General features: G+C 31.1%; 25 protein-coding genes and 1 pseudogene across 29 annotated transcripts; 17 read left to right on the top strand and 9 right to left on the bottom strand.

Moving 5' to 3' along the window:
• Window positions 1-14,257: 14,257 nt before the first annotated feature.
• On the bottom strand, window positions 14,258-15,698 carry LOC126679061 (zinc-finger homeodomain protein 9). The gene has a single exon (XM_050373997.2). It carries the CDS (start codon window positions 15,427-15,429, stop codon window positions 14,446-14,448), a length of 984 nt encoding a protein of 327 aa, XP_050229954.1. The 5' UTR covers window positions 15,430-15,698; the 3' UTR covers window positions 14,258-14,445.
• Window positions 15,699-42,426: 26,728 nt separating this feature from the next.
• LOC126678608 (uncharacterized) lies at window positions 42,427-44,751 on the top strand. The gene is made up of 2 exons (XM_050373500.1): window positions 42,427-44,208; window positions 44,323-44,751. The coding sequence occupies exons 1-2, from the start codon at window positions 42,427-42,429 to the stop codon at window positions 44,749-44,751; spliced, it is 2,211 nt and encodes a 736-aa protein (XP_050229457.1).
• A 13,778-nt stretch (window positions 44,752-58,529) lies between these two features.
• Window positions 58,530-60,208, top strand: LOC126679503 (gibberellin-regulated protein 4-like). Its single transcript, XM_050374545.2, has 4 exons — window positions 58,530-58,668; window positions 58,767-58,808; window positions 58,916-58,949; window positions 59,797-60,208. Exons 1-4 carry the CDS (start codon window positions 58,606-58,608, stop codon window positions 59,976-59,978), a joined length of 321 nt encoding a protein of 106 aa, XP_050230502.1. The 5' UTR covers window positions 58,530-58,605; the 3' UTR covers window positions 59,979-60,208.
• Window positions 60,209-63,193: 2,985 nt separating this feature from the next.
• LOC126679326 (structural maintenance of chromosomes protein 4-like) lies at window positions 63,194-71,952 on the top strand. The gene is made up of 28 exons (XM_050374323.2): window positions 63,194-63,449; window positions 63,587-63,676; window positions 63,753-63,854; window positions 63,934-64,110; window positions 64,204-64,334; window positions 65,012-65,090; window positions 65,173-65,330; window positions 65,418-65,493; window positions 65,611-65,739; window positions 65,806-65,950; window positions 66,152-66,282; window positions 66,462-66,614; window positions 66,702-66,891; window positions 67,267-67,400; window positions 67,930-68,088; window positions 68,736-69,044; window positions 69,125-69,301; window positions 69,466-69,549; window positions 69,631-69,840; window positions 69,931-70,020; window positions 70,107-70,228; window positions 70,316-70,471; window positions 70,559-70,666; window positions 70,746-70,806; window positions 71,006-71,140; window positions 71,251-71,338; window positions 71,441-71,513; window positions 71,606-71,952. The coding sequence occupies exons 1-28, from the start codon at window positions 63,285-63,287 to the stop codon at window positions 71,724-71,726; spliced, it is 3,753 nt and encodes a 1,250-aa protein (XP_050230280.1). The 5' UTR covers window positions 63,194-63,284; the 3' UTR covers window positions 71,727-71,952.
• Window positions 71,953-77,972: 6,020 nt separating this feature from the next.
• On the top strand, window positions 77,973-87,019 carry LOC126679327 (structural maintenance of chromosomes protein 4-like). Of its 2 annotated transcripts, none has more exons than XM_050374326.2 (28): window positions 77,973-78,223; window positions 78,369-78,458; window positions 78,583-78,684; window positions 78,765-78,941; window positions 79,035-79,165; window positions 79,838-79,916; window positions 79,999-80,156; window positions 80,245-80,320; window positions 80,438-80,566; window positions 80,633-80,777; window positions 80,976-81,106; window positions 81,284-81,436; window positions 81,524-81,713; window positions 82,174-82,307; window positions 82,845-83,003; window positions 83,677-83,985; window positions 84,067-84,243; window positions 84,410-84,493; window positions 84,576-84,785; window positions 84,875-85,018; window positions 85,108-85,229; window positions 85,319-85,474; window positions 85,564-85,671; window positions 85,753-85,813; window positions 86,017-86,151; window positions 86,268-86,355; window positions 86,459-86,531; window positions 86,623-87,019. In XM_050374326.2, the coding sequence occupies exons 1-28, from the start codon at window positions 78,059-78,061 to the stop codon at window positions 86,741-86,743; spliced, it is 3,807 nt and encodes a 1,268-aa protein (XP_050230283.1). In that variant the 5' UTR covers window positions 77,973-78,058; the 3' UTR covers window positions 86,744-87,019. The 2 variants fall into 2 exon arrangements, with proteins under 2 accessions (XP_050230283.1, XP_050230281.1); XM_050374324.2 differs by having other exon boundaries at window positions 78,133-78,223; window positions 78,382-78,458.
• A 17-nt stretch (window positions 87,020-87,036) lies between these two features.
• LOC126679328 (aquaporin NIP2-1-like) lies at window positions 87,037-90,807 on the bottom strand. The gene is made up of 5 exons (XM_050374327.2): window positions 90,456-90,807; window positions 90,141-90,365; window positions 88,113-88,307; window positions 87,966-88,027; window positions 87,037-87,481 (listed from the first exon to the last, which is right to left on the bottom strand). Exons 1-5 carry the CDS (start codon window positions 90,615-90,617, stop codon window positions 87,223-87,225), a joined length of 903 nt encoding a protein of 300 aa, XP_050230284.1. The 5' UTR covers window positions 90,618-90,807; the 3' UTR covers window positions 87,037-87,222.
• A 9,290-nt stretch (window positions 90,808-100,097) lies between these two features.
• On the bottom strand, window positions 100,098-103,352 carry LOC126678606 (uncharacterized). The gene is made up of 4 exons (XM_056105540.1): window positions 103,331-103,352; window positions 101,007-102,579; window positions 100,619-100,852; window positions 100,098-100,431 (listed from the first exon to the last, which is right to left on the bottom strand). The coding sequence occupies exons 1-4, from the start codon at window positions 103,350-103,352 to the stop codon at window positions 100,098-100,100; spliced, it is 2,163 nt and encodes a 720-aa protein (XP_055961515.1).
• Window positions 103,353-103,703: 351 nt separating this feature from the next.
• On the top strand, window positions 103,704-107,379 carry LOC126676153 (ubiquitin carboxyl-terminal hydrolase 3). 3 transcript variants are annotated; one of them, XM_050370299.2, is made up of 10 exons: window positions 103,704-103,861; window positions 104,006-104,137; window positions 104,260-104,298; window positions 104,868-104,973; window positions 105,684-105,742; window positions 105,839-105,913; window positions 106,090-106,138; window positions 106,273-106,349; window positions 106,717-106,815; window positions 107,221-107,379. In XM_050370299.2, exons 1-9 carry the CDS (start codon window positions 103,787-103,789, stop codon window positions 106,798-106,800), a joined length of 696 nt encoding a protein of 231 aa, XP_050226256.1. In that variant the 5' UTR covers window positions 103,704-103,786; the 3' UTR covers window positions 106,801-106,815; window positions 107,221-107,379. The 3 variants fall into 3 exon arrangements, with proteins under 3 accessions (XP_050226256.1, XP_050226255.1, XP_050226254.1); XM_050370298.2 differs by having other exon boundaries at window positions 107,123-107,379; XM_050370297.2 differs by lacking the exon at window positions 107,221-107,379 and having other exon boundaries at window positions 103,705-103,861; window positions 106,717-106,982.
• A 1,876-nt stretch (window positions 107,380-109,255) lies between these two features.
• Window positions 109,256-115,379, top strand: LOC126679570 (COP9 signalosome complex subunit 7-like). Of its 2 annotated transcripts, none has more exons than XM_050374621.2 (9): window positions 109,256-109,543; window positions 109,648-109,723; window positions 109,815-109,903; window positions 110,078-110,167; window positions 110,268-110,312; window positions 110,409-110,479; window positions 112,374-112,512; window positions 113,369-113,448; window positions 115,061-115,379. In XM_050374621.2, exons 1-9 carry the CDS (start codon window positions 109,388-109,390, stop codon window positions 115,107-115,109), a joined length of 795 nt encoding a protein of 264 aa, XP_050230578.1. In that variant the 5' UTR covers window positions 109,256-109,387; the 3' UTR covers window positions 115,110-115,379. The 2 variants fall into 2 exon arrangements, with proteins under 2 accessions (XP_050230578.1, XP_050230577.1); XM_050374620.2 differs by having other exon boundaries at window positions 109,257-109,543; window positions 113,351-113,448.
• A 2,707-nt stretch (window positions 115,380-118,086) lies between these two features.
• Window positions 118,087-119,340, bottom strand: LOC126679430 (extensin-like). The gene is made up of 2 exons (XM_050374455.1): window positions 118,950-119,340; window positions 118,087-118,859 (listed from the first exon to the last, which is right to left on the bottom strand). The coding sequence occupies exons 1-2, from the start codon at window positions 119,322-119,324 to the stop codon at window positions 118,191-118,193; spliced, it is 1,044 nt and encodes a 347-aa protein (XP_050230412.1). The 5' UTR covers window positions 119,325-119,340; the 3' UTR covers window positions 118,087-118,190.
• Window positions 119,341-119,352: 12 nt separating this feature from the next.
• On the bottom strand, window positions 119,353-120,974 carry LOC126678605 (uncharacterized). The gene is made up of 3 exons (XM_050373496.1): window positions 119,876-120,974; window positions 119,466-119,794; window positions 119,353-119,382 (listed from the first exon to the last, which is right to left on the bottom strand). Exons 1-3 carry the CDS (start codon window positions 120,972-120,974, stop codon window positions 119,353-119,355), a joined length of 1,458 nt encoding a protein of 485 aa, XP_050229453.1.
• A 3,123-nt stretch (window positions 120,975-124,097) lies between these two features.
• LOC126678058 (ethylene-responsive transcription factor 2) lies at window positions 124,098-125,200 on the bottom strand. The gene has a single exon (XM_050372927.2). The coding sequence runs from the start codon at window positions 125,081-125,083 to the stop codon at window positions 124,217-124,219; it is 867 nt and encodes a 288-aa protein (XP_050228884.1). The 5' UTR covers window positions 125,084-125,200; the 3' UTR covers window positions 124,098-124,216.
• Window positions 125,201-138,289: 13,089 nt separating this feature from the next.
• LOC126678604 (uncharacterized) lies at window positions 138,290-139,302 on the top strand. Its single transcript, XM_050373495.1, has 4 exons — window positions 138,290-138,543; window positions 138,624-138,756; window positions 138,837-139,136; window positions 139,225-139,302. The coding sequence occupies exons 1-4, from the start codon at window positions 138,290-138,292 to the stop codon at window positions 139,300-139,302; spliced, it is 765 nt and encodes a 254-aa protein (XP_050229452.1).
• A 3,268-nt stretch (window positions 139,303-142,570) lies between these two features.
• LOC126678060 (ethylene-responsive transcription factor 6) lies at window positions 142,571-143,616 on the top strand. Its single transcript, XM_050372930.2, has one exon. The coding sequence runs from the start codon at window positions 142,765-142,767 to the stop codon at window positions 143,533-143,535; it is 771 nt and encodes a 256-aa protein (XP_050228887.1). The 5' UTR covers window positions 142,571-142,764; the 3' UTR covers window positions 143,536-143,616.
• Window positions 143,617-144,479: 863 nt separating this feature from the next.
• On the bottom strand, window positions 144,480-146,946 carry LOC126678061 (glutathione S-transferase T1-like). The gene is made up of 7 exons (XM_050372931.2): window positions 146,751-146,946; window positions 146,574-146,647; window positions 146,420-146,480; window positions 146,260-146,310; window positions 145,147-145,226; window positions 144,841-145,046; window positions 144,480-144,771 (listed from the first exon to the last, which is right to left on the bottom strand). The coding sequence occupies exons 1-7, from the start codon at window positions 146,813-146,815 to the stop codon at window positions 144,556-144,558; spliced, it is 753 nt and encodes a 250-aa protein (XP_050228888.1). The 5' UTR covers window positions 146,816-146,946; the 3' UTR covers window positions 144,480-144,555.
• A 7,946-nt stretch (window positions 146,947-154,892) lies between these two features.
• On the top strand, window positions 154,893-155,974 carry LOC126678059 (ethylene-responsive transcription factor 6-like). The gene has a single exon (XM_050372928.2). The coding sequence runs from the start codon at window positions 154,996-154,998 to the stop codon at window positions 155,830-155,832; it is 837 nt and encodes a 278-aa protein (XP_050228885.1). The 5' UTR covers window positions 154,893-154,995; the 3' UTR covers window positions 155,833-155,974.
• A 6,939-nt stretch (window positions 155,975-162,913) lies between these two features.
• LOC126678602 (uncharacterized) lies at window positions 162,914-165,727 on the top strand. The gene is made up of 6 exons (XM_050373494.2): window positions 162,914-163,238; window positions 163,551-163,768; window positions 163,877-164,080; window positions 164,123-164,533; window positions 164,678-165,224; window positions 165,342-165,727. Exons 1-6 carry the CDS (start codon window positions 162,914-162,916, stop codon window positions 165,725-165,727), a joined length of 2,091 nt encoding a protein of 696 aa, XP_050229451.2.
• Window positions 165,728-172,402: 6,675 nt separating this feature from the next.
• Window positions 172,403-173,376, top strand: LOC126678062 (ethylene-responsive transcription factor 5-like). The gene has a single exon (XM_050372932.2). It carries the CDS (start codon window positions 172,508-172,510, stop codon window positions 173,258-173,260), a length of 753 nt encoding a protein of 250 aa, XP_050228889.1. The 5' UTR covers window positions 172,403-172,507; the 3' UTR covers window positions 173,261-173,376.
• Window positions 173,377-183,848: 10,472 nt separating this feature from the next.
• Window positions 183,849-190,518, top strand: LOC126678057 (ATPase 11, plasma membrane-type-like). The gene is made up of 20 exons (XM_050372926.1): window positions 183,849-183,950; window positions 184,137-184,256; window positions 184,360-184,458; window positions 184,543-184,680; window positions 184,752-184,886; window positions 184,981-185,160; window positions 185,241-185,447; window positions 185,674-185,793; window positions 185,899-186,018; window positions 186,102-186,224; window positions 186,312-186,416; window positions 186,678-186,987; window positions 187,164-187,402; window positions 187,479-187,511; window positions 187,733-187,814; window positions 187,899-188,059; window positions 188,363-188,575; window positions 188,665-188,847; window positions 188,938-189,116; window positions 190,263-190,518. Exons 3-20 carry the CDS (start codon window positions 184,390-184,392, stop codon window positions 190,354-190,356), a joined length of 2,691 nt encoding a protein of 896 aa, XP_050228883.1. The 5' UTR covers window positions 183,849-183,950; window positions 184,137-184,256; window positions 184,360-184,389; the 3' UTR covers window positions 190,357-190,518.
• Window positions 190,519-198,470: 7,952 nt separating this feature from the next.
• LOC126679413 (nudix hydrolase 8-like) lies at window positions 198,471-201,057 on the top strand. Its single transcript, XM_050374434.2, has 8 exons — window positions 198,471-198,896; window positions 199,041-199,306; window positions 199,470-199,535; window positions 199,837-199,974; window positions 200,197-200,274; window positions 200,368-200,418; window positions 200,529-200,672; window positions 200,790-201,057. Exons 1-8 carry the CDS (start codon window positions 198,758-198,760, stop codon window positions 200,997-200,999), a joined length of 1,092 nt encoding a protein of 363 aa, XP_050230391.1. The 5' UTR covers window positions 198,471-198,757; the 3' UTR covers window positions 201,000-201,057.
• Window positions 201,058-204,684: 3,627 nt separating this feature from the next.
• Window positions 204,685-206,969, top strand: LOC126678601 (nudix hydrolase 8-like). Its single transcript, XM_050373493.2, has 8 exons — window positions 204,685-204,996; window positions 205,128-205,387; window positions 205,557-205,622; window positions 205,786-205,923; window positions 206,125-206,202; window positions 206,304-206,354; window positions 206,467-206,610; window positions 206,730-206,969. Exons 1-8 carry the CDS (start codon window positions 204,858-204,860, stop codon window positions 206,946-206,948), a joined length of 1,095 nt encoding a protein of 364 aa, XP_050229450.1. The 5' UTR covers window positions 204,685-204,857; the 3' UTR covers window positions 206,949-206,969.
• An 8,137-nt stretch (window positions 206,970-215,106) lies between these two features.
• LOC126678831 (deSI-like protein At4g17486) lies at window positions 215,107-218,718 on the top strand. The gene is made up of 6 exons (XM_050373739.2): window positions 215,107-215,237; window positions 215,345-215,395; window positions 215,545-215,808; window positions 217,462-217,749; window positions 217,949-218,026; window positions 218,290-218,718. Exons 3-6 carry the CDS (start codon window positions 215,640-215,642, stop codon window positions 218,436-218,438), a joined length of 684 nt encoding a protein of 227 aa, XP_050229696.1. The 5' UTR covers window positions 215,107-215,237; window positions 215,345-215,395; window positions 215,545-215,639; the 3' UTR covers window positions 218,439-218,718.
• Window positions 218,719-219,149: 431 nt separating this feature from the next.
• On the top strand, window positions 219,150-221,461 carry LOC126678830 (RING-H2 finger protein ATL22-like). Its single transcript, XM_050373738.2, has 2 exons — window positions 219,150-220,480; window positions 221,067-221,461. The coding sequence occupies exons 1-2, from the start codon at window positions 219,880-219,882 to the stop codon at window positions 221,270-221,272; spliced, it is 807 nt and encodes a 268-aa protein (XP_050229695.1). The 5' UTR covers window positions 219,150-219,879; the 3' UTR covers window positions 221,273-221,461.
• A 1,241-nt stretch (window positions 221,462-222,702) lies between these two features.
• LOC126677108 (uncharacterized) lies at window positions 222,703-227,588 on the top strand. Its single transcript, XM_050371563.2, has 12 exons — window positions 222,703-223,132; window positions 223,844-223,928; window positions 224,092-224,143; window positions 224,236-224,256; window positions 224,343-224,396; window positions 225,181-225,231; window positions 225,447-225,509; window positions 225,769-225,834; window positions 225,968-226,006; window positions 226,274-226,396; window positions 226,520-226,612; window positions 227,010-227,588. Exons 1-12 carry the CDS (start codon window positions 223,033-223,035, stop codon window positions 227,319-227,321), a joined length of 1,059 nt encoding a protein of 352 aa, XP_050227520.1. The 5' UTR covers window positions 222,703-223,032; the 3' UTR covers window positions 227,322-227,588.
• Window positions 227,589-227,900: 312 nt separating this feature from the next.
• Window positions 227,901-230,550, bottom strand: LOC126677109 (phosphatidylglycerophosphate phosphatase PTPMT1-like). The gene is made up of 6 exons (XM_050371565.1): window positions 229,920-230,550; window positions 229,272-229,394; window positions 229,032-229,125; window positions 228,857-228,939; window positions 228,685-228,774; window positions 227,901-228,486 (listed from the first exon to the last, which is right to left on the bottom strand). Exons 1-6 carry the CDS (start codon window positions 230,169-230,171, stop codon window positions 228,100-228,102), a joined length of 1,029 nt encoding a protein of 342 aa, XP_050227522.1. The 5' UTR covers window positions 230,172-230,550; the 3' UTR covers window positions 227,901-228,099.
• Window positions 230,551-231,574: 1,024 nt separating this feature from the next.
• LOC126678079 (pentatricopeptide repeat-containing protein At5g47360-like) lies at window positions 231,575-236,688 on the bottom strand (annotated as a pseudogene).
• Between the last annotated feature and the right edge of the window lie 1,876 nt (window positions 236,689-238,564).

Here is a 238,564-nt window from a genome sequence, read left to right as displayed (position 1 = left end):
GATTGTATTACACACGTTTTAAAAATACAATTATGGATTAGTTGCTCAAAGAAAGTAAAGTTTGGATTAAGTGATCCCGTTTCACAAGTTCAAGGAGCTCATTGTCTCTTTTTTCATAAAAATATTGACCGCATAAAGAAATATCTAAAGTAATTTAGTTGATTTTCTGTATATACACAATTATATATACAAAAATTAAATCAGCTATTAATTTTTGCATAATCAACATTATTATGAAACTCAATTTTGTAAAGTAAAACAAAATTAGCTAAGACATTTTATGATCCAATTTTAAACTATTGGTATTTCTACGAAGTTATGAAATATTAGAAGACATTCCTTTCTCTAAAAAACATATATTAATACATTCAAAAAAACAGTTGAACACCACTAATGCAATCATTCTTAATTAAGTTAAAATGTCTTCTGAAATTCCGTAGAAGTTGAACCTTTTAAAATTGCATGCAGCTAATGGGTCAATTACACAGTTACAAAGTCTCAATCATTGCTGGTCTGCATCTCAACTTTGTTTTCTAATTTGGGTCATACAAATTGGGCCATTGAAGTCCATCCATAACTCCTCCATGGGATCCATTCGAAACCAAATTAATTCGAATAACCGAACTGGTAAATTTTAGGGCTTTTTATATGTTTTACGAGATTTTTTAGCCCAATAACTTTTATACGGGCCAAAAAATTTCTTTACTTTTCATACAGCCTTTTATTACTTTCTTGACCTAAATTTTTAAATTCTTCTCTTTTTTACGAACTTCTTTCTTAATTCTGATATTGGCAGTTTCTTTTTCGTTTTTCTCTGAAAGTAGCGGTTTCTTTTCTTCTTCTCCACACGATTTCTTCTTTTGATAGTCGTCGCCCTTCATCAAGTCTCAGTGCCGCTCCACTGTCGCCTTCGTTGTGCCGCCGCCGCTCTCTTATTTTTGTGTTTTCTTTTTCAGATCTGAATCAGAGTTTATTGTCGGAAGGAAGAATAGATATCAAAAGTTTTTAACGATTTTAAAAAGTTTTTTAAAGGACAAAAAGATTCACCATTCTTCTTCTTCTTCTTTTTCATTTTCAGATCTACAAATTGTTTTATTAATTGTTTTTAAATTCCAATAATTTTTTTACCATTAAACATGTGTAAAGATTATCTTTAATGAATGTAATACTAATTTTCATGTACATAAAATAATTTTATAATTTTATGGAATGAAAATATGTTATTTCTGCAGTTTTACTATGTTTGGTTATATTTCTGCGTTTTTTTAATTATGTAGCACGATTTGTTGATGATGGTAAATTGATAAAATTATTGTAATGTTTCAGTGTTGTTGATTTTATGTTAATTTTATGTTGATAATCGGTTGATATTTATTGATTTTAACATTGACAAATAAGATAATGATGTCCGTGAAATAAACTAAAAAAATAAAAATTTAACTGAGACTAGATAATGATATGTTAGCATTGGGGAAAAAGACAAATAAAGATGTTGAATTATTGTAATGTTACAATGTTGAAATTGTGTTGATTTTCGGTTAATATTTTGTTGATTTTAATATTGGTGAAAAAGACAATAATAATATTGAATTATTATAATGTTACAATGTGGATCTTGTGTTGATGTTATGTTGATATCAACATATGTAATAAACTAATTGATTTAAATTTTTCAATCTTTTTTATACTAATTTTTATTTTTTCAACATTTTTTCAATTTAATTTCAATTTTTTTATTTTATTTTCACATATAATGTGTTTTTTTCGTTAATAATAAAATCAACTAAATATCAACATAATATTAATGCAATATCAACATAAGATCAACATTGTAACACTATAATAATTTAACATCATTTTTTTTTCACAAATGCTAAAATCAACAAAATATCAACCGAAAATTAACACAATGTCAACACTATATCATTATAATAATTCAACTTCATTATTTTTCTTCTTCCATGATGCTAACATATCATTATCTAGTGTCAATCTAATTTAATTTAATTTTTTAGTTTATTTCACAGGCAATATTATTTTATTTGTCAATGTTAAAATAAAAAAAATCAGTTGATATCAACATAATATCAATAAAGTCAACATAAAATCAATAACACTGTGATATTACAATAATTCAGCAATCAATCATCATCAACAAATCGTTCTACAGAATTAAAAAAACGCAGAAACACGGGAAAAATGCAGAAATAACAGAATTTTATTCCATAAAATTACAAAATTATTCTACATGACATGAAATGAGTATTAGCTTCTCTAAAGATACTCATTTATACATGTTTAATGTTGAAAAAACAGTAAAAAGATAACAAATTACAGATCTGAAAATAAAAAAAAGAAAAGTATTGTGAAATCTATACGCTCACCAGAACAAGTGAAATAATAACAATATGCGAAAGAATAAAAAATTTTGTAGAAATATTTTGAACCAAATTTAACAAAACTGAAAAGATAAAAAATTAATCACGCAAGAACACAAAAATTTAACGATGTTCGGCAAATTGCTTACGTCTTTGGAGCAGCCGTAAATAGTCTCACTTCTATAAAATAAACAAGGCTGAATCACCAAAAAAAACTTCACCTTTTAGCTTCTTTTCAGTTGCATCCTGACGTTACAATTTTGTCAGCTACACCCAAATTTCGCACCTTTGGATTTTAATTCCACCCTCAAAATCAAATTGGACTCTTTTCCATCCGGAAAAAATTCATAAAAACTCTTATAAAGTACTTGTTTGAACTTTTTTTCACACAAAAAATTAGAAATGAATGACTTATTCTAACAATTTTCAAAATGAGGAAGATATCAATTTAATATTTGAGGGTGGAATTGAAACCAAAAGGTGCGAATATGGGTGCCGCTGACAAAACTACAACATCATAATGCAATTGAAAAGGGGTTAAAAGATGGGATTTTTTTAGATAATTAAGCCAATAAACAATTACATAAAACTTAGAGTTATTAGTGTTTTTATCTATACTATATATAAAAGTACGGATGGGGGGGGGGGACATGCACTTTTACCTAATAACCCTTTCTAATTTATTAGTTAATTAGATGTTCTAGTAATTTACTAATTTACTATAATTAAATTAGATACTTAATTAGTATTAGAGTTATAAATTAATTAGGATATAAAATAAGATAAACTGCCGTAAAAAAGTACTAAAAAATAAGGTAATTGTTGCTCTATTATATTAAAACTATTATTTTTACAGATTTTTAATCTGAATTTGATTTGATTAAGGATTGAAGAAATTAGCCTAAACGAAAAACATAACTGAAATAAAAGTATTAGAGTCCTAAGTATAATAAAAATAGTTTGTTATATAATGAATAGAAGAACATAATTTAATTAACTAATCATCCAAACAAACAAGACTGAATTATCCTTTGTACATACGGCAAAAAAGAAAATTTTGGAATCTACTTATTAGTATATATTTGTGCTAGACAATTTGTTTGGTTAGGTTGATAATTAAAAATATCATATTTAATGTTAGTTTAGGAAATCGTTTAAATTTCTACCAGTGAATTATCCTTGTAATAAATGCTATCAAGATTAAGAAGTGGTGTACAGGATTAATAAAAAAAACTAACAAATTACAAATCTAAACAAAAACTGATTTTATATACAATTATAAAAATTTGGTTTCAATGCACAAAAAAATCACCAACTTTCGCGTGTTTTTGGTATTTAACATAATCTTTTAATTTTGACAAAAAAATATACGAACTGGCAAAATTTTGCAATTGAAGACACCAGCACGTTTTGCATATAAACCGGCACCATTTTAGATTAAAACGGCATCCTAGTGGATGTAAAATGACACTATTTTTTTTTAAAGAAAACACACTCATGGTCTTGATTGTAAAAAAATTGAAATTTCATGTTAAATATACCAAAATTAAAAAATTATGTTACATACCAAAAACACTCGAAAGTTTGTGATATTTTGTGCATTTAAGCCTAAAAACTTTAAACGTCGAAAACATATAAATTTTTCAAAAAATTGTATTATTAGATATATTTATAAAATAAAGTATTAAGATAATTATCAGAATTAGAATACTAATTATAGTAAACTATTTATAATACTATATCTAAACAATTGTCTAAAGTACTAATTAAAATAGACCATTTTAAATATTTAATTATTATTTAATTATTTGGAATTATAACTAAGATAAACTACTTCTAATAAATTAATATTATAATTATTATTTGATTTTATTTATTTATATTATGTATAAATAAGATTAACTATTGCCCATTAACTACGGATTGAATTATGATACGAGATTTTATAATTCAATATAATTTATAATTATAAAAATAATTAATTACCTAGCTATAAATATAACCATCCTAATTCGTTATAAATATCGCTATTGTTATTTGACGAGTCACGTTACAAGTCACGTGCGTAGTACGTAAAGCGAGACTAGTATACTTAAAATTCTAGTCTAAAAACAACTACATGTCCATACTTTCTATCCAATGCAAATAAAGTTTCATTATCTCTAACGTACTAAAATACCAAGAAACCAATTACTACTCAGAATAAGCTGAAAATTCTGCTGATGACCGGATCTACCAACCGGATCATGGATAGAAAAGCCATAAGTCCGGTTTGTGTTTGACCATTTTTTGGAATGAATTGGATCTATCAACCGGTTCTACCGGTAGATAAGTTATAGTAATTTGATTTTTGAAACTTTTCCACAATAAATTGATTTGATTTGAACTAAATGAACATCGTCTAAACAATGCTATCTATACAAAGCACTCATCAGCACATGGAAATATTCAAAAATTTGTTATTGTTGTTTAGAATAATTTTTTAATAATTTCAGAATTGTTTTCTAAATTTTTTTTTGAGATAATTATTTTTTATAACAAAAAATTTAAAATTTTAATACTTTTAAAGAAAAGCATTGTAAGGTGTTAAGAAAAAATTGTATTAATAAATAGCAAATTGATTAACTTTAGATACTAGTACCAAAAAGACTTTGATTTAATAAAAACAATGGCTAAGATCTTCAAAAATAAAATAAAAAATCCAGCTTTTGTTTCATAATATTGAAACTATAAAAATTAAAAGACTAATCAAAAAACTGGAAAAGTGGAAAAAAGATGGAATTGACATGTAGATAGGTAAGTAAACAAAGTGAGATAAAAAGAAGAAGATTTAGAATAATAATCATACAAGTGGAAATTTGCAGCTAAAAGGACCTGTATGAAAATAACCCATTTGTACAAAAAGATGAAAATTTGGTTCACCAAAAGATAAAAAAACAAGAGAATATTAAATAATAAGATTAAAAGAGGCATATGGGTTAATAATTGTTAGGACCACAATATAAAGTGCATTAATCTTTATGCTGCAAATAATATTTTTGAGTGGTCCTTCATAATTCATTTTACACAACTATTTTCCTCTTCTTTTCTTGAATGATCAAGCACAGGTTTATAGAATTTATGAACATTACATCAAGAATTGGAAAGAATTAATACTGCGTTATAAATGATTGAATTTAAAAAACTGAGAGATTAGTTTTGACCGCTTATTTTAAAATTACGAGCAAATAAAAAGAAATGTAAACTTGATACTGTTAAATGAAAAAAATTTACATTGTTATTTTATGTTTATGGATATATTCTATTGAATATTCTGAATAAATAAGTATATTGAGTAGTGTGTATACTTTTGTAAATTTACTATTTAATTATTAATTTTTCTATTTTTTTCGAAATTCTTGTTTCAGTCTTTAAAATATCTCAAACGAGAATTTTTATCTAATTTTTTTTAGTAAACTGTGAATAAAACAATAAATAATTTGAAATTTTACTTATATACTATGCAATTTTAATTTTACATTATATCATTTGCCCATATTATTATTACTATTATTGCTAATATGAAAAGAACATAAAGCAAAATTAGGGTTAATGGGACGTAACAGTTATGAAAATATTTCAAATATCAACTGATTGAGATCAAATTACAAAATGAGAGAATACTCCAATTGATAAAGCAATATGGGAACGTAAATTCCAAAAAAGGGTAGCTAATAAATTGAATAGAATGTGATTGTGGACACGTTGTTTTATTGATCTACAAATTAGAAGTGTTTTATTGCATTATTGCAAAACCCATGTGTATCTTTCTTCTAATCTCCACAATTTTAATGTGCCTTAGAGACATGTGGAGAAGAAGATATATAGTAGAGCTGACAGATGCACATTATAGGCACATGACTTGTTTAATCACTATATATATATAATCTTAATTTTAATATAACCACATTTTTATACATCCACACCAAAAATATAAATCATATCCATTCAACAAAAATCATAGACGGATTCTCATTTTGACGTAAGTAATAAAGATTCGAAGGATTATTAAAAGAAATTAGAACTTCAAAATTGAGAAAAAAAATCATCCATCACGACTTCAGAGATTTAAATTCTTCAATTTTAATAAAAAAGTTCATAAAGAAAAATAAATCAAAAATTGAATAAGAGAAATTAGAAAAAGAACGATCAAATTGAATATATAAAAAATTGAATAAGATATGAGAAGAAAAATTAACTTGCTTTTTTGTTTTTTTTTTTGCTGAAATATAATCGCTATTTTATAGAGTATATTGCTATGGTATCGTACTAAAATTATTTCATTAATTAATTAGAAAGTATACAAATCTTTTTTAAAGGGGGGCTGAAATATATAACGGCTATATGTCTAACTAACTCTGTCCACCAGCTAACTAACCCTGCTAAAAGAACTTAACAGAAAAACTTAACAAAAAAACTAATTTGGTTAACAAGCTGTTCTAGTCCTCATATTTTTTTATGAATAATCCTTATACTTTTTTTTTTTTTTGAATTCATCGGATCTTATTAAATTGAATATGAAACAGTTACATTTGTAAGAAACTCGGGATAATTTGAAAACTAAACCCGATGACCTGACATGGAACAGACAACATACTGCCTGATTCGCAGACCTTACTTACGAAAATAAAAACAAATTACTAACTGTTTCGCGAATTAAGTGCAGTCTTCAATCACTCTTCGTTCGAACTTCTCCAAACACCCACAAACTCACAGCATCCGATTCAATCAACACTTGATATAACTCCTTCTAAAAAAGAGACAACAACTCCTTCTAAAAAGGAGACAACAAACCTTTCACATAGAAAGGACATCAAACTTTTCATAAAAAAAAGACAAAATAATACATTCAAAAAAAAATAAAATAATAAAAAATGAATAAAACTAGTATAGCTCATAGACGAATCCATTTTGTTACTGAAAGATCTTCAATCTATCGTCGATTCTTGATAATTGAATTGCGATTCGTGATAAATTTTAATCCGTCAGAAAAAATGAAAAAAAATTGGCTATTTATTATATTCTATGAAATTCAAATAACATAAACAAAAGGGGTGGCTACCGTCAATAGAAAAATTAAGCCATTGACGGCTGCCGAAGAAAAAAATAAGAAAAAAACTCTAGGCGGCTAGGGTTTATTAGAGAGAAAAGAGAAGAGAAAACGGCTAGGGTTTTTTTTTGGTTTGATTCTTCTTGATTGTACAATAATCCTTATACTTTAACATACCAATCATGATTTTTTTAATATTATTTGTTCTATCTGATCTTCGCATTTTAAAAAAAAAATTACCGATGAACTACAGTTTAAGTGTTATATACGATATGCACAATTTTGTTTAAGTTGTGAGATCAAATTTTCTCACAAACGCTAAAAATTTTCCTTTTTAGATAAATAAAAAATAATAAAAATTTATTTTATCTCTTTAATTTGGCACGAAATATCATAAATGTTTAAATGAGTGGTTTTAGATAAATAAATCAACAACTTGATAAAAGGTTGATCATTTCATCCTAAAACTTTTTAAATATAAAGAATTTAAATATATGTTTGTTAGTCAATATTAAAAAGTTTTGATAAAGAAATCCAACTTTGTAAAACTATAGCTTTATTTATCTAAAACTACCGATTTCAAAACTTTTGATATTCAAAGGTAAAATGAATCTTTATTACTTTTTTAAATCACCAATTTTTTTTCGGTCTCCATCCTATCTTAAAATAAAATCATTGCTAAATTTAAAAATGAGCAAATGGTCGGTTCAATCACAGTTGACAAATTTAACCAAAATTAAATAAATTGAATTTTCATTTTTATAACGGAACTGGTCGAATTATGAATTTTAATTATAACCAAATTATTAAAAAAGTCTTAAAATTATAACATTAAACCGTATATTAATTGGTTAAATTCAATTAATCTAATTAAGCAATAAAATATAAAGAAAGAATAAGAAAATATTCAGTTAAAAGTTAAAACTGCTAATCATAATCAAACTAATTTTTTTATTCATCAATTAAAACGACCAATTGAATCTATCAATACCTTTTACTAAATTTAATCAAATTAATAGATTCATCCAACTATTTCGCTTTAACTTGCCATTTGCTAAATTCTACCGACCAATTTAACCAAAATTAAATAAACTGAATTTTTATTTGTAAATGAATTGTTATTTAAAAAAAAAAACAGAAATACTACAGAAAATATGAGTTCATGAGGGGGTAAAAGACCAACCATCATTGTACAAAATTCCTTGAGAAAATACAATAATAAAAATTACAGATAAAGATAAAAATCAAAAAACATACATTGCAATTTTATAAAAAAACAATTGAGATAAATCAAATGAACCAACGTTTTTATGAGCTCCTAAATAAAAATTCACCGAAGGAAAATATCGAAAATTTACAGATACAGAATCTCCGATGAAACTTTAAATTAGTATTAGTTGGATCTTTCTACTCTAAAAGATGAAGAAATACAAATTTAAAGCTAATTTAGATTAGATCTAATCCGGTTTAGACACAAAATTAGAATCAAATCCTAAAACTAGACCAAAAAAGTTAAGACACAAATAAATTCGACGAAAAAACTTCAAATTAACTATTTAAAAACTAAGGAAGAGTTAGAAAACTCGAATTTAAAGGGGTATGAAGGTGGCAACTACGAGATAGAAAATTAATTAGATGTATTCCTCTATAATCGAATGGTTATAGCTTGTTTACATAGAAATCATTTACAAGTTATTATAGTTACTATTAGGCCATAAATATAAAAATTAATTAGGTGGTGCACCCCCATTGTCTCTAAATTCAAAGACTAGTTGAAGCTAATATGAAAACAGATGATTAGCACTAGAAATGTACTTTTAAAGAAAGATCCAACTAATAAGGAAGCCCTACCTATTCCCTTTTTTATTCATCTAATTTTATTTGTAACACTTTCTACTTTTAGCTTAAACATTATTACAATTTACAACCACTTTGATTCACTCTTCACATTTCAAATTTTCAACTTAGTTGATGTTGCTTCTACAATTGGACATGTATACCCAGCAACTGTAACATCATTATGTTCAATCCATTTCTATTATGTAATTAATTATCAACTCAAGTTGTACGAAACTTTTATTTCCACCAAGTTTTAGTGTGAGAAGAGTTGTTCTAACTTCTAACATTCATGTGGCTAATAGTCAACCAACGTCCCTGATATTTGGACATTTTATCAATTAAACTTTAAACGTTAATTCCAATTTACAAATTCTGTGAATTATAATTTTATAATCACAAAATGTTATGCGTGTCTTTTCTTTAACACTGTTAAAATAAACTAATTTGTCAATTGAAAATGAAAAAAGTCACAAAATTAAAGTCATGTCACTCGCCACATCATGAAAAATTCCTTAAAAACCTTAAAAAAAATTCAAATTCAAAAACCTTGAAACTAAAATCCTTATCCTAGCCGCCGCTGCCCTCTCAAACCTACCAGTTGTCACTGTCGCCGCCCCTTTCAAACCCACAAGCCGTCGTCGTTGCCCTCCTCAATCCGAACAACCGCTACCCTAAATCCGACATCTCCCACTGTCAAACTCAGGTGAGGGACAACGCCTTCAAACTTAGTCGCCGCCCTCAAATTCAAAAGAAAAAACATTGGGTCTGGATTTGGTGAGCAAGTGATTTGACTCGAACGCTTTGAGCCAAGTGACGAGGGCGGCAACTAGGATTTTGGAGGGAGGAGGTTTGAAGGTGGAACAACCGCGTCTAGTGATATTGTTTTTAATTTTATAATTTCTTTTTAGTTTTAGAATTTTTTTGATGATGTGGTGAGGATTGTGTTTTTTTTTTTTATATTTTAACAGCCACATAAGTTTATTCTAACGATATAACAAAAATAGACATATGGAATATAGTGATTGCGAAACTAAAATTCAGAGAGTTTATATGTTGAAATTAAAAGGCTTAATACATAGTTTAACCTCTGAATTTGTACCCTTTTACCCATCTAACCTTTAAATTTAACGGTTGACCTATCAAACCTCTAAACTTGTTTTTTTTGAGAAAAAACCTCTAAACTTGTTAAATAATCCATTTTGACCCCTAAATTTGATAATTTATAAACGGTTGACCTATCGAACCTCTTTTTCCACGTCAGTGCGTTTGAAACTCAATCTCCGTATCAGGGGTTAAAACGGATTATTTAACAAGTTCAGAGGTTCGATAGGATACACATTAAATTTATAGGTTAGATGGGTAAAAGGGTATAAATTTAAAGGTCAAACTATATATTAAGCCAAATTAAAATGTATGAACTCTTTAAGAATGCTTCTGGAAGAAATTGAACGTACAATCTAACAGTTTATTGCTCAACATTTATATCATTTGAGGTATAACCCATTAATAAAATATATAAACTTTGATGATAAGAGGCTAAGAGAGTAGGGATGGTGAACAATTATTAACCTATTTATACGGGATTTTGAAATTTATAATTTTTCCTCTTTAAAGTGAAAAGAAATTAGTGTTAATTTATAACGATTTAGTTCTCATCAAAATAGTTTATATATAGTCTCATGTAGCCATATATGTATATACAACAATGAACTCGTAATGATTTAATTATCAAAAAAAAACTCGTAATGATTTAATTCTTATGAAAATTATCCGGTATCCATTTTAAATTTTGTATGAGGCCCTTTATTTATTTTTGGCTAAATTCATTTTGAGATCCCTAAACTATACAATTTTAGTTCATCAGGTCCCTCAACTTCTATTTAGCTTCATCCGGTCCTTAAACTTTTATTTTTTGATTCATCAACCCCCTCAACTTCTATTTGCCTTTCTCAGACTCCTAAATTTTTGTTTTTTAATTCATTAGGTCCTTAAACAGAGATCCATTTAAGGACTTAATGAAGTAAAAATACAAAATTTTAAAAAGTTAAGGAACCAAAAAACAAAAATTAGAAATCTGAGGAAACCAAATAAAAATTGAGGGACCTGATGAACCAAAAACGTATAAATTTAGTTTTTATTTTTAAGGTTGCATCAGAAACTGGCCCTTTATTTAGTTGCAAGGGCAAAAGAGTTCTGGAGAAAGTGAAGTGGTACACGTGCACAACGTGGCGATTAAAGGAAATAATAGTCATTCGATCATCTTTTAATAAATAAAATATTAATTTATCATATCAATTGGTTTAAATTATATAATATTATAATTACTTTTAACATATATCAGAAAACCTAGGTTTACTGTAAAAAAATCTATTTTTGATTTTATATTAAATTATAAAAACTTTTCTCTTTTAAAATCTTTTGTGGCTTCGTCATGCAATGAAGAGAATATTATGGTGAACAAGTTGGTCCATATGCTATTGATAGATCTTAAAGAGAGCTTTGTACCATAAATTTCAAATATATAATCTCTTGCCAACTTTATAATTGAATCTTTAGTTGTATAATTATGTTTAAGGTCTCATTAAATAGAGTTTGTAGGCAAACAGGGACATTATTTTGCCTATCAATCATTAGTAACAAAGGTTAAACTCCTTTTTCAAGCTATTCTTAAGTATTGCAAAAAGCTTCGCATGCAGTACATGTATACCTAAGCATAAAGAGATTTGACTTGAGTAATGACCTCTAATTCAGATATTCATTTTTTTGTATGCTATATATGCATGTATAAATAAGGTTTCAAATTATCATTTTCTTATCTCCGATACAAATATATTTTAAGTGCTCCGGTCTTTTTGGACCGGACAAATAGAAACAATATGTTTTTATTTTATTGCTATATATCTATCTCATTTACAACTCCTATTAAATTAAGTATTTTATTGCCATACCCTAATTGTCATTTGATTCATTCCTAAACTAACTTTGTTTTGTTTATAATAATTGGGAATGGAAAAGCGTTTGTGGAAAAATTGGATCCATATGCCCTAGAAGATTGCTACTTAATATTTGTATCATTTAAAACAATTTAGTAGAGTGTCTTGGTGGGAAATGCATTGTCTAATGGAAAACTTTCATATATGCCCGTTATTATTTTTATTTTGCATTTTTTTATGCGAATTCAACTTTGATATGAACTATATTTTCTTTTGCATTTTAAAACACCAAATTCTTTTAAACAATAATAATATGGACTTCAAAATATACATTATTCCGAGTCTTTCGACGCATACTATATTGTTTGGTATTTTAAATTACAAAAAGTTTGTTGTTTGCCTCTTAATTTGCAAAAATTGAGAATTCGTGTTATTGCTATCACCCTTATATTTATTATTAATGTTTAGAGTCTAAATCTCGAAATTACTTGCTACACTACGTACTAATGAAAACTAATGTTTATTTTGCTCAGTTTTTTTCCTCTTAGTTTTCAAATTGGCAATTAAATTCCATCAACATATCTCACAATCACAAGCACGCACACTCCGCATGTCACATAAATCTAGACAATAAATTCAAAACCTAACCACTTATTAAATTTTGTCCGAGTCTCACAATTCAAAAATATAAATTTATGAAGATAGAATTGTCATCGTACACAACACCAAAAATGCTACCCGGAAAGAGTAAAAATATGCAACTTCATTCTCATTATTATATTATCTACATTAGACTACAAATCTAATATACATAAAATCCCACAATTCTTCATATAAATTCATTCTCTGCATTCAATTTTAAGAGTTGGTAGATAGCATGCATAGTCCCATGTTCCAAATTGTAGCTACACTAATTTAGAAAATGAATAACAAGTTATTTCTGTCCATAAATTGAAGTCACAAAATTAAGTAGATTTGATTTATTTTTTAAAATTAATTAAATAATATTATAATCGAAAAAAAATCTGACATTAAACATTTATATGACTTCAATAGATAAAAGTAAACTTAATGGACCTAAGATTGCAAATTGATAATTTTAAGGAGGAGACTATCTAGGGTTACTGACCCATACTTGTTTGGCAATTGGGTCCTTCAAACTCAGCTGAGCCACCCATAAAACAAGATTACTGACTTCATCAATGACCTAAAAACCAAAACCAACCCCCAGAGAGAGAAATGCAAATCCATAATTCACATTTAAGTAATACCCACTTTTGTCATTATCCCCAATTCAATAATACACCAGTAAAACTAATTATAAAATCATCTTCCCTTAAAAGGAAAGTGAAATATTAAATTCAGCTAAAAGTATAATTTAGATATTATCCTTACCTTAAATTAATCATTAGATGAGATTAACTTAATTAAAAATTAGCACTTTACAATAATAAGGTATTTAATAAAATATCCCCACAACACAAAACACCAAAAGCAATTGGCACAAAACTGAGAAAGAATACTTTTATACACTTTTTTAAGCACACAGCAACAATTATGCATATTAATTTAATTAACAACATGGACTTATCATAACCACTAATTAATTAATCCACCTACATTAAAAATTCCTTCATAAATGACAAATGCTGATCATTGAAAAGGGTACTGAAATGATTAATAATTTCTAATTAAATAAAATAAGATCTCTATAATCTAAATTCTATATTGTGCAGAAATATAAAAACTATATAGTATAATAATAAAGCTAAATAAGATATGTTAGAATAATATGTAACCGCCCTTAATGTATGTGACACCACTTTTTGCTTCTTTGTTTCAGACACAAGATAAGAAGAATCTCTCTCTTCTTCTCTCTCTAGTAATAGATTAGCGTTTGTATTAATACTAATGAGCTTAATTAGCAAGTTTAAGGTAGCAAATCATGTCATAGAAATGACTAAATAAAGCTAAAACCAAAACCAGCAAGAAAGCAACTAATGGGGATTACTAAGAACTGAGAATAAAATTAAAGTTTTTGATTTGGGTTTTGATCATTAACTTAATAAAACTAATTAAAGAAAGAAAACAAAATCAGAGAAGAAATTAACAGAAATGAAAAACATTAATTAATTAATTAAGTACTACCATGCTTACTCTTCTATCTAGCTAAAATTTATTATCAGCAGCTTCATCACCATTAGCATCAAGAAGATGAAGAAGACCCATTAGTACCGACATGAGCAGCGTTAAGATTATCGTGATTTCCGAAGATTTGATGTGGTTCTTGATGATGATGTTGATGATGGTGGTGATGATGGTGATTCACATTGTTATCAAGATTAATCCCGTTCCCGTTTGAATCTTTTTTAGCGAACGTGTTCTTGTTATTATGCATCCAAACTTTCAAAACGCCTCTATCAATCCCAATTTCGTTACAGAATTCATGAACCAAATCCTCGTCTCTTTTCTGCATCTTCCACCCGACTCGATCCGCGAACTCGTGCATTTTTTCTTTCTGGGTCTGGCTGAACTTCGTTCTGAATCTCTTCCTCGCGGAGGAGCCACCGGCTAAAGTCATGCCTGAATTGTCATTTCCACCGGCGGATACGCCTCCGGAAAGTGCTAACAGCATGTGAGGTGCAGATGGGTAGGAGGACGAGATCGGTGGCGGAGAAGCTGAGTTGGGGCTTCGGTTATAAGGCGGAGGAGCGACTGCTTGTGGTGGAGGAGGTGGTGGCGGGTGATGCCTGTGGTGTGGCTGGTACTCAATTGTGGTGGTTGTGTTGCTAAGAAGTAGAGGAGGAGGAGGATTATCTTCCGGCTCACGGCGGTGGAAATTACGGTGGCAGCCACAAGCAGCGCATTTTAAAGAAGTTGGGTCAGTGTGAGTAGCTGTAGGAGACGGCATAAATTCTCCGCAGCCATCGAGAGCGTGACCGCCTATAGTAGCAGCGTGATTCTTGAGACATTCTTTGTAGATTATGACAACCGGAGGCGGAGCAGAAAGATGGTGGTGGTGGTGGTGGTGGCGCTTGAGGACACCGTTTGAGAAGGACAGAGGCTTCGGCGGTTGGATCCGGGTCGGAGTTTCAGTTTCTTGGTCAGGTGATTTTGTAGACGGAGTATTAGTGTTGTTGGTGGTGGTGGTGTTATTAGTTGTAGAAGCTGTTGTTGGGGTTAAATCCATAGCTCTAACATTTAAATTTTATAAATTTGTTATAATAAGAAAAAGATTGAATAAAGTTTATAAGATGGGATTTTAAGAAAGATGAGCAATTAGGGTTTTTGTAGAGATTTGTTGATGGATTTGGTGGTGGGGTTTTGTATAACCAAAAATAAAAAATTAGATTATGGGTTTTAAATTATTTTATATTTCTTAAACTAATTTTGGGTTTGAAGTGAGAAGAAGATTGAGATGAGGAGGAAGAAGAAGATGATGATGATGAGCAGTGATGATAAAAAAAAAATCTGGGTTTAGGTTTATGTGGCTGTGCTGCTTAAGCTTAACCCAATTGTGAGTGTTATTTGCAATTTTAACCCTAGTTCTAATATGTATGGTTAGTTAAGTCAGTTGACCCCACTTTTGGGTTAGATGTAATGTTTCTGTAATAAATATGCCTCTCCCCTTATAGCCATTGACCCTATACTACATCACTGTTCTATTCTTCTCTTTTTTTACTGTATACTTATTTTATCCATCCATATCAATTAATTTTTTTATATAACCATTTTACCTATCAATTACAACGTACAAGGAGCAATATTTAAAATGTTTTTATTACAGTAAAAATTTATACTATTTGATTGGATGAAAGTTGTTGGGGTAAGTTTCATCTACTCCAATTTTTGGGCTCAAAAAAATTACTCTATCCCAATTGTTATATCTAATTTCCACTCAATAACTAGTTTTATAAGGATTCGTACTAAATTTGTATAAATTTATTAGTAATAATAAATTTAAAAGCCTAGCTATAATTTTTTTATAGTTTAAAAGATACTTATTTACTAATCTTTTAATATATTCTTCTTATTAATTATAGAGAATATCTTGAAAAGATAATAAAATTCAGTAAAAAAACAAAAAATTAGCACTACAATTAATGATGGTAAACTTGACAATTTCTTATGTCTTAACTCATTTTATTGTGAGAATTTAAATTTTTTAATATCAATATTTGTCCTAAAATACTTATCAATTTGGGACAGAGAAAATAGTACTTTTATTTTCTGACTCATCTCTTTTTCCTAGCTCTTAATAATTGTCCTGGACATTAGTAACTTTTTTTTCTTCCAATGGTGTTTTTCTTTTCAAATATTGACCTGATTAAGCTTATTTTAATTTGTGTATTTAGCAACTAATCCTTTATTACAAACAAAATATGTATAGCGAGCATTGAGTTTACTCTATAAAATTAGTTCATATATGGTGTTATACTAGCTTTTGGTGTTTAAAATTTAAAACGTTGGCCAAATTAGTATGGCTTTCGGTTCAACTAGATTAATAAAAAACAAAAATAAAACTATTTAGAAAATTGAGAATTATCAAGAAATTTTAAATTATTTAAGTTTCTCGCTGATTTTTCATGTCTAGTTCAAACCTGTTTTACTGATTTAACCATTAATTCAACTGTTTATTTAATTTAATTTTTTCGGTTTAATTTGATCCAATTCGATTGGACCGCATTTATGATTTTTAGGTATTTTTGGACACAACAGTTTCTCGATTAACAGCTCATTCTGGCCCGATTCTTTACAATATTGACAATTTTAACTAAAGTTTACCATGTTTCCATTCAATAATTTTTATAATCTTTCAATAGTAAGTAAAAAGTACCGTGAAATTTTTCTTTTCAGTTATACAAAATTACTCAAAATTCAAAAATTTTACGATCACTAGTTGAAAAGGAAATGGGTCACAGAAAAATTAAAATGATAACAATACCTTACTGCGTTTTTGTCAACTTGCAGTGACAATGTCCTGGACCAGTTTGTGAGAATATATTTTTTTCGTTTTTATAACAAAAGATAAAATATTAACAAAATATTTTTGTTTTTTCCAAATTACCCTTCTGCTTTCCATATAATTCCCACATGTGGCATGTGGAATATACAAAACGAGTTAGGGACAAAACTGTCTTTTGTGTATACTTTTATTTTTAAATTCCAGGGTATTTAGGACACTACAACCTTAGAAGCAAAGGCATCTTTGTCGCTTGGAAAGAATTTTAGGACATTGTTGTAGCCTGTAGGGCGTTTTGTCTTTAAAAAATTACAAAAAATAAAAATTTTTATTTTGGTTTAATCTAGAACTAAACGACACCGTTAGCGAATTCCCACCATTCATTAGCGTAACCGTAATAAAAGTACTACTATTGGGTTCCAGCAGTATAATCACGCAGCTTTTTACTATTATTTCTATGACGAAAGCACCCTCGGTCACGTGAGATATTTGCAAACCAATGCCATTACTTATCGATCAACTAATTTGGAACTTGGTGCATGAAAAACGATAAAGAAGATTTTAGTAACGTCAAATACCTAAATTACACAATCATAATTAACACGTTATTAAGAAATGGAATCTTAATTATCTAATGACACGTATTATTTCATTGTGTTTCTGGACGACACGTATGTGGTAATATTAATTCGTATTTTTCTGTTCTGTTTTAATGTCTGTATTATGTAATGGTTAATCAAAATTAAGTCAAAATTTACGAAAATAGAGTGTCAGCTTTAAGCAATGAGTAAAAGAAAAATTATTGGCTATCGGGTTGTATTAACATATAAAAAATGATTCATATAGGGTTATATTATAATCTCAAAAGAAGAAAATTAAATATCTATTCATCAATAAAATAAAATATCTATTCATCAATTACAATGTTTAACTTATTGGCAGAAAAAACTCTCTCTTCTCATCAAATCTAAGGAGGTGACGGCCTCTTTACTAAAAAAAACCATCTCTTCTACTTATGTTTTTTTTTATTTCTATACTTTTCTATCTCCTTTATTCAATAAATCCCTCTTTTTTGAGTTTCTTTTAATTGAATTAATTTTTTAAAAATAATTTTTATATTGCATGTCGAATTTTTTGGATCATTTCAATAAAATTTAGTGTTTGTTAGAACTTTGTATCCAAACTTTGATGATCCAAAATTTGGCATTTGTTTGTTCTATAATTATTATGACTTTGTTGAAGATGCGGATAAAGATAGGAAGAAGCAAGTTCAAAGGCGAAATTGAACGAGTTCATGGATCTAACACTGCTCTCTTAAAAATGTGCTAGTTTAACGAATTCCGGCTTAGACTATGTTCTTTCGATTATTTTTTACTTGTAATCTATAACTTTATATGTATTTCTTATTTTGTCTTTGGTTTGCATCTTAAAAGTATGTATGGTTAGATTTTGTTAATATGACTCTCGTCAATTTGTAAATTTCATTCTATTTATCTAATTCATAACTTTTTAAAAAAAAGTCAGATATTAGATTATAAAATTGTGCGTTTTCTGATTTATAATATTTTTATATTCATTAATTATTTTTGGTTTATAATATTAATTTAGCATTTTAAAATTTTTTAAAAACATTTATTACTATTTTTAAAATTTATCACTAGCAATAAAAGACTAAAAAAATAGTCAGACAATAATATATCTAATATGAAAAATTTAATAAAATATATATAAATTAAAATATATTTAGTTTGAATGTGTGATAGCACTACATATCTCTTGGTAAGATAAAGGAAAAATTTATTTCTGGTTCCTAAACTATACCACTTTTATTCATCCGGTTCTTAAACTAACTTTTATTCTCATTCAGTCCTCCAACTACACGGGTTCGAAACTTTGGGTCCTTAAATGGAAGTCTGTAATGTGCGCGCAATCACTCACCTAAACATGTCTCAAAAAGTTCAAACAACAGATTTACATACCATCAAACAGCAACAACATGTGTCACGCGAAATATAAAATAAGTTATAATAGTAAGCTTGTTATCCAAGCAAACTACTCCCTCAGTTGACTTCTGGTGGCAGGAGCTTTAACTTGTGAATGAGATGATCTGAAAGGTCCAAATAAAGGGGTTATCACTGTTGTTCCAGGCTGCAAATAGACAAAACATATATACATTAAACCATCAAAAAACACCTAGCATTATAGTACTATTAATAAACAACACAAAACCCTAACAGAAACAAATATATTAAAACTTATCATGTTAACTAACATTAAACTAACAGTAACAATATACTACACTTATATTGAGTGTTCCATGCCAGAATTCTCATCAATGAATCACCCAGGACCAACAGATGGTTTACGTCCTTGACCACGACCCCATCCCCGAGCACGTCCTCGACCCGGTGATGTACCAGTAGCATTATGAGAAACTTCAGTTGGTGTGGCAACAACTTCACCTCTCCCTCGAGCCCGTCTTCATAGGCCTCTTCGTCGGCCCATAGCATTTTCAAAAACAGTACACAAAAGTTCACCTCTTCCTTCACCAATTGCATTGTTAAAAACATTACAAACAAATTCACTTATTCCTCTACTTTCTCCTTGGCTTCTTGATGTACCAGAAATTGATCTCCACCAAAGAGAACTCCACAAACCCTACCAGAAGCACATGAATTTTTGATTATAGTGAAAGAGAATAAAATAAAAGCTAGTTAGTTGCACACATGGCCCTTCGATTCAGAAAGCGAATGATTGAAAAGATTTATTTTCAAAAGTTGTATCGATTAGGGTAAACAAAGGGGACAAATGAAAGAATGGCGATAGAAAATTAGGTTTAGGTTTACAGATTTTCTGTTTTGTATTCAATGTAAATGAAACGTTGTCGTGTAAATTTTCAATTAAAATTGTTCGTTTCTTTTACGTGGACGTATTTTTTTGGCTCATTCGAGAAAAACGGCAAGTGATTGCACGCACATGACATACTTCCATTTAGGGACTCAAAGTTTCGAACCTGTGTAATTGGAGAATTAAATAAAAATAAAAATTAGTTTAAAAACCTGATGAACAAAAGTGGTACTCCCTCCGTTCTTTTTTAGTTGTCCATTTAGCAAAACATATTTGTCTCTAATTAGTTGTTCATTTAGAATTTCAATGTGTTTTTAGCTATTATCTTCCAAATTTACCCATTCCTAATAAATGACTATATGGTTTAATTTTAAAAGTATTTATTAATTAATAGGGCTATATTAGTATTTCTTTTTATAAGTTAAGATAAAAGGAGCACTATCTTGATATGCGAAATATTGGCTAAATGGACAACTAAAAAAGAACGGAGGTAATATATTGTAGATATGAAAATGGGTTTTTACAAAGATAAACTGATAACCAGTTGATTTACTTTTGATAGACTTTGGATGGCACTGATTTTATTGCTAATAACAATATTTAATTGCAATTAAATTTTGAAAAGTAAAATTAAATTGTAAACTAAAGAAAAAGAAAAGGAAAGTAGATGAAGAATTAGAGAAGGTGACATAAGCACGCCAATGATAAGAAGAGCTAAGGTTTAATCATGGAAGTGTGTGAGAAGTGAGAAAAAAGCTAACGGCTGCATTGAAACTCACAATCCTGTGTAAGAATATTTATTAGTGCAAGATAAACTTTATATTGTGATTGGGAAATTCTATCTGGCCAGAATTTCTTGGACACAAATCAGCCCGAAAGGGCATCTTTGCAAAAACTTACCAATGAATTTAATCCGTCGTCAATATTAATTACAATCCCTCATCAACATTAATTACTAAAGAAACTAACAATTTCCTATGCAATAATAGTGATTTTTTTCCTCCTATATCCTTTTATATCTCGTTGGTTCCACTCATTAGGCCAAAAGTATTATTAAAACCTTTACGGTGGTTCCATATTTAACTTTAAACTTTAATGTTGCTATTGTTTCCATTTGAATCCTAAAATTATACTCCCTCGTCCATAAAAATAGAAAAATAGAATTTCACTTGAATTAAAAAATAATAATTAAAATAGTTATATTTTCTTAACTTTCAATAGCAATCTTAATTTAATTATTTAAATATTTTAAATATTATTAATTTATATTATGTAAAAGGTAATTATTGCGTTGAAATCGTAATTAAATTTTAAAAAGATAAATTTCTTATTAATTTTTATATTGTATAAAGTGATAATTAATGATGATTTATAGAATATAATCAAAAGTGGCTGAAATTTATGAAAGTTAATATTGGTATTATTCAAATTAATATAGTAGCTTTGCCTATAATTTGAGATGTCCAAAATAGTCATTTTATCCATCTTTATGAGAGGGAGGGAGTACAAAAAAAGGTCAAATTAAACCCTGTTTAGTATATATCGACAATATTTGTCAGACATGAGCAATTTTATTCAAATTATATCCAAATTAACATGTACTCATGATAAATAGTTTTTTTAGTATTTATTAAAACTAATCTTTTTTAATATTATATTTTACAATAAAAATTTATAAATTAGCTAGATAACAACTTCTATAAAATTACTAGTTATTTACAATTATTTAATTAATTTGTCCATAATTTTTATGAATTGAAAATATAAAAAAGTATATTTCCATAACAATTATTTAATTTATATATATATCTATAAAGATGAGGTAATAATTATTTAATTTATATATATCTTAGATTTATATTGCACGAATCAAAATTATTTAAATTTAAATTTAAATTTAATTAATTATAAAAATATAAGCCCCATGTAAAATATTATAGGTCTAATACAAATTCAGATAAGGTGAATCGAAACTACACAGTTTTACTTCTTCTTTTTAGCCTAATAGTAAAATATTCAATTTTTTGGATGCTTGCAATTTAAAACAAATCTTTAAATTTTTATGATATTTTTTAAATTTAATTTTTTTTTTTGCTATTTTAGCAAAATTTATTTAATTTTTTAATTTTCAGCTAAAGTTATATATACTAATTTCGTAGCCAATTCATTTTTGAAAATATCAAAATTCAACTTTCTAATCTTAAAGAAATGCGATTAATGTTAAATTTGATTTTAAGTTCAACTTTCATTGGTTGAAATTGAAAAAAAAAACAAGTTTAAAGTTAAAAATGATTAGAAAATTCAAATAAAACATATAGGTATCGTACTAAAGTGAGAGATCAAAACAATTAAATTTATTGAAAAGAATACTAGAATGCAACAAAATAATAAAACTGAGACATTATTATTAAATTAATATATTTTGTTTTAATTGCAGCTATTCGTACAAATTCAGATTTTTTCTATTATTTTTTTAATTGAAATTATGTATTTTTTAAAATATTTATTTCCGTCTCAATAGAGTCGTCCGCTTTATCACTATCACATAGTTTAAGAGAACACAATTAATGTTATGGGTTTTTATAATTATTTCTCACTTTTCTTAATATATCATTTTTCACTTTTATAAATATAAATAAATATTAATTTATTAGTGGATTTTAAATAGGAGTAGCATAGAAAGATTACGTTTAAAAAATAGACAAGAATATTAGGATATTTTTTTTGAAAGTGGACAATTATATTGAGACAGGGGGAGTAACATAGTTTTAGTGTATTAAAATAACATCATGTGTATAAGGAATTTGATCGAGCTCCTATACAAATTCGTTCACAAATTATTAATCAAGCTCGTTCACGAACAAGTAAACGAGTCAAAATCCACTATGTTCATGTTTGAATCAATTTAATTAATGAACATTCAATCAAGGTCGAACTTGGTTTGTTTATGATACAAACAAACACGAACAAACTCTTATCGAGCCAAACGCCGGTTGCTCAATCCGTTTACAACCCTCAATTCCAAAAATGAACAAGAAATCGCGGATATGGGCATATTAGTCGTCCCATAAAATTCATATTTATACAACGGTTGCATGATACTATTTGGATAATTAAAATTTTTGAACTTAAAATTTTAAATGATTAATTAATTAATCAATTAACTACGTTTAAATTTTTAAAATTAGGGCTTTTTTTTATCCATATAGCCATAAAAAGTAAAAAAAATTAAAATCTAGGCGTAGTGTAATGATAAACTACAATATTAGTTCATTTAATTTTTTAACAAATTAAATTTTTTATATGAAAATTAATCTATTTATGAAGAGAAAAAATTCAGATTTTTTCTCAAAATATGTAAATTAACTTGTTCAAAATCTTTCCAAATAAAATTGATTTATATTTGGAATAAAAATGTATTTTATTCAAATATTTTTAAAATATCTAGAATACACATTAATTGATGAGTGAATTGTTTTACGCGATGAGTGCATTATTATTTTTTAAAATGTATTCTAAAAATTTGTATGTTTTTAGACCGATTATATAATTTATCTAATAAAATTGAATACTTTTATTGTATATATTTTGTAACAAAAATAATTGTTTTATGAAATTATTGATATTCAGTTTATATTTAGTTTATATTTTATTTTTATGTTAAAATGTTAAATATGTTATAATTCATTTCGTACAATATGTGATCTTATTTTATAATTATTTATAGACATAGAAAATTGTGAAAAATAAATAAATATTATATATGTATGCGATTTTATATTTACTTAATTATTATTTATAATTATTCGAGATTTATTAACTAAATTTATACTATATTAATTATTTTTATTCAGTTATTTTCTATGATGTGTAATATTTTTAATTAATAATGTTGTGATTATTTACTAATATAATCAAACATAAGGGTGTTTTAAATGAAAAGAGATACTCCATTTAATGATTTGATAATGAGGTTTTCCATTTAATGAACATTCATGTTGGTGTTGCTCTTTTACCGTGCCTTGACTAGAGTCTAGAGTAATTATTAGCACACTTCAAATTTTGTGCATGTTTAAATAAATTAGAAAAAGGCTAAATAGAAGGACTGATTTGCAATTTAATTTCATTTCTGGCCATTTTGTGTCCAAGAGGATTCGGGCCAAATAGCACTGCCCATTGTGATTTTAGTAGTACTAATTTTTATTATTCCCTCCGTCCCACTCTAATTGACAAAATAACTAAATCACAATAACCAATACAAACTAATAAATAATATAGAAAATTATTTATATACTCTTCTATTGATAATAGAGCTAATTAATGCTATTAGTATATTAGTCAAATTTTCATTAAATATTCACTATTTTTCCATAAAAAATATAATTTTAAATGAGGGTAAAAATGGAAAATTAAATGAAAAAATTATAGTTATGTTAGTTTTGTCAATTAGAATGGGACACTAAAAATTTCATATTTTGTCAATTAGAGTGGGACGGAGGGAGTATAATACTAATAATTAATTAAATATAATTAATGTAATCTTTTTTATATTAATTTTATTACTGATCTAAATTAAAAAAAATAATTTACTAGTTAAAACAGGAAAATATAATTTGTTTAAAAAATATAAAAAAAAGTTCAAATTTTAAAATTTGCTTATATGCAATTTTATTGTCAATTTGCTTGTGAGTAAAAATCAATTAGAGTGAAATGAAACTATTTGCTTTTCTTTTTAAAATAAATTATTTCTCAGGTATGGGTGGATTGTATGTTTCAACACTTTTCAAGGTCTTGACCTTTTGTTATTATTTTAATTTTATTTAGATGTTTGATTAGATCCGACATCTATAGTTTAGTATTAGAATCTCTTTTTATCGAAATTTATATAATAAACCTAAAAAAAATCAAGATGACTTATAAAAATACTCCTTTCCTTTCATTTTGTATGTCTCATTTGACTTTATACATAAATTATTTTATATTTTTATATTTTTTTCTCTATTAATGACAATAGAATTTCCATATAACTCTCTTAAAATGACTAAAAAAAATAATAAAAAAATCAATGAAAAAAATAGTTCAAAAATAAAAATTAAACTTTTTAAATGGTACGTCCTAAAATAGAATATGAGACTTATTAAATAGGACAGAGGGAGTAATTAATAAAAGGTTTAACATCAACTCAAAACTATTACTTTTTCCATTTATTTTTAATTATCAATTTAAATAGAATAATAAATATTTTTTAAAAAATATTTTAAATTACAAATATTCATATTAATATAACTATATTTACTAAGCATATTAATGGCGAGTTTAATTTTATAGAGTAAATTTTCTAAAATAACCTAATAAGAGAACAAAGTTGCAATATTATTATAGAAAAGCAAAATGATTTTTTATATGTATAACTTTTGATCATTTTATCAAATATATTCCTAAAATATAATTTAAATATTTTGGTACGTTAATTTTAAACATTAAGATAAATATATCCAAATTTCAGATTATATTTAATTTTAAAATTTATTTTTATAGATTTTTTGAATTCGTAAATGATTATTGCATACATTTGATATTTAATTTCCGTTTATGAAGAGTTATTTGGTTTAAAAATAAAAATTGTATGTCCGGAAATATATTTAAATTGGTAGTTGGATATATTTATTCCGATTTATAATGACAAATCATAATATTTAAAATACATTTAATAAAATAGTTAAAGGTGTAAATATTCTCCTTCTACTTTAATTTTTTGGATCTTTCATGATCTTTATAGAATTTTTTACTATTTATTTTTAGTAGTCTTTTCCCTTGTATATATATATATATATATATATATATATATATATATATATATATATATATATATATATATATAAATAAAGCATTTTGCCTTATAAATATCATCTAAAAACATTAAAGACTTATATATTTATACACAAATTTTGTACTTAATGGAAAATTAAAAAAACAGTGATAAAGTATTGTGTTTTCATATATCTTAATTATATCTATTTAAATTAGACAAAGTTAATTATATGCAAGAAAAATAGTTAACATAGTGTATTTCTAATAAACTCTTTAAAAGAGTCTAACTCTTTATTATAAAGAATTTAATACTAAAATAAAGATTTAATATAAATTCACTCTTTACTTCTTATCTTTTTAATAAGTTTTTAAATTCAAAGCACATGAATTATATTTTTGTTTTTGAAAATATCTATTTTGATTTTATTTCAACATATTATAAATAAAAAGAAGATTTACAATAAAAATAAATAAATATAATAATTAATATTTATTAAATAAAATGTCATATATTAAGAAGTTTATTGGAATAAATTTAAAAATTATGTTATTTAAATGAAAGATATTTTTTATTTTTTAAAATATGCTTTTTATAATAAAGAATAATATTAAAAATTCTCTACAAAATAAAAAACATAAAATAAAATTTAAGATGACGGCTATAAAATCTGATATGATGTAATTAAGAGTCAATAAAATCGTCAAAAATATTATTTTAACAAGCAAAAATAGTTATATTTAACTTTAGATAATGCTACAGGAATAACATAATAATGCGATTATATATAGTGTGTTGCATTTCAAAATAAATACTAAATAACTAGAAAAAAAAGGTTAATTATCATCTGCAGACCCTGACTTTAAACCTCTTAAATTTTTAAACAGTCACTAAACTCTTTAAAATTTATGACGGCGCTTATAAAATTCTTTATGTCCAAAAAAGACAAATGCCGTCAACTTTGATGAGATATCGTTTAAAGACAAAAAAATTAAACTGATTTTCACATCAGCTGACACCTCACCAAAATACCTTAAAATTCAAAACATCTAAAATACCTTTAATTTTTTTTAAACTTAATTACAAGATTATATTTAAAAAAATCTAACTCAACCCAAACAATCCCAACCAAATCACTCACTCGACTCCCTAGCTGCCGCTCGCTACCGTTGCCCACCGTTGTTGGATCGTATTTTCGGGTGAGAAGATGTTTAGCTAGGTCGTCTCTTCAGATGATTTGAGAAGAGAAGCAGCAGCTTGTCTTTTCACATGCTTTGAGAAGACAAACAACAGCTCCTCTTTTCTGATGTTATGAGAAGATGAGTCTTCTCATACCAGAAAAGATGACCCAGCTAAACGTCTTTTAACCTGAGCAGACGACCTAACGGCGGTGGATGGCGGTTAGGGAGTCGAGTAGGTGGTTTGGTTAGGTTGGGTTTTTCGTATTAAAATTAAGCTTTAAGGTTTTTAATGGTATATTGGATTTTTTAGGATGGATTGGTGAGATGTCAATTGATGTAGAGATCTGTTTAATTTTTTATTTTTTAAATGACAACTTATCAAAATTGACTGTGCTAATTTTTTTGGATGGAAATTTTTTTATAAATCTTGCCATTAAAATTAGAGGATTTAGTGATTTTTTCTTTTAAATTTAGAAAGTTTATTGTAAAGGGGCTCTAAAATTAGAGTCCTTGAGTGATTAAGCGGACAAACAAGACAATGAAATATTATTCTCCTGATTAAAATCTTCAAGTATTTATACAGTTAGGCACCGAATAAATTCCCTAGTTGACATCCTCCAGAATTTAGAAATTTAAAGCTTGAAAATAAAATTAGTACACAAGTTTTCAATTCTTTTTTTAATGAAGTTGGTATGGATTTGAATATTTAACAATTATGAAAATTAAATCATCTAACTAATAATAGTATTGATATAGACATGAATTACTAAAATATTTATAGAACCTTTATGTAACTTAGGAATTAATTGTGACACGTAAATGATGAGCTGATGAAAAATAATGGGGTAACATGGAATTGATAGTCGGCAGGTCGCTCTAAGATGCTTAAACGTGCATTAATTAGTCTACATTCTACCAGATTATACTAATAGGTTTATTATAGTTAAATAATAAAAATTTAATTAGATTATTCATTACACTTTAGTCCAATAACCCCATTTTTAATAGGGAAAAGGGTCACTTATGCCCCTATGGTTTGTCGTTTGGATCAAGTAAGCCCTTAACGTATAAAAAGGTTCAAATATGCCCCTAACGTCTAAAAAAATGAAGAATTAGGCCCCTGATTTAGACAACCAGGCCCCTAACGTTTCATTTATGCGTCATAATTAGGGGCCTCGTTGTCAACATTTTAAGACGTTAGGGGCATATTTGAACCTTTCCGGACGTTAAGGGCTTAATTGATACTAAAGTCAAACCATAGGGGTATAAATGATCCTTTTCCCTTTTTAATATGGATAGACTTGTTTAATGAACCGGTGTCTATTCGATCTTTGAGACCTTTCAATCTAAATCAGATTAAAATATTAATTTAAAAGTTTAATTTTAGTTGATTCGATGCATTAGATTTAAATTTTACATAGACGAATTTATATTATTAGTGTAAAAAAAGATAAGATATAAATTTGTATTAGTGCGACTCAATCTTAATAAATTTTGACCATTGGATATGATTTCAACAATTGAAAAATATACTATAATTTAATTTGAATTTAATTTTTTTAAAGATAATTAAATTTGATTAAGTATGATATGAATATGTTTTGATTCATCAACATATGTAAGAACGAGTTATAATAGATTTGAACTCAAATTTATTATCTAAATATTTTATGGCCAACAAAAATCACAATATGAGTTACATGCATAATCGTGAATACAATGTATGCATAATAATTTATAATAAAAAATTATTAATTATTATTATCTTCATGAATTTACATACGAAAATGATTTGTTATAATTTCAAAAATAGAGAAAAATGGTGGTATAAAGTTAAAGTAGAAAATGAGGGTTAAAACTTATGATAATGATGGTGACAAAAGGATTGAGTAACTTGTTGCACCTAATATAGAATTTTGAGTAATTATTTATATGAAAATTACTTGCACTCTCTATTATATTATAAAGGCCTAATCACTCAAAAACCCCTCACCTTTAAACTTTTTTTCAATTCCATCCCGACGTTGAAAATTTGTCAATTTTACCCACTTTTGAATTTTCCGTTTTCAATTGTACCCCAATATTTTAATTTTTGTTAATTTTTTTACTTAAATGATGAAATCATTCTATTAATTAATTCTAAACATGAAATTAAATTCTTTTTTATTCAAAAAAGTACAAATAAGTCCTTTATTTTTAAAAACTAACTAAAAACCATAATCAAATTAACACTAATTTAAATTCTTAATTAATTTAACTAAATTTAAATAAATTTTAAAAATATACAATCAATATATGCGAGACATGGAGAATGTTTTAAACAAATTTCCAAACGCAAAAGACGTTAATTTAATTTTTCAGGGTACAATTGAAATACAAAAATGCAAAATAGGATAAAATTGACAAATTTTCAACATCAGGGTATGATTGAAAAGGGGCTAAAAGGTCAGATTTTTTTTAAGACATTAGGCCTATTATAAAATAAGTAGAATCTTGTTCTTAATGAGTAAACTCTAGTTTTAATTTTGTTTGATATGCCATAAACATCTAAGGGATGATTAGTCACTAATCATCAACTTACTTAATTGTATAATCATTCTAATATTAAATAAACGAGAGAAAATTTAAGAGAAGTTCAATCTCTTGTAAATATTTTGTTTACAATGAAAAAGAAAAGGCCTAATTACTTAAAAACCACCCAATTTGTAAATTGTTTTTCATTTATATCATGACCTAGGAAAAATTTCAATTGTACCCTATTTTTGATTTTTCATTTGTACCCAAAATTAAATTTTTTGATAATTTAATCAATTTAAAAATGAAAATATTAAAAACAAAATAAATAAATGATTAACATTAACATTTCATCAGAATATAGGTTAAAACTGAAAGACTAATTTAAATTTTTTTTCAAAAGAAAATAGATCAATTCAATTCATTAGGTAAAGATGAAACATAAAAATCTAAAATAGGGTACAAATGAAAATTTTCCTAAATTATGGTATAAATGAAAAAAAATTATAAGGTGGATGGTTTTTAAGTAATTAGGCCAAAAGAAAAATGGTAGTTGGCAAAACCCATATGGAGACCCCTCTACTTTACCGGTTTTGTTCGAGAGACCCCTACCTCAAAATTGTTTACGACTGGATCCCTATACTTGGCAAAATCCAATTTTAACACCCTTGGTTGGATGGAAATTGGCAAGTGTATTACACTCGCCGTTAACTACAAAATTTTCCGTTAAATAAAAAAAAATATGTATAATAAAGTTATATAATGCCACATCAGAATTCACTTTAAAATTAAGAGTAAACTTAAGGGAGCAAAGTTAATATTTTACCATCTTTTTCGAAAGACCACCTCTATCATCTTTCTCCCATTGTAACCAAATCTGGAAGTTCAAACTTCAAACTTCAAAAGACAAATTTATAAAAAAATAATTGAAGTAATATGATGTGGATTCTTTAATAAACAAATGAACTTCAAGCTTCAGCAACATAACATCGTCAACAACAATTTTTGATTCCTCGATGCCATTGCATGCTCTGAAATTAAAAACTTTATCTTATTCTTTTGAAAATCTGAGATCAACCCACTTGCTAAAATTGAATTTAAAAATAACCCATATGTATGGATTGGTGGAAACGGTTAGAAATAGAAATGCGTAAAGCTAATCATTTGCATCATTATTTTGCAAATATTTGACGAGAAATGGTTAATTTCTGATGGATATTACCATAAGTTTTTTTTGGTTTTTCAGCATAAAGGCTAGATAAGCGTTGCATTTGCTTTGTTCTTGTTAATTTTCTGATTCTCTTCATGTATTTCGGGGTTCATTGATAAGCTTTTATGAAACCTAATGTGAAGAAAAATTGTTAATTAATTTGTTTTACATGTTCCTTTGCTACTTTTTCTAGTCAGTTTTATGGATAATGAACTGCATTGTCTGTTTTCAAAATCTCAGTGGCAACAACTTTGGCACCTTCAAATCCCGTCTAAACTGAAGCTTTACATTTGGAGAGCAATTCGTAATGCTTTGCCTGCAGGGGAACCTCTATCTTGTAAGCTTAATTAAAAATGTGGTTCAATCATCGTTGTTCATTTTTTTAAATCAAAACGTGGCCAAAGTTTTCGACCCATTAGAGAAGATGAAGTTTCTTCCAAACTAGCCGAAGAATCTAAACCTGTAAACTTGACTGAAGAAACAATGGCTTTTTCGAGTACTTTTTGCAGAATTACATTTGGTAAAAGGCTAGACGAAAGTGAAGGAAAAATGGTTGCTTGTTCGTTTTATTGGTCGGTGTTTGGTGAAGAAATGTAAACCTGCGGTTGAATTTAAGAGACAAAAGAAAAAAGAAATACCCAGTCAGTATTACCATGTCACCACTTAATAAAAAAAATGACCATGCCATTTTTTTTCTTCTCCCCACTCTCAGTAACGGTGAGTGTAATACACTTGCCAATTTCCGTCTAACTAAGGATATTAAAATTGGATTTTGACAAGTACAGGGACCCGGACATGAACAACTTTGAAATAGGGGTTTTTCGAACAAAACTGGTAAAGTAGAGGGGCCTCCATATGGGTTTTGCCTAGTATAAAGTTAAAAAGCTAATCCATAGGTTATATCAATGCATAGCTTGACCTAATTGAATCCTAGTTACTCTTGTTGACAAAAGTGACCCAAGATGATGCATATAAAAATAGAAAGTAAATGAGGGTTAAAACTTTTAAGATCTGTCCTTTGTAAGGATGATAATTGTATTGACTAAATTGAATGAACTGATTTATAACATTTATTTCGATTAAGTTTAATTAATTATATTAGATTATTATTTTATCATTGTTTAATTGACTAATTCGGTTGTTTTGGTTTTGTATTTTTTGAATTTCAGTTAATAAGATTAAATCAATTTTTATTAAACTTGATAATTCCATCAGTTTAATTAGAAAATATAAAAAAAATTGGTTAAACTGATTGGCCATTAACTGTATCCTAATAAGGATGCGTAATGTGCTAATTTACTAAATCTAAATGTAAGTGTACCACTAAGTGGACATATATATAAGAGATTAGATGAGAAGCATAATTCATTGTCTCCCTTAAATAATAAAAGTGGTAGGTATTTTGCAATAATAAGTTGGTTTTATTTTCTTCTCTAATTAATCAAAAGACTTGATTTGGGACTTAAAATAGAGGCATGAGTAGGATAATGGCCACTGCTGAGAGAGAAAGAAGGAAAGAGGAGAAGGATGAGATCTCCACCCTAAAAGTTACACTATATCAATATTTTTATAGTCCTTTTATTCTTCTTTTTTTCTCAACGGCTAAAACTTCTATTGATGAAATGAAGATTATATGAAAGAATAGCTCCTCAACAAATTGAAAGAACTAATCTAAAATAATGATGAGAGCTGTTTGATACAGTAATCGAATAAAGCTTTTTTCAACCATTAAAAAATTACCCAAATACATAAATTTTGAGATTACAATTTTGAAATCGCTTGATTCTTGAAACTTCAATTTTCAAACTTTTCAAATCCTATTTTCAATATAGAGCCAAAAGTTATCTTCAATCCGTTAGATCTGTTGAAACTTTATATTTTTTATCTTCGTCTTCAAAAAAATTATATAAAAAAAAAATTACCTCACAACACCTTCGATTATTAAAAACATGCAACAAAAAATACAACAATTCTTAATAAAATTATAAATCTAGAAAGATTTATATTTAAATAGACATAAATATAAAGAAAAACGTAGAGATATTAATAACTTGGGCGGAGAAGATGATTTTCCAATTTAGATCGGAAATCACCTTCTCCCACCCTTCACGAGATTAAGATGAAGAGAGTTTTTAGAGAGAAGGTAGAGTTTTTTAAAGAGAGTGTGAGGTTTTTATAGTCCTTTTATTTGCTCTACTACATAAAAAAATGCATTAATTTCTATGGATAATTATTTTAAAAAAATCTCAGCCCTTCGTATTTTTTTAATGGTAAATATTGCAAAAATTATTATAGCCAATACTAGTGAATGTAATTATCACTTTCACCTTCTAAAAAAGTCCTTAACCTTGAATGTTTTCTCGCTCTCTCCCAAGTGATCCACTCTCTATCCTAATTTTCCGAGTCTTGCCGTCGCCCATGAAGGTGATTTTCTGGCTAATTTTTGGCCAAATATCACCTTCCCACTCTCTAATTATTTTTGCAACAAATAAATGGAATCTACCTTATATTTATATTTTTAGTTTGTTTTCTTCTTTTCCACCCCTATGGTTTTATCTATCTTATATTGATTTTATTCACCCAAAATAGATTATTTCTTCTTCAAATAACTTCATAAGGTAATTGCTTTCTACATGAAATCTTAATATTTATAATTTATATTTTTGCGTTCTTCAAAACCGCTTAGTGGTTCTTCATTTAGGAGTCGATAAGAACATGTGTGCCGGCAAAACTTGGATTTTTTTTGTGCTTCCGTTTGTAAGATTAGTTTATAAATGTAATTTTACAGCTTTATTATTACACCTGACGATAGTGTAGATTTAATTGTTGTAATTTTTAGATTTATAAATTTATATCTATTTAACTAGATTTATGTTAAGATCTAGGTTTGTAGTATTTCTTTTGGCTGACACGTTAAGTTGTTAAATAGTCTCACTTATTGTAATTTTCTAGTCCCGTTTGTGGCTATCTCCGAAATTTTTGAAGTCCTTTTTAATCTTAAATGAAACCATCTTCTGACAAAAAATACTAATGAATTAATATTACAATATTTTATAAATATTATTACATTTAATAACACTTTAATAACGTTTTGCTATAAACTTTAAACATCATTCTTTTAAAATTAAGTAATATTTGTTGGATGTCACAATGGAACAAATCCATTTCAATTTCTTCCTTTTTTATTATTAAAAATTTATAGTTATGTCTAAATTAGACATTGGCATGTAATTTCTAATCAATATGACAAGTCATATGGTGAGTGAAAATGATTATTGTCTTTTTAATAGATTGAGTTGGATCTCCACCTCAGTTTACATATAACAATGGTGGAGGCGTGGAGTTAATTTTTGTGGAGGGCAAAAGTCATATCTATTTCGAATAATTATTTGTGCATCTCTTCTAAAAGTTACTACATATAATAAAGAATAATTATTTTTTTAGTATTTAAATTTTTTAACTAATACTACATATTTTGTAAAAAAAATCCGAAATCTATCTTAAGGTTTTTACATTTTTTATTTATTTTGTATTTATTTTGTTTTTTGGGATTTTATTTCTTTCCTTAATCTCGGCTAATACATTCATAAAACAAATATTCATTCAGTGACTATGCTATGTCATAAATTACTAATATATATGCATTGATTGATAGTGAAAGATGATTTGAACTTTGAATATTGTTAATGAATCACGATAAATTTAGCACTCTCATAAATCATAGTTAACCTTATTTGTAGTCTGTTTTGGTTTAACATATTGTAATTGTTTTTTATTTTATTTCTAAGTGTTTTTATTTATTTACTTTTTCCTTATATTTTAAAAATAATTTTATGTATTAGTTTTATTTTTGTACTTAGTCTTTGTATTTTCAAAAACAGGTTTCACTCATATCTTCATACTTTTATTAAAAAGAAAACTTTATACAATTATTTTTAAAATTATAAGAATTAAATAAAGAAACAAAAACAACTACTAAAAAATTATAATGTTTGTATTTGCCTAGTACGAAATTTTCATCGTTGATCAAAAACAAAATTCTGGCTAATACACTATATGCAATTATTCGATGAGCATAATTCATTAAAGTTATAAATAAAAGACTCAACTTTGTAGTATAATTATAAATATTGAAGCATAAATAATTTTATTCATCGGTCACAAATTATACTCATCGATCATTACTAAGAGGATTGACTCAAAACAAAATTGACGATTAATATATCACCTTCAACCTTGTTTTTACATTTTAAAGGAGTTGAATTTTGATTTGCAATAAATGAGACTCGTTTTCAAGACTTGTAAATGAGAATGAAATCGGTAAATGACATGGAAAAGATGCTAATATTTCGTAGATTAATAGAGATTAGGTATGACATAGAAACCCTAGGCGTCTCTCTCTTTTAAAAAATCTTTCAAACCCTAGTAAAAAAAATTATAAAAATCACAAATAATCAATCACCCATACCTCTTTATATATCAAACATCTTATACACATAACTCGTAAATAAATTAAATAATTTTCATAAGAGACCATTAAAAATTCTTATGTCATGCACCAACTGAAATGTGTGAACTTAGTAATTTTTTATTATTCTTATATTTCAAGAAAACTTGAATTAAATATTTAAGGCTGTTTATAGAGCTGAAGTAATTGTTCCCAGTTTTGATGTAAATACAGTGAAAGCGTTGAATATAGGAACTCAAAGTTTGAAAGAAGTCAGCTTGGGCCCATAAACACTCTTTTCTTGACCTTTGGTCCACAAGTCAGGACCCAACAAATATCATGTAGCCCAATTACTGTTTCACCATTCAAGGGTCCACCTAGCGACTAGGAAACTCAAATCAAACAGCAGTTCAGCAAAATCTCGGATTTAAAGTATGTTTTAAATGATAAAATATTGATGTCTTATATAACAATAATTTCAATTACGTTTGATTGAGTTTTTTTTTCATTATGAAAATTAATATTATGGTGGATGGTATGCTTATTAGGGTGAATATTTTTTATAAGCGAGAAATTCTTAAATAGACTCAATCTATCATGTCATTTGTGAACTAGTCAATCATATTATAACACGTTACTAAAATAGTGTCACTGTCATAATTTTAATTATTTATTATTTTCACCTTTTAATAGTGATATTATAGCAGTTGATTTAGTTTAAGGATGACGTGATATACTTAGAGGCCGTTTGGTTCGCCTAAAAAAGGAGGGAATGGAAATAGAAATGGAAATGATTTCCATTATTTGTGTTTGTTTTGTCAAATTGTAGTAGGGAATGGAAATGTGATTACCCCTTCAATGAGAATCACTCATTCCCCCTACCTCCCATGGGAATGAACTTTTAGGAATGAGAATCAAAATTTAACAAAATATTTTAATAATAATATATAATTATTAAAAAAACTATTTGTAAATGTTTAGTTTAAAAAACATACTTAATAAAAAACTTTTTTTAAAAAATAATATTTTTTTCAAAAAAAGTTTAATATTTTTTTAAAAAATTAATTTTTTTAATTTTTGATTTAAAAATAATTTTTTAATCTTTTTTAATTTTCTTTAATCTTTATTTAAAAATAATTTTTAAATTTTTTTAAAAAACTATTTTTTTTAAAAAAAGTTAATTTTTATGTAAAAAAATATTTCTTTATTAAACTTTATCCATTTTCATTCCTACACTAATTTTGAACCAAACAACAAATGAAAACAATTATTCCCATTCCCATTCCTTCTCATTCCGATTCCCATTCCCATTCTGATTCCCAACCTTGAACCAAACGGCCCCTTAGTTTACGGATGACATGATAGACTTAGTTTACCTAAAAAATTCTCTATGTTTAATAATTTTATGTTTGGCTAAATTATCTTAATTTTTAAAGTTTTGTGAATAATATAAATAATTGATTGAATTGATATTTAATTATTTATTATTCTATTTATTTTATTTTGTTAAACTTAATTTGGTCGCTAATTATTTGTTGCTAAACTGATAAACTAATAGAGAATAAAGTTAATTAATTGAAATATAGTAAGACCAAAAGTAAAAAGTTTGAAGACGGGCACAAATCAAATTTGCATTCTCATGGTGCTAACAATAAATCCCTCGACTGTTTTTTCACCGTCTCGTTTTCTTGGGTGAGATGCAGTAATTTTCCAGTTTTAGATTGGAATTTTACTGTTTTCTTACCCATCTGTTCATATTTTATGTCTTTTCTGCGTTTGTTTGAATTATTTTTTTCGTTTTGGAGTTGATTTTAATTGTGAATTTTTCCGTTCTAAAGTTGTTTTTTGCTGTTATAAATGTTTTGATGGTTTTGTTGTTGTTTTAGCGGATTTTATCAAAATTTTATCGGTTTCGGCATTCTCTTGTACTAATTCTTGATGAATCCTATGAAGTTGTGCTTTTTCAATTCCTTTCAAGTTCTTGTGCTAGTTTTTCTTTTTTTGCAAATTTTGTTACTTCAACAATATTTTACGGCGATTCACGTTTGTAGGTTGCAGAATTTTGATGGATCACAGAATTTATATAGCTACAGCGCAGTTATTTAATTTCAACTTTTGCAATTTTATAAGACGATTTGTGATTGAGATGTTTGTAATTTTTAACACATGCATTTTATTTTATGTCTGGTTATCAAAAAATTTCACGAAACTTACATTTATAATTGCTATGATTTCATTACAAAAAATATTGTATTTGGTAATAATAATTTTGCAGCTATTTTTTTCCGTTAAAATATATTTTACAGCAATTATTTTAAAAATTGCTGCCATTAGTTAAGTTATAGTAATATTTTACAATGGATTTTATTATCAATTATTTGAGACAATATTTTATTATTAACAACATAGAGAAATTCTTAGGTGGACTCAGTCCACCACTTCATCCATAGCCTATCACATAATGACACGTCATTAAAATAATGACAATCTTGTTAATTTATTTATTACTTATTTACATATTTGAATAGTAATATTACAAAATTGCCATTATTTTAATGACGTGTCATTATGTGATAAGCTTAGTTCACGGATGATGTGGTAGACTGGGTCTATTTAAGAATTTCTCTAACAACATGTCACGAATTATTAATATTATTAGCAATACAAATATTTACTGCTAATTTTAGTATTTTTTAGTTGAGATAATATAAGTCTATGCCGGCTTTAAAAAAAATTGAGATGGAAGTACACTTGTCTTGTGAAATTGCGTGGATATTTTAAAACTAATAATTTGATTAAGAATAATTATCACTATTTAAGAGCATTTAGTGTTTCAAAAACAAATTAATTTGGGCTGGTGAATATTCAAGCCTTGTGAAAGCGATTTATAAATAAATTTAATAGCAAATAAATTCAAAATATCTGTCGTCATTCTTTCTTGATCGAAAGGAATTTCTATGGCTTCCATCCATGAGTAAATATTTTATAGTAGTTTTAGTAGACCGCATATTCTTTTTAGTATATTCAAATAATAGAAAGATAATGAGTTAATCACATCCTAACTAATAAATAAAAATTATATAATTTTTATATTTTAATCAACTATATCTTTTTATAATAGTATTTTTTAAATATACTAGTCAGTAACTTTTATTTTCAAAAAATAAATTGAATTTAATTAAATTTTAATTCTCATCAACCCGATTAAGACGATCAATTTTTAAAACATTGGTTCAGAGAAAGGCAAGAGTTTTCTGAATTCGCAGACTTACTACGATTACCTTGAAATAATTTTCTTATAGAAAAAAGAAGTCTAATAATGGCTCCTGACAACTCTATACCTAATCTTCATTTATTGTGTTATACAGTAATGTTTTAATATCTGGAAGCAAATAGAAATTATCATCATCCATCATTATTACTTTCTTAGCGTTTTCTTTTCATTTGTGACAGAAAAAGATAGAGGTACCATCTGGGCAAAGTGTGCCCTACAATAATACAGTGGTTGCATGAAATATTAAAATTAGTGTTTTTAAAATCAAACCAAACCACCCAAGATTTAAGTCAAAAAATTTAAAAATCATCTAATCGTACTAAATTCTGCAAATTGTTTTATTATTTTAAAAGTAGAGCGCGAGTGATTTATAAAATTATTTATTTTTATTGAAAGAGTTGAATGGATATTTGAGCCGATCGAATTATAAATTGATGTTTAAAACACCAATAGTACTATAACAAATAAAAAGTGATTTTGTAATTATAGAATAGATTAGATTGCTTAACAGCAGAAAATGAAATGTGATTAGCACAGCTAGCAATGCATCTGATAAGGGTGCAAAAATCATATCATTCATCATATGCATAATCCATTGTTCACTCTTTGTTGCTTAACCACCTTCATTATTCCACTGTTTTGTAGGCCTCTCTTTGCACGTGGTAGGTAAATTATATTATTGCATTTTTGATCAAATGTATAACTACATTTTCAATATATTACTAATTTTCTTTATATATAATTATTATTAAATTATAATTCTATTTACCGTCAATTGATTTAGTTCTATCTTAATCAACATTTTAAAACATTTCATTGTACATACTTCATTTAATTGATATATCTATTATTAATTTATAGTTTATAAATAATCCATTTTTGTTGAGAATAACTATTATTAGTTACTTATTTTCTAGTTAATTTATCATTTATACTTATCATGTATTATGTGTTACAACAGTCTTTATATACAGGAGTATATTATTAATGAGAGTACTAAAATCTCTCTGATTACAATATTGAGTATCTTTTTATAAGTAGCAGAAAAAAAAGAGAATTTAATATATTTGTCATAATTAAATTAACGGATTAAAATGTTTAAATTATTTTATAGTGATATATTCAATCAATGGTCAAAATTGTAAATATAAAAATATATTTTCCTCTACAATAAATAAGTTAAATAAACATTTTTTGCAATTGATAATCAATACTAAAATAAAAAGATATACGGATTATATATTTAAGGCTTAATAGCGTAAAAAATCACAAATTTTAGTGTATTTTACAAATTTACCACGAATTTTTAATTTTAAAAATTAAACATGAACTATTAGTTTTTTGCATTGTCAAACATTGAATAAGTTTCTGTTAAAAAAATACTGATGTGTACTATACAATTGTGTAATATATCCGTAAATCTATTGTGTAATATACAATTACAGTGTCAGTTTACTTGTGAATGCAGAAAATTCCCACTGGAAGACTCACCCACCATGCCAGGTGCGCGACACGGGTCGGATCCGGATTAGTCAGGGCGAAGCCTTGGAAACCGGATGGGCTTACCAAAAAAAAAAAAAAAAAAATTACAGTGTCAGTTTACTTTTGTTATTGTAATTGGTAACCCCCATGCCCTATACCATCCTTCCTGTTTTGGTGAAAGTAAGGTTCTGTGAGGCAATCATGAAATCTTGTCAATGAGCTCATACTTTACAAATCCCTAAAATCTAGGGTTTGTTAACACTTCACACCATCCCATTATTAAAATAAATAATAAACTTTAAAACAAAAAATATATACATAAATATGTCATATATATATATATATATATGGGAGTATAAGGGCATTTTCAATAGTTCGGGGTAGAATATTGTAAATTTGACATTAAAATTCCATTGTTACTTTTCATATAAACATTTGAGATCGTTTGAAATCTATAGAAAAATTGCTTAACAAACATTTCTAAACAATTCCAAGTTGTGTTTTTCAAAAATTATTTGAAATTACGGAGTAAAAAAAAATAAAAAACCGTATTTTAAATTAAATGTACGACTAAAACTTGCAGTTTGGAGGATGAATTTTGCAACTTTTTTTTATTATTTTGTAAAGATCGCATAAATCTTACAAGAGAGAGTACTAAAGAGTATTTTGTTGTCCACTTCGTGAATATCAATTAATATTTTTTTCAAAATAAAGTTTTATAAAATGAATGATATAAATATTCAAAATAATTTTAGAGGAAATTACACTCAACACTTGATTAATAAAAATAATCTCAAAAATTCTTCAGCACTTTTTTTTTATCTCAACACTTGACTCAACCTTTTTATTTCATCTATCACTTATTCCACCTTTTATCTCATCCAACACTTGATTCTATTTTTTTTTATCTCCTCAACATTTTATCCCATCTTTTTATTTACTCCAACATTTGATCCCACTTTTTTGTTTCATCCAATATTTGACCCACACTTTTTTAGAGTTTAAGATTTAGAATTTTAAAGTTTAGGGTTTAGCATGATTTAGCATGTTAGAGTTTATGATTTAGGAATTAATATGGTTTAGGATTTAAAATTTAGAGTTTAGCGTGATTTAGGATTTAAGAATTAGCATGGATTCAGAATTTATAGTTTAGGGTTTAGCATGATTTAGGATTTAGAGTTTAGAATTTAGAATTTAGCATTATTTAGGGTTCAACATGTTTTAAGGTTTAGAGTTTAGGGTTTAAGGATTAAATATAGATTGAAATATAAAAAAGATAGAGAAATAAGATTTTAAGTGTTAGGTTTAATATTTTTATTAAATCAAATGTTAGGTGTAATTTATTTTATTTTATAAGTATTGTCCTTAAATAAAAAAAATATAAGTATTTTTTAAATTATTTTAATAAAACTAGGTAGTTTTCAGCTTTTTCTATAATTTTATATGATTCAACATAAAATGGGCCTCGTTGCCTGTGCATGGTACATAGAGGTGTGTAACCCAATTTGTTCAACATTTCAATTGAAGTCCAATGAGTTTACATGGACCATGGACAAGTTGGGGTGTTTTAATTGAAAATATTTAGAGAAAAAATAAGGAATACCTAATATATTCAATAATATTCTCAAAGATACTGGGCTATCTTTAAAAATTGAAAGTTACTATGTCTTTCTTTTAATCCTCAAAACTAACTTTTCCAAATTGATAAAATACGTTGATCATTAAAATAGGTAAGACCCAACTGAAATTCAATTATCCTCCTATAATCTCTCTCGCAATCAAATCAAATCTTCAAATGAAGATCTTTTCAAATTGAATAATGAATAACGCAAGAAGAAAGAAAAATATTGAGTGCAGTAATACAATTAATCGGAGAGCAATTTCATTAGAGGAGAGAGGATAATTCAGAGAAGAAGGAAACTTACAATTCATCATAATTAAAACAATCATCACACGAGAAGGGATCAAATCCAGGTTTGATGAATGAAATTTTATTCTCTTTGAAAACTGATATTGAAAAACAAATTGATGAACTATATTCATTGTTACGTTAGGAAAATAGCTATATGTTAACAATAATGAACAATGTAAAATTGCGTTGATTGTAGCTAAATGTTGAGTGATAAATTGTTTATGTTGATTCATTAATTGTCTGTATGTTATCGAAAGTTGAAGTTTACCAGTATTTGATCGTAATTTGAAGTTTACCAATAGTGGACTATAAATTCAGATTGTAGTTTATGCAAAATTTTAGGAATATACTGATTGTATTATAAAACCAGGATATTAATAAAAAAATTGTTTTAAAAATTTAAGTTAACTAATAGTGTACTAATAATGTGTCAATGAAATACTAAGTTTTCAGCAAAAAGCTGTTAATTCAATTACTAACATTTGTTTGTTGTTTGTGATTACAAAAAGTATATTATTTGTATTTGAAATATATGTTATTTTGCAGAAATGACAACATTTAAAATACTTGTTTACTACAACGGAGAATGGGATGAAGGGTTTAGGTACTCAAATTACAGAATAAAAGGAATTCTAGTTAAAGATGATGCAGATTTTGAAACATTGAAATCCATGATTTGTGGTATGCTGAAAGTGAACAATTGGGAAACGAAGTTGGAAATTAAATATCAATTGGAACCAAACCAACAACCTTTGGATATTGAGGACAATGAAAGCCTACACTTCTACATTGAAATGAAAAGAGATGAAGCGAGAACGACAAATTTTCCATTGTGCGTCACAAGGATACAAATTGAAGATCAGCAACTCGTTGACATCAATTGTGTACCTGTTCAAAATACGAATGAAGAACAAGCAGAAAACTTTGTTTTCAGTAATGACACATTTGATATTGTGAAGTATGCAGAAATGATATGCAAAAATTCAGAAGTAGAAGAAGAGGACACCACTAGTATACTTACTGACTCTGAAATTGTGACGACTTCTAGTGTGAAGGAAATATATGTTGGGCAAATCTTCAAAGATAAGAGGATTCTGTTATCATGCCTCAGTTTCTATGCAATTGAAAACCACTTTCAATATAAAGTGAGGAAGTCGTGTCAGCTTGAATATGTGATTATTTGCGTAGATGATAATTGCGAGTGGACATTGAGGGCTTCAAGAGACGGAAAAACAAATTTCTTTGTTATTAGAAGATTTTTCAAAAGTCACACATGTCCTCTAGAAATAAGAATGGAAGAAAAACGGCAAGCGACTGCTTCTATAATCGGGGATGTGATAAAATCAAGGTTCTTGAATGTCAAAACAGTGTATACACCAGCTGACATAATTACTGATATTCAAAGAGAGTATGGAGTAATTCTTAATTACAACAAGGCTTGGAGATCAAGGGGAAAGGCACTTGACACTGTTCGAGGTAAACCACGCGATTCGTATTCAGTTTTGCCAAGTTTTTTGTATATGTTAGTGCAAACCAACCCAGGATCAGTTGTAGATTTGCGGACAGTTGATGGTGACAAATTTCAATATGTGTTCATGGCTATTGATGCATCTATAAAGGGGTGGAGCTATTGTAGAGCGGTTATTGTTGTGGATGGGACTTTTTTAAAGTCAACCTACGGAGGAACTCTACTTACTGCATCCACACAAGACGGGAGTGGTAAGATTTTTCCGCTTGCGTTTTGTGTTGTGGATTCTGAAAATGATGCTGCTTGGGAATATTTTTTTGAAAAATTAAAAGAAACCTTTGGAGAAAAGGACAGCCTATGTATTGTATCTGATAGGCATGATAGCATAAGTAAGGCTGTAGAAACAGTTTTTCCTCAAGCTACTCATGCAATTTGTATGTATCATCTTTTAAGTAACGTAAAACGCCACTTTAGAGGTGATCCGAAGAGGTTGAGGGAATGTTTTTTTGGGGCTGCAAAGGCATACACGGTACAGGGTTGCGAGTACTTCATGGCTGAGCTCGATGGCATAAACGCAGGGATTCGACCATACCTTGAAGGTATTGGGTTGTGGAAATGGGCAAGAGCACATTCAACGAACAATAGATACTCAACAATGACGTCAAACATTGCTGAATCTATTAATGCATCAATAAAGGCAGCTAGAGAGTTACCAGTAGCAACACTTCTTGAGTATTTGCGCCGTTTAGTTCAAAATTGGAGTTTTAAAAATAGGGATGTCGCACTTTATACAGGAACTAAACTGTCAACTAGAGCAGAAGAAGCGCTGAGGGATAATTATGCAACAGCTCAGAGAATGCAGGTACAATTTTATAATATGTAATTTGTTGAAAGTGATTTGTTTTGGTCAGTAATTGGTTTACCAAAGGATAGCTAATAGTTAACTAATAGTGTACTTTTAAATATTTACTTACAGGTTATACCATCGGTTACAAGTCAAGTATATACTGTGGAAGATGGTAGTAAAAGTTTTATAGTGAAACTTAGTGAAAAGACATGCGCATGCTGTAGATTTCAAAAAGACGAGCTTCCGTGTGCACATGCCGTTGCAATATTTTGCAAGTACCACATGGATCCCTACCAGCACTGTTCACATTTTTTCACAAAGGAGAATTTGATGAAAATATACGAGCCAGTTGTTTATCCAATGCCGGATCAAAGTGAATGGGATGTCCCTGTAGAAATTTCAACAAAAAAAGTACTTCCGCCAATAGCAAAGATACCACCAGGAAGGCCTAAGAAACAGAGAATAAAGGGATATTCGGAGGGAACACAAAGAAATAAGTGCAGCAAATGTGGAAAAAAGGGACACAACAAAAAAACTTGTCGTGGTATACCACTATAGAAATATATACATAATTTTTGGTTTCAGCATTTATTGATGAATATTTTGGTTTCATTCATTTATTGATGAATATTGACGAATATGTTTTGGTTTCAGCATTTATTGGTTATAAAGTACTTAATAATTGTATAGTATGGTATTGGTTTGGAAAAAAAACTATTTTAAGGTAATAAATTAAATGGTTCACCAACATTCAGTACAAAGCAAAAATTGAAATCATTAAAGGTAACCAACTGTATGTTAAAGGTACATAAATAGTTCACCAACATTTATGTTAAAAAAAATAAAATAAAAAAGGGTAAACCAAGTGTATTTTAAAGGTACACAAATGGTTCACCAACATTCAGTGCAAAGCAAAAATTGAAATCATTAAAGTTAACCAACTGTATGTTAAAGGTACATAAATGGTTCCCCAACATTTAAGTTAAAAAAAAATTAAAATAAAAAAGGGTCTCACCAAGTGTATTTTAAAGGTACACAAATGGTTCACCAACATTTAGTGCAAAGCAAAAATTGAAATCATTAAGGGTAACCAACTGTATGTTAAAGGTACATAAATGGTTCCCCAACATTTAAGTTAAAAAAATAAAAAATAAAAAAGGGTTAACCAAGTGTATTTTAAAGGTACATAAATGGTTCACCAACATTTAGTGCAAAGTAAAAATTGAAATCATTAAGGGTAACCAACTGTATGTTAAAGGTACATAAATGGTTCACCAACATTATTATGGATTAAAAAAAATTAAAATAAAAAAGGATTAACCAAGTGTATTTTAAATGTACAGAAATGGTGAACCGACATTTAGTGAAAAAAAAATTAAAATCAGTAAAGGTTAACCAACTATATGTTAATAGTACACAAATGGTTAACCAACATTATATTAATAACAACAACTATTAAAAGCTGCCAACTAAAACAAGAGTTTGCACAAACTGATTTCACATAATAGTCCAGTAACGTGAAAATATTCTGTCACAAAACAAAATTAAAACAAACCAATATTCAGACTAAAACAAACCAATATTTAGAATTTAACAAAAAAACTACAATTCAAAACCAAAAAACAAAATGTAATCTGGTTATCTTCTCAAAATATGACTTCATGGTCGCTTTTCAACCTCCTCGTCACTATCAATGTTGTTGTCAAGCTTCATATTGCCATATCGGTAAAACAAGGTTCCGATGCGTTCCCGATGGTTTTCAATGTTAAAATCTGATGGAATTGGCTTATTCTGAATGAGATGCTCCGCAAAGGCCAACACATAAGCTCCGCAATCACTGTATAGAAAAAAAAAACAATTATAATAAGTGACATAAAAAATAGGGGACTTTTAAAAAACTTACTTGTCACTCTGATTTGGTAGGTTAGGCACTTGAACGACTGGAAAGGGAGTTGGATGAGTTTTTTGATAAGCAGCAGTTGTAAAGTCCATATCGGCGCGAAGTTGGTAAAAGTCAAGTATGCTTAATAAAATAGGTAGCAGAACAGAGTATTTTGCAGCAACTTTATTGGCTTCAGAGTTAGAAGTTGGAGTATCCAAAGAGTTATAAAGATATATTGCCCTATCTTTAAAAACCAACCGCCCCAATATCCAATGTTTCTTCTTCGGCATGTGTATCGGGAACAATACTTCATCAACATCCTTCCAATGCGTTCCACATAGAAAATTATAACCTTGAATATGACTAGCCACCGTGTTGCGTTGATGTAAAACAGAACAATCGCCTTTTGTCCTACCAAACTCCTTGTAAAGCGCGTTCAGTCTATCGTCAAATAGACAATCCGTTGTAGTTATTCGCAACCCATTATGTGGATGGTACTTAGCTTGCTTGCGAATATAGTACATACCGACATCAATATGCTGTTTATCAAGATAAACAAAAAAGCAGTTAACCAAATGTCTTCTATTGGCAAACCAAAGAAGGTTCAGAAAAACATTTAAGGAGTAGCTTACAGAATCATTGAAACACTGCTTAGTATAAGCTATTGTATGGAACCAAATTTTTTCACGAATGAAGTCCACTCCGAAATGGAAACCTCTGGGCAAAATATTATGTTTCTTTGCATAAAAATCTCTCCTACTCATTTAATAAAAAAAACATTAATTGTGAAACTTAATAAAAAAGTAAATTAAGCAAAAAAATATAAAGACGAAACAAGACACTCACTTTTTTTCCATCCTAAATTCCTCGTCAATCCAATCAAGAAAATGATCTTGATCATGCAAACGAACATCAGTCCCAAGGTTTTCATCCAGAGGATTCAATCCTTTTTTCTTAATGCGTTTTCTAGTCGTCACAATTCTTTCAGGAACAGCATCACTAATAGCCACAATTTGCTTCTAACAAAAAGAGAAAGTTAAAACATAGACGGTCAATATGGTTACCAATGGTATGCCTAATAGTTAATACTAGTATACTTAATCAGAAGGCACATTAAAATTTTATAGATAATTGTTTTAAAAACGATAATGTAATGTTATTAAAAAAACTTATATTACCTCACGAGCATTTGCTCTCTCGTATTCTTGCTCTACTATGACAATGGCATTATTTAAAGCGCTCGGATCAATATCATCAAATGAGCAACAAGGTTCTTCGTTGTCAGTTGCAGCCACCTAAGGATAAAATAAAATAACGTAATAAATCTCAAAAATCACATGAACCACATATAACAATAACATATAAAAAAAATAAAAAAAAAATGTAATAGAATATATGAAAAAGTTAACCTTCTTGCTTTCATCTTGGACAATAACATCGTCATTTGCAGAATGCGAGGGAAATTTGTCTTTCAATCCAGCATCCACTGGATTAACAGTATTGTTGTCGTAGTTCGATTTATCATGGTCGGGTTCATCCAATTCAGTAACCTCGTGTATGGCTCTTTCATGTTCGCTTTCAACTTTGCCATCATTTTCGCCATTGACTGACTGTTCATGCAAAACAGTACGAGTGTCTCCCGATGAAGAACCATCGTCGGCAACTTCGTGTTTGGCGCTTTCATGTTCGTTTTCATGTTTGCCTGCATTTTCGCCATCGACTGACTGCTCATGCAGAACAGTACGAGTTGCTTCTGAGGGAGAACCATCATCGGACGACTCAACCTGTACAAATATTTCACAAACTTTTTAGTAATTGACTGAAAAGTTAAAATTGACTAACTGTATTCAAATAAGTTACCTTCTCAGTTAGTTTTTTGAAATTCACTTGAATGACATTCCTTATGTCATCCAAAATATTCTTCACTTCTTCAAATTGGGTCTTCACTTCTTCAAATTGGGAGTGAACATATGTCTTGAATTCTGAAAATTCATTGACCATTTTTGATTGAGATGCCTCCAAATTAGTGAACTTTCCTTTCAAACTGGTTTCACCCCTGACCCGATGATCAACTTCATTATTTTGAACTTTTGTCTTCTCTTTCAAAAACATACCATCCAACTTCATAGCTAATCTCTCTTCGGTAGTCGGTTGTATGTTACGTAAACGCAACTAAACAACAATTACATACAATAAACAAATTAAAAAACAAATAATGCCATTACCTAACCAGGAACTAACTGTTAACTATTAGTACACTAACACAATACTAACTTTTTTTCATAAATAAACAAAAAAGACATTTATGTATACCTGTTCAGAAGATTGGTGAAAAAATTCTCGCTGCAAATACGCGCGCTCCCGTCGAATTGTAACCTTCCATCTCAAAATACGGGGGATCGCATTGCTAGTACATTCAGCCAAAGTACCATTTGAAATATGGCAGCACTCAAAAAACCATGTCTGGAATGCCAAAGGGAATCCATCGTACCTTTGTTGCTTAGGAGCTTCGCCAATTTTACGACTTTTTTTAAAAAAAATCGCATCTTTTTAAATTACTCAGCTTGCTTTTCAAAAATTCAATAGTGGTCTGAAATAAAATTTTTCCCCAAGCAAAATCTTCATACTCCCCACTATCAACTAAATTGATATGTGATTCGCGAACATAGGATTCAGGTTTGTTATTGTACAAAAACAGCTCGATAAAATATAAAACAGCCAGCTTCAAAGCCTCGTCCTCATTTGTCCAACGCTTGAGCAAAAAACAATCCTCCAAACATTTTTTAGAAACTTTTTTAATGTCTCCAAAACAATTTGCTTTAAAATCAGACACAGAATTTGAATAAAGACTCAAATCAGAAATCCCAGTACATTTAAGCCCAGTTATTAATGCAAATTCATCAATTGAAAACTTGAGTAATGTACCAGACACTTTAATCCAAAGCTCATAAAAAACAGGTTGCTTAACCTCTCTCAACAACAAAGAATGTATCAATTGATATTGCAATTTAAACTCATTCATACCAAGAAAACTCCCAAAACAAGTTTTTGAAAATCTTTCTAAAGTTTCCGGTGCTAACATGTTTTTTATGTTTGAAATGACATCTGAACCAACAAAGTGATTAACTTTGACTGAAAAATGATCTTGAGTCTTAATATAATATTCCCAATCCTGCATATGAATAATTAAAAAACACAATCACTATACAGTTTCTAAAATCACTCCAAAACACAAGTTTGTTCATATTATTTATATTTTGTAAAATCTGGATAACCGGTAGTATATATCTGGTGAACCATTGGTAACATTAAAAATTATACCAGAAATTAACACAGACCAAGTTAAACGTAATGCACCATAAACACAGCATTAGAAAACATTGATACACCTAATATTTTTAGTTTGTTTAACAAACAATTACAAGATATAAGAAAAATTCAATTCAAACAAACTATTAACATGATTTAATAAACAATTATGAGCAAACAAATCAATAAATTAACAACCAGAAAAATAAAAACCTATAACTAATATGAAAATAAAATAAAATAACAACACTGACAAAGCCACATTGGAACAAAATTGCAACACATAAATGAAAGATACTCACAACTATAAACTAATTAAAAAAAATACCTTGATTTCAGTTAGATTAACAAGAGCTCCCTTGTCATTGCGTTTATCAGTAATTTCGAAGTCTTCGAAATCACTGTCATCTTCATCCTCGCAATTTTTATCTCTACCTTTTTTCATGGATGACTGACCTTGAACGAAATCAATTTTTCTTTTGCGAGGTAGCGTTTTCAAATTAGGAATAGAAAGCTTTTTGGTTGGGGACTCTTTGGAAACTGACCTAGTTTCTACCATTGCGAAAAGGTATTTTGAAATAAAAAAACACTGAAGAGGAAGGTCTAAGTTAACCGTTACACTATTAGAGGAAATGGAGAACTTACAGGCGAGAATCTCGGTGATCGGATGACATGCAAAACCAAAGATACGCGTATCACCGTATCTTTCAAATTTCTTTTAATGTTTTTGAAATAAAAAAAGTTCTTATTCAATATAGAAAAGGATATATGGTAATTCCCCAAAATGAAACTCTCAACCGTATATTTCTCATTATTATGGGCTAAGCCCGTAATCTGTCTAAAAATCTCAAATATTTAACGTTTTTATGGGCTTAATTGCTTATTGAAGGGACCAAATTCAAAACTGAAATTTTTGGGTCCATAACATCCAATTGGATCCAGAACAGTGACTAAATTGCGATTTGCCATGACCCCCGTTCTCCATGGTTATCCGCCCTTAATGGGGCGGGGAATCCCCATCAATTATCCCCATGGGTACGGAGATGGGGAAAAATCATTCTCCAACCATGGGGAGGGGACGGGGAGTATAGTCCCCACCCCATGGGGATCCCCATCCCCGTCCCCATGGAGATCCGATTTATATTTATGTATATTTATATTATATTATAAATTTTAGTATGTTATTTATAATTTTAAATAATTTAATATAATTTTTTTTATTAGTTTCTATTTAGTTATAAATATATAATATTATAAAAGGTAATAGTATTTTCTATAATGATTTTTTTTTCAAATATCTTATGAAAATAATAAAATTATTTATAAATTATATTTAATTGTACGGGGAACGGAGATCCCCATGGGGAATCCATGAAGATGGGGACGGGGATGATTTTATCCTCATTAATTAAATGGGGATGGGGATTCTCCATAGACGCGGGGATGGGGATGGGGATGGCTTCCCCGTCCCCACCCCGCCCCATTGCCATCCCTACTCCACAACAATCAACATCTAATTAAAGTGATGCCTCACATCATCGCAAATGTTTTTTTTTCAAATCAATTTATCAAATTAAATTTAACAATAAAATATAAGTATAATATCTTTATAATGTATAGGTTTAGTTTAATGAAAAAACAAGTTTACTATTAGTGTCTATTAGTTTACTGTTATTTTTTAAAAATTAAAATAAACTGTTTAGTTTATATAATTGTAAAATCTGCAAATATGAATTAATGGATCAGTTATGATCATTATTTTGGACGTCAAACATTCAAAATTTAAAGAATACCAAAACTCATATTTATTAGCAATTAAAGAAATCAATAATGTCACTAACTAAAACAAAAAAATACTTATTGAACCAGAATTCAACCCAAAATTTTAAAACATTGAAAGAAAAATAATTGAACCTGAACAACATAAAAATTGTGGCGGCCACGTCAGCAGCAAAGACAGCAACAGTCATGGCATCTCCTGCGACTTCTTAGCTGAAAAAGGCGATGATGATGTTACTGGAGCATTTGACAGAAATACAAACATAAAAAGAGATATTCATGATGAAGTTGAAGAAAAAAAATGCAAGAGAAGGTAATTTTGCCATCAAAATTTACATTGTTGCAATAAATTCATATTCTCTTGTAAAAGTGAGTACTTCAAACTTTTCACCGCTACCGTAAGAATGAGATATTTATGTATTTTCACGGGTACATTCTAATTCCTCAACTCAACTATATATCAGAGTCAATTTTGTTAAATTTCATCTTAAAAGCAATTGTTGCTGAGTGAAGAGACTTAACCAATATTTAAAGAGAAAATTACATAATTATGCTAAACACGGGCTTTTTTTACACAAATGCTAACTTTTTAATTTTCTTACATTAGTGCTAACTTTTGGTTTACATTTATTAGCTAATAATAAGATATGTTTACATGTTTATCTGATGCATCATTACCCTCCACGTGTTTGTTTGATTTAATTTTTTTTCTTAAAAAATCAACACATGTAGATGCTTTTTGTTTTTTGCCTTACCTGTCACCATTTTCTTCTTTCTTTCATCAAAGGTCATTACTAACCTTTCAAAATTTCGAATTTCTTTTAAAAAACTTCATCGCTATCGGTTTGATTTACTTTTTAATTTCTAGCCACAGTTTCACATTTTTATCATTTCATTTATTTTTATTACGATTTCTTTTAAAAAAAACTTCTAGAGTAATATATAAACTATGCAATGGTTGTCTCTATTAGATTAACTCCAATTGTCGATCGGGAAAAAATTAAAAATTTAGGGTGTTAAATTAGTAAAAAAGGAAGTGAAAATGGTGATGTCGATGACAAAAACAAATTCAAATTCTAAGATGAAGGGTAAGACACTAGAGATCGGTGCTTTGGAAAAAAAATTGTAGTTTGATTGTTTCTGCCGGCAAGGATGAGAAACAAGTAGTGATTGGAGAATTTATTAAAACTATAAAGATAACTTCATTTTATTATATTTTGCATAACTTTGATTTAGGTATTTTAAGATTTAAAACTTTTTCAAGTTATTTTATTATTTTATATATATGATACCTAATTAGTCGATTATGATGAATAAGTCATCTGAGATAAGATCTTAAGGAAGATGGATTAACTATAAAAGAACGACAAACCATTGATCTTTTGTCGAATGTGATGACGTTTCGACCTTTCATTTAATAAAAAAGAACCAAAAGGCCCCTTTATTTATTTTAATTGACAGAAAAGTACGGATTTTACCAAGTCTTTCCACCTAATTCAATAAAGAGAAATTCTTAGCTGGACAAATTTTTCTAATTGTTTAATCTAAATATTTTTATTTCTATATTTTTAAAATTAAATTTAAATCTTCAATTAAACACTAGTAGTTTTAGCAATTTCTAATCTTTTTCTTTTTTAAAATTAAACCACCTCAAATTTTAAGTAATTTTTGTTGTATTTTGAATTTTATCTCTATAGTTAATTAAATCTATATACTTGTATCCATAGTATATTAAATTATATTTTGTAGGTTATTCATAAAATGGCCGAGAAAATTCTTTGCAACCAAAACTCATCAACCTCGTCATTCAATCCATTTGCTGGAAGTGTATAATTTGATAGAGTTTAATTCAATTTCTTTGTTTTATAAAAATGACAGTATATTTATTTAGAAAATATGATAGCATTGCAAATAAGAAAGAAATGTATTATTTATGTATTTAAGATTTATCATGTCTAAGATATAGTTTTTCAATAAATTCCAATAATAATATGTGACTGTGTTCGAGATACATCTTGAATACATATCAGATACATATGTTATACATATCAAATGCATGTTAGAAACAGCTCAAATACAATGTACCACCGATACATTGTAGATACATTACAGATACATCACACATACATTAATAATACATTACCGATACATCGTTGATATATTGTAGATACATCGATCGATTTTTAAACTAGTGAATCATTATAATTGTAAAGTAACTGTTGGTATATGGTTTACAATAATTGAAAATATAAGGAAATGCTTATCTGAGCGATAGTTATAACTTTTTAGCATCACTTTTTCTCGGCCATTTTATGAATTTAAAAACTAAGTTTATTCAGTCACACCTTAAAAAAATGAGATGTATATATGACGTATCTGAAATGTATCTTGGATGTATTTGTGTTTTTCTATTTAATATATAAATTATACATAGCAAAAAACAGTTCAAATGTATACATTTTAAATATATATTAATTAATTAAATGTATTTTGACATGTTTCTTACTTGTATTTGTTAGATAAATCTCTAATATTTAATTTTTATATATATATACATATATATAGGATACATATTTATATATATATGGAACACATATTTTTTTAATATGATATATGTTATAAATACATTTCAGATACACGTCATATATTTTGATAGATATATCGGAAACAATAATGCTTAAAATATGTTAGAAATATCTTGTACATACATACAAGATACACATAATTTTTAAATGTTAGGAAACTGAGCTAAAAAAATGCAACCAAATTATAAAGATGTTTATATCGAGTAACAAATTAAAATGTTATTGATGCGTAAATTTTAATTAAAATATATCATACATGTAGCTTTAATTTAAATATGTTATACATACACATTAAAAACACATTATTAATACATATATATGAGAGAGTGTGTGTGTGTATATATATATATATATTCATAATTAATAAAAGAACAAGGCACGCATCAAACATGTAGGAAGAACATTTTTTATGAATACTCTTTTTGTAACATAATTTATGTAATGCGTGAATTTTAATTAAAATATATGATACATATATCTTTTAATTTAAAATATATTATATATACACCTTCGAGACACATAAATAATACATATTAATAATATATTTATTTATTTATTTATTTATTTATTTTTGTTAAAGAAAAATGAAAAAATAATAATCAAATATGTCTTTGATACATATCTGATACATAATAGATACATAAATGATACATGTTTGAATAGTTTTGACAAACTAACGCGTGATTGGTGCACAGCTCTGATGCGCGTGGCAGACACATGTCAGACGCGTTTCTGACGCGTTTTTGACCTATTCTGACGCGTTTTTGACTTTTTTTGACTTGTTTTGTGTGTGCCATGTGTTGCATCCTCATTGGGAAGGTATTAAATGTAAAGTTTCAGCTTTTTGAGGTGCTCATGTAATATTTCAACAAACTTAGCATTTTTGTTATTTTCTTCCATTTTTTGAATATTTTTGTTATCTTCTCATATTTAAACTAGACTTGTTCATGGGCCGGGCTTCCATTCATGAACTATGTTTTTTATATTTTTACAATTTTAATCTAATAATAAAAAACAAACAAATTTTTTACTCGGGCTATTAAATTGTACTTCTTCAATCGGTAAGGTTAGTCAAGTGAATAAATTTCGAGATGTTGAGTAACGTGGTCCTTGTTTCCCTTTAGATCTGTCGCATGTAAACCCAACAAAGTGCACCGACGTTTTAAATATCTATATATCTGTATTATTCTTTTTATTATATGTTTTCTTCTCAAAAAAATTACTCTTTGCTTCTTTGCATATGCTATGTTTTTAACTTTATGATTCCAATAATTATAGTCACATGTGTGCTTTATGCTGTCAAATTAATCCAATCTTATATCAACCATTTAACAGTTTTTCTAATGTCATTTCTACGAACATACTCCTGCAAATATACACTGTAACATGGTTAGATTTCGTATTTAAATTTAGAATTTTGAAATGCTCCTTTATATTCTTGTAAATTATTACCTCAGATTCCGATTATTGTGGAATTTATAGAAGAGGATTTTTATATTTTATAAAATTATTTTCATTAAAAAGTCTTATCTTTATTTTAGCGTTTTAAATTTTCATGTATGAACATTATAAATAATAATAAAAAATTCTTTTATTATATTTGGGACAACACTTAAATCCAATATTGTTTTGCTAATTATAAGACTATCAAAACATCATCTTTTTTGTGACTGGACAAGAATATTAGACCAAAAAGTTGCTGAAAAATAAAACTTAGACTATGAATTAGCAACTTTTAAATGTGAAGGTTTAAAAATACTAAAATAGATAAAGGTGGGAGAATTTAGTGCAATTTTATTAAAGAAAAAGATTATTAAAAAATAAATAAAAATGAAGAAAAAATGGAAAGTTAGAGTAATTGGGAATTTCCATATTGTATTAAAGATGATATTGTGATGATCACTTTGTAATAATAAAAGTTTAGAGAGCCATGTGCACACACATGCATTACCATCAGTACCTTATCCTTCTGTCCAGTCCTTTGCCGTGCAATGCAAAACCTTAATTAATTCATTGCTTCACATCCATTCCAATTCCAACTATAAACCATAGATGTGACAATTTACCCTAGTTTATGTTAAAAAAAAAACAATTTACCCTAGCAAATATAAATTTTTTTGTGGGACTAAGTTATGTATTTATTTTTGGTAATAGCTAATAACCATAGGCAAATTTAAGGAGAACGGTTTTCTCTCTAATTGCCGATCATCGATTATGTATTCCGCTTAATTCTTCGATCACTGGCATTTTTTATATACGTACAAGCGTGCAAGTAATAGTGGTAGTGGCAAAGCTGATAAAAATTAACCGAACTCCGATTGATTATATTCAATTTTAAACATGGTGTATTGAATTTAATTCGCATAATTATTATTCTTAGGAAATTAATTCGCATAATTTTTGAAATAATATATAGTCCTAGTAATTTTAATTTGAAAAAGTAATCCTTTTTATGAAAATCTACAATGTGGGCTCAATTGAATCTTGAAAAAAATGTAAAAATAGTGAAGCAGAGTGTGGATTTTGGTCAAAGGGCGCAGCTTTATGTCATGTGCTATGGTCTGTAGCAGCACATGCAACGCCACGAAATTTTAGTTTTTTTGTGAATTTTTTTAACTGTAAACTGTAAAAGACAAACTGCCTTGAAAAAAAAATTGGATTTTGCTGACTCGACTTAACTAACTCTATCTTCTTCTTTAATGCACCGTCGTTTACTGTTGGAAAAATCACACTAATAGTGTCCGAACTTTTTAAAATCTTTCTTTTAGTGTCTATATTTTTGTTCTGTTCATTTAAGTACATTTAAACTTGCTTTTTTTGTATCAATTATCAAACTAGCGTTTGTAACCTATTGTAGCGGATCTTGCATATTTAATGGAAATATATTTATGAATTAATTTTCAACTTTTTTGTAAATTATTATTTTAAAATCAATTTAATTATGTTTATATTAAAAATATATTCTTAATATTGTAATTAAACTTTTTCCATTTTTAATAGCACTAGTATATAGTAGCTTTATAAATTTTAAAATTAAATTGAAAATAGAAAAGTAAATCATAATAATTACCAAAAATATCCATTTATAAGAATATTTAAATGAACAAAAATTTAATATTATAGTGTGGTTTTATCATTCGTCATATTTGTGCTTGTTTTGGGCACTATTATGGTAAGGTTTGTATTTAAGTATTTCAGGCACAATACATGTGTACGTGACAAGTACAAATATGACGAATGATTTGCCAATAGACAACATATTGGAATATATTGGACAACAATAAACAACATATTGGACAACAATAAACAACATATTGGAATATAAATTTAGAGTTAGCCAGAGTTAGCCCATTAGAGCATCAGATGGCAATTTCATCATTAGAACTTAGCTTAATTTTTTCAGCACTAGTTTAGTGATTTTTTGAGTAAGAACCATTGAAGAACGAAGATGTGCAGGGCGACGCAATTGATATCGCAAGTAATATTGTTTGTAATCTTATAAGTATTAATTATCTAATTGTTATTGTTGTTTTCTTTATGAATACGAGTAACCCCTAATTAGTGTTTAACATCTTGAAATATGTTTGTTTAGTTTTGAGGATTTACGAATTTCTACTGCTAATTGTATGTTATTTATATGGTTAATGTTTTGTTTATTTTGGCCAGTTAAACAATTGATGTATATTTAATCTTTGAATTGAGAAAGATGAAATTAAATAGATAACAGCTTATGATTTAATTGCGTAACAGTGAATTCCCTAAATAGCCTTAATAAATCTATTAGGTTGATTAGTTGATTTTATAATTGCACGACAGTGGAATGTAATCTTGATTAGTTGGTTGAATTAGGTTTTTACTAGTAATAAATTTGACAGCGCGTATTATGCAATTTGTGTTTTGTTTTGCCAAAAATGTTTTGGACTGCGAAAAAATTGAAAAAAAAGAAAGAGAAAACAGCCAAAAAAATTTTATTGACGCAATGAACTGTGCAATATAAAATTTTAAAAAGATGGAGTAGCCGTGAGATGCTATAGTTTAAAAACTATACTTAAAAATCACTAGACATATTAAATTTATATTTACATTTACATTCAAAATATAATATTCAATTTATTTTATTTTATTTAAAATTAATTTATAATTAAAATTCAGAAAATTAAATAAAAAAATGAAATGAATTCTGCATTAGAACTTAGTCATCCTTAAGTGTTTTAAGAGACCATAAAAATCCTCTCAAAAAAAAAAGAGACCATAAAAAAAAAAAACTTAGTCATCCTTAAGTGTTTTAAGAGACCATAAAACCACGTATGGCCCATCCCTAAATTTACTTTTTTATTACCAGGGACATTGGTCACTGATTGAGCAATCTACCACAGTTCCTACAAACATTTTTCGTAGGAAATGCCAAACTTTTGTCTAATCAATTTAGAAATTGCAGTGAGAAAATAAGCACTAGCTAGTTTACTGCTGTGAGTTGTGTACCACATGGCCAGTAGCATAAAGGATCACATCTAACCAAGTGTTCTAAGAACCAAATCAGATCGAATCGACAGCAGAAGATCAGTCCTACTTATAAAAATACTAATACAAATCAAAAGTTAACATAACCGAATCAAACTGTAAGAAACATTCGGTCGCTTTAACTGGTTTAATCTGCTAGAATCACGAACCGGACCACAAATGTTGGATTTTTAAAACAGTGAGCTAACTGTAAGCTCTTGGCCCAATCCCTGTTTATTTATAAAAAAATCTCTATATATACTCTACACTAGAAGGCCATTTTCAATCAATTCTTCTTCTTAACTCACATATTCACTCTACTTTTTTCTTTTTGTGTTGCTTGTTTTTATTAAAGCCATGGCTAAGTTTGTTGCTCTGTTTCTCTTGGCTCTCGTTGCTATTTCCATGCTTCAAACTTTGGTGAAGATCATCTCTTTAAACCCCAGAAAACTAAAGTTGTTAAATTTACACATAAAGTTGAAGAAATCTGACATTTTCGTCCTGTTGTTTTGTTTCAGGTCATGGCATCTAATGGACATGGAGGTCACCATAATAATCAAGTGAGCTTTTTTTTGTGATCTTTAATTTATTGTGTTGCTAGAAAATCATAATGTGGGTATTTAAAGAGTTGGTTCTTTTGTAATGGTGAATGTTGCTGTGATTTCAGGGGCGTTATGGACAAGGAAGTCTCAAGGGTTTCCGTACGTACACCTGCATTTTCTTTTCATAGATCTCTTTAACTTTCTTTGCTTTTCTATCTTTTTCTTTCTTTCCAAACAGTCAACAATTAGTTCTGCTACGGTGAAAATATTAGTTGAGAATCCCTTTTACACCCTTTAAGAATCATGAAAATAAGTCTAATTATATGAACCTTGAATTTCTAACTTTTACACTGTCCAGTAACATAAATAATTAATCTCTAATTTTCATTTTTATATGATAGCAATAAAACCAATGTGATATAATTAAAATTATATAAACGCTAGACATTAAAATTATTAGGTCGTTAATTTAATTTCTTCTAAAAACACTTTTTCTCCCCAAATATAAAAAAATAGATAGCAATAAATAAATTTAGTTAATTTTTAAATAAATAATAAAATTTAAATTTTTTTCAATTTATTAGAAATAAACAAAATATATAAATAAAATTTACAATTCTATTGAAATATTTCATACTATACTATATTGTAATTTATTTAAAATGTACAGATTCTGATCGTTGCTGCAAACAACGTTCAAATACTTCAGATATTGTAATATATTTAAGATGTTTCAATTTTTTTAAAATATTTTCAATAAGAGTTTAATGAATTGATTATGTAGGAGAATATAGTCAATGTACAATTATTAGGGATGCTATTTGGTCAAATTTACATTTGACTTTGGTCATATACTTGAAATCAACACAAATCCTATTCTTGACCTGTAATTAAGCATTGGATACTGGAACATCTTTGACTATTGTAAGCAGCAGTAATGATAATGTCTTACTAGATATTTGTGTTCTATCATTAATTATCCTTAATTATTTTCTGAAATGACCAGAATGCCCATCACAATGCACGAGGAGATGCAGTAGGACTCAGTACCACAAGCCTTGCATGTTCTTCTGTCAGAAATGTTGCAGGAAGTGCCTGTGTGTCCCACCGGGGTTTTATGGTAATAAACAAGTGTGCCCTTGCTACAACAACTGGAAGACCAAGGAAGGAGGACCAAAGTGCCCTTAAATTAATTAATCTTAATTACCCTTCTTATTTAAATCATTTTAATTTTGTAACACTAAGTATTGTGGTAGATCATCATCTACTACTAAAATGCCAACTATTTTATTTATCTGTAATTTTGTCATTTCAAGTCACTCCTTGAAGTAGTCTCATTTTAATGAGAGTGGCTAATCTATTGTTATATCATCAATGAGTTAATGAATTTCTTCCTCTATTATGGGAGTTTGAACTTATCATATGCATTATTGTATTCGTTCATGCACTAAGTTTTGTTAAACACTTTGATTTATTATAGTTCTTAAATGCAATAGTACATAATATTTATCGCATTTGAACTTGATTTATAATATTTATCAAATTAAAATTTAAAAAAGTATTAATTAATATTCTTTTAAATGTATCATTATCAATTTTAGTAAAGTTAAAAAAACACGTGAAAAGAATATTTGGGATAAATATAATAATACGTATGGACAATTTAATATGGAGTATTTAGCATATTCATATTATTCTTTTTTATATTTTTATTAGTTTAATGGAATTAATCAATTTACTTGATTAGTTTCATTTTATATTTTTAAACGTTTAAACAATTTAATTGTGATTAAAATTATTAATTTGGACAATTTAATTAAATAAAAATATTAAAATTAATAGCTTAAATAGTATAAACGTTAAAAAATAATTTAGTGAGTCGTAGGTTTAATTCCTCTATATTCGTTTTTGTGAGTTCAATTTTTTTTTTCTTCTAAAGGACTCCCCTTTTTTAGTAATAAAAAAATAATTAAATTGATCAGTTGTTGATGGTCAAATGAATTGTTATCGGAAGTTTTATATCATATATTGATTGTGGTATGTCATATTTATAACAAATCAATAAATATTTGTAATAGGACTTTTTTTAGTTATTATTTATTTTTAAATTATTAAAAATTTCACATGGCTAACACGCATGGTTTGTTGCACGAAGATATAACATACTCCTTGCTTTCATTTTTTATTGTCGCTTTAGACAAATATTTTTATCTATTAATAGTTGTCATTTTATAATTTTTACATGACTTTTATTATAATATTTCAAATATAACTTTTTTATTAAATCACTTTATTAAAAGATAGTTAAATTTTTAAAATTAATTCATCCAATAGCCGGTTAATAATTATATTTTTAAAACTAAATTTTTAATAATGGAATTTATAAATAGAATTATAAATAGAATTATATTAATTTTTATGTTTATAATTTAAAATAAAAAAATATTTTTTAATTTTAACAATTTAATTTAAATTCACAATTAAAAATGAACGGAAAAAATAATGGTTATATTGAACAATTTTGCTGTGATTGGTGGCAGCATATCCCAGATCTTTATTTCAGAAGAGATAAAATTGCATGTGGCTTTTCTTTTTGTTTAAAGAAAAAGGAAGTGATTAATGATTCAGCAAGCATCCAAAATTGTTAGTTTTGAAAGTAATGGGCATTTTGGTAATATTGATTGGCAATGCTTGTTTTACATTGGCTGATGTTGACTGAAATTAGACATGCATCCGCATGAATTGTGGATTTTTTTTTGGCTTAATACATAGTTTGACTCCTGTACTTGTACCCTTTTACCCATCTAACCCCTAAATTTAACGTCTCACCTATCGAACTTCTGAAGTTGTTAAATAATCCGATTTAACCCCTGAACTTGATAAATATGTAAGTATTGAACCCTTCGTGTCCACTTGTCACTTGAAACGTTCTAGAAGAAATTGTGTACGGAGGGGTTAAATGTTTACGTATTTATCAAGTTCGGGGGTCAAATCGGGTTATTTAACAAGTTCATAGGTTCGATAGGTGAGACGTTAAGTTTAGAGGTTAGATAGGTAAAACGGTACAAGTTCAGGGGTCAAACTATGTATTCAGCCATTTTTTTTTCAACTGATATGCCACCATATGACAAAGAGCCAAGACGATCTCTTAATTTATAATACTATATTATTTAATTCAGTTTTTTGTTTTTTGTTTTTTTAAATAATTAATCTCTAAATTCTTTAATTTTATGTTAAAGTATTTTATAATTAGCTTAATTGCTCCAAAAATCACCAACTTTCGCATGTTTTTGATATTTGACACGAACTTTAAATTTTGGCAAATAAATACACGAACTATCACTTTTTTGCATATATAACACGGACACCGTTTTTGACATAAAACGGCACCGTTTTTGACCTAAAACAGCAACGTTTTATATCTAAAACGACACCGTTTTTCACCTAAAACGGAAACTTGGTCATATATGCAAAAAATTGATAGTTCGTATATTTATATGTCAAAATTAAAAGTTCGTGTCAAATACCAAAAACACGCGAAAGTTGGTGATTTTTTGTGCATTTAAGCCTTTATAATTTAGGATTTCATTGCGAAAATTTAATTTTAAATAATTTTATCGCAACAATTAAGGAGCTCTCTAATTTATATTCCGCATCCTTTATTTCCAATTTGTATTACACGCATTTTAAAAATATAATTATGGATAATCTGATTTAAATTGAAGAGTTTATCTGTTAGTTGCTAAAAAAAACTCAACTCAAGTGACTCTGTATTATAAAGGGGACGTATTGATCCTTTCGAATTGGCTAATAATCATCTATGACTTCTGACTTTTAGGGCTACGGGCGCTAAACCCCCTAATGTTTAAAAACGGACTGAACCCCCTAAATTTTGTGTCGGCGCTCACTAAACCCCCTAAATTTCAAATATGACTAAAATACCCCTGTCCGCCTTTCTCGGTCAACTGACATTCTTAAAAAAAATCTGACATTGTTACATCAGCTGCCACGTCAGTAAAATATCTTAAAAATTTTAAACACCCAAAATACCCCTAATTTAATTTAGAAAAAGACAAAAAAAAATCAACCCAATCTAATTTAAATCATTAGATTAACCCAACAATCGATCTGACCACCCCCACTCGATCACTGCTGGAAAATATTCGGGTCATCTTCTACGATTTGAAGATGACCGGAAAATTTCCGATCATCAACAAACACCAAATCTGTTCCTCGGATGGACCGAACCCGGCGAACAATTTGAACATTACATTTTGACAATGGAAGGGTCCATTTACAACAAAGGCCCAAGTCCATTAAAAGAACCAATTTTCAAACTCCCGCCAAAGAACCTTCCCATTTTCCGTTTTAAAACAAATTCATTTTTCATTATTTCCTTTTCTTATTCAAAAATAAATGCCAATTAAAGAATTTGCAAGTTTTATCAAACCGAAATAAAGCAAACAAAGCAAAGAACCAAAACGAGTGAAAGAAATGGCGACAGAAACCGGAGACGAGGCGATGACAATGGAATCGGAGGCAGTGAGAGCAACCACTGCAACTTCTTCTACTAAAACCCCAAGGCTTTTCATTAAAGAAATGGTCATGCGAAACTTTAAATCGTACGCCGGTGAACAGCGCGTTGGTCCTTTCCACAAGGTTTTCCCTCTTTAGTTCCAGTTTTTGGCTTCATTTTCTTTTCTAGGGTTTTAAGGATGTAAAATTGGACTAATTTGAGTTATAAATTTGCTGTGAGTTTTTAAATTTTAAGAACTTTTGCTGCGTGTGTGTATCAGAGTTTTTCGGCAGTGGTTGGGCCGAATGGAAGTGGCAAAAGCAATGTGATAGATGCGATGCTTTTCGTTTTCGGAAAGAGAGCAAAGCAGGTATGCATTTATGCTATTAGGGTTAAGTTTTTATTTTCTTAATATGATTATTGTGGCTTAACTAATGATTATGCAGATGAGACTTAATAAAGTATCTGAGCTTATTCACAATTCCACAAATCACCAAAATCTGGACAGTGCTGGTGTTTCCGTTCATTTCCAGGAGATCATTGACCTGGTAATTTTTGTCTTCAGAGTTATTTATGAATGCCTTCTCGATTGATACTTTAGTTTCAAACTGTTAGCTACTGTTGTAGGATGATGGTAATTATGAAGTTGTTCCAGGGAGTGAGTTTGTTATCACTCGGGTTGCTTTACGTGATAACTCATCCAAGTATTATATTAACGACCGCGGAAGTAATTTTACCGAGGTCACCAAGAAACTCAAAGGAAAAGGGGTTGACCTGGACAATAACCGTTTTCTGATTCTTCAGGTTTGTTCTTGACATGGAATGATAAAAGCATGGTAAATATTGATCTGCAAGCTGGTTTCTAAGTGCTTTGAATTTTTGTTGCTGTTTTTACAGGGTGAAGTCGAGCAGATTTCGCTGATGAAGCCCAAAGCACAAGGGCCCCATGATGAAGGTTTTCTCGAATACTTAGAAGACATCATCGGAACTGATAAATATGTTGAAAAGATTGAAGAATCAGCCAAGGAGTGAGTATTTTGTTTAATTACTAATGTTGGAACACATTTACATGCTCTTATTTGACAATTTGAATCTACTCTGGATGAAAGTATACATTTCATCACTTATTTGTTTGAATGCAAATACTAGAATGCAAATTATCATTATAGTGAATTGCTACAATGATGAGAAGCTCAATGTCGGAATTATAGTATCGGTAGGCAAGTACTTGAAAAAACTGTAATGCGTTGTATGGTGTCCGAAAACTGTTGTAGTGACCAAGTATCTTGCAATTGCAGTGAGTGCTTAGGGTCACACTCATAACTGTCTTGATTTGTAATTGGGGATAGTTGTGAAACGTGAAATGAAATGGCGAGGTGATAACGTCGAGGGTTCACCATATGGTATTGAACATGCTGTTTTAAGAATGATTGTGCTTCTTTAGTTGTGGTGGAAATGAAAAAGTGGCGGAGTGATGCTGGTACCTAGTGGTAGGGTAGCTGGGTAGAGAAGGTGGCTCCTCTGGTACTTAGGTCATAACTGGGCCATGTTAAATTCCAGCCTAGATTTTACATTTCTTGTGACTAAAAATGTCTGCGTTTTGCTCTTTCTGTTCTTTAATCAATGCTAATAACGTCAGTTAATAGTCATTTTTTCTAACTTTTTAGTATGTTGTCATTGCTCACTTTCATTGATGCCCTTTTAGGCTAGAATCTCTAAATGAGAAAAGGTCTGGGGTTGTGCAGATGGTTAAACTAGCAGAGAAAGAACGAGACGGCTTGGAGGTTTGTCTACACTGTATATAGATTTTATTGAAATATCTTCATGAATATTTAATTAACTTGCTGGTCTTCTTATGTTGAGTAGGATGTGAAGAATGAAGCAGAGTCCTTTATGCTTAAAGAGTTATCGCTTTTGAAATGGCAAGAGAAAGCTACAAATTTAGCTCATGAGGATAATAGTGTCAAGATGGTTGAAATGCAAACAAATGTATCTAACCTAGAAGAAAACTTAAAGGCTGAAAGGTTACTATAGATATGAGAAGTACTGGATTTGTAATTTTACAATCACTAAGATAGTTGCAATTGCTGAATATTTTACATCTTGAATAGGGAGAAAATTCAAGAAAGTCACAAATCTTTGAAAGAGCTTGAGGCTGTGCACAAAATATATGTCAAAAGACAAGAGGTCTGCATTGGATGTATTTGATAGTTCTGATTACCAAATAATTGTGCATCTTGATTCCTGTTAATGATATTTGATATTCACTCTCTTACTTATGCAAAGCAAACAATTTTTGTATAGGAACTTGACATTGATCTTAGAAATTGTAAAGAGGAGTTTAAGGAGTTTGAAAGGCAGGATGTTAAATATCGGGAGGACTTAAAGCACAAGAAGCAAAAGGTCAAGAAACTTGAAGATAAACTTCAGAAGGTACAGAACAACTCAGCCTTTTTGCTATTGATGGTGCAATTTTGTCTAATTTTTATTCCTTTTTAGGACTCGACAAAGATTGATGACTTGACAAAGGACTGTGAGGACTCAACTAATATGATTCCAAAACTTGAGGAGGATATTCCAAAACTGCAAAAACTCTTGGTAGATGAGGAAAGAGTATTAGAAGATATAATAGAGAATTCCAAAGGTTATGGCTTTTCTTTTTGTGTTCATACATTCTGAAAGATCATTTTTTTTACAAATCTATCTCATTAAAATAATTATTATTCTTAGGCTTGTGAGTTGGAAGTCGTTTAAACGGCACCTCTTTTGCTTTATTTGGGCATCATCCTCTTTAGTATGTTTGTGTCTTTTTAACTAATATATTCATAGGATGGTTGATAAACAGTCGAAACTGAAAAACATCGCTCTGAGCTTGTTAAGGTCCGTGCTGAATTAGAACCTTGGGAAATACAACTTATTGATCACAGGGGAAAGCTTGAAGTTGCGTGTACTGAAAGCAAGCTTTTGAGTGAAAAGGTGAGACATGAATCTAAAAATTCAGATATGACAGTTGATATGCCTTTTATGCTATTTCCTAGTCATAAAATTGTATCATATGGTTTCATTGTTGACCCTGTACTCTTTTTTTCGATCTTGTGAGAACTTACTGAAGTTACTTTGTAAACAAAATCATAATTGTCTCAATGTGCTTACAGCATGAAGCTAGTCATGCAGCTTTTGAAGATTCACAAAAGCAGATGGGTAATATATTGGGAAGAATTGAAAATAAATCTGCAAGCATTGAAAAACTACGAAATGATGTGGAAAAGCACAAGCATGAAGCATCGGAAGCTCGTAAAGTGGAACAAGTTAGTTATATGCTGATAGCCATTTGAACAATTGTTTTACGCTTTTATTTTAGTTGGAGATAGTGTGAACTCTTCTATGCTCTTCAGGAATGCACAAAAGAACAAGAAGCTCTAATTCCTGAAGAACAAGCTGCAAGACAGAAGGTTGCAGAACTTAAATCCGTAGCTGAATCTGAGAAAAGTCAGGGCTCAGTTATGAGAGCAATTTTGCAGGCCAAGGAGTCCAATAAAATCGAGGGAATTTATGGCCGAATGGGAGATTTAGGAGCTATTGATGGTGAGCATCCTATGTTTTGATTAATGTTTTTCCCGATCTGGGTTATGATTGATGATGTCATAGTATTGGTGTATTGATCCTTTTCTTACAACTATATCCTTAATCTGCTACATTAAATTGGCAAAACTTCATAGGTGGGATGCATCATTAGATTTCTGTTTCCTCTTTGCTGTGTTATCTTTCCATAATCTTTTGTCTAGCTTTCAGTTATGCCATAATCTATCATTTGCTGTAGCATACTTTAAATTATGCCATAATCTATCATTTGTTTCTCTCAGCTCTTCCAATTTATTGATTTTTAAGGCTGCATTTATGTTTTCTTCTCTCAATTTTAGATTATCGCATTTACAATTGTGCTATGTTTTGTCATTGCAGCAAAATACGATGTGGCTATATCTACAGCATGTGCTGGACTTGATTACATTGTGGTGGAGACAACTGCTGCAGCCCAAGCTTGTGTTGAGCTGCTAAGAAGAGAGAATCTCGGAGTTTCGACTTTCATGATATTGGTATCAATTGCAAATTCTAGATAGTACCTTGTCCTTTAATTGTTTTGATCATCTGTTAGGACTTGTATCATGAGAATCTGGTGCTTTGGCCTGACAAAATGTTTCCATTAATTTGAATTACAAAGTTAGGACAAGATATTTGGTAGTCAAATTTGCTAATTTGCAGATTGAATTTTGTTATACCATTTTCCTTTTTGCATTGGCTGTACTCACCTTTGAAATGTTTAAATGATGATGGGGACTACTGCTAGCTGAAATGTTAAAGTATAACGAAGCATCTTTTTATTGATACTAAGTTCATGCTAAGTTCATGCTACAAATTTTTATTGATACTAACAGGTTAAATAGTCCTAATTTAGTCTAACATTGTAAAGTCATATACATAAGAAATGCTAAAATATCAGATTTCAGATAAGGGTTAATTGGGTTCTTAGATTTCGTGGCTATAATTTACATCTTTTTGTTAAAAGTTTGGACAAATTACATGGTACTTTATTCTCAAAATTCATTTTCTATTTCTTCGACGCAGGAAAAGCAAGTTGATCTTTTACCCAAGATGAAGTCTAAAGTAAATACTCCTGATGGAGTTCCACGCCTTTTTGATTTGGTCAGAGTTCAGGACGAAAGGATGAAGCTTGCATTCTATGCTGCTCTGGGTAACACTGTCGTAGCAAACAATCTGGATCAGGTAGATTGGAGAGCTTATGTCCAGCTCATGTTTTACGATGTTGCGTTTATTAGATGTTGCTAGTTCAGCTCTCTAGTAGACAAAAAATTGTGAATGATACACATCTAGATGTACTGATAAATCCATCTAGCTTAAAATTAAGCTTTATTTGAGTTGAATATTTAGCACTGATTGAAATATGTAGCCGACCATTAGGTGTCTGTATGAGATCATTATATGCAGCTGCTGAAACTGGTCTATAAAACAGAATATTTCTTTTGTGCTTTTAGTTGTTTTGTTTCGACTTATTTCATTGAAGAGTGGATCCGATGTCCTAAACATAAGAGAAGCTAAAGCTTCGGCTATATAGCTGTTCAAAGGATGCTGAATGAAATGTCCTAAAATACCCATTAAGTTGTGCTGACCCATTAGGAATGATCATTTCGTGTCATCCTTCTAGCTATATCCTAAAATTTACTGGAAACAAAATCCTTCTTGAAGAATAGAATGCATGGGGGATTATTATGTGCTTTGGTCTTCTTCAGGTACTACTTGCATAGGTTTTTAATGATTTCCAAAAATGAAATAGAATCTGTGCAGCATTAATTCAAATTAGTTACTTCTTCCAGGCAGGGAAGTAACGGATTGAGTTTGTTTTATCTATATAGGCAACACGAATTGCATATGGTGGAAACATGGAATTCCGGCGTGTGGTTACTCTTGACGGTGCACTTTTTGAAAAATCTGGTACAATGAGCGGTGGGGGAAGCAAGCCACGTGGTGGAAAAATGGGCACATCTATTCGAGCCACCAGTGTTTCTGCAGAAGCTGTTGCAAATGCTGAGAAGGAGCTCTCCACTTTGGCTGGAAAGTTAAATTACATTCGCCAGAGAGTAGTTGATGCTGTAAGAAATTACCAAGTCTCAGAAAAAGCAATTGCACACCTAGAGATGGAATTGGCTAAAAGTCAAAAAGAGGTAAAACATTGCTACAGTTTATGCATGTCTTTTCACGGCAGCAAAGAAAAATAAATGTAAAATGACTATGTCTCGAACAGATTGACAGTTTGAAGTCTGAACATAGTTATCTTGAAAAGCAACTTGGCTCGCTAGAGGCTGCATCACGACCAAAGAAGGACGAGCTTGACAGGCTTAAGGAGCTGAAGAAAATTATATGTTCAGAAGAAAAAGAGATTGACAGACTTACACAAGGGTCTAAAAACCTCAAGGGGAAGGTATATGAGGAATTTTTTGTGTTCTACCCTTCTGCTTAAGGTTTTGATATCCTTCTAATGTTTTGAGATGTTTTTGGTGTATGGTTAACTTTATTAACCATCCAAAAGTTCGTACTTTTCTGCAACAGTAAACTTTAGTTGAATTATTTTCTTCCTGCTGACAGGCCTTGGAACTTCAGAATAAAATAGAAAATGCTGGTGGTGAAACTCTAAAAGCACAGAAGACAAAAGTCAAGAAGATTCAGTCTGTAAGTTTTAAGATTACTTCTTAACTCTTATTATGAAGCAGTTCTTGCAACAATTTACCCTGTGGCCTGTACACAAATCAGGATATTGACAAAACAAGCACAGAAATTAACCGTCACAAGGTTCAAATCGAGACAAATCAGAAAATGGTAAAGAAGTTAACTAAAGGCATTGAGGACTCCAAAAAGGAAAAGGATCGACTTGTTGAGGAGAAGGAAAAACTGAAAAGTGTATTCAAAGAAATAGAGGAAAAAGCTTTTGCGGTTCAAGAGAATTACAAAAAGACACAGCAGGTTAGTTTTATTTACTTTGTTATTTTAACACGGTGATTCACTTGTTGGGGGTAAGTTTTACTTTTGGTTACTGTTCCATCCTTATTGCAGCTAATTGATAAACATAAACAAGAGTTGGATAAAGCAAAATCCGAGTATGAAACTGTGAAGAAAGTCGTTGATGAGCTGAGGGCATCAGAGGTACCCTGCCAATAACTTTAATTCTCACTGTTTTTTCAGTCAAATGATTAATCAGTTCAGTTAATTTTCGTCGTCTCATGGCACAGGTTGATGCCGACTACAAGTTACAAGATATGAAGAAGTGCTACAAGGAGTTCGAACTAAAGGGAAAGAATTACAAGAAAAAGCTTGATGACCTGCAAATTGCTCTTACACGACATATGGAGCAGTATGTTGATTTGTGGACTGGAGAAGTACTCAGAATTTGTGATTGCATTATCATGAAATATTTCTAATGCCGCCTTGTTCCTTGCAGAATTCAGAAAGATCTAGTAGACTCTGAAAAGCTTCAAGCAACCTTGGCAGATGACGCTCTTGCAAAAGCCTGTGACCTCAAAAGGGCAGTGGAAACTGTAGCATTGTTGGAAGCACAGCTCAAAGAGATGAATCCAAATCTGGACTCAATCTCAGAGTATGATCTTCTGTTTTACTTGTAATGCTGTGTTTTTCTTATTGACAATGTGCAATAAAAACGGTGCTTAAATGTATTATTTTTCAGATATCGAGTAAAGGTTTCATCATATAATGCACGAGTTGAGGAGTTGAATATGGTCACTCAACAACGAGATGATCTAAAAAAACAGCATGACGAGTGGCGAAAAAAAAGGCAAGCATATACTGTACACATTTAGGGTATGACCTCATATGAGGTAGGTGATTTTTATCTGACTTTGTTTTTGTTTCAGGCTAGATGAGTTCATGGCTGGATTTAATACAATATCCTTGAAGTTGAAGGAAATGTATCAGGTACAGTGGATGAGCTCTTCATGAGTGCTGTAGCTTTTGTGCTTATTCATTAGGTCTTACTCATTTTGTTTGTTACATCGGTCTTCATCTCAACACGTGTAACCTGAATTTCAATAATTACGATATAACAAAATGTTGAGGTCGGTTCCATCTGTTAATTAAATTTACCCATTTTTGGACCTTAATGTATTTGTCACAGATGATTACACTCGGAGGAGATGCAGAACTTGAGCTGGTGGATTCTTTGGATCCCTTTTCAGAAGGAGTTGTCTTCAGTGTCAGACCGCCTAAGAAGAGCTGGAAGAACATTGCCAACTTATCTGGTGGTGAAAAGGTTATATCTAATCATTGTTGATTTCTTCTGTTTTATTCTAAGCAGATAGAGCTGTTGAAGCAGTTTCAGATGCTGGATTATAATAGCATTGCATCTTTCAATTGTTTCAGACTCTTAGCTCATTGTCTCTTGTGTTTGCACTCCATCACTACAAGCCAACACCTCTATATGTAATGGACGAAATTGATGCTGCTCTAGGTGATTTTTCATTGAATTCTTGATCATAGTGTGTTGCATATTTCTATTCTACCTCGCTTTTCTCTGCTGTCTTTCGCTTGAATAGTTTAAATGGATTGCCAGATTTCAAGAATGTTTCTATCGTGGGACATTACGTGAAAGACCGAACTAAGGATGCACAATTCATAATCATCAGGTAGGCTCCATACTGATACTACTGCTGTCCTTTCTGAAAAGATAATTGCTAATTTGTATTTGAGTTGTGTATTCTATTTCTTCAATTTGCAGCCTTAGAAACAACATGTTTGAGTTGGCTGATCGACTCGTCGGAATCTACAAAACCGACAACTGCACAAAGAGCATTACAATCAATCCAGGCAGTTTTGTGGTTTGCGGAAATGCTGCTTAATTACTTCTCGATTTATAATTTATTATGCTAAGTATGATACTTCGCCATTGTCGCTCCTCTTGTACAGGCCTGATTGCAAATATCAACTCGAAATTTATTCTGGAACTTTACATTTTTATTTTGAAGAATTACTGTGCCAAGTACTAGTGCACATGGATTGTGGCTCGGACTGGTTTATTTTGTAGATGCCTTGATATGACTATGATTGCTCATTTCCTTTTAACAATTTAACTGTTTTCGAACTTATTAACAATAGTAATGCCTGTTTTATCTGTTAGTCTGACATTGGCCACATTTAAACTGTTCATTAGTCATTATTACTACATTAGATAAAAGCTGAATCTACAATATTGATGGAACTTGCAATACAAGCAGCGAATTTGGAATACAGGTACATTTTCAGCTATGGTTAAATAGACAACATTATTTGTAGTTGCAGTCTTTTTACTTTATCCCTTTAACATTTACGATGCCAGTTTTTTCACAGAGCATCTAGCGGATCTTTAATGGGAGGTTGATCTTCATCGTTACTTCTAAGTCGGCGAAGTTTTGCTGAAATGAACGGGAAAAAATGGCTTGGACTGGCTCAGTGACTCGAATGAGGTTATAAGCTAGTGATCCAAGCAATGTTTCTAGCGGTGGTCCGACAAAGTAGACCCATATCCCCTTGTAGTATGCAGTAGCAACGGCCGATCCTAGTGTTCTTGCTGGGTTCATTGATCCTCCTGATACTGGTCTGAATATCACTAGCCAGGTTCGTAAGTTTATAGCTTGAAGTACAAGTTTTAAATTTCAACCCCAAAATGTACATCTATAACAATTTTCATTAATAGCCGTGACTAAGTTTATACTATTGGGCGTCTCCAGGTTGTTTTGGTCATATAACTTCTAATGCTGGCTACATTAAAGTTCACTTAGTTGTACAAGTAGTGAGTTGTGAGATAATCCTATATCTAAAAGGCAAAAGGAAATAGTTATAAACAACTTTGTTGAAATTGATAAACATGTCTTGAATAAAAAAATTATGTTATTTTGGTCCAATAATTTTTTATAAGATTGAAGGATTTACTTGATAAAAATAAGACATAATTTATTATCTTAACATTTATTTTAGGCCAAATGTTATAAAAAGGCCAAACCTTTCATAAAAGTTTCACAAAAGTCCTGATCTTTCAATTTTGTCGATTTTGGCCAAAAACTGATTATTTGGTTTCACAAAAGTCCTGACCTTTCAATTTTGTCAATTTTGGCCAAAAATGGATTATTTGGTTTCACAAAAGTCATGAACTTTCAATATTTGGCATGCCACATAGGCGTCACATAGGCAAATTGAAATCAAATTGAGAGTTGGCCACAACTGAAACCAAATAATTTGTTTTTGGCCAAAATCGACAAAATTGAAAGGTTAGGACTTTTGTGAAACTTTTATGAAAGATTTGGTTTTTTTACAACATTTGGCCTTTATTTTACTATAAATTACTTAATATTTGAAGAAAACAAATTATAATTTGTTTGATAACAAACATAAAAACTCTTAATTTTTTTTGAAAAATTGAGTAGGTAATTGCCTAATTTTGTATATTTTGATTAATTCGTCAGAAATATAAAGTTTATTTTAATAAATTAAAGTTTATGGATCTACCTAGGGGTGTGCATCGACCAAAACCGAATTAAACGAACCCGAAATATTAGAAATTTCCAAAACCAAAACCGAACCGAATTATATTTAAACCGAACCAAAACCGAATTGAAATAATATTTTGGTTCGGTCGGTTATTTCGGTTAACCGAAATAACCAAATTTTATTAAAATTAATTAATAAAAAATAAAAAATAAAATAAAAATAATAATTTTAATACTAATTTATAATTTAAGTACAATTTTAGGGGTTTTAGTAACTAAATTCTAAAAAAATTACAAAATTACCTTAATTGTTTTTTAAAATTACAAAAATAACACAATTAATATATATAATTCGGTTATTTCGGTCTGTTCGGTTAATTCGAAAATTCCATAACTAAAACCGAACCGAACCGAATTAACCAAACTTTTTGAAAATAAAAACCGAAACCGAATTAACCAAAAATCGAACCAAATTAAAATTTCAGTTTGGTTCGGTCGGTTAATTCGGTTTTAACCAAATACTGCACACCCCTAGATCTTCCATCAACTTGCAAAATTGAATACTGAACATCTGAAAAGGAGAAAGAAAAAGCATATGAAAATATGATATCCACTTAAAAACTGTGGTTGCCCACAAGCTGACAAGCATGTACAGTGCAATTTAGGTCATTGTTTCATCCTTTAACATTCTTATGGGAAATTTCACTAGATTTTTTTTTCAAATATGGCTTTAAGGGTCTCAAATTTAGCTACGAAATTTGACTAGATAATATTATATTAGGGCTTCGTGACGATATAATATGTCACCTAATATAACTTTACAAATCTAGATGTAAAAAATAAATCTAAGTGAACAAATTTTACAGATACAAATAATAAAAATGATAAATTTTAGATCTATAACAAACTTAGAGAGCAATCCAAATTGTAAAACTTAAATCCCCTAAGCAAGAATGACGGAAATTCCAAGTTTCGTACCTTGCGAAACTCACCACTCGAAGAAGATAAACCCGAATACGGTAAATAAAACCTATTGTAAGGGTTGATAAAGCCAATAAAATAGAAAAAGAAACTAATAATATATGAAAAAATTTATTTAGTGTAAGGAGGGAAGATTTGGAGAAATTTGGAAATTAGGGCTCTCAAATTGTAATTTAACAAAAATATAAAAAAACTTACAAACAGAAAAATTAATTGGAAAAAAGAGACAATAGAAACATGGATCTTGCTTAAAAGTGTTATTTTTGCTTTCAACGATGAATTAATTCCGTTGGTGCAAGGACTGGAATTGGAAAACTTTTCATTGTTTTAAATAATTTATTTTAATATTTTTACAAGTAATAAATTGTCTAATTTTCAGTATCTAATTTTTTTGACTTTGATTAACGTTAAGGCACCGTTTGGATTGATGGATTCTAAACAATCCATGGATTTGAAAAAAATCTATCGTTTGCTTAGAAAAAAAATTAATAGAATCTATGGATTTATAAATTCCCTCATTTTCTACAATCCATCATTTTTGAGGGTTTTGATTTCCCACCTACTAGGTGAGAAAGTCCAAATCCACTATTTTTATACATGATGGATTGTTGTACTATTTATTATTTTCCATAAATAATATTAAAAATCCATTGATTTTATATTCAATCCAAATGATGGAATTTTAAAATCTATGGATTTAAATTCCATTGATTTAAAATCCATCGATTTTGCTAAAATTCATGGATTTTAAAAACCCTCAATCCAAGCGGTGCCTAAAATTTCAAAATCGCCATGTTTTTCTGAGTTTTTTTTTTGAATTCATCGGATCTCATTAAATTGAATATGAAACAGTTACATTTGTAAGAAATTTGGGAAAATTTAAAAACTAAACCCGATGACCTGACATGGAACAGACAACATGCTGCCTGATTCGCAGACCTTACTTACGAAAATAAAAATAAATTACTAATTGTTTCGCAAATTAAGTGCAGTCTTCAATCACCCTTCGTTCAAACCTCTTCAAACACCCGCAAACTCACGGCATCCGATTCAATCAACACTTGATATAACTCTTTCTAAAAAAGAGACAACAGCTCCTCTAAAAAGGAGACAACAAACCTTTCATAGAAAAAGGACAACAAACCTTTCATAAAGAAAGGATAAAGTAAAACATTCATAAAAAAGACAAACAATAGAAAATAAATAAAACTAGTATAACTCATAGACGAATCCATTTTGTTACTGAAAGATCTTCAATCTATCGTCGCTTCTTGATAATTGAATTGCGCTTCGTGATAAATTTTAATCTGTCAGAAAAATAAAAAAGAATTGGCTATTTATTATGTTTTATGACATTAAAATAATATAAACAAAAGGGGTGGCTACCGTCAATAGAAAATTAAGTTATTGACGGCTGCCGAAGAAAAAAATAAGAAAAAATTTTAGGCGGTTAGGGTTTATTAGAGAGAAAAGAGAAGAGGCATGTTTTTCTGAGTTCTTACCATTTTTTTTAATTTTGGTTTCAAACTTTTAATCTATCTAGAATGATTTTTATGGTTCGGTTTCATCCTCTATATTGGTGAATATTTACTCCTTCAATTGAAGTTTTTTTTTATTTTGTTTTATGGTTTATGGGTTTGCGAGTTTTTCTTTGTTATTACACTATATATTGTGAAAAAATTGGAATTTTCATAAAAAAATATTTTTTGTATATATTATTATTTAGCGTGATTTTATATCACTATTTTGACGTAAAAATATGGATACTGAAAAACACAAATACTTCAATATTTTTGCACGTTCCGTTTCGAAAACTGAAACAATTAAAAATTCATTCAAAATATAATCTATTATAGTAAAAATTATTATTTAAATTACCCACTAGATATTTCATGTTTAAATATTTGTGGAATTATATATTCTTTTAAATCATTTGAGATCTCTTATTTCTGCCATCAAGTTTATTATTCAAATTATCTACAATATATTTTATATTTAAATAATTGTAGAAATACATAATATTTTCGTAATATTTATAAAATATTAACTTCAATTTTTAATTAAATTTAAATATTTTTATCTGTTTTGAACTTAAATTTTAAATATATTTAATTGATATATTTCAATAATTGTCGTAAATATATAAATTAAATTTGGTATATATAAAATTTGTAACTTTTAATATTTATAAATATTTTTTATATTTCTATTATTGACACATTTTTTCCATATTTCGTGTTTTTTTATTTTTGTTTATTTTTTAATGTCATTTGACCATACCCGTTTTTATGTCTTTTTTGTATTTGTGCTACCTAGTTTTTGGCGTGATTTTATATCACTATTTTGGCGTGATTTTATATTCATTATTTTGACACTATTCTTTTACATGATGAAGTTATAATTTTTAACAATTACATTGTATATTTTTCTTTTGAAACATTAACCAACAACAATAATTTTGTTTCTACAATCAAATGTAATGCATTGGGTTAAAATTATACTATCTCAACATTTAGAACTAAAAGGATGATGAATCAATATTTTTGCTATTATATATTTACTTTATGGAAAGTGAGTAATGTAACTATTTTTTTGCTAAAACCCATGTTACTTTTATATAATTATTTAATAATTTATTAGATCATCAATAAATATTAAAATAAAATAATTTTTTTGGCAACAGCTTACTTGTAAATATTTAATAGATTTTATATAGTTATTTTTTTAATTTTATCTATGTTACCGTTAGATGAAAATGATTTCATCTAACGGTTGAAAATGGATAAAGTAACTTTTAATTTGTTAAAATTAATACAGTAACTATAGAAGATGTATTAGCAAGTTGACCATAATTTTGATCTTTGTAGGAGTTTGACTTTTTTAATTGTGGCTGACTTATTGAAATTTTAAACGTTGACAGAGAAGCTGTTATTCACAGAGTCATTCCATGAGATCATAAGTTCTTCTTTTAATGATCAAGGATTATTTGTGTGATAAATTTTTTTAATATATTATTACTATAATTGGATGTTCCATTTGGTGGCCAAAAAAGTCTTTGTCGATGACTGTATTTACACCTCTCATCATTTGATTTTGGAATGGATGACTCGATAGTGTTGAGGGGTTGTTTTATTGATGCATCTTTTCACACTTCAGTTAATGAAATTTAATCTATGACTAAAAAAAAAGACTTTCAAACATTATTTTTGTAAATATTTTAGAGCAAATTACTTTAAAACCCCTCACGTTTGTCATAATTCACGATCTGTCACCTCTTGTTTGGAAATTAAACGATTTGGTACCTCGGTTTTGATTTTGTAAATTATAAAGTTCTTATTTTAGTTCCGTTAATAATTTAAAATTTACTTTCAAATGATTTGGTACCTCAATTTTAATTATATAAACGATTTGGTACCTCAGTTTCAGTTATATAAACGATTTGGTACCTCACATTTCATTCCATTAACGAAATAGTACCTATATTTAACAGAAGGGTTTTAAAGTTTACAAAATCAAAACCGAGTTGTCAAATCGATTGATTTTCAAATAAAGGGTACCAAACTGTAAATTATGATAAATGTGAGGAGGCTTAAAATAGTTTGCTCAATAGTTTATGCGTTCCCGTTATTCATGTAAAAATCTAATTTGTAATTTTATCAAACTGAAATAAAGCAAACAGAGCAAAGAACCAAAAAGAGTGAAGGAGAGCGGACGAGGTTGAGTCAGAAATGGCGACGGAAACCGGAGACGAGGCGATGGCAGCCGAATCGGAGGCAGTGAGAGCAACCATTGTTACTTCTTCCAATAAAACCCCAAGGCTTTTCATAAGAGAAATGGTTATGCGAAACTTCAAATCATACGCTGGTGAACAGCGCGTTGGTCCTTTCCACAAGGTTTTCCCTCTTTAGTTCCAGTTTTTGGCTTCATTTTCTTTTCTAGGGTTTCAAGGATGTAAAATTGTACTAACTTGAGTTAAAATTTTGCTCTTAATCTCACGAATTTTAAATTTTAAGAAATTTTGCTGAGTGTGTATATCAGAGTTTTTCTGCAGTGGTTGGACCGAATGGAAGTGGAAAAAGCAATGTAATCGATGCAATGCTTTTCGTTTTCGGAAAGAGAGCAAAGCAGGTAACAATTATCTATTATAAGTATAACATTACAGGTTCATATTTTTTAAATTGGTTTATTGTAATTAGCGTTTGGTTTTGAATTTCTTGATTTGATTATTGTGGCCTAACTAATGATTATGCAGATGAGACTTAATAAAGTATCTGAGCTTATTCATAATTCCACAAATCACCAAAATCGGGATAGTGCTGGTGTTTCTGTTCATTTTCAGGAGATCATTGACCTGGTAATTTTTGTCTTCAAAGTTACTATTTTAATGCTTTCTTGATAAATACTTTAGTTTTAAACTGTTATCTACTGCTGTAGGATGATGGAAACTATGAAGTTGTGCCAGGGAGTGAGTTTGTTATCACTCGGGTTGCCTTGCGTGATAACTCATCCAAGTATTACATTAATGACCGTGGAAGTAATTTTACTGAGGTCACCAAGAAACTCAAAGGGAAAGGGGTTGACTTGGACAATAATCGTTTTCTGATTCTTCAGGTTTGTTCTTGACATGGAATGATATAAGCGTGGTAAATATTGAGCTGCAAGCTGGTTTCTATGTGTTTTGAAATTTTATTGCTGTTTTTACAGGGTGAAGTTGAGCAGATTTCATTGATGAAGCCCAAAGCACAAGGGCCCCATGATGAAGGTTTTCTCGAATACTTAGAAGACATAATTGGAACTGATAAATATGTTGAAAAGATTGAAGAATCAGCCAAGGAGTGAGTTTTTGTTTTGTTGTTAATGCTGGAACACATTTACATGCTCTTATTACAATTTGAATCTTCTCTGAATGGAAGTATACATTTCATCACTTGTTTGTTGGAATGCAAATACTAGAATGCAAATTATCAGTATTGTGAATTGCTACAATGATGAGAAGCTCAATGTTGGAAGTATAGCAACAGTAGGCAAACACTTGAAAAGAATGTAATGTGTTGTATGGTCTCCAAAAACTGTTGTGGTGACCGAGTATCTTGCAATTGCAGCGAGTGCTTATGGACAGGCTCATAACTATCTTGATTGGTATTTGGGGGTAGTTGTGAAACGCGAAGTAAAATCGTGAGATGATAACATCGAGGGTTCACTATATGGCAGTGAACATGCTTTTTTGAGAATGATTGTGCTTCTGTAGTAGTGGTGGAAATGAAAAAGGGGCACGATGATGCTGGTTGCTAGTGGTAGGGTGGCTGGGTAGAGAAGGTGGCTTCTCTGGTACTGAGGTCATAATTGGGTCATGTTAAATTCCAGCCTAGATTTTACATTTCTTGTGACTGAAACTGTCTGCGTTTTACTCTTTCTGTTCTCCTATCAATGCTGACAATGTAATTTAACATTCATTTTCTAACTTTTTTTGTATGGTACACTTGCTCATTTTCATTGATGCCTTTTAGGCTGGAATTTCTCAATGAGAAAAGGTCTGGGGTTGTGCAGATGGTTAAACTAGCAGAGAAAGAACGAGACAGCTTGGAGGTTTGTTTATGTTGTATATAGATTTTATTGAATTATCTTCATGAATATATATTTAACATATTGTTCTTCTTATGTGGAGTAGGATGTGAAGAATGAAGCAGAGTCCTTTATGCTTAAACAGTTATCACTTTTGAAATGGCGAGAGAAAGCTACAAATTTAGCTCACGAGGATAATAGTGCCAAGATGGCTGAAATGCAAACAAATGTATCTAACCTAGAAGAAAACTTAAAGGCTGACAGGTTACTTTAGATAAGAAAAGTGCTGGATTTGTATTTTTGCAATCACTAAGATAGTTGCAATTGCTGAATTTTTTTACATCTTGAATAGGGAGAAAATTCAAGAAAGTCGTAAATCTTTGAAAGAGCTTGAGGCTGTGCACAAGACATATGTCAAAAGACAAGAGGTGTGCATTGGACTTATTTGATAGTTCTGATTACCAAATAATTGTGCATCTGGATTCTTGTTAATGATAGTTGAAATTTACACTCTTACTTATGCAAAGCAAACTTTCTTTATGTAGGAACTTGACATTGGTCTTAGAAATTGTAAAGAGGCGTTGAAGGAGTTTGAAAGGCAGGATGTTAAATATCAGGAGGACTCAAAGCACAAGAAGCAAAAGATCGAGAAACTTAAAAATAAACTTGAGAAGGTACAGAACAACTCAGCTTTTTTGCTATTGATAGTGCAATTTTATCTAATTTTTATTCCTTTTTAGGACTCGGCAAAGATTGACGACTTGACAAAGGACTGTAAGAACTCGAGTAATATGATTCCAAAACTTGAGGAGGATGTTCAAAAACTGCAAAAACTCTTGGTAGATGAGGAAAGAGTATTAGAAGATATAATAGAGAATTCCAAAGGTTATGGCCCTTCTTTTTGAGTTCACACATACTGAAAGATCATTTTTTTACAAATCTATCTCATTGATAATTATTACTCTTAGGATTGTGATGTAGAAGTAGTTTAAACTACATCTCTTCTGCTTTATTTGGGTATCATCCTCTTTAGCATGTCTGTGTCTTTTGAACTAATATATTCTTAGGATGGTTGATAAACAGTCGAAACTGAAAAATATCGCTCTGAGCTTGTTAAGGTTCGTGCTGAATTAGAACCTTGGGAAAAACAACTTATTGATCACAGGGGAAAGCTTGAAGTTGCATGTACTGAAAGCAAGCTTTTGAGTGAGAAGGTGAGACATGAATCTTAAAATTCAGTAATGATTGATAATATGCCTTTTATGTTATTTCCTAATTATAAAATTGTATCCTGTGGTTTCAATGTTGACCCTGTACTCTTTTTTCGATCTGGTGAATACTACTGAAGTTACTTTGTTAACAAAATCATAATTGCCTCACTGTGCTTACAGCATGAAGCTAGTCATGCAGCTTTTGAAGATTCACGAAAGCAGATGGGTAATATATTGGGAAGAATTGAAAATAAATCTGCAAGCATTGAAAAACTACAAAATGATATGGAAAATCTCAAGCACAAAGCATCGGAAGCTCATAAAGTGGAACAAGTTCGTAATATGCTGATAGCAATTTGAACAGTTATTTTACGCTTTTATCTTAGTTGGAGATAGTGTGAACTCTTTTATGCTCTTCAGGAATGCACAAAAAAACAAGAAGCTCTAATTCCAGAAGAACAAACGGCAAGACAGAAGGTTGCAGAACTTAAAACCATAGCTGAATCTGAGAAAAGTCAGGGTTCAGTTATGAGAGCAATTTTGCAGGCCAAGGAGTCTAATAAAATAGAGGGAATTTATGGCCGAATGGGAGATTTAGGAGCTATTGATGGTGAGCATCCTAAGTTTTGATTAATGGGGATCCCAATCTGGATTATGATAGATGATTACATAGTGTTGGTGTATTATTGTTCCTGTTTATACAACTATATCCTAAATCTGCCAGATTGGCAGAACTTCATCGGTGGAACGCATCATTAGACTTCTGCTTCCTTTTTGATGTGTTATCTTTCCATATTCTTTTGTCTAGCTTTTGATAGGAGAAGAGTTTTTTTTTTTGGGTAGTGGGCATTTCCCTTTTCATTTTCTGTAGCTATTGTAAATTATGCCATAATCTATCATTTATCACCCTATAAACTCAACTGTCTATTTAGGATCAATCTTTTTTGCACTTCTAAGAAGCTTGTTTTTCTCAGGTTTTCCAACTTATGATTTTTAAAGCTGCATTTGTGTCACCTTCTCTCAATTTTTGATTGACGCATTTACACTCGTGCTATGTTTTGTCATTGCAGCAAAATATAATGTGGCTATATCTACAGCATGTTCTGGACTTGATTACATTGTGGTGGAGACAACTGCTGCAGCCCAAGATTGTGTTGAGCTGCTAAGAAGAGAGAATCTCGGAGTTTCAACTTTCATGATATTGGTATCAATTGAATTTTTTTGGACAGTACCTTGTCCTTTAATTGTTTTGATCATCTGTTAGGACTTGTATCATCAGAGTCTGGTACTTTGGCCTCACAAAATGTTTCAATTTATAGGAATTGCAAAGTTAGGATAAAATATCTGGTAGTCAAATTTGCTAATTTGCAGATAGAATTTTGTTTTTTCATTTTCCTTTTTTCACTGGCTGACCTCGCTTTTGAAATGTTTAAATGATGATGGTGACTTTTGCTAGCGGAAATGTGAAAGAATAATGAAGCTTCTCTATTGTTGATACTAAGTTCATGCTACAAATTTATTTTGACATTTTTTTCCTTATCTAAAACTAACATGTTTGACAGTCGTAATTAGTCTAACGTTGTAAAGCCTATATGGCTTAGAAATGCTAAAATATCAGATTTCAGATAAGGATTAATTGGGTTCTTAGATTTCGTAACTATACTATACCTCTTTTTGTTAAAAGTTTGAACGCATCACATGGGGCTTTATACTCAATTCATTTTCTGTTTCTCTAATGCAGGAAAAGCAAGTTGATCTTTTGCCGAAGATGAAGTCTAAAGTAAACACTCCTGATGGAGTTCCACGCCTTTTTGATCTGGTCAGAGTTCAGGACGAAAGGATGAAGCTTGCATTCTATGCTGCCCTGGGCAACACTGTTGTCGCAAACAATCTGGATCAGGTAGATTGGACAGCTTATGTCTAGCTCATGTTTACTATGTTGTGTTTATTTGTAAATTCTCAAAAGGTAAGATCCAATATTTCATGTCTCTAGTTTAACTCTCTAGCAGGCAAAAAATTGTGAATGATACACATCCTGGTCTACTGATAAATCCATCTTGCTTATTCCATCTAGGTTGAAATTAAGCTTTAGTTGGGCTGAATATTTAGCACTAATTGTAATATGCAGGATGCAGCTCCTGAAGCTGGTCTACAAAACAGAATATCATTTTTGTGCTTTTTGTTGTTTTGTTTTGACTTATTTCATTGAAGATTGGATCCAAATTCCAATGTCCAAAACCTAAGAGAAGCAATTTTTTTGGCTTTATAGCTGTTGAAAGGACTCTTAATGAAATGTCCTAAAATACCCAGTAAGTTGCGCTGACCCATTAGGAATAATCATTCACTGCCATACATCCTTCTAGCTATATCCTAAAATTTAATAGAAACCAAATGCTTCTTGAAGAATGGAATGTATGGGGGCTTATTGTGTGCTTCGATCTTCTTCAGTTACTAGCTGCATAGATTTTTCAATGATTTGGAAAAATGAAATAAAATATTTGCAGCATTCATTCAAATTGATTACTTCTTCCCAGGCAGGGAAATAACAGATTGATTTTGTTTCATTAATATAGGCAACACAAATCGCATATGGTGGAAACATGGAATTCCGGCGTGTGGTTACTCTTGATGGTACACTTTTTGAAAAATCTGGTACAATGAGCGGTGGGGGAAGCAAGCCACGTGGTGGAAAAATGGGGACATCTATTCGAGCCACCAGTGTTTCTGTAGAAGCTGTTACAGATGCTGAGAACGAGGTCTCCACTTTGGCTGGAAAGTTAAATTGCATCCGCCAAAGCGTAGTTGATGCCGTAAAAAGTTACCAAGTCTCAGAAAAAGCAATTGCTAACCTTGAGATGGAATTGGCTAAAAGTCAAAAAGAGGTAAAAACATTGCTACAGTTTATGTATGTCTTTTCACGGCAGCAAAGAAAAATAAATGCAAAACGACTAACTCTCAAACAGATTGATAGTTTGAAGTCTGAACATAGTTATCTTGAAAAGCAACTTGGCTCGCTAGAGGCTGCATCACGACCAAAGAAGGACGGGCTTGACAGGCTTAAGGAGCTGAAGAAAATTATATGTTTAGAGGAAAAAGAGATTGACAGACTTACACAAGGATCTAAAAACCTCAAGGGGAAGGTATATGAGGAATATTTTGTGTTCTACCCTTGTGCTGAAGGTTTTGATTTCTTTCTATAGTTTTGAGATGTTTTTGGTATATAATTAGCTGTATTTTACCATCCAAAAACTCATAATTTTCTGTAATAGTAAACTTTAGTTGAATTATCTTTCTTCCTGCTGACAGGCCTTGGAATTTCAGAATAATATAGAAAATGCTGGTGGTGAAACTCTAAAAGCACAGAAGAAAAAAGTCAAGAAGATTCAGTCTGTAAGTCTTAAGATTACTTTGATATTCTTAACTCTTATTAGTAAGTAGTTCTTTGCAACAATTGACCGTGCACACAAATCAGGATATTGACAAGACAAGCACAGAAATAAACCGTCACAAGGTTCAAATTGAGACAAATCAGAAAATGATAAAGAAGTTAACTAAAGGCATTGAGGACTCCAAGAAGGAGACGGATCAACTTGTTGAGGAGAAGGAAAAACTCTCGAGTGTTTTCAACGAAATACTGGAGAAGGTTTCTGCTGTTAAAGAGAATCCCGAAAAGACACGGCAGGTTAGTTTTATATGCATTTTCATTTAACACGGTGATTCATTTGTTGGGGGTAAGTTTTACTTTTGGTTAATGCCCCACCTTTATTGCAGCTAATTGATGAACACAAGGAAGCGTTGGTTAAAGCAGAATCTGATTATGAAACTGTGAAGAAAGTTGTTGATGATTTGTTGGTTAAAGCAGAATCTGAGTATGAAACTGTGAAGAAAGTTGTTGATGATTTGAGGGCATCGGAGGTGCTCTGCCAATAACTTTAATTCTTACGGTTTTCTTTTGGGTCAATTGATTAATCAGTTCAGCTAATTTTCATCATCTCATGGCACAGGTTGATGCCGACTACAAGTTACAAGATATAAAGAAGGGCTACAAGGAGTTGGAACTGAAGGGAGAGAGTGACAAGAAAAAGCTTGATAACCTGCAAAGTGCTCTTACACGACATATGGAGCAGTATGTTGATTTGTGGAGACTGGAGAAGTACTCAGAATTTTTGATTGCATTATCATGAAATATTTCTAATGCCGCCTTGTTCCTTGCAGAATTCAGAAAGATCTAGTAGACTCTGAAAAGCTTCAAACAACCTTGTCAGATGACGCTCTTGCAAAAGCCTGTGACCTCAAAAGGGCAGAGGAAACTGTAGCATTGCTGGAAGCACAGCTCAAAGAGATGAATCCATATCTGGACTCAATCTCAGAGTATGATTTTCTGTTTTACTTGTTATGCTGTGGTTTTCTTATTGACAATGTGCAACAAAAACTGTGCTTAAATGTACTTATTTTTTCAGATATCGAGTAAAGGTTTCCTCATATAATGCGCGAGTTGAGGAGTTGAACATGGTCACTCAACAACGGGATGATCTAAAAAAACTGCATGATGAGTGGCGAAAAAAAAGGTAAGCATATATCCTGTAAATATTTAGGATGTGTTCTCATATGGGGTTGGTGATTGTTATCTGAATTTGTTTTTGTTTCAGGCTAGATGAGTTCATGGCTGGATTTAATTCAATATCCTTGAAGTTAAAGGAAATGTATCAGGTATAGCGGATGAGCTCTTCTTCATGCGTGTAGAGATTGTGCTTAATTGCTTATTCCTTAGGTCTTCCTCTTTCGTTTTCCGCGTTGATCTTCATGTCAACACGCATAACCTGAATTTCAATAATTATGATATAACAAAATGTTGAGGCCGGTTCCATCTGTGAATTGAAATCCATTTTTGGATGTTAATGTATTTGTCACAGATGATTACACTGGGAGGAGATGCAGAACTTGAGCTGGTGGATTCTTTGGATCCCTTTTCAGAAGGAGTTGTCTTCAGTGTCAGACCGCCTAAGAAGAGCTGGAAGAACATCGCCAACTTATCTGGTGGAGAAAAGGTTATTTCTAATAATTGTTGATTCTCTTTTGTTATATATTCTATGAGCACATAGAGCTGTTTTATTATTTTTAGATGTTGGGTTATAATAGCATTGCATCTTTCAATTGTTTTCAGACTCTTAGCTCATTGTCTCTTGTGTTTGCACTTCATCACTACAAGCCAACACCTCTATATGTAATGGACGAAATCGATGCTGCTCTAGGTGATATTTCATTGAATTCTTGATCATAGTGTATTGCATATTTTCTCTTCTACCTTGTTTTTCTCTGTTGTCTTTCGCTTGAATAGTTTAAATGGATTGCCAGATTTCAAGAATGTTTCTATCGTGGGACATTACGTGAAAGACCGAACTAAGGATGCACAATTCATCATCATCAGGTAGGCTGGATACTGACACTACTACTGTCCTTTCTGATAAATAATTGCCAATTTGTATTTGAGTTGTGTATTATATTTCTTCCATTTGCAGCCTTAGAAACAACATGTTTGAGTTGGCTGATCGACTTGTCGGAATTTACAAAACCGACAACTGCACAAAGAGCATTACAATCAATCCAGGCAGTTTTGTGGTTTGCGGAAATGCTGCTTAATTACTTCTCGATTTATAATTTATGATGCTAAGTATGATACTTCGCCATCGTGGCTCCTCTTGTACAGGCCTGATTGCAAATATCAACTTGATATTTATTCTGGAACTTTACATTTTAATGTGAAGAATTACTGTGCCAAGTACTAGTGCACATGGATTGTGGCTCGGACCGGTTTATTTTGTAGATGCTATGATAAGATCATGATAACACGTTTCCCTTTAACAATTAAACTGTATTCTAACTTATTTACAATAGTAATGGCTGTTTTATCTGTTAGTCTGACATTGGCCACATATAAATTGTTCATTAGTCATTACTACATTAGATAAAAGCCGAATCTACAACATTGATGGAACTTGCAATACAAGCAGCGAACTTGGAATACAGGTACACGTTCTAGCTATGGTTCAGATAGACAATATAATTTCTAGTTGCAATCTTTTTACTTCATCCCTTTTACATTTATGATGTCAGTTTTTTCACAGTGCATCAAGGGGATCTTTAATGGTAGGTTGATCTTCATCGTTACTTCTAAGTCGGCGAAGTTTTGCCGAAAATGAACGGGAAGAAATGGCTTGGACTGGCTTGTCAGTGGCTCGAATGAGATTATAAGCTAGTGAACCAAGCAATGTTCCAAGCGGTGGTCCAACAAAGTAGACCCATATCCCCTTGTAGTATGCACTAGCAACGGCCGGTCCTAGTGTTCTTGCTGGGTTCATTGATCCTCCTGATACTGGTCTGAATATCACTAGCCAGGTTCGTGAGTTAATAGCTTGAAGTACAAGTTTTAAATTTAAATCCCAAAAATGTTTTTTAAGATTGAGGAATTTACTTGATAAAAATAAGATATAATTTATTATCTTAACATGTATTATACTATAAATTACTTCATATTTGAAGAAAACATATTATAATTTGTTAGATAACAAACATAAAAATTCTTATTTTGTTTTTTTTTTTTTAAATTGAGTAGGTAATTGCCTAATTTTGTCTTATATTTGGACTGTTTTGTCATAAAAATAAAGTTCTATTTTTCTCAGTTAAACCACTCAACTTTTGTATTTTCTATTTAAACATAACTGATAAAAAAATATAAAATTGTTAAACCACATTTTCATAATTTTTTATTCAAGACTCCATTATCAATTTTGTTATAATTATGGAGATTAATTAATTTTACCTATTTAAAATATTCAGCTAAATTTTTCAATTTTTGGCTTACCCGGCCAAGATGGATGTTATACACACTGCAGAGCCAACTGCTAAGCCAGCTAACTCTCCTATCTGCCAAAAATAAAATAAAAATCAACAATAAATATGAAAGAAATAAAAAAAATGAAAGAAATAATTTTGGATGATGTCATATTACAGCTTTAGTATCAGTTGCCACAGCAGAAGTGACGAACATCATAGTAAATGTAACCACAATTTCCATTACAAGAGCTTGAAATTCTGAACCTGAAGGTGAAGTGGTTCCAATATGTTTTATAGGATGCAGTAGCACTTTTAATGTAAATGATGCACATATTGCTCCTGTTAGTTGTGCGGCTGCATAAAATGGCACCTGCACTCACAAAATGAAACCGATTTAAAATTAGAAATGGCTAAACTGTTAATCAAATTAAAGAAAAGAAAAGTTAGAGAAAAAAATCTAAATATATATTTATAGAAACATATGGATGATTGGTATTGTCATTTGGCAAAAGTTATAGAGGGCTTGAGTTTGAATTTTCACACTGCCACATTTATTTAGACGAGAGTTTATTATTTTTATGCCGAATTTGATCCAATTTCATTCAGATTAGACAAGATTGGTTCAAAATTTCCATCAAGGGTTTATAAAATCAATGAAGTACGGAAAGGGATGGAACAATTTGAATAGAAAATTAGAAAAATTTAAACGGTATGCAATGATCTGAAGAAAAAAAAGATTGGACCTGTCCTTAACTGACGATTTGATTCGGTCCCTGATAAATAATAAAGAAAAGAAAATTATGTATATGTATTCATAAATTTCTAAATTAGATAAGGTGTACAGTTTAGAGATGCGACTGGAAGTTTGGTGTGTGCGAGACAAGTCTGGTTGGATGGAGGGATCGATCCTCATGTTGCTGAATTGATAGGTATTCGGGAGGCTCTTAGTTGGTTGAAAGGATGGAATAATGTTATAATCGAGTCTGATGCTTTGCAAGCTATATTAGATATTAGAAATCCGGAGTTAGTGAAGGATGATTTTCTAGTAGGAAATTGCGTTTTTTAGCGAAACAGTTTAGTTGTTTGTCTTTTTTATTTATAAGGCGATCTGCGAATCAAGCCGCGCACTTGTTAGCGTGTGATGCTCGTTCCTTGTCAGGTCATCAGGATTGGTTTTCGAACTTCCCCGAATTCTTACGCATGTAACTGTTTCGTTTATCTTTCTAATTCGATTCGAGATTCAAAAAAAAAAAAAAGATAAGGTGTACAGTTAGTCAAATGCATCTGAATAATTGATGACTTTTGTATTTGATTTAATTCTTCAACTAATTTGTCATTTTTCTAGAGAAATATAGAATTCATTGATGGCAAATATGAAAGAATTTTGTTAAATTATATCATTATTTGCAGATGGGTAAGCTATTCAAATATGCTAAAAATTGATCAGAAGGAAAATAAACATTATCTATTTAAAAAAAATTATCCAAAACTGTTAAGAATTAGTCTAATTACTCCGGGCATGTAATAAATTAGGCTAATTTGTAGATAACGACCAAGTAATAAGAATTATTTTGGTTAGATAAGAATTAAATGTTGTGTATGCTGAACGTGTGTCCACCATTTTTTTTATAATTGGAAAGAAGACCGTTTATTGAAAGAATAGAGCCTACGACTTAATAAAATACTGCCTAATTAGTACATTTGGTTCACTTAATAGTTTCTGTTAGGTGAGATATAGGGTATACCTCATTGATAATAATTTCCTCTTTTTTATTTAATTTCTTATTATGTTCACAAAAAATTAAAATTTTGTTCTCTCAAATAATTTTCTCAATAAATGATGTGCAAGTTATTGTGGCTATAGAATAAACTAATAGAACCTGAAGGTGATGAAAGCTAAGGGTCTAAATTGTTGCATTGCATTACTGTCATGTGCCTGTCACCATATATGCATGGCTCTATATTGTCTGCCTGTCGATAAAACCTAACCATATCAAATTTAATGCAGATTAACAGAAACTCAACTAACCCATGGCTTGTATTTTCAGAATTTACGGAGGACTCGATCCGGATCATATTTATTTATTTATTTATATAGTTTAGAATAACTTACTATCAATTAGTGTTTTAAAAATCAAATTTATGGCTGAACCGGCGTGGCTATGGATTCTCGATTCAACTAATAATAGTAAAAGATAGTAACCTGTTTCCATGGAAAATGTCTGACAGCAGCAAAAGCTAGAGTGACGGCAGGGTTCATATGTGCACCGGAAACATGTCCGACAGCATAGATCATGACAGTAACTATAAGCCCTCCTGCTATGGAAGCTCCCAGTTTTGATATTCTCTGTTCGTCACTTGAGCTTACAGCACCACTCCCGCATGTCACGAACACCATTAAATACGTTGCTATCACTTCTGCTACCACCTGTATATCAGTTTAACAAAACAACCCATGTCAAATACAAACCATTCCTGTTTGTTTCCCAGGAAAATAGATATGAGAATTAGTGGATACCTTTTTGATAAAACGAGGAGGGTAATGGTTTCGAAATGATTGGACAAGACGGAAGCATGGGGTTTTATCAGATTCTGGGTTCTCCAATGAGATCAAATCTTCCGCCGGTGAAGTTGATGATGCTGAAATGCTATTATGATATTTCATATCTGTGGTAGCCATTTTTTTTTGCTAAAGATAGACGAAAGATGTATATATCTATGGAATTAATGATATAATTTGATAAAGAAAAGTCTGCAAAGAATTGAAATATATAAAGAGGAAATCAAGAACGATCGAAGGATTAACAAAATATTCTCAAGTAAACATCAAGAAACTCAACTTGCATATTTATATATGCCTTCGACAGGAAGTCTGATGTCCATCCTTTTACTAAATTATGATAATAGTTAGTATATTAGTAGTTCTTTTGTTACTGTAAATATTTCCATTACTGGCAAATAGATTGCTCCGGCCCAAAACATTGCAATTGGAGTTGGCTAGCTATATATTCAGTTAGGAAAATTATTAGAATTCTAAATTATTTTTGTGATGGTTTAAAGTAAATTATTATTTGCAATGATTTAAATTATAATGTTGTTTGAAGAACTAACCGTGTAGCATATGGAATCAATGAAATAAGAAATTCTATTCGTTTTGAATCACGGGCGTGCTAAGAAAAGCTATGAATACTAGAAGACCATCATCGCCTGCACCATAACTGTGCTCGAAACTATATATGGTGATCACAAATAGCACTATGACCTACACTATGACCGTGGTGCAAAATGTGATGGTCTGAAGAACATCATGGGCAACACCGCGATTCTGCATTCTACTGTTTATGTCAAATTAATTACAACAATTATGATAAAATATTATTCGAACGATTTCTCGTACAAGTGATTTAACATTAAAAAAACTCGTAAAGCTTAGATGGAGAATGAAGTTATTGATTTGCTGTGCTAGTGATGGTCAATTTTTTTGAAATAGGTAAGATTATTAGTAAGTTCTTTTGAAATAGGTGAGATCAGTAGTTTCTAGTCTAAAAATCTGGCTGGCCTAACCCTTCAAGTCACTAATGAGCAAATTTAAGACAGACTACTAGGACATATAAAATTTTACAAGGAGATTTTTTTGGTCTGAGAGAGCCATTCATTCTCAACAGTGCAAGAAAAAAAAATACGACCTTTACAAATTCTTTTTTAATGATTTTTATAGAGTTTTGTATAATAAATGATTGAAAAATCTTTTTACTCTTTTGATACTATAGATAAACAATTTTTAATTTCCTTGTTAATTATTACGAGAGTTTGTTCGAATAAAAAATTTATTTGAGTATAGTTGGGTCTTAATAAATTACATTGACAACATAAAAAGAAATATTTATCAATAACGAGTTTAGACAAAACATCATTCAGATTTATTTGGATCAATAAAACTAATATTATTTAGAGGTAATTTGTTAAGGATTAATAAATTATTTTTATATTGTCATTGAATGTTAGGTGATTGACAAAAACAACAATGAAATATTAATTTTCTGCTTACAATCGGTCTTTACAGTAAAACTTGATTTGAGTAAGTTTTTCAGATTCATTATTTGAAATTTTGGAGCAGTTTTTATGGTTTATTCAAGGACTATTGATAATTTTTTTAAAATGAGGAAAAGGTTTTATACAAGAGATTGATTGATCTCTATTTGTTCAAACTATATAGTTCTTTTTTATTTCAACTTGTAAACAAATTCACCGGAAAATTTTGAATATTGAATTATTCAAAGGGCAAGTGAAAATTCATTTTCATCGTGCTCCAACAATTGGTCACTATTACTTACAAATTATTTTAACATATTTTAGCATCCAACATAAAAAAAATTAAAATTAATTTTTTTCAAGTTCACTTGAATATGAAATGCCTTTAACTTCTTATATTTAAGTGAACCGAAAAGAATACTGATCCGAAATAATCATATGAATGAAAACAAATTCAATTTTATTTTGATAATTTGGTGAGGGAGAGCACTTGTGGGAGGAATCGAACCCACGACTTAGCAATTTGCTGCTTACCAGCTTATACCATTTGAGTTATATCTCATTGGTAACACATTCAAAATTAAAATAATTTGTATCTGTATTGTCGTTTTACTAATTTATTAGATTTTAACTAGTATTCTTCGTTTTTTTTCACATTAGAATAAAAAATGTGGTTAATATTACGCACTTCTATTTTTCTCATACTTGTTATGAATTTAATAGTTTAATAAATCAGAGCTGCAGAGGTACGTATTGAAATATTTAATGGATAAGAAGTGCAATTTTTAAGATCATATACTGAAGCTGAATATGAACCTGAAAAAACAAGTTGGTTTTTGGACCGTGAAATGGAATGTTGGAGAATGTGTTTACTTCTTTGAAGAAGCATAATTGGATTTGGGTACCACACCTAATGGACCAGAACGTCCATTGATTCCATATGCTCGGTCCAAGTTTTGCTTTTAAGAGACAGCCCACAACCTTAAATTGTCGTGTAGCCATGTCCATAGCCCGGTTTCGAACCGAAGCAGTTAAAATCAAAACCGGATCAAAACCGGCCAAAAACCGAGTGCAGGGCGGTTTTAAGCCGGTTTCTATACCTTTTAGAATCGGGATTAAATTATCATTTTTACAAAATTGAGGAATTAAATTATAATTATTATAAATAATTTTAAACTTGCAAAATAGTTTTGGGTCAAAGTTGATTAATTGGACCAATTTAAAAAAAATAGAGGTTTATGAACCGACTTATAATAATTACAAAATTAATTTAACACAATTTGAGGTCAAAATCAGATTATACAGAAAGATGTCGTTGTTTATTGATTAAAGAAAATTGATGAATTAGGTAATCCATGTTCTTAAGCACGATTGGTCCAGATTTAAAATCAATTGGATCAAACTAAAGATAATAAACATAAATTAAGATCAATTGGATCAAACTAACGATAATAATCATAAATTAAGGGTTTATTAGTCTAGAAAAAATCTAAAATATTTTAAGGGATATTTAATTTGAATGAAAATGTTGGAGAATGTGTGTATTTATTTGAATGTTGGGTACCACACGTAATGGACCAGAACATGCAATGATTCGATATGCTCGAAGCAAATTGTGATTTTAAGGATAAGCCCACAACCTTAATTACATTAGTGGAAATTAGGCCCAGCACGTTAAAAGGCCTAAATATTCTCATCAGCACCGCGCGGCCCAGCCTCCATCTTTTTTACGACCTTATTGTTTTTGTATTGCAGATTAGTACTTTTCGTTTCTTATTTTACCGTTAATCTCATTTCAATTATCTCACAGCTATTAATCTTTCGCTATAATCTAGGTGTTTTGTCTGTCATTGCATGTTTAAATTTCCTTCTTTTTCTCTTTTAACCGCTCCATTTCCTTACTGATTTTGTGTTTTCTTAACTGCTCATCCACGATTACTTAGTGTTCTTTGCATTCAGTTTTTTAATTTCATACTCTTTACAAAATGGTTACTACTCGCTCAGTTTCGAAAAAAAATCCTAAATCTCCCGCTAAAATCCCTAAACGAAAGAATCCAGCGATGAAACGGAAGATTGATTTTGTGGAGACTGCAACTACTGAAATGAGAGTTTCAGATGATCATGATGACGATGACGACGATTTCCAGGAAGTTCCGATGCAAGTTAAGAAAAAAATGAAATCAAACTTTTCTGTTGGTGAAAGTTCTAAAGCTATTAGAAATGTTAAGGTATTTTAATTATTTTGTTTGTTACATTTTTTTATTAATTGCATTTTATTTGTTATTTATTAGTTAATAATGTGAATATTGTGTGATTTGGAATTTTTAATCAGTTTATGAATGCTTATGTGGTTAATTTACTCGTTTATTTAGTATTGTTAATTTATATTATAATTATCTTACTAGTTTCTAATGGTTATCTGTTTTTAGTTTTGTTTTCTTATTTTATTATAATATACATATATTTGTATATAGATTTGTTTTTGTGTTACTATGTGTTAGTTAAGAGCTTGTTTTTCATTCATTTTTTTATTACAAATGTTTCCGTTCAAATTTAGTTTTAATCATAGTTTACCTAATGGTTGTTAATGGGAATCTAGCTTTTTACTTTATATTATTGTAATATCTATATGGTTTTCTATATGTTTTCTAATGATGTTTTTTCTTTTTGCTATATTATATATTTTACTATTCATATGTTTATCAGTTTTAATTTTACTTTTCAGGATTGGGACTATTTCATTAGGCCTCATGAGCATTTTCCGCACAAGATTATTCACAATGCTGGTGTTTCTGTCATTTCAAATATCAAAAATCTTTTACAACCTGAAACTTTAGAAAGGTTTTCAAAATCTGTTTTTGGATATTTTTTACGCATGAAAGAGTATAAACTTCAAGGGCAGTTGATTCACTGTTTACTGCTTAGAGAAGTTAAACAGCCTGTTAAATATGAGTTGTGGATTAAGGTGTCAGGAAAGTTTCTTAAGTTTTCAATCGACGAATTTGCTTTAATAACCGGTTTGAAAGTTAATGGCAGTGTTGATTTTAAGTCTCAGAATACTGTGTCTTCTGACTTTAGAAAAAACTGTTTTGGAAATGTAAGGAAAGTTTCAAAAAAGTTTTTGGAGGATAGCTTTGTTTCTAAGCGTTGGAATAACGAGGAAGAGGCTTTTCAGATGGCTGTTTTGTATTTTATTGAGATTTTTCTATATAACAACAAAGATGAGTCAAATGTTCGTGATAAGCATTTTGATCTTGTTTGTAGTGGGGAGTTTGAAAATTTTCCTTGGGGGAAGGATTTGTTTCATTTTACAGTGGAGTATTTGAAAAGTAAACTTAGTACTTGGAAAAATTGTGATTTTTTAAAGAGAAAAAGTTCAAAAACTGGTCATCCTAATTCCTCTCGATATGATGGATTCCCTTTGGCTTTCCAAACTTGGTTTTTTGAGTGTTGTCCTACAATTGAAAGCGCAGTTGCAACTAGTTCAGGAAATGAAATTCCTCGTATACTGCGTTGGGAGGTGTTAGAGGTCCAAGAACGCTCGTATTTCTTGCGAAACCTATTTGATCAAACTGCTGACCAGGTATTTTAATACATTAGTCTAGTTATTAATTAAATATCTATTTGTGCAATATAGTGCTGGTACACTGGTGGTTCACTTTTAGTAACCATTAAGTAAACTGACTCAGTTTTATCATTTATATTTAGTTGAAATTAAGCAATTTACATCCCACTGGCGAGGAGAGGTCATCGCTGGATTTAGAAGGTTTGTTTGTCAAAGGAAAGCGTAAAGTTGAGAATGAGCCAGAAGCAAGTGAAGGAATTTCAATGAAAACTAAAATTCATAAATTGTTTTGGGATCAATCTAAGTTTTACCATGAGTTTCAGAATTTCAAGATATTTGTAGAGAGTCAGTTCTCTGGTATTAATACTCAGTTTGGTGAACTGAAAGATTTGATAAAAAATGGTGTTGGTGGACAACCTATTCAGGTAATTACTTAGTTACTATGTTGTATACAGTTAGTAAACCATTCTTGTTCATTTAGTTTAATTGTGTATTTACTTGTTTTTTATTGAACTGTTTTTCAGGTTGAAGATAATGATAATGGTGTGAATGATTTTCATCGTAATGATGACAGCGAAAAAGAGGAGGATAATAACAAAGACGAAGATAATAAGAAAGAAGAAAGTGACGATGATGAAGAGGACGATGGTGCTGGTAATTTTGCTTCTGATTCTGTTATGAGTGAGAGGTTCAATTATGAATATAAGTTGGAAGATGATGATGCTGTTGGTAGTGGTGAAAAAAATGATGATGAGGGTGACAATGTTACAAAAGATAATATCAAGGTAATTTTTATTTATATTTATATTTTTAAGTAAAAGTTCTAATATCTATATTTTTACTAATAAAGTTTATTTTTTTAAGGCATTTTCACTGCAAGATGGTTCAACTTCCAATGTTGAAGAAGTCAACACTCAAAGCACTATAGGTGTAGCGACTTCTTCGACGTTTGATTCCATCGATCTTAGTGCCCTTGAGGAAGCTGCTGTTCTTAAAATGGAATCTGAAAAAAAAGCTGTTGTTCCTCCTGCTGAGGTTTTTACACTATTAGCAATTTACTTGTAGTTTACCAGCTGTTTGCTAATGCTTTACTAGTTTTTGAATTTATTATTTTATGTTTTAGTTTACCAATAATTTACTTGTAGTTTTCTAATGGTTAACTAATTTTGTATTTTTAATCAGGCTTGTGGGAAAGATGCAAAGAAAGATGTTGCTGACGACAACAATAAAAATGAAGATTCTGAAGATGACGATAAAGATAGTGACGGTAATGACGATGATAATGAGAATGATGACGGTAAGACTAAAGAAGATGGTAAGAAACCGGATGAAGACGAGGATAATGAGAAGAACGATGGTTCAAGTCATGGAAATGTCGCTGATGATAGTGGACATGAGCAGCAGGATGATGTTGATAGGGGCGAGAAGAAATATGATGAGGGTCATATAGTTTCTAAAGTGGTTGACACAGCTGTGAAATATAGTGGAAGGGTACTTTTACTTTTTAAGTTTTTAATGTAAATTGTCTGCTGCGTTTTCTATATTGTTATTAATTTTTTTTCTTCAGGGTTTCTGTTTTGATAGCGGTCCAAGTTTTAAGTTCGATGAATTAAGTAGTCAAAGTACCGTTGGGGCAGAAACCTGCTCTACATTCAATTCTAGCGAACTTAATGCCCTTACAAAAGCTGTAGAGCTTGCTGAGAAAGAAGCTGCTGATAAGATGTTGGGCCATGGCGTTGATGAGGATGTCGGATATGATGAGTCCTTACTGACTGATATGGTCAATAAGATTGAAAAGGAAGCTACTGATGCTTTGTTGAAAAAGGAAGCTGCTGGTTCTGTTGAAAAACAAGAATCTGAGGTATATTTTTTATCTTACTTTTTTAAAATTTTTGTTTTTTTATTATTTGCATATTAGTACTTTACCAATACATTTTTTTATGCTTTTTATATAGATAAAGAAGGCAGCTTTGAAAGAAATTGCTGTGTATCGAGGCAGTCCATCTGAGGTAGTACTTCTATAGATTTTTTTATGTTGTTGTTTTACTTTTTATTTTCTAAGTGTTTACTAGTGGTTTACTATTTTTCTAATTGTTTTTTAACAGTTTACTTTTCATTTTTTTCTCTAATTTGTTTGCTAATGGTTTACTAATCATTACCATATTTATTTTGTAAATATAAATATAAATAAAAATTACCTTTATAGTACTTCTATAGAATTTTTCATGTTTTTGTTTTACTTTTTATTTTCTAAGAGTTTACTAGTTGTTTACTATGTAGTTAACAGTTATTTTTCTAAGTGTTTTCGAACAGTTTTACTTTTCATATTTTCTCTAATTGTTTGCTAATGGTTTACTAATTATTATCATATTTATTTTAATAATAGTAACCATCATTTATTCATTGCATTTTTCTTTTTCTTCTCAATTACAGCAAATTGAAAAGATTGCCTCTAAATTCAAAGTTGCTGATGTGGTGCCTCTAGCATTTGTTAAGGCTAAGCCGGATGTGGTTCTTAAGAAGGGATTGTTTCCTCTTGATGATGATATTTGTAGAGATACAGGTTATGCGGGACAGATGGAGTTTAATAACTGGGTTGACGAAAAGTTTAAGTAAGACTATAATTGTGATATGTTATATTTACCATTTTTTGCTAGAAGGATTGCTTGAATGTTTTTTTACCTCCTATTTGTTCTTTTTTGTAGTCGAAATGCTTATGAAGCAGGTTTCGACATTATCGAAACTCCGTTCAATTATGGCGTGGATCAGGTGGATAACAAAAATTGGTTTCATTCGCTTAATTACTCGGGTGAATTGTTACAGTGTCGTGTAAGTATTTCTATTTTTACCATTTGATGTTATGTTCTACTTATTCTACTAAATGTTTACTAACTGTTATAGTTATTTATAATTCTACTTTTCTTTACAGCATATCAACATTGTTATGTACTACATTCGTAAAAGAGCCAAGTATAGACCTGTTGGTGGTGTGCGAATTACGACAACTGACTGCCTCTTCGATGATAGAATGACTTCATACTATGTGGCATACTTGAAGAGGAAGAAGCCTGAATCTACTTCAGTTACTGATCGTAGTCTTATTGCAAAGTATATTTGTGGATACAAGATGCTTTGCAATACACATTGGGAGAATGTAGATGAGGTGTTGTTTCCAATGAACATGAAGAAGCAGAAGCACTGGATTTTGGGGCGTTTGGTCTTCAAAGAAAGATGCATATATGTGTATAACTCTATGAGTTCAAATGTGGCGAAGAAGTCTGCAGTTGAAGCAACTACAAAATATTCTGTTCTAATTCCACTTTTTTTATCTCAGATGAATTTTTATGAGTTGCGCAGTGACATTGATCTGACTTCTCAGCCTTATTTGAATAAGAATTCAACTGATGCTTTCCGTATTGAAACTGTGGATGATCTTCCAAATCAAAAGGATTGGTATGTTTTCAAATTTACTATTTGTAAAATTATGCAGTTTTGTTGAATAATTCATTTTTATGTTTTTTATTCAGCGATTGTGGTGCGTTTTTGCTTGCTTTTGCGGAGTTTTTGTGTCTGCGTAAAGAAATACCTTCTGAATTTAATATTGAGAATTATCGTGAGCGTGTTGCATTTCTTCTGTACCGCTATGGCAATATGAAGATAGAGAGAAATATTGTTAGCGATGAAGAGGTTGAAGAGGAGGTCCCAAATCCAAAGAGGAAAGGGAAGAACAAGATCTGAAGCTTATCATTTTAGCTTAGTACTTTTAAGTTTTTTAGTGTTTTGTCTGAACAAGATCTGAACAATATTGTTTTTTTTCCTATTATGACTTTGTTTGAATGACTTTGTTTGTAATGGCTACTGTTTTAGTTTTAGTAAATGGTAATTGACTTATACTGTTAGTAATGTTTTGGTAACTGGTTAGTAAACTTATAATATTTTTTATAATTTTATAGATATTAACTAAATTTCCTTTATCAGTTGTATGTTGTAGTATACTTTTGATATTGTTTTGGTAAATTAATAGTAAGGTAGTGCTTTATAGTTAGTAGTCTATAAAGAAATTTTTAAGATTATATCATTTTAAATATCAAATTAAATATATTAAAAAAGTTGATAGATTTAAATGAGATTATAAATATTATTAATATTTAAGTAAAGAAAATAAATTATAAATAAAACTTTTTAATAAAACTTTATAAATAGATGCTACGTAACTTATTAGTAACCTATTAGGAAACCTATAGTAACTTTATAAATATATGTTAAGCAACATATTAGTAAACCTCTAGTAATTTATAAAACATGTAGTAATAGTTTAGTAATTTATTATTTATCACTGTCTTAATATGTAAGTAATTTATTATTTATCACTGTCTTAATATGTAGTGACATATAATTTTTTGATATATCTCTGGTAACACAGTAGTAAATAATTGGTAAATGGTTAAAATTATAAGAAACAAATAAAAAAAAGAAGGAAATCCTTTAATTGAGCCAAAATTCAATGAATTACAAATCATTTAATCAATGTATTTAGGAAATGTATTTGAAAACTAAATTTTATTATTTTGGTATATTTTTACATGTCTTCTTATTATGTCCTCTTTGTTTGCATCTTCCACACTGATTTGTCTTCTTTATTTCATTTGGTGCCGTGATTCTTCTTTTCTTTGGTCTTCCTGCTGGAATTGCTCCTATTGGCGGAAGAACTTCCATACTTTCAACATTGGCAGGTAAATCCCAATTATTTTGGCTAGGCATTGGATAGACAACTCCTTCATATGTGGCAAGCATATTTTCTTTAGTGAAAAAGTCTGAGCAGTATTGATATGGTTCTTGGTGTAGTTTGCTTAATATAGCAATAGCATGTGGACATGGCATTTCATCCAATTGAAATCTGCAGCATGTGCATGTTCTTTCATTAAGTTTTACTATAAAGGTTTTATCACCATCTTCCACACTGTGCAAACCTCTAACAGATGTTGAAGCCTGTTGTGAAAAACATATATTTGACAGTTAACTTACCATTAGGCAACTCTTAGAAAACAGTTAGCTAATATAGTATAGTTGAAATTAAAATGTACTGTAATTGAAAATTTACCTTCATTCTTAAAGATGATGCATAGTGATTTCTGAGTTCATGTTCTGCTTTGTTTGTCAGCTTAGTAAATGTACAAATTGCAATATTTCTGTTAGCATAACTCCATTCTTGCATCAAACGCCTCAAACTTTCAAGGAGCGTTGTTATTGGTAATTCCCTAGCTGCTTTGATTGCTGCATTCAAAGACTCGGCGATATTCGATGTCATTGTCGAGTACCTAATATTTTATAAATTATGATCAAACTTGTTGTAATTTATATAACAAACTTACAGTAAATATAAAGGAAACTGTCAGTTAACTATATAAAGAATAGTCATATCAAACTTATAAAGAATTATCAGTTAACTAATATAATTTTTTTTAGTCATACCTATTAGCTTTACAATGTGCTCTTGCCCACTTCTCGATCCCAATATCTGTTAGGTACTTTCGAATTCCGGCATTAATGGCATCAAGCTCTTTCATGTAGTAGTCAAATCCCTTAGTTGTGTATGATCTTGCAGCTCCATAGAAACAGTCTCTCAATGTATCCGGATCGTGTTTGAACTTTGATTTGATGTTACTTAGCAAATGGTACATACATATTGCATGACTTGCTTCAGGAAAAACCTTTTTGACCCCATTCAATATACTCAAATGCCTATCTGAAACAATACACAGCCCATTTCTTCCACCAAATGCTTCTTTCAATTTTAAAAAAAAATATTCCCAGGAATCATCATTTTCGGAATCAACAACTGCAAAAGCAAGGGGGAAAATCTTACCATTTCCGTCTTGTGTACTTGCTGTTATTAATGTTCCACCGTAGTTCGACTTCAAAAATGTTCCATCTACTACAATTATTGGTCTACAGTATCTCCAACCTTTAATAGAAGCATCTAGAGCCATAAACATATATTCAAATTTGTTTTCATCAGTTGTATGAAGATCTACAACTGATCCTGGATTAGTTTGTAGAAGCATGTGCAAATATCCAGGCAAAATTGAATACGAGTCGCGCGGACTACCTCTAATTTGGTTTAGTGCCTTTACTTTTGACCTCCATGCCCTATTGTAACTCAAAACAATCCCAAAATCTCTCTGAATATCTGCAATAATATCAGCTGGAGTATAGATTGTTTTTATATCCAAGAACTTCATTTTTATATGTTCCCCTATTATTGAAGCTGTTGCTTGCCTTTTGTCATCCATTCTTATATTTGGTGGGCATGTGTGGATGTTTATCATTCTTCTAATCACAAACATATTTGTCTTTCCATCTCTTGAAGCTCTCACTGTCCACCTGCAATCTTCATCAATGCAAATGACTATATATTCTCTTTTGCAAGACTTACTAACTTTATACTGAAATTGGTTAGCAATCGTGTAGAAACAGAAACTTGTCTTCATAGTTTTTTTGTCTTTGAAGATCTGTCCAACATAGATTTCTGTTATTTTTGGATCAGTGACGATGTTGATTTCTTGTGGTTTACTTTCAGCTTCCTCATCTTCTTTTCTTGTCTGGTTGTATAATATTTCTGCATATTTTATAATATCAATTGCAGTGCCACTACTAGACGTTGTATCCACAAATTGTTCTTCAATAATTCCAATAGAAGCTTCACTGTTGATATTTTGTATTTGTGGCTGACCTTCAAATTTGTTTGTTGTAACACATAATGGAAAACTGGTTACTCGCGGTTCATCTTTTTTCATTTCAATGTAGAATTGCAGGCTGACATTATCTTCAATTTGTAAAGTTTGGTAGTTGCTTTCTAACTGAAATCTGATTTCCATTTTGGTTTCCCAACTGTTTACCTCTAGTTTACCTGCTATCAATTCCTTAATTTCTTCAAAGGTTGTGTTTTCCCTTATCAGTATTCCTTTCATCTTGTAGTTGGAGTAATTAAAATGCTCATCCCATACTCCATCATAGTGCACAAGAGCCTTCAGTGTTCCTTTTGCTGCATTTTAATGATTTAACATTAGTAACACATATTAAACCATTAGTAAACTATAAACAGAATAACCATTAAAACTACTATAACAACTTTATAAAACTAAAAGTACACTAACTATCACAAACTTGAATGTATATTCATTCAATCTATTAGTAGAGCCTTATTTACTATTTAGTAAACTATAACACATCATTAAACATTAAAACTACAATAACTCCTTTATCAAACTAAAAATACACTAACTATCACAAAATTGAATGAATATTCATTCAAACAATTAGTAGAACCTTATTAACCATTTAGCAAACTATAACACATCATTAAACATTAAAACTACAATAACAGCTTTATCAAACTAAAAATACACTAAGTATCACATAATTGAATGAATGTTCATTCAAACTATTAGTAGAACCTTATTAACCATTTAGCAAACTATAACACATCAATAATCATTAAAACTACAATAACAGCTTTAGTAAATTCAAAAATCACTAACTATCACAAAATTGAATGAATTATCAATTAAGAACTGCAAAAAAAAAATCAATGTATTCAGTTATAAAATCATTCAATTTAAATTTGAAAACAGAAACCTATTTATGCGATATATCAGATATAACAGTTGAATTTGAGTCGCGATTTATCAATTTCAAAATTGATAAAGAATGAGTTGAATTTGAGTCGCGATTGATCAATTTCAAAATTGAAAAAGAATTTGTTGAATTCGAGTCGCGATTGATCAGAGACTAACCTGAATCACTTAGTAAACTCATATCAGCTGTGATTCCTCGATTTTTATCTTGAATCGGGTACTGCGTTTGATTTTGTTGGAATCGTCTCTGAATTACTGATTATGAATGGGAACTGTAAGTTTGATCTTGAGAGAATCTTGCGACATGGAGATTGATTCAATTTTGGAAGAGAACAGCTCCTATTTAAGAGAGTCGTAATTTGGCAAATCAGGAAGCTTATTTATTATAAAAAACTTATGACAAACGGTATTATGGTTAGCATTAAATTGTTGTGGTAGCCGTGAGATTATTTAGCCAATTTAGGTGTATTTGTCTAAAAAACTCAATTTTAATAGTGAAAAGCCCAAGCCAAAACCTTTTTATACGAAGCAAGCAAAGCAAAGCAAAGTTGTCTTCTTTAATTTGTGTATCTAAATTTGATTCTCTCTTTCTTTGATTTATTATAGCAAAAAGATATGGCGACAATCGATGAAAGTCCGTCTGCTAAACGCTGGCTTCCCCTTGAAGCTAATCCTGATGTTATGAACCAGGTGAACTAATAAATTCAGCTCAATTCTTTTATTTTTCTTCAGTTAATTGTAGAGGCTAATTGGGTATTGAATTTTACTCGGAAAGTTTTGATTTTTATTTTCTGATTCACTTTTTTTGATCAATAATATTATGGATTGTGGCAGTTTCTATGGGGATTAGGAGTAAAGGAAAATGAAGCAGAGTGTTATGATGTATATGGGTTAGATGAGGAGCTTCTGGAAATGGTTCCAAAGCCAGTTCTTGCTGTTCTTTTTCTCTATCCCCTTACTCCTCAGGTTTTTCTTTCTCGTCTTTCCTTTTAAAGTTTGTTTCTTTTCCCAGGTGTAACAATTTAAGTTTAGCATTCAAAATTATACTCTTTTCTTGCTGATTTCATTGCAATATTTTGTTTTTCCAGAGTGAAGAGGAAAGAATGAGGCAAGAAGGTGTCAAACATGTAAGCACCATGACCAATTTTTTATTGCATAGAGTTTGGTTTTTGTTGATGGACCAATTCAAGGTTAAGTAGGTTAGCTTATGGAAAATTATCAGCTTTTTGTTTGAAGTTCAACTTTTAGGTCTTTGGTCAAATTGTATAAGATGCTGTTTTCTAAATTTGGCGATTCTCACAATGGCAGAGCACTAGAAGGTTGTATAATTTATGAAGTGCTAGAAAATCTTATAAACGCTACCTGTTCTTTCTAGATTCATACTTTTTCACTGGCTAAGCTTGAGTATATGTATTATTAGGACATCAGATTCAGCCTTTTAAATTTCCTTTCTTTTGTCATAATTGGTTTGCGACTTTGTAAAGAAGAGAACAGAAAATTTCACGCTCTTACAATCTTGAATAAGTCATAAAGATACTAAAAGAGAAAGAAAATATCATAGGCCTTGACAAACTCTTTTGACTCTCCCTCATGATATGTTCCATACTTCATTATGCTGTTTGCCATCTCTTCTATATTGTCTTTTGATTTAGATATTGATTTTTTCTTTGGGCTGCTTTATGTGTTTTGAGTACAGGAACCAGGCAGTAAAGTATATTTCATGAAACAAACTGTGGGCAATGCATGTGGAACAATAGGGCTTCTTCATGCTGTAGGGAACATCGCTCCAGAGATCAAGCTCAGTAAGTTGGTTTATTTCTCTTTATTCATGAAGCATAATTATACATAGTTCCTCACACTCTCTCCCCCCTACCAAAACCAACCTAACCATAGACGAGACTCATGAGAGCAACTAAAAATAGGTGTATGCAACTATGTTAACAATTGACAAAATGCCTGCAGCAATCACCAATGTATGCAGTTTAGTTTCTCTGATAGTTTTGTTGCTCTTTTTAATAGAAGCTGCAATAATTGCACATCCAGAATTTGAGCTCTTGATCTCGTAGAATGAGTGGATCTATTTTGCTGTTATGTCAATATGAACTTTTTTCAAACTGTTATCTACATAGTACATTGCTCTAGTTGATGGATTATAGGAGTATGGTGCAAATTAGCTGATGAATAATAATGATAATGAGGTGTATGTCAGCTTGAACTTCTGGATTGTCACATTAAAGAGATTTAGATATTCTGTTGTCCTTTTCTCTCTTGAGAATCTTCCAAGTCAGCAACATTCCTAATTTCTATTTGATGACTATTGAGTAACATTTTCATAGTTCTATGATTCTGATTTTGGAAAAGCTGCAGTCTATAGTGAATACATGACATCTTGAAATATAAAGTGTTATAAGATGAATTTCTTTCTGATTCTGTCAAGATTGTTGCAACCAAATTTTTAAATCCCCTTTACAGAACTTGTACTCATGTTTGGTATGTTACTTCTCATCTGCAGTTGAGGACTCATTCTTGGATAGGTTTTTCAAATCCACAGCAAGCATGGATCCAATGGAGGTTATTCATCTGTTCCTTTTGTTTATGGGCCTTCTGCGCTATGGTTTCCTTATCTTTCTGTCTTAATATTGTCTCGTCTATATATTTTTATTGTAGCGTGCTATATTTCTTGCGAATGACACAGAAATGGAAGTTGCCCATTCTGTAGCAGCTACAGGGGGTGAGACAGTGGTAAGTGTTTCAAATTTTTTACCTTGATTGAAAGATAATATTCACTTATTTTGTTTGGATAGAGTATCTAGTATTCACATCAATGACAAATGTTATCCGAAAAAACAAATATGAAGAGTAATAATTGCTATTATTAGTTTTTATATTCTGTCTTTTACCAAAATTTGTTTGTGCAGGCTTCAGACAATGTGGACACTCACTTTATTTGCTTCGCTTGCGTTGAAGGTAGATTCTTTTAAATAGTTAACTTACTCCCTCTTTTTATAGATGTTTAAATTGATTAATCAGACATGTTTGCAAAACGTTTGACTGCAACGTTGCTTTATGTGTACATACTGAATTTCTACCTATTTGTACAGGACAACTCTTTGAGCTTGATGGAAGAAAGTCAGGGCCGATTTTGCATGGTGCATCCTCACCAGGCAGCTTATTGAAGGTGTATATGTGCAATCCTTTGGCGTAGTTTTATTTTTCACCTTTTTAAGTTTGTTTCTTTGAGTCATGTTTTAAAAACATTCTCTGTGCTTTTCTGAGAAGAGAATAGAGTAGCACTATTTGAATTGTCTAGAAATGGTGAAGAAGTACACCGATGCCCCAATCTAGTGAAATTTTAAAATTGCATTAGATTAGGGCGTTGGTGTCAAACCAATGCGTGGAAGAAGTTGCATTCATTTATGCGGCAATCTTTTTCTTGTAATATTTTCTTATCAAGGCATTAGAAATGCATGTAATGGTTGAATTTCTGTATTTAGTTCATTTAACATTTGAATTTGTGTATTTGACGACGGTTTATTTCGTAACAGGATGCAGCTAAAGTGATACAGGACATGATCCAGAAAAATCCGGAATCCCTCAACTTTAATGTTATTGCCATTTCGAAGAAATAGAGGGTGCATTTTGAGGTAGTAAATTTCAGCCCGTCTAAGTACTTTAGAATAGTTTACATGAGTTGGTATAGCCATCTTTGGTGTAGTTGGTTGTAGACCTTTTTTAACCTTTTCGGCCAGTTATAAGACATGCAGAGAATAAATCTCTTTTACCTTTTATGTGCAAGACCAAATTTCGTTTATGATTCCTGCCATTGGTCTGTTTTTGGTCATTATGGTTAATGCAGTTTTTGATTCATGGTTTTGAGTCGAGACATTGCTCATTCCCCTCAAATGTCCTATTCAGACATCAAGGAAAGATAATTCTTTATTTCCCGAACAGATGTGATCCAGGCACGGACCTGCAAGGGTCGTAGATGGGTTTTACGAGATTCCGAGCGTTACATTTAAACATTTTCTCATGGATATCAACTGTGGTAGGGCCAAAAGTTTTACTTGGAAGGGGCTAAAATTGGCTTGGTTGAACGATGTATTGTTCAATTTTCTTAGGTCAAATAACATATGATTTGTCCCAAAAAAATTATTCGGTCTCTTGATAATTAAAAAAGTATATCAATAATATTAATTCATTTATAAATTTATCAAGTATTAATTTACTTTTTTTTTGACGAGAAGTATTAATTTACTTAATTCATCAAATATTAACTAATTACTAATTCATTTATGTATATAGCACACATAATTTAATATAATTATTATACACTTTTATAAATTAATTAATTTATATAAAAAAGCTATAAAAATTTATAAAAATTTCTCAAACTAAATAAAATTATAATTCAATAAACTAAATAAAATTATAGTCTGGTGGAGGAGGGGGATTGGTGGAGGAGGGGGATGGCTGTCCAGCCCCACCCTCCTCTGGCTCTGCCATTGGATATCAGGAGCTATCAACATTCTCAGAAAGCATAGCTTAAATTGACAAGGGGTGATGGTATTTGAACATAAATGGGATAAAATTACGGGATGAAATGTCTTGCGGTGAAATATTTCTTTAATTACAGGATGAAATGTCTCCACCATATTACTTAACGGGGGACATGGAATATGCACTACGATGTTGTATATGGTGGTGCTAATATCTAATTTTAATTATTAGTTATTAGTTACGGAAACGGCGTTTGAATCATAAATTCTCAATGCACTTAAAAATGTTTCAGGCTCAGCCATCCGAGCTAGGCCCTCGCTAGCGCTAATATCCAGTTAGTTAACCAAATATGGAGTGGATTGATTGATTCATTCACTTTTTGAAGATTGCGGAAGTCTTCAAATCCCTACATCCATCAATATAATGAGTTTATTATCTTTATGATGACTGTAAGAGAATGAATTACTTTCTATTGTACAGTTCATATGGTTCATTGAACCTTCATTGATTAAAAAAATAACTACTACTAATCTAGTAATTATTATTTAAGTAAATTTACTATTTACTTATTCCATTAAATTATATTTTTAGTTATAAAAAGTTACTACTTCCTTATTAATTCCAATAGATTTTTTTTAATAAATCAATTAACTACTAATTAATAAAACACATATTCAGTAATTATTTAAACCAAATTTTACTACTACTTATTTCATTAGAACTATATATCATTATTAATAATAAAAAGTTAATACCTCCTTATTTTCAATAGAATTCTATCTTTAATAGTTAAATAAATATTTTAATTATATACTTAATAAAATAAATTAGAAAGTTTATTAGATAAAAGTATTTCTCCTTCTCTCTCATCCGTATTTTTATATATAATATAGATTTTAGTTATTTTTTTATTATTACTAAATAAATATTTTAAATTTTTATTATAAACATATACTAACTTTTTTGCTTTATATAAATAGATAAAAATTATTTTTTAACTAAATCTTATGACAGAATTTTGAAAAATATTTATTATATTAATAGATTTAGTTTTTCTGAAGTATTAATTATAAAAATGTAAGTTTTAAAATGACTTAGTTTACTTTTCATAGTATTTGCCACATTTATACAATTAATTTGGTTAAAATTATTCTTATATTATTATCTTCTTTATTAATCTATCTCATCTATTTCTTATTTTTTTCAATCTTCTTTTCACTTTTCTAATCTCTATTTAGAGAAAAATAAGTTTTTTTATCACTTTTTTCATTCCTCATTCTCTCTGTCTTTCTTTCTTTATTAAATGTATAAATTAAATCCTTAAAATATCCAAACCTTTCTCTTATAATATAGGTAATAATATTTTTATTATGTTATGGATTTATTTGATTCTTAGCAGTGAAAATTGTTGCTAATTTGTTAAATAATTCTAAGAAAATATAGCTATTTTAAATATTTATTGGAAAATAAATCATACTATAATATAAACACTTAATTATCAAAATATATTAAATATAAACTGTTTTTTATAGAGTTTTTTTTATAAAAGAAGCCAATCAAGCGAGAGGTATATATAGAGAGAAAAAACATAACTGTAACACCCACCAAAAAGAAACCCTTCTTCTTCCCAAAACCCCTCTTTCAAAAAATTTGCGATTCCGTTAATTAAACCTAATTTATCTTCTAAAATTTTTCTTGGAATTTGTGAGTGAAAAATAAATGGAGATAGAACAGCAGCAATCTGTAGTAATAGAGCAATTCGTTAACCTAGCCAGCTCCCCCTCCTCTTCTCTGGCTTCTCTCATAACCGAAGCCACTTCTCATCCCTCTCTTTTTTCTTTCTCTGAAATTCTCTCCGTTCCTAATATCCTTCAGGTTTTTTAAATTTTTTTACGTTTTTTATCATGATTAAATTTCAATTACTTTATTTTTTATGTTTTTTTTTCTATTGCTAATGGAAGTGATATACTCTAATGCAGCTTGAAGGGACGGAGAATTCTGCGTATTATCATTTGCTTAGACTTTTTGCTTATGGAACATGGCGTGATTATACAAGTAAGCTACTTAATTTTATTATTTTGTTCGTGCTTTTAGCGTTTTGACTGACATTATTTTATTTTTAATGGTTGAATTGAATATATAAAAGGTAATGCATGTAATCTCCCGAAGCTGGTACCTGAACAAGTTCAGAAGCTCAAGCAGCTCACTGTGCTCACTCTTGCTCAGTCTAACAAGGTGCGGTGGTCGTCTTTTTATATGTTATTTGCTTAACTTTTAGTTTTGATTCAAACTATGTTATATCTGTTGAAATTGTTGGTTAAATTGGCTACTAAAATTATTGCTGTGGCCATAGAATTGTTTATACTCGGTCACTGGTTTTATTTTATTCTTGATTGAAATCTCTTTCAGGTTCTCTCCTATGATGTGCTTCTAGAGGAGATTGAGGTTTCCAATGTGCGTGAACTCGAAGACTTCCTGATCAATGAGTGTATGTATGCGGTATGTGTTGGTAATATTTTGTAAAATTTACTTGGGACGATCATGTTTTTTCTTTATGTAATGGTAATGGATGATCATTCGATACTGATTTTTTTTACAGGGCATAGTTAAAGGAAAGTTGAATCAATCACAGAGATGTTTTGAGGTTGAATCATTCTCCTTTTGAAATATGAACGCCAATCTCATTCTGTAAATTTGATCCAACAAATCGCTCAACTCTGTTATATTATTCTATTTGTAGGTGCAATTTGCAGCAGGGAGGGATCTGATAGAGGGGCAACTTGGAAGTATGATAGAGAGTCTGAAAAAATGGTATGCTATAGTTCATTTTACCTCAATCGCTAGTTAAATAACTAATGTTCAGGAATCAGGATCTCAGGCTATTCACTATTGGCATGTCTAGTAATGAAATTCAAGAGTTGGTCTTTGACTCTTTACTGGGCATAGTTTTGTTTAGAATTGCCTCGGAGGCATGTTTAAGTCTTCCTGCATCGCTTGGATGTTTTCTCCATCACTTCACCTTGCAACTTACAAGAAGCACTTTCCTTACTCGGTATTTGTATGCCTAGACAGCTAACAGCTTGCTGATTACAATGGCACTTGGCATATATTTGAGTCAGCAATAGCTTCTTTTATTTTTGAACTTTATTAGAAATATGATATGTCACTCCAAAATGTTTCATTTTAAATGTCAGTATATGGTCTTCCACCATGTGCAAGTTAGCCCTGTGTCCCTCCGCAAAAAATACTAAGGCACGTTTTAGTGTGATTTGCAGTAGTTTTCAACATAGCTGGATTAATAGGAGAGCTTGCTTGGTTGGAGTTTTTCAGACTATATCTTTTTTGTTTGGTTGGTGTTATTATTTGAACTTTCTGGGAAGTATTGCCAACTTCCCTCAAATAAGGGAATTAATTTCTAGCAAAACTTTAATAAGTTTGTTTTGGCTGGTTAAGTGAGTAATTTATGTCGTAAGAAACAACTACTCCCTCCGTCCCATTATAATAAGCTTACTTTCCTTTTCTGTCCGTCCCAAAATATAGACCGGTTTTCTTTTCAAAATTTTAATTTACTTATTGGTTTCTTATTATATCCTTATTCATTTTATATTGATATTAAAATAACATTTAATGTTTTTGGATTTTTAAAGAGAGACATTTACTAATATATTGTAGAAAAATACATCCTTCTAGCTATAAAAATTATCCTTTCTTACTTTTTGTGAAATCAATCATAATCCTATTATTATGGGAAATAGGGAGTATTGTTTTATAGAAAAATATTTATGTAATTTTCACTTCCTAGGGACTTGAACAATACAGAAAAGTTTATACTTTCTAGGAAATGTAGTTTCTAGTTAAGTATTTTACCAAGGATATTACCCCCAAAGAAGTTTATCTGTGGTGATTCTGGTGAATCAATCAATCGCTGAGTCGAAATGAATAATTAGCTTGCAGAAGATAATCAAGATCCTTCATATTTATTATCAGTGAGGTTTCAAAAGTGAAATCTGATTAGGATGCTGGCCATTAAATTAAAGTGAAATAGATGAGGTGAGAGGCGGAATTACCTGTAGCCTCGACACCCGAAAAGGCCTATTGTGGTGAAATTGTCTAATTTACAACCAGTTTAATATGCTTTTTTTAACTCCCTGTCTAGAAGTCTCGTTCAAGTATTTCAATCATGTCTAGAGATTTGCCAACTAGGATTATATATCAAGCCAGAATTGCAGTGTTGAGATGACATCTTTTCTCTGGTCATAAAAGTATATGCAATTTGGAGTAAATAAACCGATATAAAAACCTCGAATCTGTTGAGAGGTTCATAGACATGCTAGGTGCTGTTCATGTAATCTTTCATCTTCTGTAGGAATTTTAAACATCTTCATGATCCACCCCACTTATGCCAATGACATTATGCTGTATTTTCTTCTTTCCCTTTCTTATTTAAGGTCTTCCATGACCATCTATGTTTTTGATTCTCTATTTTTAATCCCATTTGTCTGATTCGTTCCTTTAATTTAAATTTGTTGGTGATTAGTGCCAGTATGCTTACTCTTGAACCATTACCAGTAGTCATATGTATACTAATATTTGATGGAAGCGTAGAAATGACCTTCCATTTACCATGATAGATTGGTTCATAAAAAAATTATTTGGTCGACTATGAGGAGTCTTACGGCTAACTTTAACTTCCTATGACTTTCAGGCAAGTCACTTCGGAAAATATGCTTTTGTCGATTCAAGAGAAGATTGAATGGGCTACTGCTATGTCTTTGGAAGACAAGAAGCATCAGGCGGAAGTCCAAGATAGTATCAATAAAGTGAAATATTCTCTCAATTCTGAGGTTAGTTTGCTCTATTTGTTGCTTGCACTAGCTGTGCTAGACTTGAATAAGCTGGCCATTTTTAGATCTATCTCGTTAGGGGAATGCTCTTACATTTACCAGTTGTGCATGAGGTCCATATGAATATAATGCCAATTTAAGTGGTTCCTTGATAAGTCGAGATGGAAAAGAATACATTGACTTTATGAATCAATAGTGGTAAACATTCTGATAAGACCAAATGCTTCACATCATTTCTCTCTTTTTTTCATTGTTATTTTCTGTGTTACCGTCAAGTTGTGATTCCTATTGTTACTTCCCCTTGGCATTTGAAGGTACATAGCTATTTTTACTGGAGCATGGTCATGGATAAATACTCTCTCCGTCCCACTTAGGAAGTCCCATTGTCATTTTTTGTGTCCCACTTAAGAAGTCTCATTTGCAAGGTAATTAATGACATGTACAATTCCAAAGCACAATTAAATAAGGGCAAAATAAGAAAAAAATGCTCTTTTGTCTTCTTAATATGTGTGAAAAACAACAATGGACTTCCTAAATGGGACAGAGGGAGTAGCAATTCGGCAATGGTTTGAGTATATGAGATGCTGTTCTCATCCTCTTCAAGTATATGTGAACTATATTTGTCTCAGGACTGTTTTCATTGGATCTTTTCATTAAGGTTCTGTAATATCTGATGTGGACATTGCAGAAAAGAAAATCTGTCTTTTGTTGAAATTTTACTTGTGAACCAACCATACTACTTGGCTCTAATTTTCTGTACATTGTTCATATTTCATACCGATAAACTTTCTCATCAACCGCTAATTGAAATTTACAAATTACTTGCTTCTTCTGACAGAAGTCATTCCATAAGCAGGGCCAGCATGTTTGGGCAAATGATGATTTATTTGATTATGGAGGTGTGATCAATCAAGAGAATTACATCCGATCTAAAAGGTAATTTGATTGTACACTTTTATCATTGTATACTGTATGTGATTGCTGATTTCATGTCCTAACTAGCTATCCCGGTTTCCTAGACCAATTGCTAGGGCATGTTAAGGATTTAATAAAAGGCTAATCCCCTGAAAAACGCCCCACCTTTCAAACCCCCTTCGTTTGCACCCTCACCTTTCAAAATCCCCAATTTTACCCAAATTATCACCTTTCATTTTCAATTGCACCCTATAAGTACTAAATTGACTTATTTTCACTGGAAAAAGTTCAAATCAATATTTTAAATTTAAACCTATATTCTAAATAGTCCTCAGTGTTACAATTTCAACAATAAAACCATCTTCCCTAAAAATATTTCAAAGATTACTAAATTTCACATCCACTTTTATTCAAATTTACCGTTTTAATTCCACAAAATTAATTAAATTAAATTTTAGAATAAAATATTCAACGATTTTTAACAAAACAAAATAATAAAAAATCAAGGTGTTCTTCAAGGAAGAACAGTCTAGATCTTGTCTTTTCTTTGAGTCCGATATATATTTAAAATAATATATATTTCCTGTTTAATATACGCAAAATTTTTATTATTCAATTTAAATAAATTTTAAGAATTATTTTTTTAATCAAAATTTATTTTTTCGAAAAATTTGTTCGTCGTTACGAACTCGCCAAAACCGAGACTTGTTTCCAACAAGATCCGACCGCCGGAGGCGGATATGGTCCTCCTTCTCCAAGAAGGAGCAGATCGCGCTGCTCCTTTTCTCGACTGAGAAGGAGCAGATCGCGCTGCTCCTTTTCAGGCGAGAGAAGGAGCAGGCGAGAGAAGGAGCAGATCTGCTCCTTCTTGGACGAGCGGTCGGTTTTCGGCGGTAGGTTTTGATGGTGGCCGGTGTTTTGAAATTTTAGTGAAGATGATTTTTTATTTAAATTTTAACGTTAGGTACTATTTGTAATATCTGTTGAAACATAAAGTATTGATTTGAACTTTTTCCAGTGAACATAGGTCAATTTAATACTTTTAGGGTGCAATTGAAAATGAAAGGTGATAATTTGGGTAAAATTGAGATTTTAGAAGGTGAGGGTGCAAATGAAGGGGGATTGAAAGGTGAGGGGTTTTTCAGAGGATTAGCCTTAATAAAATTGTACTACTTATCATAGCCCTGATGGGCCATGATGTATTTCATGTCATGCTGAACTATTTCAGCCTAAATCACTTTTCTTCAAGGTCATCAGGGAACGTGGAAAAGAAACAAAATATACTAAAAGATAAAAAGTTACCACTATATTGGGCAAGTGTGATATTTTTTTATAATTAAACCCATTTTGCATAGATAATCTGAATTATTTAATACTTGTAAACCGTCTATCAATTTGAGCCGGAAGGAGTAAGAGAGTATGGGAGGTGCACCTTTTAACTTTGTTTTCTCCACCGAACTCCATGACTAGCTACCGTATTTTAAATCACCTGAGTAGATAATCTAGGTTCAATTTGATTATGTCTTAATCGGTGACAGAGTTTTATCAGAGGATGACCAGTCAGACTTTTTGTTGTGCATATTATGTCTTCCATTGTCTTTCTAATTGAATCTGAAATACCTTTAAATTGCAGGAGACGCTCGCCGAACTTATCTAGGCAAAACAGGGCAGAAAATTTATGATTGTGATGGCGTCTTACAGTCTTACTGGGTTTTATGTTCATGGTATAATAGAATTAGAATGCATCGAACTCAGTCATAGATTGCCAATTATATCTATTCTATTTAATTGAATACTGATGTCTTAGTTCAATTTGCTAATGTGTGTGCAAATTTATGGAAATTTAGATTAACAATTGTAGATTGTGGTTCAATTTGTGGTAATGCAGCCTAATTCTCCGGTCATGAACAAGAATATGTACACATGTTCACAAAGTCACAGCTTACATGCCATATTGCATATTAAATCCTGCATTAAATATATAACGTATTCTTATAAAATACTCTGTCCAGTTCGTAATATTTGTCATTTTGAAAAAAATATTTGGTCCGAAATATATTTGTCATTTTATAATATCAAGATGAGATTTATTATTACTATTTTAATTTATCTCTTATCAATAATACTTTTTAATAAATTTAAAATAGGGTTAACTTAATTAAATTGTTCATAAATTGAAACATAGTTATTACTCCTATTTTATTTCTTGTGTTAAAGGTTAAAGTTACAAGCATTTAATTTTGTGGTTTATTTTGTTTTTTTTGCAACGTAGCTTGCATGTACTGAGTACTATGCTATGGAAATTCATTTTTTTTTCACAATTAATTTTCTTAATTTTAATTGATACTGTATTTTAATCAACCTTATTATTTGGCAAGTACTGTGATCCTGCTATAGATGGATATACAAGATATAACTAGATCGTTGTACATTAGGTTTGAATTGAAATAATTTTTTTAACTAATCAAATGAAAACTTGTCAAATTAAACTAATTGGTTATGTTAATATCTTTGGGGTTTTCTTCGGTTATTTCGGTTTGATCTGTATTAAAAAATATTTTTACGTCTAACAATAGACGAAGCTGATTTTTTTTGATATAATAATATCAAATCAAACTGAATTTGTGGGTGTAGTATGGTTATTCAATTTAATTTGGTTCTTGCACACACTGTGTGAGAATTCTTTGAATTTGCAGGGTTGAAAATGACTAAGTAGAAAACTCTGACTCAACAACATAAATATTTAATTGCAGAAATCAAAATTATAGAATACCTCAGAGTTATGGTCTGAAAATGTCTTGTAATGAACTTTAATTTGTACCCATTCTATTTCTATGGTCAGGGCTGTGTGAATGCTGATGTTGAAATCAAACTTTGAGAACAGATAACACCGGTCAATTATTAACATTATTTGATACCGTTGAATTCTGGAGTAGTAGTTTTGTGAAAAGTCTAGTCAATGTTTGAAAGTCAAATGAATTATGGGATAAGGTTCTTTGTTGATTTTTGAGGCTCGGTTTTTTCTATTTACGTATGCACGTGTGCCTCTAGCGGTTTGGTTTGACGCAACCCAGTTGCTGGTTTAATGTAATAGCCGTCAATTCTGTTTTAAAAATTAAAAAAAAAATGGAACAGCTGATGAACCGGCTGATGTTTGAGAAGCTTTAATTTAATTTAGATTGAGTATCTAAATTTGTTTTTAATGTCATTTTAGTTTTAAATGATTGCTTGGAAGTTTTGACAAATATGGAATGTGTGAAACAGACTGCATCAATGTGGTTCCTTTGCCACCATTTACATATTCCAAAATTTCCAATTCCAAAATGTTGTTATCAATGGAATTTAGGAGTATGGAGCAAGTTATTATCTAAAGGTCTAATTACTTAAAAAACACCCACCTTAATTTTTTTTTTCGTTTATACCCTGACTTAGGAAAAAGTTCATTTATACCCTGACATATGTGTTTATGTTTCACCTCTACCCCGAGACACTAAATTAACCTCTTTTCATTTAAAAAAAAAAGTTTAAAATAGTCCTTCATTTAGAGAAAAATTCATTTCTAATTAATCTCTAATTAGTTTAGGTTAAAATGAAAAACTATTTTAAACTTTTTTTTTAATAAAAAGAGGTTAATTTAGTGTATCGGGGTAGAGGTGAAATATAAATACATACGTCAGGGTATAAATGAATTTTTTTTTAGATAATGGTATAAACGAAAAAAAAGTTTAAGGTGAGTGATTTTTAAGTAATTAAGCCTTATGTAAAACAAACAAAATTTTGGGATAAAGAAACGATTACCTCTATTTGTAGAAGGGGACAAATTGAGTTCCCATATGAGGCTAAAATTGAACGTACATTGGCTTGGATTTCCCTTTATTAACAAAAATTATGTTTAACCCCGAAGCCGCAGGTGAATTAATAAAATGTTCTCCTATCTTAAGTAAGGTTGCGCGACCGTATGCAACTGTTTAAAACATGGGGATAGAGTTTGCTTTCCAAGAAACCTACACTAATAGAGTGAAAATTAGTCTGAATGTGAAAAATTTTAAGGCGTCGTCTTTTAATTGAGTCCTTTCATAAAATTTCATTTACCATATATCAAAAAAATAAAAAATCATGTTTATAGAAAAGGGGTTTTTGATATTTGGGTGCCTCAAAGGCACCCAAATATCCAATATAGTGCCTCTTCTGGAATTAATTCCAGAAGAGTGCCTGGGACCACGTGGTCCGCATTCTAGGAATGCGGACCACGTGGTGGTCCGCATTCCTAGAATGCGGACCACATTAATCACCTGATTAATATATAATCAGGTGATTAATGCATGTTCCGCATTCTAGGAATGCGGAACATGCTTCCCCAATGATTGGGGAGACAGTTTTGTCTCCCCAATCATTGGGGCAGCAATGATTGGGCACTAAAATGCCCAATCATTGCTGATTATTAAATTTTTAAAAATAAAAAATTGTTTAAATAATTATAAACTAAAAATTAATATAAAATAATTTTATTTTATTTAACTAATGATTTTAACAGACGATATTGACTAATGATTTTAACAGACGATACTGAATTTAACAAACGCTTAGAAATAAACGACAAAATTTAACAGACGATATAAATATTTATTTTATTTAACTAATGATTATAACAGACACTGATAACAAAATAACAATTATAACACACGAATATAATATACATAATATAGTAAACATACAACATATACTAAAATACAAAAATCGATAAATAAAGAAAAATATGAAATCTAATCCTCATATCTACGAGTCCTCGGTCTCTGTACCCTCAAACCGTGAGTCTCTCGTCGGTGCCGCGAGCTGTCTGTGATCGAGTGAAACTGTCTGGGTACCGGAGGGCTCTCGCCGCTGTCGGATGCGTCCTCGTCCTGAGCTGAATGCTGAACGTCTGCTGCTGGTGGTGCAGTACCGGTCTCCTCCTGTGTGGGCGGTAGAAGTCTAAAAGATGGAGGTGTGAGATCCGGTCGTGATAAAAGCTCCTCGTACGCCTCTGAACCGATCTCCGGACCGAATAACCATGACTCTGATAGTGTAAAATGTAGCTGTGATGGATCCTGGGCCTGGTGAGAAGAAGATGGCCGTGAATGTGACGTCGACGGCTGATCATCCGAAGGCATCGTGGGACGGTAACACTGATCGAAAGACGTGAACGGCTGAGCATCTGTATATGGCGCTGGACGGTAATACTGATCTGATGCAGCAAACGGCGGTGGTGTGGTCTGCTGAAACGGAGACGCCGGTGGTGTGGCCTGCCGGAACTGAGACGCCGTCGGTGTGGCCTGCTGGAACTGAGACGCCGGTGGTGTGCCCAGAGAAGTGGTATATGCTGTCTGTCCGTACGACGGCTCAAAAAACGGCATCGACGAAGGCGGGACCTGATACGATGATACCTGGGGTCCCTGAAATACAAAGTTAAAAACGCAACATTTAAAATATATATTTAACTACGAGTTAAAAAGCAATAAATTAAATTATAAATGACATGAAACCTGTGGGAAATAGGTCTGATGCCACGGAGGCTGTGATGCTGAAGTGGAAGTGGAACCGTAGTACTGAGTCGGGCCATAGTACTCCCCCCGTCTGTCTGTAGTGGCTGTAGGATCGAAGTGGAAGTAGACCGGTGGGGGGATAGGGTCTGCCGGGCGCTCGCGAGGCGGGGCGACTCTAGGCTGCCGTCTACGCGCTCCCCTGATGTGAGCTAGATCGATGGTCAGGGGAGGAAGAGGAGGTAGTACGTAAGCCGGAACTGCTGGCTCTGGTGGGGGCAGTGTGACGTCACGCCGCTCCTCTCCGTAAGCTAATTGAGAACTGCGTGCAGCAGTCCCAATCCTAGACGCACGCGCGTCTCTCTGAAGGGCGATCATCTCGAAAGTGTCGCGCTGTTTACCTGCTTTATCCGCCAGCTTCTTCAAAACCTTGTTCCTAAACTTGGTCTGAAAATTACTACAGAAATGTCTGATGCAAAACTTGTGGGCGACACCGGCCCATTCAGGACGCTTCAGAACCGACAATATTCCAGCGTGCCGATCAGATATAATGGCCACCTTCCTTTCGCAAATCACGTGCTCACGCAAATGTTCAAAAAAGTACTCATAACTGGCAGTACTTTCAGATTCAACAAGTGCAAATGCCAGTGGCATGATGTGACTGTTCCCATCGATTGCCGACGCGATCAACAAGGTCATTTTGTATTTGCCATACAAATGAGTACCGTCGACGAACAAAACTGGCTTGCAAAAACGAAACCCTTCAATTGTCGGTTTGAAAGTCCAGAACATTCGGATGAACGTTACGACTTTCGGCTGAAGGATCCCGTCGGTGTACACCTCAGCGCCTACAAATCACAAGTTCAACAAAATTAGAATTATTACTTGAAGCAACTCGTTATATAACAAATTAGAGTTATTGCGTATACCTTCTGCATCCCAGAAAGATCCAGGGTTGACATGCATCATCTCGTTCATGAACTTGTGAACCATACCAAATGATTCATACCAGCCACCGTAAACATCAGCTATTGCCTTTTCCTTTGCATTCCAGGTTCGTTTATACGGAGGCCTAACTCCAAGTTGTTGCCAAATTCCAGCTCTGAGGGTATCGATCCGTATATCACGTTGCAGCTTTACTTGACCCTTGATATAGTCTGCGATTGCAACAGACCCAAAATTCCGATGGTTTGGATCAGGTAACAGCTGATTGCACGTGTGCGGGCCAATATATTTTGTCAACGTCCACGTCTGAGTTGCTTGCAGAAGTGTAGCGCGCAGCCACCATTTACATACAGGGTTCTGCCTGCAAGCCAACACTATTGTCGAGTTGGTAGTCCGGCGACCCTTGAACTCTCTTCCCACCCCGACCGAATAAGTAGTCGCACAAGCTCGGACGGCATCGCGATTTGGGAATACCATCCCTACTCGGAATTCCATCCCAGGATCCCACATAATCTTTTCATCATCCTCCGGGGCGACGTCAAAGTCGCAAAGATCCGCCGTTCTTACATGCTCAGGAAGTTGCGACTCATATTGTGAATCTGCTCCTAAGTCTTCCTCGACATCCTCTTCGTTGCTGTCGTAGAAATCCTCTTCTTCCTCTTCTTCCTCTTCACCACTACCCCTCTCAGACCCGCTTGAATCACCTAAGACCAACTGATCTAGTAAAGTCTTGTTGCGAACCACGGCCTCGTATTCCACGTACAATTCCAAAATCTCGAGTTGCGGATACCGCACGACCTCGTTCAGAATTCCAAACACATGCTCGTTATTCTCCACAGAAAACAACGAGTACGACCGTATCGCACCCCCAACTATTCTTGGAAGCCGGAAGTAGATTTTTGAAATTTCTACTTCCCCGTCGGTAGAAACTGCTCTTCTACAAATATTTTGTAATTCCTCGAAACTCATTCTCTCGCTAAGCGCCATATTAACCGGACGACCCCCGTGGTATTCTATTCCACACGGAGAACTCACAATACGGCCATCACACCATATCAACAAAGATATATTTGGACTCGTCATTTCTAATTAATAAACAGCAAATTTTAACACCGTTATATTTAAAATGCTAATCTTAAATTTATAGCGTTAACATATCAATCGTAATTACTATTACTTTATTTCTAATATTTTTTTCAAATAAAAATAAATTAAACATATCCTAATATAATTGTATGAAATTTCTAATTATACACTTCCTTATTACATGCATTTCTAAGTTATAATTAAAGTCTAATATTTTGCTATATTAAAATTAATTTTATAACAATTTTACATATTATTAAATTTCTAACATTTATAAACACTAAAACTATTTAATACAATAATTAAAAAAATTACACGTACTAACCTCTTGTAGTCCTTTAAATAAATATCGAATAAAAAATATAACACTTCACGAATAGATCCGTTTAGCTCCGAAATATAACTTCTTCCAACTTTTTCCCGAAATATTTTTCAAAATATAACCTCGAAACTACTTTTTTTTCTCCCCTCTACTCTCATTTTTTTTCTTTGATTTAGTAACTATTTTTCCTTACAAATAAAAAACCCCCCATCCCTTTTATAGGCAGCCTCACCGTTGGGAGCTGGTCTCCCAACGGCCAATTAAATGCGTTCCGCATTCCATGAATGCGGAACGCATTTAATTGGCCGTTGGGAGACCAGCTCCCAACGGTAAATTGGCAGTGTTCCGCATTCCTAGAATGCGGAACACTGCTAATCAGATTTAATATTCTGATTAATGTGGTCCGCATTCTAGGAATGCGGACCACCACGTGGTCCGCATTCCTAGAATGCGGACCACGTGGTCCCAGGCACTCTTCTGGAATTAATTCCAGAAGGGGCACTATATTGGATTTTTGGGTGCCTTTGAGGCACCCAAATATCAAAAACCCATAGAAAAGCTAATAATTCATAGATCATTTGGCTTCGATGAATAGAAGTTTAGCGTGGATTTCAAACCATAATTCTATTATGATGACTAAGAAGCACGGAAACTTCGACGAACTTGCGTGTCCCGTTTCAAAAACATTTCGGAAACCGGAAACTCTCAGAAACTCTCTAAAACTCATAAGGAAACATTTCGGGCCGTTTCCGTAAATAAAAAAAATTATATAGTTAGAAAAAAATCTAAAAAATTCTCAACTAATAATCTTTTTGAATCAATTACCCACAATTTTTATTGTTTACTTTATCTACAATAAAACTTATCTTCTTATTTTTATTGTATTTAATTATGTTTGATTTATTTTATTAATTGGCATAAATGTATAAATAAAAGTTAATATATATAATATTTTATAATTTTTAATATAATAAATATTCCCTATATTTTTTATTATTTACACGTTTCCCTCATGTTTCGTGTGTTTTATTTTAAATATTTGCCATTTCCCCGTGTCTGTTTCATGTCGTTTCCGTTTCCATGCTACCTAGATGATGGGTCTAATGCCGTGAATTTTGTATGATCTTCATGGTTTGACCTATAGTAAGAGTATTAATGTTTGATTGTGTTTAGACATTTACCTCTTTTGTATAAAAAATAAAACCACTTTAAATTTTTATTTTTATAACAATCACAAACCTAATTTTTTGTATTGAAAAGGCCAAATTGCAATATATATAGATAAGGATAAATTAATTTATTTTTTTATACTAATTTATACAATTTTAATGAATCGTAGGGACCAATATTATTTCATTTTTCGCGTTATTAACAATAATGGTGATAAAAAGAAGGTTTAATTACTTAAACAAATCTCATCTTCTAATTTTTTCGATTATACCCTCATCTAAGAAAAAGTTCATTTGTACCATATATTTGATTTTTCGTTTTCAACTGTACCCCAAAATTTATTTTTTTGACAATTTAACTAATTAAAGGATGAAAATATTAAAAACAATTAAATAGAAGGGTTATACTATACTTTTTTCTATTTGAAAAGTACAAACAAATCCTTTAACTTTAAAAATATTCAAATAAATCCTAAAAATTTGTTTTAAATTTTATTTAAAAACTTTCGATCCACCATTGTACTCCTTCGATTTTCGAATCCGCTATTAAAACCCGATAACTTTCTTAGCCGGTACAAAGCTATACGATAGCACCCCATTTTTCCGATTCGGCGGTATTTTTTATTTTTTTTCGGATTTCAGGCGAGGAGGAGGAAGTCCTCCTTCTTGCCTGAAAAGAGGAGTTGTTGCTCCTCTTTTCAGGCAAGGAGGAGGATTTTCTTCTCTTCCTCGCCTGAGATCCGGAAAAAATTTTAAAAAAAAATTAACATAAATTGATTTTCTTTTATGTAAAATGCAATTATTTTTATGTTTTTTAATTTTAAAATTTATTGATAATTAATTATTATTTGTTGAATTTTTTTAGGAAGGAAAATGTGTTTTTGTATAATTAATAACATTAATGTTTAATTAGAATATAAGTTAAAAGTAAAGGACTATTTTGATTTTTTTTTTCAAATGATAAGAGGTCATTCTAATTCTTTGGGTACAGTTGAAATGAAAAATCAAAAATAGAGTACAAATGAACTTTTTTCTAAATTAGGGTATAAATAAAAAAAGGTTACAAGGTGGAATTTTTTTAAGTAATTAGGCCTAAAATAAACAAAAGTTATTAGATAAAATTTTGAGTTGAAAATTAGATTGAACACATGACAACATGTGAGACTAGTACGATTTTATAGGAATGTCGGTTCAACGTGGCGCCATATGAAACCATCATATGTTATACATTTAGCATGGTCAAATAAATCTTAAATTAGATATACATGTCACTATCACTGTCGTATAAACTTATTTTACAATATAATCTATTTAGTACTTTAGACATATTAAATTTTAAATATGGTATCATATTTAAAAGAATTAGGAAGTGCATCCTTTTGAAGTTGCAAGGCAGAGCCAACAATACCTAGTACCTTGTTTGGATTACAATATTAAACATCTCGAGATTAATATTCAGATTGTAAATATATAGATTGTGATTGATGACAATGCCCAAGTATATCATAACTCATTAGTAAATAGAACCAATTATTAATATAGAACTAACATTTACTTTAAAATATGTTGTTAATGCATTATCCAATACTAACAATAAAATAATTTAATTCAAGAAAATTAACAAATTCATTAAACAAAACAAACATCAAATCTTTATATTCACAAAAACCAAACATATCAAAACTTATGAGAATGCTCATAAACATTTTATGGCACTCACTCTCTTGGGTTCATTTAAAAAGAATATTCTAATATTGTTGTCTAACCAATAAGTGTTCCCCATGTGTACCACTAGCCACTTGTTCACATCTAACCACATTCCCCATTTCCAAACCAGCTTGAGCCTTTACTGTACTAGCCGCTAAGCTGACAGCTTTTCTCCGCCTCTTTGGGGACCCATTTTCCGATCCCGACGAGGCTGAAGACGACGGCTCCGGCGATGACCTTTTTGAAGTCACTCTAATAGGGTCAGGCTCACCGCTGTTAACTCTCAACGGAAAATTCAACAAAGCTCTTGACCCACGCATTCTGTACGCCGCTTTATCATAAGCCAACGCCGCATCCTCCGCTGTCTCATAAGTCCCTAACCAAACTCTAGCTCCATTTTTCGCCGGATCACGAATTTCCGCGGCGAATTTCCCCCACGGCCGCTGCCTCACTCCGCGGTAATGCTTCCCCTTTGGAAGAACCGCCACTGGAGCATTCACCGAAGCCTCAGTACACGGCGGCGTTACTACAGTAGGAGCTAAATTTACCGGCAATACCTGGAAATTTTCTTCCTGTTCTAACTTGACAGGTGCTGAAAACTCGGGAAACTCAAACTCAAACTCAGATTGCTCTGTTTTGAGAGAAGGAACCCAACCGACGGTGACAGCGTCACGGAGGACGCCGTAGAGAAGCATATCGTCGGAGTCATCGAATTTAAGCGGCAAGTCTCCCCAATTCTCCGATAAACAAGGGTACAAGTTGTTAAAACTTGAGCTCCGGCAGTAAAAAGGTGTACAACTAGTAGCCGCCGGATTAGGAGCAGTAACCGAATCGGCTCCTAATAAGTGTCTGCGAACCGATTCAAGAACTGCATAATCGGCTTCAGTTGCTGTATGTCCGTACATCATTTTCTTGAAATCAAGTTGTAAATTTCTTGAGAGAAATTAAAGATTTCTGTTACTTTTTTTTGGGTGGTTTTCGAATTTCTTGGTGAAGTGGATAGGATTATGGGATTTAAAGGCAAATGGGTGCATGCACTTGGATTTTGTATTATTTTAAGATTAGGAATTTCTTTGTAGGTTCATATGATTTTTAAAAAGCACGTGTTTAATAAATTGTCCCACTTGTTTTGATAAAAAAAAGTTAGTATGACATCATTAATCTTAGGGCAGCAAATTGTTGTTTGTCTCTTTGTTTATTTAGTCGACAAAAGCATTTGATGGTCGAGTTTTTTCTTTTTTCTTTTCAATTTTGTGTTTTCAACTATATATAATTTCATGATAGAAGCCATCAGCTTTTGTAGCACATTATTGAATATGAATAATATATTTTAATTAATTCATAATATTTTTAGTTAAAGTTATGTATTGTTAAACTGGTTAAAACATAGTCAATAATAAGAGAGATGGTATGAATATTTTATAGAAGTTGTAGCAATACATGACTAATATGAACTAAATTTTGATTAAATCCAAGAATAAAAAGAAATAAAACTTATCTCAGTCGTACTAAGACACGTGTAAAGTAAACATATTTCACCAATGGGAGTTGGTCCAAGTGGTAAGCGGCTTGGTATCGCTTAAACAAGGTCTCGGGTTCGAGTCCTTGTGAATGCAGAAAATTCCCACTGGAAGACTCACCCACCATGCCAGGTGCGCGACACGGGTCGGATCCAGATTAGTCAGGGCGGAGCCTTGGAAACAGGATGGGCTTACCAAAAAAAAAAAAAAAGTAAACATATTTCATTTTCGTCATGGAATCTAATTCCATGATGACAATTGAAAATATTTTCAATACTAAAAAGTGCACAAATAAGAAATTTACCTTTTATTATGTGTCGTGTCAGCAAATAATAATATAACTTTGGTTCTTTCTTATACTTTTATCTACTGTAACTACTTTTGATATGGTTTGGTGAAATTTATTAATTTTTCAAAACGAAAATGTATGAAATTAATTTATTTTGATAGCATCGTCAATGAAAAGTAGTTACTTCCTCACTAATGAAGAAAATAAATTAGCATGACGGTAAAAAGGGGGGAAAAGAAGTTGTACAACTTTTTTTGTACATGTTCTCTAAGTAAAGTATCTAAAAGTCTAATGTTTACTCAATTGAGATGGTACGTACTTGATCAGACACTAATGCAGCCTTACAAATTAAGATTTGACAGAAGTACTGTTATAAATAATAATATTAGACAGTATTTATTTATTAAATAATTAAATTTGTAAATACTAATTTAGATGACTTTTTATATAGATATATTATGAAAATTTGTTAAAAATAATACAATTACAGTTCATAAATTAATTTTTTTTTAGATAATTTGGTTATTTGACATAATTTATCAATCCGTGAAATAATTTTAATATTTTGTAAACGACTAGAAATAACATCTTTTAAAAGTTATAATTAATTTATAAGTTTATCATATTATTAATAAATTTGGAACATATAAAAATATTTCAAAATGAAAAGAATATTTTTACTTAAAGTTAACCATTAATTTTTGTTAATACTAAAAGTTTCCATCATAACAACTACAAATAAAATGTATTTAAGAAAATGGCAAAACAAGGAAGAAATTTAATTGATTAAAGCACAAGGCCGCTCTCAATTAGTGACAAAAATCAATAAATAATTATACAAAAACAAAAAGAGGAAAACAAAATAAAGTAGGCTAGAAAAGTAATGAAAGTGAAATGTTGTTTGAAGCAATAGGAAGATACATTGGCCATAGACTCATAATTAATCAAACTATTACTGTTTTTCTTCTTCTTTGAGATAAGTCTCTAATAAAGTCAATCTTCCACTATCAATCTTTTTAGTAACCTTCATGGCAGCTTACTTCTCTAATTAATCACTCTCTTAATTTCAATTTCACATTTTATAATTAATACTCGAAACATTATTGAATGTTTTTTATGTTTTAAAAGTAACCTTTTTTTAATAATATATAAATTTTTATAAATATTTTTTCTTATATCCATCCATTGTCCTATGCATTAATATTTCAATTTTTGTGTGATGCTTATTAAATTTTGTCTTAAACTTTTCTGTAAAAGTTTATCCTTTGAATCAATAAATAGAACATTCAATGATGAAATATACAATAAAGATAGGGATCTAATGGGAAAATACTATCTCCGTTCTTTTTTAGTTGTCCATTTAGCCAATATTGCACATACCAAGATAGTGCTTCTTTTGTCTTAATTTATCAAGAAAAATACTAATATAGCCCTATTAATTAATAAATACCTTTTAAATTAAAACATAGGGTCATTTATTAGGAATGGTTAAACTTGGAAGATAAGTAGCTAATATCACATGGAATTACTAAATGGCCAACTATTTGTAGACAAATAAAATTGGCTAAATGGACAACTAAAAAAGAACGGAGGGAGTACTATTTAACCCACCATTTTGTACCACCTTTATTGCCCCTCCTCACGTGGCGGCATTTAATTCGTCAAATCCACCTCCAAAAGCGTATATCTTAAAATTCAACTTTTAATTCATCCACTATTTTAATGTCACATAAGGCGGGTTAAAGAAGGTGGGTTAAAAAGGAGGGTTATATAGCATTACTCGATCTAATGTATTATGGAATATAATAATAATATTAGCCATTTGTGCACATTTTGCGATTTGCTGATATATCATTTTCATCTTGTGCACATTTTGATGCCTTATTTTAATATAAAATTGATGCGTATATTATTCTAGTTATTTTTCTCATGATTACAACTTGGAATCTACTTAATCTTGATTTTTTATGCTTTAATCTACTACGGCATTAATTAATTTAATTACTAAATTGATTAAAATTTATCTATTACTACTAATTCGATAAAAATATATTGGCTTATCCCTTTAAAATCTCCCCACCTTTTACCCCCAATTCGTTTGCACCCTCACGTTGTAAAACCACCAAATATACCCAAATTACGACCTTTCACTTTCAATTGCACCTTTAAATATTAAATTGATCTCTTTTCATTTGAAAAATGTTCAAATCAATACTTTAAATTTTAGCATACATTTTAAAATAGGCTTATTATTTTATTTAAAATAAAAATAAACCTATTTTTCAAATGAAAAGAGTTCAATTTAATGTTTGAGGGTGCAATTGAAAGTGAAAGGTCGTAATTTGGGTATATTTGGTGGTTTTACAATGTGAGGGTGCAAACGAATTGGGGGTAAAATGTGAGGATTTTTTAAGGGATAAGCCAAATATATTTCATTTATGCGTGATAAGAATATAGGTACAGAATTAAGGAGAAAATTGTTATTTTTCTCATGATCATCACTTGATAATAAATCTAATTTATATACTAATTGATCGATACATATAAGCTTAAGGAGAAATTAATATTTTAAATTTTAAATGTAATTAGCAGATAAAACAACAATTAAAGTTATGAATATTTTAGGTTTTGTTTAAGAAAAATACTAATGTTTGTAAGAAGTTATCAAAAACAAAATATCATTGATTTCATTATTTTAAAAAGATATAATGTTTCTTTTAATTTGTTTTCAATTTATAAATTTCCACTAAATTAAATTTACTTATAGCTTACTCTTATAAACACCACTAGTAAACTATAAATTAAAGTGGTGTTTCTTTTTTTAATGTTAGTTTAAACTATCTAACAATAGTGATTTTTTTTCTTCATATTATTTGAGAATGAAATAATTTATTATTTTATAGTGACTTGGACTCAAGATCTATTTGGTTGAATTAGTTCATCTCCGTCACATCGGGTGATGGTTAAAATCAAGCTTGGTGTCAAAAATTTATGAGAAAATTAAATCAAAATATTTTAAATAATTAAAATTATATACAAATTATAATTGAAATATAAGGAACTATTTCTGATTTCATAATTAAAAAATTATGTTGGTTTTTATTGAATAAGAAATAAAGTATCTTTGTTGTATTTTGTGGAAATTCTACCTCTTTGAAAGAACTCATTTGTATTGATTTACATCGTTGAACATTGGCCAAACACATATATGGATCCCTGCACTATAACGTTTTTCTAAAATAAGTCCCTACATTAAAAAAGTGTAATATTTTTCCTTGCACTATCAGAAACTTTTAATTTGGGTCCTTCTGTTAATACCCGTCAGAAAGTGAAATACACGTGATTTACTATGAGACTGGTTTTATTTAACTGTTTGGTGAATTGTTAAATATATGCCACCTCATTAGTACTTAAAAATATCTAAAATACCTTTAAGGATCTTTTTCTACTTTTTTCCATTAATCCCTTTTCTGATATCATTTCATCTCCTTCCATCAAACACCCTAAACCAGATAACTTTATTTCCTCCACCACGCTGCCAAACTTCCAATCATAATCTAAAGAAGTCATCTCACACCAAATCTTAGCCATAAACATGTAATTACAATAAGCATATGAATTAGAAGATAAGCATATGAAACCAGAAGAAGTAGAAATTACAGAACAAACCGATTCCATTTTCAAAAACAAAAGCAGTTGCATTCATACAATCAAATATTCTCCCATCTAACAAATATGAACCCTTTCCCAGATTAACCATTATTACTCATATAAATCATATATCAATGAGGATCAATAGTGGTTATGATGGGGTAATGAGGAGCAATAGTGATTAGTTTATGAGAGGGGGAAATGGGAGTTAGACAGTGATAGATGAGGCGCAGAGAAGAGAAAATGGAGAGTGATCAGGTGGCACCAGAGTGCTCTCAGGCACACCACCTCCATCGCCGCCGCTAAAAATCCCAAAAGAAACAGGCGCAGATGGCGGAGATGACAAAGTTACATAAAACCCTCACCCGAACACCACCGCCATCGGCAGCACTTATCTTAGCAAACTGATCCTTAATACCCACAACCTTATTCCGATCCTCCATGACATGAATTCAGAGCCAAATTAGCAAATGAAGCCAAACGACGACGCAATTTTCAACATCTGTCAAGAAAATTTTAATGAAGAAGAAGAAGATATCTCGTAGAAAAGAAGAAAAGATATGGAATGAGTGATGTGTAATAAAACTGGGTCTACTTAATATCATTTTTATTTAATAATTATGTATTATTTGCCACATAAGCTATTATATGCCGGTATTTTGTTTTCTTTTTAACGGAGTTTGCGTTCCGTTAACTCGTCATGACCAAGGGACTTAAAATATATCTTTTTGATAATGTAAGGAAAATTTTTAAACTTTTTTAGTGTAGGGACCTATTCTGAAAAAAGGTTATAATGCAGGGACCCAAATATGGGTTTGGCCTTGAACATTTACAGTCGTGTTTAAACTCCAAATGATACTCAATTTTATGAGTAGGTGATGAAATACCCTTACCAAATCACCACACATATGATGTCTGATCAAGCGGTTGATCTAATTCGATTCAATCATTTATTAATTCTATTTTTTTAATATCGCTAATGTTTTTGTCAATAATAATTATTTAATTTAGCCACGAAGAGATTACTTTTTATATATACCATCTGTCTTTCTCTTTTGTACATACACTTCAAACTTCTTTAGTATCTTCACTCACAATTAAACTCAAATTTCGAGCAATGTATAAGGGTGTTATAGATCAATTTACACAGTGCATTGCCAATTGCAATATCGTAGTGGTTGTTTTATCGTGAGGACAACGTGATTAATAGACTGTCTTATATCTTCGAGTAAAAATGCAAAATATCTTAAAAAGTTAGATGCATTCTAAACTGTGTCAACAATTCATATTTCCTAGATTACATAATAAGCCGCCATCTGAATTATTATTTTCTTAAAAGCTTTTTGATAACTGTAGAAATGGCACATCCATTAAGAAAAAAGACCAGATAGTTAGATGATCTCATGACCAAATTATACTCCAATATTGAGTTTCTGTTAATATTAGAGCCATCTTAGCACAAGACTTTTTCTAAAACAGATTCTGGTCTAAATTACTTTCTCCAAAATAGACAAATAAATTAGAAATTTTATTTTATAATAAATAAAATAAAAAATAACGATTAATTACAATTTGATTTTATTTTAGGTTAATAATTGGAAACTTTCTTTTTCGGATCTTAATTTGCATAAAAATGAAATTCAGAAACTAGTTTGGTCCATTTTGAAATAATTGAAATTTTTTCTAACCATTCGTGAATCAAATTAATGTTTTTCTCCATTTTTGAATAGGCTAAACTAACCAATTTTATATTATACGGAATTTAAAAAAAAAAATAGCGAAATCAATCAAAATCGGCTAGTTTAGTCCATTCGCGAATGACAATTTTTTTGTTGTGATTCACAAACGGATAGAAAAAGTTTCAAATATTGCAAAATGGGCTAAATTAGCCGATTTTAAAAGTTTTAGTTATAACTGATAAAATCCGCAAACATTTGTATTTTATTGAAATTAAACCTTTTAACTTTATAAGAAATGTATAAAATAAATAAATAAATAGAATCCCTCTCACACACGTGTTCTATTTGGATGTTACATGGATATTTCTTTCAAAATATTATTCTTTTCTTGATGACTATTAGAGCAAAATCTATCGTTTATACAATAGTAAACTATGTTGTTTGCCGTTTTAAATATAGAAAATTAGAGTGGTGGTATCTAATCAAAACTTTTGGCTATATAAAATATGTAAAACTTTTGTTTTATGCAAGCAAGTTGCACAATATTTTTTAGCTATAGTAATTTAAAATATAAAACGAACTTCAAAAAAAATTGATTCATGAACATAAACATAAAGATTAGTACCAAAGATCGTAAATTAAAGATTGATACGAAGATCTTATCGCCTCTTTAATTATTTTAGAAGTATCAACTTGTTAATAAACAAATATAATCATTTTTTAATATAACATGTTGACATTCTTGTCATCCAAATTCCAATTTTGTTTTTAAATAATACCAAAATGTCTGCGCATTATTAATATATATATTTTAGCCACAAAAAAAATTAATGTAAAGTTTTAGCCCCAAGTTATTTTTTGAGTCGGCTAATGGCTTAATGTTTATTAGTATTTTTTTAGCAAATTACTCTCCGTTCCACAGTTATAATTTGCATTTTCATTTTCTTGTTCGATAATTAAATAATATAGTTTTTTATTTTTATTTTTTGTTAGACATTTTAGTCACTTCCTTTATTTTTAATATTAGTTAATTAAATTAAAACACTTAATTAAAAAAATTATATTTCAATGTAGTCTTTAAAATTATTTTGACATAAATATTAATAGAATTATATTTTTATAAAATTTAATGGATTATTATTATTATTAGTTGTCATAATAAATATTTCATAGATAATCTATCCTTTATAATGAGAACTCTTTTTTTTCTTAGTAGCGCCTCAATTATTTTTTTCATTCAAACATCATTCTTTTATTAGACCACAATTAACAAAGAAACGCTAAAATTAATACTTAATTAATAGAAATCAAATGCAACTTTTTTCGCATCTCCAAGTGGTTTGTTGAAGAAATCGTTGGCTCTTTCATGGATATAAATTGAAGTGCTCATCCTTTATAACCATTGTATTACCTGATTTTTACAACAAACCAATAAATATATATTATTATTTTTTTATTATTTAATTTTTACAGGCTAACGCACTATTAATTTATTGCAGTGGCGAATCTAGAAACTATATATGATGGGGTCCATATTTGTATGAAAATATCAACTATAAAAATATTTAATAAACTCTAGATAAATTTTATTAAGATAATAATTCTTTCTTTTTTCGTAATTATTGATGATGAATTTTTATGTTCTTAAACCATTAAATAGTTACATTATTAGTCGCACAATTAAACACATCATTTTAAATGTATGAAGCTGCACAATAATTTAATCACTAATCATTTATTTTATTCGATAGGTTATAAGTCAGATAATTAAAAAGTCGACAAATAATTAGAATAAACTGTATTTTTTTTAATATTTCGTGGTGCTATTTTGCATAATCAAGAAGGTCTTCCTATAATTCACTGAAAAATATGTATATATGGATCTAATTAAAAATTATCAAATAAAAGTGAAATAAATAATTAAACAAATATATGTTTTAAAAATTTGATTATCATTAGTAAATAAAAAATATATAATTAGTAATTGAAAGATCTTTGATCTATAAATTTTGGATTAAACAATATTCGCACTACTATACGTGATCAAATTCCTTATTATAGTCAAATTTACAATTTTAGTTTTGAAGGTGAGGTGCCTTAACTTAAGATTAAATTTATAAGGATTTCATCTAAAATTAACATTTATTTCATATGTGTATTAAATATATGTATTTTCAAGAAGGTGGGGTTTAAATGTCCGCTACTGTTTTGTTACACGAATGATGACGCAACAGACAGTTGTGTTGTAAAATTATTTTATAAATTGCAATTTGACTTTAAAAAAACTATAAAATTAGTAAGGATTCAATCACAAAATCCATTGGATAAAATTAAAAGTACGGTAAAATCTCTTTAAGTTAATATTCCGTAAAGTCCCTAAAATAATACTTCTTCCATCCCAGAATAGCAACCTCATACTTAAAAACATACATCATATATTCATAAAATAAAAAATAGATCTAATATTTCAAAAATCGTCCGCCTTTTAGCCTTATTTTAATTATATCCTGGTTTTATAAAATTGCCAATTTACTCAAATACGCACCTTTGAATTTTAAGTATACCCTCAACCATTAAATTAACCTCTTTTTCATTCAAAAAAAATTCAAATAAAGCATTCATGTTAGCATATAGCCTTTTTAAAAAAATCTCAGGGTCTTTTTATACCTTCGCCAATTAAAAGAGGATTGGAAAACTCTGATTTTCAACCAGAAGATGGGCAAAAATAAAAAATAAACTTAGTCAATGAATAAAGAAAAAAAGTTGAATTCTTTATTAACTGATCCGACAAAAAAGAAGTTAATGAACCATTATCTAATAGTCATATAGTAACCTAAAAAAATTTTGACGTTAAGAGCAAATTTAAAGAAAAACTTGTTGACAGAGATAAAAAAAATTAGACTGGGCAGTGGAAGACATTAATCCTCTCCAATACACTTTTCAGCTAAAATCACAAGCTGCAGAGCCTCACAACAGACCTTGCACTAATTGCAGACATTGGATGCTTAGCTTATTAATTGAATTCTGAGACTTAAAAAATTATTAGTTGGGTCACAATTAAAGAATTGTACCTTGTAATAGCCTCAGATGAGAATATGGGGGGCATATTTGCCCCTTCTCCCTTCCTAATAAATAGAGAGAGATCTCGACACAAGAAAAAAGACCTAAAACACTGGTTGCAGTTAAACATGGCTTCTCTGGTACTATTTACCACAGGTAACGGCGTCTGTGATTGCCGGCGCAGCTTTCTTGGCGACCAACAAAACTGCAGCAACCCTTGTCGTTTCCGCTTCGAGAACAGGCTACTTCTCTCAGAATGGGAGCTTATCTCGGGATGGGAGATCCAGGTGATTATGATGATGGATTATTTGACTTCCTCAATAATCGTATCTATGATAAGGACGATAAGCATTCGATTCCTATAGGACTATCCGAAAAAACAATTAGATTAATTTCATCAATTAACGAAGAACCTGACTGGATGCTTGAATTTAGGTTAAATGCTTATAATGGAAGAAGCTAATTGGTCTGGTAATCATTACCCGCCAGTTGATTTCCAACATATTTGTTATTATTCAGAAACTATAAACAAACTAGCTGATCCTGAGGTTCTTAAATCTTTGAGTGAATTAGCTTCTTTTTGGGCTGCAAGGATCATTAAAGCCCAGATGAGTTAGTAGCTGGTGATTTTTTTATTAACTACTACATATATAAAGTTTTTTTTTTGAGAGATACTATATATATAAAGTTGACAGTTATCCTTTTACAGTTATTTCGATTTTCTTCAATCCTCATTGAAAAATCTTTCCTTTCTCTCATGAATTACAAAACATAAAAATTTAGAGCAAATTACTATGAAGCCTCTCATATTTGACATAATTAACACTTTAATGTTTCTTATTTGAAAATTAAACTATATGACCCTTTATTTTTACTTCCGTCGACATTTTAGTCCCTCCATCCTTTTTTAGTGTTAGTCAATGAAGTAAAAGGACTTATGGGTAAATTAATTATCAAAATTGAGGGACGAAATCGTTGACAAAAATAAAAGTGAGGGATGAAATCGTTGAAAAAATAAAAATGGGGGACCATATAGTTGCGTTGACTTTGTTGACTAACATCCAAAATGGACGGAAGAATTAAATTATTGACAAAAACAAAAATGAGAGGCTATATAGTTTATTTTTCAAATAAGAGGGACTAAACTGTGAATTATGTCAAATGTGAGGGGTGTCATAGTAATTTGCTTAAATATTTATGGACTTAAGTGGCAATATGCCCCTTAAACTTGTAAGTAATGGGCAATTAACACGTATATTAGCTTTGCGGGCAAATCAGTACACGAACTTGGTGATTATGGGCAATTTGCCCCATTTTGGCAATTTGGCCCTTTAATTTGTAAGTTAATTGTATCTTAAATTAGCAATTTGCCCCCTAAACTTGCAAGTTAATTTGTCAAAATGGGCTAATTGTCCATAATCACCAAGTTCGTGTATTGATTTGCCAACAAAGTTAATTTATGTGTTAGTTGCCCATTGCTTACAAGTTAAAGGGGCAAATTGCTACTTAAGTCAATATTTATGTCCTTGACAATTTATTAACGTGCAAAAAAGCAAAGATTAATCAATTATCCTATAGATGTATAGTTAATTCATGGGTCTATGAATGTAAGCAAGTTTTCAAACCGTATAAATTTTGTATGTGACATACTTATCTTAAGTATTTCTTTAAAGTTTTTAAAACAAATGAAGTGGTAACACCTTTTTTAAGAAGAGTGTAACTAAACCATTTAGAAAAAAATTAAAAGTATTAATTAATAAAATTATTATTAGAGGCTTATTCATACTTCAACATAAATATTAAGAGTAAAATAGTACCTATTCCTTTTATTATATATTTTATGAAGTTTTTACATGGCAGCAGACTTTTAAATAGTTTAACCGCCAGATGATAGATGCTCATGTTTGAATATATAGTCTTTTATTTTTTTGTCAAAGCTAATTTTTTTATTAATAATAAAAATTATATAAATAAACAGCACTACTAGAAATCACGTATTTTGCGACGGACATTTGCGACGGCCACCAAATCCGTCGCAAATTTCCTATTTTAACGACGGAATCTGCGACGGATAATATTTCCGTCGCAGTTTTCCTTGGAATTGATGGCGGGAATGCTCCCGCCATATTTGCGACGGATGAGCTGTCGCAAATCCGTCGCCTTCCTGGCGGGAACATTCCCGCCTTTTGTTTTGCCAAAAAAATTAGCGACGGACTTAACTATCCGTCGCTAATTTTATTTGTTGAATGAAACGAGTCGTTTCATTCAACAGATTTGCGACGGCTTAGGTTAGCCGTCGCAAAATTTGCGACGGACAGAAGTGCCCGTCGCAAAATTTGCGACGGACCATAGTGTCCGTCGCAAATCGTGCTTTAATGAAACGAACCGTTTCATTAAAGCACAATTTGCGACGGACACTATAGTCCGTCGCAAATTCTGCAGCCCTAACAAAACGCGCTGCTCTTCTTCTTCAGCAGTTTCTCTCACTTTTCTTCAAATTGAAAACTGCCGTTTGCTGCTCCTCTCCTTTCTCCGTTCCCTCCTCGCCATCACGCCGCCGTTTGCTGCTCCTCACCGCGTCATTTTCTCCGCCGTTTGTTGCTCGCCGCGCCTCCCTCCGATTTCTTCCATTTTCCGGCGGCCTCCTCTCCTTTCTCCGGCGCCGTTTCTTCCCCTCCTCTCCGGCATCGACCTACTGATTTTTTCTTGAGGTAAGTTTTTTTTATTTATTAAATAAGTAAATTTATATAGATTAATTAATTAATTTAGGTTTAATTAGGTTAATTTAGGTTTAATTTGATTATGTTCGTTTAAATTAGGTTAGTTTAGATTAAATTATAACATATTTTATATTTAATTTTCTGTTTTTATATTATTTAATAATTAATTAATTTTTCTGTTTTTAAATCATTTTATAATTAGATTAATTTAATGCAAATTATGTTGAATTCATTTTTAGTATTATTAAACTATTAAGTTAATTATTATATTAAAATTTAAGAAAATTAGGTTAAAAATGTTTAAGTTAATTATTATATTAATTATAGGTTATTTTAGTTTAAGGGTTAATTTTGTGTTTTAGGTTAATATGGTTTTATTTTATGTTTTAAAAATTATATTAGAATTAAGTTGAATTGTTATAATTAAAAGTTGTTTAATATTTGTTAGGTTAAATTAGATTAAAATTGTTAGCTAGATATTTCTAGGTTTAATTGTTTAATTAGTTTAATGAAGTTGCGTGTTAATATTTTTATTATTATTGATTGATTAAATTAGATTAATGTAATGATTATATTATAAGTTTTTTAATTGTTAACAATTTGTTAGTTTGTTATTTAATTTAATTAGTTAATTGGATTAGATAATAATTTAAGCTAATCAATACTATTTCAATTATTTGCGATAAACTTGGTGGTTTTGTGTATTGTTATTTGCTTGCAGGACTTCCCTGAAAAATGGGTGATGCTCATTTTTAGGGGAAGTGCTGCCGATTTTTAATTAGAATTTGTTTTTATTAATACGTGTTTTTTATAGCTCTTAATAGCCCGCGCACCGTGGTTTCGATTGATCCGGACGTTTCACCTTCTCTTTGCGGTTCTGCCCTTCAACAAGTAGGTTTTATCGCTCAATTAATTTGATTTATTTTAGTTGGAATAGATTTTATTTACGATAATCAACCTAAATAAACCTCGATTTTATTCCCACCGAATAAAATCGTAAACCTAGCCGTAGAGTTCCCGTCCCGTGTGTTCAAGAGATTGAACGACACGGGATTGTACAGTTTGTACAGTTCGCAAAACTTGTGCTACCGTAACTCGATCACGAAAAACCATATATGTCTAGTAGCGGTAGAAAAATATTCGGTTGTTTTCCAGCGTTTGTTCTCCGGGTGGATGTTTAGTATATGTTTAGTATATGTTCTCCGGGTGGATGTTTAGAGGGCAGGGTGGTTCAGGTGATCCGACTAGAGGTCGGGGACGTCGGGGTAACCCAGCTAGAGGTCGTGGTCGGGGTAACCCAGCTGTGCGTGCCCCTGTTGAGGATATCCCTGTTCAGGATCAGCAGCAGGAGGTGGAGGCGGCACCCCCCGTTCAGCCCCGACAGCCAGGAGAGCCCCCTGCAGAGCTGGATGATCAGGGGAGGGCACTGTGTTTCCCAGACGCCAGCAGGTAAGAATGTAAATTGTTAGTTTAATTTTTTTTTATCGTTTTGCTATAGAAAGTAATAAAAGTTTGCTGTAACCTCGCAGGGAGAGGCTGTTGAACTCTGGACCAATCTCCCGATCTATGCGGGAGATCTTTAGAAAGTGCTGGTTCGAGAATGGGCGAGCCTGGCGGTTTTTGACTCCAGAGCAGACAGATTTCTATTGGGAGGAATTTAAGGTAATAAATTGTTAATTTTAAAGTTTGAATTTAGACTAACGCAAAATTACTAACTCGAACTTGGTGTTTATGTTTTGCAGAAAGAATACTGGTGGGATACGGCGGATTACAGCGACGACGTCATCAAAGGTGTATTCATGACGCATGCTGCCAACCGATACAAGGACGTTATTCACAGGATGAGAGAGAAGGACGGAAAACATACCTCGATCAGCCAAGATATCTGGGATTCCTGGCAGGCCGTCTGGGCGTCAGAGGACGAGAAGAAGAAGTCCGATGTAGCTCGCGCTAATCGGATGAGCGAGCCTGCTGGAGCCGGTTCCGGACCAGTACGCCATACAGGGGGATCCCGTTCCGCCATCAGACATATGGATGTGTTGGTTTGTTTCTAGAATTCTTTTTTATTTATAACTATCTTTTATTTTCTAATTTTCTGATGAACTAACAAATTGTTTATTATTCTTTTAGGCTGACGAGCTCGGCCGCAAGCCTACCGCAACAGAGCTGTATACTCGGATGCACTCCACGAAAGCTGATAAGACATGAGTGTAAGTCATAAACAATCTAATTTTAGTAGTTGTTTTACTTTACTCAAGTGTTAGATTAAATTAGTGTAAAATGTGTTTTAATATAAATTGTAAATGTTAGATTAGGTGTGTTAACAGCCGGTGGGTTGTATATGAAATATATATATTTGCAGGATGTCCCTGAAAAATGGGTGTTGATCAAATTATAGAGGAAATGCTGCCGAATTTTCGTTAGGATTTATACTTACATTTCATATGTTATACGTTTTAATTAGCCGTTATGTGATATATATGTTTTTCAATCTTTTTGTAGGATGCAATTGCTCAGAGACTTGCTGCTGTATCGCAGCCGCCGACCGGAGAGGGTGGTTCGTCTAGCACAGCGGAAGTCGACGAGACGCGGCTATTTCTGGATATCGAGGGCGTCAACAAGAAGCGGCGTGTCTACGGGTTGGGTTCAGCGACTAGTGCGTACGTGGATACGACGACGTCTAGTAGGGCGAGGACCAGGTCCACACAGTCACAGCGAACTGAGGAGGAGATCGAGCGGCGTGTGCGGGCGGGGATCCAGGACGGACTGCGCCAGATTACCACTGAGGTGGAGGATCTCCGTGCCCAGCAGGCGAGAACCAATGAGAGGATGGCCGAGATTATTCAGGCCGAGATGGCGAAGATGATGCAGACTCTTCCTCCGCAGTATCGCCCACCCCCAGGTCCTTCAGACGATGACGACACTCCGACTTTATAGTGTCACGTTTGTATTTCTGACATACACTTTTATACATTTTGTGTTATCTTGTTTTATACATTTTCTTACGATATGTAAAATATAACATGTTTTTATATGAAATCGGTCGTTTTTGGAAATTGAGTTTTACTGAGAGTTGCAAATAATAGATTTTACAGATTTTAATCGTCGTGAATTGAATAGGAAAAACGGACGGAAAATAGATAATTTCTGTCCAAATTGCGACGAATTTTGCGACGGAATTGATTCCGTCGCAAAAATGATACAAGTTTGCGACGGGCACATAACCGTCGCAAACTTGTACCATTTTGCGACGGAATTGAGTCCGTCGCAAAATGGTAATATTTGCGACGGACTATCGTCCGTCGCAAAACTCGTCGATCCGTCGCCAATACGTCTCCCTTTTCATTTTTTGGGAGACGACATTGGCGACGGTGTGTCTGGATATGGCGACGGGCTGGCCGTCGCCATATTTGCGACGCTCTGGTCGCTAATATTTTAGCGACCAGAGCTTTTGCGACGGACTGATTCCGTCGCAAATCCGTCGCAAAAGTGTATTTGCGACGGATTATGAGTGTTTTGCGACAGAATTGTCCGTCGCAAAACAGCTGAAATGCAGTAGTGAGTTTTTCAACAAATTGAAAGAGCTATTCTAAGATGATGATGAAAATTGTAAATACAGTTATCGAATATGGCTTTTCTAATTATTTAAACGTTACCAAAATATATAGTTCAAATATTAAAATTACGATCTTGAAATCGTTCGATCCATGAAATTCCAATCTTTTCAAGTTTCACTCTAATATAAATCTAATAGTTATCTAATAAGATAAGAACAACCATCATATAAAGAATTATTAAAAACAATCCAACTTTTAAAAATTTAAAGACTTTTACTTTTTAATTTGAGATGTTACTCCAATTTTTTTTTTAATTTCTTATCCGGGTTGAAAACCCTTTAAAGCAAAATAAAGAAAAAGAGAAATAAACTCTCGTATTAAATTTTATAAAAAATCACTAGATAAAAATATGATGGTTTTTCGGCCACCAAAACTACCTCATTTAATTTAAAAAAATTCAATTATTTAAGTTGAAAGTGTTCTCCATGTGGAGTTTTATTAGAAAAAAAAGGTAAAAATTGAGAGGACGGGGGAGGTGGTTTTCCGGCCAAGAGGCCAAATCCACCTTCTCAAAACTATAAGTTTGGTTTTATGGTTTTAGAGGGAGAGAGTTTATTTTAGCAAGAATTTGTTTTTTTATTTTTGTTAGACCACTAAATCTGCTTGGTCATATAACTTACTGGTCTGGCAAATAAGGTTAGATCGGTAAATTATATTGGAACCCAAAGATATATTTAGAAATATAGTAGATGAACCAATCTGCTTGAACATTTTCTGTTCTATACACTTCAAAACAAAAAATAAATAAATAAATAAAAGAGAAACCTATATAATACAATTTAGGATTAGACTAAATCAAGATCTAAAGATTATCTTACTAAATAAAATAATCAAAGAAAAAAAGACTAAAGAAGGCGTCACGATGATTCAATCATATAGTAATCCTGAAATCCATTTACCATTAAACAATTGCTCATACTTAATGAACATTATCTTTGGGTTTCTAGAATCAGAATCTTTACGATAACTAAGAACCATTAAACAAAGCTTAACCTTTCTCTATCTGACTTGTATCGAACCTCTCCTGGTGCAATGTACTTAAAGTTCATTCCTTAAATTGCTTAATCAAATCATACAATTTTACTAATCCAATGTTAGAGGAGGTTCTTTATTATTGTAATATTAATTGATAAGAATAATAACTATCCCGATTCGTATATAATTTAGTGCCAGAATATTAAAATTATAATAATAGAAAAGGATGAGAAAGAAGAAAAATGACCAATACTACTCAATGAAATGTGTGAAATGATTAAAAAGATAATTTCAAAGAATATAGTGAGAGCTAAAGACAAATGGTGATTAGGGGTGCAACCTATTCTGCATTGATTCAAAATATACTCGAAATTGAGTCAATATCAATCGAGTTTGAGCTCGAGTCCGAACTACTTGAATTAATTATTGACTCGAAATTACGCATCAAACTGCTTGACTTGATAAGTTAATGAGCCTAATTGAATTTAATAATTTTACTTTTCCCCCTTTATAATTATACCAATTTACTTTATATTTTTGTTTTTATATTAAAATTTTATTTTAAAATATTTAAACAGATAATCGAGTCAAATTCGAGTCCTAATTATTTTACCGAATTCGTGTTCGAGTTTTAAAATGAAATTTGTTCGAATTTTGAGTTTTAGATTTTAAAGTCCAGTCGAGCTGGCTCAACAATGTTTCAACTCAACCCGATTACATTCCCAGAGGTGATGGGCTATTAGAGGAACAGCCACCTATCCTGCCTTAGTTCGGCCAATGATGGTGCATGCATGCTTTTGGAAGCAACCAGGAAGAGTCGAATCAAATCCAAAACCAGTGATTAAATAAAATTAGAAAACAAGAATGAGAGTAGAAAAAGACATTTAACTATAATAATTTACCTGATTAGCAGCCGATTAGAATCCCCAAAGATATCTCCCATATCTACACAACTTCACTTGGTCAAAGCAACTACTTTGAAAAGTCTGATGTTCAGCTTTTATAAATACATGTAACCATTTCTACTGTACTGTTTCACTTTCGTCGTTAACCACCATTTCTTCAAATCTTTTCATCAATGGCTACGGAAGCTGATGTGGCCTCTGCTTTGGATCAGATTAAGCTCCATTTACTCGGCGATCTTCTTTCACCTGTTGCTCCATCTTCCTCAAATTCAAATATTTCTAGCTCTCAATGCCAATATGAAACTAAACCTCAAATTATCAACTTTACTACTGATTCAACCATTGTCAGTTTTGAATTTAATTCAAAACCTCAGTTCGTTTCTCAATCCAACAACCAATTGGAAACGAAGCCTTCGATTAATAGAAAACCGTCACTTCAGGTTTCGATACCCGGAAAGACAGAATGGATTCATTTCTCTGAACCGGATCAGAAGCCGGTTCGAGTTGAGGAAATAATGCATTACAGAGGAGTCCGACGGAGGCCTTGGGGCAAATATGCAGCGGAGATTCGAGACCCGACCCGGAAAGGCACTCGGTTGTGGCTGGGGACCTTTGACACGGCTATTGAAGCTGCTAAAGCTTATGATAGAGCTGCATTCAAGCTGCGCGGCTCTAAAGCTATTTTAAACTTTCCGTTGGAGGCTGTGAGGTGTATCACACGCGCTGAGAAGGAAAGTGAACGGAAACGAGAAAGGGAGAGTGAGATTAAAGAGAGGGAAACGAAGAAGAGTAAGGTCGTTAAAAGTGAAGGAGTTGATACGGAAACGGAGTTTGCATTGACGCCGTCGAGTTGGATGGCGTTGAACGAGATATTTGAGGTTGCGCCTTTGTCTCCGTTATCTCCACATCCATCGTTAGGGTATCCTCAGCTTGTGGTTTTATGACTTATATATAGTTGGTTTTGTTATGCTTCTTTTTTTATATTTACACATACGTATCAATGGATTTTGGAATTTTTTTATGAACCATTGGTTCCCGTTAGGGAGAATAAAGACAGTTATAGTAGTAAGATATTCATAAAAGTCAGAAAATCAATCTCGATGATCCGGAAGAAGAAAAAGGCAATATTTTGCGTTAACAAATATTATGAGGCAGTAAATTATTCGAGATCGATTCGAGCCGAGCTCGAATTCAAGCTACTCTCGAGCTTCATCTTGAGCCTAGCTTGGATATCAATTACTGAGACTCGTGTCAGGCTCGCGAGTCTAAACAGGCCTATATGAGTTTGTTATTTAAAAATAATAATAATTTAATTATAATTATATTAGATGTTTATATTTTTAAAATTTGGGTGTTTATCGTATAAATAGGTTAAATTGCGCACATTACCTAGTAAAAAAAAATTAAAATGTATAAAATATAATTATTCTTTTAATAATTATTTTAAATTTTATTAAATTCAAGTCAAATTCGAGTAGTTTGAATATTGCTAGAAATCGGTGCAAAACATGCTCGAGCTCGAGTGTGTAAAACATGCTCAGTCTTGGCTCGCTCGTTTACACACTTACGAAATGATGTCTGATTTACAAATCAGCATTCAAAATGAACTATCACTACTAGAAAACTGCATTTTAGCAACAGATTTTTTCGTCGCTAAAAGCTGAAATCCGTTGGTAAATTAAGTTTTTCGTTGGATAAAGTCTAAAATCCGTCATTAAATCAAAAAATTTCCGTCGGTAATTCTCTGTTTTCTAGTAGTGTATCATTACGAGCTACACAGCCAATAGCAGTCCGACTCGCAGGCGTGAAGATAAAAGCATTAATGTTGAATTTTACCTATGTGACATCTGAATTGATAGTCAGCGTCATGGCATATTGGAAAAATACATTTACATCCAAATACATTCTTTTTAATAATTTTAACCAAATTACAATAATTGGAAAAAATGCAATCAAAATTGTAATTACATCTTAGATTGTAATGATAATTTTAAGTTGGGTTGGGTCTGAGTGTTTGTTGCACCCATAGGCAGGTTCTTCTGGAGTCTTGGTTTGGCATTAAATAGGACTTTGTGCACTTCATCAAAATGAGGCATTGTTGCATGTTTTGTGTCTTCAATCCACTGCTTTACTTTTCTGTACGGGCCCAGTATTCGATTTCTGTCCTCTTCCTCCAAAACCTAATTAAATCCCAATCAATGTAAATAAATTATGGTTTAATTGAGTATTTTAATTTGATAATTTAATACCTCCAACTGCATAATTTCGCAGACAAGGCTGAGATCAGCTATGGAAGGAAGATTGGCACCAAGTAAAAAAGGAGCAGTCCCATTGAGCCAAAAGGACTCAATTTTTGACAATGATGCACATAAAAGTTTCTCAGCTTTAGCCGCAGCTTGAGGATTCAACGGTAACCCAATCACGGGTCCCATTGCAGCATTCATAACATATGTACCTAACCAATAAATTCAATAACATACTTCCTTATTATAAACCTATAACAAATTATCATACTCACCAAAATTTACATTCATATAACCTAAAGTATTGAATACCTGCACCTCTGCGCAAATTCGAGTGATGCCAATCTAATACTGACTGAATTTTGGCTCTCTTCAATAGATTACTCGGATACCTTACAAGATTAACAGTAAAAATCACTTGCATCGAGTTCTATATTTCAATATTTTGTTTTTTTTTTCATCAAAAAAAAATATTTTGTTTTTCTTGCAGAAATAATTCTGAAATTATCGAATTGTATTATTATTATTTATCTTATAAAATATTATTTTGCAACATTCTTATTTCAACATTTTTCGTTTTAATATTTGCGTACCAACTAAAACTTTTCAATGTGTCGGTTAGAGTCCGATTTGAACAATTTTATTTCAATTTTTGTGAATCATTAAGCCATACAATTGCATCATTTACTTATTGCATTTCTAGTGTGCTCGTATGTATGCAGGAATCGACCACATAACTATACACAATAATTGTTAAATCAAAAATCAAAAGCTTAATTTTGTGAATAAAGAATCGAAGCATAAAATTCAGTTCATATTAATAATATTATTTATAAATAAGAAATATATATATTATCATTCTCAAAAAAAAAATCAAATAAACTATAACCGGTCAAAGTCTCGTCTCTTTTAAATGATTTATCTTTCAAAAGTAGTTATTGTCATATTTGTATTAGAGCTTCGATCTATAGATATATATTCATGCCCTAAACCCTAAATTATAAATCTTTGTCCCATTACTTAAAAAAACATGCCTTTAACACATAGATTTACTATGATTTTTTTTATTTTACCTTTGTAAGTGTAATTCAATAAATTGTATTTAGAGTTTTAATCATTCATTAAAAAAATGAAATTTCATATAAAATGTCACTAAATATAAAATATAGACTTTCAGATGAAATACCCGAAAATAAAATATATCTCTTCTTAAAATAGGACGAGGGGAGTAATTGTTTTAAAGAGCCATGGCCCCTTCATGTCCTAACGAGGGTCCTCCCCTGTAGTACGTACAAGTCTAACAACACTACAATACACATTATGAAATTAAAAGCTATGAGTTAATGCGTGCAACTCAACTACTTAACACATTTAATAGGATTGAGTGATACATATTGAGTGCAGTAAACAACCAACTTTGCTTACCAGTGATCTGCAACAGGAAATGCAGAAGCCAGATATATAAGAATTGCATGGCTGCAAAAATTTGTGGGAAGAAAAAAGTTAGTTGAGTATTAGAAAAAACAAACACATCATTTTTAATCCAAAGAAATTATCTGTGCATACAAATTAATTTATACCATACCTCTCAAATAAATTAGTTTTTCCATGAGTAATAGCCGGTACTTGCCCCAAAGGATTGATCTCTGAAATCATTATCAATAAACTAATAACCTGTAAATTGTAAATACAAGAATATAAAGTACAATTACGAAGATCAGGCATGAAATTGTATATACCTAAGAATTCAGGGGTCTTCTGCTGTTTTGTGGTCAAGTCTATAAAGATCTCCTCAAATTCTATACCAGCCATCCTTAACAATTTCAAAACAAAAACAATTTAGTAATACGAGTTGATCATCTTTAAAATTTGACTCTAAACAGACTGAAATGTGAAAATAAGAGATCAATAATTACTTGCAGAAAATGAGAACAGCGCGGGCTGGCTGAGACAGACGATGCACGTAAACTTTCAACTCCATCTTCGCTTAACTCGCTCGCTCGCTCAGTGGCTCGGAATGTTGATTTGCAATGTGTTTAAGTGAGCAAAGGTCAGAATATATGGCAAAAGAAAAATACATGATGAAACATGTTCTTTTTTTTATTCAGACACAAGTTGGCTTTATTTATGTTAAGTTCCAGTACCTACAACATTTATTTACATTTACTTTGACTTGCAAGCTATTTTTAATTAAATTTATTTATGGCAAAAATTTAAATTATACATTCATTCATTCATCAAGTAGAATATTTTATCGAAGCCTTCATATGAATTGAAATTTTCTTGTTTGAATCCGATTTCTCATATCTTTTAGGCCATGTTTGGTTCATGGAATGGAATAGCATGAAATAGAATAGCTATTCCATAAGGAATGGAATAGCCATTCTTTAGTTTTTGAGAGAAGTGTTTATTCCACAAAATTATGGAATAGCAATTCCGTGGAATACCTATTCCATGAACCAAAGCAAAGAATTTTCATTCTATACGGAATTGCTATTCCATTCCGCACCTATTCCATGAACCAAACATGGCCTTAAATGAATTATTTATCTAAAGCCTAAACCATCAGTTAAGTCAATTCTTATAGTTGGAAAAGCCAAATGCATATGTTTATTGTTTGAGTTAGTGCTAGTGCATCATATAGACATATACAGGTCATTAGTTAATTTACTAATGCTGCTGCTAATTCTTTTTTTTAATTTCACGTTGATCAGTTCAAACTTGATTTAATTAATAATTAATTTTAGTCTTAAGAATCTTAACTGAAGATTGATATCTCATACTCATAGTATTCTCTGGTTTAAAATCTCCCTCCACCCATTTTTTAGCGTTTGTAGAAGAAATTAAACACACGACCTAACAATTTGTTAATCAGCGTATACATCATTTGAATTATTGTTCATTGGTTTATAATATCATTTTGATTGTATATTGATATCTCATAATATCATTCTTGATTGAATATTTTATTAACGGAGAATTAAAAATACAATTTAAGTAAAAATGAAATTAAACAATATGTTAAAAAGATCGGAAGAGATAAAAGCCCCAAATTTTACCTTGCCGTTGAATCTTGAGAAATTTGCAGAAAATACTCCGTTTTTCAAAATATTTGTAAAAATACTCCGTTTTTTGAAAAATTATTTGTCTACCTTTTTTTTCGAAAAATTTATTTTTTTACTCCGAAATTTATTTTTTTACTCTGAAAAAATTTGTAAAAATACTCCATTTTTTTTAAACTGTTTGAAACTGTATTATAAACGGTTTTAAAGATGTCAAAGTTTTTTAAAAATACTCTGTTATAAACCATTTGAAACTCTATTAGAAATTGTATTTGAAACCGTTTGAAACTCTATTTTTATAAAACTGTTATAAACCGTTTGAAACTCTATTAGAAACTCTATTTGAAACCGTTTGAAACTCTATTAGAAACTCTATTTGAAACGTTTTTATAAAACAGTTTCAAATTGTGTTTTTTGAAACTGTATTTGAAACCGTTTGAAACTCTATTTTTATGAAACCGTTATAAACCGTTTGAAACTCTATTATAAACTGTATTTGAAACCTTTTGAAACTGCGGAGTAAAAAAATAAATTGCAGAGTAAAAAAATAAATATTTATTTTTTTTAGGTACGCTTATAAACTTTCAGTTTTTGAGGTAAATTTACAAATATTTTTGTTTTTTAGGTATTCTCCTAATTAGCCCTTGAATCTTCAATTCATATTAGCTATAATGTTGGCAATTTTTTTTGGATGATTAAGGTTGGCAATTTTATCATATACTCCATCAGTCCTAAAATAATAGTCCACTTTCTCTTTTCCATACAGTTTAAGAAACACAATTAATATTTAATGAGAAATATCGGTTGGAGTAATTGATTTTATATAGGTTTTTAGAAATATCGGTGGGAGTAATTGATTTTATATAGGTGAAAATGTGACAACCCCACATGGTTATGAGAGTGTTTAGATTCAACCATGACCTAATAATTAGAACTATTTAATAGGTGGTTGAACCTTTACACTTATAAACTCATTTATATTTGTTCTCCTAAGCACTGTGAGATTATCTTTAACAATATTCTAATTTTTCACAATTTTATCTTCATTTTTTCTATTATACTCTTATTAAATGTTATGTCTAATTTATTTTATAGACTAATGGCAATAAATGATAAACATTAAATAAGGATAAAATAGAAAATTTAACACTTTAAGTTGTGATTTACAAAGAATATGGACAACTATTTGGGACAAAAAAAGAAGAAAATAGCCTATTATTGAATATTTATCTATTTAAGAATCCAGCAAAGGTACAAGGGACATTTGCACAAAAAAAAAAAGCCAACTCACATTTCACTTTATTAGCATTCAAGTATACAGTAGACCTTCTAATAGTTAATATTCAACCAATTAATAATTTTAATAATTAATAAAAAAATTAAAAGAACCAACTTCGTTCCACATTAAATAATTAATAATTCTATTATTTAATAATTAATAAAATTTAAAATATATTCTATAATAATATTAATTATTAGAGCGATTTTTTTAAAAAGATATATAACAATTAATAACTTTTTTGGGGTAAGATTAACCTTGATTCATCAAATACCATCAAATTATAACTTTTTTGTTTATTTGAAAAAAAAATCAAGAGAAATTATTAGATAAACAAGTAAAAGCAAGAAACATTTCTAGTACAAAAAAATATTAAAATTTATTTTATTTTATAAATACAGTTTCTTGATAATTATATTTTAAATTGATATTTTTTAACTAAATATAAAATTATTTCTTTTAAATTGAGTGATTACGAAGTGTAATTAGTTGGCTTTTTTATAATATAATATTAATAATAGATCTACGAATGTAAATGCTTTAAAATATATTTTATATTTTTTTAATTTTTTATATAAATTTAATAAATTAATAAATTTTTGATCCACCATATATATTAATTATTAGAAGATTGACTGTATATTCTAAAATTTGACATAAAAATATTTAACTTTTTGGCATTGGCCCAAAATATGTTTCCTTGACTAAATAATTTTGATGTGGTGGTTTTCAATGAATGAAATGACAATGTGTAATACGATGGTATAGTAAAATGTCAAGGAAGAAAAAATTGAGCGTATGTAAATAGTCTAAATTGACGTTAACTTTTTGTTGTGGACAATATTTTTTCTCATTTAAGCAATTTGGTCTGAACCTATTAATTGTTTTTTTTTGAATCAATATATTAATTATTTAAGCGTCAAAAATTTGGCCACAACAGCAAGTTAACATCAATTGGATAACATCGTGGAATTGGTATGTTTTTTTGATACTTTTCAAAAACGTAATGGTCATAATTAAAATCCGAAAAACATGAGATGCCAAATAGAGACGTGGGGTATAATTAAGGATCATATTTGCACTTTTTCCCTTATAGAAATGAAGTTCGTGCCCTTCTATTTTATAAAAGGCTTAATTACTTAAAAACCACCCACCTTGAACTTTTTTTTCGTTTATACCCTGACCTAGGAAAAAATTCATTTATACCCTGACGTATGTGTTTATGTTTCACCTCTACCCCAAAGCACTAAATTAACCTCTTTTTATTTAAAAAAAGTTTAAAATAGTCCTTCATTTTAAGGAAAAATTCATTTTTAATCAAACTCTAATTAGCTTAGGTTAAAAATGAAGAACTATTTTAAACTTTTTTCTTAATGAAAAGAGGTTAATTTAGTGCCTCGGGGTAGAGGTGAAACATAAATACATACATCATGGTATAAATGAATTTTTTCCTAGGTTAAGGTATAAACGAAAAAAAAGTTTAAGGTGAGTGGTTTTTAAGTAATTAAGCCTTTATAAAATTGGGTTCATATGTATATATCTTTTGATTTTGAATTCATCATTTTTATTTTATTTTCAAAACATAAGTTTTTCCGGTTAGCACATGTCGATGCGCCGTTAGTATAAAATGTTGACTCGCAATTGCTTTTTTAGAGTGTTTCAGCCGCGTCCTATTATAGCTAAAAATGATACAAATATGTCAAAATATGGGTTAATTTGTCAAACATCTCTAAATTTGATCGTTTTAATATTTCTGTAAAGTTAAGAGGGCATAATGAAACTTTATTTATTTTAGGGTAAACTCATCTAGAGGCCCTTGTACTATATTATTTTTGTTCAAAAAGCCTCTGTACTATTTTTTTGTACTTCAAGTCCCTCTACTTACATAATTTTTTATTTTCAGGTCCTTTTTTAGTTTTTTCCAGTCTCTCTACTTACAATTTTTTTATTCCTCCAGTCCCTCAAAAGGACCTGAAAATCGGAATTTTGTCAAGTACAGGGACCTGAAGAATGACTATTTGCGAGTTCGAGCTAGGGTATTAATACTTTGATGAATATTTTTATTTTTATTTTCATTTTGTTCAACAAGTTGAATTAGGTTGTTCATTCGTGCGTATTATTAAGAAAAATTTGATTTGTTCCAAAACAAGGCATCAGACAAGTAAGCTGTGATTTTTAATTGCTTTACTAAATCAGCGTGGTTTTTTAAGAGTTGTAACAAAAGTTTTGCTTATTCGAATTTAGACTTTTTTAGAAACTCTCTCTGTATTCCGTTCTCGGACCTTTGTTTTTAGACTTTTTTATAAGTCGTAACTTCTAGTGTGCCTCCTAGTGTGCGCTACGTTTTGTGCGAAAGCTTGTGGTTTTGGTTTTTGCCCTTTTTTAGTTTTTAATTTACATAATTTCCATCAAAAAAATAATACTAAAGATTCTATTCATAAACTCCATTAGGTAAATTTTTGTGGCTATTCTAAAAAAAATAGGGTTAATGATAAAAATGGTACCAAACCTTTGAGTCTTAAAATGATATCAAATTTTTAATTTGTATTTTTTTTTGGTATCCAACATGCTATCATTTATTCCATATATTTTTTATAAATTCCGGCTACTTTGAATGACTTGACAACCGGAGCAATATTTTTTTATTTATTTTTTTATTTATTTCATTTTTTATCTTGATGCATGATTTTAATTTTTTTTTAAATAATATATAATTTTATGTGATATGACATTTGATGTGGTAAAAATAAATAATTTTTTTGATTAGATTTGTAAACATACGAGAAAATATAAGTGTTTTTCCTCTAATCATTACATTTTTTTTTTGAAACTAGTCCAACCATTATATCTACTTTTAGTTTTAGTGAAGGTTTTGCCAAAAATTGGAATTCTCTCAAGTTCAAATAAACTTGAGGAAGTTATATTCACGATCGACACTGTTTATTATAAAATAAATGTTATAGATTAATCTGACTAAATTTATATTTTTAAATAGGCTTAATACATTATTTGACCCCTAAACTATACACTTTTATTCTCTGAGACTCTTAAACTAATTTGATATTCTATTGGACCTCTTAACTTTATTTTTTGTTCTATTTAACCCGTCAATTGTAATTTTTTTGCCGATCTGACCTTTTTCATCCAACGTGGAAAAAACGCGTGTTTTCAAACGCGTTGAAGCGCGTGAAGGATAATTAAAATGCATAACTTGTTCTATTGAACCCCTGAACTACACTATTTTGATCTATTTGATCCCTAAACTTATTTTATTTTCCTATTGCACCTTTAAATTTTTAATATTTACCCATCTACCTTCTCAAAAATACAATTATTTAACTTTTATCCATTTAATCTTCTAGAAAAATAAAAAAATATTGAAATTCAGTCAAATAATTACATAATATAACTTCTTGTACATGTAAATATTTGTTTACATTTCAATAATAATAAAAGAAGTTTTGTCTGTTTAACAATATTATAAAATATATAAATTTACTATACTGTGATAATATTAAAAAAAGACTGATTTTTTTAAAAAATTATAATTTTTAGTGTCTTTCACGAATTTCCAATTATAAAATTTTTAATACACCAGCTTTTAATTTTTTGCAATTTCAAACTTTTCAAATCAATTCTGAATTTTTAAAATTTGTGTTAAAATTGAAAAACACGCTAAATTTCATGACTTTTACAGCTTTAAATGATTTTTTCAAATAATATGTAAAATACATTATTTTTTATTTTAAATTAAAAAAAATATTTAGACTTAATATATTTTTTGACCTCTAAACTTACCTTTTTATTTTCTATGACCTCTAAACTATTTTAGTGTTCCATTAGACCTCTTAACTACTTTTTTTATTCTATTTAACCCCATGTCAGCAAAGTCATGTCAGCAATTTTATCCACGTAATCGCGCGTGGTGTGCACATTCCGAATGAGGGGTTAAATAGAACAAAAAAAAGAGTTAAGAGGTCCAAAAGAATACGAAATTAGTTTAGAGGTCGCAGAGAATAAAATGGTATAGTTTAGGGGTCAAATGATGTGTTAAGCCTTTTTTAATATATATCGGTTATAATAAACGGTGTAGATCGTGAACGTGACCCTCTCAAATTCAAAATTCTTTTATTAATTGTTTAATAAAGAAAAAGGGGTTTCATTAGTAATATTCAGAAAAAGAAAATATATAATCATTGTTGATTGTACCTTTTGCTTTTTATGTTAAACAGCGAAATAATTGTAAGTGCAACAAATTTTTGTACCTTTTTTTTTGTCTGTATGCCCGTCAGCCATCTTTGGATCTTTCTGTTCAATTATAATCAGCATGGAAACACTTTTTGATTCGTTAAATGAACAGAAAAAAATGGATAATCTTTTTATTAAAATTACTTAAGAATAAAAATTGGATTACCTTTTCAAGGAACATTCTTCTCTTCCCTTTGGAATAAACTTTTCATTTTTATGCAAAATGAAATCAAATTTAATATATGGTTAAAAAAACAAAAATCATATTTAATAAATAAATTATAATTGGAACAATATTTTGATAAAAATAATATAATTTATTTATTAAAATAAAATTAACTTTTAATCAAAGATATTCTTTTTATTTTAAAAAATGGTTTATATTTTATTTATGATGTAATTAATTATTTAATTTTTTGTTTAAAATAATTTATCTAATACTATTTATTAATAGAGAATATAAAAATAAATTGATTTCACTACGACTCTTATATTAAGCTTATTTAATCAAATAACAGTTAGATTCCTATTTCTTTTTGTTTCCAACGCATTTGGTGTTCTATAATCTATACAAATAAAAGAAAGAGAGAAAGTTCAATACTAATTTAGGATTAGACTAAATCAAGATCTAAGCATAGTGTTATTAGACAAATAATCACTCAATAAGAAGCGTCACAACAAGAATTTATATTTATAATTCATAAATCCTTTCATTAATAAACAATTAATAAATTACTTATAGCTACGAACACCAAAGGTTTCTAGAATCAGAATATTTTTGATAACTATAAACCATTAAACAAAGGTGAACTCTTTCTTTAATTCAAAACTACTATCTAACTTCCGTAGAACCTCTCCTGATGCAAATGCAATGTACTTAAAGCTCATTCCTTAAAGTTAAATTGATCAATCTAATCATACAATTAATTTCCTAATCCAATGTTCCAGTTATTTTTTTAATAATTGCATAGAAGGGGTGCTTGTGAGAGCATTTGAATCCACGATCTAGCAATGTGCCGATCAGCCCGTATACCATTATTAATATTAGTACTAATTTTATTGTATATAATTATTATAATACTAAATAATAGAATAATTAATTCTAATATAAATTTAAAGACGGAATAATAAAACAAAAGGAATGTATAAAAGACAGAAAGAAATCGAAAGAAAAAAGAGACTATTATAATTTTTATCGGTAGTCTGAAGTCTGTCTGAACTTTGAAGATTAGAAGGGCAGCCCGGCACACAATGCGTCGCCCATGTGTGCATCAATGGTGCCAACTTTTAGAAGCAATGAGGAACATCATAACTAAATCCAAACAAATTTAAATAAAATTCTAAAAAATGACTACAGAAAATGACATTTTATTATAATAAACTTCCATTCATTTGCAGCCGCTTGTTCTTTTTTTTTTTTCATAAAAAATATAATAAAACCTCACTTGGTCAAATAATTCTACTTAGAAAAGTCTGATATCCAGACTTTGTATGTCTATAAATACATCGTCACCACTAATTTCCACTCTTATTTTCCACTATTAACAACCATTTCTTCAAATCTTTTCATCAATGGCTACGGAAGCTGAAGTAGCATCTGCTTTGAATCAGATTAAGCTTCATTTACTCGGCGATCTTCTTTCGCCTGTTGCTCCATCTTCCTCAAATTTGACGGTTTCTACCTCTCACTGCTACTCTAACGATTCCGTTATCTCAAACTTTAATTTCTTTGACAAAAATGTTAACGTTGACGATTTTGAATCTAAACCTCAGATTATTAACTTTATTTCTGATTCAGAACCTCAATTCGTTTCTCAATCGAGAAATGAATTCGAATCGAAGCCTCAAATTCAATCCACCGATTTTTTCATTTTTGAAACGAAAACTTCAGCTAATAGAAAACCGTCACTTCAGGTTTCTATACCTGGAAAAACCGAGTGGATTCAATTTTCTGAACCGGATCAGAAACCGGCTCGAATTGAGGAAATAATGCATTACAGAGGAGTCCGACGGAGGCCTTGGGGGAAATATGCAGCGGAGATTCGAGACCCGACCCGGAAAGGCACTCGGTTATGGCTGGGGACTTTTGACACGGCCATTGAAGCTGCTAAAGCTTATGATAGAGCTGCATTCAAGCTGCGCGGCTCTAAAGCTATTTTAAACTTTCCGTTGGAGGCTGTGAGGTGTATCGCACGCGCTGAGAAGGAAAGTGAACAGAAACGAGAAAGGGAGAGTGAGATTGAAGAGAGGGAAACGAAGAAGAATAAGGTTGTTAAGGCTGATGTGGAAACGGAGTTTGCTTTGACGCCGTCGAGTTGGATGGCGTTGAACGAGATATTTGAGGTTACACCTTTGTCTCCGTTATCTCCACATCCATCGTTAGGATATCCTCAGCTTATGGTTTTATGAGCTAGTTTTTGTTTGTTTCATTTAATTTTCTTTTTTCTCTACACATTTGAGTTCTTATATTTTGGAGCTTTTGTATATTGTAAAATTAGTTCTGGTAACTATAATTTTTAATGGATTCCATTAATAATACTCTCTTTTCCTCCGTTCTATGTATTTTTCATACAATGGGGCAAATTCAAAAATATTTTAAAATAAACTATTTTTAACAACCGGTTATACGAAAATTTGCAAAAATCCGTTTCCATTGAAAATTGAATGGAGTTTTCCCGTATTTCGACCGAAAAAAAGAATATATATTATTAAATTTAATTTATAATTTATATTAATTAATATAATGATAGTTTAAGAAAAAATCAAAAGAAAAACAATAAACTGGTAGCTCAAATAATATAAACGTTAAATAACATTTTGTTAAGTTGGTGGGCTCAATTTTTCCGAGAATTATCGTATTTATCATGCTATACATGTATTTAACCTAAATTTTCTCAAGGGAATAGAAATTTTAGATGTAAAAATTATTGAAAATATAGGACATCATGCAATTTTTATATTCTATTTTAATAGTATTGATTAACGTCTACCTTTAGATAAATGTTGGAACTTCAAAGCAAATTGTGACGTGTACCACAAATAGTTTAACACGTGCCATTTGAATTATTATTTTTAATTTAAACATTTGAAATAATTAGTTTGTCGAATAATTTGCTAAATTGATTGCTGTCTTCAATCTCCGTGACCTAATAGAGTTTACATTTCAGTCTTATTTTACCAGAAATAATATTTCTTTTATTATAATTTATAGGATAAAAATAAATTGTGATTTTAACAAGAAATGTAGATACTCTAGTTATTATCTAGCGATATAATAATCGCAACTAAAAGGACCGCCATCATTTTATTATTATATTGGAATATCATAAATTGATTTGAGTAAGCAAAATTAAAAGGTTTTCCATTGGCCATAAAACTTATCTTTCAACCATCATCTTCAACTCTAAATAAGTTATACAATCTTTAATCATTAGTCAATTTTTTTTTTCATTTTTATCCTTAGTTAGAGATCGAAAAAAGTTTGATGTTTCACGGGAGAGACTTTGACCTGTACATCATTTTTTATTACATTTATATATAATATAATTTAAAAATATTTATTCATATTTTGTTAAAATCTAAAACTCTATTAGATGAAATAAAAAAAACTGTACAAAAATCATCTGCAATGACTCTATTAGCAACAAATGGTTCAATCAATTACAATTGTTAAATAATAACTAAAATTTAATATAAAAAATTTGAAAAACTAGTCATAAAAATATTGACAGTCTTAAGCAACAACTCTTCCATATGACATTCGAAGTATGAGTGATTTTACAACAACCGGCTCCATCTTATGTTAAAACGTCGACCCACAACTAAAATAATATTTCCTGTAAAAATACAAACCATAAAAACTACAGTCGCCAAAATCTATTACACCGTTAAAATATATTCATCCAATAAAATGTTTAGTCAAATTAAATTTTCAAATGAATTGAAATTTTCTTCTTTGAATCCGATTTCTCATATCTTCTAAATGAATTATAATAATTTATCTAAATCACCAGTTAAGTCAATTCTATTAGTCTACAAAAGCCACATGTATATGTTGATTTTTTTGAGTGATAATGCATCTTATAGACATATATATCATTAATTAATTTATTAATGCTGGTGCTTCTTTATTTTCATGTCGTCGATTAGTTCAAACTTACTATAATAATTAATTTTAACCTTAAGAATTTTGATTAGAGATTGATATCGATCATAAAGGTAGAATTAGAATCATCTCGTAAAACTTCCTTTCACATTAAAGGTGGCATTCATATTATATATTTATTTTTTCTAGGGATCAAGTAAAAATTTAATACTACATAAAGTTTAATAATCTTAAAAATTCTATATTCTTGGGTTTTATAAATTCTATTAAAAAATTAAATTTCGTCAATTTTAGTTTAGTTTATAAACTAATATTATGTATTTCCATTTCATTAATTATCTAATTTAATATGTATATTTAATATTTAATAATAAATTCATTAATTTGTATATCTATTTTAAAAGTATTTAATTTTTTTGTATAGTTGTACATATTTTAAAATCAAGTGTTGATAATAAAAGGGCAGTATACTGTATACATAGAGAATATATTCACGAGCCTACAAAGTAATAACAATTATGAACTAGATATCACATTCAACCCAAAAATTTAAAATTCAAAATAATAAATTAATGATTTCTATTTTGTTAAATATTTTTCATTTAATTTATACTTTTTCAATGTGCAATTTTTTTATTATATTTGATATTCAATAATTTCTCCCTTAAGCACAAAATTCTTTCACATTAAACCATTCAACTTGCGGAACTCAGTTTAAGCCCGTGACTTTAAAATGGCTCAGAGTCTACCACTTTTCCAACTTGTATCCGCAACCATCTTTTTTTTATTCAGCCGAGCTAATCTCTCGTATCGATTGTTGATATCAAAAGGAGCGCAATGTATAAACGATTATAAATTATGAGACACATAATAGATTAATGGATCATTTTTCTTATTTACTCCTCATTCTGCTCATACGTTTACAATCTAAAATTTTCATTACATTTAATTTCCAACATCAATATTTTGATGCACCATGTCAAATGCTATTCATTCATTTGTTGACATTAAAATAAAATTATTAATTTTAACATTAATCTAAAAATTATAATGCTAAAAACTAGAAAATATAATTAAATCTTTTATATTTATTTTAAAATAAATTTATAGAAATATTATTTCATAGAATTTTACCCGGGCAAGAAATCCCTCCTATCTTAAATGTTCTGATTTAAAATAAAGTCTTACGGTAAGCAAACGGATGAGTCTTCCCTAATACTGACTTATTCTTGTCGGTAATGGAGGTCTTCTGCTATGACTTGTCAATGGCTAAAGAAATTTATTTAATAAGACAAAAATAATTAATATTTGTAGGGTTTAGCTAAAATGTTTGTAGTGTGTGATTTGTATACTATTCTTGGCATTTTGACAAATTATTGTTCTTGAGATGAATTCAAAATTTTGAAAAGCTCTCTCAAGATTGACTAGGCCATATTTTATGGTATGTTCTAAGTCCCGCCTAGAAGAGTTCGGTAAAAGGCTAAAAAACACCGTAATATAAACCTTTGTACAGCACCACCATTAAAAAAAAAACTTTATCTTTTGTTTTTGTAATATTTATAGTCCAACAATCTTATCTGATGTCGTTTTTGCGGAGAGTATACATAAACGACATTGCGCTATATGATAAAAAGTTTGTAAAAATTGAAATGTAAAACGTCATGTTTGGTAGAATATTCTAAAGTTGAAAAATATGGATATTTTATTACAATGATTCTTATTATGATAACGTAGCATATCTAGTAGGGGCGAAGCAACCTCGCCAGGAACGAACATCGCTAAGTCAAGCATTTCACCGACCTGGTAACAATGTCCGACCTTCTTGAAACCATAGAACGCATGACTTGGGGGGTCACCGGATCGATGGGAATTCAAACATCATCCGAGACAATCATGCCTGATAAGGTCGGACCAAGAATCTCACCCGAGCTCTGAAGTATGTTCAACTCAGACCTAAGCCGAGCTCCGAGCTCCTGAGCCCGAAGGATTGGACCATCTGGTTCGAGCTCTGAACTGCTCTCAGATACGGGAACTAGGATAACTTGACTTCCAAGTTATCCGGGCTCCGAGGTCTTGCCCAAGAGCGCTCACTCGTGTACCAGATTCTGGGACCACAGAAGATCTTCTGACAGGTACGTGAGGAATGTTCCCTCTGACACACCTAACAACCCGTGCCACCCGCAAGGATATTCTACCACGTCAGCATAACTGATTCTTGGGACCACTGGGCTCACAGCCTGCCAGCAAGGCAGGTTTGTCCTTAAACCCCAACTATAAATAGAGGGTTTAAGGACAAACCCTAGGTAATTTCTTTTTCTCTACTCTAAGCACTCTCTTTTCTCTTCTTTTTCTTCCTCTACCTGAAATCTTACTTGAGCGTCGGAGTGAACGTCCGGTGACCCCCACCGGAGTTCTTTCTGACCTCTGTCTGCTTGTGGTGTGCAGGTCACTACAGCTCGGATTAAGTTTGGTGATTCATCACTTGGCGCCGTCTGTGGGAAGCGTTTTGTATTCCCTTGTTCTACTTTGGTTCTCTTGACGTTGCTGATCAGATCTTGACAAGAAACAATGGCTGATGATCCTGTTTTGGACAGGGTAGATCCTCTGGGAACTACGGTTGCCGACGCTAACTTGGTTGGTGGAGTCTCTGCTAGTGGTCGGACCTCTGTGATCACTGGCTTAACTCCTCCGGCGAATGCTCAGGTGGGAGGATCCAGGGCTTCCGGCAGTGGAGCTGGATTTGTGCCTTTATATGGGTTGGAAAACTATCCAAGGGCGAACCCTTTTGCTTCAGATCCAAGTCACACCCACTTATCAACCCCAGGAACCACCGTGCCTCAGAGTTTCCTCCACAATACCTTGTCTCCCACTCAACTCAACTTCCCGGTAGACGCTACACTGGTGGCTACGGGAACGGGAACAACTTCTGGGCAGGATATACCTCCGGCGGTCTTACAAGCTCAAGAATATTTAGAATACATGGCTCGCCAGCTGCACCAGGCGCAGCAGATGCACTTTGCAGTCATGTCCCAGTATTACCCAAGTTACAATCCCTCGGCCACCCCTGTGGCCCCGCCGCCCCGAGCTTCTGAGTTTCAGGATGGTCGTCTTCCGAGAGAAGAAGGTCGGAGCGATCACCCACGACCCAGACCTAGGGGTCCCACAGAGCATCAAGCACCCAGAGGCGAAGATCATCGTGACACTAATCTGCCGAGAGACGAAGGTCGGCATGATCGCCCTTTTCCGAGAGACGAAGGTCGGAATGATCCTCCTCCTCCTCGAAGGGAGGGGGTGCAAGACGAGAATCTACCACCGGGAACACAGCGCGGTGACGCTGGTTTGGGGAGGGGAGACCCAGACCCGGAGGCAGATCCTCTGCGGACCGCGAGGGCAGGAGTTCCACCGGTCAGGAGAAACGGGGCCGAGAGTGTTCACAGCTCGGGGGCAGCATCTCAGCATCAGAAAACTTTGCATGACGAAGTTACTCGTCTAGTCCAGGCCGAGCTGGATAGGCATAAAGGGCACAAGGCAGAATCTCGACCTTTTACTACCTGTGGCATTGCTAGCCCTTTGTCAAAGGCTATATGGGATGACCCATTTCCAGATAAGTTTAAATATCCGCCCATTGACAGATATAACGGTAAATCCGACCCGATGACTCATTTAAGTTGTTTTCAGGTTGCCATGGGAGTTCAAAGTGTCTCGGACGCCACGGTGTGCAAAGTGTTCCCCTCGACGTTAAGCGATGCGGCGCAAAAGTGGTACCAGAACCTCAAGGAGGGCTCTATTACGAGTTTCAGGGAGCTTGCTATGGCTTTCAAAACTCACTTTGCCCCGAGCATCGAACGAAAGAAAAGATCCAGTGATTTGAAGAAGTGCTTTCAAAAACCGGGAGAAAGTTTAAAAGCTTACATTGCTCGGTTCAATGCCGAGGCAATCATGATAGAAGATTTGAACGATGATACCGCCATCGATGCTATGAAAGATAACACCAGCATGCAAGTCTTCCGAGACAGCCTGATCACCAACCCGGTTGACACTTACACCGAGTTGATGGACAGGGCTTGGAATTATATCAATCTTGACGAGGAAAGGCAGAGGAAGTCTTACGGGACGGCTAGCCCGGTTCCCAGTAAAACGCAGAATACTCAGGGATCTAACCGTAACCAAGATCGGTACCGACCTCTGAACGAGACTCCGGGGTACAGAGGTAACAAACCATTCAATGCTCAAACCAGTCCGCCAAGTACGGGGCCTGGTACTAAGCCAAGTTTCAGTATTGGAGGAGGAACGGAAGGATATGTAGATCGAGCAGGAGTACCGAGACAGTATGTACCACTCAATACTCCGAGGGAACAAATTCTATCCTGGATCAAGCACAACAACGAAGAGATTCGTTACCCGCCGAGGCTAGTGAAAGATGGAGACCGATCCAAGTTCTGTGATTTTCATGATGGTTATGGCCACGAAACAGAGGAGTGCGGACGTTTGCGAAGTGAAATAGACAAGTTGGTCTGCCAGGGGCGATTACAACATTTTGTTGTGGCCAAGGAGGGCCAAGACCGAGGAAATACGAGGGTCAACTCGGTCAGGTCGGAGCCCGGGGGGAGTAGGGAGGCACAATCCCCATCAAAGAAAACACAAGTCACAAGGGTAATTAACACAATCTCGGGAGGAACCTCAGAGTCCGAATATGGTCGCAAACGCAGAAAGAAAAAGCAAAAGATGGTCATGTCTGTGTCTACCGGGTCGCCATGGCCTAACATTGTTTTCGGGCCAGAGGATGCAAAAGGAGTAGATTTTCCTCATGAAGACGCTTTGATTGTATCGGCCATCATTGGATCAAAATGGGTAAAACGATTGCTGGTAGACGATGGAAGCTCGGTTAACTTGTTGACTCTATCAGTCTTTTTGACAATGGGAGGATCCAAGACTGACCTCAAGCCTGTGAACATTCCTCTCCTGGGGCTGGGGGGAGCTCCAGTCACCCCAGAGGGCATGGTCGAGCTGGATCTGGAGCTCGGCATCGAAATACCTCAGGAGGACGGAACAGAGGGAATCCTGGCGGAACCAACACGGAAGGTACGTTCACTGTTCATGATAGTTGACATGCCTCTTGCTTATAATGGTATTCTTGGTAGACCTATGTTGTATAGCACAGGTGCAGTGACTAGTATTCGTTACTTGATGATGAAAATCCCAGTGGAAAACGAGGTCATAACTATCAGGGGAAACCAAACCCTGTCCAGGCAATGTTACATGGCCACTATGGGCAGCACGGTGGAAACGATGAACATCGATACACCCGAGCTGCTCATCAGAGAGAAAAAAGCTCAGAAACCCCGAGAAAACTTAGAAACAATTGAACTTAAAGAGGGATCCGAGATGTATGTAAAGCTGGGGGTAGATTGGCCAGACGAGCACCGGGAAGCTATCATAGCTCGGATAAAACAGTACGTGGAGGAGTTTTCCAACAGGCCAGAGGATATTGGGGGGGTAGACCCTAATATCATCTCACACAAGTTAAACGTGGATGCAAAATGTAAGCCTGTCAAGCAAAAGAAAAGAACTTTCTCTCTAGAGAAACAGATTGCTATCCGAGATGAAGTGGAGAAGCTCTTGAAAGCCGGGTTCATCAGGAAAGTAGACTACCCTGAATGGCTGGCTAACGTAGTCTTGATCAAGAAGTCCAACGGTAGATGGAGGCTTTGTATAGATTTCACTGATCTAAACAATGCCTGCCCAAAGGACAGTTTTCCTCTGCCAAACATTGACCAACTGGTGGACGCGACGTGCGGATTTGCGGTCTACGCCTTCTTAGATGCTTCGCAGGGATATCACCAGATCCCGATGAGTAAAGATGACGAAGAAAAAACAGCTTTCACAACGGATCTGGGGACCTATTGCTACAAGAAGATGCCTTTTGGTTTAAAAAATGCTGGGGCAACCTATCAAAGACTCATGAATCATGTTTTTAAAGATCAACTGGGCAAGAATGTCGAGGTTTATGTGGATGACATAGTCGTGAAATCTAGAGGAATCGAGGAACATGCAACGGATCTAGCAGAAACTTTTGAAAAGCTGAAAGGTTTTAACCTTAAGCTGAACCCGGAAAAGTGCGTTTTCGCAGTACGCTCGGGGAAATTTCTAGGGCATCTCATCTCGGAGAAAGGCATTGAGGCCAACCCGGAGAAAATCGAGGCAGTAATGAGCATGAAAGCACCCAGCTCGGTGAAGGAGGTACAAAAGTTGAACGGGAGAGTAACGGCATTGGGCAGATTCATGAGTTGCTCGGCCAAACGATGTTTGCCATTTTTCAAAATCCTGAAGAATACAAAGAATTTCAAGTGGACAGAGGAGTGTAACGCAGCTTTTGAAGAGCTGAAGGTTTACCTCAGCACACCCCCGGTGTTGGGTAGACCTGAGCCTGGGGAAATCTTATACTTGTATCTCTCGGTGAATGACGAGACAGCAGCGGCAGTCCTGGTGAAGGAGGATAAGGGTCTGCAAACCCCGGTTTATTATCTCAGCAGGGTCTTGAAAGGCCCGGAGGTCAGATACCCAAAAATTGAGAAATTTGCTTTGGCATTGAAGGTGGCGGCGGAAAAACTAAGGAGATATTTCGAGGCTCACATCATTGTAGTACGTACGAACCAACCTCTGAGAAAGGCGCTGCAGAGGCCAGAGATGTCGGGACGGCTAGTCAGCTGGTCGGTCCAGCTGGGAGGATATGACATCCGGTACGAACCAAGACCGGCTCTGAAAGCACAAGTACTGGCAGATTTCATAGCTGAGACCACTGCAAGCGACCAACCTGAAGAACCTGACGAACAACTCCTACGGTGGGTATTAGAAGTCGACGGAGCATCAAATCTAGAAGGATCCGGGGCAGGCGTAGTCTTGAAAGGCCCCCACGGAGTCACACTCCGGAGCTCGGTAAAATTTGATTTCCCGGCATCCAACAATGCCGCGGAATATGAGGCTCTGTTGATCGGACTGAGAATGGTAAACGTGGTCAAAGCCGAACACGTAACGATAAGGAGTGATTCTCAGTTAGTCGTTTGTCAAACTCTGGGTACTTTTGAAGCTCGGGATTCGGAAATGAGGAGATACGTAGACAGAGTCAAGTTCTTCTTAAACAAGATTCAGGAGCTCGGAGGAAAATGGGTAATAGAGCAAGTTCCTCGTTTGGAAAATCAAGAGGCCGATGTTTTGGCCAAAGCAGCAACAGTGAACGAAAAGATACCAGGAGTCCATTTCTCTGTTCAAGAGCATTCCAGTATTGACAACTATGAAACCATTTTTCTAACTCAGCCTTTGGAAAACTGGATGCAAGGTATAGCCCACTACCTGATGGATGGAACTCTGCCAGAAAACAGAGATAAAGCCTACAAAATCTTGCGACAAGCTCCGTACTATGCGTTCCTCGACGGAGTCTTGTACAGAAAGTCATTCACCCACCCGTGGTCGAGATGCTTGACAGCGGAGGAAGGAGAGTATGTGTTGAGAGAGATACATGAGGGTATTTGCGGAGCACACATAGCTCCTCGCATGTTGGCCAAGAAAGCAGTGTTGCAGGGCTACTACTGGCCCCTGATGGTTAAGCAAGCAGAGGAGATAGTAAAGAAGTGTGAGAACTGCCAGAGACACCAGAATATCCGACATGCTCCTACTACAGAGCAGTGTCCTATTACAAGTCCTTGGCCATTTGCAACGTGGGGAATTGACATCCTGGGGCCTTTCACGCCAACCACGGGGCAGAAAAAGTTCTTGATAGTGGCAGTAGATCACTTTACTAAGTGGCTCGAGGTAGAGGCAGTGAGCACCATCACGGAAGCTCGGATTCGAGATTTCTTCTGGAGACAAATTGTGTGTCGTTTCGGTATACCCAGAGCGTTGGTAACTGATAACGGAAAGCAGTTCAACTGCCGAGCCTTCAAGGAATTTTGCAACGACTTGCACATTGACCTGCGCTTCACGTCAGTAGTTCACCCGCAGAGCAATGGGATGACCGAGGTGACCAACCGAACGATCCTAAAAGGGCTCAAGGCCAGGCTAGGGGAGTTCGATAGACAGTGGCTGGAAGAGCTACCGAAGGTCGTTTGGGCTTACAGAACCACGCCAAGGGCAGGCACAGGAGACACCCCGTTTTCTCTAACATATGGGTGCGACCGGTGGAAATCGGGATGCCAACTCTAAGGGTCCAGTTCTTCGATGAGGCAAAGAACGAGGAAGAACAGAAATTATGCTTAGACCTGCTGGAAGAGCGAAGAGAACAGGCAGCGCTAAGAATCGAAGCATACAAGCAAAGAATGGCTAAGTATCATAACAAGAGAGTTAAACCCTTGAGTTTCCAAGTCGGCGATCTGGTCCTACGACGGGCAGACATTGCTAAGGGAAATGCTGGAGTGGGAAAGCTCGAACCTAACTGGGAAGGCCCCTATCGAGTCACGGAGGTCGGACGAGCAGGAGCTTATAAAATAGCACACATGTCGGGCAGGGTGCTCCCGAGAACTTGGAACTCCCAGGTTCTTCGGAAATACTATCAATAGTTACTTGTTTTCATTTTCGAGGTACCTAGGGGTTTTTTCACTTATGTTTGAGTTAGGCTTTTGTAAAACTCAAACATAAGTTTTTCCCCTCAATGAATAAAAAAGATTAAAAAGAATTCATGTCTTTCTCAAAACCCGAGCACTTTACTCGGTAAAAAATCCACGGGCTATGTGCCACCAGCGGGCTATGTGCCATCTACGGGCTATGTGCCATCTACGGGCTATGTGCCACCAGCGGGCTATGTGCCATCTACGGGCTATGTGCCACCAGCGGGCTATGTGCCATCCACGGGCTATGTGCCATCCACGGGCTATGTGCCATCTACGGGCTATGTGCCACCAGCGGGCTATGTGCCACCAGCGGGCTATGTGCCATCCACGGGCTATGTGCCATCTACGGGCTATGTGCCACCAGCGGGCTATGTGCCATCCACGGGCTATGTGCCATACACGGGCTATGTGCCACCAGCGGGCTATGTGCCATCTACGGGCTTTGTGCCACCAACGGGCTGTATGTCGCCTGCGGGCTATGACAATCCCGGGTCATCCGGAGATAACAAGTTATCCACGCCGAGCAACTTGATCAAGCTCGACCTATGAAAAACTAAGAACCTACCCTAGCATTTTTTATCCCAAGTCTAAGTCAAGAGCCCACGTATAAAAACAACATAGAAACTAGAAAATTTATACTACTAGAAGGAGCTCGGAAACTAAGCTAAGTTAGCCATGAAAAACTTCATTCAGAAAGATAACAGGCAAACCGGCAGGTAAAAAAACAAGATATATATACTAAGGCCAAAGTGACCAAACTTTGCAAAAATATTCAAAGCATAACAAAGGAGCTCGGAGCTCAACATTACAAAAACAATGGAAAAATTCATTCATGAAAAACAAGTATACGAAAGGAAATGTTCAAACCAGCAAAAAGAGCTCAAAGCTCAAACATCCCAAAAATTTACAAAGACAAGGAAAACTGTTCAAAACTATAAAACAAAAACTAAACGATGTTCAAAAATTACAAAAACAAAGCAAAATACAACTATGGTTATTTTAAACTGGGCCCTGATCTTGGTCGTCAGCCAGGTATTCATCGATGTCTGCTTGCACATCGTAATCTTCGGGCAGCTCTTTGGCCCGGCGATGTAATTCCACGGCATCCAACTTGAAACTGGATACATCGGTATCAGCCCCGAACCGACTTCTTACATACTCCCCGACCTGGATCTCCCCGACATACAACATTCGTCGGAAGTCCTCGTACATATCCTCCTCCCGAGTAGCCGCTTGGGCAACCTTAGCCTCAGCATCCCTCGCCCGATTGTTGGCCTCCTCCAGTTTTTTCTTCTGGTCGTCCACAGTGTCCCGGAGACCTTTGCTCGCTAGCTCGTTCCGGCGGGTTATGTCGGCAAGCTGCTTGGAAAAGTCCTCCTTTTCAGCCACCTTCTCGGCCTCCAGACGACCAACATCCTTTCGCAGGGACTCCAAAACCCCCAAGTCCTCTGCCCGCCGGTCCTCGGATTCCTTCAAACGGTTTTCCAAGTTGGCCACCAAGGAAGCTCCTTCGGAGGCTCTTCTCTCTGCTTCGGCAGCTCGCTTCTCAACATCCCGGAGTTTAGCCCTCTCCGACAACAGTAGATCCTTGGCCAGAAGGAGGTCCACCTCGCTTTTGTTGACGTTCTGGTCCGCCAGATAGGACATCTGAGCCGCCTGTCGTCAAAACAAAGCATGATTAAAAACAAACAAAATAAACAAACACTTAGAGAAAGTTAATCAAAACAAAGAATACCTGAAGGCAAAGAGAGGAGACCGCAGCCAGAAGATTCTCGGGCTTATATGTCTTGTAATGCGCGAGGTCTATGGGCAACGTGGTCACCCGGGCAACATCCCCTGCAATGGCCATCTCGGTCAGAGATGGGCGAGCCCCGTCATTATGTCGGCTCACCCACTCGGCAAAACTTGTCCGAGTTATTGTCTGGGGACCGGGGGCGGTGGTAATAGTATCAGAGGAGATCTCCGGCAGATCCGGGATCTCACGTCTCAACCTTGGGGCACTCGGGCCACCTTCCCCAGGAGCTCTTCTCTCAGGGACCTCCTCAGCTTGCCGAGGCCCCACCACGGTCTCAGCTGAACCTAGGTCCACAAAGGGGATATCCCCAACGGGTTCCGCAGTGGGGGGAACCTCAATCCCTCCGGGCAGCTGCACCCGGAGCGGGACGACATGAATACCAGCTCCAGGGGCCTCCCGGTCCCCTGCAGTTCGCGGAGCAGAAGTCGCATCCGCAGCAGTCTGGGTAATGGGAGGGGGCGCCGGAGTGGCACCTCGGCTCGCCGGCCTCTTTCGCTTTTTCCCAGCCAACCTTGATGGGTCCAAAGTATTCACTGTGACAAAACAAAAACACCAGCTAGTCAGACACCAGCACAGGCAAGAAAACAGCAAGACAACGACACGCAAGCGTAAAAATAATAAAAAAAATGCACATGTAACAAGCCAAAAATAAACTGGTACCAGCAGGCCCCGAGCTTTTCCAAAATTCAAAAGCAACCTTCGGGCACAGCTCGTCGGCTTGAGCCTTCTCCCCAGTGGGATCAGCATCACGTAGCTTCACCATGTCGACCACCTCTAATGGGGCCGGAGTATGGAACCACTTGTCCGGTTTGTAGCATTTCAAAACCCAGGTAGTCACCATCCCTTGGAAGGCAGTAGGATGGGTGACCTGGAAAAAATCCTCCTTAAAGTCTCGCAGGGAGTCAGTGATCCCGGATATCAGCCCTCCCGGCACCTCTTTCCTCTCACCTCGGAAGCGGATATAGGCAAAATGATTCCTATCTTTCAAGGACAGCAGGTATAAGCAGCAGAAGAGCCGCATCGTGGCGTTCACCCCGGTCTGTTGACACAACTTCAGAAAACAGGAGTAATGACGAACTCCGTTGGGGTGGATCTGCGAAAGAGGCACCTCGAAATAGTTGCTCAATCGCTTGTAGTCTTCAGAAATCGGGAATCGTATACCCGATTGAAGATGCTCCAGGGTGAGCATAATGGCATTCTCGGGGGGAACGTCGTTTAGCCGATGTCCTTCCGGGACCAACGAAAGCCCATACTCCTCCGGGATGTCAAACGCTGCACGAACAGCAGCTAGAAAGCCCGGGGTACACCGCGATGCTTTCAAATCTCGATCCTCAGGTTTCTCCCCAGCATCAGCAACAACTTTCTTCCCTTTCTTTTTCTTGGCGGGAGCTGGAGCCGATGTCCCTACTCCCTCCACCTCGGAAAAATTTGCTCGGGCAGAACGGACGACATGGAATTCCGTAGATACCTCGTCGGTCCCCATGTCGTCATCATCGTAACCCCTTCCCTCTTCGCGTTCTGACAATTCACCCGACATACCTAGGCCAAGCAGAAACAATCTCGGATGAGACGAGTTTCCAAAAAAAAAAAAAAAAAAAAAAAAAAAAAAAAAAAAACAACAAATCATGAATCAACAGAAGCCTCCTAAGGGGTGAAATCATCAGAACGCCAAGAACACCACAATGAATTCCCAGATTTCGGGACATTCATTTCCAGATTTCAGGTACATAAAATCAAAATCACAACGAAAACACAGAATCTAGATCATCTAAAACTCAAAAATACAGCGAAATCATGAAACAGAAACAAACATGGAATCAAACCAGAAGAACACAGAATCTACAAAGCACATTATATCAAAAACCCTACGAACAGAGCATCTAACAAGCCAAGGTAAAAAGTTTATACACAAATGCCAATCTCAGAGAATAAACACATAGCAAAATAAAAATCACACAACAGGAGCAAAAGAACTAACACTAAATCCAGGAAAAGCAAAGAATACTTACTTGAGAAAAACGCAGCAAGATTCTGGAGAAGAACAAAAATAACTGGAAACGTCAAACGCGATCGACGACGAAGCTTTGAAATCTCAAGAACAGAGAAGCAAGGAACCCTTCACACAGCAAGCAGCAATGGAAACTCAAGGCAAGAGAAGAACAAACGGTTTATCTTCGAAGAACAGAGAGCGTTTGTTTTCAGAGGAGAATAAAAATCCAAAAGCTCAGAGAGAATGCAAAAAGTTCCTAAGTTTTTGAAAAACGAAATTTATACCTGAAAAGAGAGGGAAATTGAAAGGACACGCCTTTAATTTTTCTCTCTCTTCCCATTTAAAACGTCTCCTAGGAAACTGCACTAGCAATAACCGCTAGACACGTGGACGAAACGTGCACAGAAGCACAACCGCCATCTAGGAGACCCATCTCTAACAGCTGTCATGCTCACCAGCTCGAAAGGACAGGTCTTTTCACATCCCACCAGCTACTCCTTCTGACAAACGGCCCGGTGTCAGCATTGACCAATACCAGGGCAATCAAATCACCAGTCACGTAACTGGGACCTCGAAGGACACTACCATCTCGGACATAAATATCCGATAAACCAGGGGGGACTAGTGATAACGTAGCATATCTAGTAGGGGCGAAGCAACCTCGCCAGGAACGAACATCGCTAAGTCAAGCATTTCACCGACCTGGTAACAATGTCCGACCTTCTTGAAACCATAGAACGCATGACTTGGGGGGTCACCGGATCGATGGGAATTCAAACATCATCCGAGACAATCATGCCTGATAAGGTCGGACCAAGAATCTCACCCGAGCTCTTAAGTATGTTCAACTCAGACTTAAGCCGAGCTCCGAGCTCCTGAGCCCGAAGGATTGGACCATCTGGTTCGAGCTCTGAACTGCTCTCAGATACGGGAACCAGGATAACTTGACTTCCAAGTTATCCGGGCTCCGAGGTCTTGCCCAAGAGCGCTCACTCGTGTACCAGATTCTGGGACCACAGAAGATCTTCTGACAGGTACGTGAGGAATGTTCCCTCTGACACACCTAACAACCCGTGCCACCCGCAAGGATATTCTACCACGTCAGCATAACTGATTCTTGGGACCACTGGGCTCACAGCCTGCCAGCAAGGCAGGTTTGTCCTTAAACCCCAACTATAAATAGAGGGTTTAAGGACAAACCCTAGGTAATTTCTTTTTCTCTACTCTAAGCACTCTCTTTTCTCTTCTTTTTCTTCCTCTACCTGAAATCTTACTTGAGCGTCGGAGTGAACGTCCGGTGACCCCCACCGGAGTTCTTTCTGACCTCTGTCTGCTTGTGGTGTGCAGGTCACTACAGCTCGGATTAAGTTTGGTGATTCATCAATAGTCCAACAATCTTATCTGATGTCGTTTTTGCGGAGAGTATACATAAACGACATTGCGCTATATGATAAAAAGTTTGTAAAAATTGAAATGTAAAACGTCATGTTTGGTAGAATATTCTAAAGTTGAAAAATATGGATATTTTATTACAATGATTCTTATTATATTAATTGATCAATAGTAATAATATTGTCAAATGGTCGCTTTATTGACTCCTTATACTATTTTGACTTTTTTTCAATTAAATTTATTTTGTTTTTCTTTTTAAATGTGAACCACCTTGATTTTTTAATACGTTCAACTTTAATCCTTCAAAATATGAAAGTAAAACCTACTATAATCTAGATGCGAAGAATGGAACATATATATGATGAGTAACATGAGTTCATAGTATTATTATTGTTTATAAGAACATTTTTGTTAAGAAGACTTATGGTGAGTAAGCTATACAATATGAAGCAATTGTTTTTTATGCTCATGAAATAATATTGACATAACCACTTCTACACTTTGTTCAGGAAAAAATAATAGGCAGGAAAGAATTATTTAGAATAAAATTTTTTAATAAAGAGTCAACACGCTCCCTAAACTTGTGACACGGGGTCATCTAACTCAATTTATACTTTTTTAAGTAACTAACCCCAAAACTCTTTATTTTTGGATCAAATAACCCATAATTTATATTTTTATTTCAAAAAATAGATTTAGAATAATTATATCGCAACAATTAGGGAAGTATCTAATTACTTTTTTGCATCCTTCACCTCCGATTTGTATTTTACGCGTTTTAAAAATACAATAATGGGATTATTTGACCCAAAAATGAAGAGTTTTGGGGTTAATTGCTCAAAAAATTATAAATTGAATTAGATGATCCCGTGTCACAAGTTTAGAGGGCGCGTTGACTCTTCATTCAAAACATAATTATGGAAGTCTCCGGCTGAAGGTGTAAGGCCTGGCCTGGGCAGAGCATTGAGGCCCATGCTCAGTCCTAAAGTAGCGAGTTGCATGAAAGGAAAGAGAGAAGAAGTGGTGGAGAAAGGTCCTTCCTTCCTTGTTTGTTTGTTTGTTTGGGTCAAAAGAAGTGATTAAAATTTGGAAAAAGTCTGTTTTCCTCCTACATATAAACACTCTCCTCTCACTCTCTCAATCTCACCGCACATTTCAAACTCAAATATCTCAACCTTTTCTTTATCATTTTCCACACTATGGCTGTCGACGAAGCTCAATTTGCATCAGCTCTTCATTTTATCAAACAACATTTACTCACCTCGCCTACTCCAGATTTCCACATTGACCACATTTTCGAATTCAAATCCACAGATCTCATCACTCCAGAATCTCAATCACACTGGACTCCACTTTTCGAACCGGAATTAAATCCGCTTATCATTACTCAATCTCATAATTACAACTTATTTGATTTCGAGCCCAAGACGAATCCGAATCGAAAACCGTCACTTCAAATCTCACTCCCGAAAAAAACCGAATGGATCCCGTTCACTGAACCGGATGTGAAACCGGTGCAGGTTGAAGACAAAAGGCATTACAGAGGAGTACGACGAAGGCCTTGGGGAAAATATGCAGCGGAGATTCGTGACCCGACCCGGAAAGGTACACGTGTGTGGCTTGGAACATTCGACTCGGATATTGAAGCGGCTAAAGCTTATGATAGAGCTGCATTTAACCTGCGCGGCTCTAAAGCTATTTTAAACTTTCCGTTAGAAGCTGGGAAGTTAAGTACACGCGCTAATGAGGGAAGTGAACGTAAACGGATAAGGAAAAGTGAGATTGAGGAGAGAGAAGCGAAGAAGAAGGTTGTTAAAAGGGAGGGGGTTGAAACGGAAATGGAAACGGAGTTTGCATTGACGCCGTCGAGCTGGACGACGTTGAATATGATATTTAATGTTCCGTTATCACCACATCCATCGTTAGGATATTCCCAGCTTATGGTTATATGAATTTTTGGCCGTTGGATTTTATAAATATTCAAAATTTGTACAATCAATTACTTTATTTTTATGTACAGCCACGGAAAAATTATTAGTTAGACTCAGTCTACCACGTTATCTGTGAACCAAGCCTATCACATAATGACATGTCATTAAAATAATGGCAATTTTGTAATATTACTATTTAAAAGTGTAAAAAAGTAATAAACAAATTTACAAAATTGCCATCATTTTAGTGACGTGTCATTATATGATAGGCTTAGTCCACAGATGACGTGGTAGACTGAGCCTACCTAAAAATCTCTCGCAGCCACGTCAATTTGAAGATGCATGCTACAATTAACAAAAGCTAAAATATACTAATATTCTTCACAAACCATAATTACAATTATAATTATGCATTCTTATAGAGTTTGAGCCATTAATCCTTAAATAATTTGTTGTATCAATCGGCTTAATACTAGACTACAAGCTTATATTTTTTTTTTGTTAACATTATTCAACTCAAGCATCATGTCAATTGTTTGATCCAATTTTAACATTTTTCTAAAACTAATACCACTAGTTTGATCTATTAATTTTCTTTTTAATAACTACTACTGTTAAGACTCGACTTTCGATCTTGACTCTGATATTTATTGTTGGATCCGACATTTATCACTAAATCAATAAGCTGTAATTCTTTTTCATAAAATAAAAATAACAATATTCAATCCAAACATTATGGTTTGAATGAGACTTGTCAATTTAAACCTCTGAAGTTTTTGGAGTTTTCAGAAACGGTTCATATTTATAGCAGGAAAACGAGCTCTCAAGTGAACTAGCTCAAACCTGTTCGTTTGTGCCTAACGCCTGTTGGACACTTCTTTCACTCTCTTGACAGAAGTTTTATCTTTTAATTTAGAAGTGAAACAAATAGTCTCCATATATATCACATCAAACCCAAATACTAAATTCATAATAAGAACAAAAAATTTACATAATCATTAGCAAACTAAACCCAATGTTAATTACTAATTTGTTGTTAAATGGGGAAATTAGTACACAAACTAATACTAGTTCGGATGTTTGGAGGAAAAAAGAAATAATATTAGCTATGCGAAACAAGTATAACTATACTTACTATTAAATTTATGAATATTTTATCACTTATTAGTTAAAATTGAATATCTATAAAATAAATTGTAAATTTTAACATGTTTTATATTTTTAATATAAAATTTTAATTTTAATAATTTCAAATGTTGTGATTAAACTGATGGTTATTATAACCCGAAATTGTTCAGCATGTGGACTTGCAGACGGTCCACATTTCGAAGTTTGACAGTAATTTCAGTCTTCGGCTAGGAGGAGTGAAAAAATCAAATATAAAATATTAATTTTGTTTGGTTTCAGACATTAAATAATTTTATGATAAAAAAATTATTGCTATATAAAGACTGGAATAGTAACATATTAATATTATTAAAGTAATACGTAAGAATTTTTTTATTAAATTTCTTAATATTTAATTAGTTTTAGTCTATATATCTCTTATGACCGGGGGTAGATAAGAAATCTCCGTATACATATTAATATATGTTCCAGTCGATTAGATTAGTTGGACAAATCATTTGATATCGTGCAGCCTTATGTAATCATATAAACGAGATATTCACACACGACCACATCACATGACCTAATACAAAGATTACTATATAAATCGAGAAATCATGTCGATATAGCAAGACAAACTTTATTATATGTATAGTTAAATAAACTCAGTCGTCAATCAATGGATTTGGACAATTATTTGTCCACTTTTGTAATTTCCAAGTTTCCCTTGCCTTTTGGTCAATGTATATTTATTTATTTTATAAATTAATTCTAAAATAACAATTATCAAAAAAACAAAATTCTAAAATAGCATATTCAAAAGTCAGGGTAAGTCTTTCATATGAACGCTGTAATTTTTTAATATATTTTTGACATTTTAAGTGCCCTAGATCTTAGAAATTTGAAAAACATTATAATACAGTTTTTTAGTAAATAGATTGAGTTTAACTAATTAATCTTATATCCCGTTAAGAACATGTTTTAAAGATAGATTTTAGATGGCTTAGACTATAAGATTAAATATTAATTTTTTGACTTACTGATTTTGATTGAAATTCAAATTTATTATCTAATTTTATTTTATTTTTTTATAGGCAAAATAAAATAAAATGTTCCTCTGTCAAATTTGGAGAAGAAAAAAAATCATATAAAGTAATAAATCAAACAAAAACAGAAAATAACACTAAAATTGTAAATATATGAAATGGCCAAAATTGCCCATGCGGCGATGGATACGTTGAGATTACGGATTAGAGAGTGGAGGAGATAGAAGAAGGAAAAGGGGGAGAGATGGGACAAACAAATTTTATAAATCACGAATACAAAAAAAGCGATCGTTTTGTGTGAATTTCACTCCGTTCCATATAAAAATAAAAAATTATGTGAAATCTTAGCACATTCTTTATTTTTGTTGGAAATCATCTTAGTACATTTATAATTTACTAGTTTCGCATTACGTGCTATGCACGTGGCTCGTAACGTAACTCCTCAATAAACATATTAGTAAATTTATTATAATTATATTATTTTTTTATTTATAATTAATATTTTCGATTATTAAATTTTTTTGATACTTAATTTATTCTTCTTTTAGTTTTATAATAACCAAAAGAATAATTAAATAATTAACTAAATTTTATTAATAATATCTTTAAAAATAATAAGATAGAAATTTAAATAATAATATATTGACCAAATACAATATTTTAATTTTATATTTCAATCAAACTAAAAGATAGGTATTCCTACTAATTTGGAGACAATTTAGTTATTGTTTACATACTAAAAATTAAATTGGAGATAATTTAGCTACATATTCTAATTAGGATTTTAATTACAATAGTGATTAATTAAATAACTAATTAGTTAATGACTATAAAACCTTTATTTAGTAGTAAACTGAAAAGGATTATTCCGTAAATTTGCCTGTCCCCCCATCCGTGCTTTTATATATAGTATAGATATAGAATACTACCTTTATATTTTACTTTTAACATGTATAAATATATATATATAATTTCAGTTTTTTTTGGTAAGTTAAAGAGAAAATTAGCTCAGTTTCTTGGTTGGGACAACTTAATTAGATTTATACGGTGAGTAAGTTCTCTTTCTTTTGATATTTACATTGCCATTTTTTTTTGAATTAACAATTTATGTTCTACACAAATACACTTTTTAAAACCAATGAGCTCTAGCTCAAATGGTATAAGCGCTAGGCAGCAAACTGCTAGGTCGTGGGTTCGATTCCTCCCACAAGCGCTCCCCCCTCTCCAGTTATCAAAAAAAAAAAATACACTTTTTAAATTAAAGAAATACAATACCGTTATTTTGGTAACACCCACAATCTTTATGCACTTTCCTTTTACTCATATATTTTTCCTAGATTCTTTCCTTCAATCTGTGACTCATATTATTAGAAAAATATTTCCCATTTTGTTAATTAGGTTGAATATCTTCTGAAAATGGCGAAAACAAGGGCTGCCAAAAAACCCACCTCCAACCGAAAAATCTCTTCATCTCTCTCAGCCCGCCTCCGACGCAAGCCCTCCGCCATCGCGGCCGCCATCGAGTTCGTCTTTTGCTGCAGCCGTCAGCCACTATTTGTCTCAAGCCCGCCGCTGCCAAGCTGCCGCCGTACGTCCAAAAATCGCAGATATGAAGCCATGGAGGAGACGACAGAAACGTCAAGAAATCCGTTGATGTCAAGGTAATTGTTCTAAAAATTCATTATATGTTATTGCTTTTAGAGTTCAGAATTCCGCATCGTCTTTAATTAAAATTCCTTTGATCTTATAATAAACAACAACCTTCAACGTTGTCATTCTTGCCTTTTTAAAAAATAATTACTGTCAGTATCCATGTTAGTTAGCCATTAGGTAACTATTAGTACACTATTAGTTAACTTATAACAGAAACTTTAATTCTGCAAGCATTTCTAAAGTTTTTGAATCGTCTTTATTATTTTTTATATTGCAGTTTTTTTTCTGTCAAACTGATGAAAAAAACGATGAACGTAGGCGGTTTGAGTTGTACGAAGAAAGTAGTCGTTGGAGTGGGACGAAGATATGCGAACGATGAACGAAGGCGGTTTGAGTTGAACGAAGAAAGCAGTCGTTGGAGTGAGACGAAGATAGGCGAATGATAAACGAAAGCGAACGATGAACGAAGGCGCGGTGGCTGGTAGCTGTTGTCCTTTTTATTGTAATTGAGATATTAGCAATGATGTAAAAATAATGTTAATTAATAGTTAACTAACTTTGTATGAGTGTTTATATAAAACATGAATATATATTGAATTTTTTTTTTAATTACAGTTAACTAATATGTGACTCATAGTTAACTATCAGTTATTTTTATACGTATGATTATTTTTAAAATAATTAAAATTTGATGTTCAGTTGTTTTTTTGTTATATTTGAATAATTTTGAAAATATTTAGGGGGTAAATATATGTTTCCTAACTGTTAACTATTAGTTAACTATACTTGTGTTGGTTATCTAAAACATGTACTTATCATAATATTAACTATCTTTTTTTATTAGTTAAAGTTAACTAATAAGTGATTACTGATTAACTGACAATTAACTAATTTAGTGTACTGTTAATTTTAGGAATATATTATTGTTAGATTTATCTAAAAATGATTTTATGATGTTAATAGTTTTTTTATTAAATTTAATATATTAATAGTTAACTACATGTAAACTGACAGTATATCAGTTTTTTTTAATAAATAAATGAATTTAAATTGTGTATTCATATTTGTTCATTGTTTATGATGAGTTGATGAATTTTTTATTTTGCTGGATTTTTTTTATTTCTCAAATATTTATTGTTTTCATTTTTTTAATCATTTTATTTTTTTGGTTTCCTTTTTTCCGTTTATGGCATATAATTTAAATTATCAGTTACTATAATTAAGAATTATTAAAGATTCTTGAATATTAATTGCTATATATTTATGCTTTGAGATTTTGTAGGAGATTTTATTTCTTTTAACCACTTATGTTCTTTTTTATAGTTGACAGTAATCCTCAAATATCATAAAATTATTTGTGCAATTTGGAAACTTAAAAAATATGTCATCAATTTTTTTTTGTCAACAGTAAAAATCTAATTAAATATAGTCATGTAGGGTACTTATTTGAAGAAGCCTAAGTTAAACCACCACCCATTAAGGCCCATATTGTCCATCCGAAACTCTTTTGCGCCCAATATGCTCTACTTGAGTAATAGGCCCATTTCGAAATAATCAAGATCCATACAATGCAATTGGATATAAAAAGAAGAAATTACACCCTCTACTACAAAACTATAAAATAATTACAAACATACCATACTTAATTTGTATTTACATTTTAAATTTTCAATTCCCCTATAATACCAACTCATCTTTTTTATTTACACAAATATTATATTAAAATAGAAAAATTGTTCCTCATCGTGCTTTTATGGTGTGAATCCAAAAGTTATTTTTCACGAAAATAAAATAGTAATCTTCTATTGAATTTGCCGCTGCCGCCCATCAACTGCAAATTCCTGCCGCTCGTTCAATGGGATGATGGATTGGTGCCTAAATATAGTACTGTGATGCGTGAATTCATGTTTATTTCCAGTTTTATATAAATATATTATATAGTACTGTGATGAGTGTGATAAGAATTAGCAATATTAACAAGTGTTATATTTCCAAGATAAGAATAAGGGACATAAAATAAAAATATAATTATAAAAATATAATATAATATAATATATTTATAGTAAATATGAAAATGAAGAAATGACAAATAAAATGAGAGAAGAAGTATATATTTATTGTTGGAATAGTCTTAGTACATTTTTAGTTTGTATAAAATTCTGTAATTTTATTATACTTTTAACGTTTATGAATATCTATAAGATTTTACACACATACAAACACACACACCGAGAAGTTTGGGTTTTCAATTGTTTGGATCAATCAATGGTGAAAATAAAAATAAATTAAAACTAGTGTCTTATAATTATTCACATTCACATCATGTTTTTATTTAAATTTAATTTGGTAATAATTCAAATTAATAGGTTGGTTCGGTTTTTACTCGGTTCTATACCCGGATAGTTGTATTTCGTTTATAGCATAAAGTAGCTAATATATACTTCAACCATTTTTTTATAGAGAAGCAACAAGGGGTGTGTAGAAACCAACCCAAAACAAAAACAGAAATAAACCGAAATTCTTATATTGTTCAGTTGTATGGTTAAAACGATTTGATTTGATTTTTATCAATATAGAAATTTAACATTCAGCTTTCAATTTGGTTTTAGCTTTTTGAAAACCGAGTAAGAAATTTAAAAATTTATTATTTATACCTTTTTAGTCTTTATTCTTTTTTTATATCTAATATAGGTTGATGAATTTCTTATAACAGATGAGATGTACTGATAACATATATATAAAAATTATTAGTCAATTTTTTTTAATTTGGTACAATAAGAAAAGGAATAAAAAAGATCGAACAACAGAGAACAACAGACATGGATGCATCTAACTCGGTTGGCATAACCTGGGCTAAGTAACTTTCTTTTGCGACGGCTCTTCCACTTGGCACCGTCAGATCATTAATTAAGACCGACTTTCGTCCCTGGTCTATGGGTGGAACTTGCAAATAAATACACATAATTAAAAAGATGGTTTCTGGCCGAATCGGATCGAAACTTTTCAGGGTTTTCGGATGCCATATGAACCTAATTTGATTCAGTTCAGTTTTGAACTTTTACCAATTTTTCGTTTTTTGGTTGGGTCGCCGAAAAACAACCGAACCGGCCGATTGCACAATCCTATAACTTTATGGTAACTAAATTTATACAAGCCAATCGTAAAATACTTATATATTTTTATCATAGGCTAACTTCGATAAATAAAATATAAAAATATATTATGGATATCAGAACATAAGCGCTAGACAACAAATTATTAGGAATAATATTTATTAAGATTATCGGTTAGATTTGCAACAAGACTCATAAATTTAACTTCTTGGCATAAATTGGCAGTTTGCATTTTGTTGTTGATTGAGATATATAATCTGTACTATTTATTTTGTCATTATAAATATCTACAACCAATTAATTTCATGGATCTACAATATAATATGATCTCTCCAATGATTTTTCTTCCTCCTTTTGTTTCCTTTCAAACTGTACTTGCACTGGTTGGATGCATCGAAAATTAAGTTCATTAGTAATGAGTTAAACAATTAATATTCTCATCTCTGTTTCATAATCATTTTATTCCAATTAATGAATCCAACAAGACAACAATTCTCACTGTTTTTTCTAAATTTTGAACACAGTCCAGAAATTAGAGAACTTGATTAATTTCTCTCTTGAATCTATTAATTTTAATCAATTAGTTTAAGTTTTGATTGATCAATTAATTCAACATTTTGGTCAAGTAACCTTATATATATATTTTCAAAATGAACCAAAAAAATTAAATTTAGTATTAATTTTCATTGCGTATAAATGTTAAAGTATAGAGAGGAACAAAAAAGAAAGGACCAAATTGAAAAAGAATTGAACAGCTGCATCTGAATTATACATTGGAAATACCATTTATATTCTTACACTTTGTTGCTTGTTGTTTGGACTGGCAAGTTCTAGGAGGCGGAAATACATAAGCTATCTTGTATCCACACTATTCCTTTTCATTTCTACTTCCATTTTATTATTTGTATCTATCTTGTTTTTATTTAATTTCTTTAATTTGTTGCTTCACTATTGAATATAATTGACACAAAATATAAAATTATTGGACAAAATGACACACTTTTTTATTCAATTTTAAATGATATTGGCTTTAATTACTTGTGATTGTTTTTAACGTATTCAAATCTTATATTTGGCTATATATACGTTTTGTTTCAAGTTATAAATATGATTCTTCCTCCTACACTTTTGCACAATTCTTTTCCTAGCTATTCGGTCGCCATTATTTGCTCTTTGCATGAGTAAGAGGAGCTTTCTAAAGCTATCGTTTTCTTCTTTTATTACTAAGTAGTGAATCATTAGAAACTGCATGCATGCAACTTACAAATCAAAAATTGCGTACATATAAATAATTAAAGCTAGTTAATATAGAAGGTGGATATTTTAAACTAATATCAAGAAATCAGAAACAAAAGCAATAATGAATGATCACTTAAGAGAGAGCGACTTACTTAAAAGTTTGAAATATTTTGATGCTTGGATTCTAAATCTGCAGATTTTCTATTTTAAGAGTGGGAGCTGAAGCAACAAGATAGTTGTAATGGACAAGACAACTATGGCCCTTGAAGCTATTAGCAAGGAAACTGTTGATCTGGTACAAATCTTTTTGCAATTTCCTTGTTTTTCTTGGGTTAAATATGGGTATTAAACTTGAGAGGGTACTGAACTATATGAAAGTTTCAAAAGGGGTACTGAACTATTTTTTGTTACAAAATGGGTATTGAATTATACAAAACGTTACAAAATGGATACTCTCAGCCACGTGTCCTCCACTGCTTGGACGAAAGAAGAAGTCACGTCCGCAAAAAGTGGCTGAGAGTATCCATTTTGTAACGTTTTGCATAATTCAATATATATTTTGTTAAAAAAAAATTCAGTACCCATTTTGAAACTTTGGCATAATTCAATACCCTTCTAAGTTTAATACCCGGTTAAACATATTGCATAGTACTCTTAGTTTCCTCATATATGTTATAATTAACACTTTCGTTCTCCTTATTTAAAAATTAGATGATATGGTTTTTTGTTTTTGTTTCTGTTCACATTTTAGTTGTTTTGCTTATTTTTGGGTTAGTCAACTAAGTCAAAAGACTTAATTAGAAGTTAAATTTTAATTTAATTTTGAGACAAACATAAATTCAAATTATATTTTATGAGATTTAATAGCTTAATCAATTCAATTTAATTGCTTTTACTTTTTTTATTAGTTAAGTTTTTTTTATTACATTAACTTTATAAAATTATAAAATATCAAAAATTTAAATTGAAGTCATTAATCATTGAATTTCATAATAATATAATTTTTATTTATATCTATTAAAAATATAAGTTTAAGGACTAAAATAATATTTTTAATTAAATCCAAATTTTATTAACTAACAAACTGCACATAATGGCTAAAACGTTAATGAAAAATAACAGTGACTATATTGTTTGATTGTCAATTAAGAAGGATGAAAGTATAATTTTTTTGATATATATAAATATACATATGTGAGACATCAAAGTAATTTAATATACTTACGAGGACTTAGGAAATTTGTCATCCACGTAGACAATTATTTGCGGAAATTGATTGGAAAATCTTGCGTTGTAGGGAAAAATAAGATTCAATTGTTTAAATGTAATAAATGAAACGTCGATAACTAATGGCTGAATATAAAATTTTATTCAGGGGGCAAAATTTTATTTAGCCAAACAAATTGTCATTTTTATGCCAAATTATATATCGTTCAATTATTTTTCTACCTTTTGTACCAAATAATTATCATTTAATCTCTATATAAAATAATCATTCAACCTCATTAAAACTTTTAAAAAAATTACTCGTTGTATTAATTTTTTTTCAATTTCCATATGTATTATTTTATGATTAAAATAATATACTGATTAGTAGAGATTAATAATTTATTTAAACTTCATGGCACAAAAAAAGGTTGAAATTAATAAACTTTTTAAAATAGTTAAAGGATGAACTAAACTTCTTATAATAGTTACAGACTAAAGTCACTAAACTAAGTTTTCATGTAATTAAGCTGAATTAAGTTTTTTATAATTGTGAAGATTGAAATAGTCCTTTTTTAAAGAAATCAATCTCCTTTCTTCATCGTTTAATGGAAGAATGAAAACTTTAGTCACTCTTTACGATTTTTTTTTAATTGGAGTGAATTATGAAAAACAAAAAGACTGACAACAAAAATATGAGGCTAATAGGCTGAAAAAATCCTGACAAAAAATATGAATCTCTCGTTCATGACACTTTGACGCCCACGAGGCGGTTGGACGGGGTTACCCACTTTGGCTCCGTCCTTATTGATAAACGTTAAAAATTTAAGACACGTTTGTTCCTATGGAATTTTTTTATGGATTCACTCATTTTTGAGGTTCTTTAACTTTAAGAGTTTTATTATATGATCCCTAAACTTTTATTTGGTGTTATTTAACCCTTTAACTTAAATTTTTTTATTTATTTTATCCCTAAATTTCCATTTAATTTTATGTATCCCTCAACTTCAATTTTACGTTTTCTCAAGTCCTCAAAAATGTAAAACTAAAATACCAAATAAATAAAAAAAGCACAAAACTGAGGAATCAGAAAGAATGTAAAGTTAAGGGATCAAATAAATTCAAATAAAAATTTAGGAAGCAAATAAATAAAAAAAACATAAAATTAAAGAATTAGATAAGTCCAAATAAAAGTTTAAGAACTAGATAAATAAAACGAGTAATCACAAATTGGGTTGGAATTATGTATTAAAATTATTAAGCATGAGTAAACTGAGTCATACAAACAAGTTTAGGGAGGAGCGGCGAGAACACTTTACTCTAAATTAATCCATGGGCGGGATCTAGGTGAGAGCTTCCATTTGTTAAGACCCATGACTAGTTTGCTGTTTTAACTTCTAAATAGCATGAGTAGTTTGCTTAATTGATTTTTTACTTTTTGAAGAGCAAGAAAATTTGAAATTCTCAATGATTTCTGATGAACTTTCAGGATTAGCATGTTTTTTTTTTCTCACATGGATTGGAATTTGACAGGAGACAATACCAGTTGAAGAAGTTTTTGACAAATTGAAGTGTACAAAAAATGGCCTCTCTTCTGATGAAGTTGAACAGCGGTTATCAGTATTTGGTTATAACAAGCTTGAAGAGAAAAAGGTCTGAAAAAAACTTGTTTATTTAATTTTATGTTTTGATATTCAGCTAGTAAATTAGGCTATAATTAGTATTTAATTTAATTTATGTGGTCTGCTTTTTATAGGAAAGTAAAGTACTCAAGTTTCTGGGTTTTATGTGGAATCCATTATCATGGGTTATGGAAGCTGCAGCAATTATGGCCATCTCTCTTGCTCATGGAGGCGTAAGTTTATAGATATTCTCATGTTTTATCTTTAACCTCGAAAAATTTCCAATATTTTAATAAATTCTGAAACCAATTCTTCAGGGAGAAGGAGTAGATTACCATGATTTTATTGGAATTATGACCCTGCTTATCGTTAATTCAACCATAAGCTTTATAGAGGAAAATAATGCTGGAAATGCAGCTGCAGCTTTAATGGCTCGGCTAGCCCCGAAGGCGAAGGTTAAAATCTCATCCTTTACTCATCGTTTAACATGACAAGCTCTTCTATATATCTAAATAATCTTCATCAGGTTTTACGCGATGAGAGCTGGGCAGAGTTAGATGCTGCTGTATTAGTCCCTGGAGACATCATTAGTATCAAACTAGGAGATATTATTCCTGCTGACGCGCGATTACTCGAAGGAGATCCTTTGAAAATTGATCAGGTTAACAAATTAGTAGTACAAAATGCTTTGATTACCGTAGGAAATTGTTGAAACTTAAACATAGTATTGAATTTTATTGCTTCGTCCGAACCAGTCTGCTCTGACAGGAGAGTCGCTTCCTGTAACTAAACATCATGGAGACGGAATTTACTCTGGCTCGACATGTAAGCAAGGTGAAATTGAAGCAGTTGTTATTGCTACTGGAGTACATACGTTCTTCGGAAAAGCAGCTCACCTTGTGGATTCCACCACCCATATTGGTCATTTTCAGAAGGTTTGTCACAATACTCCTGATAAAATAATTTGATGCTAACAAGCAATAGTATGCTAAACATGTTAAATTACCTTCTTCAGGTTCTGACGGCGATCGGAAATTTCTGTATTTGCTCCATTGCCATTGGAATGGTGATTGAGATCATTGTGATATATGGGATTCAAGAAAGGGAGTATCGCGTCGGTATTGACAATCTTCTGGTTTTACTCATTGGTGGTATCCCTATTGCTATGCCAACTGTGCTTTCTGTTACTATGGCCATTGGTTCTCATAAATTGTCTCAGCAGGTACTTGAAAAGCTATAATTCATTAAGCACTATGTAGCCCGGAAAAGGAAACGCTTAAACAGAATACAACAAAAAGATAATATTTTTACGAGAATAAGTTATAAATATAAAGTTACAGAGTTCTAGAAATGTTTCAACAAACGGAAACCTGAAACGTAGAATTCTATAAGTTTTCGTGCAACATATAAAGAGCTAAGAACATCTCCTTAACAAAATTACTCTGCAGGGTGCCATAACAAAGAGAATGACAGCAATTGAGGAAATGGCAGGAATGGATGTACTCTGCAGTGATAAAACTGGAACTTTGACTCTTAACAAGCTTACAGTGGACAAGGCTTTAATAGAGGTGCTATTTTTACTTATATCAACAGTAAAAGAAAATCCTAAAACAAACAGATCACTGTGTTTGCATCTGTAATTCCAAAAATTAATTTCATCCATTTCATATTAGGTTTTTGCAAAGGGTGTTGATAAGGACATGGTTGTGCTAATGGCTGCAAGAGCTTCAAGATTGGAAAATCAAGATGCAATCGATGCAGCGATTGTCGCGATGCTTGCTGATCCGAAAGAGGTATGGCATTTTATCAATTAGGTCTTCTGCCACTTAAGTTTCTGATGCACTACACTGAGTTTATTACATTGTTCGATCGTTAGGCCCGAGCTGGAATTACTGAAGTTCACTTTCTTCCATTCAATCCAACTGATAAGAGAACAGCACTTACTTACATAGATAGTGCAGGAAATATGCATAGAGTGAGCAAAGGAGCACCAGAGCAGGTTTGTAATTTAAATGTTATAGATTCTTTTATCTTCGTCATATGCCATAGCCTAAATTATTTTTACATCTCTTTTGTTGAATTTCAGATTCTCAATCTGGCATCAAACAAATCTGAAATTGCTCAAAAAGTACATTCAATAATTGATAAATTTGCTGAACGTGGACTTCGCTCTCTAGGAATTGCTCGACAGGTATTATCGCTACTTCATTTAGCATGTGTATTACGAAGGTTTGTTCCTTAATAGTTATTTACTACTACTATATGTCACATGGAAACTTTCTCGAGTGCTAGATTTCCATAATTCACTTTTGTTTCTGAAAACACTTCTAAAACTCGAAAATTCTATATTACAGTCTGTTTCGTTTCAGCAATTACCATTTCAACATTTCCATTTCCATACAGACCCTGTGAACTCTATAGTTATTAAAGAAGAGTGTGAAATTGTTTACAGGAGGTACCCGCCGGTACAAAAGAAAGTCCTGGCAGTCCTTGGGAATTCGTCGGACTACTCCCTCTTTTCGATCCACCACGCCATGATAGTGCTGAAACTATTAGAAGAGCTCTAGACCTTGGTGTTGGAGTCAAAATGATCACAGGTGATCAATTAGCAATTGCAAAAGAGACAGGAAGACGCCTCGGGATGGGCTCAAACATGTATCCATCATCCTCCTTACTTGGTGAAAACAAAAATGGAGAATTTGGAGTCTTACCTATTGATGAACTCATTGAAAAAGCCGACGGTTTTGCTGGTGTTTTCCCTGGTAATTCTGTCTATTCAATCTTCTTCAGGTTTATAATAGCTCGGATTCAACTTGCTTAAAATGATTAATCCAAGTTAGTTTGTTGATTAAATACTAAGCATTTCAAAACCACTCAAAATGCTCTCACATTTTCAATATCGGATGATACAAGTTGTGTGTGTTTTTGTTTGTTTTAGAGCACAAATTTGAGATTGTGAAGCGACTGCAAACTAAAAAGCACATAGTTGGGATGACTGGTGATGGAGTTAATGATGCACCTGCATTAAAGATTGCAGACATAGGAATTGCTGTGGCTGATTCAACAGATGCGGCTCGCGGTGCTTCTGATATAGTTCTTACTGAACCAGGGCTCAGTGTCATAATTAGTGCTGTTTTAACCAGCCGTGCAATCTTTCAAAGAATGAAGAACTACACTGTAAGATGATGATTGATAAATCTTGAATTTAGTTTTCTTCAGCACCCTTTTTGATTTTTCTTTTTCATTCCAACAGATATATGCAGTGTCTATCACCATCCGTATTGTGGTGAGTTCCCTATTCCTTTCGTTTCTGGAACTCGTCAACTTCGCGAGTCTTACGGTTGGGCGTTTAGTTTCTGTTTACGGAAATGATTCTGAAACTCTAAAAGTTTATAAGTTTAATTGTTTATAAGCTATTCTTGAATTATTTTTTTTGTGTCGTCTTTATCGTTTCAGTGCAACATAGATTGCCAATGATTAACAGATATAACTGATTTGTTTTAACAGATGGGATTTATGCTGCTCACTTGTTTCTGGAAGTTTAATTTCCCTCCCTTCATGGTTCTGATTATTGCCATTCTAAATGATGGTAACCATTACTAGTCATTCTTATTGCCTCTTCTTCTTTAAAGATCATATTAGTTACCTTTTTTTTCTGAATATGTTCTGTCAGGTACTATTATGACAATATCTAAAGACAGAGTTAAGCCATCCCCAATACCAGACAGCTGGAAGCTCAGTGAAATTTTTGCTACCGGCATTGTAATTGGTGCTTATCTTGCTATAATGACTGTTGTCTTCTTCTGGGGAGCTTACGAAACCGACTTTTTTACGGTAAAATCGCCCATTTCCTCACCATTTTACAGTTTTTTTAAAAAAAAATTATCAGTCAGGTTCTTTGTTGCTAGGAAATCTAAACTGAATAGTGAATAAGGACATTTTTTACAACAGTAAGTTATAAATATAGAGATTATAAAAAAAGTTATAAATTTGAAGTTTCGGAATTTCAGAAATGTTTCCAAATGAAACGCCAAAACATAGTAGAACTCAACAAGTTTTCGTGCAATAGTTCAGGAATGCTTGCTAGTTCTCTGATTCGTCCTGTCTCTTTGTTTCAATTTTCTCGTGTTGCTATAGAAACATTTCCATGTCGATAGCCTTGAGAAGACTCATCACAACCTCTCGGATTTAAATGTCGTCAAGCAACTGAACGGACAGCTAGCATCAGCTGTATATCTTCAAGTTAGCACCATCAGTCAGGCTCTGATCTTCGTGACTCGGTCCAGAAGCTGGTCATTCACAGAAAGACCCGGTCTTCTTCTCATCATTGCTTTCATAATAGCTCAACTGGTATAAATAAATAAATAAATAATTATTCTTCACATTCTAGTTCATAAACTTTCATACTGTTCCATAAAACATGCTGATGATTTACGCAGATCGCGACAGTAATATCTGCGACAGCAACATGGGAATTTGCTGGAATTCATCAGATTGGCTGGAAATGGACCGGTGCTATATGGATATACAATATTGTAACTTATTTGTTGCTTGATCCTATCAAATTTGCTGTCAGATATGCATTGAGTGGAAGAGCTTGGGGCCTAGTCTATGACCAAAGAGTGAGTCAGATCAAACCCTAATTTGTTTATTTTCTTCAGCCATTGTCAGGATTTTTGAGATGTTATTAAGTTTCACCATTCTTTTTGCAGACTGCAATGACCACTCAGAAAGACTTTGGGAAGGAGGCGCGTGAAGCAGCATGGGCGACGCAGCAGCGAACACTTCATGGCTTGGAATCTGCAGAATCAAAAGTGTTCTCTGAAAAGAATACTTTCAGAGAGATCAGTGTTCTTGCTGAAGAAGCTAGAAGAAGGGCAGAGATTGCAAGGTTTTGTTTTCGCTTCACCATCATGACATTAGGCCAAAATAATATTTTTCGCTGCATTTTAAAAAAATTACTCACTAAAAGAGAAAATTACAATTTATGACTCACTTTTCGGTAAAAACTTACATGACCTACAGTCTTTTTAGGCTTAATACATAGTTTGACCCCTGAACTTGTACCCTTTTACCCATCTAACCTCTAAACTTAACGTCTCACCTATCGAACCTCTGAACTTGTTAAATAATCCGATTTAACCCCTAAACTTGATAAATACGTAAATATTGAACCCCTTCGTGCCACCTGTCACTTGAAACATTATAGAAGAAATTGTGTACGGAGGGGTTCAATGTTTACGTTTTTATCAAGTTCATGGGTCAAATCGGATTATTTAACAAATTCAGAGGTTCGATAGGTGAGACGTTAAGTTTAGAGGTTAGATGGGTAAAAGGGTACAAGTTCAGGGGTCAAACTATGTATTCAGCCGTTTTTTTTTCTCCAAAAATCTCTCAATTTTTTAAAAAAGTTTATATTTATACCTCGTAACTGTAGTCAACTCAATAATCAACTTTATGTTAACTTGATATTAACTCTATCTCATCCTGAAATCAAATCGAAAATCAACTATGAATTTAAAAATTTATGAGTCATAAATATATTAGAATGAAAGTTTGTGATATTTGTATAAACAGCCCCAACTAAAACCCCTCATGGGTGCACTGATTATGGCCTGGACTTGAATAGGTTATAGTCGAGTCCAACCGGACTTGACTCTTTTAAATGCAAGTCCGATTTTGATCTAAACTCTGTTCGAGTCTGATATTAATTATCAAAATCTAACCTGATATCTGATTTATACAAGATTAGATCGGGTTTTTTTAAACCTACATACAAATTTAACTATATGAACACTTAAGTCTGCATATAAAAAACAAACCTATTATATGGATTCAGGTTCAAGGCGGACTTTTAAAAATTAAGTGTCCAGGTTATTCAGCCTAATTATAAGCTCAATTCAAAAGAAACGTCAGATAAATAAAATTAAATTATCAAAGAGATGTAATAAAGTTTAAAACATTGATAGTAATTATTTCATTATGCATATTGAAATAAAAACTTTTTTTGATATATATATATAATTTGATGGTGCAGATTAAGGGAGCTTCACACTCTGAAAGGCAGAGTAGAATCTTTTGCCAGGTTGAAGGGTTTAGATATTGATGTAAACCCTCATTACACAGTCTAAAGTAAACTACAATTATCATTAAATTTCTCAACTACTGCTTAAAACAGGAGATGGGTACCAAATTTTACTTTCTTTTATGTAATTTTTATGTGCTAAATGTTCAAAAAGATTTTATGTAAGCTTTCAATAAATACTGTTCAATGTCAATTTTATCATTTGTAATTCCTTCACCAACAATGAAAAAGCTTGATCCTTCTTCACTAGGAAAAATTAAATGGTTGCTGTGTTTCTTTCTAAAACTAATATATCAAGCTCTAAATTCTATTAATATATGAGCTTACCCAAAAAAATCCAAATTTAGCAAATGTTATCGTTCTAACTGGTATGTTTTTTTTTTTTCAATAAATACGATTACAATCAAAATCACATGACACGGTTTCAATTTTATCCAGTTCTTGAAATTGAATTAAAAATGTGTGAGGTGGTGTTCATGCGGCGAGTAATAAAATCTAAATTACAGTCAAAATCACATTATATGATTTCACATTTAACCAAATCGATATGTCATTGAATAAAATATCTCATTTTTTGCTTAATTTTTGGGTATGGATAAAATTGAAGCCAAATAATGAAATTTGGCTACAATATAGACTTTTTTAAAAGTATGGTTAGAATACATTTTTTTGGCTAAAATTTGAATTCATATTTATATAATTTAATAAATTACATTAGGAATAATAAATTTTATATAAGCATGATAAATAGAAACTATTTAATTTATCTTTTCCAGTTTTAATCAATAACTGAGTGTTGTTGCACCTTGTCTATCTCAGGATAGAAGTTTCTTGATGAGTTAATCAGCAATTACTTGGTAGTTGGCACTTAATTTTTTGCAACCTTACCCAATATCAAAGAACTAGAATAGCAACCAACGAGCTGTAGTTCAAATGGTTTAAGCGCTGGGCAGTAAATATCAAAGTCGTGGGTTCAAATCCTCCAACAAGCGCTCCCTCTCCCTAATTATTAAAAAAAAAAAACTAGAATAGCAAAACCCATTAATAAGTCCTTGAAGCGCTTCAACTTTATTTTGGTGGAATCAAGACCTTTGGCAATTAATCTTGCTATTTTTTTTTTTTTTTTTGAAATAAAAAGTTCTATTAATCAAAAGCTGATTGATCAGCCAGTACATAAAATTTAATAATCGGAGGGATATGTCCCAACCAATTAGATAAACTAAAATAGCCATATGCTACCACATGAGATTTTCTATCGTAATTAAAACAACATATATGCATCTCAATTAAGTTAAAGTAGTCATGTGCTATCAAACTGATAATATTACAAAGCAAAGAGTTGTTGTTGAAGGCATCCATTACAACCTTTGAAATAAAGGGAATTAGATTAACTTCACTTGCCATGATAATACTAACTTTAATCGCACGACTGCTACAGCTAGCAGCTATAAATTAATCGTTAAAGTCCCTAATCACATCTTTTGTGACATATCTCTTCTCTTGAACATTAAAGACATCATCTATACTGACGAAAAATATATCGATATTTGGTGAAATCCGTCGTAAGATGGTGGCTCTAATTGTTTTAGAGATCCAAATCGCTTGCATCGCAAAATACAATTTCATCTCCAACGATGAAAAAAACTATTTTTAATTTCGATTAGAACAGATCTAATAAAATTAAGATACTAAGGTAGAAAAATAATTTCTAGATCTAGACCAAAATTGGCCAAGAAAGAAACTTTATTCAAAATTTAAAACAAAAACTATGAAAAAGGTTAAAAAACTGAATTTAAGAGAAATAAAAAAAAACCAATGGGAATTGGTCCAAGTGGTAAACGGCTTGGTATCGCTTAAGCAAGGTCTCGGGTTCGAGTCCTTGTGAATGCAGAAAATTCCCACTGGAAGACTCCCCCACCATGCCAGGTGCGCGACACGGGTCGGATCCGGATTAGTCAGGGCGAAACCTTGGAAACCGGATGGGCTTACCAAAAAAAAAAAAAAAAAAAAAAGAAAAACTTATTAGGGTTTGAAAGGTTTCTTAAAAGAGAGACGCTAGAGTTACACTCATTTGAATTCTATTTAATCTTGCTATTTCTAAACTCTTACATAAGAGAAAAATCAGTGAGAGCGAACAACTAATACTGCCAATTAAGCATAATTATAGAAATTTAAATTAGTGGATTCAAGTTCCTATCAACAAGAAGTGCATATATCATAGCAATCATTCTCCAATCTTTATAATTAAGAAATGATGTAATTAAGGTATAGAATAATTAGGTTTGGTTAGTACCATGCACGTTCCTACCAATTGCAATCTTCAGGGCAGACTGTTACATGATCTAAATCCATCGAGCCACCCAGAAACAAATAAACAAATATATATTATATATTATTATATATTCAATGAGTAATTCCATATTTTATTATTATATCATATGCCTGGAACATGTTACATGTGATAGTATGTACAATGTACTTTATCGTGTTTAGATATTTGATATATTTATTTTATTTTCTTATTCAACCTGTTTATTTTATTTTCTTATATTCCTTTTACATAATAATATTCAATATATATTCTACTAAAAACCCTTGTGGTCTTTGATTCATTGTCTTGATTTAAATTATATCACTTTCTTTCTTTTTCTCTTTGGAGAAAAGTATATATCACATTCTTAAAAAAAATCTACATACTATCAACGTGCAATTGTTATTTTTAGAGATGATAGATATGCTGAACTTAAATCTAATCCACAAAAATAAAAATCATAACAAATATTTTTATTAGAGTCAATTTTGTAAATGGTATAAAAAGGTTAGTTTGTATTGTAACTTCTCCTACAAATATTTCAATCATGCTCAATTGGACTGCAATTTAGAGTAATTATAAAGAGATTAATTTCCTTACTAGCTAGAAATACACAAACTTTCAATTTTTTGCAATAATAACATGGACACCATTTCGGACATAAAACGACGCCGTTTTGGCCATAAAACGGTGCCGCTTTGGACCTAAAACGACGCCGTTTTTAAAAAAAAAAATCACACTTGGTCTTAATTGCAAAAAGTTGAAAGTTCATGTATTTTTAAGCCAAAATTAAAAGTTCGTGTTAAATACCAAAAACACGCGATAGTTCATGATTTTTGATGCATTTAAACCAAAATAGGCTTAAATGCTCCAAAAATCACGAACTATCGCGTGTTTTTGGTATTTAACACGAACTTTTAATTTTGGCATAGAAATACACAAACTTTCAATTTTTTGCAATAATAACATGGACACCATTTCGGACATAAAACGACGCCGTTTTGGCCATAAAACGGTGCCGCTTTGGACCTAAAACGACGCCGTTTTAAAAAAAAAATTCACACTTGGTCTTAATTGCAAAAAGTTGAAAGTTCATGTATTTTTAAGCCAAAATTAAAAGTTCGTGTTAAATACCAAAAACACGCGATAGTTCATGATTTTTGATGCATTTAAACCTAAAAATTAATGGCAAACCTAATTTTTGAAAATTTATTTGTAATTTTAATAAGCAATTAGTGTTTTTCAAAACATACAATTAACACTGTTTATAATATCTAGATAATTAATTTAAGGATATTTTAGAAGATTAATTAAAATGAATCAATTTAATTTCTATTTTTAATTTCTGCACAAATTCAATTTGTCTATTTTTATGGGACGGATGGAATATTTTTTTAGTTTAATGTTTTAGTAAATGATAGATAATTAAATTAGTACATTTGCAAGATGTGAAGTTCTTTTATCTTTATTAATAATAGTAAAAAAATTATAATTTTTTTTTAAAATAAAATATGAAATTCTTAAAATGAAATGGAAGAAGTAGAGTATCTTGGTTAGAAAAAAATAGCATAAAATTAATTACCTTAATATTTTGCTTGAAGTTTTAGCCTTTGACAAAAAAAAAAAAAAAACCTCGAAACCACGTGCTAAAATCAATATAAGTATGAAAATAAACAATTGAAATGTTTATATCTACCTATCAATATCATTGTATCAAATATTACCATATAAAAATTGTGCTGTATATATACTATTTTTTTTACTTTTGTTAAATATACCTTTAACCGGTTTAGAGTAAACGTGGCGATTTTAAATACGCCATAGTAAGATTAACTTTATGCATATATTAATATTTTAGAAGTAAAAAATTGTACCTATCAATATCATTATATATGTATAGCTCAAATAGTATAAACATTAAATAACATTCTACTAGAATTATACATTCAATTTCTTATAATATTTCCCTAACCTTTTATGTTTGAACATAAAATATCTAAACGATCTCCGAAAACATTTAGGGATAAATTATGAATTGGTTTGGATATTTTTTGAAGGGTTAATGTTATAAAAATTCACCAACTTTACACGTTTTTTCATTTTAATCACATAATTTAAATTTTCTCATTTTCATACACGAACTACCACTTTTTCTCAAATTCATGCACGGCGCTGAGGTGTCACAACTCCATTGGTGTAATTCGCTGAGGTGGAGTTCATTTTACACCAATGAACGAGTGCCACCTCAGCACCGTGCATGAATTTGGGAAGAAGTGGTAGTTCGTGCATGAAAATAAAAAAATATAAACTGCATGATTAAAATGAGAAAACGTGTAAAGTTCGTGATTTTTTTGACATTAACCCTTTGTGAATGAGAAACAATAGGTGGCTGCTTTGGTACTGGACAATAGGATTCATGTTTCCTCTTCCATCTCTATCAATGCTATTGGATATTTTGTAATGAACGACAAACATATGATAGTGGTGTTTTAATTTGCCAAAAATGAAAAATGAAAAATTGATAGCTAAATTTATCAACATTTAAAAAATTTATTGCAACTGCAAAAATATTAAACTTAATAACTTTTTTTTGTCACAAAACAAATTTATAAATTATTTTACAATTAATCCATCATTTGACATCTAAAATTAATATTTTTCTAATATTTTAATAATTTCCAGAATATGTATTAGCGCATATGCATGCATGACTCTTTCATATATGTCAATTAAACTCATTAAATTTTTATCAGCAAATTAAACTAGCTAAATTTTAATTTTTTTTATTAAAGTAATTTATAAAATTTATTTTAAAAATACCCAAACTAAATTTAATTTCATTAAAAAAAATCTTTAAGATTTCAATTATTATGAAATAATATACATTTCAAAAAGAAATTTAATATTTATTTTCAGACTATTTTTAACAAAAATCAATAAATGATATATATATATATATATATATATATATATATATATATATATATATATAATTTATAAAATTGCATATATCTTTTTAAAACTACTATTTTACAAAATAGTAAGACTATAAAATTAATTCAGGAACATTACCAAAACTACAAAGTATAACTAGTAGTTTCTTTGTATTTTTGTATAAAACTTATATAGAATAAAGTTTTAATTTTGATATGTTTGTTTTTAAATATTGAGTATTTTAATTATAATTAATAGAATTTTATATTATGCTTAAGTAATATTTAAATAGTTAATTAAATATTGAGTATTCTAAGTATATTATTAAAATTATTATCTGATGTGTTTAAAAGTACAATAATTTACAGGTTGTGGAAATTAAGGCTCGCTATTGAAAGTTGAAACAATAAAAATAATTAGAAATACCAAATATACGTGTGAAAGTTGAGATGTGTCAGTAAATAAAATGTTGAAGTTCATGGATATAAATTTTTATTTAACCCAAAATTTATTTCAAACTATGCTAATTATGAAGCTAAGAGAAAATTTTGGTAAAGATTTCTAGACACCTATGTAGATTAAAATAAACCTTTTTTTAGGTCTAATGGTGGAAAAAATTTAAATTTTTACGACTTGTTGTAATTTGATCCAAATCTAGCTATTGGTGGCCAAATTTATTATTTTCAATTAGGCTACACTATTATTATTTTATTAATAATGATATATTTAAAGCCACAAGAAGTGGCAAAAAGCTCAAAACTACTCAAAAGCTTTCACATAAAAAATATAATTGGCTATTATTACAAAGATTAAAAAATTTGAATTAAATTGCGACAAACCTTAAAGGTTTGGATTTCTTTTTTCACCATAAGGCCTTTCTTTTATCAATAAAAGTGAATTTTTTAAATAAGTATAGCTTGTTAAGATTGTGTTTTCTTATCAAGAAAAAATAAAATCAATTAGAAGCTTCAACTTAACATAATAATAAATTATGGTTTAATACCAGATTAATAAAAATTCATTACCAAATTAACTAACTAATCCTAAGAATAGAAAAAATTGATATTTTCATAACCCTAAAATACATCTTCTATTGTTAAGCCTACTCTAAATTAGTAAAAACGAGTGTCCAATTAACATTTTAGCATCCTAAATTTATCTCCACACCATCATCATCTAACGAGAATTTGTTGAACATTTTTAAACCTTTATAAAATGCACAATTTTGCAGCATTAAAATCCAATATGCCATTGAGTTAAAAAAATCAAATGGCAACAAGCAAAAACAATAAAATAATTTTTATTGTAATGCTTGTTATATTTGTATCTCTGCCGGTCGGAAGAGCTTGGAGTTGGCCGTGGGAATATGATACTGGTGCCGTGACGGAGACTTCTTGTTATGATGATTGTTATAAAAGATGTTTTAAATATAGTGGAAGCTCGATCAGTTTTCTTACGGATAATTGCAGAGATATGTGCCTAACTACATGTTTTACTTATACGGATCCCAACGCTAAATAATTCTCGAGTCGATATCCGTAATTATCTTTATAAGGAGTCGCCTGATGGAGTCGGCAAATTCAATTGGCTCTGCATTCGGATGATGATCACAAAACATGCCTAAGATTTTTCTTTCAATTTTATAGTGAAATTCAAAATTAGTGAAAAAAACGTAATAACTTACGGCTTTTTTATTTTTTGAAGAATTTAAATGTATTTAGTTTGTGTTTATTAATTTTACCAAGAAAAAGTAGACTTTATTTTTCAATTGTATTCAACTAATTATGTTTTGTGTTAACTAAAATTCTAATAGATTATGGTTTTGACTATCTTACGTGTTGGGGTGTATAGGTTGTATTGATTATTGAAATCTATATTTCTTGTGATTGTAATGTAACTAAAATGTTCTTAGATATATAGCTATATGATTGGTCAGTTTCCTGATGAATGCAGAAATGACATTACAATTTGGTTTCTCAGTTACACACATCTTAGATTAAATATCAGGTTATTAAGGTCAATTTATTATTAAAAAATCTTAATTTGTTTTTGAGAAATCTTTTAAGAAATAATTTTGTCTTTACAGAATTATAAGAATCGGAAGAAGAGAGATCAAGAAAGTGAAAATAAACGGTTGGCGTCTGGAAATAGAATTTATAGGATAAAACAATTTAGGAAAATATAAAAGTATTTTGGAAATAATTTATAATTATAAAAGTTTATTCAATTCAAATAGTATGTGCGTTGCAAAGGGTGTGGGATCAAATCCTCACATAAACGCTAAAAGTATATATTAAGCTTTTTTATTTTTTATTTTTTTTATCCCATTCGGTTGTCAGGGCTTCGTCCTGACTAATCTGGATCCGACCCGCGTCATGCACCTGGTATGTTGGGTAAGTACCAGTGGAAATTTTCTGCATTTATAAGACTCGAACCCGAGACCTTATTTAAGCGATATCAAGCCATTTACCATTTGTACCAATCCCCATTGGTTAAGCTTTTTAATTTTTAAGAATTTAGTTTCCATAAGAAAAGGTTATGCAGAACTAAAAACAGAAAAAAGTAGCAGCAGCTAAAAAACGTGTCATATATAGAAATGATCCCTCAATTTTTTAGTGACCCATGCCATTACCTGAATTCCTAAAACTACACCTGATCTGCCCATCTCTTCAATTATTTCTTGATATATCACCTGATCCATCCGACGTTCCTCGTTCTTTCATTTATATCAAGATCAAGAAATTCTTAAATAATTGTCCTTTTCACAGCATATTTTAAGCATCTTCTTTTTTTATTTTAAATTTCACTAATGTACATTGTTTGTAATTCTTATCAAATCTCATGCACCACTCATTTCTTACCACATGTTCACCTCTACTAAAGCAAATAGATTCCAAAAAATTTAAACTGAACTTTGAAATAAAAAAAAAAGATTTAAATTTTGTCTTGTAACCTATGGTTGCCTGAGTTTGACTTCAACTGGCGATTAATCCCACAACGTTTTCTTGCTGAATCATTTTTTATTTGTGGGTCAATCCAATCTCCGCTTAACTATATATATAAGAAAATTTTAATATCTTGTAATATAATTCATTCTTGCAGTTACCTAATATATACTAATATACTTGTGGCTGTGGATATAGTACTGTTTAATTAATAAGTTTTTGTTTGGATACCAAAAAATTATTCAGTGGTGTCATTAATGGAGTTGAAGCTCGTTGATTCTAAATCCATGTCTTTGTCTGAGATTTCTGTCATGGCTAAGACATCTCCAAATCTTTCTTCCAATTTAAGCCAACTGGGTGGTTTTAGATTCTCTTCAAAGCTTAATTCTTGTAGAGGTAATTATAATTATGTACAAATTTTTTAATTTTAATCCTAATAAGTATTTCTGTTTAGCTCTGTTCTTGAATTTTCATTTTTTTCCGTTTGAGGAAATTTTTCTTGAAAGGGATTATTAATTTCTTTGTCATTCTTATTTTTAGGGGAATCTAATTTGAAGATTTCTTGTTCGAGTACTGCCAATGGTGCTTATTTATTGAAGAAGGCTAATAATGAAGTTGAAAATTATTTATATCATTTTAATGAAAAGAATAATAGTAATTCGACATTTTTTGGAGGGAATCGGAAAGTTCTTGATGCATTTGACGACGAATATGGAGGAATTATAGTTGATTCGAAGAGATTACCGGAAAATTCAGATGATTTTGCTTCTTCTCTTCATTTTTCTGTTTCTCGATGGAAATTAATGGTGAGTATTTCTTGAAACAAATCAAACTTTAGTCACTAAAATGCAAATAAGCGGATAGTTTAGTGACTTTTAGAGTCAATTATCCTGTTTTTTCACTACCATTTTTTCCTGCGCAGTATAATCGGTTGTTGAAGTTAATAGTTTTAGTGTGACTGAATTGCAGGGAAAGAAGGGAATTTGGCTAAAGTTGCCATTGGAGCGATCGGAGCTTGTTCCCGTAGCCGTAAAGGTAACTTCTTCTACATTTAAGCTTTTTAACATACTCAATATTAGGGGTGTGCAAAGAATCGAACTAAATTAAATAATCGAACTAAACTGATTTAATTGGCGCCGTTTGGTAAATAAATCTTTTTTTTTTGTTATGTTCCATTTTGAACCTGAAAAAAGTTCAGTTCGGTTCTAGTGGAAACTGAATCGATGATTTTTGGCTTAGTTTAATTTTGAAAAAAAAATTGATTGTATAACTTTTTGTCTATCTTCAAAAATTAGATGATGTGTTATTAATTATAGATTCTGATAATTGATTGCAGGAAGGTTTTGGATATCACCATGCAGAACCAGGATATGTGATGTTAACTTACTGGCTTCCTGAAGGACCCTGTATGCTTCCTTCTAATGCTACCCATCAAGTAGGGGTTGGGGGATTTGTCATCAATGACAATAATGAGGTATGCACATCGGAAACAGAAATATCGAAATCGAAAACAACGAAATGAAATGAAATATTTTTTATAAGAAATGATTATAAAGATACGTAGAATTTTTTTTAAGGGATCTCGGAAACAAAAATGGAATTCGTAGTTTTAAAAAAAATCGTGCAATATAGAACTATTTTCAATTTCTACATTTCAATCTGATGCTTATGAACATCTGCTGCTTGTCACTTGCAGGTTCTTGTAGTACAAGAGAGATTTTGTGACCAACAATCAGTTGGTCTATGGAAAATTCCAACCGGATTCATTCATGAGGTGAGAGAAGAGAAATTAATAATTTACTTCGAAATTTTTCATAAATTTTATATCATTTTGTCTAATTTTCAACTCTATTATTTGTTGTATCAGTCAGAAGAGATTTATTCGGGAACTGTAAGAGAAGTGAAAGAGGAGACTGGGGTAAGAATATTCTCTTACTCGATATTAATTAAAGATTTCATCACATTATAATTAATTTTTCAGTCGGATCTTGAATATTTGCTTATTGTTCTACCCTATTATAATTGCAGGTGGATACAGAGTTCATAGAAGTTGTAGCATTCAGACATGTTCATAATTTAGCATTTGATAAATCAGATCTATTCTTTGTCTGCATGTTAAAATCTTTATCTTCTCAGATCACCATCGACAATCATGAAATCAAAGCAGCCAAGGTATAGGCATACAATTTTGACAGCTATATATTTTAACAAAAATTTGACGAATCTTATGATTAGTATTTTTTTTTTTTTTGAAACGCTTCTAAAACTCCCGAACTTTGAATTGTACAGTGGATGCCTTTAGAGGAATTCGTAAAACAACCGTTGATCGAAGGAGATAGCATGTTCAAGAAAATCATAGACATCTGTGTTGCTCGATTAGGAAAAAAATATTGTGGATTGCATCCGCATAAATTAGTTTCAAAATTTGACGGAAGACTATCGTGTTTGTACTATAATGTTGTTGATGATCAAAGCATCAACTGCAGTATTCAAGAATAGGCGAATAGCTACAAAAGTACATGAAAATATTAGATGAATTTTAATATTGCATTTGTAACTTTTGCGGTAAATTAAATTTTGTTTATAATGAAAAAAAAAGTTCTACTCTGGATGCAACATATTAAATATTGTGTACATTAAATTAAACTATAATATACGGATACAAAACATATAATATTGATCAACACTTAGTGTTAGAAAATCTAACATAATTTTCTCTCTTTTTATTATTTTCTCTAACACCTCATTGGATAGGTCTATGAATTTTCCATGGACCGGGTCTAGGTAAGAACTTCCCCGTATAAGTATATTATGATCATAGATAAAAATGATAATTTTTTTTTTATTATTAACAAAAACATATGTTCTACAACTCTCAAGCCCAGTTATAATTGTAAAATGATAATATATCTTTTTTGATAATTGAGAAGCGAAACCGATTATGGAAGAATTAAAACCACGAATTTATCAGAATGCTGCTAGACGTGTATACCATTTGAACTATAGCTCATTGGTGTAAAATGGTAGTTTTTTTCTAAACAAAATGATTATATCATAATTGATTGGAAAATGATTCAACGTATAAAAGACGATTAAGCTCAGGGGGTGGGTTTAAATAACATCTCTTCTTGTACAAATTAAATGGAGCTATCCTTACTAACCCAATCTTCAACTCGATTCTGAGTTCTACTAATATGAGTAAAGTTACAAGATCAAATAGATGAGAATATAGCTCGGATTTCTTTCACAATCAGCCAGATCCCACGGAATAACTTCTTTATTGCAATTGCGGTATTTTATCACAATTGAAGTGAATTGCGGATCTTCTGACTGCATCCCGGAGAGCGAAAGCATCGGCTGTGAGCAGCACTGGCCTGCAGCAGTAGCTCTTAGCTTTACCAAAAATGAGATCACCGCGCGAGGTGAGCCATATGGAATATTGTAACCTGGAAGAAAATTTCTTTAATGTGCTAAAGTTCAATCTTATGTCATAATTATATGTATTATTGTGTACATACAATATCCATATCCAGGTAAATATTTCGAATTAAATAACAGTGGTGCAATTAAATTGGTAAGTAAATTACTACATATGGCTTAATTATACTAAGATTATATTTCTGTATGCTTGTTGATAAATACAATTTTGTAAGAAAGGAACATTGTAGTTTTGAAATGGAATATTCTAATAAAAGGAACAATGTATAAAACGGATATAAATTTCATTCATTCTACATTACTTGGCAATGACACAGAGACGGAGCCAAGGTAGGGCCAGGCTGTGCCTGGACCCTACCCCAATTTTTATTCAAAAAGAATTACCTTCGAAATAGGTAAATAAACAAGAACCCTGGCATATGAAAATATACTCATCTGATGTGTTATGACTAGTTAGGTAGGCTAATATCCATAAAAAAAAAAAAATTAAATACCTCAATTAAAAGGAACAATGTATAAAATGGATATAAATTTCATTCATTCTACATTACTTGGCAATGACACATTCTCTCCATTAGAAGAAACAAAGCTAATGCACGTTTGTTCGGATCGATGGCTTTTAGATGATAAATTCCATGAATTTCATACGTTATATAAGTTTAAATAAAATTAATTGTTTAATAATACTGAAAAATGATAAAACTCATGGATTTTAAAAATTTATTATCCTATAAAAATATTATTTTATTTTTCATTAAGAGCTGAAAAAATTGGAATCTATCATTTTCTACATCATGAATTATTATAATATTAAATTATTTTAAAATGATTCCTATAATGGTTAATTTTATATTTTACCTAAATGATGAGATTTTAAATTTATAGATTTTAAGCTTAATTTCATATAAAATTACTATCTTTACACTTTTTTTTCATTTTAATCACGTCTTTTTAAAAAATGTCAAATAAAATTATCATCTTTTATTTTTTTTAAAATATATCACGAAGGTGAATTTTTTTTATTTAAATATATAAATAAAAAAATTCTTGAAACTTTATTGCAGATGGATACAATTTTTTAACGAACCAAGCTCCGCAACAGTCTAATCTGGTAAGATCATCGGTCAAGTCAAAGAAACTATGCTTATTGATGTGGTCCTATAAATAAATTTGGCTTAATCACCAAAAAAACCTCACCTTTAGCCCTTTTTCAGCAATTTTGTCAGTTGCACCCTAATTCGCACCTTTGGATTTCAATTCCACCCTCAAAATCAAATTGGGCTTTTTGTACTCGGGAAAAATTCATAAAAACTCTTATAAAGTACTCGTTTGAACTCTTTCCACATAAAAAGTTAAAAATTGATGACTTATTTTAACTTATTTTAAATGAAAAAGAGATCAATTTAGTACTTGAGGGTGGAATTGAAAACCAAAGGTGCGAATTAGGATGCAACTGACAAAATTACAATGTCAGAGTGCATTTAAAAAAGGGCTAAAAGGTGGGGTTTTTTTGGTGATTAAGCCAATAATTTTTTATTGTTATTCTTGTAATTACATGGAATATTGTGTTAGTCTATAGAATTCTAGCTCTTTCGGAAAGTTTATATGTTAAATTTAGTTTCCATAAAACAAAAGAAAAAGAAGCAGCAGATCAAAAACGTGTCATAGAAATGATGCCTCAATTTTTTAATGACCCATGCTAGAACTTGATTCTTATAACTACACCTGATCTGACCCATTTCTTTATTTAATTATTTCCTTAAAAATCACCTGATCCATCTCCCGTTCCTCGTTATTTCATTTGTAGCAAGATTGATAAACATTAAAATAATTGTTTGTTTTACAAATTACAGAATATTATACTTTAAGCATCTTCTACATTTTTTTTCACTGTTTTACATTGTTTGGCATTCTCATATCAGATATCAACCTCTCATACCAACGAGCTGTAGCTCAAATGGTATAAGCATTAAACAGCAAACTGTCAAGGTCGGAAGTTTAAATCCTCTCACAAGCGCTCCCCCTCCTCAATTATCAAAAAAAAAAAAAGATATCAACCTCTCATTTCTTACCACATGATCAAGTTATTTATACTCTATATCCGGTCTATAAGTATTTTTTTCATCAGAAAATTGCTTGGCGTTTTAAAATGTATATAAAAATATTTATAGTTTATATTTAATATTATTAAATTTAAAATTTGTATTGTAAAATACGTTAAACTTTTGATGATTTAAATTTGCACTTAACCCAAACAAAAATTATTTCCATCAGAGCTAAAAACAGTGGTGGAGCCACATGCATGACAAGAGGGGCATTTGTCCCTTTTATTTTTTCAAAAAATACAATTTATTATACAAAGTTAATTTTTATTTATATTAGTTACCTAGAAAATGTTATATATTGACCTCCTTAATTTTAATAAATATTAAATTTTATATATTATTTATGAAAATATTACATTTTGCCCCTTTTAGATTTAATTTTTGGTTACGCCACTGGCTAAAAAGAATTATCCGTGTATTTGTCTACTGCAGATTTCTTGTGCTTTAGTTGTTTCTTGCGACTGAAGTAAATTGAAATTTCACTCATTTTTCGCTGTGTTTTAGTTTGTACTCGCTTGTTATCTGCTCCAATTGCGAACTATATATATTAAAATAAAAAAATCGAAATAAAAAATTATTTTAATTTTGTCTTGCAACCTATAGTTGTCTGAAGTTGACTTCAAATGACAATTTATATTATCTCCCACAACGTTTTATTTGTGGGCAATCCAATCTCTGCGTAACTATATATAAGAATTTTTTCACTTCTTTTGATATAATTCATTCTTGCAGTTATTACCTAAATAATCTCCTACAGTACTGGTTAATTAATAAGTCTTTGTTTAGATTCTAAGAAATTATTCAGTAGTCATTAATGGAGTTAAAGCTTGTTGATTCCAAATCCATGTCTTTGTCTGAGATTTCTGTCATGGCGAAGACATCCACGTATCTTTCTTCGAATTTAAGCCAACTGGGTGGTTTTAGATTCTCTTCAAAGCTTAATTCTTGTAGAGGTAATAATAATTAAATTCAATTTATTGAATTTAATCCTAATTAAGTAAATTTGTTTAGTTTTGTTGTTCTTGAATTTCCCCTTATATTTCTGGAAAGGGATTAATAATTTCTTTGTCATTCTTATTTTTAGGGGAATCTTTGAAGGTTCATTGTTCAAGTACTGCAAATGGTTATTTATTAAAGAAGACGGATAATGCAGCTGAGAATTTATTATATCATATTAATGAGAAGACTAATATAAATTCAACTTTTTTTGGTGGGAATCGGAAAATTCTTGTTGCATTTGACGACGAGTATGGAGGAATTATTGTTGACTCCAATAGATTACCGGAAAGTTCAGATGATTTTGCCTCTTCTCTTCATTTATCAGTTTCTCGATGGAAATTAATGGTGAGTGTTTCTTGAAACAAATCAAAGTTTGGTCACTAAAATGCATATATGCCAATAGTTTAGTGACTTATAGAGTCAATTATCCTGTATTTTTTTTTCTCTACCATTTTTTCCTGCGCAGTATAATCGGGTTGTTGAAGTTAATAGTTTGTGTGTGATCAAATTGCAGGGAAAGAAGGGAATCTGGCTCAAGTTACCGTTGGAGCGATCAGAGCTTGTTCCCGTTGCGGTAAAGGTAACTTCTTCTACACTTTAACTTTTAAACATGCTCAATATTAGGGGTGTGAAAAAAATCGAACCAAATTGAAAAATCGAAGTGAACTAATAAATGAGGTATGCAATACGGAAAATTAGATGATGTGTTATTAATGCTGATTGATTCTAATAATGGATTGCAGGAAGGTTTCGGGTATCACCATGCAGAACCAGGATATGTGATGCTAACTTACTGGCTTCCTGAAGGACCTTGTATGCTCCCTTCTAATGCTACTCATCAAGTTGGGGTTGGCGGATTTGTCATCAACGACAACAATGAGGTATGCAATACGGAAACAGAAATTGTTACAATAACGAAATTAAATTATTTTTGTAAGAAATGATTATAAATTTAGAATTTTGGAGTTTTAGAAGTGATATTGGATATAAAATAAAATATTATAGAACTCGAGAAGTTAGCTACTTACAATTTTTACATTTTAATCTGATGCTTATGCACTTCTGCTGCTTGTCACTTGCAGGTTCTTGTTGTACAAGAGAGATTCTGTGATCCACAATCAGTTGGTCTGTGGAAAATTCCAACTGGATTCATTCATGAGGTGAGGGACATCAATAATTTTAATTTGTTCGAACTATGAAAATATTTTCCAAAATCAAATATCATTTTTCTAGTCTTCAACTATACTATTTGTTGTATCAGTCGGAGGAGATTTATTCAGGAACTGTAAGAGAAGTGAAAGAGGAAACCGGAGTAAGATTAATATTCTCTTACTCGATATTATTTAAAAATACATCACATTGCTATCAATTAGCTAGTCTATCAGATTGATTATTTGCTCACCGTTTTACGATATAAATTGCAGGTGGATACAGAGTTCGTAGAGGTTGTAGCATTCAGACATGTGCATAATTTAGCCTTTGATAAATCAGATTTGTTCTTCGTATGCATGCTGAAATCTTTATCTTCTCATATCAATATCGATAATTATGAAATCAAAGCAGCCAAGGTATGCATACAATTTTGATAGCTAAATATGTTTACGGAAACTTTTTAAATTCTATGTTCATGTATTTTTTTTACGAAAACATTTCTAATTAAAATTCTCAATTTTTTTATATTTTGTAGTGGATGCCTTTAGAGGAATTTGTAAAGCAACCGTTGATCGAAGAAGATAGCATGTTCAAGAAAATTATAGATATTTGCATTGCCCGATTAGGAAAAAAATACTGCGGACTACATCCGCATAAATTAGTGTCGAAATTTGATGGAAGACTATCGTGCCTGTACTATAATGTTGTTGAGGATCAAAACATCAACTGCACCATTCAAGAATGGCAACAATAAATTAAGTGCAAGAATATATGAGATGGATTTTAATAGTTCAATTTGTACCATTTTGCTAATTAAATTTTGTTAATCTTTTTTTGGTAAATTAAATTTTCTTCATCCTTTAAATAAACAAAATTCTACTCTACATGCGATATTCTGCCTAAATCAGGGGTTTCTGGGTCCATACCATTGTATAAACCCATGCAAAAACAAGTTTATGATCCACTCACATTTTGTTAAGGTTCATTAGATTTTTTTTTGAATTCATATTATATTATACTTCTTCTACTCATAATGAAATAAAAATTTCATTTTTGATAAAAAAAAGGGAGGAAAAGATCAATTTGGTCCCTAAATTTATAACTCTGATGCAATTGAATTCCAATTGAACAGTCCATGCAACTGAATTGAGGAACCAAAAATTTATTAAAAAATATAACTTAGCTGTCAAGTATTTATCCAAAATTTAGATGAGGATCATAAAGCTGCATTTTTAATTATAACATAAAAGAACATAATCTAAAATTCTCAAATCAAATTATGATTATAAAATGGTAATATTAATTACTCACTTTATGCAAAATATTATGTTCGTGAATGTGAGCCATATGGAATACTGTAAGTTGTAACCTGGACGAAAATTTCTTTAATGTGCTAAATGATTCCTTTTGTGTAGTAGCTTTTACTTTACATTTGATTAATTCTGTTATAATTATATGTATTATTGTGTCACACCCATATCCAGGTAAACTTTTTCTAATTAAATAGAACTAATGGTGCAATCCGGTAAGTAATTATTAAAAATGGCTATATCTAAGATTTATATTTCTCTATTCTTGTTGGCAAATTTAATTTGGTAAGAAAGGGATATTGACGAAAAATACTTACATGAACCTAGTTCACCACCTAGGTTTATGAACCATCCATTTATTATGTGACACGTGGCAACAATAAATATAATAATCAATCAATACATATCACATTAATTCACATTAAAATATAGGCAATTAATGTGATATTTATTAATTGGTAATTATATTTATTGTTGCCACGTGTCACACGATAAATGGATGGTTCATAATCCTACGTGGTGAACTAGGTTCACCTAAGAATTTCTCGACATTGACACATTGTAGTTTTGAAATGGAATATCCATCTAAAGGGACGATGTATTATTGCGAAAATAAATTTCTTTTAATCTCCATTATTTTTAATTTGTCAAAAATAACTTACGATTTTTATAATTTCAATTTATTAGTTGTTAGTCATGCAGGCAAAATCTGAACGCATGACCTCTTAATACAGTTGAAGACATCTTAATTATATAGGCTAAACCACACTAATATTTCTTTTTATATAGATAACATCCGATTATTAAAATTTTATTTTTTAGGTGTTAGTTAAGAAGGTGGAATTTAAACCCACAACCTTTAAATACACTTCAAGACGCTTTAACCAGCTATACTAGGCACACATCGGCACATCTCCACTACTTGGCAATGACACATTCTGTATGTACATAAGGAAAAAAAAGTTAAGCCTATAATAAGATGGTTAATAGGCTGAAAAATTATCGATCTTTTTCTTAATAGCACTTTGACTTTGTAAAACGGTTCTTATTTTAAATTTTCGACTTTCAATAGCACCCAACCTTATAAAATGATCAATTTTATCCTATTTTATATTTTTAACTTTTAATAGCACCCTTAATCGTCAAAATAAACTCTTTTATTTAGAGTTTATTTGTTCTTTTTAAGTTAAAGTTGGTCTTGTTTGAATATATCCAAATAGAAAAAAGTATGATATGATCCTTAAATTTAGTTATTTTGAATATTTTTATTTTTATATTAATAAAATCATCTATTTTTTCTATATTGAAAGTTAAAAATACGAAATAAAGTAAAATTGATCATTTTACAAGGTCATGATGCTATTGAAAAAAGAAAATAAAAGGCGGTAGTTTTTCAGCTCATTAGCCTAACATAATCTAATAAAAGCACTCATTACTATATATGTAGAGAAAAACGTTTTTAAACTCTAGTAAGTTTTTGTTTTTGTTTATTTGTAAGGTGGGTTTTTTAGATTTAAATTTGCTAAAAAAAAATTAAAACAAAAGTTGTACTTCTAATTTGAATAAAAATTCTCTTCACTAATTGGGCTAGGTTTTAATTTTTTTTCTAGTCTACTGTTTTAATCGGATTAAAATATAATTTAATTTAATTTTTAAAAATAGTTTATTTTTCTTTCTCATTGGTGAAATGTTGAGTTTTACTTTTCAAATATCTTTAATCTTTATAATAATAATCAAATTCGTCATCTGATGGATGCCACTAAATTTAGGTGTATTTTTCATTCATATTAATGGATTTAATATAAAAGAGAAAAAATATATCATAAAGTGATGATTAGAGGCTGAAATGGTGAGATACAACTTCTATCTTTAGTGGTTATGCGATCATATATGATATTATCATGACAATAAAGATAATTTATTTTTATTTAGGCCTAATTATTCAAAAAAATCCCACCTTTAATTTTTTTTCGTTTATACCCTGAACTTGTAAAAAAGTCATTTGTACCTAATTTTGGATTTTTATGTTTCATCTCTACCCAATATAAAAATATAATTGACAATTTAATAAATTAAATGATGAAAAAATTAAAAACAATTAAATACCAGGAAAGATTATCCAAGTCGGAGCCTTATGCAATACAGCTGTTTCCGGCCGACGGGGTTATATCATATGTCTAATTAGTATATAAACATAAATTAAAGGATTATTTTAAACTTTTTTTAAAGTGAAAAGAGGCAATTTTAATACTTTTGAGTAGAAATGAAACCTAAAAATCTAAAATTGGGTACAAATAATGTTTTTACAAAGTCAGAGTATAAACGAAGAAAAAGTTTAAGGTGCGATTTTTTATAAGTAATTAAGCCTTTTATTTATTTAAATATTATGATGGATGCCTTCAATAATATTATCTTTACTTTATATAATAGTTAGTTTGATATATAACAAAAGACTTTTTAAAATAAATGAAGAGTTATATGTTTAACAGTGAGAAAACTTATATGGTAACTCATTGTTTAGCAGAACAAATACATATCTACTATATATATATAAAGCAGGACATTTTTTCCAAATGATTGACACTTGGCATCTTATCATTGATTCTCACTTCCATAATATTTCTATTTTTATTCTTTCCTACTATTAATTAGAGGTAAATTGAATTGCATAAGTTATGGACTTTCCGTTTCTCAACATTGATTTACTTACTAATTTTCTAAAAATGATGTTAATTGATAGCATTAATTATATATTTTTGTTATTAATTTGCTGAGACAAAATGGAATTACAAAATTTATAAACTTTCCCTTTAACATTAAATTAATGATTGGACTTTTTCTTTCTTTTTTAAAAATATATACATTTATAAACATATTACTAACAAATTTATATTCAAATAAAGCAATTTAGTAAGTGATAACCATTTTTTTTGTTAAAATTACATAACTTTTTCTTTTATTAAGTGATACTTTCTACAATAGTCAACTTGGTTATTACTTCCTAAAATATTTTATTTGCATATAAATTTTTACATGGTAACAAATGATAACTGAAAAAAAATAACATTGAAAAAGAATGGCTAATTAAAATTTTTCAGTAACTGATTTTAAATGGCTAATCAATATTTTTTTTATTGAATATGGAAACCTACAAGCAATTTAAAATGCATTAATGTTAAACCCAATATTTCACCAATATATAATACTCATATCTTTGTTCTTCTTCCTCAATATTGCAATCTATTAATTTTCAGATACATTTTTATTTCTTATCTCTTATTTTAAAGTTCTTTTATAATTTTTTATATTTTTATATTTTGCTTTTTGTATGCAGATATTGAGAAACTCTCTTCATAAGGTCATCATCCTTTTATCTTATATTTTTTAAAATCTTGTATGTTTTTTATATATTTCATTTTCAATTTTCCTCTTTTGATTTGTTTCTTCAAATTTGTTGTTACAGTTTTTTCAATTGATATGGTAAGATATAATTAATTAGTTTTTTAATCTTAATTTGTTGCATTTACGGGATACTTGACACTTCCACTATCATTCTCATGTTTATTTAATTTTTTAAAATTTATATAACAATTAATTTGATAATCTAATTTGGTTATATTTTATTCCCAGAAATGACAATTGATTATCGATTTTATTACATGATAATTAAAATTTCATATGCTAATTCCAACTACAATGTTAATTACCTAAAACAAATTTGAATTTAAAATGGTAATTAATTTTAAATGTTAACAAAACTAATTAAGTTATAACTCCTTGTAATTGATATAAATGCTAATTATTTTACCACTAATAATGATTGACTAATTGTATGTTTTGATAACCTTCTATTTGTATTTATTTTAAAATAATTAATTTTTTCTTACACTTTCTAAATTAATTCATTATTGGGTTAATCTTTTCTATATCCTAATCTAATATGGGAATAATTGTTTGCAAAATATTAATTTTTTATGGTAACGGTTCAAAAGTCACCTAATATGGAAACAATTTATTCAATTGTTTTAATTTTTTAATGGTAACAGTTCAAAATTCACGTTATTATTTTTTCTAACCAAACTAACTTTTAATTGGCTAATAATGGTGACTTCTTTTTTTGTCAAAATAATAATGATGATTGATTAATTATATATTTGGTAACCCTTATTTGCACTTATTTCATAATAAATAATCTTTCTTTATATCTTCAAAATCAATTTATTTAAAATAACAAAAAACATAATTTTAATTTTTTTTTATGGTTTTTGTTTACTAATCTATTTTAAATAATCTTTTTATAAAAGATAAAAAATATAAAAAGTATTAGTATAAAAACATACCACTCAACAATTTTTTTTAAAACTTAAATTAATAGTCATTAATGTTAAAAATCTGTTGAGTTAGCCATGAAGTACTATATAAAAGTTCATATATTTGTTGTCTTTCAAACTACCTAACTTCTCACGTAAGCTTTTCTTCTCTTTTTCATTACAAAAGATGTTGAGAATTTGATAATATTTTATTTTTGATTCTCTGCAGATTTTGTTTCTATAATTTGATCTAATGATTCTGACGGGTTTAATTCTTGATGAAACAAATGAGGTATTTTGATTATCATTATTTTTATTTCAATGAATCTCTTTGAATGTATAAAATTTTGATTCATGTGAATGTTATATTTTGATTCATTAATTAAAAGTTCATATATTTGTTGTTTTTTAAACTATTAACTTCTCCGGTAAGTTTTTTTTTCTCTTTTTCACTACAAAAGGTGTTAGAATTTTATAATATTTTGTTTTTGATTCTCTGTAGATTTTGTTTTTATAATTTGATCTAACGATTATGACAGATTTAATTTTTTATGAAGCAAATGAGGTAATTTGATTATCATCAATTTTTTTTTGATAAAGATTATCATCAATTTTAATTCAATGAATCTCTTTTAAATCTATAAAATTTTGATTCATTTTAATGTATATTTTGATTGATTGCAGGTAAAAACAAGTGGATTTGCACTTAATAATGAAAAAGAGAGAATAAATTTTTTATGTCTGATGATCATGAGAAAAAATCCATAGAAAATTTGTACGAATAAAGGACATTGCTGAGACTGTGTAAGAAAAAAAAAATAATTTTTTTTGCAAATAAAAAAGCTTAATAAAGTTTTCATAAAAATAAAAATTCATTATAGTGTTTGTTTGAGGTGAGAATTTTTTTTATATATTAAATATTATTTTTATTAGAGCTGTGTTTTTCAGTTATTTGGTGGTTGTAAAATTACAACAATTATATGAAAAAAACTATTGCTATATATAAATGATAGATCCAACCACCGTACAGTCTTTGTGGAGGAAAAAACACATAATACTCTAACTTAGTTAAAGAAATAGAATTGTGTTTGAGCAAGAGAACAAAATTTTATAATGAAAAATCTAATGAAATTTTAAAGAAGATTTTTTTTATAATTGTGTTGTTTTATGTGATAAAACTTTTTTTTGTTTAAGTTACATGTCACCAAAATAAATAAAAAACTGAAAACAACAAATTAAACCCACCATTAAAAAATTATAGAGTTTTGCTGTTATAATTTTTTTTATTGTTTTTGAATATTCAAAGAAGTTTTCATGAAATTTTTTTACAATATTCATGCTCTACAATTATTAATTGTCACATTCTAATATAAAATCAATTAGTAATGCAGTTTTAATATAATTCGACATAACTAATTGTTTTAAATAGTAAGTATATTCAATTTGATTGATGGTGTGAAATTATTTACATTTTATCATATTTTACATTTGAAATTACAATTTTTTTGATTAAATTATTTAGTATATATTCCTTGACAAAAAAAATTTGTAGTATATATTATTTATTCATAATTAAATTTAACTATTTTTCATATATTTATTTGTATGGATGAACTTGATATTATTGAATTAGTGACATTGATTTTCCATGTTTTCTTTATAATTTATAATTACGATAATATGCCAATTATTAATTTTATTTTTTTAAAATCAAATAGTTAATAAAAATAATAAAAATTTGTTTTCAGTAACAATTGAAAATTATGATTGAATTTTTTTCATATTTGCTGAAATTATGGTTTATATAAATTCTAGAAAACAAATATATTTATTTTTCCTCTCCACAAACACAATTCATTTTTCAATAACTAAATATTCCATTATCAATTTAGAATCATTATTGGTCATTCAGTATTAATTTGCTTCAAATATTTAAAGATGATAATATAATGTACTTAATAAATATTGTTTTATTATAATTAAGTTTCCATAGTATACATGGTTAATTTGAAAGGACTTTACTGGAAGAAGTTATATCTTAACTAATTGTATCTCTATTTAAAATTAAAACTTCTATAAGTCATATATAGAAAAAAAATGTAGGAAAGAGAGTAATTTAAATAATTAAAAATATAAATTATTCTATAAATAAAATACCACCTAATTAAAAAAATAAAAAATAAAATCTATCTATTCATAATTTTATTTAAAATATTAATTAGAATAAAAAATTAAATAAATATCATGCAACGCATGGGCCTAACGCTAGTAATATTATATAGATAGATGATTTGTGTGTTTTTAAATATCAACTATTTTATTTTAGTTGATCAATCAGCTCTTGATTAATTATTATTTTTTAAAAAAATTATGTTTGTGATGTTTGTTAGTATTAGTGAATATAAAAATAGTGGCAGAACCATAAAATTAACGAAAATTTTGGTTTATAATTTTAAATAAATTAAAATAATAATAATAATAATAAAAAAAATATAAAAATTAGAGGAATATCCATTATATTTTTTTAGTTTAGCATGTTCATAAATATAAATAGTTAATACTTTTTTCTTTGATAATTAATAGACATATTTCTTTCCTTTACAATTAATATAATTATTTGACTTACGCATATTTTACTTTTGAAATTTTTTGTTTATATAGTGCTATATACCAATAATATTCTTATTAATAATCAATTTTAAAAAAAAAAATATTAGTAATCAATTCATTCCCCTTGCAATGCATTTTTTTTATTAAATTGTGATTTGAAATAACTCATAAAAAAGTTTGTATAAATAATTTTAATATCAAAATAATCAAAAATTATGTTAATAAAGTTATAATCTATTTGATTTAGTTAATTAAAACTAATATAAAAAAAAAAACTAATATGACTGATTTTTTATTATTATGTATAGTTTAATTTTCTAATAACACTATATTCTTTCCTATCCTTTTTATGATCTTGATATGAATATAAGCCTTTTTTTTTACTAAATGCAATAAGCCTTGGACATATTATTGATCTCTATTGAAAATAAATTAAAAGATTGAAAGAAAACAAAGTAGAGATCAACAGCCACTGACCACTAAATTCTTCAACACATGCATGAGGAATGTTTTTATTATTATTTTTTTGAAAAAGTTTTTATTATTTTTAGAAAATAAATAAATTACATTGGTCTTAAAAGTTTCTAAAATTAAAATCTGGAATATAAACAATTAAATAATCAAAGAAAACATCAATTATTAAATCAATAAAAATAACAAAAGTTTCCCTTTTTTATCTACACAATCATCAAGCTTCATGTCATCTCTTTTCTTTTTCTTTTTCTACAGAAGATTCAATTTTCTCTTGAACACTCACAGATCTGACACCCCAGTTTCGGTTCACTTCCAAAAACATTAAAGATTCATTCTTTTGTAAGTTTACTATATACCCATGTCAAAGATTTTGCTTTTGTTTTTTTAATCCTCCATTAATTTTTTTAATATCTTCTAATACCTTGTTTACATTTGTCTGTTCTTAGGGTTTTTGTTGCTTCATTTCCTTTGAAAAACTCTGTTCCTTTCACTCATTGGTAAGTTCAATTCTTTTATAATGCACTGTCTGCTGCTTATTTGAAGAGATGCAAGAACATATTAGCATGAATGATTATGTCAATTTATTAGTGTTGTTCTTTTAATGTTTTAGCTTCTGTTTTGCTGAAACTGTGAATTGTATTATTAGGGTTTTGATTTGGAGTGAAACATGGTGAATTTGTGTTGAAGAATTGGAGGAGGAATTGTTGAATTTATTGTTGTTATTGATTTTTGGGGGAAACAATGCGGCTGTTTCCGTTGAGCTCGAGTTCGAGTTCAAGCTCTGATAGGGAGCAAGGGAACAATGAAGGGAATAGCCGCGCCATGCTATATCTAAACATATATGATCTTACTCCTGTTAATAACTATCTTTACTGGTTCGGCCTCGGGATCTTCCATTCCGGAATCGAAGGTAATCTGCTGTTTTTTTATGCATTTTGACGAGCTAGTCGGTTATTTTACATGTTAATCCGTTAAGGAGTGTGATTTCTAGCATTCTTACTCTCATAGTTGATGTCATTTTGTTTAATTCTAGTCATTTGATTCTGATAATCTATGTTTATCTGTCTGTAGCAGTAAACAATGGTATTATCTTATGGTTGACAGGATGCCAACCTAACATTTGCTATGAGCAGAACAGTTCTGTGAACGCCAATATGGAATAGGATTGGAACGTAAATACAAAGCCTCTCTTAGTGATAGCTTATTGTAGTAAGCAAAAATGCAAGTTTGTTTTGAAGAAGTCCATACATTACAGAAAATAAAATAAAATCATGAGGCGTAATTGTTACTCCGTCAATTTAATGAACACTTAATTTCATTATCTTATTAGGGCTGCTGGGAAAAAGCAGCAACGGTATGCAAATGACTTATAAAAGAGCTCAAAATTTGATTCAATGAAATATTGGAATTGCATTTCCTTAAGATGATATATAAACTCCAAAAATAAATTATAAGCTAAGAATTTTAAATCTAGCATGAAAGATCAATCATAACTATTTTAAATGGATATTTATGCTGTAAATCGTAATGTGAATAGTTCTAATTTTATGTTTTCAAGAGGATAATCATTCTAAGAATGTAGAGATTGCATAATAATTTGACAGAGGTCGGAAATAAAAGTAACCTCTTGAGACTAGATTGTGCTGTCATACAAGATGCTTTAGATTTACAAATCCAGGTAAATTAAGTTAATTATATCTAGGAGATGAAAATCTCTCTTTTTCATTTTTGTTAAACTGAGAAAACATATATTCTAGTAGCATTTTGTTTTTTACGTGTAATTAAATCCAAAGACATTCAATGCAGCAATCAAATACTATTTATATGCATATAGTTTGTGTCTCCCCAAATTTGGTTGATTTAGTATGGTTGGTAGGAGTTGATGTCACCTTTTGAGTTTTGAGTTAGGTTAGTTATGTGAGAGTAGCATGTCTTTTTGGTTACAATTGGCAGTTGGTGTGTCTCTGTTTTCTTCTTCCTCCTATTTCCTCTTTGGAAAGCTTGGCATAAAACCTTCTGTAGATCAGATTTATGCTTGGATCCCACACTTCCTTTTTCAAATTAATTTATAAAATTTACTAAATAAAATTTAGGGAACTTTTTTCAAAGTTTTACTTACAAGTGGATGTGCATTAAATTCAAGAGATTAACGTGTAAAGTATTTATAAAAAGATGTGAATTTCCATGTGTGCTGAACATGAAAATGGAGTTTATATATGGAAATGAACACTTGTTTGAAATGTCTAAAACTCTTGTTTGGAATTTCTTATTTTTAATGTCATCAAATTGGCAATGCTCGAGCCAAATTCTACTGAAGTGGGCAGAGTATGCAAATCATTCTAAGATAACTAGCGTACTGAAATTTTTAGATAATTCATGACTGATATACCAAACATTGAAACTTTTAAAACGAATTCATTGGGAATTTATCTGTTGCAACTCGCATACATGATTCAGCTTCCAAACACTCTAGGGTTTTTGTTTATCTTTGCATACATTATGCTTCTATTATTTTCTTTGTGCTCCAGAATTTTAACCCGGCGTGTGCCTGGATTTCAAACAGTGCACAGTATGGAGTTTGGCTTTGGAGCTCATGAATACCCTACCAGTGGGGTATTTGAGGTGGAACCAAAAAGTTGTCCAGGCTTCATATATCGACGTTCAATATTGCTGGGCAGTACCAGCTTATCTCGTTCAGAAGTTCGGTCATTCATGGAACATATTTCTTCGAATTATCATGGAGACACTTATCATTTGATTGCCAAGAACTGCAACCATTTTACTGATGAAGTCTGTCTGCAACTAACTGGAAAGCCTATTCCTTCTTGGGTAAACCGGTTGGCTCGAGTAGGTGAGTTGCGATTGAATATTAAAAAGTAACTACGAAGTTTAGGATATTTTTATTAAAATGTACTATTTTCCTCTTTTTTCCTCGTTCTGCCTCTATATGGTTTAAATATAGCGGTGTTGCAATATAGCTGGCTGGTTGAGCTCCTCTGACCACTTGTTTTTCCGAGATTTTTTATCTGATTAAGGTGTTTTTGTTTCAGGTTCTTACTGCAATTGTTTACTGCCTGAAAGCATTCAGATAACAGCAGTTAGACATCTCCCTGATCGTCCATATTCTGGTAAGTTTATCTTGTTAGTACTTGCGCCACGTATTCACATCGAGCTTTGAATTGTTTCCATGATCTCTCATGACTATAGCTCACCATGCATATTGAACTTCAGTTGGGTCAGCAAAAGATTAAACCAACATGTTTTAACTGTATACTCCCACAAAGAAGATTGATTATGTTTTCTTCAACAAGTTGGATTGATGTTTCCGTTTCACGAATTATATAAAAACCATTGAGAAGTAAATTTTTGCGTCAATATTATATTATTACAGATGATGAAGATGGGCCACAATCTATTGGATCCTCTATGTCACTACAGAGTGAAGACGAGGATTCAGATCATCATCTGCTGAGTGTACCCAATGGTGATGTTGCGTTTTTAAAGGAAAAACCGGTAAAGATAGCAAGGGAACTCATGTAGAAATTCCTGCTTTTTAATTCTTTCCACCTGGGAGAGTCTTTCTGTTGTTTGTACTTTTAGTGTATGATCCATCTTCAGAGTATAAGTTAGGGAGTCTTTCGTCGAATTATTTGAAAATGTTGTAGCATTTTTTCTGCTGTGCAGTAATATTGCTTGATGCTTCTTTCATGCTTATACTTGTTCATGTAAGTGTGTGATTTTACTTTAAAAGTTTGGTCCTGTATCTAAAATTTAATACAAGTCAGAGTATATAATCTTAGTTTTTTGGCTTCTTGGTAAATTCCCTCAAAAGTAAACTCTGTTATGCTCAATCCTTGTTTGTTTTTATATTTTTTAGTGAAAGCTTATTCCCAATTGTATGCGGTTACTGAACTATAGGCTTTTCACAAAATGGTTATTGTCGTTTTTTTTGTTACATTTTGGTAATTGATCTTTGATGCACATAAGCAATTTTTGATCTGAAGATGATAATTGTTTTGTAAGAAGTCTGCCGCCAAAAAAATTGGCCCTCCTAATGTTTGTCATTGATGCGTGTGTTCGTCTCATATCTAGTTCAAGGTAAAGAGAAAATAAATAAATAAAAGTTTCACATTTAAATTTTTAAAACGGTTGTGCCATGCCATTTTAAAAAAAAACCGATATGCATTTATGACAGAATTTTTAATTATTGTTTATTTTTTTATCATTCAATATACTAACATGGCAAGCGTCCCGTTAGTTTGTTGCACGAATGATATGGCACAACTTTTGCGTTGTATAATTATTTTGTATTCGAATTTTGACATGCTAAACCACTCTGAATTTGTTGCTTAGCAATGACAAGCTCTTTTCTTTAACAGAGGATTTATTAATAAGGAAATAAGCTCTTCAGTCAAGTGAGAAATGACACAGAGCCTGCTTTATGCTTTGGAAAAGAAAAACCCATTGGTTTATATTCGTAGGCAGACCATAGAATTATTAAATTTGTTGCTTTCATTCACAAAATTTGCAAATCTCATTCTGCAACTCAAAATTTCATTTGTAATTCTCAATAGCTAAATTTTTTTCTTTTTTTTTTAAGTTGGGGAGAATTTACTTAGTTTGCCCTAATTTTTTTTTTTTTTTTACAATGAACCCAAATAAATATTGCCCTTATCTTCAAAAGAAAATGGGGCGCATTAGCTTAATATAAACCTTCTTTGACCTGGCCCGATTTAGGAGTATTTCTTAGGTTGGGTTGGTCCTTTCAAGGTTTACCTTGACTTTTGCTTTCCATTGTATTACTTTTAAATGTTCTTTGTTTGCCAAACAAGTTTAGAAAAATAGTTCCTGCAAGTAAAAGTGAAGCGAATACAAAGCTTGAGGGCAAAACAGATTAAATTTTCGTGTTCTTGGTAAGAAAAAACAGAAGTTATTTTGTTTCTTTATATACAAGATTCAGCAAGTGATCATAATTCAAGAAATGGATTCTTCAATCTTTCTTTACGCTCTTCTTCTCTCAACCATTTTTCTGACCATAGAGGGTTTTCAAGAAACTCACTGCCATGCTATAAAATGCAGTACTGATAATTCTGCTCCTGAAATTCGTTTCCCTTTTCAAGAATCAACCCGACAGAACCCCTGCGGTTTCCCCGGTTTTGAACTTTCTTGCAAAGAAAACAAAACTGTGATTGACTTTCCGAATTACGGAGAATTGGGTGTTAAATCCATTGATTATGAAATCAAGAAACTCGATCTTGTTGATTTCAAGAATTGTGTTCATGAAGTGTTTCTTAATCTTGACCTATCTCTTACTCAATTTCAGTATTACTATATTGTCAAGAATTACACTTATCTGAACTGCTCTGCTCCGATGATTTCGTCTTCTTTTGCGGAGATTCCGTGCTTAAGTGGTTCGGGTTTTCATGTTTACACTGTTGATCCATCTTCCGTTGTTCCTGATTCTTGTGTTACGGTTAAAACTGTTGCTATTCCATTCTCTTTTAGTCCTTATCTTGCTGATAACAGTTTTGGCCTTGGATTAACTTGGAGTTTGCCTGAATATCAAGAAACTCAAATTCAAGGTAATTCTCCTTTCATGTTCTTGTTTTTTTCTTTAAGAACCTGAAATTTATGGTAATTTTCTTTCTTAATCTTGTTTTCTTTAATTTCTTGTTTTTTTCTTCAAGAATCTGAAATTTAAGGTAATTTTCCTTTCATAAGCTTGTTTCTTTAGTTTCTAGATTTTTTCTTCAAGAATATGAAATTTACGGTAATTTTCCTTTCATATTCTTGTTTTCTTTATTTTAAATAATCTGTTTTCCTTAATTTCTTGTTTTATTTTCAAGAATCTGAAATTGAATGTAATTTTCCTTTCAGAATCTTGTTTCCAATAATTTCTTTTTGTTTTCTTGGGGAATCTAAAATTGAAATCTTGGTTTCTTTATTTTCTTCAAGAATCTGAAATGAAGGTAATTTTTTTTCATTTGTTTCCTTAAATGTCTTGTTTTTTTCCCTTGAAGAATCTGAAATTTACACAATACTTTTAGAAATTTTATTAATTAGTGTATTTCATAAATTTGTGAACACAACAAAGAACCTGACCAGAACTAATTAATCAGTAAATCGGTTATTACTATGTATTAAGAGTTTAATTGATTTGATGTGCAGATTTTTCAATCAAGAACGTGATCAACGGTGACAAATTCTTGAAGATTGTGTTATGCATTTTGGCAGTGACATTGCTGGTAAGCATAAAGAAAAATCAGTCAAAGAAAGTGAATATTGAGTTCCAAAATAGGAATCTAAAGGAGGGTTTGGTCTGCTGCAAAACCCAAGACAACAGCCAATCATCAATGGAGGAGGGAAGAATCTGATATGTTCATCTTAAGCACATGAAATTGTAGATGAAATAGCTAGGCCCTAAAGTAGATTTTTTTTTTTTTGAAACAATCAATCTTATGATAGCGTTTTATGTAACAGTTTTTGTTTTTTTAATTAAATTTGTTGAACTAAAGAATAAAAATTAGCTGCAGATTTTGGTGATTTTTTATCACCCATTTCAACTTTTTGGTGAAATCAAAATCTTTTATTTCAGACATTGAACAAAAATGATACACAACTACATTACAACACGAAGAGAATATAGAAGTGGTCTATTTTAGGACAAAATTATAATTTCATGCCTAAACTTTCAATTTATTTATTTTTTTATATTTTCTATTAGATACTAATTTATAAAATTAATAAGAAATGTGTTTTAAATGATAGAGTCATTTTCTCTGCTTATCATGATCATACTTATATTTGAGGTCAAATACTGACATTTTACTTTATTTTAATATAAGACGACTCAAATTATTCATTATAAAAAGTATAATGTAAATTTGTTTGAAACTATAAATTTCTTATAGCTATATAATTTTAAGAAAATCAATCTGAAGTTTAAAGTTTTGATCATTAAAATATTGAACAATACAGCACAATTTATGCCACTTGGCAACTATAAACCACCAACAAATTTTATTAGGCTTACCCTCTAAAATATCTCTCATCTTTTAGCCACAATTCGTTTGCACCCTCATCTTATAAAATATTCAATATATTTTGTTAAAATTTCCACCTTTCGTCTTTCAATTGCACCCTTGAAGTATTAAATAGACCTATTTTCAATTGAAAAAAGTTCAAATCAATACTTTATATTTTAATGCATATTTTAAATACTCTTCAACGTTAAAATGTCAGCAATTTAACATCTTTCCTAAAAAATATTTCAAAAATTAATAAATTTCAAAAATTAATAAATTTCAAATCAAACTACACAACCAAAAAGCGCCACCATCTTTTTCCGACCACTGACGTCCATCCATCTCCAGAAAATGATCCGTCCAAAAATTAAATAAATATTTAAAACAATTTTTTTACATCTTAATTAATTATTTATTTATTAAAAAATAATTTTTTAACTGGAGAAATCTTCTCCGGTTAAAAAATTAAAAATCAAAAAACAAATATCTAATTATTTAATATGTAAAAGCGGTCGTTTTTTGTTTTATCAATAAAAAAGGTCAATTTAATATTTTGAGAATGCAAGTGAAAGACAAATGTGTTAATTTGAGGAAAATTGAAGATTTTGCAAGGTAAAGGTACAAACAAATTGTGTCTAAAAGTGGGGGATTTTTAAGAGGATTAGCCATTTTATAATATAAAAATAAAAAACTATCAAAAAAACTTTAAAGAGAGGTAGTTACTTGTTGCCCAACTACTATTACAAAAAAAAAAATCCAGTAAATCTTATCATCCTAAAGTTGCAGAAAACACCAAAAAACTTGATCAATCAATTAATCAAATTAGGAAATTTCTTCACACTCTAATTGGTGACTTCAACAACTTAAAGACTAATCATCATCACCTTCTCATTCTACTTCCCTTGTTTTAAATTTAATTCATCAACCACTTTGTCTTAATATTTTATTACCCACTAATTTAATCCTTCATCATAATCATATCCAGTTTACTTTTTTTTTTATCTGCTGCTTCTTTCAAAAGTTCTTGGAACTAACTATCACATGCCCACGATCTACACTTGTTTTTTTATTTCAAAAATTATCTAAAGATCGGAACTTTATAATAATTCATGGCTGTTTATTACTCCCCATTTATTCTATTTATCTTTGTTCTGTTGACATTGAATTTAGGACCATTTGCAAATTCTCTACCTTTCATTGTTCTACATGGTAATTGTCTCATTGTGCCTTACTTTTTTTCTTTAATTCATAGCTTTGATGTTTGCTTAGTGATGATAATGTTTCTAATTTTGGATGTTTTTCTGTTTCTGGGTGTAGTTGATTATTTGTTTTGAGAGGACTGATATAGAAACTAATTATTGAAAATTGTTTGTCTGCGAAGTTCAACCATTTAAGAGCTTTTGCGTGCAGTACTAATTCAATGGATTAATTGTATTTGCTACTGACTTTGATATTATGGTAACGCAACTAATTGGTGAATACATGAACTTATACTATCCTGATTAGAGCTTAAAAGTTGATAAGCTGTTTAAAGAAAATCTCCTTAATTTAAATTCAGCTTTCGTGCATATCTCGGATTCTCTCTATAAGCTGCATATTAGAATGAATCTCTCTGTGTATTATTTGATAATGTGCTCAACAGAAGAACGATTTTATGCTTGATTAAAATTGAAAAAAGGTACAAGTTGTAGTTAGATGAATTGCTAAGGGGTACTATAGAATAATGGAGTATTTTGTGTCTGGAAAACATTGCAGTTTATGTATCAGTTTTGACAGAATAAGCCTAGTTTGTCTTTTCTTTTTAAAGGGGTGCCGGTTTTCCACGTTTATATCTAATCTGGCATAATTATTGATTAGTTGTAATTGTAAACTTGATGCTCTTTTAAATCATTGTTAAATTTGATTCTTCCTTTATGGCAGGTATCGGAGATCAATGCAAGAATCGAGGAGTAAAACAGTTTACAGAGTTACTGAGTGAATATTCTGGTTCTCCAGGATATTGCATGTATGTTAGTTTAGTTTTTCAAGTTTTTATCTTCGAAGTATATATGTTACTAGTCCATTGCCTACTTCTCATGCACAGAACTATCAAAGATTGTGTAGCAATTATTGTTATAGTTGTTAAATTTCAAATTTGGAATTGTGTCATTGGCTGGATCCTTGTGCAGAGAAATCGGGAGTGGAACATGGGATTCATGGTTTATGCCTCTGGAAGAACAGGTAAAAGTAGTAGGAATACTTGTTCCTATTGATTTTTAAGTAACACATTCCAGTCTTTTCCATACAAACTAAATCATATTGCATCCTTGCAGACAGGAGTTGTTTGTGACAAGGTGGGGAAAGCTACTGGTAATCATTTTATCTATTTAATATTGTTTTGAATTTAACTTGTACATTAATATGCCTGATGTTATAACAGGTGAAGGAAATGAAAGAATTGAGGAATGGTTTTAACATAGTTGGACTCTCCCAGGTGATGCCAAATGACTTCATTATTTCCACATTGCACATTTCTGATTCGGAAACATGGATCCTGTCTCTTTTTTCTTTTTATGGATAAACTAAAAGATCATTGTAATTTTTGGTATTCCATAAACATTTTTGTATGAAACCTTGTTCCTAACATATTGGTGTTATAGTTCATTAGATATTACGATTATATTGTTAATGCAATCCTAAAGCCTTACAAGAAAGAGAGTCGAACAAAGGGTCTCTTGATGTAGATTTTTTTCCTCAAGAAAGTGATTGAATATTTATAATGAATAATGACTAAGTTTTAGAAATCTTTCTCACATCTTCTTTGCTTGTAAACAATGATGATTCTTATAAAGTCATTTTCTAGTTAAGTTCCAAAAGTTTGAAATTGGTTCTATCTTTTCTTCTTTTATGTTATGCAAAAATCGGTGGTACTTTAAACTCCAAATGTATGATTCTGGATCTTTTTCTATTTAGAAAACATTTTTTGGGTACCTTCAACTAGAAGATGGCCTCCTTTCTCCGCTTCTTCTCTAAGCTTCAATTAGATTATTCTCATCATGACTTAACTTTTTTGTTTACCTTTAAATTGTTGTTACTTCAAAAAGTTGTTTGCTGTCCAATTAGAAAGATATAATATGGGTTCGTAAACAAAATCACAAAAAATATCTCTTATTTGCGTTACAATGTTTACACTTTAGTATTTTCTGTTAGTCAAATGGTCTCCTAAATATCTCTTTTGATTGTGCTTATTATTTCCTTTGTTCTCTTCTCTTTAACAGGGAAACTTAATTGGCCGAGGTGTGATAGAGTTTTGCGAAGGTGCACCTTCTGTAAGAACCAGCTCCTTGAATCTTCATTAGGAGATATGTTATTTTCTTCCCTCATTTATAGCATTAAGTCTCTTATATGAGTTTTATAAATCCTTGAATGGATAATTCATTTTGTTGCATTTTCTCACATTGTAGTTGTAGCTATTGAATATCTCATTGTAACCTTATATTCATTTAACAAGAACCATGACTTATATCTTCCAATATTGGAACAGGTAAAGAATTTCATTTCTCTAGGGGGACCTCATGCTGGTACTGCTTCTGTGCCTCTTTGTGGTGTAAGTACAATATAACATACTCTACGGGATGCTTTGTCTAGAGATCTTACAGAACAAAAAAATTAAAAAAGGGCTTGAATTCTGTATAGTAGACATTCTCCACGAACGATAAGCACAGTTCTTCAAATTTCTGATCTATTAAAGAAAATGGCTTGCGAAAAAAGGAGTTTTCAATGACGACTTGTCTTAAGTTTCTATAATTTGTTTTGAGTTCCAAGGATTGGAGATTGAGTATTCTAAGAATTATTTTCTTTTGCAGACTGGTATCTTTTGCATAATTGCGGATAACCTAATTAAGGGAGAGATCTATAGTGACTATATCCAGGTATGACTCTGTCTTTAATCTTTCTTCAATCAACGGCGCCATTTTGATCATATGTCAGAATTATCATTAACTTGTACATATTTTATATTTCTAACAATGCAATGTCATTGAATTTTGGCTTGTCAAATTGCAGGATCACCTGGCTCCAGCTGGCTATCTTAAATTTCCTAATGTGAGTGGTATAAGTTACCGCGACAAATATATTGTTAAATTCTCTTCTGCTGAATAATCCTAGTTCAATTTTTTGAAATTTGTCGCTTTGCAATCTTTTATCTTGAAGTAAATAAATGAATTTTCAGAAGTTTATCAAGCAGATTTCCTGCTAACACCAATTAACTTGAATTGCGACTTAGTTAAGTTTTGTTAAGCAGATTTCATATTGAAGAACTAGTAAAATTTGATAGCTAACTAGTTAAAGATTGGCATTTTCGATTGTTAGGATATCCCTCATTACTTGGAAAAGTGTAAGTTTCTTCCGAAGCTCAACAACGAAATTCCCGACAAGAGGAACTCGACATACTCGAAAAGATTTACAAGCTTGGAGAATTTGGTGCTTATTATGGTGAGAATGATATATCCTATTTTCTTCTTGTAGTATCACCCACTCTCTGAACACCGGTCTTTCTATTTCACTTAAAAGGTACTAATAGTTTGCTTTCCGCATATCATTCATAAATCTCAACAGTTTGAAAACGACAGTGTTTTGATACCTAAGGAAACCTCTTGGTTTGGATATTATCCAGATGGATCATTCAAAACAGTTTTGCCAGTAGAACAGGTATGATCTTTGTTTCAATAGCCCAATTGTTTGATGCGTAATTGCATATTTACATCAAACTTTATCTCCCGAGTTTAGATCATCGTGCTTAGCAACCTAAACTGTCCTGCAACTGGCCCAGACTATGGATCTATGTTGCACGGAAACTTTTGAAGTCCTGTGTTTCAGCATTTCATTTCTGCTTCTAAAGTTGTGGAACGCTTTATTTAAAACCTTCCTTATAAAAAGGATATTGTTTTTCCATTTTAAATTTCTGCGTTTCTCATTAAAGTGTTTCCGTTTCTGTTTCCATGCTACATAGCTATGGATAGTCGCTAAGGAAATTCTGAGGAGAAAAGAAAACGAGGAATTCAGTCATTTTCCTCACTTGTGAAAGTTTTGTTTTGTTTGGATGCAGACAAAGCTTTACGAGGAGGATTGGATTGGTCTTAAAGAGTTGAACGAAGCTGGAAGGGTACATTTTGTAAATGTAACAGGAGGCCATCTAGGAATCTCAAAGAGCGATATGAAAAAGGAAGTTGTGCCTTTCTTAGCAGACAGCAACTCTAAGCTGCACAGATTTCCTCGCAAAATAATATTTCACAACTACCAGAAAGAAGAAGATGCTGAAAGAATACTAGATGGATCATCATCTTATCAATGGCCAATATCAGTTAAAGGTTTTCTGGAGGAACTTGTTGGACTCGCAGAAGGAAACGATTCAGACTGAGATGTGAAATAGTATTTACGCTTTGATGGGAATTATGGGCATGTATAGTCAAACCCCATATCATTATTTTCTTCGCCTTCCACGATTGTTATTCCAAATTCAAATGGACTGAGACTTTACAGAAAATGCTGTAATATCATTTATCACAGAATTATCTAGGTGTATGTGGAAGGTTTGATTTAAGTCCTTTTGATTCAGTACAACTAAAATCACACAAGTTTGTAAAGGATATAGTAAAAATTAAATCACACCAAATATTTTCATCAACTGTCAGTTCAGTTAATCCAATTTTATAATATGTTTAAGTTTAATTTGTTAATATAAATTTATACTAAAATTAAAACCACAAGATACTTTTATTCATTCACATCCAAACTTAATTTAGTTCAAAAATATAAATGTAATTCCATTTTCTCACAGCGCCAAGATCTTCAGAATAAAGTTAATCAAATTACTAGCTAACATAATAATATGGTACAGGTTAACTTCCTGTTTTAAAGGAGCAGTACTCTCCTACTCCTAACTGACAAAACCAGACAAGGAATGCATTGAGAATGCTGTTATACATATGTGCATATATTTTGTATGAACTGCCACATTCATTAACTGGACAATCATGGTCGTTTTACTTACACTTACACTTGCTTAAAGGCAGACAACTCAATTTACAAAGCGCTTTGGAAACCAAGTATGGCCTGCTCGACCATTATTCATGACTTACATACCGACCTGCAAACTTTAAAGAAAATAAAACTTTACATGCAATTTCTGCAGCTCCTCAGTAGACATGGATATCCACACTGATACTTCTCAAATGACCAGCGGTGATCGAGCAACTCTTCTCCATAGTCATTTGCTTTCCCAAAATCTTCTGGTTAGTTTGGCAGCGAAACCACTGGCAAGAGATTCTTGCAAGAGCTGCCTGACCGGCAGCTCCAACACGATAGACCAAGCTTAAATCAGCCCATACTTCTCCTCCCATGGTACCCATTTCAAGATTTGGGTCATACCCCTGAAGATCCGACTCAGTAACAACTACTACAGAACCATCATCAAAAGCCATAATATCTTGCAAAGGTGTTGGCTTTGGGGTTTGGAGGATGAGATCACTTCTGTTGATGTGCTCACAGCTTTTCACCTTTAGATTATAGTATTCCTGAACAGCCTGCAATCGAAAACAAACTAGTTGACATAATTCATTATAAATATAGTTAAATTGCTACTCATACAAAACACAGCATTCTTAAAAAAAGATCTCAAGAACATATAGTGAAGAGTAACGTATCTCGAAGTTCAACTAATGCCTACATTAAATTGCTAAAATGAGATAGCACAGAGGACTGAACTAGCAAGTAAAATGTACCTGCCACTGAGCAGATGCTAGAAGCACTCTTGGCCTGATTGATTTTACATAATCATATGCAGCATCTGGCGTCATCTGCCTGTGTTGCACCTGAAAACAGGAAAACGAAAAATTGTCATAAAAATTGAAGAGTTGCTCAGAAACTAAATCCGATACATGTAGTAAAACTAACCAGGTAGCAAATTACAACAGTGGTGCTGCGGCCCCGACCCGCCTTACAATGAACATATGTAGTCCCTCCTTGCAACGCATTCTCTACAAGCAAGAAGATGATAAAGATCAGAATCACATGGAATAGCATTGATTGCTCCAAAAGAAATTATGTACAACTGTAAACATTGGAATACCATGAATGAAATCCACAGCTAGGCATATATCCCTCAGAGAAGGTGCAAAGCAGTAATCCCTTGTAGGAATGACCAAATGGTCAATACCATGAGCCTATCAATATTAAGAATGGTGTCAAAAGAGATTGAAATGTCACAAAATAAAAGGACTAATGAAATTCTAGGACACGGATTATACAGTAGCATATGGATAATTCCTCATGTAGCTTATACAACAAATCAGTGCAGCGGGTTATTCACCTGATAAAGAGACGTTGGAACCAAGGTCTCATATGGCTCGTTTAATGTGATAACTCCAATAACACCATGTTCCTTTAGGCGTGGAACATCTGTAGGAAATGGAACTGCGCCTAACAAAATAAACTGCAAAAGAAATTAAGAGTTAGCAAGACAAAAAAACTTTACACGACTCCTTGGATCCTGAACTCAAAAGAAACTAAAACATGGAAAAGTCATAGACAGTAGCATACCAGAAACAACAAAAAACCCATGAACAAAAATAGAAAACAAAAAAAAATGATTTGCTTGGAGGAACTGAAATCACACTAATAAACCAAGGTGATTTTTTTTCCAGTATTGACATCAAAAAAAATGGCACCGAACCTAAGGATAGAGTTGGCCATGTACAATACCTTTAGGTCCGAGAGACCTAATCATTAAGGAAAACCTCTAAATGGTGCAATAAATCTAACAAAAACAGAACAAACTTACATGATTTGCAGGCCATCACCTGTGGTAGTCAATGTGATATTAGTTCTAAATACCATACCACTTATTTCTCCATCAAGTACAAAAACAACATTGGCAAATATATAGACACAAAAATATAAAAACCAAAATCAAATTAATAACCACATAAACATACCCAAATTAAGTATATAGATGTACCTGATCAACCCTATCCCACCAACGAAACTCAACCTGCATTTTATTCCTGACAACATTATAAAACAAAGTAGGGTAAAACAAAGCCCTTGCTCCTGCTCCAACCAAAACCCTCTTCACATCCCACACAACAACAACAACCTCATCATCATCACTCCGATTACTATTATCCACAATTGACACACACAGTTTCTCCTCCTCCACTCTCTCCACCTCACCGCCGCCGCCGCCCTTCTTCAGTTCCTCAATAATCATAATAGTAACGATTATTATTTACAAACCACCAAATCCAAGAAACCCCTAAAAGTATAAAACGTATGTCTACTTAAACTAATCCCCTGATCAGTATTGAAACCAAATAGCTTCTATGATCGACAAAGACAGTAACTTTTCTAAAGTAGGTCAGAATTTGAAATCAACAACATTGAATGATTGATCGGAGGGACTAAACGAATCGGGCTGTGGAGGTAATTGATGATCGGACGGTGATCGGTTGATTTTGAGGGAATTTTTGAGCAAACCCTAATGGTAGAACAATTGCGATTGCCTAGATTCTACTCTTTAATTTAATTATTTTAATCTGAAATGAACTTTGAATGAAGCATAAACGAAAGAAATACATGTGAGGAATTTTAGGGGGTTGTAGAGAAAAGGATAAAATGACGTGGAAGAGTTGAAGAGTGGATATCACAATTCGATGAGAGGATGACACGTGGATGTTATTATTGTTGATGTGGAATTTTTGGTGATTTATTCTTTTTGAAGTGGTTGGACAAAATATGGAGATGGACCGGCATTTAAGATTCACCGTTGGATTGGCTACCTTTTTTTGTTTTTGTTTTTTTCTTTATTTTTAAGTTTCTGATTATGTGTAAAGAAATTCATATACTATAATTTTTGTAATAAGTTCAATTAATCTCAATCCATTCAAAAAAAGACTTATATTAATATTTCTGTTTCTTATTTAATTTTTGTGGTGGAGAATTCTTGATATTATTTTCAAGGTCTAAAAAACTGTCATAATTGCAAACAAGTGATACCCTAGTTGGCTTCACTTCCATTGTAGTTCTCAGATGAGTTAAAATTAAATTTTTTAAATAATATTAATAATATAACTACTCTTGTTAACCTCCGCTAACCATATCTCAAATGAAAAATAAAAGAAAGAAAATAATTTTAATTTATCATTTTGATAAGATGTTGACATTTAGGTTTAAGTCATAACTTATTTATGAAAAAAAGTCATATGACTAATAATTTTCTATTTGTACATATTCAGCATGTCAAGATTACTCATCACATCAATTCATTTGACTGTAAATAAAAATTTACAACAAGCAACAATGAGAGTTTGCTTGAATGCGAAAGATTACATTACATAATATTCATTCGAAATAATTTAGTAATTTATGGAAAATTAAAATATATTTTCAATTTGTCATTTCAAGGTTTGCTTAGTTATGCAAAAAGTTTAACATTGAAATCATTTTAATTCCTTCAGTTCAAATCTCTACAGGTGCAAAAAGCAAGATCCATTCCTCTGATAGATTATGAAAGTGACCAAAAGGAGAAAATAAAAATAATGTGTTAAACATGCATACATGTTACAAGAACTGTTAAAATTTCATAATTAAATACTGTTAAAATTTGAAAGGCGATTCCGAAAATGAAAATATAACACAAAATGTAGAATTTGATAAATTCTCGTACAACATAGATGTACTCTATACCCAACATTGCAACCACCCATTACAGTACAATGGGTTTGTAGGACATTTTAAGATAAACCACAACTCAGTTTGCTCATTGTATATCCTTCAAGATTAGAGCAGCATCAAAGACTAATGAATTCAAGAAGTAAAATTACAGTGAACAGCTTAGAGTCAACTCAAGGTCACAATTTATAACAAAAAAATACAAGAAATTCATACAGCAAGGCGTTCTCGGAATTCCATTGAAGATTTTAGCCTGCCAGCGTTGCGACGAAAACTATTCATCCAAACGTCCATCTGAAATATCATTAGTCGAGACGAGAAAACTGTCCAGCCACATGAATGGTTCACATTCATTAGCATCAGATCACTGCATGTCAGTTCATTCAGAATCAACAGCGAACAGATTTGATCCTTGTAGTGCATTATTACATGAATGGATACAAAAAAAAACAACAGAAAAGGGGAAAAGAAGACAGACAAAAAGGACGTAAATTATTTGAGATGCTCATCACATAATGGAATATGAGTAGAAATCCATTCAAGTAACAACAAAAGAAAAAGGATATATAATGTAAGTTGTTGCTGCCATTTTTGTCCATTAGTCCAAAATTTATTCCATTTTCCAGGCACGTTTACATATTCATTTCACAGACTCTAACGAACTAGCAGTACACAAGTATCTAAAATCAAATTAATTTTAATTATCCGCAAAAATCCCATCTAGAAAACTAATAAAATACACAGAATTCAACCTCTATTCAAAATATATATATAATTCGGTTCGGTTCGGTTCGGTTCAGTTCGGCTAATTCAGAAATTTTATACCGAAAACCGAACTGAAACGAATTAACCTAATCCTTAAAAATTATTAACCATAATCGAATCAAATCAACCAAAACTAAACCAAATTAAAATTTTGGTTTGGTTCGGTCGATTAATTCAGTTATTACCTGAATAGTGCACACCTCTGATCCTAATGACAAACAGTCCAAAATATACGTAAATTCAAGAGCAACGGTTACTTGGAAATTTTCTCAGATATATTGTATGCTTGTACCATCTGTTACTGAGAAACTAGGGCTAAAATTTTCACTTTGAGAAGTTAATATCTGAGGCTGTCTTTATTTATGTCGATAAATAAATATTTTGAAATTAACAAGCTAGAGAATCAATATCAAATTGAAGATAAACCCTAAAAAATTTAAGTCCCTTGCTCCTCTGAATGTAGCATCTTAATTGATACATAGAACAAAGAGAGACAATGAAGTATTTAAGAGCTTAGAAAGCATATAAACTAAGTAAATCAATATGTGCATTTTTTGAAGGACGTGCTTCTTCCTGCTTGCGGAGACAACATCTAACCAAAATGATACTTGTGAAAAGAAATAAAACTCGAATTCCAATGAAGATTCATTTCTTTCCGGCAAAAAAAAAAAAAAACTAGAGGGTTTAAATTTGAATTCTAGCAGCAGCTCTTTCGGTGCAAATTGCAGATTACACTATATCTTCCTGTGCTGCTTTGATCATCATGGAATCATGGTTGAAATTAGTTCATTGACACTGACTCATATTTTCTCAGCACTGTGATAAAATACAAAAGCTGAAGATATTCAGCAAATAAGTGCACAGCTATGCATAGAACCTAAATCATTCAATTTACCTTTAACGCCAACAAACATGAGCTCCTAATCCCTGATAACAGATTCACATCTTCTTCGTCCTAGTAAGTAACAGCCTGCAAGCAGAAATCCTTGCCAGGTCCCCAACACAAAAATAATTTGGCTTTTAATCATATCCTGCAAAACCAAGAGGTGAAAACTATCTTAATACTCTGGAACATTGATCCAGAAAACAAAATAAGAGACAAAAGCTCTTTTTTCAAGGTTACTGCAAGCTAACATGAGGTGGAGGAAATCGGTATACCTTTACTCAGTGGCGACCAATAATTTTTTTATAAGATGCATAAAAATATAAAATGATACTTATTATTTTATAGAGATGGACAAAACAAATTTTAAGGTGCAGAAAATAAAAAAAATTAAGGTGAGCAAAATTATACTATTAAATCCATATTAATGGTATTATTTGAAAATTTAAATTTATAAGCTAGGGAGTTACCTACCATATGCTCTATGTAGGTCCATCCATGGCTATATTCTTTAATTAGACCAAATTACTGAAAACACATGACTACAATCTTGATAAAATGTAGTCCCAATTGTTATCCTGTTTGAGTTATAACAAAATAGTATCATTACACAGCTCTGATAATTAAATTTATATTCAAATCCACTTTGATCATAATATGTTTCTTTATTGACCACGAGGAGTAAAAACAAAGAAAAACATTAGCATAAGGTGATGTAACCTTCCTCAGTTCCTTCTATTTTCCAAATTCCAACAATGCTCATGCCCCATCTTCACACAAATCCTCTCTTCTCTCCCTCCAAATCCATTATAACCATTAAACTTGACCCGACAAAATTTGAGTAAAATTTATAGGTCAATATAATTTAATTCTTTCTAAAATATATAGGATGCGGTTCAATCTTTTTAAACTAAAAAACAATTGTTGAACTGAGTTCAAGTCCATCTGTTGCTAATGATAAAAATAAAAATTTGATTTTTTTAAATTTAAATTTATAAGCTAGGGAGTTACCTACCATATGCTCTATGTAGGTCCATCCATGGCTATATTCTTTAATTAGACCAAATTACTGAAAACACATGAAACTTATTATTTTCTCAGAAACAAAATATGAGTTTCAACAGGAAACACAATTACGGCCGATCAGCTATGGAGCAGAAGAATCCCTTCATTTCTAGCATATGAAACTTATATTCACTTGAATTTGAAAACCGTCATTGTCTTTTTCTCATCATGATAGCACTTTTTAAAAGAAGACATGATTTTTAGCCAGCAGATATCATTTTGGGGGAGAAGTCAATCCCAGCATTGTATACTCTGAATAATCAAATTTGAGTAAAGGGAGAGCAGCAGCACACTGTCACACTTTAGACATGCATTAGTAATAGTATGCTGATTAAAACCTGAGTTTAGAAATGTAATTTAGCATCTGATATCAAACGCAAACCTGCTGGGAAAGAACTGCTAAAACAACAGCTGCCTTATAGCGCACTCCTTGTCTTTTAGAATGAAGATACATTGAGGTTCTGTTTCCGTGAGTAAATACTGCAAAAGTTCAGTTCTCAATTCTCACAGTTCGAAACAAATCCAAATTAGGAAGACCTTCATTGTTTTCCAAACTCATGCTTAATGCTTTGTCAGGCTAATACATCTCTTCATAACAGAAAATTGATGACCATAACATATAAAAGGGTAAATCAATTCATTTTTTGTTCACCATTACCTTCAAATGCAAGCTAATCCATAACTAGCTCTATGACTCCAAATTTCTTCAAGTGTTCAGCTACTTCACCAACAAAATAACGTTTTATACGTATTCTTTTATCAAGCATTGACCTTGCAAGTTTAGCGGCTTCAACTGAGTGGCCTTGTTGACAAACCCCAACTAAAGGAATTGAATACATATCAGAATCAATGGTGGGTATGAATCCTGTCTTCTCAATTTCATCATATAAGCAATATCCATCGAGCACCCCTTTCTCCAAACAAACTTCTTTAATAGCGAGACTGCACGCCAAGCCATCAAGTCTAACTCCACTAAGTTAAGTTCTCCTAAAGAGCGTCTCTGCCTCCACAATTTTTTTAATCCTTATCAAACACACAACAAGAGAGCTATAACAATCACTAAATGAAACACCACCGCCTAAACCAACTCTATCAATCAACTTATAGGCTTCTTCCAGATGCCCGTCGTCGCAGAGACGTTTCAGCAAAATACTAACTGTGACACGATTAGGAGCACATCCACAAGCCTCCATTCTATCCAAAACCGCAAGTGCGTCCATTGTCATCCCCTTCTCACATAACCTCTGAATGACAGAGGTATCTGTTAGAACATTCAGACTGCAGTCAGCACCCTCTTTCTCCATCTCCTCCAACAACTCTAACACCCTCTCCTCACTACCAAATCGACAAACTCCATCAATAAGCGTCGAATAAGCCACCACATTCGGCACACAACCATGTCCTTTCATTTCCTTAAACAACCTGCAAGCCTCTTCAAGTCTACCTACATCACAAAACCCTTTAATCATCGACACATATGTGACCATATCCGGATAAAGACCGTACAAACGCATCTCATTCATCAATGTTTGAGCCATTTCCATATCACCCTTATCACAAAACAACCTAATAACAATACTATAAGCAACACTATCAGCATATACATCAAATTCTAACATTTTCCTTAACACCAACAAGGCCTCATTAGCAAGGTTGCCCTCTCTACACAAATTCAAAACAATCTTAAATATCTTGACACTTACCACACAGTTCTCCACTCTATAAGCCTCAAATAAATCAAGAACAAAATGTGGGTTTTGTTAAATGTTAAATAAGTTACAAGCTTTACTGTATGAAAAAGAACTATGCCTATAATTTGACTGGTAACCAGCCCAGATGAAAAACCTGAGACCCGTTTGAATGTTGCCGGGTGTGCATTTGTTTAACACCTCATTGATACATTTGGAGTCCAATTTAGGTTTGATTAAATTAAGAGCTGTCTCAACATTGTGAGGATTGTTTTGCAAGTGCGTATATATATTGTCAGATAATGAAGTAGTGAAGTGTAAATTTGAGGTTTTTGGTGTGAGTGAAGGAAAAAGAATTCGATTCATTTGAAAAAAATGAGATGGGCATTGTGATTTGAGGGGTTTCAGACCGAACTGGAAACCTTCCTTGATATTGTAACTAAATTGTGAGTCGCCGAATCATTAACGGCCGAGTCTGACCGAATTAACACGAACGCATGTTCTAAATGATTGTAAAACTTACTTGGGTTATAGCGTTTTTCCATAGTACATGACATTATCTGCCATCGAAGAAGAGAAAACAGAAGAGCTTTTCATGATTCAAACAAAAATTCGTTTTGCGTTTTTTTTTAAAAATAAATCTGATATTTTAACTCATTTTATCTGTTTCAAAACAGCTTAATTTAGTCGATAAAAAAAACAGCTTAATTCATAGTACTATACATTAGTTATTGAGCGGATTACTCTAAAATCCCACATATTTATCATAATTCACATTTTAGTACCTCTTATTTAAAAAAACAAACAATTTGATACCTCATTTGTAATCCGTCAACAATTAGTGGCTTATGTTAGTTCCGTTAATAAATTGATATTCACTTTCAAACAATTTGATATCTCTCTTTCAATCATATTAACGGTTTGCTATCTCATTTTCAAGCGATTGGTACCTCACATTTAATTCTGTTAACGATTTGGTACCGATATTTAATAAAAGGCTGTAAGTGTTTGCAAATATTAAAACTGAAGTATCAAATCATTTGATTTTTAAACAAGAGGTATCAAACTGTAAATTATGATATACGTGAATTAGAGTAATTTGCTCTTAATTATTTATTGTCATCTCATATAAAAAGATAAATTCAAAAAAAAATAACTACGAATTTAATCTTATTTGACCTTTTATATCAAGTTCGAAATGCAAAACAAACTTATATTATTTGATGATTGTATGAGTTGTTAATTATACTGAAGTACCTTAAGAAAAACAGATAATAAAATAAAAGAGAAACATTATAATATTTCAAAATAAAATAAAAAGTATAATCCATCATAGAAATATTTGTCATTTTTTATTTCACTTGATTCTTAATAAATGATTTTATTTTTTTTGCACAATAATACATAGGGATAATACAATATAGAGACAAAACAACCTAAAAAATATGGTACATCACTAAGTCAAATAATAACTGACACCCTCTGAACTGACCGAGATAAAATACATAGCTCGTATCTCAGTCACTTACTTGTAAACTCATCCGAGATACTCATGATAGAAGTTTATCTAGGTAGCTCGGACACGCCACGAAGAGGACTAAACCATTGTATTTCGGATTGGATCGATGCGCGTCTAACTAACTACTGGGACCATAAAAGAATCTCTAACACACAAGAATGTCTCTTGCGTTGTATGCATCTAACACACAACTCAAAATAAGGCAAAACATGCCAGCTCAGCTAACAGAAAGTGGGGATCAAGAAAAGAGAACCTCATACTGTTACACAGATTAATCTATACAAAACACCTCATGTGTAATTTAAAATATATCTTTTTTTTCACCATTAGATTGCTTTCTTTTCTCTTTTCTTTCCCTACTGAAACTGACTTGAACATTGAGGTGAACAGTCGAAGAACTCTTTCGTGTTTTTTCTAACCTCTATTTTCTTTTATTTTCAGGTCTAGATAGCTCGGATAACTCTCATGGTGATTTTGTGATTTATCAGTATCTATACCCCTATTATAGATGCAACAAAGAGCAAACTAGTGGAGAGGTCTTTGAAAAAAAGTATGAAGATTTATAAATATTTAGCAAGAGACGTAATGTACAAGAGTTTCAAAAAAAATGTACAAGAAATATTTTCTAGAGGTATAACAAGACTTTCACTTTTGAAATAGAAAATATTATAAAATGATCAAAAAAAATTAGAGCAATGTATGTTTGCATCTAAACTATAGAGTATTCTATTTTCTTTATAATAGTAAAAAATAATTTAACTAAGATACATTTATAATTATTTTATATATTTATAGTGTAGGGTAATAATTTTATCTTTATTTTAATTCTTAGCCCAATTTAACAACATATTTTATAAACCAACCATAGTGCACTTACAATGGAAATTTGAAACAGCAATTTGTGTTTCTTAAAGTCTATTTGGTGCTCAAGTGCTTTCTCAGTTTGCTAAGTCGCAAATTCTTAAGAAAAAAGAAATTGAAAAAGCATGGAATCTGATCCATTATTGGCAATG

This window comes from Mercurialis annua, linkage group LG4 (genome assembly GCF_937616625.2).
Source record: "Mercurialis annua linkage group LG4, ddMerAnnu1.2, whole genome shotgun sequence".
NCBI classification, from domain to species: domain Eukaryota; kingdom Viridiplantae; phylum Streptophyta; class Magnoliopsida; order Malpighiales; family Euphorbiaceae; genus Mercurialis; species Mercurialis annua.
The sequence above is the reverse complement of the archived record's forward strand: the minus strand, read 5'-3'. Positions and strand labels throughout refer to the sequence as shown.

Coding starts and splice junctions, on each gene's coding strand:
- LOC126679061 (XM_050373997.2), bottom strand. CDS start 15,429: ATGGATTTAACCCCAACAACAGCTTCTACAACTAATAACACCACCACC.
- LOC126678608 (XM_050373500.1), top strand. CDS start 42,427: ATGACAACATTTAAAATACTTGTTTACTACAACGGAGAATGGGATGAA. Junction 44,209..44,322: donor CAACAGCTCAGAGAATGCAG/GTACAATTTTAT, acceptor ATTTACTTACAG/GTTATACCATCGGTTACAAG.
- LOC126679503 (XM_050374545.2), top strand. CDS start 58,606: ATGGCTAAGTTTGTTGCTCTGTTTCTCTTGGCTCTCGTTGCTATTTCC. Junction 58,669..58,766: donor TTTCCATGCTTCAAACTTTG/GTGAAGATCATC, acceptor GTTTTGTTTCAG/GTCATGGCATCTAATGGACA. Junction 58,809..58,915: donor GAGGTCACCATAATAATCAA/GTGAGCTTTTTT, acceptor CTGTGATTTCAG/GGGCGTTATGGACAAGGAAG.
- LOC126679326 (XM_050374323.2), top strand. CDS start 63,285: ATGGCGACAGAAACCGGAGACGAGGCGATGACAATGGAATCGGAGGCA. Junction 65,740..65,805: donor TTGAAGATAAACTTCAGAAG/GTACAGAACAAC, acceptor ATTCCTTTTTAG/GACTCGACAAAGATTGATGA. Junction 68,089..68,735: donor TAGCAAACAATCTGGATCAG/GTAGATTGGAGA, acceptor TTATCTATATAG/GCAACACGAATTGCATATGG.
- LOC126679327 (XM_050374326.2), top strand. CDS start 78,059: ATGGCGACGGAAACCGGAGACGAGGCGATGGCAGCCGAATCGGAGGCA. Junction 79,166..79,837: donor ATTGAAGAATCAGCCAAGGA/GTGAGTTTTTGT, acceptor GATGCCTTTTAG/GCTGGAATTTCTCAATGAGA. Junction 83,986..84,066: donor TGGCTAAAAGTCAAAAAGAG/GTAAAAACATTG, acceptor ACTCTCAAACAG/ATTGATAGTTTGAAGTCTGA.
- LOC126679328 (XM_050374327.2), bottom strand. CDS start 90,617: ATGGCTACCACAGATATGAAATATCATAATAGCATTTCAGCATCATCA. Junction 88,308..90,140: donor GACATTTTCCATGGAAACAG/GTTACTATCTTT, acceptor TTGTGAGTGCAG/GTGCCATTTTATGCAGCCGC. Junction 88,028..88,112: donor TGGCAACTGATACTAAAGCT/GTAATATGACAT, acceptor TATTTTTGGCAG/ATAGGAGAGTTAGCTGGCTT.
- LOC126678606 (XM_056105540.1), bottom strand. CDS start 103,352: ATGAGTTTACTAAGTGATTCAG. Junction 100,853..101,006: donor GCACATTGTAAAGCTAATAG/GTATGACTAAAA, acceptor ATAAAATATTAG/GTACTCGACAATGACATCGA. Junction 100,432..100,618: donor AAGGTAAATTTTCAATTACA/GTACATTTTAAT, acceptor CACATGCTGCAG/ATTTCAATTGGATGAAATGC.
- LOC126676153 (XM_050370299.2), top strand. CDS start 103,787: ATGGCGACAATCGATGAAAGTCCGTCTGCTAAACGCTGGCTTCCCCTT. Junction 105,914..106,089: donor CTACAGGGGGTGAGACAGTG/GTAAGTGTTTCA, acceptor TTGTTTGTGCAG/GCTTCAGACAATGTGGACAC. Junction 106,350..106,716: donor CACCAGGCAGCTTATTGAAG/GTGTATATGTGC, acceptor ATTTCGTAACAG/GATGCAGCTAAAGTGATACA.
- LOC126679570 (XM_050374620.2), top strand. CDS start 109,388: ATGGAGATAGAACAGCAGCAATCTGTAGTAATAGAGCAATTCGTTAAC. Junction 109,544..109,647: donor CCGTTCCTAATATCCTTCAG/GTTTTTTAAATT, acceptor ACTCTAATGCAG/CTTGAAGGGACGGAGAATTC. Junction 109,904..110,077: donor CTCTTGCTCAGTCTAACAAG/GTGCGGTGGTCG, acceptor AATCTCTTTCAG/GTTCTCTCCTATGATGTGCT.
- LOC126679430 (XM_050374455.1), bottom strand. CDS start 119,324: ATGATCGCCCTTCAGAGAGACGCGCGTGCGTCTAGGATTGGGACTGCT. Junction 118,860..118,949: donor ATCAGACCTATTTCCCACAG/GTTTCATGTCAT, acceptor TTTGTATTTCAG/GGACCCCAGGTATCATCGTA.
- LOC126678605 (XM_050373496.1), bottom strand. CDS start 120,974: ATGACGAGTCCAAATATATCTTTGTTGATATGGTGTGATGGCCGTATT. Junction 119,795..119,875: donor ATCTTTCTGGGATGCAGAAG/GTATACGCAATA, acceptor TGTGATTTGTAG/GCGCTGAGGTGTACACCGAC. Junction 119,383..119,465: donor GGCACGCTGGAATATTGTCG/GTTCTGAAGCGT, acceptor GACCAAGTTTAG/GAACAAGGTTTTGAAGAAGC.
- LOC126678058 (XM_050372927.2), bottom strand. CDS start 125,083: ATGATGTACGGACATACAGCAACTGAAGCCGATTATGCAGTTCTTGAA.
- LOC126678604 (XM_050373495.1), top strand. CDS start 138,290: ATGTTCTCCGGGTGGATGTTTAGAGGGCAGGGTGGTTCAGGTGATCCG. Junction 138,544..138,623: donor TGTTTCCCAGACGCCAGCAG/GTAAGAATGTAA, acceptor GTAACCTCGCAG/GGAGAGGCTGTTGAACTCTG. Junction 138,757..138,836: donor TCTATTGGGAGGAATTTAAG/GTAATAAATTGT, acceptor TATGTTTTGCAG/AAAGAATACTGGTGGGATAC.
- LOC126678060 (XM_050372930.2), top strand. CDS start 142,765: ATGGCTACGGAAGCTGATGTGGCCTCTGCTTTGGATCAGATTAAGCTC.
- LOC126678061 (XM_050372931.2), bottom strand. CDS start 146,815: ATGGAGTTGAAAGTTTACGTGCATCGTCTGTCTCAGCCAGCCCGCGCT. Junction 146,648..146,750: donor GCTGTTCTCATTTTCTGCAA/GTAATTATTGAT, acceptor GAAATTGTTAAG/GATGGCTGGTATAGAATTTG. Junction 146,311..146,419: donor AAAACTAATTTATTTGAGAG/GTATGGTATAAA, acceptor AAATTTTTGCAG/CCATGCAATTCTTATATATC.
- LOC126678059 (XM_050372928.2), top strand. CDS start 154,996: ATGGCTACGGAAGCTGAAGTAGCATCTGCTTTGAATCAGATTAAGCTT.
- LOC126678602 (XM_050373494.2), top strand. CDS start 162,914: ATGTATGTAAAGCTGGGGGTAGATTGGCCAGACGAGCACCGGGAAGCT. Junction 163,769..163,876: donor CACCCAGCTCGGTGAAGGAG/GTACAAAAGTTG, acceptor AAGAATTTCAAG/TGGACAGAGGAGTGTAACGC. Junction 165,225..165,341: donor AGAGCAGTGTCCTATTACAA/GTCCTTGGCCAT, acceptor GGCTCGAGGTAG/AGGCAGTGAGCACCATCACG.
- LOC126678062 (XM_050372932.2), top strand. CDS start 172,508: ATGGCTGTCGACGAAGCTCAATTTGCATCAGCTCTTCATTTTATCAAA.
- LOC126678057 (XM_050372926.1), top strand. CDS start 184,390: ATGTGGAATCCATTATCATGGGTTATGGAAGCTGCAGCAATTATGGCC. Junction 186,988..187,163: donor TTTTGCTGGTGTTTTCCCTG/GTAATTCTGTCT, acceptor TGTTTGTTTTAG/AGCACAAATTTGAGATTGTG. Junction 188,060..188,362: donor ACGAAACCGACTTTTTTACG/GTAAAATCGCCC, acceptor GTGTTGCTATAG/AAACATTTCCATGTCGATAG.
- LOC126679413 (XM_050374434.2), top strand. CDS start 198,758: ATGGAGTTGAAGCTCGTTGATTCTAAATCCATGTCTTTGTCTGAGATT. Junction 199,307..199,469: donor TTTCTCGATGGAAATTAATG/GTGAGTATTTCT, acceptor ACTGAATTGCAG/GGAAAGAAGGGAATTTGGCT. Junction 199,536..199,836: donor TTGTTCCCGTAGCCGTAAAG/GTAACTTCTTCT, acceptor AATTGATTGCAG/GAAGGTTTTGGATATCACCA.
- LOC126678601 (XM_050373493.2), top strand. CDS start 204,858: ATGGAGTTAAAGCTTGTTGATTCCAAATCCATGTCTTTGTCTGAGATT. Junction 205,623..205,785: donor TTGTTCCCGTTGCGGTAAAG/GTAACTTCTTCT, acceptor AATGGATTGCAG/GAAGGTTTCGGGTATCACCA. Junction 206,355..206,466: donor AAGTGAAAGAGGAAACCGGA/GTAAGATTAATA, acceptor TATAAATTGCAG/GTGGATACAGAGTTCGTAGA.
- LOC126678831 (XM_050373739.2), top strand. CDS start 215,640: ATGCGGCTGTTTCCGTTGAGCTCGAGTTCGAGTTCAAGCTCTGATAGG. Junction 217,750..217,948: donor AAACCGGTTGGCTCGAGTAG/GTGAGTTGCGAT, acceptor TTTTTGTTTCAG/GTTCTTACTGCAATTGTTTA. Junction 218,027..218,289: donor CCCTGATCGTCCATATTCTG/GTAAGTTTATCT, acceptor ATATTATTACAG/ATGATGAAGATGGGCCACAA.
- LOC126678830 (XM_050373738.2), top strand. CDS start 219,880: ATGGATTCTTCAATCTTTCTTTACGCTCTTCTTCTCTCAACCATTTTT. Junction 220,481..221,066: donor TCAAGAAACTCAAATTCAAG/GTAATTCTCCTT, acceptor TTTGATGTGCAG/ATTTTTCAATCAAGAACGTG.
- LOC126677108 (XM_050371563.2), top strand. CDS start 223,033: ATGGCTGTTTATTACTCCCCATTTATTCTATTTATCTTTGTTCTGTTG. Junction 223,133..223,843: donor ACCTTTCATTGTTCTACATG/GTAATTGTCTCA, acceptor CCTTTATGGCAG/GTATCGGAGATCAATGCAAG. Junction 224,144..224,235: donor TTATGCCTCTGGAAGAACAG/GTAAAAGTAGTA, acceptor GCATCCTTGCAG/ACAGGAGTTGTTTGTGACAA.
- LOC126677109 (XM_050371565.1), bottom strand. CDS start 230,171: ATGATTATTGAGGAACTGAAGAAGGGCGGCGGCGGCGGTGAGGTGGAG. Junction 229,395..229,919: donor GGTGGGATAGGGTTGATCAG/GTACATCTATAT, acceptor TTTCTTTTGCAG/TTTATTTTGTTAGGCGCAGT. Junction 229,126..229,271: donor TTCCAACGTCTCTTTATCAG/GTGAATAACCCG, acceptor TAATATTGATAG/GCTCATGGTATTGACCATTT.